General features: G+C 51.0%; 12 protein-coding genes and 13 non-coding genes across 31 annotated transcripts; 19 read left to right on the top strand and 6 right to left on the bottom strand.

Annotated features, from left to right (window-relative positions):
* The first annotated feature begins 7,151 nt into the window (after positions 1-7,151).
* Positions 7,152-19,388, top strand: RANGRF (RAN guanine nucleotide release factor). Of its 2 annotated transcripts, none has more exons than XM_038768554.1 (5): positions 7,152-7,296; positions 14,271-14,387; positions 16,692-16,854; positions 17,899-17,984; positions 18,612-18,639. In XM_038768554.1, the coding sequence occupies exons 1-5, from the start codon at positions 7,220-7,222 to the stop codon at positions 18,613-18,615; spliced, it is 447 nt and encodes a 148-aa protein (XP_038624482.1). In that variant the 5' UTR covers positions 7,152-7,219; the 3' UTR covers positions 18,616-18,639. The 2 variants fall into 2 exon arrangements, with proteins under 2 accessions (XP_038624482.1, XP_038624481.1); XM_038768553.1 differs by lacking the exon at positions 18,612-18,639 and adding an exon at positions 18,995-19,388 and having other exon boundaries at positions 7,155-7,296.
* Positions 19,389-19,752: 364 nt separating this feature from the next.
* On the bottom strand, positions 19,753-29,609 carry SLC25A35 (solute carrier family 25 member 35). 2 transcript variants are annotated; one of them, XM_038768551.1, is made up of 6 exons: positions 29,548-29,609; positions 28,550-28,992; positions 21,987-22,052; positions 21,517-21,669; positions 20,535-20,669; positions 19,753-19,944 (listed from the first exon to the last, which is right to left on the bottom strand). In XM_038768551.1, exons 2-6 carry the CDS (start codon positions 28,922-28,924, stop codon positions 19,759-19,761), a joined length of 915 nt encoding a protein of 304 aa, XP_038624479.1. In that variant the 5' UTR covers positions 28,925-28,992; positions 29,548-29,609; the 3' UTR covers positions 19,753-19,758. The 2 variants fall into 2 exon arrangements, with proteins under 2 accessions (XP_038624479.1, XP_038624480.1); XM_038768552.1 differs by lacking the exons at positions 21,517-21,669; positions 29,548-29,609 and having other exon boundaries at positions 28,550-29,110.
* An 18,294-nt stretch (positions 29,610-47,903) lies between these two features.
* Positions 47,904-69,502, top strand: ARHGEF15 (Rho guanine nucleotide exchange factor 15). The gene is made up of 17 exons (XM_038768235.1): positions 47,904-48,004; positions 56,417-56,865; positions 56,950-57,190; positions 57,334-57,651; positions 57,765-57,819; positions 59,097-59,152; positions 59,353-59,564; positions 59,660-59,820; positions 60,245-60,397; positions 60,683-60,812; positions 61,628-61,702; positions 63,935-64,027; positions 66,853-67,013; positions 68,396-68,548; positions 68,688-68,770; positions 69,091-69,195; positions 69,299-69,502. The coding sequence occupies exons 2-17, from the start codon at positions 56,467-56,469 to the stop codon at positions 69,490-69,492; spliced, it is 2,589 nt and encodes an 862-aa protein (XP_038624163.1). The 5' UTR covers positions 47,904-48,004; positions 56,417-56,466; the 3' UTR covers positions 69,493-69,502.
* Positions 66,448-66,520, top strand: TRNAK-UUU. Its single transcript has one exon. It is a non-coding gene; the product is annotated as a tRNA-Lys (tRNA).
* Positions 69,503-70,083: 581 nt separating the features above from the next.
* On the top strand, positions 70,084-75,517 carry LOC119947057. 3 transcript variants are annotated; one of them, XM_038768550.1, is made up of 5 exons: positions 70,084-70,517; positions 71,015-71,134; positions 71,492-71,620; positions 73,121-73,125; positions 75,057-75,256. In XM_038768550.1, the coding sequence occupies exons 1-5, from the start codon at positions 70,091-70,093 to the stop codon at positions 75,162-75,164; spliced, it is 789 nt and encodes a 262-aa protein (XP_038624478.1). In that variant the 5' UTR covers positions 70,084-70,090; the 3' UTR covers positions 75,165-75,256. The 3 variants fall into 3 exon arrangements, with proteins under 3 accessions (XP_038624478.1, XP_038624475.1, XP_038624477.1); XM_038768547.1 differs by lacking the exon at positions 73,121-73,125 and having other exon boundaries at positions 75,057-75,517; XM_038768549.1 differs by lacking the exons at positions 71,015-71,134; positions 73,121-73,125 and having other exon boundaries at positions 75,057-75,517.
* Positions 75,518-82,040: 6,523 nt separating this feature from the next.
* On the top strand, positions 82,041-89,725 carry ODF4 (outer dense fiber of sperm tails 4). Its single transcript, XM_038768234.1, has 4 exons — positions 82,041-82,425; positions 84,232-84,405; positions 87,768-87,920; positions 89,424-89,725. Exons 1-4 carry the CDS (start codon positions 82,041-82,043, stop codon positions 89,645-89,647), a joined length of 936 nt encoding a protein of 311 aa, XP_038624162.1. The 3' UTR covers positions 89,648-89,725.
* A 4,647-nt stretch (positions 89,726-94,372) lies between these two features.
* On the top strand, positions 94,373-109,074 carry FIS1 (fission, mitochondrial 1). 2 transcript variants are annotated; one of them, XM_038768704.1, is made up of 6 exons: positions 94,446-94,491; positions 101,592-101,656; positions 101,843-101,975; positions 103,154-103,230; positions 108,220-108,325; positions 108,482-109,074. In XM_038768704.1, the coding sequence occupies exons 2-6, from the start codon at positions 101,642-101,644 to the stop codon at positions 108,577-108,579; spliced, it is 429 nt and encodes a 142-aa protein (XP_038624632.1). In that variant the 5' UTR covers positions 94,446-94,491; positions 101,592-101,641; the 3' UTR covers positions 108,580-109,074. The 2 variants fall into 2 exon arrangements, with proteins under 2 accessions (XP_038624631.1, XP_038624632.1); XM_038768703.1 differs by lacking the exon at positions 101,592-101,656 and having other exon boundaries at positions 94,373-94,491.
* Positions 109,075-110,520: 1,446 nt separating this feature from the next.
* Positions 110,521-120,759, top strand: CLDN15 (claudin 15). The gene is made up of 5 exons (XM_038768870.1): positions 110,521-110,737; positions 117,195-117,359; positions 117,917-117,998; positions 118,207-118,323; positions 120,278-120,759. Exons 1-5 carry the CDS (start codon positions 110,521-110,523, stop codon positions 120,381-120,383), a joined length of 687 nt encoding a protein of 228 aa, XP_038624798.1. The 3' UTR covers positions 120,384-120,759.
* A 1,340-nt stretch (positions 120,760-122,099) lies between these two features.
* LOC119946781 (alpha-N-acetylneuraminide alpha-2,8-sialyltransferase-like) lies at positions 122,100-129,428 on the bottom strand. The gene is made up of 9 exons (XM_038768233.1): positions 129,417-129,428; positions 128,279-128,395; positions 127,846-127,915; positions 126,801-126,921; positions 126,534-126,620; positions 124,737-124,881; positions 124,525-124,637; positions 124,306-124,392; positions 122,100-122,571 (listed from the first exon to the last, which is right to left on the bottom strand). The coding sequence occupies exons 1-9, from the start codon at positions 129,426-129,428 to the stop codon at positions 122,100-122,102; spliced, it is 1,224 nt and encodes a 407-aa protein (XP_038624161.1).
* On the bottom strand, positions 126,925-139,298 carry ZNHIT1 (zinc finger HIT-type containing 1). 2 transcript variants are annotated; one of them, XR_005456476.1, is made up of 6 exons: positions 139,262-139,298; positions 134,951-135,127; positions 132,530-132,609; positions 131,472-131,641; positions 129,634-129,707; positions 126,925-126,941 (listed from the first exon to the last, which is right to left on the bottom strand). XR_005456476.1 is itself a non-coding variant. In XM_038768729.1 (5 exons), exons 1-5 carry the CDS (start codon positions 139,281-139,283, stop codon positions 129,686-129,688), a joined length of 471 nt encoding a protein of 156 aa, XP_038624657.1. In that variant the 5' UTR covers positions 139,284-139,298; the 3' UTR covers positions 129,549-129,685. The 2 variants fall into 2 exon arrangements, 1 of the variants encoding a protein (XP_038624657.1); XM_038768729.1 differs by lacking the exon at positions 126,925-126,941 and having other exon boundaries at positions 129,549-129,707.
* A 3,232-nt stretch (positions 139,299-142,530) lies between these two features.
* PLOD3 (procollagen-lysine,2-oxoglutarate 5-dioxygenase 3) lies at positions 142,531-171,648 on the top strand. Its single transcript, XM_038768923.1, has 19 exons — positions 142,531-142,703; positions 144,447-144,538; positions 145,654-145,790; positions 147,623-147,792; positions 147,882-147,994; positions 150,082-150,145; positions 150,351-150,448; positions 151,916-152,017; positions 156,051-156,182; positions 158,243-158,364; positions 161,334-161,438; positions 164,514-164,639; positions 166,188-166,329; positions 166,404-166,517; positions 166,858-166,923; positions 167,666-167,770; positions 170,757-170,903; positions 170,983-171,108; positions 171,196-171,648. Exons 1-19 carry the CDS (start codon positions 142,583-142,585, stop codon positions 171,349-171,351), a joined length of 2,238 nt encoding a protein of 745 aa, XP_038624851.1. The 5' UTR covers positions 142,531-142,582; the 3' UTR covers positions 171,352-171,648.
* Positions 171,649-171,850: 202 nt separating this feature from the next.
* PFAS (phosphoribosylformylglycinamidine synthase) lies at positions 171,851-208,347 on the bottom strand. The gene is given in 30 exon segments (XM_038768956.1): positions 171,851-172,382; positions 174,006-174,374; positions 175,537-175,651; positions 177,782-177,873; positions 177,964-178,171; positions 181,474-181,625; positions 182,748-182,870; positions 182,966-183,121; positions 183,276-183,359; positions 184,421-184,601; positions 184,711-184,941; positions 185,461-185,592; positions 185,777-185,890; positions 187,097-187,258; positions 187,422-187,483; positions 189,182-189,338; positions 189,413-189,486; positions 192,470-192,598; positions 192,717-192,848; positions 194,316-194,444; positions 194,546-194,670; positions 195,118-195,258; positions 195,688-195,793; positions 195,883-195,944; positions 195,946-196,073; positions 196,950-197,055; positions 201,536-201,671; positions 201,745-201,943; positions 204,588-204,694; positions 208,305-208,347. Coding segments are annotated over 29 exon segments (4,119 nt in total). The 5' UTR covers positions 204,591-204,694; positions 208,305-208,347; the 3' UTR covers positions 171,851-172,071.
* On the top strand, positions 199,818-199,891 carry TRNAI-AAU. The gene has a single exon. It is a non-coding gene; the product is annotated as a tRNA-Ile (tRNA).
* A 6,458-nt stretch (positions 208,348-214,805) lies between the features above and the next one.
* On the top strand, positions 214,806-235,458 carry CTC1 (CST telomere replication complex component 1). Its single transcript, XM_038768908.1, has 24 exons — positions 214,806-214,837; positions 216,914-217,077; positions 220,008-220,239; positions 220,330-220,547; positions 220,784-220,931; positions 223,318-223,608; positions 223,712-223,834; positions 224,773-224,996; positions 225,930-226,104; positions 226,456-226,656; positions 226,761-226,887; positions 227,348-227,462; positions 227,567-227,894; positions 228,088-228,177; positions 228,681-228,803; positions 228,898-228,971; positions 229,548-229,636; positions 229,728-229,902; positions 231,003-231,080; positions 232,845-232,998; positions 233,100-233,164; positions 233,264-233,429; positions 233,908-234,034; positions 234,197-235,458. Exons 1-24 carry the CDS (start codon positions 214,814-214,816, stop codon positions 234,313-234,315), a joined length of 3,630 nt encoding a protein of 1,209 aa, XP_038624836.1. The 5' UTR covers positions 214,806-214,813; the 3' UTR covers positions 234,316-235,458.
* A 2,926-nt stretch (positions 235,459-238,384) lies between these two features.
* On the top strand, positions 238,385-238,458 carry TRNAI-AAU. The gene has a single exon. It is a non-coding gene; the product is annotated as a tRNA-Ile (tRNA).
* Positions 238,459-242,624: 4,166 nt separating this feature from the next.
* On the top strand, positions 242,625-242,706 carry TRNAS-AGA. The gene has a single exon. It is a non-coding gene; the product is annotated as a tRNA-Ser (tRNA).
* A 5,343-nt stretch (positions 242,707-248,049) lies between these two features.
* On the top strand, positions 248,050-248,123 carry TRNAT-AGU. Its single transcript has one exon. It is a non-coding gene; the product is annotated as a tRNA-Thr (tRNA).
* A 3,308-nt stretch (positions 248,124-251,431) lies between these two features.
* TRNAI-AAU lies at positions 251,432-251,505 on the top strand. Its single transcript has one exon. It is a non-coding gene; the product is annotated as a tRNA-Ile (tRNA).
* Positions 251,506-254,741: 3,236 nt separating this feature from the next.
* Positions 254,742-254,813, top strand: TRNAQ-CUG. The gene has a single exon. It is a non-coding gene; the product is annotated as a tRNA-Gln (tRNA).
* Positions 254,814-255,640: 827 nt separating this feature from the next.
* TRNAM-CAU lies at positions 255,641-255,712 on the bottom strand. Its single transcript has one exon. It is a non-coding gene; the product is annotated as a tRNA-Met (tRNA).
* Positions 255,713-257,834: 2,122 nt separating this feature from the next.
* On the top strand, positions 257,835-257,917 carry TRNAL-CAG. The gene has a single exon. It is a non-coding gene; the product is annotated as a tRNA-Leu (tRNA).
* A 1,235-nt stretch (positions 257,918-259,152) lies between these two features.
* TRNAQ-UUG lies at positions 259,153-259,224 on the bottom strand. The gene has a single exon. It is a non-coding gene; the product is annotated as a tRNA-Gln (tRNA).
* A 2,130-nt stretch (positions 259,225-261,354) lies between these two features.
* On the top strand, positions 261,355-261,428 carry TRNAI-AAU. Its single transcript has one exon. It is a non-coding gene; the product is annotated as a tRNA-Ile (tRNA).
* Positions 261,429-262,226: 798 nt separating this feature from the next.
* Positions 262,227-262,308, top strand: TRNAS-AGA. The gene has a single exon. It is a non-coding gene; the product is annotated as a tRNA-Ser (tRNA).
* Positions 262,309-280,515: 18,207 nt separating this feature from the next.
* Positions 280,516-280,587, top strand: TRNAP-CGG. Its single transcript has one exon. It is a non-coding gene; the product is annotated as a tRNA-Pro (tRNA).
* Positions 280,588-281,646: the final 1,059 nt, after the last annotated feature.

Here is a 281,646-nt window from a genome sequence, read left to right as displayed (position 1 = left end):
CTGGGAGTCAGCGAACTTGGGTTCGCCTCCCAGCACTGCCACTTGCATGCTGTTGTGGCCTTGGGCAAGTCACTTCACTTCTCTGGACCTCAGTTCCCTTATCTGCAAAATGGGAATTCAATACCTGGCCTCCCTTCCTACTTAGACCGTGAGCCCCCTGTGGGACCCTATGACCTTGTATGTAGCCCAGTGCTTGGTTGAACTCTTACCCTGCGCGGAGCACTGTACTAAAATCACGGTGAGTGGGGAAGACGCCCCCTCCCCGTCCCGCTCCGGGCAGGTCCCGGGTTGCTCCTCGGGCTTCCTGGAATGAAGTTTCCTGGAGCCGGCGAGGTTTCCGCCCTGGCTGGATTGCACATATTTCTGGCCAACTCCGAGAAAACCAAGTCCAGCCCCTCCCCACCTCCCTGAGGCTCAATGCCTCCTTGTTCTCCAACCTCCTTGTTAGCTTAACCTCCTCTTCTCCCCTTTGCGGACCTCCCGGGGAAGGTAGAAAATCAGGATAAGTTACTAATCAACTCCTTCCTCTCAAGTGCTACTCTGGCCACCTGTGCTTCTGTGCTTCCCTCTCATCTCATGAAATCTCTCCCTCCATCCCTTCTCCCCTCCTTAACTTCCACCTTCAACCGCTCACTCTCCACTGGTTCCTTCCCCTCTGCCTTCAAACATGCCCATGTCTCTCCCATCCTAAAAAAACCCTCTCTTGACCCCACCTCACCTTCTAGTTATCGCCCCATATCCCTCCTACCATTCCTTTCCAAACTCCTTGAGCAAGTTGTCTACACTCGCTGCCTAGAATTCCTCAACAACAACTCTCTCCTCGACCCCCTCCAGTCTGGCTTCCATCCCCTACATTCCGCAGAAACTTCCCTCTCAAAGGTCACCAATGACCTCCTGCTTGCCAAATCCAATGGCTCATACTCTGTCCTAATCCTCCTCGACCTCTCAGCTGCCTTTGACACTGTGGACCACCCCCTTCTTCTCAACACGTTATCTGACCTTGGCTTCACAGACTCTGTCCTCTCCTGGTTCTCCTCTTCTCTCTCCGGTCGTTCTTTCTCAGTCTCTTTTGCAGGCTCCTCCTCCCCCTCCCATCCTCTTACTGTGGGGGTTCCCCAAGGTTCAGTGCTTGGTCCCCTTCTGTTCTCGATCTACACGCACTCCCTTGGTGACCTCATTCGCTCCCACGGCTTCAACTATCATCTCTACGCTGATGACACCCAGATCTCCATCTCTGCCCCTGCTCTCTCCCCCTCTCTCCAGGCTCGCATCTCCTCCTGCCTTCAGGACATCTCCATCTGGATGTCTGCCCGACACCTAAAACTCAACATGTCCAAGACTGAACTCGGTGTCTTCCCTCCCAAACCCTGCCCTCTCCCTGACTTTCCCATCTCTGTTGACGGCACTACCATCCTTCCCTTCTCACAAGCCCGCAACCTTGGTGTCATCCTCGACTCCGCTCTCTCATTCACCCCTCACATCCAAGCCGTCACCAAAACCTGCCGATCTCAGCTTCGCAACATTGCCAAGATCCGCCCTTTCCTCTCCATCCAAACCGCTACCCTGCTAGTTCAAGCTCTCATCCTATCCCATCTGGACTACTGCATCAGCCTTCTCTCTGATCTCCCATCCTCATGTCTCTCCCCACTTCAATCCATACTTCATGCTGCTGCCCGGATTGTCTTTGTCCAGAAACGCTCTGGGCATGTTACTCCCCTCCTCAAAAATCTCCAGTGGCTACCAATCAATCTGTGCATCAGGCAGAAACTCCTCACCCTGGGCTTCAAGGCTGTCCATCCCCTCGCCCCCTCCTACCTCACCTCCCTTCTCTCCTTCTCCAGCCCAGCCCGCACCCTCCACTCCTCCACCGCTGATCTCCTCACTGTACCTCGCTCTCGCCCGTCCCGCCGTCGACCCCCGGCCCACGTCATCCCCCGGGCCTGGAATGCCCTCCCTCTGCCCATCCGCCAAGCTCGCTCTCTTCCTCCCTTCAAGGCCCTGCTGAGAGCTCACCTCCTCCAGGAGGCCTTCCCAGACTGAGCCCCTTCCTTCCTCTCCCCCTCGTCCCCCTCTCCATCCCCCCCATCTTACCTCCTTCCCTTCCCCACAGCACCTGTATGTATGTATATATGGTTGTACATATTTATTACTCTATTTATTTATTTATTTTATTTGTACATATCTATTCTATTTATTTTATTTTGTTAGTATGTTTGGTTTTGTTCTCTGTCTCCCCCTTTTAGACTGTGAGCCCACTGTTGGGTAGGGACTGTCTCTATATGTTGCCAATTTGTACTTCCCAAGCGCTTAGTACAGTGCTCTGCACATAGTAAACGCTCAATAAATACGATTGATGATGATGATGATGATGATGATGATGATAATAATGATGGAATTTGTAAAGCGCATATTACACGTCAAGCACTGTTCTAAGCTCTGGGGTCGATAGAAGTGAATAGGGTTGGACCCAATCCCTGTCCCACATGGGGCTCGCAGTCTTCATCCCCATTTTACAGATGAGGGAAATGAGGCCCAGAGAAGTGAAGTGGCTTGCCCAGGGTCACACAGCAGATATGTGGCGGAGCCAGGATGAGAAGCTAGGTCCTGTTGACTCCCAGCCCCGGGCTCTAGCCACTAGTCCACACTGCCAGTGGAGTCGAAGGAGAGCAGGGCCCTGTCCCTCCCCACAGACCCTACGGAGAAACCAGGGGAGAGAGTCAATCATTCATTCAATTGTCTTTATTGAGTACTTACTGTGTGCAGAGCACTGTACTAAGTGCTTGAGAAAGTACAACATAGCAATAAACAGTGACATTCCCTGTTCGGAGAATCAATCAATCAATCGTATTTATTGAGCATTTACTGTGTGCAGAGCACTGTACTAAGCCCTTGGGAAGTACAATCAATCAATCAATCAATCAATCATATTTATTGAGTGCTTACTGTGTGCAGAGCACTGGACTAAGCGCTTGGGAAGTCCAAGTTGGCAACATATAGAGACAGTCCCTACCCAACAGTGGGCTCACGGTCTAGAAGGGGGAGACAGAGAACAAAACCAAACATATTAACAAAATAAAACAAATAGAATAGATATGTACAAGTAAAATAGAGTAATAAATATGTACAAACATATATACAGGTGCTGTGGGGAAGGGAAGGAGGTAAGGCGGGGGGGGGGGAAGCATTTGGAGAAGCAGTGTGGCTCAGTGGAAAGAGCCCGGGCTTTGGAGTCAGAGGTCATGGGTTCAAATCCCGGCTCCGCCAATTGTCAGCTGTGTGACTTTGGGCAAGTCACTTCCCTTCTCTGTGCCTCAGTTCCCTCATCTGGAAAGCGGGGATTAAGACTGTGAGCCCTGGTGGGACCACCTGATCACCTTGTAAACTCCCCAGCGCTTAGAACAGTGCTTTGCATATAGTAAGCGCTTAATAAATGCCATTATCATTATCCCCTACTCACAATGAGCTCACAGTCTAGAGGAGGGGAGACAGACAGCGATACAAGTAAATAAAATGACGGATCTGGACATAAGTGCTTTGGGGCTGGGAGCGGGGAACAGCAAAAGGAGCAAGTCAGGGCGACGCAGAAGGGAGTGGGAGATGAGGAAATGTGGGGCTTAGTCTGGGAAGGCCTGTCACCAGACTGCTGGATCAGACGCTTTGTTGTTTGTTTTTCTCTGGAAAAGGTATTCATTAAGTACTTAGTGTATACCAGGTACTGTACTAAGCTCTGGAGTACGTCCAAGCTAATCAGATTGGACACAGGCCACATCCCACATGGGGCTCCTGGTCTTCATCCTCATTTTACAGATGAGGTAACTGAAGCACAGAGAGTCAATCAATCAAACATATTTACTGAGCGCTTCCTGTGTGCAGAGCACTGTACTAAGCGCTTGGGAAGTACAAGTTGGCAACATATAGAGACGGCCCCTACCCAACAGAGAAGTGAAATGACTTGCCCAAGGTCACCCAGAAGACAAGTGGTGGAGCTGAGATTAGAACCCAAGTGCTTCTAGGCCATATCGCTTCTCAACACTCAGGGAATCAGGTCCTTATAAATGAATACATCATATTTATTGGGCACGTTTATTAGAACACTGTACTAAGCACTTGGGAGAGCACAAAGTAGCAGAGTAGGTAGAAACATTCCCTACCCACAACGAGTTTACAGTCTAGAGGGGGAGACAGACAATAATAATAATAATGATGATGATGATGGTATTTGTTAAGCACTTACTAGGTGCCAAGCCCTGTTCTAAGCACTGGGGAAGATACAAGGTGATCAGGTTGTCCCACATGGGGCTCACAGTCTTCATAATCATAATAATAATCAATCAATCAATCAATCGTATTTATTGAGCGCTTACTGTGTGCAGAGCACTGTACTAAGCACTTGGGAAGTACAAGTTGGCAACATATAGAGACAGTCCCTACCCAACAGTGGGCTCACAGTCTAAAAGGGGGAGACAGAGAACAAAACCAAGCATACTAATAAAATAAAATAAATAGAATAGATATGTACAAGTAAAATAAATAAATAAATAGAGTAATAAATATGTACAAACAAGTGCTTACTATGTGCAAAGCAATAAATAGAGTAATAAATATGTACAAACAAGTGCTTACTATGTGCAAAGCACTGTTCTAAGCACTAAGGAGATTACAAGGAGATCAGGTTGTCCCACGGGGGGCTCACAGTCTTCATCCCCGTTTTACAGATGAGGTCACTGAGGCACAGAGAAGTTAAGTGACTTGCCCAAAGTCACACCATTGACAAGGGGCAGAGGCGGGATTAGAACCCACGACCTCCCAAGCTCAGGCCCTTTCCACTAAGCCGCACTGCCTCTCAAGCCAGGATCCTAATAGAAACATATTAGAGATAGGACATCTGTGCCATGGGGCTGAGGGAGGAGTGAATAAAGGCTGCAAATCCAAGTCTCATCTCCCCCACATTGCTCCCGCCTTCAAAATATCTGTATAAAACTCACCCGTCCCACCCCAGCTGGTTACGTACATACATTTCACCTCAGTTGCTTCATCCTACGTGATATTTACTTTAGTCTGACTCACTGGCTAGATAATAAACTCCTCCGGGGCAGGGATCATGTCTCCTATCCCCATTGCACTCTATATGGCATAATTATAATTGTATAATATACACAATGCATTGTATATTTATTGTACAGTATATCGGATAGTGGTGAGTGGATAGAACGTAGGCCCGAGAGTCAAAAGGTCATGGGTTCTAATCCCAGCTCTGCCACTCGTCTGCTGTGGGACCTTGGGCAAGTCATTTCACTTCTCTGGGCCTCAGTTACCTCATCTGCAAAATGGGGATTGAGGTTGTGAGCCCCAAATGGGGTAGGGACTGCATCCTACCCGATTTGCTTGAATCCACCCCAGCACTTAATATAGTGTATATACTATACTATACTATACTACTATATAGTACTACTATACTACTATATATAGTAGTACTATAGTATAGTACTATAGCAGTATATATAGTATAGTGTATACAGTAGTACAGTAGTACTACAGAGTAGTATAGTAGTACTATATATATATATACTGTACTATATAGTAGCACTATATAGTAGAGTATATATAGTATGTGTCAAGCACTGTTCTAAGCATTGGGGTAGATACAAGCTAATTGCGTTGAACCCAGTCCCTTCTAGACTGTGAGCCCACTGTTGGGTAGGGACTGTCTCTATATGTTGCCAACTTGGACTTCCCAAGCGCTTAGTATAGTGCTCTGCAAACAGTAAGCGCTCAATAAATACGATTGAATAAATCACCTTGTCACCTCCCCAGCGTTTGGAACAGTGCTTGGCACATAGTAAGCGCTTAATAAATAATAATGATAGCATTTATTAAGCGCTTACTATGTGCAAAGCACTGTTCTAAGCGCTGGGGAGGTGACAAGGTGATCAGGTTGTCCAATGGGGGGCTCACAGTGTTCATCCCCATTTTACAGATGAGGGAACTGAGGCCCAGAGAAGTTAAGTGACTTGCCCAAAGTCACACAGCTGACAAGTGTGAGCCCACTGTTGGGTAGGGACCGTCTCTATATGTTGCCAACTTGGGCTTCCCAAGCGCTTAGTCCAGTGCTGTGCACACAGTAAGCACTCAATAAATACGATTGAATGAATGAATATAGCTTTATTTTTATTCTGGTGATGACCCCTGTCCACATGTTTTGTTTTGTTGTCTGTCTCCCCCTTCTAGCCTGTGAGCCCATTGTTGGGTAGAGACCGTCTCTAGATGTTGCCAACTTGTACTTCCCAAGCGCTTAGTACAGTGCTCTGCACACAGTAAGCGCTCAATAAATACGATTGATTGATTGATCCCCACATTACAGATGAGGGAACTGAGGCCCAGAGACGTCAAGTGACTTGCCCAAAGTCACACAGCTGACAGTCAGCAGAGCTGGGATTCGAACCCATGACCTCTAACTCCAAAGCCCAGGCTCTTTCCACTGAGCCATGCTGCATCTCCCAAGCGCTTAGTAGAGAAGCAGCGTGGCTCAGTGGAAAGAGCCCGGGCTTTGGAGTCAGGGGTCATGGGTTCGAAACCCGGCTCTGCCAATTGTCAGCTGTGTGACTTTGGGCAAGTCACTTCACTTCTCTGGGCCTCAGTTCCCTCATCTGTAAAATGGGGATTAAGACTGTGAGCCCCCCCGTGGGACAACCTGATCTCCTTGTAATCTCCCCAGCGCTTAGTACAGTGCTTTGCACATAGTAAGCGCTTAATAAATGCCATTATTATTATTATCTCATTATTATTATCTCATTATTATTATTATTAAGCAATTAGTAGGTCCCATTAAAAGAACAAACAAACAAGAGAGGCCGGAAATCCTCCATCCAGGTCCAACACCCGTCCAAAAAAAATCGGATTCCAACCACACTCTCCTCCGGGCCTCGGCCCCTTTAAGAGCGGGGAGAGGCGGGGCTGTTTCGCGGGGCGGGTGACGTCACACACGAGAAAAGGCCACGCCCCCCCGTTCGCGGGGCGGGTGGCGTCACAAAGGTTCCGAGGCCACGCCCCCAGCGAGGGGGCAGCCAATAGGAGGGCGGCACCTCTGCCGGCGCGGGCGCCGATTGGCCGGGGGCGCTGGGGGGCGGGGCCGACGGGTGAGGGGCGCGCATGCGCACGAGGCGTCCGGCCCTCCTCGTGAGGGAGGCCCACGCCCCGGCCACGTGCCTGCTGTCCTCTCATGGAGCCCACCCGAGACCATCCCCTCTTCGGAGGCGCCTTCGTCGCCACTTTGCCGGCCGGGGCAAAGGACGTCAGGTGAACAATAATCCTCATTAATAATCATTCATTCTGGCATAATATTAATAATAATGATGGCATGTATTAAGCGCTTACTACGTGCAAAGCACTGTTTTGAGGGGTGGGGGGGGAATACAAGTCCATCAGGCTGTCCCTGGGGGGGGGGGGGGGCTCACACTTTTAATCCGCATTTTACAGAATTTCAATCGTATTTAATAATAATAATAATAATGATGATGATGGCATCTCTTCCTCCCTTCAAAGCCCTGCTGAGAGCTTTTTTTTTAGAACAGTGCTTTGCACATAGTAAGCACTTAATAAATGTTATTATTATTATTCCCATGTCCTTCCCCTAGCCTGGAATGCCCTCCCTTCACACATCATCATCATCAATCGTATTTATTGAGCGCTTACTGTGTGCAGAGCACTGTACTAAGCGCTTGGGAAGTACAAGTTGGCAACATATAGAGACAGTCCCTACCCAACAGTGGGCTCACGGTCTAAAAGGGGGAGACAGAGAACAAAACCAAACATACTAATAAAATAAAATAAATAGAATAGATATGTACAAGTAAGATAAGTAAATAAATAAATAGAGTAATAAATATGTACAAACATGCACAACCGCCAAGCTAGCTCTCTTCCTCCCTTCAAAGTCCTACTGAGAGCTCACCTCCTCCAGGAGGCCTTCCCACACCGAGCCCCCTTTTTCCTCTTCTCCTCCCCTTCCCCACCTCCTTCCCCTCCCCAAAGCACTTGTATATATGTTTGTACAGATTTACTCTATTTTACTTGTACATATTTACTGTTCTATTTATTTTGTTAATGATGTGCCTATAGCTTTAATTCTATTTGTCCTGACGACTTGACACCTGTCTACAGGTTTTGTTTTGTTGTCTGTCTCCCCCTTCTAGACTGTGAGCCCGTTGTTGGGTAGGGACCGTCTCTATATGTTGCCGACTTGTCCTTCCCAAGCGCTTAGTACAGTGCTCTGCACTCAGTAAGCGCTCACTAAATACAACTGAATGAATGAATGAATTTGTTGGGCACTTACTATGGGCCAAGCACTGTTCTAAGCGCTGGGGGGAACACAAGTCCATCAGGTTGTCCCACGGGGGGTTCACACTTTTAATCCCCATTTTACAGAATTTCAATCGTATTTAATAATAATAATGATGATGATGATGGCATTTGTTAAGTGCTTACTATGGGCCAAGCACTGTTCTAAGCACTGGGGGGGATTCAAGTCCATCAGGTTGTCCCAAGGGGGGCTCACACTTTTAATCCCCACTTTACAGAATTCACTCATTCGATAATATTTAATAATAATGATGATGATGATGGCATTTGTTAAGTGCTTACTTTGGGCCAAGCAGTCTTCTAAGCGCTGGGGGGATACAAGGTCATCAGGTTGTCCCATGGGGGGCTCACACTTTTACTCCCCATTTTACAGAATTCATTCTTTCAATCGTATTTAATAATAATAATGATGATGGCATTTGTTAAGCATTTACTATGCGCCAAGCAGTCTTCCAAGTGCTGGGGGGATACAAGGTCATCAGGTTGTCCCACAGGGTGGCTCACACTTTTAATCCCCATTTTACAGAATTCATTCTTTCAATAGTATTTAATAGTAATAAGGATGATAATGGCATTTGTTAAGCGCTTACTATGGGCCAAGCTGTCTTCTAAGCACTGGGGGGATACAAGGTCATCAGGTTGTCCCACGGGGGGGCTCACACTTTTAATCCCCATTTTACAGAATTCATTCTTTCAATAGTATTTAATAATAATAAGGATGATAATGGCGTTTGTTAAGCGCTTACTATGGGCCAAGCAGTCTTCTAAGCGCTGGGGGGATACAAGGTCATCAGGTTGTCCCACGGGGGGGCTCACACTTTTAATCCCCATTTTACAGAATTCATTCTTTCAATCGTATTTAATAATAATAATGATGATGATGATGGTGTTTGTTAAGCGCTTACTGTGGGCCAAGGAGTCTTCTAAGTGCTGGGGGGCGGATACAAGGTCATCAGGTTGTCCCACGGGGGGGGCTCACACTTTTAATCCCCATTTTACAGAATTCATTCTTTCAATCGTATTTAATAATAATAATAATGATGATGGCATTTGTTAAGCGCTATGTGAGAAGCTGCTTACTAGAGAAGCAGCATGGCTCAGTGGAAAGAGCTCGGGCTTTGGAGTCAGAGGTCATGGGTTCAAATCCCAGCTCCACCAATTGTCAGCTCTGTGACTTTGGTGAAGTCACTTAACTTTTCTGTGCCTCAGGTACCTCATCTGTAAAATGGGGATTAAGACTGTGAGACCCCCATGGGACAACCTGATCACCTTGTAACCTCCCCGGCACTTAGAACAGTGCTTTGCACATAGTAAGTGTTTAATAAATTCCATCATCATCATTATTATTATTATTATTATGTGCCAAACAGTCTTCTAAGCGCTGGGGGGATACAAGGTCATCAGGTTGCCCCACGTGGGGCTCACACTTTTAATCCCCATTTTACAGAATTCATTCATTCAATTGTATTTAATAATAGTGATGGCATTTATTAAGCGCTTACTATGTGCAAAGCACTGTTCTAAGCACTGGGGAGGTTACAAGGTGATCAGGTTGTCCCACATGGGACTCACAGTCCTCATCCCCATTTTACAGATGAGGGAACTGAGGCTCAGAGAAGCGAAGTGACTTGCCCAAAGTCACACAGCTGACAAGTGGCGGAGCTGGGATTAGAACCCATGACCTCTGATTCCCAAACCCGTGCTCTTTCCACTGAGCCACGCTGCTTCTCTTTGCGCTTTAAGTGCTTACTATGTGCCAAGCACTGTTCTGAGTGCTGGGGTAGATACCGGGTATTCAGGTTGGCCCACGTGAGGCTCACACTTTTAATCCTCATTTGACAGAATTCATTCATTCATTCATTCAGTGGTATTTATTGAGCACTTTCTGTCTGCAGAGCACTGGACTAAGCGCTTGGAAAGTACAATTCGGCACCAAATTCATTCAATCGTATTTATTGAGTGCTTACTGTGTGCAGAGCACATAGAGCACAAACAGAGACAATCCCTACCCAACAACGGGCTCACAGTCTAGAGGGGGGAAAATCATCATCAATCATCAATCGTATTTATTGAGCGCTTACTGTGTGCAGAGCACTGTACTAAGCGCTTGGGAAGTACAAGTTGGCAACATATAGAGACAGTCCCTACCCAACAGTGGGCTCACAGTCTAAAAGAAAATGAAGTGAGAAGTGAAGTGACTTGCCCAAGGTCCCACAGCAGACAATAATAATAATAATGATGGCATTTATTAAGCGCTTACTATGTGCTAAGCACTGTTCTAAGCGCTGGGGAGGTTACAAGGTGATCAGGTTGTCCCACGGGGGGCTCACAGTCTTAATCCCCATTTTACAGATGAGGGTACTGAGGCACAGAGAAGTGAAGTGACGTGCCCAAAGTCACACAGCTGATAATTGGCGGAGCTGGGATTTGAACCCATGACCTCTGACTCCCAAACCCAGGCTCTTTCCACTAAACCACGCTGCTTCTCTCTTGTGAAGCCCCGTGGGAAGGCAGGGACCCCGCCCAAGCCCTAGAGGGAAAATCCCAGGAAAACCTGGACACCGGAGGGAAGCCCAGTGGGAAAAGCACATCTGGGAGGCGGAGGGGCTTGGGTTCTGTTTCCGCCTCTGCCACTTGTCTGCTGGGTGACCCTGGGCAGCTCATTATACTTCCCTGGGCCTCAGTACCCTGATCAGGAAAATGGGGATGAAGACGATGAGCCCCATGGGGGACAAGGACTGTGTCTAATCTGATTAGCTTGTAGTTACCCCAGTGCTTAGTACAGTGCCTGACACGTAGTAATCACTCCACAAATACCATCACTATCTTTATTCTGTCTCCCTTCAAAGCCTTATTGAACGCGCATCTCCGCCAAGAGGCCTTTCTTGACGAAGTCAATCAATCAATCGTATTTATTGAGCGCTTACTGTGTGCAGAGCACTGTATTAAGTCCCCCTTTCCTCTTCTTTCACTCCCTTCTGCATCGTCCTGACTTGCTTCCTTTATTCACCTCCCTCCTCCTAGGCCCACACCTCTTATGTCCACTTTTTACTTATTTCCAGACTTAGAACAGTGCTTTGCACATAGTAAGCGCTTAATAAATGCCATTATTATTATATTAAGTGTGTCTCCCCCTCTAGACTGTAAGATCATTGTGGGCAGGGAATGTGCCTGTTGCACTGTTCTATCATACTCTCCCAACCGCTTAATATAGTGCTCTGCACACAGTAAGTGCTCAGTAAATACAACTGACCACTTCTCAGTTCCCTCATCTGTAAAATGGGAATGAAGACCCTGGGCCCCACAATAATAATGATGGTATTTGTTAAGCGCTTACTATGTGCCATGCACTGTTCTAACGTTGGGGTTGATTCAAGGTAAACAGGTTGTCCCACGTGGGGCCCACAGGCTTCCTCCCCATTTTACAGATGAGGGAACTGAGGCACAGAGAAGTCAAGTGACTAGCCCAAAGTCACGCAGCTAAGTGTGACAGAGAAGCAGCGTGGCTCAGGCTTTGGAGTCAGAGGTCATGGGTTCAAACCCCTGCTCCGCCAATTGTCAGCTGTGTGACTTTGGGCAAGTCACTTCACTTCTCTGTATATATGATTATCTCTGTATTATATGATTCACTTCTCACCTGTATATATGTATATATGTTTGTACGTATTTATTACTCTATTTTACTTGTGCATATCCTATTTATTTTATTTTGTTAGTATGTTTGGTTTTGTTCTCTGTCTCCCCCTTTTAGACTGTGAGCCCGCTGTTGGGTAGGGACTGTCTCTCTATGTTGCCAACTTGTACTTCCCAAGCGCTTAGTACAGTGCTCCGCACACAGTAAGCGCTCAATAAATACGATTGATTGATTCTCTGGTCCTCAGTTACCTGATCTGGAAAATGGGGATGAAGACTGTGAGCCCCCCAGGGGACAACCTGATCACCTTGTAACCTCCCCAGCGCTTAGAACAGTGCTTTGCACATAGTAAGCGCTTAATTTTTTTTTTAAAAAAAGTGGCGGAGCCGGAATTAGGACCCGTGACCTCTAACTCTCAAGCCCGGGCTCTTGCCTCTAAGCCACACTGCTTCTCCTGTGTCCCCGTGGAGGACGTGGACTGTGTCCGACCTGATTAGCCTGTATCTACCGCAGCGCTTAGGACAGTGGCTGGCATGTTCAACCCCCGGCCCACGTCATCCCCCGGGCCTGGAATGCCCTCCCTCTGCCCATGCGCCAAGCTAGCTCTCTGCCTCCCTTCAAGGCCCTCCTGAGAGCTCACCTCCTCCAGGAGGCCTTCCCAGACTGAGCCCCTTCCTTTCTCTCCCCCTCGTCCCCCTCTCCATCCCCCCCATCTTACCTCCTTCCCTTCCCCACAGCACCTGTATATATGTACATATGTTTGTACATATTTATTACTCTATTTATTTTACTTGTCCATATCTATTCTATTTGTTTTAATTTGTTAGTATGTTTGGTTTTGTCTCCCCCTTTTAGACTGTGAGCCCACTGTTGGGTAGGGACTGTCTCTATATGTTGCCAATTTGTACTTCCCAAGCGCTTAGTACAATGCTCTGCACATAGTAAGCGCTCAATAAATACGATTGATGATGATGATGATCCGCCAAGCTAGCTCTCTTCCTCCTTTCAAGGCCCTACTGAGAGCTCACCTCCTCCAGGAGGCCTTCCCACACTGAGCCCCCTCCTTTCTCTCCCCCTCGTCCCCCTCTCCATCCGCCCCATCTTACCTCCTTCCCTTCCCCACAGCACCTGTATATATGTACATATGTTTGTACATATTTATTACTCTATTTATTTTACTTGTCCATATCTATTCTATTTATTTTATTTTGTTAGTATGTTTGGTTTTGTCTCCCCCTTTTAGACTGTGAGCCCACTGTTGGGTAGGGACTGTCTCTATATGTTGCCAATTTGTACTTCCCAAGCGCTTAGTACAATGCTCTGCACATAGTAAGCGCTCAATAAATACGATTGATGATGATGATGATCCGCCAAGCTAGCTCTCTTCCTCCTTTCAAGGCCCTACTGAGAGCTCACCTCCTCCAGGAGGCCTTCCCACACTGAGCCCCTTCCTTTCTCTCCCCCTCGTCCCCCTCTCCATCCCCCCCATCTTACCTCCTTCCCTTCCCCACAGCACCTGTATATATGTACATATGTTTGTACATATTTATTACTCTATTTATTTTACTTGTCCATATCTATTCTATTTATTTTATTTTGTTAGTATGTTTGGTTTTGTCTCCCCCTTTCAGACTGTGAGCCCACTGTTGGGTAGGGACTGTCTCTATATGTTGCCAATTTGTACTTCCCAAGCGCTTAGTACAATGCTCTGCACATAGTAAGCGCTCAATAAATACGATTGATGATGATGATGATCCGCCAAGCTAGCTCTCTTCCTCCCTTCAAGGCCCTACTGAGAGCTCACCTCCTCCAGGAGGCCTTCCCAGACTGAGCCCCTTCCTTTCTCTCCCCCTCATCTTACCTCCTTCCCTTCCCCACAGCACCTGTATATATGTACATATGTTTGTACATATTTATTACTCTATTTATTTGTTTATTTTACTTGTCCATATCTATTCTATTTATTTTATTTTGTTAGTATGTTTGGTTTTGTCTCCCCCTTTCAGACCGTGAGCCCACTGTTGGGTAGGGACTGTCTCTATATGTTGCCAATTTGTACTTCCCAAGCGCTTGGTACAGTGCTCTGCACACAGTAAGCGCTCAATAAATACGATGGATGATCATCATCAATCGTATTTATTGAGCGCTTACTATGTGCAGATGATGATGTAATAGACACTTAACAAATATTAAGATTAAAAAAATAAATAAGGGGGGGGGGGGGGGGGAAGAAGGGAAGTGTGCCAGAGATAAGGCTGCATCCCGCTTCCCTCCTTAGTGACCTGAGACCGGTCCCCGACAACCAGGAAGTTTTCTGTCACCGCGGGACGGAGCAGAGCCTGATCCTGGAGCTGCTGGAGCTGCAGGACCACGTGCAAGGAGAGGAGGCCGCAAGGTGAGAGGGAGGAGCCGCAGCGGCCAGCGAGGGGCCCGGTTACTCAGGGGTGGACAGGCATTTAGACTGTGAGCCCACTGTTGGGTAGGGACTGTCTCTATATGTTGCCAATTTGTACTTCCCAAGCGCTTAGTACAGTGCTCTGCACATAGTAAGCGCTCAGTAAATACGATTGATGATGATGAGGGACCGGTCAGCGACGCCCTGGCCGATGAGGAGCCAAAACGCAGCCGGAGCCGCCATCCCACAAATGGGAGGCTTGGGAAGCTGGGGTGGGTGGGTGGGAGGTGGCGGCAGTCAATCAATCAATCAATCAATCGTATTTATTGAGCGCTTACTGTATGCGGAGCACTGCACTAAGCGCTTGGGAAGTCCAAGTCGGCAACATATAGAGACAGCCCCTACCCAACAGCGGGCTCACAGTCTACAAGGGGGAGACAGACAACAAAACAAAGCATTTTAACGAAATAAAATAAATAGAATAGATATGTACAAGTACAATCAATCAATCAATCGTATTTATTGAGCGCTTACTGTGTGCGGAGCACTGTACTAAGCGCTTGGGAAGTCCAAGTCAGCAACATAGACAGCCGGTCCCTACCCAACAGTGGGCTCACAGTCTAGAAGGGGGAGACAGAGAACAAAACCAAACATACTAACAAAGGGGACGGCGGTCGGCCACAGCTAAGCAGGGCGGCCTAGTGGAAGGAGCCCGGGCCTGGGATTCAGGAGGTCACCGGTTCTAATCCCGGCTCCACAACGTGTCTGCTGTGTGACTGGGAGCAAGAAAGAGCCTGGGCTTGGGAGTCAGAGGTCACGGGTTCAAATCCTGGCTCCGCCAATTGCCAGCTGGGTGACTTTGGGCAAGTCGCTTCACTTCTCTGGGCCTCAGTGACCTCATCTGGAAAATGGGGATGAAGACTGGGAGCCCCACGTGGGACAATCTGATCACCTTGTAGTGGCTCAGTGGAAAGAGCCCGGGCCTTGGAGTCAGAGGTCAGGGGTTCAAATCCCGGCTCTGCCAATTGTCAGCTGGGTGACTTTGGGCAAGTCACTCGGCTTCTCTGTGCCTCAGTTCCCTCATCTGTCAAATGGGGATTAAGACTGTGAGCCCCCCGTGGGACAACCTGATCACCTTGTAACCTCCCCAGCGCTTAGAACAGTGCTTTGCACATAGTAAGCGCTTAATAAATGCCATCATCTTCATCACCTTGTATCCTCCCCAGCGCTTAGAACAGTGCTTTGCACACAGTAAGCGCTTAACAAATGCCACCATTATTATTATTATTCTCTCGGCCTAATCTGTAAAATGGGGATTGAGACCGGGAGCCTCACACGGTACAGAGACTGTGTCCAACCCCATTTGCTGGTATCCATCCTAGCTCTTAGTACAGTGCCTGGCAGATAGTAAGCACTTAACCAATACCACAATTACTATTATCATTAGAAATGGATTCTGAGAAGGAGCGTGTTTCAGTGGAAAGAGCATGGGCTTGGGAATCAGAGATCATTGGTCCTAATTCCGGCTCTGCCAGTTGTCAGCTGTGTGACTCTGGGCAAATCACTTCTCTGTGCCTCAGTTACCTCATCTGTCAAATGGGGATTGAGACTGTGAGCCCCATGTGGGACAACCTGATTACCTTGCATCTACCCCAGTGCTTAGAACAGTGCTTGGTATTCATTCAGTCGTATTTATTGAGCGCTTACTGTGTGCAGAGCACTGGACTAAGCGCTTGGGAAGTACAAGTCGGTAACATATAGAGACAGTCCCTACCCAACATCATCATCATCAATCGTATTTATTGAGCGCTTACTGTGTGCAGAGCACTGTACTAAGCGCTTGGGAAGTCCAAGTTGGCAACGTATAGAGACGGTCCCTACCCAACAGTGGGCTCACAGTCTAAAAGGGGGTCTAAAAGGGGATCTAAAGTCTAAAACAGATGCCAATAATAATAATTGGCATTTGTGAAGCGCTTACTATGTGCAAAGCACTGTTCTACAGTGAAGCAGCGTGGCTCACAGTCTAGAAGGGGGAGACAGACAACAAAACAGGTAGACAGGTGTCTGGCATAGTTACCCCATCAACAGGGGGATTACATTCACTGGAAACTCGAAGGGACTTTACAAAGTCAAAAATGAGTCTGGCCGACTTAAGACGAACTGTATGTAGTAAGCGCTTAACAAATACCATAATTATTATTATTCAGTCAATCGGTCGTATTTATCAAATGCTTACTGTGGGCAGAGCGCTGTCCTAAGTGCCCGAGAGAGTCCACTAGATCAGGTTCCGTTTCTTCCCGGCAGGTTCCACTTTGAGGCCGTCGGGGGACTACAAGGGGCCGAGGACGCGGGGCCGGGGCAGGTGGAGTCCGTGCGGCCCCTACCCCTGGACTCTCTGGCCCTGCAGGGCTGCTCCGAGGCGTGGCTCCTTACTGGACGCCAGCGAGTGGCCAAGGAACACGAGGAGGTGAGGGCCGGACGCTCGTTTTGAGCCGGGAGCGCGTCTGCTCGTTCTGTTGGATTGGATTCTCCCCAGGGCTCAGTACAGTGCTCTGCACGTAGTAAGCACTCCTTGATTGATTGATTCCTTGGCAGGAAAGAGGAGAAATGGGGGCGAAAAGAAGGATGTGGGGCAGGGCTGGGGAGCCTCTTTTCTAGCCACCATGCCATTACTTAATTTTGTGAGCTGAGCCCTGTATTAAGTGTTTGGGATCATTTATCATCATCAGTCATATTTATTGAGCGCTTACTGTGTGCAGGGCACTGTACTAAGCGCTTGGGAAGTACAATTTGGCAACATCTAGAGACGGTCCCTACCCAACAGTGGGCTCACAGTCTAAAAGGGGGAGACAGAGAACAAAACCAAACATACTAACAAAATAAAATAGAATAGAATAGATATGTACAAGTAAAATAAATAGATAAATAAATAGAGTAATAAATATGTACAAACATATATACAGGTGCTGTGGGAAGGGAAGGAGGTAAGATGGGGGGGATGGAGAAGGGAACGCGGGGGAGAGGAAGGAGGGGGCTCAGTGTGGGAAGGCCTCCTGGAGGAGGTGAGCTCTCAGTAGGGCCTTGAAGGGAGGAAGAGAGCTAGCTTGGCGGATGGGCAGAGGGAGGGCATGCCAGGCCCGGGGGATGACGTGGGCCGGGGGTCGATGGCGGGACAGGCGAGAACGAGGACGGTGAGGAGATTAGCGGCAGAGGAGCGGAGGGTGCGGGCCGGGCTGGAGAAGGAGAGAAGGGAGGTGAGGTAGGAGGGGGCCAGGGGATGGATGGACAGCCTGGAAGCCCAGGGTGAGGAGTTTCTGCCTGATGCGCAGATTGATTGGTAGCCACTGGAGATTTTTGAGGAGGGGAGTAATATGCCCAGAGCATTTCTGGACAAAGATAATCTGGGCAGAAGCATGAAGAACATCATTTAGTATGTAGTAGACAGGATCCCTGCCTTTGAGGATCCTCCTGTCATTCCCTCCTCACCCACTGCCTCTTTGCCTCCCTGCAGGTAGAGAAAGACGTGACCCTGCATCAAGCCCTGCTTCGCCTGCCCCAGCACGGGACTGACTTGCTACTGACCTTCAACCAGCCCTTGTGAGAGACAGACCCAGAGGGGAGGAAGCGGGGGGGCGGGGGGAGAGCCGGGGGTTAAGGGGTTAAGGAGAAGCGGCGTGGACGGAACCCGGATTTGGGAGTCAGAAGGACCTGGGTTCTAATTCTTTTTCTGCCGCTTGTCTGTTGTGTGACCTTGGGCAAGTCCCCTTCACTTCTTTGGGCATCTGTAAAATGGGGAATAATAATAATAATGGTATTAAGTGATTACTATGTGCCAGGCACTGTACTAAGCACTGGGGTGAATGCAGGCAAATCGAGGTGGACACAGTCCCACACGCTTAATCGCCGTTTTACAGATGAGCGAACTGAGGCCCAGAGGCGTGAAGTGACTTGCCCACGGTCACAAAGCAGACGAGTGGTGGAGCCGGGATTAGAACCCAGGACCTCCTGACTGCCAGGCCTGGGCTCTATCCACTATGCCATGCTGTTAAGACTGTGAGCCCCACACGGGACAGGGACTACGGCCAACCCGATCATAATAATAATAATAATGATGGCATTTATTAAGCACTTACTATGTGCAAAGCACTGTTCTAAGCGCTGGGGGGATACAAGGTCATGAGGTTGTCCCACGTGAGGCTCACAGTCTTCATCCCCATTTTACAGATGAGGGAACTGAGGCCCAGAGAAGTGAAGTGACTTGCCCAAAGTCACACAGCTGACAAGTGGCGGAGCCGGTATTTGAACCCATGACCTCTAACTCCAAAGCCCGGGCTTTTTTCCACTGAGCCACGCTGATCATCTCGTGTCCACCCCAGCGCTTAGAACAGCGCCTGGCACATAGTAAGTGCTTAACCAACACCACAGTTCGCACAGTGATTCAGGGAAGACCCCAGGGCCGGAGGGTGGGGAGGAGGAAGCAGGGAGCCAGACAGGACACCAGCAGGTCAGTCCTCCTTACGTTGCCAGCTTGTACTTCCCAAGCGCTTAGTACAGTGCTCTGCACACAGTAAGCGCTCAAAAAATACGATTGATTGATTGTCTTTCAGCCCCGAAGACGGCTTGACAATCCCGCTCCCTCAGACCCCTCCAGCCTGGACGCTGCAAGACTTGCAGCTGTTGGTGACCAGCCTCCGGCTCCTGGATCCCACCATCTTCGGACCGCAGCGAGGCCCGTGAGGGACCACCCAGCTCTTCACCCCCCCCCACCCCGGGTCGGACCCCCTGGGTCTCGGAGGACCGCGTGGAGAGGTGGGCCTGAGGGGCCGAGGCACCTTTTGGGGCGGCGGTGGGGTGTCCCCCGAGGGATCGGGAAGCCGAGGGGGCCGAGGCGGGACGTTCGGGAGGAAACGGAGCCCTTGGCTCGTGGCCCCCTTCCTACCCTCCTGGGTCAGACAGACACAGACACCTCATCTCTGCAGAAATAAACCTTCCTTTATTATATGAAACGATCTCTGTGGCTTTTTGGTGGCTTGGCACCGGGGAGAGATGCTCCCGGGGGGAGTGGGGCGGAGGCGGGTGGAGGAGCAGGAGAGCTGAGCCCTTCCCGTCCTGATTCCCTACAGTTGGGGGGCTGGGGGAGGCCCTGTGCCTACAAAGTACAGGGGCAGGGAGCCCCTAGGAGTGCTGAGGCCCTGAGAATGAGGGTGGGGACGGTCCTGGGGGTCAAAGTGCACTGGGACCCGGGGACGCCTGGAAGTAGGGAAGGGCCGGGGAGAACCGGGGGAGGTTGGGTGTGGGGAAATAGGGTAGGGAGGGCTGACCCCTCCTAGTGCAAGATCGGAAGGGAGGGAGAGGCCCCGGGGATCGGGGGTCACCGGCCGGCCCCGTGGCTGTGCCGGGTGTAGAGGTGGCGGAGCTGGTCCCAGAAGAGCAGGGAGAGGATGGTGTGGGGGCCCAGGCGGAAGTAGGCCGCGCCCAGGCCCTTGTATAGGCCGAAGAAGCCCTCGGCTCGGGCAGTTTGGGTCAGGGCGTCCACCAGGCCCCGGTACAGCAGGCCCTGAGGGGGACAGGGGCGGGGGGCAGAGGTCAGGAGGCTTCCTCTCCCCCTCTCCATCCCCCCCATCTTACCTCCTTCCCTTCCCCACAGCACCTGTATATATGTCTGTACATATTTATTACTCTAACTTGTACATATCTATTCTATTTATTTTACTTTGTTAGTATGTTTGCTTTTGTTCTCTGCCTCCCCCTTTTAGACCGTGAGCCCACTGTTGGGTAGGGACCGTCTCTATATGTTGCTGTCTCGTACTTCCCAAGCGCTTAGTACAGTGCTGTGCACACAGTAAGCGCTCAATAAATACAATTGATTGATTGATTCCTCAGCCCATCCTCGACTCTGACTCTCGGGAGGTTCCAATTCTCTCTACCTGTGGTGGAGGGGGACGGGTATAGCCCAATCCAGCCCTGAAACCCGGACTCCCTCTGGAGCCATCCCAACCCCTCCCCAGGTCTCCGTCCCCTCTTGACCCCCGCTACCGCTCCCGCAACCTGGTTGTGGCCGAGACCGCCCCCGCCCCGCTCCGGGGGGCTTCCTGTGCCCCCCGGCCTACGAGCCCACGGCTCCGCCCGGTCCCCCACCCCCCTGACCTTGCCACAGGCATCGGTGGGCTGGTTGTAGAGCCGTGTGCTGGCCACGTCGAAGGGCGTCATGGCCAGGACCACCAACACGCTGCTGGCCATGGCCGATGCCAGGGCTGTCTGCCAGCTCTGGGTGGGAAACAGCTGAGAGGCGGGGACGGACGGACGGACGGACGGACCCGAGTGGGATGGGGCATCGGACTCCAGTCCCACCTTCCACCCTCTAGTTCTGCCCCTTCCTGACTTCCGAGGCCCCATCCATCACCCACCGGGAGAAACGGCATGACTTAGTGGACAGAACCCGGGCCTAAGTTCTTATCCCGGCTCCGCCACACGTCCGCCGGGTGACCTTGGACAAGTCACTTCTCTGGGCCTCAGTTCCCTCATCTCTAAAATGGGGATTAAGCCCATGAGCCCCCCATGGGACCACCTGATCACCTTGTAACCTCCCCAGCGCTTTCTAGACTGTGAGCCCACTGTTGGGTAGGGACCGTCTCTCTATGTCGCCAGCTTGTCCTTCCCAAGCGCTTCGTACAGTGCTCTGCACACAGTAAGCGCTCAAATACAATTGACTGATTAGAACAGTGCTTTGCACATAGCACTTAATAAATGCCATCATCATTATTAGTCTCTGGACCTCAGTTCCCTCATCTGGAAAATGGGGATGGAGACTGTGAGCCCCATGTGAGACAGGGACTGTGTCTGACCTGATTAACTTGTACCTACCCCAGTGCTTAGAACAGTGGGTGGCACACAGTAAGCACTGAACAAGTACCACCATTATTATTATTATTATCCATCTCATCCCTGTCATTCCTGTCCAACCTTAAGGGGCGGCCCCTGTCCCTGAGGGGGGTTTCTACACTTACTAATCATGGCATCTTATTCACGGGTTCTCCCCTCCCCACGGCCAGAGTTGGGTGGTATCTCCTGGACGCCCCCCGCCCCCCCAGCCCCGTCCGCTCCCCCTCCCTCCACCTCAGACAGCTACCTCCCACTGAGTCACCAGGTCCTTGGTGGAGGAGAAGGTGCAGAGCTGGGTGGAGGAGCCCACCATGACCCGGGGCAGCCCCCCCAGGGCCCCGCGCCACAGTCCCAGGAGCCCCTGATTCCGGCCAATCAGCACGAGCGCCTGCACCATGCCCTGCGGGACACACAGACACACCGCACCATGCCCTGTGGGACACACACACACACGCTTTCTGACACCCCCCCCGCCACCCCCTCCCCTCGGAGGTTGGTTGCCAGGGTGACAGCACCCACGCCACCCCCTCCTCTTCCTCCCTGCCCCCCTCCCCTCTGAGGCTGGTTGCCAGGGCGACAGCCCGGCACGTTGCCCCCGGCAACTGGTCCCCTGCCCGGTCCCTGGAGGGGATGGAGGGGCTCGGTCGGAGAGGATCCCGAGGGAGGTTTGGTGGGGGGGGCTGGCGGGGGGGGCTGGGGGCAAGCCAGGACCCTCACCTGGTGCTTGTATTGATGCCCCACGGCAATTTCAGAGGCCGACTGGGCCTGCAGGTGAGTCTTCACCTGGACGGGGAGAGAGGCGGGGGTCACTGCCCAGGATGGGTGCCTCAACTGCCCCCTCCCCTAAAGGCCCCTTGCTTTCCCCCCTTAGGACCCGGACTCTCCCCTAAACCCCTCCCGCCCCCCCCAGGAGCCTGGCTTTCCGGTAATAATAATAATAATGATGGCATTTATTAAGCACTTACTATGTGCCAAGCACTGTTCTAAGCGCCAGGGAGGTTACAAGGTGATCAGGTTGTCCCTCGTGGGGCTCACAGCCTTAATCCCCATTTTACAGATTAGGTAACAGGGATCAGGTTGTCCCCCGTGGGGCTCACTGCCTTAATCCCCATTTTCCAGATGAGGTAACTGAGGCCCAGAGAAGTGAAGTGACTTGCCCAAAGTCACACAGCTGACAATTGGCAGAGCGGGGATTTGAACCCATGAGCTCTGACTCCAAAGCCCGGGCTCTTTCCACCGAGCCACGCTGCTTCCTAGTAGGCCGGGCCTGGCTGTGAGCCCACTGTTGGGTAGGGACCGTCTCTATATGTTGCCAACTGGTACTTCCCAAGCGCTTAGTCCAGTGCTCTGCACACAGTAAGCGCTCAATAAATACGATTGATTGATTGATTGACCTGGGTTCTAATCCCCCCTCCGCCCCTCGTCTGCTCTGTGACCTTGGGCACGCCGCTTCATTTCTCTGGGACTCAGTGGCCTCATCTGTAAAAAGGGGAATGAGACTGTGAACCCCATGTGGGACAGGAACTTTGGTCAACCAGATTTGCTTGTATCCACTCCGGCGCTCAGTCCAATGCTTGGCACATAGTAAGCACTTAACAAATACCACCCCGCTCACCGTGCCCAGCACCCAACTCCGTTCTGGAGGATCCCGGTGTCTGATTCCAACGCACACACGAAGGCAGAGAGGAAGGGGCAGGGAAAAAACAGTCCTTTAATCCGATAATTATCGGTTTGAACGAAAAAGAAAGGGCGCATGAAACGCTAGTCTCCAGAGGCTCTGGCCCCCGCAGTCTCCAAATCTCCAGCTGCCCCCTCCTCTCCCTCCCTCGTAACCACCCCACCACCTGGGCTCTTGGCACCTGAGGGCCAGGGGTTGGGACTGATAATGATATTAATAATAATAATTATGGTATTTGTTCATCATCACCATCATCAATCGTATTTATTGAGCGCTTACTATGTGCAGAGCACCGTACTCAGTCTGTCCCAGACTGAGCCCCTTCCTTCCTCTCCCCCTCATCCCCCTCTCCATCCCCCCCATCTTACCTCCTTCCCTTCCCCACAGCACCTGTATATATGTCTGTACATATTTATTACTCTATTTATTTATTTTACTTGTACATATCTATTCTATTTATTTTACTTTGTCAGTATGTTTGGTTTTGTTCTCTGTCTCCCCCTTTTAGACTGTGAGCCCACTGTTGGGTAGGGACTGTCTCTATATGTTGCCAATTTGTACTTCCCAAGCGCTTAGTACAGTGCTCTGCACATAGTAAGTGCTCAATAAATACGATTGATTGATTGATTGATTGTACTAAGCGCTTGGGCAGTACAAATTGGCAACATATAGAGACAGTCCTACCCAACAGTGGGCTCACAGTCTAAAAGGGGGAGACAGAGAACAAAACCAAACATACTAACAAAATAAAATAAATAGAATAGATATGTACAAGTAAAATAAATAGAGTAATAAATATGTACAAACATATTTACGCACTTACTATCTGCCAAGCACCGTTCTAAGCTCTGGGGTAGATACAACTTAGCTTGTTCCACATGGGGCTCACAGTCTCCATCCCCATTTTACAGATGAGGTCACTGAGGCACAGAGAAGTGAAGCGACCTTGCCCAAGGTCACACAGCAGACAGGTGGAGGTGCCGAGATCAGAACCCACATCCTCTGACTCCTAAACCCGTGCTCTTTCCACTGTGCCACGTTGCTTCTCCCAAGCGCTCAATAAATAAGATTGAATGAATGAATTAATTAATTCAATCGTATTTATTGAGCGCTGACTGTGTGCAGAGCACTGTACTAAGCGCTTGGGAAGTACAAGTTGGCAACATATAGAGACGGTCCCTACCCAACAGTGGGCTCACAGTCTAGTGCATCGTCCTCGCACTTGGATTTGCTCCCTTTATTCACTCCTCCCTCACCTCTGTGGGACTGTCCCCTCCCAAGCGTTTAGTACAGTGCCCTGAATGAATGAATGTTCCCAGAGGCCTAGAGTGGCTTTGGGAAGGAATAGAACCGGAGAGGGTCAAGGCACCCTGCGCCACCCCCCCAGCCCCTTTGAGCCCCCCAAACTTCCTCAGATGTTTATTTTATATTGTTAGTATGTTTGGTTTTGTTCCCTGTCTCCCCCTTTTAGACTGTGAGCCCACTGTTGGGTAGGGACTGTCTCTATATGTTGCCAATTTGTACTTCCCAAGTGCTTAGTACAGTGCTCTGCACATAGTAAGCGCTCAATAAATACGATTGATGATGATGATGATGATATTGTTAGTATGTTTGGTTTTGTTCTCTGTCTCCCCCTTTTAGACTGTGAGCCCACTGTTGGGTAGGGACTGTCTCTATATGTTGCCAACTTGTACTTCCCAAGCGCTTAGTACAGTGCTCTGCACACAGTAAGCGCTCAATAAATATGATTGATTGATTGATTAGGTCATGGGTTCTAATCCTAGCTCCCTTGCTTGTCTGCTGTGTGACCTCTGACAAGTCACTTCACTTCTCTGGGCCTCAGTTCCCTCATATGGAAAACTATCCCTATCCCACCATTATTAATGATGATAATGATAGGCTTTCCCAGACTAAGTCCCCCCCCACTTCCTCTCATCCCTCTCTCCATCCCCCCCATCTTACCTCCTTCCCTTCCCCACAGCACCTGTATATATGTCTGTACATATTTATTACATATAGCCATGGAAGCAGCGTGGCTCAGTGAAAAGAGCCCGGGCTTTGGAGTCAGAGGTCGTGGGTTCAAATCCCGGCTCCACCACTTGTCAGCTGTGTGACTTTGGGCAAGTCACTTCACTTCTCTGGGCCTCAGTTCCCTCATCTGTCAAACGGGGATTAAGACTGTGAGCCCCCCGTGGGACAACCTGATCACCTTGTAAACTCCACAGTGCTTTGCACATAGAAAGTGCTTAATAAATGCCATTATTATTATTATTACTCTATTTATTTTACTTGTACATATCTATTCTATTTATTTTACTTTGTTAGTATGTTTGGTTTTGTTCTCTGTCTCCCCCTTTTAGACTGTGAGCCCGCTGTTGGGTGGGGACTGTCTCTATATGTTGCTATATAACTATATATGTTATAGCAACTACTATGTTGCTATGTTGCTCTATAACTTGGACTTCCCAAGCGCTTAGCACGCAGTAAGCGCTCAATAAATACGATTGATTGATTGATTGACCGACCTCCGGGTGCTCTTGACGTCCCTGACCCTTCACCTTTCAAAGCCACGATCCTATCTCCAAATCCCCACGCCTCTCTGAGATTTCCCCTTCCTCTGCCTCCACACCTGCCGGCTCTTTGCCCCCGCAAATCCCAGGCTAGTTAAGCTGCCGTCTATCCTATTTATTTTATTTTGTTAGTATGTTTGGTTTTGTTCTCTGTCTCCCCCCTTTTAGACTGTGAGCCCACTGTTGGGTAGGGACTGTCTCTATATGCTGCCAATTTGTACTTCCCAAGCGCTTAGTCCAGTGCTCTGCACATAGTAAGCGCTCAATAAATACGATTGATGAGGATGATGATGATGCCACCCCCCGCCAACTCCCACGGGCTCCTCTGGTTTCTGCTCCCTTCTGCCACCCGTGAGCCACCCTCCCTCCCTCCTTCTCCACAGTCCAGTGTCCGGAGGTGAGTTCTCTCGGGCCCAAGTCACGTCGGGCCTCTACCGTCCCGTCCCCAAACCCACCCCAAAGTGGTCTCACCCCTCCACGATGCCCCATGAGGGTTCCAGCCCCCCAGTCCCCTGTGCCCACAGAGGGGGTGGCACTTACGCCCCTCTCCCCCATTTAAAGGGATGGGACAGAGCCCCACCACCACCACTACCACCACCATCCCACCCTCCCTCCAAATGCTCTCGAAAGAAAACTAATCACCGAGGCCGATCGGGGAGATGATCCAGATTGCGACTTTGGATGGAAATGAGCCGCCTGTTTCACTTTCAGGCCCTGATGTGGGCCAAAGCTCACCCTCCGCCTTTTCCCTCTTGGGCTCTCTCCTCGCTAAACTGTTCTGCTTTCACTGTGCGCTGTTCCCCTGGTTTCCTGGCCTTTTCTTTTAGACTGTGAGCCCGCTGTTGGGTAGGGACTGTCGCTATATGTTGCCAACTTGGACTTCCCAAGCGCTTAGTACAGTGCTCTGCACACAGTAAGCGCTCAATAAATACGATTGATTGATTCTCCCGGACTGTTTGGGTGTTTGGTCCCCGGTTCCTCCCCAGTTCAGCCCTCCCTGTCCCCGTTGCGAGGGCCGAGTACCCTGCCTTCATACCCGACGGACAATCTCTCTCCCCATCTCCCATCTCCTTCAAAGCCCTACTCCCTTCAAAGCCCTACTGAGAGCTCACCTCCTCCAGGAAGCCTTCCCAGACTGAGCCCCCTCCTTCCTCTCCCCATCCCCCCCGCCTTACCTCCTTCCCCTCCCCACAGCACCTGTATATACGTATATATGTGTGTACGTATTGATTACTCTATTCATTTGTACATATTCTATTTTGTTAATATATTTTGTTGTCTGTCTCCCCCTTCTAGACTGTGAGCCCGCTGTTGGGTAGGGACCGTCTCTAGATGTTGCCAACTTGTACTTCCCAAGCGCTTAGTACAGTGCTCTGCATACAGTAAGTGCTCAATAAATACAACTGAATGAATGAATTAATCTCCTCCAAAGGACCTTCCCTGACTAAATCATCATCAATCGTATTTATTGGGCGCTTACTATGTGCAGAGCACTGTACTAAGCGCTTGGGAAGTACAAATCTTCATTTCCTCTTCTCCCACTCGCTTCTGCATCGTCCTCGCACTTGGATTTGCTCCCTTTATTCACTCCTCCCTCACCTCTGTGGGATTGTCCCCTCCCAAGCGCTTAGTACAGTGCTCTGCCCACAGTAAGCGTTCAATAAATATGATCGACTGATGGATCGACTGTCTTCTGAGCCCTCCCCAAGACAGGCCAACCCTTCACCCTGCCCCCTCATCATCCGTTCTTGGATTTTCCGGGCGTCTCCCCGGCCCCGGGAGGGATGAAGCCTTGGCTCCTAGATCTCCCCTCCCGGACCACCAGCCCAAGCCGTGAGACTGTCGGCTCGTTGTGGGCAGGGAATGTGTCTGCTTATTGTTGTACTGGACTCCCCCAAGTGCTTAGTACAGTGTTCTGCCCATGGTAAGCGCTCGATAAACGTGACTGAATAAACGAACGAATGAATAAACCTCAAGAGGGGAAGCAGCACGGCAGAGTGGCTAGAGTCCAGGCCCGAGAGTCAGAAGGTCATGGGTTCTAATCCCCGCTCCGCCACTTGTCTGCTGTGTGGCTTTGGGCAAGCCACTTAACTTCTCTGTGCCTCAGTTCCCTCATCTCTAAAATGGGGATGAAGACCGCGAGCCCCACGGGGGGACAGGGACTGTGTCCAACCCGATTTGCTCGTGTCCATGCCAGTGCTTAGTACAGTGCCTGGCACAGAAGCAGTGTGGCTCAGTGGAAAGAGCCCGGGCTTGGGAGTCAGAGGTTCTGAGTTCTAATCCTGGCTCCGCCACTTGTCAGCTGTGTGATTTTGGGCAGGTCACTTCACTTCTCTGTGCCTTAGCTACCTCACCTGTAAAATGGGGATTAAGACTGTGAGGCCCATGTGGGACAACCTAATTACCTTGTATCCCCCCAGCGCTTAGAACAGTGCTTTGCACATAGTAAGCGCTTAACAAATGCCATTATTATTATTATTATTATCAACCAATGCCATAATTATTTGCTATTATTCCCACATCCTTCCCCTGGCCTGGAATGCCCTCCCTCCACACATCCGCCAAGCTAGCTCTCTTCCTCCCTTCAAAGCCCTACTGAGAGCTCACCTCTTCCAGGAGGCCTTCCCACACTGAGCCCCTTCCTTCCTCTCCCCCTCGTCCCCCTCTCCATCCCCCCCATCTTACCTCCTTCCCTTCCCCACTGCACCTGTATATATGTTTGTACATATTTGTTACTCTATTTATTTTACTTGTACATATCTAGTCTATTTCTTTTATTTTGTTAGCATGTTTGGTTTTGTTCTCTGTCTCCCCCTTTTAGACTGTGAGCCCACTGTTGGGTAGGGACTGTCTCTATATGTTGCCAACTTGGACTTCCCAAGCGTTTAGTCCAGTGCTCTGCACACAGTGCAGTGCTCAATAAATACGACTGATGATGATGATGATGACTGAATGAAGGTATTACTCTCATCCCATCGGTCTCTCCTCCAGAACCCTGGGGTTCCAGGTCCTGCGGGGGAGAGGGGACTCACCATATAGATGGGGCTGCCCACGTAGGCCCCCATGACACCGGCCAGGGCCCCTGTGGCGGCACTCCGGCCGGGGCTCAGCCGGCCGTCCGGCCCTCGCAGGTAGCCCCTGGCCTCTGCCAGCCCGTAGGTGCCCAGTCGGATGCCATTCATGCAGAACTGGTAGAGCAGGGCCGGGGCCAGGCCCCGCTGCAGGGCGGCCGGCCCGTCCACCCGTCCGATGGTCAGGAAGGCGTGGAAGACGTTGCGGTAGTGTCGGGGGTACGACCCCGGGGCCCGCAGCTCCCCCTGAAGCTGCATCCTCGTCTTCACCACCTCCAAGGGGTTGGTGAAGACGCAGGCCCCGCAGGCCGCCAACCCGCTCAGCAGGAAATCCATCCTTTGCTGGGTTTGGGGGGCAGCTGAGGGAGAGGGGCGAAGGCCGGGCCAAGGGCCGTTGACAGGGGCTGGATCCGGCAGGGGAGGCGAGGGTCAGTTAGCAGGAAGGGTTGGGGGGGGGATGAAATTTGGGGTCTGGAGGACCCACTAAAGAAGGGCAAGTTCAAAGGTCAGGAGGCAGGATGGGGGAAACTGGGGGAGAGACCCAGAGGGATGGGGTAATGGGGGCCTGGGGTGGGGAAAGGGAGTTGGGGGGAGAGGAAAATTTATTCTATTTATTTTATTTCGTTAATATGTTTTGCTTTGTTGTCTGCCTCCCCCTTCTAGACTGTGAGCCCGCTGTTGGGTAGGGACCGTCTCTATATGTTGCCAACTTGGACTTTCCAAGCGCTTGGCACAGTGCTCTGCACACAGTAAGGGCTCAATAAATACAATCGAATGAATGAATGAATGGAAAGGGGCTGGGGGTCAGAGGGCAAAGGAGTCCATGGGAAAGGGGGGGAAAGGGGTGGGGGTCAGAGGTCAAAGGAGTCCATGGGAAAGGGGGGAAGGGGCTGGGGGTCAGAGGTCAAAGGAGTCCAGGGGTGAGGGGAGGGGTTGGTGGTCGGTGGGTTGGGGCTCACGTGAGGGGAGGATCCGGGTGTGGGATCCCTGGGGTTTTCCCACGGGATGCAGGATGCGGGATCCGGGATGCAGGCAGCGCCAACGGGACGAAGCAGCAGCAGCTGGCACGGCGCCTGCACCCGTATAGGCTGGCGAGGGCGGCCCGACGCCCGACCAATCGGCGCCCGCGCTGGCCACAGCGACAGCCAATGGGAGAGGCCGACGCCAGAAAAGGGGGGAGAGGACGGCCAATCAGCGCCCAGCCGGCTCGCGGCCGCCGCCGACCAATGGGGGAAGCCGACAGGATGGGGCGCCGGAGCGTTCCGGCCAATCAGCGCCCAGCCGGCTCGCGGCCGCCGCCAACCAATGGGAGAAGCCGACGGGATGGGGCTCCGGAGCGGCCCGACCAATCAGCGCCGCCGCCGGCTCCGGGTGGGCCGCGGCCAACCAATGAGGGAGGCCCACGGGATGGGGTTCCAGAGCGACTCGACCAATCAGCGCCGCCGCCGGATCCGGGTGGGCTGCGGTCAATAGGAGAGGCTTTGGCTAGCCCGGCCCCCGGAGGCGTTAACCCCCCCATTTATTATTATTAGTAGTATTATTATTATTGTTATTATTATTATTATTGTCATTATTAAATAACAATTAATGATTAATGTTGATAATTAATAATATTGCATTTGTTAAGCGCTTACTATGTGCAAAGCACTCTTCTAAGCGCTGGGGAGGATACAAAGTGATCTGGCTGTCCCACATGGGGCTCACTGTCTTCAGCCCCATTTTCCAGATGAGGGAACTGAGGCCCAGAGAAGTGAAGTGACTTGCTCAAAGTCACACAGCTGACAACTGGCGGAGCCGGGATTTGAACCCATGACCTCTGACTCCCAAGCCCGGGCTTTTATTTTACTTGTACATATCTATTCTATTTATTTTGTTTTGTTAAATGTTTTGTTTTGTTCTCTGTCTCCCCCTTCTAGACTGTGAGCCCACTGTTGGGTAGGGACCGTCTCTATGTGTTGCCAACTTGGACTTCCCAAGCGCTTAGTACAGTACTCAGCACACAGTAAGCGCTCAATAAATACAATTGATTGATTGATTGATTTCCACTGAGCCACGCTGCTTCTTTATAATAACAACTGTGGTATTTGTGAAGGGCTTATTATGTGCCAGGCGCTGTACTAAGCACCGGGATGGCTACCAGCAGATCGGGTTGGACCCAATCCCCATCCCAAGTGGGGCGCGCAGTCTTCATCCCCATTTCACAGATAATAATAATAATGATGGCATTTGTTAGGCGCTTATTATGTGCCAAGCACTGTTCTAAGCGCTGGGGTAGATACAAGTTTATCAGGTTGTCCCACGTGGGGCTCACAGTCCTAACCCCCCTTTGATGAGGGAACTGAGGCACAGAGAAGTGAAGCGACTTGGCCCAGGCTACACAGCAGACAGGTGGCAGACTCGACATTAGAATCCATGACCTACTGACTAGACTGTGAGTTCGTTGTGGGCAGGGAATGTGATGCTTTACTGTCCTCTCCCAAACGCTTAGTACAGTGCTTTGCACATAGTAAGCGCTCAATAAATATGCTTGAATGAATGAATGACCCTTAGGCCCGTGCCCTATCCTCTATACCATACTGCTTCAGCAACCCTGCCACTCACTCTTGTGTCTGGATTTTCGGCTCCCTGGGGGGTCCGGGTGGGCCAGGGTGACATTATTATTATTATTATTATAATTGTTGTTGTTGTTTTTAGGGCTTGAGTAGCGGCGTGGCCCAGTGGATAGAGCAAGGGCCTGGGAATCCAAAGGACCTGGGTTCTAATCCTACCCCCGCCCCTTGTCAGCTGTGCGATCTTGAGCAAGTCACTTCTCTGACCTGAACATTTCTGTAGAAAAATGATCCAATCAATCAATCAATCAATCGTATTTATTGAGCGCTTACTGTGTGCAGAGCACTGTACTAAGCGCTTGGGAAGTACAAGTTGGCAACACAACTGCTGATCCAGGCAGCAGAGCGTAATATGGACTGGAGTGGGGAGAGTCAGGAGCCTGGAAGGTCAAGAAGAAGAAGTTATTTATTTTATTTTGTTAGTATGTTTGGTTTTGTTCTCTGTCTCCCCCTTTTAGACTGTGAGCCCACTGTTGGGTAGGGACTGTCTCTATATGTTGCCAATTTGTACTTCCCAAGTGCTTAGTACAGTGCTCTGCACATAGTAAGCGCTCAATAAATACGATTGATGATGAAGAAGTCAGAAGGACCTGGGTTTTACCCCTGGTTCCACCACTTTCATTCATTCATTCATTCAATCATATTTATTGAGCGCTTACTGTGTGCAGAGCACTGTACTAAGCGCTTGGGAAGTACAAGTTGGCAACATATAGAGATAGTCCCTACCCAACAGCGGGTTCACAGTCTAGAATGGGGAGACAGACAACAAAACAAAACATATTAACAAAATAAAATAAATGTGTACAAATAAAATAGAGTAATAAATACGTGCAAACATATATACATATATACAGGTGCTTTGAGGAGGGGAAGGAGGTAAGACGGGGGGATGGGGATGGGGAGAGGAAGGAGGGGGCTCTGTCTGGGAAGGGTTAGGGCAAGTCACTTCCCTTCTCTGGGCCTCAGTTTCCTCATCTGTAAAATGGGGATTAAGACTGTGAGCTCCATGTGGGACAGGGACTGTCTCCAGCCTGATTAGCTCATATCTATTCCAACGCTCAGTAGAGTGCCAGGCACTTAGTAAGCACCTAACAAATTCCATGAAAATGCCAGGACTGCAGCCCTCTTGACCCCCCCGGGTCATCCAGTGCAAGCGCTTAGTCCAGTGCTCTGCACACAGTAAGCGCTCAATAAATACGATTGAATGAATGAATTCCCCCATTCCCAGCCAGCTGCCAGCCAAGGCTGGTTTCCCAGGAGGGGGGAAATCATTCATTCGTTCACTCGTATTTACTGAGCTCTTACTGTGTGCAGAACACTGGACTAAGCGCTTGGGACAGGACAATAGAACAATAAGCAGACACATTCCCTGCCCACAACGAGGTTCTCCTCTCCAAGTAGGGTCCTCGTGAGGAGTAATAGGGTAGGGGCTCAGTCTGGGAATCTGGGAATCTTCCCAGGCCTTCCCAGACTGAGCCCCTTCCTTCCTCTCCCCCTCGTCCCCCTCTCCATCCCCCCCATCTTACCTCCTTCCCTTCCCCACAGCACCTGTATATATGTATATATGTTTGTACAGATTTATTACTCTATTTATTTATTTATTTAACTTGTACATATCTATTCTATTTATTTTATTGTGTTAGTATGTTTGGTTTTGTTCTCTGTCTCCCCCTTTTAGACTGTGAGCCCACTGTTGGGTAGGGACTCTCTCTATATGTTGCCAACTTGTCCTTCCCAAGCGCTTAGTCCAGTGCTCTGCACACAGTAAGCGCTCAATAAATACGATTGATGATGATGATGATGATGATTTATTTTATTTTGTTAGTATGTTTGGTTTTGTTCTCTGTCTCCCCCTTTTAGACTGTGAGCCCACTGTTGGGTAGGGACTGTCTCTATATGTTGCCAACTTGTCCTTCCCAAGCGCTTAGTCCAGTGCTCTGCACACGGTAAGCGCTCAATAAATACGATTGAGGATGATGATGATGATGATGATAATAGCTCCTGCCCACTCCCCTTTGCAGAACCAGTTCAGACCCCTCCCCGCTCCTCTGAGAGGGTAAGTGCGATAATGTCTGTGTCCCTGTCTAGACTGGAAGCTCGCTGTGGGCAGGGAATTTGTCTGTTTATTTTTCTATTGTCCTCCTCCCAGCGCTTAGTACAGTGCTCTGAATGCGGTGAGTGCTCAATAAATACGATTGACTGATGGTTCTGCAGGCTAAACCCGTCCCTCTTCTGTCCCTGATCTCTCAAGGGCCTCCAGTTCACCAAGAGGTGGGGATGCCAGGGGGAAGCCCGGGGAAAAATCAGCAGCAAGTACTTCCTGTAGCAGATGCCCGGATGAGAGGAGAGGGCCAGATTTTTCTTCCTTTTTTCTGGTCTTTATTAAATGCTTCCTATGTGCCCAGCTCTGTACTAAGCGCTGGGGTAGAGAAGAATAATAATAGCAAAAATGATGGTATTTGTTAAGCACTTACTAGGTGCCAGGCACCGTACCAAGCGCTGGGGTAGATACAAGCTAAACAGATTGAGCCCCGCACAGGGCTCACGGCCTCGATCCCCATTTTACAGATGAGGTAACTGAGGCCCAGAGAAGCGAAGCGAGGTCACACAGCAGACAAGTGGCAGAGCCGAGTTGGACCCAGTTCCTGTCCCACATGTTGGGTAGGGACCGTCTCTATATGTTGCCAACTTGTACTTCCCAAGCGCTTAGTACAGTGCTCCGCACACAGTAAGCGCTCAATAAATACGATTGATGATGATGATGATGATGATCCCCATTCTACAGATGAGGGAACTGAGACCCAGAGAAGTGAGGTGTCTTGCCCAAGGTCACCCAGCGGACAAGTAAATACGACAAGTATTCCCAATAAATATGATTGATTGATTGATTGATTGATTGAAGTGGAGGAGTCGGGATGAGAACCCAGGACCTTGTGACTCTTCGGCCCGGGCTCTGCCCACCGGGCCTCGTGAGCCCGCTGTTGGGTAGGGACTGTCTCTATATGTTGCCAATTTGTACTTCCCAAGCGCTTAGTACAGTGCTCTGCACACAGTAAGCGCTCAATAAATATGATTGATTGATTGATTGATTGGAGAGGTGCCCCAGTTTTCCTCCCACCCTCTTCCACCTGCCCTTCAGGTCCGAAACCTGTCCTCCCCCCTTTCCTTTGGGATCCATAGCTCTGCCCGTGTCCTGAGGATCCTGCTGCGTAAAAGACACAAGAAGGAGGTTTAGAAGTTGGGGGGGAAAGAGGAGCCACGTCTGGGAATGTCAGGAAACCACCGTCCAACGGCTCGGTGTCCGGGAGTGACCTTTTTTTTTGGATCAGTTCCTCTCTGCTCCGCCCACCGCTTCCTGCCACTTTTGCAGAACCCCTGATCTAAAATAAACCCTCTGCCTATTTGGGGCTGGGCAGGGGGGCTGGTAAAGAGGACGGCCGACTATGCCGATCCTAAGCGGACCCCACCTCCTTTGGAAGCAGCGTGGCTTAGTGGAAAGAACGAGGGCCCGAGAGGTGGAGGACCTGAGTTCTAATCCCTGATCCGTCGCTTTTTTTTTTTTTGGTTTTATGGTATTTGTTAAGTGCTGCCTATGTGTCTCTACGTGTTGCCAATTTGTACTTCCCAAGCGCTTAGTACAGTGCGCTGCACATAGTAAGCGCTCAATAAATATGATTGATGATGATGATGATGTCAGGATCTGTTCTCACCATTGGCTTCAAAGTTCTCAATCTCCTTGCCCCCTCCTACCTCACCTCGCTACTCTTCTACTACAATCCAGCCCGCAAGCTTTGTTTCTGTACTGCCAACCTTCTCACTCTTCCTCAATCTCTTCTATTTTGCCGCTGACCCCCTCACCCACATCCTTCCTCTGGGCTGGAACGCCCTCCCTCCTCATATCCGACGGACAATGACTCTTCCGGCCTTATTAGACTGTGAGCCCACTGTTGGGTCGGGACCGTCTTTATATGTTGCCAACTTGTACTTCCCAAGCGCTTAGTACGGTGCTCTGCACACAGTAAGCGCTCAATAAATACGATTGATTGATTATCAAAGGTTCATCTCCTCCAAGAGGCCTTCCCTGAGTAGGCCCTCCTTTCCTCTTCTCCCACTCATTCATTCATTCATTCAATCGTATTTATTGAGCTCTTACTGCGTGCACAGCACTGTACTAAGCGCTTGGGAAGTACAAGTTGGCAACATATAGAGACGGTCCCTACCCACTCTGACTTGCTCCCTTTCTTCATCTCCCCTCCCAGCCCCACAGCACTTATGTCCCTATAATAATAATAATGATGGCATTTATTAAGCACTCACTATGTGCAAAGCACTGTTCTAAGCGCTGGAGAGGATACAAGGTGATCAAGTCGTCCCACGTGGGGCTCACAGTCTTAATCCCCCATTTTCCAGATGAGGTAACTGAGGCCCAGAGAAGTTTAAGTGACTTGCCCAAGGTCACACAGCTGACAGTTGGTGGAGCTGGGATTTGAACCCACAACCTCTGACTCCAAAGCCTGGGCTCTTTCCACTGAGCCACGCCCTATCTGTCATTTCTTTATTTATATTAATGTCTGTCTCCCCCTCTAGACTGTGAGCTCGTTATGGGCATGGAATGTGTCTGCTTATTGTTATATTTTACTCTTCCAAGTGCTTAGTGCAGTGCTCTGCACACAGTAAGCTCTCAGTAAATACATTCATTCATTCATTCAGTTGTATTTATTTATTCATTCAATCAATCGTATTTATTCATTCATTCAATCGTATTTATTGAGCGCTTACTGTGTGCAGAGCACTGGACTAAGCATTTGGGAAGTACAAATTGGCGACATATAGAGACGATCCCTACCCAACAGCGGGCTCACAGTCTAGAAGGGGGAGACAGACAACAAAACAAAACTCGTAGACAGGTGTCAAGTCCTCAGAACAAATAGAATAAAGTAAATACAACTGAATGAATGATGAAAGCGGATGTGGAGATTCAAGATAATCAGCTTGGACACAGTCCATGTCCCACATGGGGCTCCCAGTCTTCATTCCCATTTTCCAGATGAGGGAACTGAGGCCCAGAGAAGTCGAGTGACTTGCCCAAAGCCACACAGCTGACACCTGCCCCCATTGTGAACTTGGGCCAGTCGCTTCGCTTCTTTCATTCATTCATTCAATCGTATTTATTGAGCACTTACTGTGTGCAGAGCACTGTACTAAGCGCTTGGGAAGTACAAGTTGGCAACACATAGAGACGGTCCCTACCCAACAACAGGCTCATTCTGGGCCTCAGTTTCCTCATCTGCAAAATGGTGATTCCATTCCTGTTCTCCCTCCTACTTAGATTGTGAGCCCCATAGGGGACCTGATTATCTTGTATCCACCCCAGCATTTAGAACAGTGTTTGGCACACAGTAAGTGCTTAACAGCAGCTTGGCTCAGTGGAAAGAGCCCGGGCTTTGGAGTCAGAGGTCGTGGGTTCAAATCCCGGCTCCGCCAACTGTCAGCTGTGTGACTTTGGGTAAGTCACTTCACTTCTCTGGGCCTCAGTTCCCTCATCTGTAAAATGGGGATTAATGTGAGCCCCCCGTGGGACAACCTGATCACCTTGTAACCTCCCCAGCGCTTAGAACAGTGCTTGGCACATAGTAAGCGCTTAATAAATGTCATCATTATTATTCTCTGGGCCTGTTACCTCATCTGTAAAATGGGGATTAAAACTGTGAGCCCCACGTGGGACAACCTGATCACCTTGTAACCTCCCCAGCGCTTAGAACAGTGCTTTGCACATAGTAAGCTTTTAACAAATACCATTATTATTATTACTATTAATTATATTATTATACAATATCTTATATAATTATTATATGTTAAATAATAATAATAATAATAGCAAATATCATAATTATTTAAACGAAAGACATTTATCCATATGGCCACCAGAGGGAGCCGTCGGAGCAGCGTTGGGGGAGAGCAAGTCGTTGGGTGCCAAGTAATAATAATAATAATCATAATTTTGGTATTTGTTAAGCGCTTACTACGTGCAAAGCACTGTTCTAAGCGCTGGGGAGGATACAAGGTGATCAGGTTGTCCCATGTGGGGCTCACAATCTTAATCCCCATTTTACAGATGAGGGAACTGAGGCAGAGAAATTAAGTGACTTGCCCAAAGTCTTATTATGATCATTATTATGGTATTTATTAAGCCTAATTATTATTGATTGATTGATTATTGATCAAGCCACCAATAAATGGTATTTATTGAGCGCTTAGTATGTGCAGAGCACAATCCTCTCCCAATGTGTGGAATCAATCAATCAATCAATCGTATTTATTGAGCGCTTACTGTGAGCAGAGCACTGTACTAAGCGCTTGGGAAGTACAAGTTGGCAACATCTAGAGACAGTCCCTACCCAACAGTGGGCTCACAGTCTAAAAGGGGGAGACAGAGAACAAAACCAAACATACTAACCAAATAAAATAAATAGAATAGAAAAATAGAATAGAAGAATAGAATGGAAGAGGACAATGCAATAGAATTTGCAGGCATGTTCCCTGCCCATAAATAATGATGGCATTTGTTAAGCGCTTACTATGTGCAAAGCACTGTTCTAAGCACTGGGAGGGGGAATACAAGGTGATCAGGTTGTCCCACGTGGGGCTCACAGTCTTCATCCCCATTTTCCAGATGAGGTAACTGAGGCACAGAGAAGTTAAGTGATTTGCCCAAAGTCACACAGCTGACAAGTGGCGAAGCTGGGATTAGAACCCATGACCTCTGACTTCAAAGCCCGGGCTCTTTCCTTTGAGCCATGCTGTTTCTCTGAGCTAAAGGAGTTTTTACAGTCTTTGTGTCAAGCACTGTTCTATGCACTGCGGGGAGAGGGGTAGGAGGGGATGGGTGCAGTCCCTGTTCTACGTGAGGTTCAATCACTCGCCAATTGCTTGCTGTGTGACCTTGGGCAAGTCACTTAACTTCTCTGAACCTCAGTTTCCTCAAATGTAAACAGGGATACCTGTCCTCCCTCCTGCTTAGACTGTGAGCCCCATGTGGAACAGGGATTGTGTCCGGCCTAATTAACTTGTCCCTACTCCAGCGTTTAGAAAGGTGTTTGACACATACTAAGCACTTAACAAATACCATAAAAAAGGTGGCAGAGCCGGGATTAGAACCCAGGTCCTCTGACTCCCAGGCTTTCCATTAGCATGCTGCTGCTCAAAACCTGGGTTCTGGAGGGGAATGGGGAGCCAGAAGCCGGGGTGTCTTAGCTACTGGCAAATCTCACCATGGCCTGGAGCAGCATTGCATTAAACATTCATTTATTGTGTTAAACCGGATATAAAATCATGTTCTTATTTATATTGAATTCCACCCATAGCACTTCCATACACATTTTACTTTATTATTATTATTTTATTATTATTATTGCTGTTGTACTTTTTATGGTATTTGTTAATTTGTTAATGTATTGACGTAGATACAAGATAATCAATCATATTTTCTCACCGCTTACTGTGTGCAGAGCACTGTACTAAGCACTTGTGCACATAATAGACACATAATATACACATGTGTATAATAGACACATTCCCTGCCACAATGAGCAGGGATAAGCAGGTTGGACACAGTTCTTGTCCCGCGTGAGGCTCACAGTTCAAGTAGAAACTTCACATCCCCTAGTACTTAAGCACACCCTCTTCTACATTTTTTATAGCATTTGTTGAGCGCCTCCTATCAATCAATCAACATATAGTATTTATTGAAAGCTTACTCTATGCAGAGCACTGTACTAAGCACTTGGGAGTGTACAATATAATAGACACATTCCCCACCACAATGAGCAGGGATAAGCAGGTTGGACAGAGTTCTTGCCCGCATGGGGCTCACAGTTTAAGTAGAAACGTCACATCCCCTAGTACTTAAGCACACCCTCTTCTACATTTTTTATAGTATTTGTTGAGCACCTCCTATCAATCAATCAACCTATGGTATTTATTGAAAGCTTACTCTATGCAGAGTACTATACTAAGCACTTGGGAGTGTACAATATAATAGACACATTCCCTGCCACAATGAACAGGGATAAGCAGGTTGGACACAGTCCTTGCCCGCGTGAGGCTCACAGTTTAAGTAGAAACTTCACATCCCCTAGTACTTAAGCACACCCTCTTCTACATTTTTTATAGTATTTGTTGCACGCCTCCTATCAATCAATCAACCTATGGTATTTATTGAAAGCTTACTCTATGCAGAGCACTGTACTAAGCACTTGGGAGTGTACAATATAATAGACACATTCCCTGCCACAAGGAGCAGGGATAAGCAGGTTGGACACAGTTCTTGTCCCGCGTGGGGCTCACAGTTTAAGTAGAAACTTCACATCCCCTAGTACTTAAGCACACCCTCTTCTACATTTTTTATAGTATTTGTTGCACGCCTCCTATCAATCAATCAACCTATGGTATTTATTGAAAGCTTACTCTATGCAGAGCACTGTACTAAGCACTTGGGAGTGTACAATATAATAGACACATTCCCTGCCACAAGGAGCAGGGATAAGCAGGTTGGACACAGTTCTTGTCCCGCGTGGGGCTCACAGTTTAAGTAGAAACTTCACATCCCCTAGTACTTAAGCACACCCTCTTCTACATATTTTATAGTATTTGTTGAGCGCCTCCTATCAATCAATCAACCTATGGTATTTATTAAAAGCTTACTCTATGCAGAACACTGTACTAAGCTCTTCGGAGAGCACAGTACAGCAGAATTGGCAGATACATTCCTGACCATAATGATTTTACAGTCTAGAGCGGGAGACAGTCATTAATATGAAAAAAATAGTTTACAGCGTATAATTTAAAGATATGGACACAAGGGCTGTGGGGTTGGGGCGAATATCAAGTGTCCGAAGGTCACAGATCCAAGTGCAAAGATGACACAGAAGGGAGAGTGAGCTGGGGGAAAGAGGGTAAATACTGTTCCAAGAACTGGGAGTGGATACAGGTGAATTAGTTTGGATAAAGTCCCTGTCCTCCATGGGACACAGTCTAAGTAGGAGGGGGAACGGAAGAACGGAGGTTCAGGGAAGTTAGGTGACTTGCCCAAGGTCACAAAGCAAGCATTTGATGGAGCGGGGATTAGAACCCAAGTTATCTAGCTCCCAGGCTCGTGTTCTTTCCATTAGACCATTTTCTCTACATATTATCCACTTTACCTTCATCCTCCAATCTGTAAATTGGTTTATGTCCCTGTCCCCCACTGTACTGTAAACTCCTTGAATCAATTAACCAGTGGTATTTATTGAGCATTTACTGTGTGCGGAGCATTGTACCAAGCCCTTGGGAGAGGATAATACAACAGATTAGTAGATGCATTCTCTACCCACAGTGAGCCTACAGGGACGGCGTCTCCCAACTCTATTTCCCAACTGCTTAGTACAGTGTTCTACACGGAGCAGGCACCCAATAAATACTTTCAATCGATGAGAGCTTTGCAAATCATACAGAGCAGGCACCCAATACTTTCCATCGATGACAGCTTTGCAAATTATACAGAATGTGTGCCGTAATCTGACTGAAATTACATATAGGATCAGCTTTTTTCTAATAGAAGAGAATATATTTTAGGCGTTTGACTCCTAGGATGGAAAGGACTAGGAAATAGGAGACCTGAATTCTAATCTCAGCTCCACTTTCCTGCTGTGTGACCTTGGTTAAATCACTTTAGGTATACTCACTGTGGGCATCATCATCATCAATCGTATTTATTGAGCACTTACTGTGTGCAGAGCACTGTACTAAGCACTTGGGAAGCACAAGTTGGCAACATATATATGTCTGTTGTGTTGTTGTGTTGTCCTCTCCCAAGCACGTAGTACAGTGCTCTGCACACAGTAAGTGCTTGATAAATACCTTTTATTGATTGATTGATTGAGGTAAGGCATTTAGCTAAGTCATTTGGGTATGTCACTTCTCCGTGTTTCAGTTTCCTCATCTGGAAAATGGAGATTAAATACATGTTCTCCTTCTCCCCTAATCTGGGAGCCACATATGGAGCAGGACCTGGTAGTGGCTACAGCCCGGGCCTGGGTTCTAATCCTGGCTCTGCCACTTCATCATCATCAACAATCGTATTTATTGAGCGCTTACTATGTGCAGAGCACTGTACTAAGCGCTTGGGAAGTACAAATTGGCAACATATAGAGACAGTCCCTACCCAACAGTGGGCTCACAGTCTAAAAGGGGGAGACAGAGAACAAAACCAAACATACTAACAAAATAAAATAAATAGAATAGATAGGTACAAGTAAAATAAGTAAATAAATAGAGTAATAAATATGTACAAACATAGATACATATATTTCTCGCCTGTGACCCTGGGCGAGTCATTTCACTTCTCTGGGCCTCAGTTCCCTCATCTGTAAAATGGGGATTGAAACTGTGAGCCCCACGTGGGACAGGGATTGGGTCCAACCTGATTTGCTTGTATCCACCCCAGCGCTTAGTACAGTGCCTAGCACATAGTAAACACTTAACAAATGCCACAATTATTATTATCTGCTTATATCTATCCCAATTCTTAGCACAGTGTTTGATGCCAAATTCTTCTTCTCCTCTTTCTCCTCCCCTCCTCCTTCCTTCTTCTTCTGATCAAAGTCCCACAATTATTACTACAAGGGGATTTTCAAAACTGGCCCAGGGTCCCAAATAATAACAGTAATACTGATCATAATTGTTAAGGGCTCACTATGTGTCAAGCACTGTACTAAGCGCTGGGGTACATACAAGATAATCAGGTCCCACATAGGGCTCCCTGTCTAAGTAGGAGAGAGAATAGGTAAGGAATCCCCATTCTGCAGATAGAAACTGAGGCACAGAGAAGTTAAATGACTTGTCCAAGGTCACACGGCAGACAAGTGGCAGAACCCAGGTCCTCTGATTCCCAGGCCCGTACTCTTTCTGACAGGCCATGCTGCTTCTCCAAATATCTTAAGAGAAGCAATGTGGCTCAGTGGAAAGAGCCCGGGCTTGGGAGCCAGAGGTCATGGGTTCTAATCCCGAATCTGCCACTTAGCTGCAATCTCCATCCCTTGCTCTTTTCATTTATCCCCCCTCCCATCCCCAGAGCACATACGTATAGATCTGTCATTTATATATAGTAATGTCAGTCTCCCCCTCTAGACTGTGAGCTCGTGGGCAGGGAGTGTGTCTCGTACTGTATTCTCTCAAGCGCTTAGTACAGTGCTTTGCACACAGTAAGCGCTCAGTGAATACAATGGAAAGAATGAATTCCCCAATCAATCAATCAATCAATCGTATTTATTGAGCGCTTACTATGTGCAGAGCACTGTACTAAGCGCTTGGGAAGTACAAATTGGCAACACATAGAGACAGTCCCTACCCAACAGTGGGCTCACAGTCTAAAAGGGGGAGACAGAGAACAGAACCAAACATACCAACAAAATAAAATAAATAGGATAGAAATGTACAAGTAAAATAAATAAATAAATAAATAGAGTAATAAATATGTACAACCATATATACATATATACAGGTGCTGTGGGGAAGGGAAGGAGGTAAGATGGGGGGATGGAGACGGGGACGAGGGGGAGAGGAGGGAAGGGGCTCAGTCTGGGAAGGCCTCCTGGAGGAGGTGAGCTCTCAGCAGGGCCTTGAAGGGAGGAAGAGAGCTAGGTTGGCGGAGGGGCAGAGGGAGGCCATTCCGGGCCCGGGGGATGACGTGGGCCGGGGGTCGACGGCGGGACAGGCGAGAACGAGGCCTAACGGTGAGGAGATTAGCGGTGGAGGAGCGGAGGGTGAGGGCTGGGCTGGAGAAGGACAGAAGGGAGGTGAGGTAGGAGGGGGCGAGGGGATGGATGGATGGACAGCCTTGAAGCCCAGGGTGAGGAGTTTCTGCCTGATGCGCAGATTGATTGGTAGCCACAGGAGATTTTTGAGGAGGGGAGTAATATGCCCAGAGCGTTTCTGGACAAAGATAATCCGGGCAGCAGCAGGAAGTATGGATTGAAGTGGCGAGAGACACGAGGATGGGAGATCAGAGAGAAGGCTGGTGCAGTAGTCCAGACGGGATAGGATGAGAGCTTGAATGAGCAGGGTAGCAGTTTGGATGGAGAGGAAAGGGCGGATCTTGGCAATGTTGCGGAGCTGAGACCGGCAGGTTTTGGTAAAACCTCCCAGCCCCACACCACTTAAGTCCATATCCATCATTTATTTATTTCTACTAAGAGAAGAGAAGCAGCGTGGCTCAGTGGAAAAAAGCCCGGGCTCTGGAGTCAGAGATCATGGGTTCAAATCCCGGCTCCGCCAATTGTCAGCTGTGTGACTTTGGGCAAGTCACTTCACTTCTCTGCGCCTCAGTTCCCTCATCTGGAAAATGGGGATTAAGACTGTGAGCGCTCCCGCCATGGGACAACCTGACAACCTTGTAACCTCCCCAGTGCTTAGAACAGCGTTTTGCACGTAGTAAGCACTTAATAAATGCCATAATTATTATTATTATTATTACTACTGTCTGTAGGCTGTATGCTCATATGGGTAGGGAATGCATCTGTTCTATTGCGCTCTCCCAATGACTTAGTCCATTAAACCCTCGATAAATAAGACTGACTGACTGAGGTTGTGACCCTAGGGAAGGTTTCCTAATCTGTGAGCCCCACATGGGACAACCTTATCTCCTTGTATTCCCCCCAGCGCTTAGAACAGTGCTTTGCACATAGTAAGCGCTTAACAAATACCAACATTATTATTATAATGACTGGGGAGCCGGACGTAAGATTTGATTTGGTTTGGTTAGGAACCCCCCCGCCCCAACTCGCTTCTCCCCCTGCCCCAGTTTCTTCCTCTCCCTTAGCCTTGGCAGGACACACAGCTGCTCCTCCTTTTCCCCCCCTCCACCACTATTTTCCTGGGACCCCGGTGTCCCACTTCCCATCCAAGGCTGGGTGAGTCATCATCATCATCATCATCAATCGTATTTATTGAGCACTTACTATGTGCAGATTACTGTACTAAGCGCTTGGGAAGCACAAATTGGCAACATATAGAGACAGTCCCTACCCAACAGTGGGCTCACAGTCTAAAAGGGGGAGACAGAGAACAAAACCAAACATATTAACAAAATAAAATAAATAGAATAGATATGTACAAGCAAAATAAATAAATAAATAGAGTAATAAATATGTACAAACATATATACAGGTGCTGCGGGGAAGGGAAGGAGGTAAGATGGGGGGGTGGAGAGGGGGACGAGGGGGAGAGGAAGGAAGGGGCTCAGTTTGGGAAGGCCTCCTGGAGGGGGTGAGCTCTCAGCAGGGCCTTGAAGGGAGGAAGGAGTCAACTGGTCCCCACAAAACCCCACCCCTCCCCAGGACTCACCTACCTGCCACCCCCGAGATCTCAATGCAGCCCAAGGAACTCAGTTTCCCCAGTAGCAGCCCTGGAGACTGGAGGTGAGAGATACAAGGTACCCCACCCCTGAAACGTGCCCACCCCCCTGACAATCTCAGCTCTAGATCCGGTAGTGAATGAGGTGGGCAGGGAAGGGAGATGGATTGGGAAGGAGGAGGAGGAGGAGGAGGAGGGAGGAAGGCGGGGAGACAGTAGGAAGTGGAAGCCAAGAACTGAATTTTGGGGGTTCCTAGTTGGAACAGAGGCCCTGCTTGGATCCCAAGAAGACGGGCGGGGTGGGGAGGGAACTAGAGGGGAGAGGGAAAGGCCAGAGGAGCCACAGACACAAACACCCGCCCACTCACACATGCCTGCAAAGAGGCCCATAAAAGACACACAGGGAGAGACACACACGGACAACCATCAGTTGCATTTATTGAGTGTTACTGAAGCAGCGTGGCTCAGTGGAAAGAGCACGGACTTTGGAGTCAGAGGTCATGGGTTCAAATCCCGGCTCTGCCACTTGTCAGCTGTGTGACTTTGGGCAAGTCACTTCACTTCTCTGCGCCTCAGTCACCTCATCTGTAAAATGGGGATTAAGACTGTGAGCCCCCTGTGGGACAACCTGATTACCTTGTATCCTGAACAGTGCTTTGCACATAGTAAGCACTTAGTAAATGCCATTATTATTATTATTATTATTACTAAGCACTTGGGAGAGGACACCATTAAAGAGTTGGCAGTTCCCTGCCCACAGAGAGCTTACAGTCTAGAGCGGGGGGAAACCCACCAACACAGAGACATAGCCAGTTGCAGCCCTCCATTCGCTCATTCATTCAGTCACATTTATTGAGTGCTCACTGTGTGCAGAACACTGTGTGAGAAGCAGCGTGGCTCAGTGGAAAGAGCACGGACTTTGGAGTCAGAGGTCATGGGTTCAAATCCCGTCTCTGCCACATGTCTGTTGTGTGACTTTGGGCAAGTCACTTCACTTCTCTGCGCCTCAGTGACCTCATCTGAAAAATGGGGATTAAGACTGTGAGCCCCCTGTGGGACAACCTGATTACCTTGTATCCTCCCCAGTGCTTAGAACAGTGCTTTGCACATAGTAAGCACTTAATAAATGCCATTATTGTTATTATTATTACTAAGCACTTGGAAGAGGACACCATTAAAGAGTTGGCAGTTCCCTGCCCACAGAGAGCTTACAGTCTAGAGCGGGGGGAAACCCACCAACACAGAGACGTAGCCAGTTGCAGCTCTCCATTTGCTCATTCATTCAGTCACATTTATTGAGCGCTCACTGTGTGCAGAACCCTGTGTGAGAAGCAGCGTGGCTCAGCGGAAAGAGCCCGGGCTTTGGAGTCAGAGGTCGTGGGTTCGAATCCCGGCTCCGCCACATGTCTGCTGTGTGACCTTGGGCAAGTCACTTCACTTCTCTGAGCCTCAGTTACCTCATGTGGAAAATGGGGATGAAGACCGTGAGCCCCACGTGGGACAATCTGATCACCTTGTATCCTCCCCAGAGCTTAGAACAGTGCTTTGCACATAGTAAGCGCTTAACAAATGCCACCATCATCAACACTGGACTGAGCGCTTGGGATAGGACAATACAACAATATGCGGTCCACAAACGTTCAGGGGCACACAAACGAAGCGGCCCCGACATGCAGAAGTGCACCGGTGGAACGTAAAGAGGCACAATGAGACAGAAATGGGCGCCCAACGCCATAACGGGAATCTCTGAAGCATCTCCACCCTAAACTCCCGCCCCTCCACTGACACAATGGATGCAGAAACGGGCTTCCTGTGAGATCTCTATCTCGGAGAACTCACCTTTAGAGGCACACCCCACAACAGGGACACACAAACACAGTCCTCCCCCCTCCACCCAACACACACCCCCCTCCACAAACCACCGCAACTTTCTCCCCTCAGGTTCTCCCAAAGACCAGCCTCCCGAACCGCTAGGCAGAGGGGAAGGAAACCAGAGAGCGTATTTCGTTATGGTACTGAAGAGCTTGCTTTGCGCCAAGAATTGTTCTAAGCACTGGGGTAGATTCAAGGTAGTTGGGTTGTCCCACGTGGGGCTCACAGTCTTAATCCCCATTTGAAGGATGTGGTAACTGAGGCCCAGAGAAGCAAAGTGACTTGTCCAAGGTCACACAGCTGACAGGTGTGAACCCACATCCTCTGATTCCCAAGTCCGTGCTCAGACAATATCAGGAGTTCTCCTCACTGCAGGGCCTGGGTTCATCCATTCCCTTTCCAGGGAAGCAACCCCTCTTTTTCCCCATCTTCCACCCCTCCTGGGCAGATCTCCCTCCCACCCCCCAGCTCAGTCCCTGTTTCTCTTGGGACCCAGGCGTCCGGTCTCCTAGCATTCAGCCTGTCCCGGAGGAGGGGGTGAGGTTGGGCTGGGGGTGTCCGGTGCAGGGGGAGGGACCTCACTCTTGTTTCCTGCAGAGCTCATACAGCAGCGGGAAGAGATCTGGAGCGGAGTGAGCTGAGGGTGAGAGAAAGGGCTGGGGGGCAGGACACCTGAGTCCTGAGAGGGCTGCAGCCGGGGAGGGGACGGAACTGAGGTTTGGGGGCTGGGGCAGGGACCATCACCTTTTCCCTGGATGGGAGGGATGGCAAAGCCCCTGGGAGTCAAATCCTGGGAGAGGAAGGCAGGGGCTACCTGATGCTGAGCATTTATTGGATTTTCTCCAGGAAAAGCCAGGGGAGAAGCATTTTGGAAGGCGTTGGAGGAAGCAGTGGGGAGACAGCACTGGAATAGGGGTGTCTTTCGCACCGGTCCTTGCTCCCCACACAGGAACCCAATGTCCGCCTCCCCTCCTTTTCCTCTTTCTCATGTCCGTTTCTCTTACCTCCAAGTCCCGTTCTTCTAGCTGAGCCAGCTGCCCATCTCTCCACCCCAGAGTCGGTTGGATAACAGAGTCGGGGCGTCTGTGGGGCGAGGGTCCGGGGGAGAACTGGGATCTGGTCGGCGGAGCTAGGCCGAAGGCAGGGCCCTGGGCAGTTCCTGGGGCAGAAATGGGGGCCGGGGCCCACTGGAGAGGGGTGGGGTGGGAGTGGGAGAGGAGGGTGAGCTCAGGGGGTGTGGGGGGGTGGTGTCTTGGGACTGGAGTCCTGGGAGAGCCGGGGGCTGAGGACTGGATGCCTGGGTCCCGGATGGGGAGAACTGGTTGACAAAGCGGCCCTGTCAGATGGCCTGGACAGTGGGACCTTTGAGTGTTGTAATGACTCATGCTCCTGGCCGGGCCTGGCCCCGGGCCTCGGCCTCACACCACGGGCCCACACAACCACCGCTGCTTCCTTCGGTCGGTCCACACAGCCCTGGACCCCAGGGAACAGGGCAGCGGGAGACGGGCCCTCATTTTTGTCCCCTTGGATTCCCGGAGCCTTGGAGGTCAGTCGGAGCGGCGGGTTGGGGCTCCCTCTGTCCCTCCCCACTCCCTTCCGAGATATGTCCGTCCGTCCCCCACCCCCACACATACACCGCCTTCTTTCCCTGACGCACCTGGGGTTTCCTTCCTCCTGGGCCTGTCCCAGCTCCCACCCTCCCTCTCTGGTCCTCTATCTGCTCTTCCTCCGCACTATTCTCCCCCCTACCACCCCCAGGCCCGTCCTGGAGACCCCCAAACCCCTTTCCAGGCCACCCCTCCCCGACAACATCCATTTTTTGTTGTCGTCGTTGTTCTGTTTTGTTTTTATTGTATTTAAGCGCTTACTGTGTGCCAGGCACTGTTCTAAGCACTAGGGTAGATTCAAGTTAATCAGGTTGGACACAGTCCCTGTCCCACATGGGGTTCACAGTCTTCATCCCCATTTTACAGATGAGGGAACTGAGGCACAGAGAAGTGGCTTGCCCAAGGTCCCATCCTCTGACTCCATCCCTTCAACCGAATCCCAATGCTCCCCTTTCTGGGTCCGGGGGAGGAGGAGGGAGAAGCGGGTGCAGAGGGAGACAGCATCGTGTCCCCAGATTCCCCACCTCCCCCAGTCTCGTTTCCCACCTCCAATTCTCCCAGCCCCATCCACCACATGTCTGCTGTGTGACCTTGGGCAAGTCACTTCACTTCTCTGTGCTTCAGTTACCTCATCTGTAAAATGGGAATTAAGACTGTGAGCCCCACGTGGGACAACCTAATCACTTTGTATCCCCACCCAGCGCTTAGAACAGTGCTTTGCACACAGTAAGCGCTTAACAAATGCCAACATTATTATTATTATTATTATTATTCCCCCTCCTAGGAGCCCCTTAGGTCATTCATTCAGTCTCATTTATTGAACGCTTACTGTGTGCGGAACACCGTACTAAGCGCTTGGGAGAGTACAACAGAACAATAAACAGACGCATTCCCTGCCCACAGTAAGACAGTCTAGATGGGGAGAGACGGACATTGATACAATTAATTTACAGATATGGACATAAGTGCTGTGGGGCTGGGAGGGGGGGAAGAGCAAAGCGGCTAATCAGGGCTACGCAGAAGGGACTGGGAGATGAGGAAAGGTGGGGCTTAAGTCAGGGAAGGCCTCTTGGAGGAGATGGGCCTTCAATAAGGCTTTGAACAGGGGAGGGGGAGAGTAATTGTCGGATTTGAGGAGGCAGGACGTGGGCTGGGGTCAGTGGCGAGACAGGCACAGGGAGGAGGTTGGCGTCAGAGGAACCAAGTGTGCGGGCTGGGTTGCAGGAGGAGAAAAGCGATTAGGTGAGGTAGGAGGGAGCAAGGTGGTGGACCGCTTTTCAATTAATCAATCGTATTTATTGAGCGCTTACTGTGTGCAGAGCACTGTACTAAGCGCTTGGGAAGTACAAGTTGGCAACATATAGAGACAGTCCCTAATAATAATAATAATGATTGCATTTATTAAGCGCTTACTATGTGCAAAGCACTGTTCTAACCCAACAGTGGGCTCAGTGGAGAGTTCTTGTTTGAAGCGGAGGTGGATGGGAGGTCCCTGCCTGCACTGAGGGGTAAGGGGGGGGTGGGGGAGAGGCAGGATGGGGGCCGGAGGGGAGTCCACGCTCTGTTCTTAATGTCTCTTGGGGTCAGTGGCTCCAGGAGCCTCCAGGGCAGGAAACTGCTGCTAAAAATAAGCCGGAAAGGGAGAGTCCTGGAGAGATAGGAACCGGGAAATGGGGGGCGGGGGCGGGCGGACACAGGCCAGGAGGCGCCCCTCTCCCTCACACGCACACGCATGTAAACCCACACGGGTGTGGGGAACTGGGAAAAGGAAGCAGCGTGGCCTCCTGGAAAGAACACGGGCTGGGAGTCAGAGGATTGGGCTCTAATCCCGCTTCTGCCACTTACCTGCCAGGTGACCTTTGGGAAGTCACTTCATTTCTCTGGTCCACAGTTCCCTTCTCTGTGCAGTGGGGATTCAATTCGTTTTCTCTCTCCTATTTCAATCAATCAATCAATCGTATTTATTGAGCGCTTACTGTGTGCAGAGCACTGTACTAAGCGCTTGGGAAGTACAAGTTGGCAACATATAGAGACAGTCCCTACCCAACAGTGGGCTCACAGTCTAAAATCAATCAATCAATCAATCGTATTTATGGAGCGCTTACTGTGTGCACAGCACTGTACTAAGCGCTTGGGAAGTACAGGTTGGCAACATATAGAGACAGTCCCTACCCAACAGTGGGCTCACAGTCTAAAATCAATCAATCAATCGTATTTATTGAGCGCTTACTGTGTGCAGAGCACTGTACTAAGCGCTTGGGAAGTCCAAGTTGGCAACATAGAGAGACAGTCCCTACCCAACAGTGGGCTCACAGTCTAAAAGGTGGGCTCACAGTCTAAAAGACTGTATTTAGATTGCGGGCCCCATGTGGGACCAGATGATGGCCCAGTGGAAAGAGCACGGGCTTGGGGGTCAGAGGTGATGGGTTCTAATCCCGGCTCCGCCACTTATCAGCTGTGTGACTTTGGGCAAGTCACTTAACTTCTCTGCGCCTCAGCGACCTCATCTGTAAAACGGGGATTCATTCATTCATTCATTCAATCGTATTTATTGAGCGCTTACTGTGTGCAGAGCACTGTACTAAGCCCTTGGGAAGTCCAAGTTGGCAACATATAGAGACGGTCCCTACCCAACAGTGGGCTCACAGTCTAGAAGGGGGAGACAGAGAACAAAACAAAGCATATTAAGAAAATAAAATGGAGTAAATATGTACAAATAAAATAGAGTAATAAATACGTACAAACATATATAAATATATGCAGGTGCTGTGGGGAGGGGAAGGAGGTAAGGTGGGGGGAATGGGGAGGGGGAGGGGGGGGGAGGGGAAGGAGGGGGCTCAGTTTGGGAAGGCCTCCTGGAGGAGGTGAGCTCTCAGTAGGGCTTTGAAGGGAGGAAGAGAGCTAGCTTGGCGGATGGGCAGAGGGAGGGCATTCCAGGCCGGGGGAGGACGTGGGCCGGGGGTTGACGGCGGGACAGGCGAGAACGAGGCCTAACGGTGAGGAGATTAGCGGTGGAGGAGCGGAGGGTGAGGGCTGGGCTGGAGAAGGACAGAAGGGAGGTGAGGTAGGAGGGGGCCAGGGGATGGATGGACAGCCTGGAAGCCCAGGGTGAGGAGTTTTTGGGATTAAGACTGTGAGCCCCCCGTGGGACAGACAACCTGATCATCTTGTAACCTCCCCAGCGCTTAGAACACTGCTTTGCACATAGTAAGCGCTTAACAAATGCCATCATTATTATTATTATTACCCCAGCGCTTAGTAATACTTATTCATTCACTCATTCATTCACTCAATCGTATTTATTGAGTGCTTACTGTGTGCAGAGCACTGTACTAAGCGCTTGGGAAGTACAAGTCCGCAACATATAGAGACGGTCCCTACCCAACAACAGGCTCACTTAAGGTACTTGTTAAGTGCTTACTATGTGCCAAGCACTGTACTAAGCACTGTTACAGTGCTAAGCGCTGAGTACACTGCTCTGCACACAGGAAGCGCTCTATAAATACGACTGAATGAATGGAATGAAATACAAGTTAATTAGGTTAGACCCAACCCTTGTTCCCCAGGGGGTTCACCATTTTCACCCCCATTTTACAGAGGAGGCCCAGGGAATTGAAGCGACTTGCCCAAGGTCATAAGGCAGGCACGTGGGTGAGATTAGAACCCAGGTCCTTCTGATTTTCAGGCCGGAGCTCCATTTTCTAAACCCCATTGCTTCTGATTAAGAAGGACCCAGGCCCGGAGGGACCCCTGCTCCTGTTTTGTTGTCTGTCTTCCCCTTCTAGACTGTGAGCCCACTGTTGGGTAGAGACCGTCTCTATAAGTTGCCATCTTGTTCTTCCCAAGAGCTTAGTACAGTGCTCTGCACACAGTAAGCGCTCAATAAATACAATTGAATGAATGAATTCAATTCCCCCTCCTTCCTCTCCCCCTCGTCCCCCTCCCCACCCCCCCGCCTTACCTTCTTCCCCTCCCCACAGCACCTGTATATAGGTGCATATTTATTACTCTATTTATTTTACTTGTACATATTTATTCTATTTATTTTATTTTGTCAATATGTTTTGTTTTGTTGTCTGTCTCCCCCTTCTAGATTGTGAGCCCGCTATTGGGTAGGGACCGTCTCTATATGTTGCCATCTTGTACTTCCCAAGCGCTTAATACAGTGCTCTGCACACAGTAAGCGCTCAGTAAATGCAATTGAATGAAATGAATGAATGAATGAATGAATGAATGAATGACAGGAGTAAATTGTACATATTTATTCTATTTATTTTATTTTGTTAATAGGTTTAGTTTTGTTGTCTGTCTCCCCCTTCTAGACTGTGAGCCCGCTGTTGGGTAGGGACCGTCTCTCTATGTTGCCAACTTGTACTTCCCAAGTGCTTAGTACGGTGCTCCGCACACAATAAGCACTCAATAAACACGATTGAATGAAATGAACGAATGACAGGAGTAAATTGTACATATTTATTCTATTCAATAATAATAATAATTATTATGGCATTTATTAAGCACTTGCCATGTGCAAAGCACTGTTCTAAGCGCTGGGGAGGTTACAAGCTGATGAGGTTGTCCCAGGGGGGCTTACAGTCTTAATCCCCATTTTACAGATGAGTGAACTGAGGCCCAGAGAAGTTAATATTTATTTTATTTTGTTAATATGTTTTGTTTTGTTGCCTGTTTCCCCCTTCTAGACTGTGAGCCCGCTGTTGGGTAGGGACCGTCTCTCTATGTTGCCAACTTGGACTTCCCAAGCGCTTAGTACAGTGCTCTGCACACAGTAGGGGCTCGTGGGACCTCATCACCTTGTATCCCCCCCCAGCGCTTAGAGCAGTGCTTCGCACATAGTAAGCGCTTAAGAAATGCCATCATTATTATTACTACCTTTTGCTGTTTTTGATTATAACTTACAAGTTATAACCGTTTTGCACATCTCCCCGTTCTTATATGTTGTACATCATGCATCTTATGTACTTTCCAAGCGCTTAGTACAGTGCTCTGCACACAGTAAGCGCTCAATAAATTCGACTGAATGAATATTTATTAATTTAGAGCCTTGGAACTAGCTGTAATTCCATTTATTCTGACGATTTTGACACCTGTCCACATGTTTTGTTTGTTGTCTGTCTTCCCCTTCTAGACTGTGAGCCCATTGTTGGGCAGGGACTGTCTCTCTATGTTGCCAACTTGGACTTCCCAAGCGCCTAGTACAGTGCTCTGCATACAGTAAGCGCTCAATAAATTCGATTGAATGAAATGAATGAATGAATGAATGTTGCCAACTTGGACTTCCCCTGTCTCTCTATGTTGCCAACTTGGACTTCCCAACCGCCTAGTACAGTGCTCTGCATACAGTAAGCGCTCAATAAATTCGATTGAATGAATGAATAAATATGATTGAATGAATGAATGAATGTTGCCAACTTGGACTTCCCCTGTCTCTCTATGTTGTCAACGTGGACTTCCCAAGCGCCTAGTACAGTGCTCTGCACACAGCAAGCGCTCAATAAATTCGATTGAATGAATGAATGAATACGATTGAATGAAATGAATGAATGAATGTTGCCAACCTGTACTTCCCCTGTCTCTCTATGTTGCCAACTTGGACTTCCCAAGCGCCTAGTACAGTGCTCTGCACACAGTAAGCGCTCAATAAATTCGATTGAATGAATGAATACGATTGAATGAAATGAATAAATGAATGAATGTTGCCAACTTGTACTTCCCCTGTCTCTCTATGTTGCCAACTTGGACTTCCCAAGCGCCTAGTACAGTGCTCTGTGCTCAATAAATTCGATTGAATGAATGAATTAATGAATGTTGCCAACTTGTACTTCCCAAGAGCTTAGTACAGTGCTCCGCACACAGTAGGGGCTCAATAAATACGATTGAATGAAATGAATGAATGAATGACAGGAGTAAAATAAATACGATTGAATGAATGGAGAGAGAGAGAGAGAGAGAGAGAGAGAGAGAGAGAGAGAGAGAGAGAGAGAGAGAGAGAGAGAGAGAGAGAGAGAGAGAGAGAGAGAGAGAGAGAGAGAGAGAGAGAGAGAGAGAGAGAGAGAGAGAGAACTGCGCATGCTCCGGCCGGCCGCTCCTCGAGGGCGGGGCCCGCACGTGCTCGCTCCGCTTCGCGCCTCCAGAGCCCCGCCCACCCGCGCGCACGTGGCCCCGCCCATATGACGTCGACATCCACAGGCCACGCCTACCAGCAACCCTAGGCCCCGCCCATAGCCCGCACATGCCCCGCCCACCACCGATCGTGGTCGCGCCCACTGCCCCGTCGGCCACGCCCCCTGCGCATGCGCACTTTCCTTCTGTCCCCCTCCAGTTTAGGAGGGCCCGGTCGAATTGGTCAATCAATCAATCAATCAGTCAATCAATCAGTCGTATTTATTGAGCGCTTACTGTGTGCAGAGCACTCTACTAAAAGGTTGGGAAGTTCAAGTTGGCAACATATAGAGACAGTCCCTACCCAACAGTGGGCTCATTGAGCGCTCACTATGTGCCGGGCATTGTACTCGCCCAAGCGCTCAGTAAGAAGTGAGAAGCATTGTGAGCCCACTGTTGGGTAGGGACCGTCTCTATATGTTGCCAACTTGTACTTCCCAATCGCTTAATACAGTGCTCTGCACAGAGTAAGTGCTCAATAAATACAATTGAATGAATGAATGAATTGTGGCTCAGCGGAAAGAGCCCGGGCTTTGGAGTCAGAGGTGGTGGGTTCAAATCCCGCCCCCGCCAGTTAATAATAATAATAATGATGGTATTTGTTAAGCGCTTACTATGTGCAAAGCACTGTTCTAAGCGCTGGGGGGGATACAAGGTGATCAGGTTGTCCCACGTGGGGCTCACAATCTTAATCCCCATTTTACAGATGAGGTAACTGAGGCCCAGAGAAGTGAAGTGACTTGCCCAAAGTCACACAGCTGACGGCGGAGCTGGGATTGTCAGCTGTGTGACTTTGGGCAAAGTCACACAACTGACAAGTGGCGTAGCTGGGATTGTCGGCTGTGTGACTTTGGACAAATAACTTCACTTCTCTGGGCCTAGACTGTGAGCCCGTTGTTGGGTAGGGACCATCTCTATATGTTGCCAACTTGTACTTCCCAAGCACTTAGTACAGTCTCTAGATGTTATAGTCTCATATATATAGTCTCTATAGGGGAAGCAGCATGGCTCAGTGGAAAGAGCATGGGCTTTGGAGTCAGAGGTCATGGGTTCAAATCCCGGCTCCACCAATTGTCAGCTGTGTGACTTTGGGCATGTCACTTCACTTCTCTCGGCCTCAGTTACCTCATCTGTAAAAATGGGGATTAAGACTGTGAGCCCCCGTGGGACAACCTGATCACCTTGTAACCTCCCCAGTGCTTAGAACAGTGCTTTGCACATAGTAAGTGCTTAGTAAATGCCATTATTATTATTATTATGCTGCCAACTTCTACTTCCCAAGCACTTAGTACGGTGCTCTGCACACAGTAAGCACTCAATAAGTACGATTGAATGAATGAGTAAAATGGGGATTAAGACTGTGAGCCCCCCGTGGGACAACCTGATGGTAGGGACCGTCTCTATATGTTGCCAATTTGTATTTCCCAAGAGCTTAGTACGGTGCTCTGCACACAGTAAGCGCTCAATAAACACCATTGAATGAATGAGTAAAATGGGGATTAAGACTGGCCTCCCCCCTTCCCCGCTCCTGTAGGACAACCTGATGGTAGGGACTGTCTCTATATGTTGCCAACTTGTACTTCCCAAGTGCTTAGTACAGTGCTCTGCACACAATAAACGCTCAATAAATACAATTGAATGAATGAATAAAATGGGGATTAAGACTGTGAGCCCCCCGTGGGACAACCTGATCACCCTGTAACCTCCCCATTCATTCATTCATTCATTCATTCATTCAATCGTGTTTACTAATTATATTATTACTAATACTTAATAATGATGGCATTTATTAAGCACTTACTATGTGCAAAGCACTGTTCTAAGCGCTGTTCTAGACTGTGAGCCCACTGTTGGGTAGGGACCGTCTCTACACATTGCCACCTTGTACTTCCCAAGCGCTTAGTCCAGTGCTCCGCACATGGTAAGCGCTCAATAAATACGATTGAATGAATGAATGAATGAATGAATTCAAGCAAATCAGGACACAGCCCTGTTCCGCATGGGACGCACAATCTCAATCCCCATTGTACAGATGAGGGAACTGAGGCACGGGGAAGTAAGTGACTTGCCCAAGGTCACACAGCAGACAAGTGTTGGAGCAAGAACCCAAGACCTTCTGCTTCTCAGGCCTGCGCTCTAACCACTACCCCACGCAATCTCTTCCTCTCCCCCAGGTGATGCTGTCAAGGAGCCCCGCGAGCCCCCGGCCCACTTCCAGAGGAGAATGTCGACAGGCGCCCTGCCCCCTGCAACCCCCCCAGCCCACAAGCCCCCGCGCATCACCCGGCCTCGCCCCCCATCCCGGCCCAGGGCCTCCTCGCCCCCTAGGGCTTCCAGCCCCTGCAATGGGCAACCTTCCCTAGCCCCCCAACTGGCCTCGCCGAATCCATCTGCCACCCCCGCAGTCCATTCCCCACACGTGTCCGGTCACAGATCTCCCCAAGACCCGGCTTCCCCCTGCCCTTCCCCACTCCCAGCCCCCCGGGTGGCCCCTTTCCCCAGGAAAGCCCCCGGGACCCCTAAGGCCAAGATCCCGCTTCCCACCCTGGCTGAGCCCCCCAATCCCTCTCCACCCTCCTCTCCTGCTCCGTCTCCCCATCTCCGCTCCTCACCCCTGCCTCCTCCGCCGGCCCCAGCCCCCAAGCCCCCTCCCCAGCCCAGCGCCCCGTCCCCTGTCCCTTCCATCACCAGTCCCCCATCCCCTCAGCCCCCGCGGCCCTCACTCCCCAAAGCCCTGTCCCTGCCGCGTCCCTCGGTCCCGGGCACGGTCCGCCGGCTGGCCGGGAGGTTTGAGCAGGGACCGGGCCCCTCGACGGCCGAGAAGCGCAGAAACTCAGGGACCCCCCGGCCTCCCTTCCCCGGCTCCGACGGCGGGGCCTCGGAGCCCGGGTCGGGACGGGGCCTTGGCCGGAGTGAGGCTGAAGCCTCCCAGGAGAATGGGCTTCTGGGTGAGTGAAGAGGCGTGAGGGGCCTTTTGGTCTGGGCCTTGAGGGGACAGGGGGGCTGAGGTGGGCCTGGGACCCTGAGGGAGTGAGGATTGGTGTGGGAGGGCTACTCTGCCTCTCCTTACGTCCCCTTTCTCTCTCCCCAGATGCCCCCTCAGCCTGCCCCTCTCCCTGCCCCTGTGCCTGCCACAGGGCTCACCCTGGCATGGAGCTGCGCTGGGTGGCCGTGGCGGGGGACGGAGAGGGCGTATCGTGGGCCCGCCGCCCTTCCCGCTCCCGCCCGGCCCCCGCCAGTCCCCTCCTCAATGGGCACCCCCCGGTTGTCCTTACCTCCTACCGTTCCACGGCCGAGCCGGCCCCCCCTCTGCCCCTCAAGCCCCCCAAACCCACCCGCCTCAGGCCCAGAGATCTTCAGGACCCTCCGCAGGCCGACCAAGATCTGACCCCCGAGGTGGACCACCTAGGTACCCGGAGCGGAGGACATGGGGGAGGGGGTAAAGCCGGTAGGAGGAGGTTTTGGGGGGACGGAACCCTTGGGTCCCGGACCCTCACCCTCCGTGTCACGTCTCCCCCACAGGGATCAACACGGGTGAACCTGGACCCAACTCCCCAAGGGGAACCCCGCCTGAGAGGTATTTTATACTTAAGGCTCCCCCCCAAAATCAATCACGGGTTTCCTGAGTGCCAGGAACTGGACTCTAATGATAATAACCATAATAATAATTAGAGAAGCAGCATGGCCTAGGTGCATACCACAGAAGCAGGAAAGAGAAGCAGTATGGCCTAGGTGCATGCCACAGAAGCAAGAAAGAGAAGCAGTATGGCCTAGGTGCATGCCACAGAAGCAAGAAAGAGAAGCAGTATGGCCTAGTGGCTAGACTCCGGGCCTGAGAGTCAGAAGGACCTGGGTTCTAATCTTGGCTCTGCCACTTGTCTGCTGTGTGACTGTGGGCAAGTCACTTCACTTCTCAGTGGCTCCGTTACCTCATCTGTAAAATGGGGATTAAGGCTGTGAGCCTGATGTGGGACAGCGACTGTGTCCTACCTGATTAGTCTGTGTCTACTCCAGCGCTTGGCACAATACTAGGCATGGAGTAGTGCTAACAAATACCATAATTATTATTGTTGTTACATTTGTTAAGTCCTTAATAGGCCAAACGTTGTACTAAACGATGGGGTAGACACAAGATGAACGGTTCAGATATTGTCCCTGTCCCACGGGGGGCTCATAGTCTAAGTAGGAGGGAGAACAGGTACTGAATCCCCATTTTACTGAGGAGGAAACTGAGTCCCAAGGAAGTTAAGTGACTTGCCCAAAGTGAAGCAGCAGTCTAATAGCAGAGTTGAGATTAGAACCCTGGTCCTCTGATTTATCAACAGGATGTGCAAAAGATGGATAATAATAATAATGATGGCATTTATTAAGCGCTTACTATGTGCAAAGCACTGTTCTAAGCGCTGGGGCGGATACAAGGTGATGAGGTTGTCCCACGGGGGACTCACAGTCTTAATCCCCATTTTCCAGATGAGGGAACCTGAGGCACAGAGAAGTTAAGTGCACCCAGCTGACAATTGGCGGAGCTGGGATTTGAACCCATGACCTCTGACTCCAAAGCCCATGCTCTTTCCACTGAGCCACGCTGCTTCTCCAAGCAGTGATGATATAATGGATCATTATATACCTGTAGACAAAAGTTTGGAGGCTAGAATTGAAATCTTTACATGCCGGTGGTTGATGTGACTGCAGGGAGGGGAGGCGGGGAAAATGTCACTGAATCAGGGAAGGCTTCCAGGAGGAGGAGGAGGGTGATGGGGAGAGCTGTGGTCTGGCTGGTTGGGCGTTGGGGGAAATGGTTCCTCCTCCTCTGTGTGTGGGAGACCCTGACCCTCCCACCTCGTCTGCCCGTAGGCCGCAGGAGCAGGAGACCCCAAAGGAGAAAGAATGGGGGCTGCCGCTCCAGGACGGTGAGGATCCCGACGGTCGGGGAGCGGGATACTGGGGTCCCGGAGGGAAGAGGATCCGGGGGTCTGGGGGGAAATGGGGATTGGAGTGGTGGAGGGGGTGGGGACAGAGGTCAGGACTCCTGCGTCTCCGAAGCAGAGCGGAGGATGTGGGGGTCTCCGAGGGGAAACGAGGACGTAACAGGGGGTGCTTCTGCCCACAGAGCCACTCTACCAGACGTACCGAGCGGCTGTGCTGTCCGAGGAGCTGTGGGGGGGCAGCGAGGATGGGGTGGCCCCTTCTCCCGTCCCCGGAGACCCCCCCTGCCTCCCCCGGCCTCCGGGGCCCAGAAACACCCTCTGGCAAGAACTGCCAGCAGTGCGGGCCAGCGGGCTCCTGCAGAGCCTCAGCCCCCAGGAGCGGCGCATGCAGGAGGTGAGGGGGCCGGGGGCCAGGGTGGCCACTGGGACCCTCTCTGAGCCCCCGTCACAGCCCACCCGTCCGTCCATCCATCCTTCCTTCCACCCCAGAGCCTGTTCGAGGTTGTGGCGTCGGAGGCCTCCTACCTGCGCTCGCTGCGGCTGCTGACGGAGACCTTCGTGTTGAGCCCCTCCCTGAGGGAGACCCTGACCCCCCGGGACCATCACACCCTCTTCTCCAGCGTCCAGCGCGTCCAGGCCGTCAGCGAGAGGTCAGGCTGCCCTCTTGGGCTCCTTACCTCGCCCCGATCCCACGAGGCCCGGCCGGCGCTCCCCTCTTCTCAGCTCTTCACCTCCCTGCCTCGTCGGCCCCCCAGCTACAGTTCTCCCGTCCCCCACCCTTCCTGGACCGGGTTCCTCTGAGCCCCTCTCCTTCTCAACCCCTCCCCGAGCCTCGCCTCGCCTCTCTGCCCCCTTCCCCTCCTGGGCCTAGTCACCTCGAGGCGAAGCTCTTCTGTGCCCTGTCCCTTTGAGCCCCACCTCTTATGTGCCCAGACTTATGTGCCCAGTTCCTTTGAGGTAGGCTTCTCCGATGCCCTGTCCCTCTGAGCCCCTCCCCTCCTGTGCCCAGTCCCTTGAATCCCGGCCATCCTGAACCCCCGGGCCTCGGCCCCCCGTGTCCCCTCTGGGGGCTAGGTTCCTGGGCGCCCTGCTGGCCCGCGTGTCCCGCTCGCCCCACATCGCGGACGTGTGTGACGTGGTCCTCAGCCACGCTCAGGGGCCCTTCTCCGTCTACGTCGACTACGTCCGCAACCAGCAGTACCAGGAGGAGACCTACAGCCGCCTCATGTAAGACCGGCGGAGGCCTGGCCGGAGCGGGGCCTGCTGCGTGATTGTGGGGGGTGGGGTCCCAGAAAGAGGATGGGACAGCGCAACGGGATTGGGGGCGCGGAGGGCCCAAGAGGGAGTAGGGATGGGTGGGGGGCCGAAGGGGTGGGCGCCAGGGTCCTGGAAGGAGCAGAGACATTGGTGAGAAGGGGCATTGGGGTCCCGGTGGGAGAGGGGCCTGGTTTCTGGGAGGGAGGGGGACAGGACATCTGGATCCCCCCTGACCATAAACACATCCGCCCATAGGGAGACCAACAGCCGTTTCTCTGCGGAGCTGGCTCGGCTCCAGAATCTCCCCCTTTGCCAGCGGCTTCCCCTCCCCTCCTTCCTGTTGCTCCCCTTCCAGCGCATCACCCGCCTCCGCATGCTGCTGCAGGTACGGGCCCCCCGGCCCCTCGGACCCCCCCATAAATCCCCGATGACCCCCAGGATCCCTTCCCTTGAGCCCAGGCACCCCTGGGCCCCAGACCTCCACTGGAGCCCAATCAGCCAGTCCTCAGTTCTTGGCCCACAATCTTCCTGTCTGCCATTCACTCCTTCCCTATCTCACCTCCTGGGCTCCCCGCAAGTCACCTTCTCCTCCTTTTGTCCTCCTCCCCTTCCTCCCTCTCCTTTCCTTCCTCCTTATCCTCCCCCCTCCTCTTCCCCTTCCTCCTCTTCCTCCCCATTCTCCTTCCTTTCCTTCCCCTCCTCCCGGTCCTCCTCCTTCTCCCTCTCCTCCTCCATTCATTCACTCATTCATTCAATCGTATTTATTAAGCACTGTGTGCAAAGCACTGTACTAAGAGAAGCAGCCTGGCTCAGTGGAAAGAGCCCGGGCTTTGGAGTCAGAGGTCACGGGTTCAAATCCCGGCTCCGCCAGCTGTCAGCTGTGTGACTTTGGGCAAGTCACTTCACTTCTCTGGGCCTCAGTTCCCTCATCTGGAAAATGGGGATTAAGACTGTGAGCCCCCCCCGTGGGACAACCTGATCACCTTGTAAGCTCCCCAGCGCTTAGAACAGTGCTTTGCACATAGTAAGCACTTAATAAATGCCATCATTATTACTGTCTGGGAGAGTACAATATACCAGCAGATACATTCCTGCCCACAATGAGCTCACAGTCTTCTCCCCTTCCTCCTTCCCCTCCTCCTCCTCCTCCCTGCTCCCCATGGCCCCCTTACCCAACACCCTCTCCCTCTCTCTCCCCAGAACATCCTACGACAGGCAGAGGAGGGATCGACCCGTGAGGAGAATGCTCGTCAGGCCCTGGGGGCTGTCAGCAAGGTGCAGAGGGTGCAGGATGGCCATGATGGGATGTCAAGTTGAGAGACAGTTTGGAGCTCTGGGCTCAGAGGGGGTGGGACCCCACAAGAATTTGGGAAATGAGGGTGGGAGGGATAGGGATGAGGTTATCGGGTGCTTGGAAAGACAAGAATCATAATAATAGTACTCGTTAAGCGCTTATTATGTGCCACGACATTGGGGTAGACAAGAGGTTATCGGTTCAGAGGGAAATGTCGGAGTTGGGGGGCTTCTGGGGAGGGCTGGGGGCTTTGGGGTCGGGAGACGGAGAATAATAATAATAATAATAATAATGATGGCATTTATTAAGCGCTTACTATGTGCAGGGCACTGTTCTAAGCGCTGGGGTAGATACAAGGTAATCAGATTGTCCCACGTGGGGCTCACAGTCTTCCTCCCCATTTTACAGATGAGGGAACTGAGGCCCAGAGAAGTTAAGTGACTTGCCCAAGGTCACACAGCTGACAAGTGGCGGAGCCGGGATTTGAACCCACGGCCTCTGATTCCAAAGCCCGGGCTCTTTCCACTGAGCCACGCTGCTTCCCCAAGCAGCATGGCTTAGAGGATAGAGCTCAGGCCTTGAATAGTAATGATAATAATAGTAATGGTATTTCATGTCATTTCATTCAATCATTTATTGAGCGCTTACTGTGTGCAGAGCACTGTACTAAGCGCTTGGGAAGGACAGCTCAGCAACAGAGACCCTCCCTGCCCACAGCGGGCCCACAATCTACAAGGGGGGAGACAGACAGCAAAACAGGCATTAGAGAAGCAGCGTGGCTCAGCGGAAAGAGCCCGGGCTTTGGAGTCGGAGGTCATGGGTTCCAATCCCGACTCTGCCAATCGTCAGCTGCGTGACCTTGGGCAAGTCACCCAACCTCTCCGGGCCCCAGTTCCCCCATCTGCAAAATGGGGACAAAGACCGTGAGCCCCCCGTGGGACAACCTGATCACCTTGTAACCTCCCCAGTATTTGTTAAGCTCTCACTGAATGCCAAGGACTGTCCTAAGTGTTGGGGTAGATAGAAGGTTATTGGTTTTAGACTGTGAGCCCACTGTGGGGTAGGGACCGTCTCTATATGTTGCCAACTTGGACTTCCCAAGCGCTTAGTACAGTGCTCTGCACACAGTAAGCGCTCAATAAATACGATTGATTGATTGATTGATTGATTATTGGTTTGGACACAGTCCTTGAAGTCAGAGGACCTAGGTTCTAATCCTGGATCTGCCCAAGTGCCAAGAGAAGTCACTTCACTTCTCTGTGCCTCAGTTTCCTCAGTTTCCTTAGTGCTGTTAAATGGGTCCTAAATATACCTGTTCCCCTTCCTACTTAGCCTGTGAGCCCCCCGTGGGGCAGCGACTGTGACCAACCGGATGAACTTGTGTCTATCTCAGCGTTTAGCACAGTGCGTAGTAAGCGCTTAAAAAATATACTCGCCCCACCCCCAAACCCACAGCACTGAAGTGCCGTATCTTGAAATCATATATGCAATTATGAATATTCAATTTATTGAATATTGAATCAATCAATATTCAATCGATTTCGATCAATAATTCAATTCAATCGATAATATCGATTTATTCCATCAATATTCAATTTATTGAATCATATATTCAATAAATTATTTATTTATTTCTATTAACAACTGTCTCCCCCTCTAGACTGCAAGCGCGTTATGGGCAGGGAACGTGTCTGCTAATTCTGTTGCGTTGTAGTCTCCCGAGCGCTTAGTATGGTGCTCAGCCCATAGTAAGCGCTAAATGCATATGATTGATAATAATAATAATAGTAATAATAGTAATAATAATAATAAGAATAAGAATAAGAATAATAGATGGGGGCAGCTTTGGAGGGGTTGGGTAGAAGGGACGGGGTTCCTCTTGGGAAAAGAGTGTGTCAGAGAGGGGGGTTCCCCAGGACTGCGTGGCTCAGTGGAAAAGAGCCCGGGCTTTGGAGTCAGAGGTCATGGGTTCAAGTCCCGGCTCCACCAATTGTCAGCTGTGTGACTTTGGGCAAGTCACTTCACTTCTCTGGGCCTCAGTTCCCTCATCTGTAAAATGGGGATGAAGACTGTGAGCCCCCATGGGACAACCTGATCACCTTGTAACCTCCCCAGCGCTTAGAACAGTGCTTTGCACATAGTAAGCGCTTAATAAATGCCATCACTAGACTGTGGGTCATTGCCTTCCCACCCCCTCCTCCTCCTCCTCCCAGATCATCGAACGCTGCAACGCGGAGGTGGGACGCATGAAGCAGACGGAGGAGCTGATTCGCCTTAGCCAGCGGCTGCGGTTCCACAAGGTCAAGGTGAGGGTACCCCAAGAATCAATCAATCAATAGTATTTATTGAGCGCTTACTGTGTGCAGAGCACTGGACTAAGCGCTTGGGAAGTACAAGCTGGCAACATAGAGAGACAGTCCCTACCCAACAGTGGGCTCACAGTCTAGAAGGGGGAGACAGAGAACAAAACCAAACATACTAACAAAATAAAATGAATAGAATAGATAGGTACAAGTAAAATAAATACATAAATAGAGTAATAAATATGTACACAGACCCTAATAATAATAATAATAGTAATAATAATAATCCTGGGGTTTGTTAATCCCTTCCCATGGGCTCAGCACTTCATTCAGAGCATAGTGGCTAAAATATCTAGTCTTGTAGACTGTGAGCCCGTTGTTGGCTAGGGATTGCCTCTATTTGTTGCCGAATTGTACTTTCCAAGCGCTCAGTACAGTGCTCTGCACAGGGTAAGCGCTCAATAAATACAATTGAATGAATAACATGGGCCCCCAGTGTTGGGTAGGGACTGTCTCTATATGTTGCCAATTTGTACTTCCCAAGCGCTTAGTCCAGTGCTCTGCACACAGTAAGCGCTCAATAAATACGATTGATTGATTGATGGGCATGGGAGTCAGAAGGTCATGAGTTCTAATCCCGGCTCTGCCACTTAATAATAATAATATTGGCATTTATTAAGCGCTTACTATGTGCAAAGCACTGTTCTAAGCGCTGGGGAGGTGGCAAGGTGATCAGGTTGTCCCACGTGGGGCTCACAGTCTTAATCCCCATTTTACAGATGAGGGAACTGAGGCACAGAGAAGTTAAGTGATTTGCCCAAAGTCACACAGCTGATAGGTGGCGGAGCTGGGATTTGAACCCATGACTTCTCACTCCAAAGCCCGTGCTCTTTCCACTGAGCCACGCTGCTTCTCACTTGTCTGCTGGGTGACCTTGGGCAAGTTACTTAACTTCTCTGTGCCTCAGTTACCTCATCTGTTAAATGGGGATCGAGACGGTGAGCTCCACGTTGCGCCGGGACTGTGTCCAACCCAATTTGCTCGTGTCCACCCCAGCACTTAGTACAGTGTCTGGCACTTAATAAGCGCTTAACAAATAGCATAATTATTATCATCATCATCAAACGTATTTATTGAGCGCTTACTATGTGTAGAGCACTGTACTAAGAGCTTGGGAAGTACAAATTGGCAACATATAGAGACAGTCCCTACCCAACAGTGGGCTCACAGTCTAAAAGGGGGAGACAGAGAACAAAACCAAACATATTAACAATATAAAATAAATAGAATAGATATGTACAAGTAAAATAAATAAATAAATAGAGTAATAAATAGAGTAATAATAATTATTATTCATTCAGTCAGTCATATTTATTGAGTGCTTACTGCGTGCAAAACACAGAGCACCCAGGAGTCCCAGTCTCCGTCCCTCACGGGGCTCCCAGTCTTCAGCCTTCCAAACTCCCAAAGCCCAATCAATCAATCGTACTTATTGAGCGCTTACTGTGGCTCTATTTATCTATTGTTTCATTTGTACATGTTTATTCTAATTATTTTATTTTGTTAATATGTTTTGTTTTGTTCTCTGTCTCCCCCTTCTAGACTGTGAGCCCACTGTTGGGTAGGGACCATCTCTATATGTTGCCAACTTGGACTTCCCAAGCGCTTAGTCCAGTGCTCTGCACACAGTAAGCGCTCAATAAATACGATTGAATGAATGAATGGGTGCAGAGCCCTGTACTAAGTGCTGGGGAGAGGACAAAGAACAAGTTGGCGGACACGTTTCCTGTCCACAATCAATCGGTGGTATCTATTGAGTGCTTACTGCGTGCAGAGCACTGTACGGAGCACTTGGGAGAGTCCAATAGAACAGAGTTGGGAGACACGTTTGCTGCCCACAAGGATCTTACAGTCTAGAAGCAGTGTGGCCCAGTGGAAAGAGCCCGGGCTTTGGAGTCAGAGGTCATGGGTTCCAATCCCAGCTCTGCCAATTGTCAGCTGGGTGCACTTAATCAATCAATCAATCGTATTTATTGAGCACTTACTGTGTGCAGAGCACTGGACTAAGCGCTTGGGAAGTCCAAGTTGGCAACATATAGAGACGGTCCCTACCCAACAGTGGGCTCACAGTCTAAAAGGGGGAGACAGAGAACAAAACAAAACCTACTAGCAAAATAAAATAAATAGAATAGATATGTACAAGTAAAGTAAATAAATAGAGTAATAAATATGTACAAACATATATACATATATACAGGTGCTGTGGGGAAGGGAACTTAACTTCTCTGAGCCTCAGTTACCTTATCTGTAAAACGGGGATTAAGACTGTGAGCCCCACGTGGGACAACCTGATCACCTTGTATCCCCCCCAGCGCTTAGAACAGTGCTTTGCACATAGTAAGCACCTAACAAATGGCATAATTGCCCGGATAGCTCAGTCGGTAGAGCATCAGACTTTTAATCTGAGGGCCCAGGGTTCAAGTCCCTGTTTGGGCAGAAGGTTTTCTTTTAGACTGTGAGCCCACTGTGGGGTAGGGACTGTCTCTATATGTTGCCAACTTGGACTTCCCAAGCGCTTAGTCCGGTGCTCTGCACACAGTAAGCGCTCAATAAATACGATTGATTGATTGATGATGATTATTATTATTAGAAGAGGGGGTCCAGAGCCCAGTCTTCTGAAGTCCCTCTCCCTAAGACCCCCCACTCCAACCCCTTGACTCCTTCTTCCCTTCGCAAACACAACAGGCCCTAAGTGGCGGAGTGGGGGTGACGCTAAGTGACACTGTACTGACTGCCCCCTCTCATCTCCCCTCCTCTTCTGGTTCCAGGCGTTGCCCCTTGTGTCCTGGTCACGACGGCTGGAACTTCAGGGAGAGCTGACGGAGCTGGGGCAGCGGGGCGGAGGGCCCCTGTTCGGCTCGCGCCCCCGCCTCACTCCCCTCTGCTTGCTGCTCTTCAGTGACCTCCTGCTTGTCACCCTGCCCAAGAGGTGAGGAGGGGCTGCCAGTTGGGGAGGGGGCCCAGAGAAGCAGCGTCTCTCAGGGGAAGGAGCCCGGGCTTTGGAGTCAGAGGTCACGGGTTCAAATCCTGGCTCCTCCAACTGTCCTCTGGGTGACTTCACTTCTTAACAAATGCCATCGTTATTATTATTATTAAGTCACTTCTCTGGGCCTCAGTGACCTCATCTGTAAAATGGGGATTAAGACTGAGGCCCACGTGGGACAACCCGATCACCTTGTAACCTCCCCAGCGCTTAGAACGGTGCTTTGCACATAGTAAGCGCTTAACAAATGCCATTATTATTATTATTATTCTCTGGGCCTCAGTGACCTCATCTGTAAAATGGGGGTTAAGACTGTGAGCCCCACGTGGGACAACCTGATCACCTTGTAACCTCCCCAGCCCTTAGAACGGTGCTTTGCACATAGTAAGCGCTTAGCAAATGCCATTATTATTATTATTATTATTCTCTGGGCCTCAGTGACCTCATCTGTAAAATGGGGATTAAGACTGTGAGCCCCACCTGGGACAACCTGATCACCTTGTAACCTCCCCAGCGCTTAGAATGGTGCTTTGCACATAGTAAGTGCTTAACAAATGCCATTATTATTATTATTATTATTATTATTATTATTATTATTATCTGGGCCTCAGTGACCTCATCTGTAAAATGGGGGTTAAGACTGTGAGCCCCACGTGGGACAACCTGATCACCTTGTAACCTCCCCAGGGCTTAGAACAGTGCTTTGCACATAGTAATCGCTTAACAAATGCCATTATTATTATTATTCTCTGTCCTCAGCGACCTCATCTGTAAAATGGGGATTAAGACTGTGAGCCCCCCGTGGGACAACCCGATCACCTTGTAACCTCCCCAGCGCTTAGAACGGTGCTTTGCACATAGTAAGCGCTTAACAAATGCCATTATTATTATCATTATTCTCTGGGCCTCAGTTATCTCATCTGCAAAACGGGGCTTAAAACTGGTCACCTTGTAACCACCATCATCATCATCAATCCTATTTATTGAGCGCTTACTGTGTGCAGAGCGCTGTACCCAGCGCTTGGGAAGTCCAAGTTGGCAACATATGGAGACAGTCCCTACCCAACGGTGGGCTCACAGTCTAACCTCCCCAGCGCTTAGAACGGTGCTTCGCACGTAGTAAGCGCTTAACAAATACCGTCATGATCATTATGCCTGAGTCTCTTGGAGGAGAGAGGGCGGGTTTGTAGGGGAGCAGGACACCTGGGTCCCTCGGAGGAAGGAGGGCAGGACACCTGGGTCCTTTGGAGGTGAGAGGGCAGGTTCGGAGGCAGGACGCCTGAGTCCGTGCCCCCTCCCTGACCCAACCGCCCTCTCCCACCCGCCAGCGGCCAGCGGCTGCAGGTCCTGGACTATGCCCACCGCTCCCTGGTGCAGGCCCAGCCCCTCCCGGTGCCCCCCGGACCCCCGACCTTCCGCCTCACCCTGCTCAGCAACCACCAGGGCCGTCCCACCCACCGTCTGCTCCAGGCCCCGACTCTGTAAGAAAACCCTCCCACCCCGGCGGGCCCGCGGAGCCGTCCGGGGCGGCCCCCATCCCCACCCGCTGACCCCCGGGGGACCCCACTGGGGTCGTACGACCCCGGAGGCGACCCAGGCCCCCTCCCTGCAAATCCTCAGGTCGGACATGCAGCGGTGGTTGGGGGCCTTCCCCGCCCCGGGACCCCAGCCCGGCTCTCCGGACACCGTCTACGAGGACTGGGGTGAGGAAAGCGCGGGGTGCAGGGTGGGGGGGCGGGGTTAGAGAAGCAGCATGGCTCGGTGGAAAGAGCCAGAGGTCGTGGGTTTGAATCCCAGCTCTGCCAGTTGTCAGCTGGGTGACTTCGGGCAAGTCACTTCACTTCCCTGGACCTCAGTCACCTCATCTGGAAAATGGAGGTTAAAACTGTGAGCCCGCCGTGGGACAACCTGATCACCTTGTAACCTCCCCAACGCTTAGAACGGTGCTTTGCACATAGTAAGCGCTTAATAAATGCCATTGTTATTATTTGAGGGAGCACTGAGCCCCCTCCTCGCCCCCCAGACTGCCCCCAGGTGCTGTGCCTGGAGCCGCACACGGCCGAGGAGCCCGAAGGCCTGAGCCTCGAGCCTGGAGATCTGGTCAACGTGCTGCGCAAGAGCCGTGAGGGTGAGCGGCCCGCCGCCCCTCCCCAGCTCGGCCCCTTCCCGCGACGGGCATCCCCTCCCCTCAGCCGCACCCCATCCAACAGGCTCCCCGTTGTGCCCCCCAGGCTGGCTGGAGGGCGTGCGCCCCTCTGACGGGCAGCGCGGCCGCTTCCCGGCCCAGCTGGTGCGCGAGGTGCCCGGAGAGCACGTGCGGAGACGCCACCTGCGCCAGAGGCAGCTGCTGCTCCAGGCGGCCGGACGGCTCTGCCCCCCACCCGCCCCGGGCACCCCCAGGGTCCAGCGCGGGGGCCCCGCCTGAGGGGCGGACGGCACCCGGACGGCCCGCGGGCTGGGGGGACGGGCGCCGGCCGGTCGGGGGGCCCTGAGCGCCTGGGAACGAGCCGAGGGGGAGCCGGCACCGACTGCCAGGCGGCCCAAGGGGAACCGCCACCCTTGGGAGGTCACCTCAAGGGTTGCCAGAGCCATCAGAGAGGACACTGAGTGAGGGCAAAGGTCGGAGCAGCCAACGGGAACCCTCCCACACGACCCCGGAGCCCACGGGGCTGTGCCCTCCCTATCCCTTTTCTGCCAATTATTTGCCCCAACTTTATCCCCCCGGAAGCGAGCTCCTCTCATCCTGCCACCCCGTCCATCCCCACCCCTCACGCTAGGGTCGGTGGGCAGTGGCGCCCAGGGACAACGCTCTCTGCCCCAGGCCCGGTCCCTCTCCCACCGCCCCTAGGCCTCGTTCACACTCCAGCCTTCCTCCCTCAGCCCAGGCGGGACCCCGAGGGAAGTGGGCTGAGCTGGAGGGTGCCCCGTTGAAGGACCAGGCGGCGGGGGACGGGGGCAGATCCCGGGTTCTGGGTTTCGGGGGGGCTCCGGGGTTCCATGGCAGTTGGAGGGCCCAAGGGGCCATGAGTAAGCCGGGGAGACAAAGGCTCGGGAGACCACCAGGCTGGCTGCTCCGGAAATCCTGGAGGTCAGTGGTCGGCCAAGGTCAGGTCCATCCTTCCTCCTCCCCTCCCCACCCGAATGGGGTCCACGGATCTCCCTCTACCTCCTGTTCTCCCCGCCACTCCTTCTCGCCCCACTACTCCACTCCCCACTCCAGCTCCCTCCACCGTTTCTCCAGCCCTCCCGAGGCCACCGCCGCTTCCAGGAAGCGGCTGTGGGCCTTGGGCCGGGGTGTCACCTGCCTCGGCTTCATCCTCTTCGCCCTGTCCGCCCTCGAGAGCGAGTGGGGGCAGCGGGTGAAGGCCACAGGAGAGTTACAGCTACTGTTTAACCCGCTGTGGGTGACCTGTCCTCACCAGAGCTGCCACAGTACCCTACTGGACCAGAGTAAGAGGCTTCCGCAGACTTGGGGGGGGCAGGGAGGGGTGTGGGGCTTCACGGGGAATCGTCTTTCGGGAAGAACGAGTGTCGGGGAGTGTGGAAAACAATTCCCACTAGATCACTTTTTGCTTGCTGCGGGCCCCGGGATGAGGCTCTTAATCTCACCGGGCCTCAGTGTCCTCATCTGTAAAATGGGGATTCGCTACCCGTTCTTCCCTCCCCGTTAGACTATGGGGACGGGGACCGTGTCCGATCTGAACGCGTGGCATTCACCCTAGCGCTTAGCACAGTACTTGGCACCTAGTAAGCGCTCACCAGAGACCGCCATTAGTATAACTGAGGGATGTGGGGTTGGGAAGAGAAGGTGGGGGACGGATGGGGTGGGAGGGTAGGGGGAAGTCACTGTTGGAGGGGGCTGGGGGTGGGGTTGGGTCTTGCGCGTGGACTCCGATCATAGCGGGACTTAGTGTGGCCCTCTCGCCCTCCCCACCCCGTCATCGCAGGCATCTACATTGCCACCTTAACCCTGATCATATTCCTGGTCCTGGTCCTGGGTGCCTCCCTCTCCCGGTCGGGTCTGCCTTTCCTCCAGGTCATCACTGCCTTCCTGAACTTCCTGATAGGTAGCCCTTACCCCTCCCGCTCCCTCCGGCCTCCAGAGGCCACGACCTTCCCGGAAAACCGCCCCAGACGGGGCAGAAGGGGGCTGCCGCTTAGGGCCGGGCCACCCCTCGTCATCCTTCGACTTCCCCTAAAGGATTGGGACTGCGAGGGAGGCGGAGGTGTTGGGGATGGGTGTCTTCCCTCGCTTTCATGGGGCCTGTTGCCCCACAGCCATACGGGAGTTGTAATTCCAGAATATCCTGGGGTCCCGGGGCCGGGAGGGGGGAGACACCCCTGGGGCAGCGGGCTTTGAGGGGTGTCCGACGGGAATGTGGGGGAGGAGGGGAGACCGCCCCTTCCCCTTCCTTTGGCTCTAGCCATCCTGCTGATGCTGAGCGCGGTCCTAGTCGGGGACGTGACCCACGGCCTGTTTGGGCCCAAAGTGATGCAGTACACCTGGGCCTTCTACTGCGTGTGGTTGGACGCCGTTGTCTTCCTGATTGCTGGTAATAAATCCGTACAAATATATATACAGGGGCTGTGGGGAGGGGAAGGAGGTGGGGCGGGGAGGAGGAGAGGAAAAGGGGGGCTGGAAAATGGGGATTAAGACTGTGAGCCCCCCGTGGGACAACTTGATCACCTTGTATCCTCCCCAGCGCTTAGAACAGTGCTGTGTACATAGTAATGCCATTACTATTATTATTATTACCCATGACTGGGTCAGAAACGACTCGAAAACAGTTAGTCATAGATCAGCGAAAGGAGGAAAGGTGACTGTCTGCCCGTTCACCCCAGGATGGGGTACGAGTGACAAACAGCCCCGATCCCAGCCGCTTCTTCCTCTTTTATTTGGTTTTGTTTTGTTAATATGTTTTGTTTTGTTGTCTGTCTCCCCCTTCTAGACTGTGAGCCCACTGTTGGGTAGGGACTGTCTCTATATGTTGCCAGCTTGGACTTCCCAAGCGCTTAGTACAGTGCTCTGCACACAGTAAGCGCTCAATAAATACGATTGATTGATTGATTGATTCTAGACTGTGAGCCCACTGTTGGGTAGGGACTGTCTCTATATGTTGCCAACTTGGACTTCCCAAGCGCTTAGTACAGTGCTCTGCACACAGTAAGTGCTCAATAAATATGATTGATTGATTGATTGGTGAGCTGGTGGGACTGGGAGCATCAGGGGACTACCTTTCCCAGCTGCCCCTGAGGCAGGGACTTGGCTCTTCCAGGGAGCCTTGGTGGGGGAATTTCGGGAATTGCAGCCCCCTTCCCAACCCCCCCTTGGCCACACTGCCCCCCGCTCTTCTCCCAGGCCTCCATCCTTCTTCCCCGGGGCCTCCCTGTCTTTACTTTCCACCCCCCAGAGTCCCTTTCTCCTTGCAAATCAACCCCTCAAGAGTATTCATTCATTCAGTGCTCTGCACACAGTTAGCGCTCAATAAATAAGATTGAATAAGAGTATTCATTCATTCATTCATTCATTCATTCAATCGTATTTATTGAGCGCTAACTGTCTGCTGTAAGCGCTTGGGAAGTCCAAGTTGGCAACATCAAGAGACGGCCCCTACCTGACAGCGGGCTCACAGTCTAGAAGGGCGAGACAGAGAACAAAACAAAACATATTAACAAAATAAAATAAATAGAATAGATATGTACAAATAAAATAAATAGAGTAATAAATACGTACAGATATATATGTGCTGTAGGGAGGGGAAGGAGGTGAGGCGGGGGGATGGGGATGGGGAGGAGGGGAAGAGGAAGGAAGGGGCTCAGTCTTTGGGCAGGGAATAATGTCTAACAATTCTGTTGTATCACACTCTCTGAAGTGCTCATTACAGAGAAGCAGCATGGTCACTTAATAATAATAATAGTAGTAATAATAAGACTTGTTAAGCATTTATTATGGGCCAAGCGCTGTTCTAAGCTCTGGGTTAGATACCAGTTAATCAGGTTGGACACAGTCCCTGTCCCACGTGAGGCTCACACTCTTAATCCCCATTTTACAGATGAGGTCCCTGAGGCCTAGAGAAGTGAAGTGACTCGCCCAAGGTCACGGCAGACAGGTGGCGGAGCCAGGATTAGAACCCAGGTCCTCCCGACTCCCAGGCCTGTGCTCTATCCATTAAGCCACACCGCTTCTCTGGGCCTCAGTTCCCTCATCTGTAAAATGGGGATTAAGACTGGGAGCCCTGTGTGGGACGGGGACTGTGTCCAACCTGATTACCTTGTTTCTACCCCAGCGCTTAGTACAGTATCAGGCACATAGAGAAGCGGCACGACGTAGTGGATAGGGCACGGGCCTGGGAATCAGAAGGTGGGTTCTAATCCTGGCTCTGTCACTCGTCCGCTGTGTGATCTTGGGCAAGCCACTTCACTTCTCTGTGCTTCAGTTACTTCATCTGTAAAATGGGGATTGAGACTGGGAGCCCCACATGGGACAGGGACTGGGTCCGACCCAGTTTGCTTGTATCCACCCCAGGGCTTAGTCCAGTGCCTGGCACATAGTAAGCGCTTAACAAGTAATAATAATAATAATAATGGCATTTATTAAGCACTTACTATGTGCAAAGCACTGTTCTAAGCGCTAGGGAGGTTACAAGGTGATCAGGTTGTCCCACGGGGGGCTCGCAGTCTTCATCCCCATTTTTTTTACAGATGAGGTAACTGAGGCCGAGAGAAGCGAAGTGACTTGCCCAAAGTCACCCAGATGACAATTGGCGGAGCTGGGATTCAAACCCATGACCTCTGACTCCGAAGCCCGGGCTCTTTCCACTGAGCCCCGCTGCTTCTCTATTGGTTTTACCACAATTTGTTTTAACCAATACCACGCTTACCATTATTACTAACAATTACTTTTATCATTTTCGACTGTGACTTCAGACTTTCAGACTGTGAGCCCACTGTTGGGTAGGGACTGCCTCTCTATGTTGCCAACTTGGACTTCCCAAGCTCTTAGTCCAGTGCTCTGCACACAGTAAGCGCTCAATCAATGCCCGCCCTTTCCTCTCCATCCAAACTGCTACCCTGCTCATTCAAGCTCTCATCCTATCCCGTCTGGACTACTGCACCAGCCTTCTCTCTGATCTCCCATCCTCGTGTCTCTCTCCACTTCAATCCATACTTCACGCTGCTGCCCGGATTATCTTTGTCCAGAAATGCTCTGGGCATATTACTCCCCTCCTCAAAAATCTCCAGTGGCTACCAATCAATCTGCGCATCAGGCAGAAACTCCTCACCCTGGGCTTCAAGGCTGTCCATCCATCCCCTCGCCCCCTCCTACCTCACCTCCCTTCTCTCCTCCTCCAGCCCAGCCCGCACCCTCCGCTCCTCCACCGCTGATCTCCTCACCGTACCTCGCTCTCACCCGTCCCGCCATCGACCCCCGGCCCCGTCATCCCCCGGGCCTGGAATGCCCTCCCTCTGCCCCTCCGCCAAGCTAGCTCTCTTCCTCCCTTCAAGGCCCTGCTGAGAGCTCACCTCCTCCAGGAGGCCTTCCCAGGCTGAGCCCCTTCCTTCCTCTCCCCCTCGTCCCCCTCTCCATCCCCCCATCTTACCTCCTTCCCTTCCCCACAGCACCTGTATATATGTATATATGGTTGTACATATTTATTACTCTATTTATTTATTTATTTATTTATTTATTTTACTTGTACATTTCTATCCTATTTATTTTATTCTGTTGGTATGTTTGGTTCTGTTCTCTGTCTCCCCCTTATAGACTGTGAGCCCACTGTTGGGTAGGGACTGTCTCTATGTGTTGCCAATTTGTACTTCCCAAGCGCTTAGTACAGTGCTCTGCACATAGTAAGCACTCAATAAATACAATTGATTGATTGATTGATAATCAATACGATTGATGATGATGATTATCATCATCAGAGGTCACTCTCCTTGGCTTCTGGCTTCCTCCCCACCCCCGGCTCCTGCTCCTCTCTCCACCAGGATTCTTCTGCCTCTTCAGCCACGGAGATCCTGGGCGCTGCTGTAGGCTCTCCGGCTGCCAACTGGACTTCCCAAACTGGTCTTCCAAGACAGCGAGCGCGGACCTAGACCCCAGGCACCCCGGCAAGAGCCTCTTATCCTCCTTCCAGAACCGCACGATGAACCCCCGAGTTACCAGCAATTCCCCGCACCGCCATTCCGTCAGCAGCCATGGATGGAGGAACCCCAGAAACAGCCCACTCTCGAGCATCTCCAGTCCCCAGTCCGATATTCCCGAAGTCTCCATTTAACCCCGGGCATGCCCCCCTTCCCCGTCCCCCCTGACTTTTCCTGGGGCTCTGAGGATACGAGCCTCCTCTCCCCCCCCATCAGGGCCCGGCCCCTGCCCCGACCTAAGCCCCTCTCGTGGACCTGTGGGCCCCCGAACCCCGGGAGGAAAATGCAATAAATCGATGCTCCGATGGCCGTGGCCACCCGTCGTAATTCGTCACGCGGATGGCATGCCCGTTCTCGCCGCCCTCGGAAAAGAGCTGGGGCGAGAATTAGAGCAGGGGGTGGAGGGGAGAGAAAGGGTTAATCAATCAATCAATCGGATTTGTTGAGCGCTTACTGCGTGCAGAGCACTGGACTAAGCGGTTGGGAAGTACAAGTTACAATCCTCGTGGTCAAATCAGTGGCATTTCTGGAGCGCTTCCTGGGTGGAGAGCACTGGACTAAGTGCTTGGGAGAGTACAGTCATTCGATCGTATTTATTGAGCCCTTACTGCGTGCAGAGCACGTACTAAGCGCTTGGGAGAGTCCGATACAACAATAAACAGACACATTCCCTGCCCACAATGAGCTTAGAGTCTTATAACAGTAAGTCAAAAGATGTGGTTCCTGCCAACAATCAATCGTATTTACTGAGCGCTTACTGTGTGCAGAGCACTGTACCAAGCGCTTGGGAATCAATCAATCAATCAATCGTATTTCTTGAGTGCTTACTGTGTGCAGAGCACTGTACTAAGCGCTTGGGAACTACAAGTTGGCAACATATAGAGACGGTCCCTACCCAACAGTGGGCTCACAGTCTATAAGTCCACAAGGGACTTGTAATAATAACGATGGCATTTATTAAGCACTTACTATGTGCAAAGCACTGTTCTAAGCGCTGGGGAGGTTACAAGGTGGTCAGGTTGTCCCACGGGGGGTTCACAGTCTTAATCCCCATTTTATAGATGAAGGAACTGAGGCCCAGAGAAGTGAAGTGACTTGCCCAAAGTCACCCAGCTGACAAGTGGTGGAGGCAGGATTTGAACCCATGACCTCTGACTCCAAAGCCCGGGCTCTTTCCACTGAGCCACGCTGCTTCTCATCTTATCCAAGCAGAGATGAGAGCAAAGTAGGGGGTGTCTTAGAGGCAGCATAGCGTAGAAGATAGAGCTTGGGCCTGGGACTCAGAAGGTCATGGGTTCTAATCCCCGCTCTGCCACTTGTCTGCTGTGTGACCTTGGGCAAATCACTTCACTTTTCTGTGCCTCAGTTCCCTCATCTGTAAAATGAGATTGAGACTGGGAGCCCTAGTTGGGACAGGGACTGGGTCCTACCCGATTTGCTTGTATCCACCCCAGTGCTTAGTACAGTGCCTGGCACATAGTAAGCGCTTAACAAATACCATTATTAATTACCATTATTGATGAGGGGGTGCCTGTGTCCCCAGGGACAATGACTCTCTCCCTCCTTCAGAGCCTTATTGAAGGCACATCTTCTCCTCCAAGAGGCCTTCCTTGACTAAGCCCTTCTTTCCTCTTCACCCACTCTCTTCTACGTCACACTGACTCACTCCCTTTATTCATCCCCCCATCCTAGCCCCACAGCACTCATGTCCCTATCTGTCATTTATTTATTTCTATTAATACCTGTCTCCCCTCTTCTAGACTGTCAGCTCGTTGTGGGCAGGGAATGTGTCTGTTATATTGTTATAGTGTCCGCTCCCAAGCGCTTAGTCCAGTGCTCTGCACACAGTAAGCGCTCAATAAATACGATGGACTGACTGATCCTTCCAGCTGACCTCGATCCAACCTTACATTCCACGGAAACTGCCCTCTCAAAGGTCACCAATGACCTCCTGCTTGCCAAATCCAACGGCTCCTACTCTATCCTAATCCTCCTCGACCTCTCAGCTGCCGTCGACACTGTGGACCACCCCCTTCTCCTCAACACGCTACCGGACCTTGGCTTCACAGACTCCGTCCTCTCCTGGTTCTCTTCTTATCTCTCTGGTCGTTCATTCTCAGTCTCTTTTGCAGGCTCCTCCTTCCCCTCCCATCCCCTTACTGTGGGGGTTCCCCAAGGTTCAGTGCTTGGTCCCCTTCTGTTCTTGATCTACACTCACTCCCTTGGTGACCTCATTCGCTCCCACGGCTTCAGCTCTCATCTCTACGCTGATGACACCCAGATCTACATCTCCGCCCCTGCTCTCTCCCCCTCTCTCCAGGCTCACATCTCCTCCTGCCTTCAGGACATCTCCATCTGGATGTCTGCCCGCCACCTAAAACTCAACATGTCCAAGACTGAACTCCGTGTCTTCCCTCTCAAACCCTGCCCTCTCCCTGACTTTCCCATCTCTGTTGACGGCACTACCATCCTTCCCGTCTCACAAGCCCGCAACCTTGGTGTCATCCTCGACTCCGCTCTCTCATTCACCCCTCACATCCAAGCCGTCACCAAAACCTGCCGGTCTCAGCTTCACAACATTGCCAAGATCCGTCCTTTCCTCTCCATCCAAACCGCTACCCTGCTCGTTCAAGCTCTCATCCAATCCTGTCTGGACTACTGCATCAGCCTTCTCTCTGATCTCCCATCCTCGTGTCTCTCTCCACTTCAATCCATACTTCATGCTGCTGCCCGGATTGTCTTTGTCCAGAAACGCTCTGGGCATGTTACTCCCCTCCTCAAAAATCTCCAGTGGCTACCAATCAATCTGCGCATCAGGCAGAAACCCCTCACCCTGGGCTTCAAGGCTGTCCATCCCCTCGCCCTCTCCTACCTCACCTCCCTTCTCTCCTTCTCCAGCCCAGCCCGCACCCTCCACTCCTCTGCCGCCAATCTCCTCACCATGCCTTGTTCTCACCTGTCCCGCCATCGACCCCCGGCCCACGTCATCCCCCGGGCCTGGAATGCCCTCCCTCTGCCCATCCGCCAAGCTAGCTCTCTGCCTCCCTTCAAGGCCCTACTGAGAGCTCACCTCCTCCAGGATGCCTTCCCAGACTGAGCCCCTTCCTTCTTCTCCCCCTTGTCCCTCTCTCCATCCCCCCCATCTTACCACCTTCCCTTCCCCACAGCACCTCTATATATGTATATATGTTTGTACATATTTATTACTCTATTTATTTATTTATTCTACTTGTACATATCTATTCTATTTATTTTATTTTGTTAGTATGTTTGGTTTTGTTCTCTGTCTCCCCCTTTTAGACTGTGAGCCCACTGTTGGGTAGGGACTGTCTCTATATGTTACCAATTTGTACTTCCCAAGAGCTTAGTACAGTGCTCTGCACACAGTAAGTGCTCAATGAATATGATTGATTGATTGATTGATTGACCTCCTCAGGTTCTAGTAGCTGACTTTTTACTCTTTTGGCCCTGCTGTCCTTGTCTAGATTGCGAGCCCCTCAAAGGACAGGGCACAGGTCTCATTCCCACTTGTAACTCTTCCCCAGCATTCAGGACAGTGCTCTGCACATAGCGAGTGCTTAATAAATACTATTATTGTTACAGTTTCAGAAGTCCAATAATACCCTTAGCCTTCTGACCTCTGACCCTCCCTTAACCCCTTTTCTCTTCTCTTCTGCTCTAGCTCTAATCCCTTTGGGCTCTTCCCAATGGTACCGTGGCATTGTCCTCTCCCAAGCTTGTAGTAAAGTGCTCTGCATGCAGTGAGTGCTCAGTAAATACAATTGAATGAATGAATGACCCTGGATATCCTTAACTCAGATATCCAAAGAAACCTCATTCTCCCAATATTGATTTCCCTAATAATAATTGTGATATTTGTTAAGCGCTTACTATGTGGCTAGCACTGTGCTAATCCTGAGGTAACAATAATAATTGTGATATTTCTTAAGCACTTACTATGTGCCAAGCACTGTATTCAGTGCTGGGGTGGGTACAAGATCATCAGTTCCTGCCCATGGTCTAAGTCGGAAGGAGAACAGGTATCAAATCCCCATTTTACAAATGAGGAAACCGAGGGCTGGAAAAGTGAAGTGACTCACCCAGGGTCATCATCATCATCATCATCATCATCAATCGTATTTATTGAGCGCTTACTATGTGCAGAGCACTGTACTAAGCGCTTGGGAAGTACAAATTGGCAACATATAGAGACAGTCCCTACCCAACAGTGGGCTCACAGTCTAAAAGGGGGAGACAGAGAACAAAACCAAACATACTAACAAAATAAAATAAATAGAATAGATGTGTACAAATAAATTAAATAAATAAATAAATAGAGTTAAAAAAATATGTACAGGCATATATACATATATACAGGTGCTGTGGGGAAGGGAGGGAGGTAAGATGGGGAGATGGAGAGGGGGACGAGGGGGAGAGGAAGGAAGGGGCTCAGTCTGGGAAGGCCTCCTGGAGGAGGTGAGCTCTCAGCAGGGTCAGACATAGAAGGAGAACCCAGGTCCTCTGACCCACAGGTCTGGGCTGTTTCCACTAAGGCGTGCTGCTTTTCCTCCCTCCTGCTCCCCGTCCCTCCCCCCAGACTCAATTCTGACCTCCCAAATCCTCCAACACTTACTTTGGCAAGCAAAGTCCCCCTCTTCTTCAAAGGCCATCGAGTCGTTTCCAACCCCCAGCGACTCCATCGACACCCCCTCTCCAGAACATCCCATCTTCTGTCATAAAGTCTTTCTGGTATGTGTATCCATAGCGTTTTCTTGGTAAAGATTTGGGAATGCTTTATCACTGCCTTCTTGGAGTAAAAGCTTGAGTCTCTGCCGTTGTCTCTAATCAACGTTGTGATCACTTAATCATCCGCCTTTGACTCCTTCCCACGCTGCTGCCGCCCAGCACAGGTGAATCGACTTGGTCTTTTTTGTCTTTGTGAATTGACTTCCCCCTATGTGGCCCTTCTAAGCGCTTAGAACAGTGCTTTGCACATAGTAAGTGCTTAACAAATGCCATTATTATTATTATTCTGACCTCTGACCTCATCCCCAGCCCCTCTTTCCAGGAGCCCCTCAGGCTCTGCCTGTCTACTTTGAGTGGCATGCCAAGGCCAAGGTTAGGACCATCTTTCCCATTTGTTCATTCCGTTGTATTTATTGAGCGCTTCCTGTGTGCAGAGCACTGTATTAAGCACTTGCAAGAGTACAATATAACAATAAATGGACAAATTCCCTACCCACAATGAGCTTACAGTCTAGAAGTATATATGTAGATATATGTATATATATATGTATATGTATATATATGTAGATATATGTATATATGTATACCTGTATATATGTATATATGTTTGTACATATTTATTACTCTATTTATGTATTTATTTATTTTGCTTGTACATATCTATTCTATTTATTTTATTTTGTTAGTATAGTTTTGTTCTCTGTCTCCCCCTTTTAGACTGTGAGCCCACTGTTGGGTAGGGACTGTCTCTATACATTGCCAACTTGTACTTCGCAAGCACTTAGTACAGTGCTCTGCACACAGTAAGTGCTCAATAAATACGATTGAATGAATGAATGAGCGCTGGGGTGGCTCCCAAGGAGATTGGGTTGGACGCAGGCCTTGTCCCGCAGCGGGCTCTTACCATGTGTATTACTCTATTTATTTATTTATCTTATATTACTCTTTATTTACTTATTTTATTTGTACATGTTTATTCTATTTATTTTATTTTGTTAATATGTTTTGTTTTGTTGTCCATCTCCCCCTTCTAGACTGTGAACCCACTGTTGGGTAGGGACCGTCTCTATATGTTGCCGATTTGTACTTCCCAAGCGCTTAGTACAGAGCTCTGCACACAGTAAGCGCTCAATAAATACGATTGAATGAATGAATGAATAGAAGCGGTGAAGACAGTAATAGAAATAAATGACAGATATGGACAAAAGTTCTGTGGGGCTGGGCAGGGGGATGAACAACAGAAGCAAGTCAGGGAGATGCAGAAGGGAGTGGGAGAAGAGGAAAGGGGGGCTTAGTCAGGGAAGGCCTCTTGGAGGAGATGGGCCTTCAAATAAGGCTTTGAATGTGGGGAGCGTCACTGTCTGCCGGATTTGAGGAGGGAAGGCGTTTCGGCCAGAGGTAGGACACGGGTGAGGGGTTGGCGGCAAACTAGACGAGATGGAGGCACAATGAGAAGTCATTGATTGAGCGCTTACTGTGTGCAGAGCACTGTACTAAATCATCATCATCATCAATCGTATTTATTGAGCGCTTACTATGTGCAGAGCACTGTACTAAGCGCTTGGGAAGTACAAATTGGCAACATATAGAGACAGTCCCTACCCAGCAGTGGGCTCACAGTCTAAAACGCTTGGGAAAGTAGGATATAACAATAAACAGGCACATTCTCTGCCCACAACGAACTTACAGTCTACAGAGGGAGACAGACATTAATAGAAATAAATAAACCATTCACCTCCCCTGCCCCTCCTAATTCTGGGTGCGTGTGTTTGTGGGGTTGGGGGGAGTCGCGGTCTCCTTAAGGGTGAAGGAGTTGACCTCCAAGACCCCACTGTCTTCAACCCCTCACCCCCAATTCCCAGGTCTGGGGTCCCCCAACCTGGGAGGACACTGAAGCCCCCCGTGACCAGGGTGGGTTTGGTTTCTCTGGGTCTTGGTGGCCCTTCCTGCCCTGCCCTCAGCCCTCCGCCTCCCGGCTTCTCTAGGGACGGTCAATTGGAGTGAGGAAGGTTCTGTGGCCGTTAGGGCCTCCCCAGGCAGCCTCGCCTCTCAAGGCTCCCGAACCCCTGGCCGTCCGCCCGGATGGATCTGTTGAGAGCAGAAGGGGAGGAGACGGAAGAAGCGGGAGACTTGGAGTGGGAGGCCTTCCCCGGAGCCCGGGCTGGGGCTCAGGGGGAGAGGCCCCAGCTGCCCTTGCCCCAGCTAGCTAAGAGGTTTCCTCGCCGGCTGTCCAAGCTGCCCCTGCGCCGCCGCCTCCTCCAGGAGGCCCGGTTCCTGACCCAGTTGGTGGCCACGGGCCTCAGCACCTTGGGCTTCCTCCTCATGGTCACGGCCGCCTTCTCCCCACACTGGCTGAAGGTCCAGGGGGTTCACCTCAACAACACGGCCGCCTTCCCGTACATCCACAGCGGACTCTGGGTGCCCTGTGTCAAAGACTGCCCCTCCCTCGTCATGTCAACCAACACCTGTGAGATGCCCCTTCTTGGCCCTCACCTCAAGACCCCAATTCCCACCCCGGCCCCCCCTTTCTGGCGGCCCCCGTCCCTAGCCCCTGCATCTCCTCAGACGGGTCTGCCGCCTCCTCACAACTCTCCTCCGAGCCTCACCTTCCCTCCCCAGGTCCCCGCCTTCCTTCACTCTCCCCGTCTCTCCCCTACTCTCCCCCGCTCTCCCCTGCACCTCGACCCTCTGGATGAGTAGCACCATGGCCTAGTAGTTAGAGCCCAGGCCTGGGAGCCAGAAGGACCTGAGTTCTAATCCCGTTTCTGCCACTTGCCTACTTTGTGATGGGCATATCACTTCGCTTCTCAGGACCTCAACTGCCTCAACTGGAAAATGGGAATTGAGACTCTGAGCCCCGTGTGGGACAGGGACTGTGTCCAATCCAATTACCTTGTAATAATGATATTCATATATAATTATTAATATAATAATAACAATATTAATATAATGATAATAAAAATGGTATTTACTAAGCACTCACTATGTGCAAAGCACTGTTCTAAGCGCTAGGGAGGTTACAAGGTGATCAGGTTGTCCCACGGGGGGCCTCACAGGCTTAATCCCCATTTTACAGATGAGGTAACAGAGGCACAGGGAAGCTAAGAGACTTGCCCAAAGTCACACAGCTGACAATTGGTGGAGTCGGGATTTGAACCCATGACTTCTGACTCCAAAGCCTGTGCTCTTTCCACTGAGCCACGCTACTTCTCTAAGTATCTACTAGTATCTAGTATCTAGTAGTATCTAGTATATACTAGTATCTAGTATCTAGTATCTACTAGTATCTAGTATCTACTAGTATCTAGTATCTAGTATCTACTAGTATCTAGTATCTACTAGTATCTAGTATCTACTAGTATCTAGTATCTAGTATCTAGTATCTACTAGTATCTAGTATCTAGTATCTACTAGTATCTAGTATCTAGTATCTACTAGTATCTAGTATCTACTAGTATCTAGTATCTACTAGTATCTAGTATCATCTTCTAGTATCTAGTATCTACTAGTATCTAGTATCTACTAGTATCTAGTATCTACTAGTATCTAGTATCTACCAGTACCTAGTATCTACTAGTATCTAGTATCTAGTATCTACTAGTATCTAGCATCTAGTATCTACTAGTATCTAGTATCTACTATCTACTAGTATCTAGTATCTACTATCTACTAGTATCTATCTAGTATCTAGTATCTACTAGTATCTAGTATCTACTAGTATCTAGTATCAACTAGTATCTAGTATCTAGTATCAACTAGTATCTAGTATCTACTATCTACTATCTACTAGTATCTAGTATCTACTATCTACTAGTATCTAGTATCTAGTATCTACTAGTATCTAGTATCTACTAGTATCTAGTATCAACTAGTATCTAGTATCTAGTATCTACTAGTATCTAGTATCTACTAGTATCTAGTATCTACTCCAGCGCTTAGTACAATGTCCGACACCTAGTAAGTGCTTAACAAACACCCAGTTATTATTATTATTATTACTACCGACTGTAAGCTCGTTGTGGGCAGAGAATGCGTCTGTTTATTGTTCTCTTGAACTCTCCCAAGCATTTAGTACAGAGCTCTGCACACAGAAAGCGCCCGATAAATACGATTTATTAAATAGATGAATGAATAATAATTAATAATAATTGCAGTACTCGTGAAACCATTGCTACGTGTCAACTGGTCTAAGCGCTGGGGTAGATACAAGGCAATCAGGATGGACACAATAAATAAATGACCCACACTCTCTTGCTCCCCACCGACCCCGCAGCCGCTTACGCTTTGGGGCAGCAGCGTCCGTTGCTGGAAGCAGTCAAGTTCAGCTTCCTGTTGGCCATGATCTCTGGCTTCCTCTTCACCTGCTGGATGTTCTGCATCTTCTCCCCCCTGTCGCAGAAAATCGCCCACTTTGACCTGATCTCGGCCTTCGGTTGCGTCTTCGTAGGTGCGTCTGGCTCTTGAGGGGAGCTTCCTTTCGGCCCCCGTCTGGCCCTCTTTCCCTGGTGTTTTAGACTGGGAGCCCACTGTTGGGTAGGGACCGTCTCTATATGCTGCCAGCTTGTACTTCCCAAGTGCTTAGTACAGTGCTCTGCACACAGTAAGCGCTCAATAAATACGACTGATTGATTATAATGGCATTTATTAAGTGCTTACTATGTGCATTCTCCATCCCCCCATCTTACCTCCTTCCCTTCCCCACAGCACCTGTATATATGTATATATGGTTGTACATATTTATTACTCTATTTATTTATTTATTTATTTATTTTACTTGTACATTTCTATCCTATTTATTTAATTTTATTGGTATGTTTGGTTCTGTTCTCTGTCTCCCCCTTTTAGACTGTGAGCCCACTGTTGGGTAGGGACTGTCTCTATGTGTTGCCAGCTTGTACTTCCCAAGTGCTTAGTACAGTGCTCTGCACACAGTAAGCGCTCAATAAATACGACTGATTGATTATAATGGCATTTATTAAGTGCTTACTATGTGCACTCTCCATCCCCCCATCTTACCTCCTTCCCTTCCCCACAGCACCTGTATATATGTATATATGGTTGTACATATTTATTACTCTATTTATTTATTTATTTATTTTACTTGTACATTTCTATCCTATTTATTTAATTTTGTTGGTATGTTTGGTTCTGTTCTCTGTCTCTCCCTTTTAGACTGTGAGCCCACTGTTGGGTAGGGACTGTCTCTATGTGTTGCCAATTTGTACTTCCCAAGTGCTTAGTACAGTGCTCTGCACATAGTAAGCGCTCAATAAATACGATTGATTGATTGATTGATTGATTGATTGCAAAGCACTGTTCCAAGCACTGGGGGGATACAAGGTGATCAGGTTGTCCCACGGGGGGCTCACAGTCAATCCCCATTTTACAGAGGAGGTAACTGAGGCACAGAGAAGTTAAGAGACTTGCCCAAAGTCACACAGCTGACAGTTGGCGGAGCCGGGATTTGAACCCTCAACCAGTGACTCCAAAGCCCGTGCTCTTTCCACTGCGCCACGCTGCTTCTCTATTGATTGATTGATTGATTGGTGTTCCCCCTGGGCTCCTCCGTCTGTCCTCTTGCTGAGGGATAAGGACGGGAGAGGGAGAAGTAAGAGCAGCATGGCCTAATGGTTAGTGCCCGGGCCTGGGAATCAGAGGGACCTAGGTTCCAGTCCCGACTCCGCTGCCGGCCTGCTGTGTGACTTTGTACGAGTCACTTGGCATTTGTACATATTTATTACTCTATTTATCTATTTATTTTACCTGTACATATCTATTCTATTTATTTTATTTTGTTAGTATGTTTGGTTTTGTTCTCTGTCTCCCCCTTTTAGACTGTGAGCCCACTATTGGGTAGGGACTGTCTCTATATGTTGCCAAATTGTACTTCCCAAGCGCTTAGTCCAGTGCTCTGCACACAGTAAGCGCTCAATAAATATGATTGATGATGATAATGGGCCTCAGTTATCGCAACTGTGAAACGGGGATTGAGACTGAGCCCCACGTGAGACGTGGAATATGTCCAGAGTGATTGGTTTGTATCTGTCCCAGTGCTAAGTACAGTTCCTGGCACGTAGCGTTTAACTACTATCATTTTTTTAAAAAAGGAGAGTGGGTTGATGAAGTTCCGTGAGTTCCTGAGAGGTAGCAGGACCTGGTGGATACAGCCCGGGCCTAAGAGTCAGAAGGTCACGGGTTCTAATCCTGGTTGTCTGCTTTGTGACCACGGGCAAGTCACTTCAATTCTCTGTGCCTCAGTTACCCCATCTGTAAAAGGGAGATTGAGACTGTGAGCCCCATGTGGGACAGCCCGGTTTGCTTCTATCCACCCAGCGCTTAGTACAGTACCTGGCACGTAGTAAGCACTTTAGAAATACCACATTTATTATTGTCTTCGGCCGTGAGTAATGGAGGATATTCTGCCCCCGGGGGTCATGGGACTTAGAGTTAGTTATGGCATTTCTTCTGTGCTTAGGGTGTGCTGAACTCTCGGGTAGTTAGTCACAGTTTCTGACGCTCCCTGGGATCACAGTCCAAAAGGGAGAGAGAGCATGCGTTTTTATCTCCATTTTACAGACTGGATAGGTTTCAGAAGGCATACGAGGTAAACCTGAGCCTCAGGGAGCCCCAAGAAGGTGAGGGGGACCGCGCGGGACCCGGCCCTTCTCAGAGTTGGCGTAACTTCTCTCAAAGATGGTCATGACACTGCCTTTCTCAAAGATGGCGGTTAACCAGACGTGAGATCAATCAATCAATCAATCAATCGTATTTATTGAGCGCTTACTGTGTGCAGAGCACTGTACTAAGCTCTTGGGCTTTCCCCCTTTTAGACTGTGAGCCCACTGTTGGGTAGGGACTGTCTCTATATGTTGCCAATTTCTACTTCCCAAGCGCTTAGTACAGTGCTCTGCACATAGTAAGCGCTCAATAAATACGATTGATGATGATGATGATGAAGTACAAGCTGGCAACATACAGAGACAGTCCCTACCCAACAGTGGGCTCACAGTCTAAAAGAGATGGGTCTTGGAGCACGATCGAGTGGGAAGAGCCTGACCCTGAGAGTCAGAGGATCTGCCTCCTAATCCTGGCTCTGTCATCTGCTTGCTGTGTGACCATGGGCAAGTCACTTCACTTCTCTGGGCCTCAGTTCCCTCATCTGTAAAATAGGGATGAAGACTGTGAGCCCCGTAGGGGACACAGACTGTGTCCAACCTATCTTGCGTCTACCCCAGCCCTCAATACAGTGCCTGGCACATTGTAAGCATTTAACCAATACCATTAAAAAAAATGGCATTTACTGAGCACCTGCTGCAGGGAGAGCTCAGTATTAAGCGCCTGGGAGAGGGCCAGAGAGTTAATAGATATGATCCCTGTCCCCAAGAAGCTTACATGGCTCTTTTGTCGTGAAAGCCACAAGAAGCAGCGTGGCTTAGTGGACAGAGCACGGGCTTGGGAGTCAGAGGTTGTGGGTTCTAATCCTGGCTCTTCCACATGCCAGCTGTGTGACTTGGGCAAGTCACTAAACTTCTCTGTGCCTCAGTTCCCTCATCTGTAAAATGGGGATTAAGACTGTGAGCCAAATTATGTTGCCAAACTGTACTTCCCAAGCGCTTAGTACAGTGCTCTGCACACAGTAAGCGCTCAATAAATACGATTGAATGAATGAATGAATGAATGAGCCCCACGTGGGACAACCTGATTACCTTGTATCTGCCCCGGTGCTTAGAACAGTGTTTGGCACATGGTAAGTGCTTAATACCATTATTATTATTATTATTATTTTGTTCCTGTCCTCTCTCCCAACAGGAAGTTGCCTCTTCTTCACCCTCCTGCTGTATCCTCTTCACCTCCAGTTGGAGCTGGGTGGGGGCAAAGAAGGTTTCCACGTGGACCTGGGCAGATACCTGGACTGGAGCTATTTTCTGGGATGGATGGTGATCCTGATTTACGCGGCATGTGGTGAGAGAGGACGGGTCGGGAGAGGAAGGTGGGGCGGGGGAGAGAGGGATAAGAGGATTGGAGCTGGGACTGAAGTTCTAGACTGTAAACTCACTGTGGGCAGGGATCGTGTCTACCAACTCCACTATAGTGTACTCTCCCCAGCGCTTAGTCCAACGCTCTGCACACAGTCAGCACTCTGGAAGCCCAGTCGATCGATCGGGATAGGGGTGCAGGGTCCCGGGGTGAGGTGGACCGGAAGCTCACGGTGGGCCGGGATCGTGTCTACCAACTCCGTTGGACTGGACTTCCCAATCAATCAATCAATCGTATTTATTGAGCGCTTACTGTATGCAGAGCACTGTACTAAGCACTTGGGAAGTACAAGTTGGTAACATATAGAGACGGTCCCTACCCAACAACGGGCTCACAGTCTAGAAGGGGGAGACAGACAACAAAACAAAACATATCAACAAAATAAAATAAAGAGAATAGATATGTATAAGTAAAATAAATAAATAGAGTAATAAATCCGTACAAACATATATACATCTATACAGGTGCTGTGGGGAAGGGAAGGAGGTAAGGCGACGGGGGTGGAGGGGGCTCAGTCAATTAATCAATCAATCGCATTTATTGAGCGCTTACTGTGTGCAGAGCACTGTACCTGTATATGTTTGTACATATTTATTACTCTATTTATTTATTTATTTTACTTGTACATATCTATTCTATTTATTTTATTTTGTTAGTACATTTGGTTTTGTTCTCTGTCTCCCCCTTTTAGACTGTGAGCCCAATGTTGGGTAGGGACCGCCTCTATATGTTGCCAATTTGTACTTCCCAAGCGCTCAGTACGGTGCTCTGCACATAGTAAGCGCTCAATAAATACGATTGATGATGTACTAAGCGCTTGGGAAGTCCAAAAACGGAACATGGAGACAGTGAAATGACTTCCCCAAGCGCCTAGCCCAGTGCTCTGCACACAGTAAGCGCTCGGTAAATGTGTCCAGCTCCATTTGCTGGACATCTCCCCCTCGTCCCCCTCTCCATCCCCCCGTCTTACCTCCTTCCCTTCCCCACAGCACCTGTATATATGTATATATGGTTGTACATATTTATTACTCTATTTATCTATTTATTTATTTATTTTACTTGTACATTTCTATCCTACTTATTTTATTTTGTTGGTATGTTTGGTTCTGTTCTCTGTCTCCCCCTTTTAGACTGTGAGCCCACTGTTGGGTAGGGACTGTCTCTATGTGATGCCAATTTGTACTTCCCAAGCGCTTAGTACAGTGCTCTGCACATAGTAAGCGCTCAATAAATACGATTGATTGATTGATTGATTGATTTGCTCGTATCCACCCCAGGGCTGAGAAGGTAACCTGGCGCAGAGCAAGCGCTTAACGAATGCCGTCGTTATTTTTATTAATAAATAGCGATGATGGATGGATTGACTGAGGGGAAGGGAAGGGGCGTGGGGCGGCCTTCGTCTCCATACTCTACCCCCGGCCCCCCCAGGGGTCCTCTGCTACCTCAACCACAGGAGGTTCTGGAGCATTCTCCCGCGCCAGCGCCCACAGACCTCATGCAGATCCAAGGGCTCGTTTTCCGAGGCGCCCGAGCGGCACGAATCCTGGACGGGCGGGGGAGCCTTGGCGACACCCGCCGCGAAGAAACCCATCAAATTTCCCTCCTGCCCCACGAGCCCCACTCCCAACCGGACCCCCCAGTTGCCCCCATAAAGGGGGACCCTTCCTGGTCACCCCTCCTCGTGCCCTGGGGCAGGCCCGGCCCTGAGGGGACGGCGGAGGCCTCCTGCTTTCCCCGTCCTGGGGGACCGGATTACCTCCCGCATTGCCCCCCGCCCCTCTCCGGTCCCTCTCAGCATCCCCTTCCCACTTCCCGGCACCCCCTCCCACCCGCCCCCTGAAATAAAGATTTTGTCTGACTTCGCACCCATCTTTGGTCATCTCTTGGTTCTGACACCCGTCTACATGTTTTGTTTTGTCGTCTGTCTCCCCCTTCTAGACTGTGAGCCCGCTGTTGGGTAGGGACCGTCTCTATATGTTGCCAATTTGTACTTCCCAAGCGCTTAGTACAGTGCTCTGCACACAGTAAGTGCTCAATAAATGATTGAATGAATGAATGCCAATTATAATATGATAATAATAATAAAATGCTATCAATCGATTAAGGACTGCAAGCTCCTTATGAGCAGGGAACATTTCAATTGTTTTGCTTTCATGGTGTTTGTTAAGCACTTACTCTGTGCCAGACACTGTACTAATCAACCAATCAATCAATCAATCAATCGTATTTATTGAGCGCTTACTGTGTGCAGAGCACCGTACTAAGCGCTTGGGAAGTACAAGTTGGCAACATATAGAGACAGTCCCTATCCAACAGTGGGCTCACAGTCTAAAAGGGGGAGACAGAGAACGAGACCAAACATACTAACAAAATAAAATAAATAGAATAGATATGTACAAGATAAATCAATCAATCAATCAATCAATCGTATTTATTGAGTGCTTACTGTGTGCAGAGCACTGTACTAAGCGCTTGGGAAGTACAAGTTGGCAACATATAGAGACAGTCCCTACCCAACAGTACTAAGCGTTGGAGTACAAGCCCATCAGAGAGGACACAGTCCCTGTCACACAAGGGGCTCACAGTCTTAATCCCCATTTTTCAGGAGAGGTAACTGAGGCCCAGAGAAGTTAAGTGACTTGCTCAAGGTCACACAACAGGCAAGTACAGTGCCTGGCACATAATAAGCACTTAATAATGATGACAGTTATTAAGCGCTTACAATATGCAAAGCACTGTTCTAAGCGCTGGGGAGGTTACAAGGTGATCAGGTTGTCCCACGGGGGCTCACTGGCTTAATCCCCATTTTACAGATGAGGTAACAGAGGCACAGAGAAGTTAAGTGACTTGCCCAAAGTCACACAGCTGATAAGTGGCGGGGTCAGGATATGAACCCATGATCTCTTACTCCAAAGCCCATGCTCTTTCCAATGTGCCACGCTGCTTCCCAAACAAATACCATACTTATTATTATTGAGAAGGAGCGTGGCTTAATGGAAAGAGCACGGGCTTCAGAGTTGGTTGTGGGTTCTAATCCTGGCTCCGCCACTTATCACCTGCGACCTTGGGCAAATCACTTAACTTCTCTGGGCCTCAGTTACCTCATCTGTCAAATGGGGATTAAGACTGTGAGCCCCACTTGGGTCAACCTGATTACCTTGCATCTACCCCAGCGCTTAGCACAGTGCTTGGCACATAGTAAGCGCTTAACAAATACCAACATTATTGTTATTACTTCACTGTCAGCTGTGTGACTTGGGGCAAGTCACTTAACTTCTCTGTGCCTCAGTTACCTCATCTGTAAAATGAGGACTAAGACTGTGAGCCCTGCGCTTAGAACAATGCTTGGCACATAGTAAGCACTAAACACTGTGAACCCGTTGTTGGGTAGAGATTGTCTCTGTTGCCGAATTGTACTTTCCAAGTGCTTAGTACAGTGCTCTGCACACAGTAGGTGCTCAATAAATACGATCGATGGAATGAATGAGTGAATGAACAAATACCATCATTATTATTATTCTCTGGTCCTCGGTAACCTTATCTGTAAAATGGGGATTAAATCCTAGTCCTTCCTATTTAGACTGTGAGCCCCGTGTAGGCCAGGGCCTGTGTCCAACCTGATGATCTTGTGTCTACCTCAGTGCTCCGCCAATTGTCAGCTGTGTGACTTTGTCACCCGTATATATGTATATATGTTTGTACATATGTATTACTCTATTTATTTATTTTACTTGTTCATATCTATTCTATTTATTTTATTTTGTTAGTATGTTTGGGTTTTTTCTCTGTCTCCCCCTTTTAGACTGTGAGCCCACTGTTGGGTAGGGACTGTCTCTCTATGTTGCCAACTTGTACTTCCCAAGCGCTTAGTACAGTGCTCTGCACACAGTAAGCGCTCAATAAATATGATTGATTGATTGATTGATTGATTGATTGATTGATTGATTGATTGGGCAAGTCACTTAACTTCTCTGGGCCTCAATGACCTCATCTGTAAAATGGGGATGAAGACTGTGAGCCCCCCGTGGGACAACCTGATCACCTTGTAACCTCCCCAGCGCTTAGAATAGTGCTTTGCACATAGTAAGCGCTTAACAAATGCCATCATTATTATTATAGCAAGCGCCTAACAAATACTATTAAAAAAAAGGGGTTGGAGCATCGGTGAACGAATTGCGCATGCGCGCTTTCGGAGGGCGGGGAGGGGGGCGGCTGGAGCCTGCGCAGTGGGGCCGCTCTGAACAAACACTATTTTAAAAAAAAAAAAGAAGGAAGGGAGCGTCGGGGCAAGAAGTACGCATGCGCATTCTCGGGCCAGGGGCGGTTGGAGTCTGCGCAGTGGGGCCGCTCTGAACATATTTTTAAAAAAGGGTAAGAAGTGCGCATGCGCACTTTAGGAGGGTGGGAAGGGGCCGTTGGAGCCTGCGCTGTGGGGCCGCTCTTAACAAATATTATTTAAAAAAAGGGTAGGAGCGTGGGGCAAGAAATGCGCATGCGCACTTTCGGGGAGTGGGGAGAGTGCGGTTGGAGCCTGCGCAGTGGGGCTGGTCTTAAATACTAAAGAGTATTAAGAGCGCAGCGAGGAGCAGCGTGGGCCAGTGGAAAGAGCCCGGGCTCTGGAGTCAGAGGTCATGGGTTCAAATCCCGGCCCCGTCAATTGTCAGCTGTGTGACTTTGGGCAAGTCACTTCACTTCTCTGGGCCTCAGTTCCCTCATCTGTAAAAGGGGGATGAAGACTGTGAACCCTGCCGTGGGACAACCTGATCGCTTTGTAACCTCCCCGGCGCTTAGAACAGTGTTTTGCACATAGTAAGCACTTAAGTGCCATCATACCTGATCACCTTGTAACCTCCCCGGTGCTTAGAACAGTGCTTTGCATATAGTAAAGCGCTTAATAAACGGGAGGCCTTCCCAGACTGAGCCCCCTCCATCCGCCCGTCTTACCTCCTTCCCTTCCCCACAGCACTTGTATATATGTATATATGTTTGTACATATTTATTACTCTATTTTACTTGTACATATCTACTCTATTTTATTTTGTTAGTATGTTTGGTTTTGTTCTCTGTCTACCCCTTTTACACTGTGAGCCCACTGTTGGGTAGGGACTATGTTGCCAACTTGTACTTCCCAAGCGCTTAGTACAGTGCTCTGCACACAGTAAGCGCTCAATAAATACGATTGATCGATTGGTTATTTATTTTACTTGTACATATCTATTCTATTTATTTTATTTTGTTAATATGTTTGGTTTTGTTCTCTGTCTCCCCCTTCTAGACTGTGAGCCCACTGTTGGATAGGGACTGTCTCTATATGTTGCCAACTTGTACTTCCCAAGCGCTTAGTCCAGTGCTCTGCACACAGTAAGCGCTCAATAAATACGATTGATTGATTGATAAAATGGGGATGAAGACTGTGAGCCCCCCGTGGGACAACCTGATCACTTTGTAACCTCCCCGGCGCTTAGAACAATGTTTTGCGCATAGTAAGCACTTAATAAGTGCCATCACACCTGATCACCTTGTAACCTCCCCGGCGCTTAGAACAGTGCTTTGCACATCGTAAGCGCTTAATAAACGCCATCGTTGTTACTAAAAAAAAAAAAGGGTAAGAAGTGCGCATGCGGTTGGAGCCTGCGCACTGGGGCCGCTCGTAAAGTATTAAAAACAATTTGTACTTCCCAAGCGCTTAGTACAGTGCTCTGCACATACTAAGCGCTCAATAAATACGATTGATGATGATCAGGTAAGATGTGCGCATGCGTAATTTAGGGGTTGGGGCGGTTAGAGCCTGCGCAGTGGGGCCGCTCTTAAACTATTAAAAACGGGTAAGATATGCGCATGCGTAATTTAGGGGGATGGGGTGGTTGGAGCCTGCGCAGTGGGGCCGCTCTTAAACTATTAAAAACGGGTAAGATATGCGCATGCGTAATTTAGGGAGTGGGGCGGTTGGAGCCTGCGCAGTGGGGCCGCTCTTAAACTATTAAAAACGGGTAAGATATGCGCATGCGTTATTTAGGGAGTGGGGCGGTTGGAGCCTGCGCAGTGGGCCCGCTCTTAAACTATTAAAAACGGGTAAGATATGCGCATGCGTAATTTAGGGATTGGGGCGGTTGGAGCCTGCGCAGTGGGGCCGCTCTTAAACTATTAAAAACGGGTAAGATATGCGCATGCGTAATTTAGGGATTGGGGCGGTTGGAGCCTGCGCAGTGGGGCCGCTCTCGGCGTGAGGCGAGGAGGAAGGGGAGACTGAGTCTGCGCAGCGTCCCGGTCGTCGGGGCAACGACCCGAGCCAGGAGCGGGGGCCTGATTGGCGGGCGGGTGGGCGGGGGAGCACTTCCGGTGGGCGTGGCGCACTTCCGGGATGCGGCGGAAGTGACTCCCGGCCCTCAGGAAGGCCATGGCAACTGTGGTGGCCACTGTGTGAGGCGGCTGGGGGCGGCCAGGGGCGGCCATGGAGGCCGTGCTGAGCGAGCTGGTGGCTGTGGACGACCTGCTGGTGAGGCCCCGTCCGTCAGCCCATCGTATTTATTAATAATAGTAATAATAATAATAATGATGATGATGACATTTGTTAAGCGCTTACTATGTGCCAAGCACTGTTCTAAGCGCTGGGGGGGGATACAAGGTAATCAAGGTTTGCCCCCCGTGGGGCTCACGGTCGTCATCCCCGTTTTACAGATGAGGGAACTGAGGCCACAGAGAATAATAATAATGATGATGGCATTTATTAAGCTCTTACTATGTGCCAAGCACTGTTCTAAGCCCTGGGGGGGATTACAAGGTAATCAAGGTTTGCCCCCCGTAGGGCTCACAGGCTTCATCCCCGTTTTACAGACGAGGGAACTGAGGCCACAGAGAATAATAATAATGACGATGGCATTTATTAAGCGCCTACTATGTGCCAAGCACTGTTCTAAGCCCTGGGGGGGATTACAAGGTAATCAAGGTTTGCCCCCCGTAGGGCTCACAGTCTTCATCCCCGTTTTACAGATGAGGGAACTGAGGCCACAGAGAATAATAATAATGACGATGGCATTTATTAAGCGCTTACTATGTGCCAAGCACTGTTCTAAGCGCTGGGGGGGATACAAGGTAATCAAGGTTTGCCCCCCGTGGGGCTCACAGGCTTCATCCCCCGTTTTACAGATGAGGGAACTGAGGCCACAGAGAATAATAATAATGACGATGGCATTTATTAAGCGCTTACTATGTGCCAAGCACTGTTCTAAGCGCTGGGGGGGATACAAGGTAATCAAGGTTTGCCCCCCGTGGGGCTCACAGGCTTCATCCCCGTTTTACAGATGAGGGAACTGAGGCCACAGAGAATAATAATAATGACGATGGCATTTATTAAGCTCTTACTATGTGCCAAGCACTGTTCTAAGCGCTGGGGGGGGATACAAGGTAATCAAGGTTTGCCCCCCGTGGGGCTCACAGTCTTCATCCCCGTTTTACAGATGAGGGAACTGAGGCCACAGAGAATAATAATAATGACGATGGCATTTATTAAGCGCTTACTATGTGCCAAGCACTGTTCTAAGCGCTGGGGGGGATACAAGGTAATCAAGGTTTGCCCCCCGTGGGGCTCACAGGCTTCATCCCCGTTTTACAGATGAGGGAACTGAGGCCACAGAGAATAATAATAATGACGATGGCATTTATTAAGCGCTTACTATGTGCCAAGCACTGTTCTAAGCGCTGGGGGGGATACAAGGTAATCAAGGTTTGCCCCCCGTGGGGCTCACAGGCTTCATCCCCGTTTTACAGATGAGGGAACTGAGGCCACAGAGAATAATAATAATGACGATGGCATTTATTAAGCGCTTACTATGTGCCAAGCACTGTTCTAAGCGCTGGGGGGGATACAAGGTAATCAAGGTTTGCCCCCCGTGGGGCTCACAGGCTTCATCCCCGTTTTACAGATGAGGGAACTGAGGCCACAGAGAATAATAATAATGACGATGGCATTTATTAAGCGCTTACTATGTGCCAAGCACTGTTCTAAGCGCTGGGGGGGATACAAGGTAATCAAGGTTTGCCCCCTGTGGGGCTCACAGGCTTCATCCCCGTTTTACAGATGAGGGAACTGAGGCCACAGAGAATAATAATAATGACGATGGCATTTATTAAGCGCTTACTATGTGCCAAGCACTGTTCTAAGCGCTGGGGGGGATACAAGATAATCAAGGTTTGCCCCCTGTGGGGCTCACAGGCTTCATCCCCGTTTTACAGATGAGGGAACTGAGGCCACAGAGAATAATAATAATGACGATGGCATTTATTAAGCGCTTACTATGTGCCAAGCACTGTTCTAAGCGCTGGGGGGGATACAAGGTAATCAAGGTTTGCCCCCTGTGGGGCTCACAGGCTTCATCCCCGTTTTACAGATAAGGGAACTGAGGCCACAGAGAATAATAATGATGATGGCATTTATTAAGCGCTTGCTATGTGCAAAGCACTGGTCTAAGCGCTGGGGAGGTTACAAGGTGATCAGGTTGTCCCACGGGGGGCTCACAGTCTTTAATCTCCATTTGACAGATGAGGTAACTGAGGCACAGAGAAGTTAAATGACTTGCCCAAAGTCACACAGCTGACAATTGGCAGAGCCGAGATTAGAACCCATGACCTCTGACTCCCAAGCCCGGGCTCTTGCCCCTGAGCCACAATGCTTCTCTATTTATTGAGCGCTTACCATGTACGGAGCACTGTGCTAAGTGCCAGGGAGAGCTCCCTCGCAGCAGTAAACGGACACATCCCCTGCCCATAAAGAGAGCGGCTGGAGGCGTCCAGTACGACGGAGTGGGTAGACAAGCATTCATTCATTCAGACTTTAGTAATAATAATAATAATAATGTTGGTATTTGTTAAGCGCTTACTGTGTGCCAAGCACCGTTCTAAGCGCTGGGGTAGATACAAGGTAATCAAGGTTGTCCCATATGGGGCTCCCAGTCTTCATCCCCATTTTACAGATGAGGGAACTGAGGCCCAAAGAAGTGAAGTGACTTGCCCAAAGTCACACAGCTGACAAGCGGCGGAGTAGTGAGCGCTCACTGTATGCAGAGCACTGGACTGAGCACTTGAGCTTCCATGGTAGAAGGCTGTGGGGGCGGGCCCGATAATGATAATAATAATAATGATGACGTTTATTAAGCGCTTACTATATGCAAAGCACTGTTCTAAGCGCTGGGGAGGTTACAACGTGATCAGGTTGTCCCACGGGGCCTCACAGCCTTAATCCCCATTTTCCAGATGAGGGAACTGAGGCCTAGAGAAGTGAAGTGACTTGCTCAGAGTCACCCAGATGACAGTTGGCGGAGCCGGGATTGGAATCCATGACCTCCGACTCCAAAGCCCGGGCTCTTTCCACTGAGCCACGCTGCTTCCCCCACAATAATGATGGCAATTATTTAGCGTTTACCTTGCGCAAAGCACCGTACTGAGCACTGATTACTAATGATGGCGTTTGATGGCAATGATCCCAGGCCCCAGCTGACAGTTGGCAGAGCCGGGTTTGGAATCCATGACCTCCGACTCCAAAGCCCGGGCTCTTTCCAGTGAGCCATGCTGCTTCCCGTACAATAATGATGGCATTTATTAAGTGCTTACCATGCGCAAAGCACCGTACTGAGCGCTGATTACTAATGATGGCATTTGATGGCAATGATCCCAGGCCTGATCCCCAGGCGGGGCGGAGAGGCTGTTGTTGTGGGCAGACAGCGCCTGCCTTGTTTTCCACCCCCGCTGTGCCGTGCCAACAGGGGACAGGCCCCGGCGGGGTGGGGGGCAGGGGCCAATAATAATAATAATAATAATGGCATTTATCAAGTGCTTACTATGTGCAAAGCACTATTCGAAGCACCGGGGCGGTCACAAGGTGATCAGTTTGTCCCACAGGGGGCTCACAGTCTTCATCCCCATTTGACAGATGAGGTAACTGAGGCACTGAGAAGTGAAGAGACTTGCCCATAGTCACCCAGCTGACAATTGGCAGAGCCGGGATTTGAACCCATGACCTCCGACTCCAAAACCCGAGCTCTTTCCACTGAGCCACGCTGTATAATGATGGTATTCCTAAGCGCTTACTATGTGCCAAGCACTGTTCAAAGCACTGGGGTAATAATAATAGTAATGATAATGATGGTATTTGTTAAGCACTTACTATGTGCCAAGCACTGTTCAAAGCACTGGGGTAATAATAATAATAATAATAATGGTGGTATTTGTTAAGCGCTTACTATGTGCCAAGCACTGTTCAAAGCACTGGGGTAATAATAATAGTAATAATAATGGTGGTATTTGTTAAGCGCTTACTATGTGCCAAGCACTGTTCAAAGCACTGGGGTAATAATAATAGTAATAATGATGGTATTTGTTAAGCGCTTACTATGTGCCAAGCACTGTTCTAAGCACTGGGGTAATAATAATAATAATGATGGTATTTAAGTGCTTACTATGTGCCAAGCACTGTTTTAAGCGCTGGGGTAATAATAATAATGGCATTTGTTTTAAGTGCTTACTATGTGCCAAGCCCTGTTCTAAGCACTGGGGTAATAATAATAATAATAATGATGATGGTATTTAAGTGCTTACTATGTGCCAAGCACTGTTCTAAGCACTGCGGTAATAATAATAATGGCATTTGTTTTAAGTGCTTACTATGTGCCAAGCCCTGTTCTAAGCACTGGGGTAATAATAATAATAATGATAATGGTATTTGTTAAGTGCTTACTATGTGCCAAGCACTGTTCTAAGCACTGAGGTAATAATAATAATGATGGTATTTGTTAAGTGCTTACTATGTGCCAAGCACTGTTCTAAGCGCTGGGATAATAATAATAATGGCATTTGTTTTAAGTGCTTACTATGTGCCAAGCACTGTTCTAAGTGCTGGGGTAATAATAATAATGGCATTTGTTTTAAGTGCTTACTACGTGCCAAGCACTGTTCTAAGTGCTGGGGTAATAATAATAATAATGATGGTACTTGTCAAGCGCTAACTACATGCAAAGCATTGTTCTAAGCACTGGGGAGGTTACAAGGTGATCAGGTGGTCCCACGGGGGGCTCACAGTTTTAATCCCCATTTTACAGATGAGGTAACTGAGGCCCAGAGAAGTTAGGTGACTTGCCCAAAGTCACCCAGCTGACAGTTGGCGGAGCCGGGATTTGAAACCATGACCTCTGACTCCAAAGCCCGGGCTCTTTCCCCTGAGCCACTCTGCGCGTAGATACAGGGTAATCAGGTTGTCCCACATGGGGCCCAGTCTTCATCCCCATTTGACAGATGAGGTAACTGAGGCCCAGAGAAGTCAAGTGACTTACCCAAAGCCACACAGCTAAGTGGCAGAGCCCACGACCTCTGACTCCCAAGCCTGGGCTCTTTCCACTAAGCCACGCTGCTTGCCCGTACTATGTGCCAAGCACTTGCAGGGTGGAGGGGGAGGGCAGGGACCGGGAGGTGAAAGGTCCCGGGCTCCTGGAGGGGGGCTGCAGGCCGGGCTCCGGGCTCTAGTCTTTGTATTTGTACTTTCCAAGCGCTTAGTACAGTGCTCTGCACACGGTAAGCGCTCAGTAGATATGAATGAATGAACAGATGCCATCATTATTATAAAAGTAGAGTGGCTTAGTGGAAAGAGCCCGGGCTTGGGAGTCAGAGGTCGTGGGCTCTGCCGCTTGTCAGCTGTGTGGCTTTGGGCAAGTCACTTCACTTCTCTAGGCCTCAGTTACCTCATCTGGAAAATGGGGATGAAGACTGTGAGCGCCACGTGGGACAACCTGATTACTTTGTATCTACCCCAGCGCTTAGAACAGTGCTTGGCCCTTAACAAATGTCATTATTATTATTATTATCATTATTCTGGCTCTGCCACTTGTCTTCTGTGTAGAGCAGTGCTTGGCCCTTAACAAATACCATTATTATTATTATTATTATTATCATTATTATCATTATTCTGGCTCTGCCACTTGTCCTCTGTGTAGAGCAGTGCTTGGCCCTTAACAAATACCATTATTTATATGTATATATATGTATGTATGTTTGTATATACATATATGTATATATGTGTATATATGTATATGTGTGTATATATATGTATATATGTGTGTATATATGTATATATGTTTGTACATATTTTTTACTCTATTTATTTATCTATTTATTTTATTTGTACATATCTATTCTATTTATTTTATTTTGTTAGTATGTTTGAATTTGTTCTCTGTCTCCCCCTTTTAGACTGTGAGCCCACTGTTGGGTAGGGACTGTCTCTATATGTTGCCAATTTATACTTCCCAAGCACTTAGTACAGTGCTCTGCACATAGTAAGCGCTCAATAAATACGATTTATTATTATTATTATTATTATTATTATTATTATTATTATTATTATTATTATTACTACTACTATTCCGGCTCTGCCACTTGTCTGCTGTGTGGCTTTGGGCAAGTGACTTCACTTCTCTGTGCCTCAGTTACCTCATTTGTAAAATGGGAATTAAAACTGTGTGCCTTAAGTGGGACAGGGATTGGGTCCTACCCAATGACCTTGTATCTACCCCGGCGCTTAGAACAGTGCCTGGCACATAGTAAGTGCTTAACAAATACCATAATTATTGTTGTTATGATGGTATTTGGTAAGTGCTTATTATGCATCAAGCACTGTTCTAAGCAGTGGGTTAGACACAAGTTAGACACAACCCCTGTCCTACAAGGGGCTCACAAGCTACATAGGAGAGAGAAAGAGTATCGAATCTTCATTTATTACAGCTGAGGAAACTGAGGCCCAGAAAATTGATTCATTCAGTCACATTTATTGAGTGCTTATTGTGTGCAGAACACTGTACTTAGTGTTTGGGAGAGTACAGTATAACAATAAACAGCCACATGCCCTGCCCACAACAAGCTTACAGAATGAAGCGACCTGCCCAGGGTCGCGCAGCAAGCAATCGGCCAAACCGGGATTAGAACCCAGGTCCTCTGACTGTCAGGCCCGGGCTCTTTCCCCTAGATCACGCTGCTTCCCGTGGCCTGTCAGAGGAGCAAGGAGTGGGAGGCCGAAGGACTGGTTCATTCACACATTCCGTTCAAGGAGCAGCGTGGCTCAGTGGAAAGAGCCCGGGCTTTGGAGTCAGAGGCCGTGGGTCCGAATCCCGGCTCCGCCACCTGTCTGCTGTGTGACCTGGGGCAAGTCGCTTCACTTCTCTGAGCCTCAGGTCCCTCATCTGGAAAATGGGGATGAAAACTGTGAGCCCCCCGTGGGACAACCTGATCACTATCATCATCAATCGTATTTATTGAGCGCTTACTATGTGCAGAGCACTGTACTAAGCGCTTGGGAAGTACAAATTGGCAACATATAGAGACAGTCCCTACCCAACAGTGGGCTCACAGTCTAAAAGGGGGAGACAGATCACTCTGTAGCCCCCCCCGCCAGCGCTTAGAACAGTGCCTCGCACATAGTAAGCGCTTAACAAATGCCAACATTATTATTATTATTCTTCAGTTGTATTTACTGAGCGTTTACCGTGTGCTGAGCACCGCCCTAAGCGCTTGGGAGCGTATAATGCAATAATAAATGGACACATTCCTTGCCCACAGCAAGCTTACGGACTAGAGCGGGTGAGACGGACGTCAGTACAGATAAATAAATGAGAGATATGTCCGTAAGTGCTGCGGGGCTGGGAGGGCGGAAGAGCCAAGGGAGCAAATTGGGGTGACGCAGATCCCCTGGGGTCGTGGGCCGGAGACCCCCAGGGGCTGGGGGGCAGGAACTGACACCCCCCGCTTCACCGTTTTTTCGCCCCTGGGACCCCTCGCCCTAACTCGCTCCTCTCCCCCACCGACTGCAGAAGTTTGAGAAGAAGTTTCAGGCGGAGCAGGCCGGGGGCTCCGTGTCTCGGGGGACGCAGTTTGAATACGCCTGGTGCCTCGTGCGCAGCAAGTACAACGACGACATCCGCAAGGGCATCGGCCTGCTGGAGGGTGAGGAGCGGAGCTGTCGGGGTCACCCGGCCCCCCCAACTTCGCCATCCCAGTCCTCCCGTCTCGCGCCCTTCTCCCCCCTTTTCTCTGGCAGCTTCCCCATTCATTCATTCATTCAGTCGTATTTATTGAGCGCTTCCCTCTCTCTGGTCCTCTCTCCCCTCTCTCTCCAGACATCTCAGCCTCCACCCCGCTTTCGCCAGACCCCTGCGTTGTCTGACCATCCGTAATCAGAATCCCGGAGCAGGGGATGACTTTTAAGGGGTCCATCCCCCCGCCTCCAGGCAAATTTGGGATCCAAGCTGTGGGTTCCTTGCGTAGGAATCCCCAGCATTCGGTTCCGCTGACAGTCCGGAAGCTCTTGGTCTAACCTGAGTCCCCCTCGCTGCAATTTAAACCTCTTCCCTGGGTTCCCGGAGCCAGGGAGAACAACCGGACGGGAGTCCCCCTTACGGGCTTGCCCGGGCTCACTGTCCCCGCTTCCTCTCAGCACCAATTTCCCTCCTTTCCTCTGGTTAGCTCTGCCTCCCTTCTCCCGGAATCCCCTGCGCGGATTTCCCGCTGTTCATCCTCAGCGCCCTGCCCGATTCCGGTCTTCCGGAGCCCTCTCCCTATCCCCCACCAGGCTCAATCAATCAATCGTATTTATTGAGCGCTTACTGTGTGCAGAGCACTGTACTAAGCGCTTGGGAAGTACAAGTTGGCAACATGTAGAGACGGTCCCTACCCAACAGTGGGCTCCTGGTCCAGAAACGGAAGCCCGGGGGCACTAAGGAACCGGCCCAGGATTCTCTCCTTCGGGTCCAGCTGCCTTTCCCATTCATTCATTCAGTCGTATTTATTGAGCGCTTACTGTGTGCAGAGCACTGTACTAAGCGCTTGGGAAGTACAAGTTGGCAACATATAGAGACGGTCCCCTGGGCCCCGGGACACCCCCAGGGTCACGGTGGGAGGAGGTGGCTTCTCGGCTCCCCCTTGCCCACCCTCTGAAATTTTAGACTGTGAGCCCACTGTTGGGTAGGGACTGTCTCCCTGTGTTGCCAATTTGTACTTCCCAAGTGCTTAGTACAGTGCTCTGCACATAGTAAGCGCTCAATAAATACGATTGATGATGCTGATGGGACGGGGAAGGCCCCATGTCGGAATCGCCCATCCCGCTCTCTCCTCTTCCCTCCCAGAGCTGCTGCCCAAGGGGACCAAGGAGGAGCAGCGAGACTACGTCTTCTACCTGTCCGTGGGAAACTACCGGCTCAAGGTGAGGGGGGTTGTCCTCTACACTGCGATGACCCCTCTCCTCCCCTCTGGGGTGAGGGGGGATTCCATCGCCGCTCCCTAGCTAATCACCCCTCCTCCCACATCTCTCACTGTTGGGTAGGGACCGTCTCTATATCAATCAATCAATCAATCAATCGTATTTATTGAGCGCTTACTGTGTGCAGAGCACTGGACTAAGCGCTTGGGAAGTACAAGTTGGCAACATATACAGTCCCTACCCAACAGTGGGCTCACAGTCTAAAACGGGGAGACAGAGAACAACACCAAACATACTAACAAAATAAAATAAGTAGAATAGATATGGACAAGTAAAATAAATTAATTAATTAATAGAGTAATAAATATGTACATACATATATACAGTTGCTGTGGGGAAGGGAAGGAGGTAAGATGGGGGGGATGGAGAGGGGGACGAGGGGGAGAGGAAGGAAGGGGCTCAGTGTGGGAAGGCCTCCTGGAGGAGGTGAGCTCTCAGTAGGGCCTTGAAGGGAGGAAGAGAGCTAGCTTGGCGGATGGGCAGAGGGTGTTGCCAACTTGTACTTCCCAAGCGCTTAGTATGGTGCTCTGCACACAGTAAGCGCTCAATAAATACAATTGATTGATTGATTGATCACTCCCACGCTGAGAAGCAGCGTGGCTCGGTGGAAAGAGCCCGGGCTTTGGAGTCAGAGGTCACGGGTTCAAACCCCGGCTCTGCCAGCTGTCAGCTGTGGGACTTTGGGCAAGTCACTTCACTTCTCTGTGCCTCAGTTACCCCATCTGTAAAATGGGGATTAAGACTGTGAGCCCCACGTGGGACAGCCTGATGACCTTGTATCTACCCCAGCGCTTAGAACAGTGCTTGGCACATAGTAAGCACTTAACAAATACCAACATTATTATTATTATTATCATTATCTCTCTCCCCTCATTGGCATCTCCCGACCATCTCTCCTTTCTTTGTCTCAATCAATCAATCGTATTTATTGATCGCTTACTGTGTGCAGAGCACTGGACGAAACGCTTGGGAGAGTACAGTAGAACAGAGTTGGAAGACACGTTTCCTGCCCACAAGGTGCTTACAATCTAGAGGGACTGTGTGCTGTAGAGGGTCTTCCCACCGTTTCTCTCAGAATGGTATCTCTCAGGCGCTTAGTACAGTGCTCTGCACACAGCGCTCTGCTCAGTAAGTATGAATGAATGATTAAGTCTGTCTCCCTCTTCTAAACTGTAAGCCTGGTATGGACAGGGATAGTCTCTCTTTATTGCTGAATTGTACTATCATCATCATCATCATCATCAATTGTATTTATTGAGCGCTTACTCTGTGCAGAGCACTGTACTAAGCGCTTGGGAAGCACAAATTGGCAACATATAGAGACAGTCCCTACCCAACGGCGGGCTCACAGTCTAAAAGGGGGAGACAGAGAACAAAACCAAACATACTAACAAAATAAAATAAATAGAATAGATATGTACAAATAAAATAAATAAATAGAGTAATAAATATGTACAAACATATATACAGGTGCTGTATACTATCCAAGCGCTTGGTACAGTGCTCTGCACACAGTAAGCGCTCAGTAAATACGATTGAATGAATCTCTCCTTCTGTGCCCTCCCCCACCATTTATCTCCGAATGGTATCTCCTGCCACCCCCGTCCCACTCCCCTCAGTGGTATCTCCTGACCATCTCATTCACTCTTTCATTCAGTCATATTTATTGAGTGCTTACTGTGTGCAGAGCACTGTACTAACCGCTTGGGCGAGTACAATGTAACAATAAGCAGACACATCCCTTTCCCACTTCGTGCTCCCCTCAGAAGGGTATCTGCGGAACAGGGCGGCATGGTGGAAAGAGCAGGAGCCTGGAACTCGGGAGACCTGGGTTCTCATGCTGGCTCTGCCCGCCGTGTGACCCTGGACAAGTCACTTCATTTCTCTGTGCCTCAGTGTTCTCATCTGTCAAAATGGGGGCTTCCCCCTTCTGTCATTCATTCATTCAGTCAGTCAGTCGTATTTATTGAGCGCTTACTGTGTGCAGAGCACTGTTCTAACTGCTTGGGAAGTACAAGTTGGCATCCATTCATTCATTCATTCAGTCGTATTTATTGAGCGCTTACTGTGTGCAGAGCACTGTACTAACTGCTTGGGAAGTACAAGTTGGCATTCATTCATTCATTCAATCGTATTTATTGAGCGCTTACTGTGTGCGGAGCACTGTACTGAGCACTTGGGAAGTATAAGTTGGCAACATATAGAGATGGTCCCTGCCCAACAGCGGGCTCACAGTGTAGAAGGGGGTGACAGAGAACAAAACAAAACATATTAACAAAATAAAATAAATGGAATAAATATGCACAAATAAAATAAATCATTCATTCATTCAATCGTATTTATTGAGCGCTTCCTGTGTGCAGAGCACTGTACTAAGTGCTTGGGAAGTACAAGTTGGCAGCATAGAGAGACGGTCCCTACCCAACAGTGGGCTCACAGTCTAGAAGGGGGAGACAGAGAAGAAAACAAAACAGATTAACAAAATAAAATAAATAGAATAAATATGCACAAATAAAATAAATAAATAAATTCATTCATTCAGTCAGTCGTATTTATTGAGCGCTTCCTGTGTGCAGAGCACTGTACTAAGCACTTGGGAAGTACAAGTTGGCAACATATAGAGACGGTCCCTATCCAACAGTGGGCTCACAGTCTAGAAGGGGGAGACAGAGAACAAAACATATTAACATAAAATAGAATAAATATGCACAAATAAAATAAATAGAGTAATAAATTCATACAAACATATATACATATATACAGATGCTGTGGGGAGGGGAAGGAGGTAAGGCGGGGGGGGGATGGGGAGGGAGAGGAAATAGAGTAATAAATAAATAGAGTAATAGAGTGGGAGCCCCTCGAGGGACAGGGTCTGTGTCCGATCTGATTATCTTGGATGTAACACAAGTCATAGCGGGGCTCAGCGGGAAGAGCCCGGGCTTTGGAGTCAGAGGTCATGGGTTCAAATCCCGGCCCCGCCAGTTGTCAGCTGGGTGACTTCGGGCAAGTCACTTCACTTCTCCGGGCCTCGGTCGCCTCATCCGCAAAATGGGGATTAAGACTGTGAGCCCCCCCCGTGGGACAAACCGATCACCTTGTAACTTCCCCAGCGCTTAGGACAGTGCTTAGTAAGCGCTTAATAAATGCCATCATCATTATTATTATCACCTCGAGACTGTGAGCCCGTTGTGGGGCACATGTTGCCAACTTGTACTTCCCAAGCGCTCACCACAGTGCTCTGCACACAGTAAGTGCTCAGTAAATACGGCTGAATGAATGAATGAAATACCATTTCATTTCTAATACCATTCTAATTCATTTCTAATACCAAATACCATTACCATTTCTAAGCGTTCCAGCGCTTAGAACAGTGCTTCGCACATAGTAAGCGCTTAATAAATGCCATCATCATTATTATTACCACCTCTAGACTGTGAGCCCGTTGTGGGGCACATGTCGCCAACTTGTACTTCCCAAGCGCTCACCGCAGTGCTCTGCACGCAGTAAATGCGATTGAATGAATGAATGAATACCGTCGTCGTTCCAGCGCTTAGAAGAGTGCTTCGCACATAGTAAGCACTTCATAAATGCCCTCATCATTATCACCTCTAGACTGTGAGCCCGCTGTGGGGCACTTGTCGCCAACTTGTACTTCCCAAGCGCTCACTGCAGTGCTCTGCACGCAGTAAATACGATTGAATGAATGAATGAAATACCATCGTCATTCCAGCGCTTAGAATCAATCAATCAATCAATCGTATTTATTGTTAGAAGAGTGCTTCGCACATAGCGCTTAATAAATGCCCTCATCATTATCACCTCCAGACTGTGAGCCCGTTGTGGGGCACATGTCGCCAACTTGTACTTCCCAAGCGCTCACCACAGTGCTCTGCACGCAGTAAATGCGATTGAATGAGTGAATGAAATACCCTCGTCGTTCCAGCGCTTAGAAGAGTGCTTCGCACATAGTAAGCGCTTACTAAATGCCCTCATCATTATCACCTCTAGACTGTGAGCCAGCTGTGGGGCACTTGTCGCCAACTTGTACTTCCCAAGCGCTCACCGCAGTGCTCGGCACACAGTAAATGCGATTGAATGAATGAATGAAATACCCTTGTCGTTCCAGCGCTTAGAAGAGTGCTTGGCACATAATAAGCGCTTAATAAACGCCCTCATCAATATCACCTCTAGACTGTGAGCCAGTTGTGGGGCACATGTTGCCAACTTGTACTTCCCAAGCGCTCACTGTCATTATCATAGCACGCGCGCTTAACAAATAGAGTGATCTGTTTTTGTGATCATCTCCCCCCCGTGCTGCTCCTCCCCACGGAATCTCCTCTCCCTTTCACTGTCCCCCAGGCCCATCTCCCCTCTCCTGCCCTTCCTCTCCCTCCGCCCCCTTCCCCGAAAGGGCTCCGCTGACCTGCTCCCCGAGGTCTCTCGCCCCTGCCTCCTATCAGAGTGTTATCTACTCCATCATCATCATCATCAGTCGTGTTTATTGAGCGCTTACCGTGTGCAGAGCACTGTACTAAGCGCTTGGGAAGTACAAATTGGCAACATATAGAGCCAGTCCCTACCCAACAGTGGGCTCACAGTCTAAAAGGGGGAGACAGAACAAAACCAAACATACTAACAAAATAAAATAAATAGAATAGATATGTACAAGTAAAATAAATAGAGTAATAAATATGTACAAACATATATACGTATATACAGGTGCTGTGGGGAAGGAAGGTGCTGTGGGGATACTCCAGCTTATCTGCCCCTTGCAGGAGGTGATGTTTTTGGACTCGGGTGCCAAGGGGCGGAGCTGCCAGGTGGGGAGAGGCCTCTGAGAGAGGAGACCCCTGCCAGGGGAGACCTCCCCCCATGCCCCCCAGCGCTCTCAGGCACGCACCCCCCCAGACACATGGCTTCCCCTTCCGGCAGGAGTACGAGAAAGCCCTGAAGTACGTGCGGGGGCTACTGCAGACGGAACCCCAGAACAGCCAGGCCCGCGAGCTGGAGAGGCTCATCGACAAGGCCATGAAGAAAGGTCTGAGCCGGGGGCGGCCTCGGTGGGTGGGCAGGCAGGGGGGGACCGGGAGGGTGCCGGGGAGGGAGGGGAGGGGGCGGCCGGAGGGGTGGGGAGGCGGTCTCCGCCCGTGGCTCCCCCTGGCCTGACTCCCGCTCTCGTCCCGTCCCTTCCCAGACGGGCTGGTGGGCATGGCCATCGTGGGCGGCATGGCCCTGGGCGTGGCGGGCCTGGCCGGCCTCATCGGCCTCGCCGTGTCCAAGTCCAAGCCGTGAGCCAGACCTCGGTCGGGAGGAGGCGGAGCCGCCGGGCCACCCACGGACTCCCCTCCCTGCCTCTAACCCCTGACCTGGGCATCCTCGGACTCCCCTCCCCGCCTCTAACCCCTGGCCTGGTCACCCACGGGTGCCCCTCTCCCCCCTCTAGCTCTGAGGCCGGGCACCCACGGACGCCCCCTCCCTACTTCTACCCCCCGGCCAAGGTACCCTCAGAAGTCCCCTCCCCACCTCTGGGCCTGGGCACCCACGGACGCCCCCTCCCCACCTCTAGCCCCGGGCCTGGGTGCCCACAGACACCCCCTCTCCACCTGTAGCCCCGGGCACCCATGGACCTGCCGCTCCCCACCTCTAGCCCCGGGCCGGGGCACCCATGGACACACCCTCCTTGAGCTCTGGGGATGTCAGTGTGGGACCGCCCGAGCTGACCCTTCTCCCCGCAAAACTGTGCTCTGGGAAGAGTGTAAATAAAGCGTAAGACTGGCTTTGACCCTCTGCCGCCTCCTCCTCCTCCTCCGATTCCCCTCCTGTCCCACTGGGCACCTGGCCCCGGCCTGGGGAGAGTTTCCACCCCGGGTGTCGGGGATGTGCCCGCCCATTAGGGGCTTCCTGCCAGCCTGGCCCGCCCTTCCCCTCCGCTTTGTCTCCCACTTCCTCCCCCGGCCCCCCACCGGCCCTCCCGGGATGTAGAGCCAAGGACACCTGGGTCCCCACGGGGAAAGGAGGCCAGAGTGGGGGGATGGGGGCGGGGACCGGGGGGAGGATTGCAGCCCCCACCCCCCTGCCAGCCCAGTACCAGGCTCAGCCCAAGCCTGTTTACGCCTCCGCATACCACGCGTTCCTCCATCGTGAGCAGGCCTCCCTCCGGGGGGGTTCCCCCGAGACGGTGGGTTGCCGGGGTGGGGGCACTGGCTGCTAACCGGCCGCCAGCTCCCACGGGCTGGCGGTCCTCCCCGGGGTTCGGGTCGGGCTCCGTGGGCCCGGCCTGTCGGTGGGTGTCACTCGGTTCACGGGCCGGGCCCTCACCCTGGTCCTCGCTATCGCTGCCAGAGCCCAATAACTCCCGGCCTCATTAGGGGAGATTAGCGCGGCCACCTGCCCGGCACAGGCCACGGGGACACCAACGGCGACCTCGCCCCACCCTCCTCCCCCGCGGTCCTCGGTCCTCAGCCCTGCACCTCCAAGGCTGATCCGAGTCAAAGATCGCTCCAAGATCAAACGCCCGAGCTGGCGGAGGGGACTGGGGCCTGGGCAGCGAGGCCGCTGTCCCCCGGACCCCTCACACCTCACCCCTGACCCTCACCGCCTCCGGCCCGCTTGGAGATCCCCCCTCCTTATAGGCCAGGGTGGATGGGGTCCCTTCAGCCTCTCCCCAACTCCCCCTCACCGTGGGCTCCTGGGGAGGAGACTCGCCCCGGCCTCGTCGCGGAGGGCGAATGGGGGTGGCCAGAATCCGGCTGCGGGACTCTTGGCACCCCCTTTTCTGCGTGTGGTTCTCGGTCCTGCCTAGGAAAAGGCTGGTCCACCCTCCCCACCTGGGTGTCCCGGGGCCCGTCAGGCAAACACACGCGACCCGGCCCCCATCACCGGGCCTGGTACTACCTCCACCTCCCGGGGTAGATCGTTTCCGTTACTCACGGCCAAGTCCCCCCCCGGGGCGGGAACCGGGGGAGGTGGAGGGCGGGCGGGGAGGGGCAGGGGGGGTGCGGAAGGAGGGAGGGTTGGACTTTTGGCCGCTCGCTCCGGCCCGACTTCAGAGAGAGCCGCCGCTCCCTTCGCTCACTCGCTCCCCCGGCCGGGCAGAGAGACGGGAGGAGACGGAATCGGGTCCCGGGAGACGGGAGCCGTCGGCCCGCCGGCCGCCGAGCGGGGTGGGAGAGGCGGGGAGCGGGAGGGTGACCCTCCCCGGGGCGGGCGGGGGTCAGGGGCGCTCCTTGGGGCATGGCTGGGGTGGTGGAGGCGGTGGGCTTGTCCCTGGGGACGCTGGGGCTGCTGATGCTGGGGGTGACCCTGCGGCACGCCGAGTGGCGCGTCTCCTCCGTCCATGGCAACGTCATCACCACGTCCACCATCTTCGAGAACCTCTGGTTCAGCTGTGCCACCGACTCCACCGGCGTCTACAACTGCTGGGAGTTCCCCTCCATGCTGGCGCTGTCTGGTACCCACCCACCCTGGGCACTGGGGCTTCCCCGGGGGGGAGCGGGGGGCTTCATCGCAGCTTCCTGGGGCCTTTTTGGGTCTCGCTGTATCTCCATCCCATCCAATGGGGACACTGTTGCTTGGCGATGGAGGGGTGGGGGTCTTTGCTGCACCTTTGTGGGGCCCTTTCCATTCAGTTCAATCGTATTTGTCTAGCGCTTACTGTGCAGAGCACTGTACTAAGCGCTTGGGAGAGCCCGACGCAACAATAAACAGACGCATTTCCTGCCCACAACGAGCTTACAGTCTCGGGTCTCGCTGTATCTCCATCCCATCCGATGGGGAGACTCTGTGCTACTTGGGGGGTGGTTAGAGGCTTGGGGTTGTGAGGAGGGGGCATGGTGGGGCGGTGGGGGTCTTTGCCGCAGCTTTGTGGGGACGTTTTGAGTCTCGCTGTATCTCCATCCCATCCAGTGAGGAGATTCTGTGCTGTTTGGATGGGGGTGACGGCGTGGGGGTCGTGAGGAGAGGGCAAGGGGGGGGCCTTTTATGGGACCCCCCCCCTTTGGTGGGGCCCTCTGTCCTATCTGATGGGGAAACTTTGTGTTGCTTGGGGTGGGGGAGCAAGGGGCATTCATTCATTCATTCATTGAATGAATTTATTCATTTATGAATTTATTTATTTATTTATTGAGCACTTACTGTGTGCAGATCACTGTACTAAGCGCTTGGGAAGTACAAGTTGGCAACATATAGAGACTGTCCCTACCCAACAGCGGGCTCACAGTCTAGAAGGGCGAGGGTGGGGACTGTAAAGAGGGGAAGTGGGGGGCTGTGGTGGGGAGCAATTGTAATGAGGGGGTAGTGTGGGGGGTCTATGGCAGAGGGCAGGGGGAACTAACGAGGGGACTTTGGGGGGTGTTAGGAGGTGGGATCTGGGGGCACGGGCCTGCCAGGGGCAGTGTTCCCTGGCAGGGGTGCGGGACTCCAGGCTCCCTGGGGACCCCAAGATCTGGGCCAGGGGAGAAGAGCGCCTCCTGCTAGGTCACACCCCCCCCCACCCCACCTTGTTCATTCAGTTCATTCAATCGTATTTATTGAGCGCTTACTGTGTGAAGAGCACTGTACCAAGCGCTTGTTCCCTCTGCCCATGCCCCCTGAGGGGCACAGGCTCCTGGAAGCAGGGGCAGCTCTGTCTACCCGCCCCTCCCCACCCTGGCACGGGGCAGGGAGACCCCGTTATTTCTCCCAAGGCCTGTGGGGTCCCCACAAACCTCCCCTTGAGCGACCCCGGGTCCGGAGAGGGGAAGACCAGGGGGTCTTCTACAAGCTCCCCGACATCTCCAACCCTACCAGCCACCCCTTCAAGGTCCCCTTCCCCACTTTGTCTCCCCCTCCCCATGCCGTCACCCCCTCAGGCCGTCTCCCCCCTCCTCACGGTGCTCCTGCTCCCCATCCCAAAGTGCTGCTGCTCACCACAGTGTTCGCTCCCCTTTCCCTCGCTGGTTCCCCCTCCTCACGCTGTCTCCCCTTCCCCTTGCTGCCTCCCCCCCTTTTTTTTTCCTAGTATTTGTTCAGCACTTACTATGTGCCAAGCACCGTTCTAAGCGCCAGGGTAGGTCCAAGTCTTACCAGGTTGTCCCACATGGGGCTCATACTCTAAGTAGGAGAACCGAATCCCCATTTTACAGTTGAGGAAACTGAGGTAGAGAGAAACGCAGTGACTCGCCCGAGGTCACACAGCAAGCAATTGGTAGAACCAAGACAGTATCCGGGTGTTGTGTCTCCTTGGCCTGGGCACTTTCTGCTAGGATTCACTCCCCCTTTCCCACACCATGATGATGGCATTTATTAAGCGCTTACTATGTGCAAAACACTGTTCTAAGCGCCGGAGAGGTTGCAAGGCGATCAGGTTGTCCCCCGGGGGGCTCACAGTCTTAATCCCCATTTTCCAGATGAGGGAACTGCGGCTCAGAGAAGTGACTTGCCCAAAGTCACCCAGCTGACAGTTGGCGGAGCTGGGATTTTGAACCATTTTCCAGATGAGGTAACTGAGGCCCAGAGAAGTGAAGCGACTTGCCCAAAGTCACCCAGCTGACGGCAGAGCTGGGATTTGAACCCATTTTCCAGATGAGGTAACTGAGGCCCAGAGAGGTGAAGTGACTTGCCCAAAGTCACCCAGCTGACGGTTGGCGGAGCTGGGATTTGAACCCATTTTCCAGATGAGGTAACTGAGGCCCAGAGAGGTGAAGCGACTTGCCCAAAGTCACACAGCTGACAGTTGGCGGAGCTGGGATTTGAACCCCTGACCTCCGACTCCAAAGCCCGGGCTCTTTCCACTGGGCCACGCTCCTCCTCACGGTAGCCCCCCTTCCCCAAGCTGCCTCCCCGTCTCCGCATCGTCCCCTCTCCGCCGTGTCAGCTCCCGGAAAAAGACTTTGCCCCCTGCGGACCCCACCCCTCACTCTGCGGGGGGTGGCTGACCCATCCCCTTCATGGCTGGGCCCAAGACACCCGCTTCCACCCCTTGGCACGCCTTGCCCCACCCCAAGCAGCGGAGCAAGGTCCTTGGGAGCCGGCCCCGACTCGGAGCCGGCCGGTGCCAGGCTGAGGAGGGGGCTTGGGGACGCCCCGACCCCCCGGGAGAGGCTGACGGGTGCAATCAATCAATCAATCAATCAATCGTATTTAATGAGCGCTTACTGTGAGCAGAGCACTGGACTAAGCACTTTGGGAAGTCCAAGTTGGCAACATATACAGTCCCTACCCAACAGTGGGCTCACAGTCTAAATCAATCAATCAATCAATCAATCAATCGTATTTATTGAGCGCTTACTATGTGCAGAGCACTGTACTAAGCGCTTGGGAAGTACAAATTGGCAACACATAGAGACGGTCCCTACCCAACAGTGGGCTCACAGTCTAAAAGGGGGAGACAGAGAACAGAACCAAACATACCAACAAAATAAAATAAGTAGGATAGAAATGTACAAGTAAAATAAATAAATAAATAAATAAATAAATAAATAGAGTAATAAATATGTACAACCATATATACATATATACAGGTGCTGTGGGGAAGGGAAGGAGGTAAGATGGGGGGATGAAGAGGGGGATGAGGGGGAGAGGAAGGAAGGGGCTGAGTGTGGGAAGGCCTCCTGGAGGAGGTGAGGTCTCAGCAGGGCCTTGAAGGGAGGAAGAGAGCTAGCTTGGCGGATGGGCAGAGGGAGGGCATTCCAGGCCCCGGGGGATGACGTGGGCACTAAACTGTACTAAGTACAGTTTAGTTCTGTACAGTTCTGTTGCCAACTTGTACTTCCCAAGCAGTTAGTACAGTGCTCTGCACACAGTAAGTGCTCAATAAATACGATTGAATGAATGAAGAAAAAGGGGAGACAGAGAACAAAACCAAACATACTAACAAAATAAAATAAATAGAATAGATATGTACAAGTAGAATAGAGTAATAAATATGTACAGACATATATACATATATACAGGTGCTGTGGGGAAGGGAAGGAGGTAAGGAGACCCAAGAGAGAGGGTGAGGTGGTGGTAGAGAGGGAGGAAAGGAGAGCGAGACCCTCCTGGCCCTGCGCCTGGCAGTCGGAGAACCTGGGTTCCAATCCCGGCTCTGCCGCTGTCCTTTTGTGTAACCTTTGGGAAGCAGCGTGGCTCAGTGGAAAGAGCCCGGGCTTTGGAGGCAGAGATCGGGGTTCAAATCCCGGCTCCGCCACTTGTCAGCTGGGTGACTTCGGGCCAGTCACTTCACTTCTCTGGGCCTCAGTTCCCTCATCTGGAAAATGGGGATTAAGACTGTGAGCCCCCCGGGGGACAACCTGATCAACTTGTAACCTCCCCAGGCGCTTAGAACAGTGCTTTGCACATAGTAAGCGCTTAATAAATGCCATCATTATTATTACCTTGGGTAAATCACTTCTTTGAGTCTCAGTTTCCTTATCTAGAAAATGACCCTTTCTCCCTCTCCATGGGACGGAGAGGCCCATGTGGGACGGAGACTATGTCTGACCTGATCTCGTATCTTCCCTCAGTGGTTAGTACAGTGCTTGGCGCCAATTGGCCTGGTCTTGGGACTCAGAGGACCTGAGTTCTAATCCCTGTTCCGCCACGTAACTGGCCTGTGACCTTGGGGAAATCACTTTTCCGGTCCTCGATTACCTCATCTGCAAAATGATGTGGTAATGTTGTCCCGACTGTTTACGCTGAGAACCTTGTGAGGAAACCGATCATCTTGTCATCTACCCCAGCGCTTAGTACAAGAGAAGCGGCGTGGTGTACTGGACGCCACAGAGCCCGGGCCTGGGAGCCGGGAGGTCATGGGTTCTAATCCTGCCTCCGCCACTTGTCTGCTATGTGACCTTGGGCCAGTCTCTTCATTTCACTGGGCCTCACTACCCTCATTTGTAAAATAATAATAATAATCAATCAATCAATCAATCAATCAATCGTATTTATTGAGCGCTTACTATGTGCAGAGCACTGTACTAAGCGCTTGGGAAGTACAAATTGGCAACACATAGAGACAGTCCCTACCCAACAGTGGGCTCACAGTCTAAAAGGGGGAGACAGAGAACAGAACCAAACATACCAACAAAATAAAATAAATAGGATAGAAATGTACAAGTAAAATAAATAAATAAATAGAGTAAATAATAAATAATAAATAAATAATAATGATAGCATTTATTAAGCGCTTACTATGTTCAAAGCACTGTTCTAAGCGCTGGGGAGGTTACAAGGTGATCAGGTTCTCCCACGGGGGGCTCACAGTCTTCATCCCCATTTTACAGATGAGGTAACGGAGGCTTAGAGAAGTGAAGTGACTTGCCCAGAGTCACACAGCTGACAAGCGTAAATGGGGATTGAGCCTGTGAGCCCCACGTGGGACGGGGACTATGTCTGACCCGATTTGCTTGTCTCCACCCCAGGGCCTAGTACAGTGCCTGGCACATAGTAAGCGCCTATCTTACTATGTATCTTACTATCTTATGCTTATCTTACCACAATAATAATTATTACAAGGCTTTACTCATAGAAAGTGCTTAACAAATTCCACAATTATTATTAATAATAAACACCATCATCTTCACCCCCATCCCAACACCATCCTGGTGCCAAGTTCCTGTCCCCTCCCTGTTAGAAGCTGGGCATCGGTCTCCTCCCGGGTCTCTCTGCCTGTCTCTCTCTCCCGCTGGCCTCCCCCTCTGCACTCCACTTGCCCCCTCATCTTCCTCAAACACCATTCTCGCTTCCTGTGACATGTCCAGTGCGCATCCCACAGCGGTCAGTGGCTCTATATCGTCATCATAATCAATCGTATTTATTGAGCGCTTACTGTGTGCAGAGCACTGTGCTAAGCACTTGGGAAGTACAAATTGGCAACATATAGAGACTGTCCCTACCCAACAGTGGGCTCACAGTCTAAAAGGGGGAGACAAAACCAAACATACTAACAAAATAAAATAGAATAGATATGTACAAGTAAAATAAATAAATAGAGTAATAAATATGTACAAACATATATACATATATACAGGTGCTGTGGGGAAGGGAAGGAGGTAAGATGGGGGGATGGAGAGGGGGACGAGGGGGAGAGGAAGGAAGGGGCTCAGTCTGGGAAGGCCTCCTGGAGGAGGTGAGCTCTCAGAAGGGCCTTGAAGGGAGGAAGAGAGCTAGCTTGGCGGATGGGCAGAGGGAGGGCATTCCAGACCCGGGGGAGGATGTGGGCCGGGGGTCGATGGCGGGGCAGGTGAGAACAAGGTACGCTGAGGAGATTAGCAGCAGAGGAGCGGAGGGTGCGGGCTGGGGAACTCTATATGTTCTCTATATGTTGCCAACTTGGACTTCCCAAGCGCTTAGTCCAGTGCTCTGCACATAGTAAGCGCTCAATAAATACGATTGATTGATTCCAGGATCTCTGCCGATGCCCCTCCCCGAATCCGCTCTCTCCTCCTGCTTCGCCCCTGCTCTCACCCCTCCCGCCACCTAGCTCTGCCTCCCTCCGACCCGTTCCCCCCGGCTTCGAACTCCCTCCTGCTTCAAATCCGGTCGAGTCCTCCCCGCTTTCTAGGCCTCCCGAGGTGCCTACTTCTCCGGGAAGCCTTCCTGACTAATCCCCACCTCCTCGGGCATCTCAGTCCAGCGGGCCCCCTCAGCAGTTGGGTGGGCGGATGCCTCTTTCTCCGGGAAGCCTTCCTGACTAATCCCCACCTCCTTGGGCATCTCAGTCCAGCGGGCCCTCTTAGCAGTTGGGTGGGCGGCAGGTGATTTGTTGTTTAGTTTTCGCCAGGGGAGGGGGGCCCGCAGGTGGGGAAGGGCTGGAGGAGCTGGGGAAGGGTCAGTGGGATGGAGGGGCCTGGGGAGGGGGCTGTGGAAGGAGGGGACAGGGCAAGCGAGTTATCATCAATCATCAATCATCAATCGTATTTATTGAGCGCTGGTGCTGTGTCCCCCAGGGTACATCCAGGCGTGCCGGGCTCTGATGGTGACAGCCCTGCTGCTGGGCTTCCTGGCCTTGTTGTTCGGCATCGTGGGGCTGCGCTGCACGCACGTGGCCCACCACAACCCCCGCCTCAAGGCCAACATGGCAGCCGGCGCTGGGGCCATGGACGTCCTGGCCGGTGAGGAAGAGAACGGAAGGGAAGGAAGGGCGGGAGCCAGCGGGGGGGACACTGAACCCTTACTGTGTGCACAGCACTGGACTAAGCGCTTGGGAAGGACAAGTTGGCAACATACAGAGACGGCCCCTACCCAACAACGGGCTCACAGTCTAGAAGGGGCGCGGGGGGCTGGGGAGGGAAAACAACGGGGTCCCCCCCACCCATCAGTGGTTCATTCCATCGTATTTACTGAGCGCTCACTGTGCGCAGAACACTGGAGTAGGCGCTCGGGAGAGGACACTACGACGAGAAATAGGCACATTCCCGGCCCACAACGAGCTGACAGTCTAGAGGGGGAGACGGACGTGACTAGAAATCAGGAAATGACAGATGTGGACCTAAGTGGTGTGGGGCTGAGCGGGGGGAAGAAGAAAGGGAGTGGGAGAAGGGGGGCTGGAGAGAAGGCGTCTTGGAGGAGGTGGAAGGCCCGCTCGGGGGCTGTGTTGCTTTGGGGGTGTTTGGGGGCAGAGCGGGGGGCTTACCCAGGCCCGCTCCCCACCCCTCTCTCCATCCCCCAGGCCTGTGCGGGATGGTGGCCGTGAGCTGGTACGCCTTCAACATCACCAAGGACTTCTTCGACCCGCTCTATCCGGGCACCAAGTGAGTTGGGAATAAGCGCCCCAACCCTCCCTCCCCACCCCGGCCCTCATCAATCGTATTTATCATCATCAATCGTATTTATTGAGCACTCCCTCAAGAGCAACCTCCTCCCCCCTTCAAGATCTCTACCCCCACCACCCCAAAGTCCCCGTTCCCCCGCCCACCTCGCTGAGCCCCCTCACCACACCTGTCCTCCCCCACCCCCCAGGTACGAGCTGGGTCCAGCCCTCTACCTGGGCTGGGCCGCGTCCATCCTCTGCATCCTGGGAGGCCTCAGCCTCTTCTCCCAGCGCTGCACCTACTCTGATGATGACGTCCCGCCCAGGTGAGGCTGGGGACTCCCCGGGGTGGGGAGGGTGGAGGAAGAGGGTGGGATTCGCCTCTCCCCCTGCCCCAGGTGCACAGGCCTGGGAGAGCCCTTGTGGGGAAGTCCGAGGGAATGAGGCATGGTGGGTGTGGTCTTGCTTAAGTGCTTACTATATGCCAGGTGCTGTGCTAAGCGCTGGGATAGAGACAACCTAATCGGGTCGGACACAGTGCCTGTCCCACGTGGGGCTCACCGTCTCAATCCCCATTTGACAGAGGAGGGAACTGAGGCACAGAGAACCGAGGTCACATAGCAGACAAGTGGAGGAGCCGGGATTAGTAATAATGATAATAATAATGATGGCATTTGTTAAGTGCTTACTATGTGCAAAGTACTGTTCTAAGCGCTGGCGAGGATACAAGGTGATCGGGTTATCCACAGTCTTAATCCCCATTTTACAGACGAGGTAACAGGCAGAGAAGTTAAGTGACTTGCCCAAGGTCACAAAGCTGACAAATGAAGGAGCTGGGATTTGAACCCATGCCTTCTGACTCCCAAGCCCGTGCTCGCTGCAGAACCCAGGCCCTTCTGACTCCCCCTGCTCTATCCACTAGGCCACACTGCTTCTTCATAATAATAGAGGACTTAAAAATAATAATAACGATGATGGCTTTGTTAAGCACCTACTCAGTGCCAAGCACTGTTCTAAGCACTGGGATAGATACAAGGTAATCAGGTTGTCCCACGTGGGACTCACAGTCTTATAATCCCCATTTTACAGGTGAGGGAACTGAGGCACAGAGAAGTGAAGTGGCTTGCCCAAGGTCACACAGCAGACGAGTGGCAGAGCCGAGATTAGAACCCACGTCCTCTGACTCCCAAGCCCGGGCTCTTTCCACTAAGCCACGCTGCTTCTCTAATCATTTAGTCATCAGCCAGTCAATCGTATTTATTGTGAGCCCATGGTTGGGTAGGGACCGTCTGTATATGCTGCCAACTTGTACTTCCCAAGCGCTTAGTCTAGTGCTCTGCATACAGTAAGCGCTCAATAAATACGATTGAATGAATGAATGAATGGAGCGCTTACCATGTGTAGGGAACTGTACTAAATGATGATGATGATGACGGCATTTGTTAAGCGCTTACTATGTGCAGAGCACTGTTCTAAGCGCTGGGGGGGATACAAGGTGATCAAGTTGTCCCACTTGGGGCTCACAGTCTTAATCCCCATTTTACAGATGAGGGAACTGAGGCCCAGAGAAGTTAAGTGACTTGCCCAAGGTCAGACAGCAGACATGTGGTGGAGCTGGGATTCGAACCCATGACCTTTGACTCCATCATCATCATCATCAATCGTATTTATTGAGCGCTTACTATGTGCAGAGCACTGTACTAAGCGCTTGGGAAGTACAAATTGGCAACATCTAGAGACAGTCCCTACCCAACAGTGGGCTCACAGTCTAAAAGGGGGAGACAGAGAACAAAACCAAACATACTAACAAAATAAAATAAATAGAATAGATATGTACAAATAAAATAAAGAAATAAATGAAGAGTAAAAAATATGTACAAACATATATACATATATACAGGTGCTGTGGGGAAGGGAAGGAGGTAAGATGGGGGGCATGGAGAGGGGGACGAGGGGGAGAGGAAGGAAGGGGCTCAGTCTGGGAAGGCCTCCTGGAGGAGGTGAGCTCTCAGCAGGGCCTTGAAGGGAGGAAGAGAGCTAGCTTGGCGGATGGGCTTGACTCCAAACCCCGGGCTCTTTCCACTGAGCCATGCTGCTTCTCTTGCTTCTCCCAAATGCTTGGGAGAGTACGGTACAACAAGAAACAGATACATTCCCCGCCCACCTTGAGCTTACAGTCTAGAGGGGGTGTCGATGGGGGTCGAAGCGTTGGGGGGGTCCAAGCTGGGGGCCGGGGAAGGGGAACGGGGCAATTCTTCTGACTCGACTCCTCCCCCTCAGCAACCCACCGCCTTACAAGGCCCCCCAATCCATCCTGACTCGGGGGCGCAGCGATTCGGATGACAACAGCGGCTTGGCCAAGTACGGCAAGAACGCCTATGTGTAGGACGCCCATGGCATCCGGGTGCTTGGCCCCGGGGAGAGGGGGACCAGGAGGAACTGGAAAGGTGGGGGTCCGCCACGCCTGCTCCTCCCGCCCCGGCCCCCCATGAGACTCCGAGACTCCCCGCCGACGACCCCGACCCCATCGTGGTAGGGTGGGCCGCAGGCTTTGCGGCACGCCTTCCCGCTCAGACCCCACCTTCCTCCTTGCCCACCAATAGGCGTCGAGAGATTGTGGGTAAGTTGAGGCCGAGCCTCTCCCCCTCGGGCCTCGCCCTCCTCCCCTTGCCCGCCAATCGGCGTCGAGAGATTTTTGGGGTAGGTGGAGGCTGAGTCACCTGGGTTGGGGATTTGTGTAAATAAAAGTTTTTACGATGCTTCCCGAGGCCTGGACCAGAGCCCTGCCCTGGGAGGAAGAGGGGCACAAGGGTGGGGGGAAGCCAATCAGGACTTACCTCATCTGTAGCATCTAATCGTTCGTTCAATCAGTCGCTCATTCAATTAATACGATTGTATTCATCTGGCTGGGTTAGCCCAAGTTCTGAGACATTCTTGGTGTACGCCCATCTCATTGGCCTAGTGTTGATTGACATGGATTTTAGTCAGCTGGAGTTCTGCATCCCCCGTCCACTCCCATCTCCCTCACCTCTGCCTCCATCGCCACAGCAGCAAGAGGGATCGAGGGGAGGCCCCCCGGGAGACCTGTGGCATTTGTTAAGCTCCTAGTACGTACTAAGCCCTGGGGTGAGTACAAGCAAATCGATTTGGACACAGACCCCGTCCCGCGTGGGCCCTCACGGTCTTAATCCCCATTTTACAGAGGAGGGAGCAGAAGCGTAGAAAAGTGAAGTTATTTGCCCAAGGTCACATAGCAGACAGGTAGCCTTCCGGCTCCCAAGCCTGTACTCCAACCATTAGGCCTTGTAGCTTTTCTAAACCGAGAACTTCGGCATTAGTGAGAAGCGAAGGGGAGGCCCGGGGGCCTCCTCTAGCCCCAGAAGGTATATAATGATGGTATTTGTTAAGCGCTTACTATGTGCCAAGCACTGTTCTAAGCGCTGGGGAGGTTACAAAGTGATCAGGTTGTCCCACGGGGGGGCTCACAGTCTTCATCCCCGTTTTACAGATGAGGCCACTGAGGCACTGAGAAGTCAAGTGACTTGCCCGAAGTCACACAGCTGACAAGTGGCGGAGCCGAGATTAGAACCTATGACGTCTGGCTCCCAAGCCCGCGCTCTTTCCACTGAGCCGCACGGCTGACTTGGGTGATATTTGCGGGGAAGGTGACGCAAGACGGGGGCTGAGAAAAACGGATTTATTCCAGAAAAAGAGTGAAACGGTCACTGGGGAACAATGGCTGGGAAGTGTTGGAGGGGATAGGAGGGAAAGAGATCATCTTGGCCACGATGGCTGGGAAGTGTTGGAGGGGATAGGAGGGAAAGAGATCATCTTGGCCAGGACGGTCCGTCTCCCCACTGGGGAAGTCAGAGGGTGGGAGAGTGTGGATGCACACCCGGGCTGGGATTGGTTTCCGTTCTTGGGGGGCGTGGGGGGGTCCTGGTGAGGGAAGAGGGGCAGCGGTGAGGTCCGGATCTGGTCCGGTCTGGTGGGGATGGGAGGACGCCGCAGGAAGGGAATGGCGCCTGGGGGAACGCGGGGCTTCCCCGTGGAGCACAGCTTTCCCAGCGTGGCGGTGGGGGGGCTGGGGTCCGGGCGGGGGTCACGCACAGGGCCCCATCTGGAGCCTGAGGACCCCGCTGCTGTGCAGCTGCAGGAGCAGGGCGAACTCGCGGCTCATGTGGCGGGTGCCGGGCGGGGGGAGCCGCCCGTCGTAGTAGTGGCGGGACGGGGCCCGGCTGCGGGGGCCGAAGGGGAGAGGCCAGAAGCCGTAGAGGCGGGGCGGGGCCCCCCGGCACAGCTCCAGGGCCGCGCCGGCCAGCACGAAGCCCGTGGACAGGCGCGGGGGCCGCAGGCCGCGGCCCGCCCAGTGGCCGGCCAGGCGGGCCAGGGAGCGCGGGTGCAGGAAGAGCGCCTGACCCCGGGGCCGGCCGCCGGCCTCCAGCGCCAGGGCCACCCGCAGCGACGCCGCCACGCCCGACAGGAAGGAGAAGCCGGGCACCAGCAGCCGGGCTCCCCGCAGCGGGCGCAGGGCCGACGGGAACGGCGCCCGCCGCCACGGCAGGTTCCCGAACCTGAGGAGAGTCACAGTAAGAACCGGGGGCCTCGCTAAGCACCCGACACTGTTCTACGGGCTGGGGTAGATACAAGGTCGGCAGGTGGGCCCGCCGTCTCCGTCCCCATTTACAGATGAGGGAACTGAGGCCCAGAGAAGCAAAGCGACTTGCCCAAGGTCACACGACGGACATGTGATGGAGCTGGGATTGCAATTTAAGTCGTCTGACTCCCAGCCCTGGGCTCTGTCCACTAGGCCACACTGCTTCTCTAATAATAATAATGATGGTATTTGTTAAGCGCTTACTATGTGCCGGGGGGGAATACAAGGTGATCAGGTTGTCCCACGTGGGGCTCACAGTCTCCATCCCCATTTTACAGATGAGGGAACTGAGGCCCAGAGAAGCGAAGGGACTTGCCCAAGGTCACACGACGGACATGTGACGGAACTGGGATTGCAATTTAAGTCGTCTGACTCCCAGCCCTGGGCTCTGTCCATTAGGCCACACTGCTTCTCTAAATAATAATAATGATGGCATTTGTTAAGCGCTTACTATGTGCCAAGCATTGTTCTAAGTGCCGGGGGAGGAGGGGAATACAAGGTGATCAGGTTGTCCCACGTGGGGCTCACAGTCTCCATCCCCATTTTACAGACGAGGGAACTGAGGCCCAGAGAAGCGAAGCGACTTGCCCAAGGTCACACGACGGACACGTGATGGAGCTGGGATTACAGTTTAAGTCGTCCTGACTCCCAGCCCTGGGCTCTGTCCACTAGGCCACACTGCTTCTCTAATAATAATAATGATGGTATTTGTTAAGCGCTTACTATGTGCCAAGCACTGTTCTAAGCATGGGGGGGGGGGAATACAAGGTGATCAGGTTGTCCCACAGGGGGCTCACAGTCTTCATCCCCATTTTACAGATGAGGGAACTGAGGCCCAGAGAAGCGAAGCGACTTGCCCAAGGTCACACGACGGACATGTGACGGAGCTGGGATTACAATTTAAGTCGTCCTGACCCCCAGCCCTAGACTCTGTCCACTAGGCCACACTGCTTCTCTAATAATGATGGTATTTGTTAAGCGCTTACTATGTGCCAAGCACTGTTCTAAGCACAGGGGGGGAATACAAGGTGATCAGGTTGTCCCACAGGGGGCTCACAGTCTCCATCCCCACTTTACAGATGAGGGAACTGAGGCCCAGGGAAGCGAAGCGAATTGCCCCAGGTCACACGACGGACACGTGATGGAGCTGGGATTACAATTTAAGTCGTCCTGACTCCCAGCCCTAGACTCTGTCCACTAGGCCACACTGCTTCTCTAATAATGATGGTATTTGTTAAGCGCTTACTATGTGCCAAGCACTGTTCTAAGCGCAGGGGGGGAATACAAGGTGATCAGGTTGTCCCACGTGGGGCTCACAGTCTTCATCCCCATTTGACAGATGAGGGAACTGAGGCCCAGAGAAGTGAAGTGACTTGCCCAAAGTCACACAGCTGACAATTGGCGGAGCTGGGATTTGAACCCATGACCTCTGACTCCAAAGCCCGGGCTCTTTCCACTGAGCCATGCTGCTTCTCTGTGGGCAGACCCCCCCTCCCCTCCCCTCCCCAGAGGCCACTGACCCTCGACCCCTCCCCTAGCCCTGGGCAGGGGGGGTGTTGAGCAGGGACCCTTAGCAACCAACGCCCCATCCTTAACCCCCGGTTCCCCAGAACCTCCCCAGCCCCCCCCCCCCACCCGCTAGGGCTGTCACCTTTGGGACAGGATACTGGGGTTCAGGGTGACCAGGTGGCTCTTGGTCCCCACATCCTTGGTCAGTTCCAGAGGGGGCAGCTTGAACCTTGGGGTGGGGTCAGACAAGAGGGATAAAGGTCCCCGAAGGTAGAGTGGCAGTCCCCTCCCTCCTCCAGCACACCCCTCTGACTCCTGCCACGGGTGGGGGCAGGGTGACGACTGCGGGGGGGGGTCTCACCTAATGACAAAGGCGGCCCGGTCGATCTCCTGGCCGCAGCGGCTGCCCTGCAGCATCCTCCCGCTGCCCACCACAGCGCAGTCCCGGGGGGCGCCGGGCCCGAACGGGGACACCTGGGGAGGGGGCCGAGCTGAGCCGGGAGGACCAAGGAGGACGGGGAGGGGCTGATTCCCACGGACGTCAGACACCCCCCCAATCCCCAGCCCCCCGACCTCAGGGAAGAGCCGTCGGAGACCAGAGCGCACGGTGATGTGGTGGCTGGGCTGTCCATCCAGGGTCAGGGTGGACCCCAGTGGGGCGTTGGTCTGGGTCACCACCAGCATGGAGCAGGCATCACAGCACTCAGCCAGCTTCTGCCTGTCGGGGGGGAGGAGGGGGCCGGGGGGCAGCGGGGGGAGGCACTGCGGGGAGGCGGGGGCGCGGGGCCATACAGGGTTTGGGGGAAACCATCGGGGGAAGGCCGTGACGGGTGTCGGGAGGAGCCGGGGTGCTCTGGGGGAAGATGATGAGGGGGGTGGGGGTCTTAGGGGGAAACTATCGGGGAAGGTCATGAGGGGTGGGGGGATCTTAGGGGGAGACTATAGGGTAAGGTGATGAGGGCTGTGGGGATCTTGGGGGGAACTATCAGGGGAAGGTGATGAGGGGTGTGGGGATCTTGGGGGGAAACTATCGGGAAGGTGATGAGGTGTGTAGGGATCTTAGGGGGAAACTATCAGGGGAAGATGATGGGGGTGGGGGGATCTTGGGGGGAAACTACTAACGGGAAGGTGATGAGGTGTGTAGGGATCTTGGGGGGAAACTACTAACGGGAAGGTGATGAGGTGTGTAGGGATCTTGGGGGGAACTATCAGGGGAAGGTGATGAGGGGTGTGGGGATCTTAGGGGGAAACTATCGGGAAGGTGATGAGAGGTGTGGGGGTCTTAGGGGGAAACTATCGGGGAAGGTGATGAGGGCTGTGGGGATCTTAGGGGGAAACTATCAGGGGAAGGTGATGAGGAGTGTGGGGATCTTGGGGGGAAACTATTGGGAAGGTGATGAGGTGTGTAGGGATCTTAGGGGGAAACTATCAGGGGAAGATGATGGGGGTGGGGGGATCTTGGGGGGAAACTACTAACGGGAAGGTGATGAGGTGTGTAGGGATCTTGGAGGGGGAACTATCATCAGGGGAAGGTGATGAGGGCTGTGGGGATCTTAGGGGGAAACTATCAGGGGAAGGTGATGAGGGGTGGGGGGATCTTAGGGGGAAACTATCAGGGGAAGATGATGAGGGGTGTGGGGATCTTGGGGGGGAAACTACTATTGGGAAGGTGATGAGGTGTGTAGGGATCTTAGGGGGGAACTATCAGGAGAAGGTGATGAGGGCTATGGAATCTTGGGGGAAACTATCAGGGGAAGGTGATGAGGGGTGGGGGGATCTTAGGGGGAAACTATCAGGGGAAGATGATGAGGGGTGTGGGGATCTTTGGGGGAAACTATCAGGAGAAGGTGATGAGGGCTATGGGGATCTTAGGGGGAAACTATCAGGGGAAGGTGATGAGGGGTGGGGGGATCTTACGGGGAAACTATCGGGGGAAGATGATGAGGGGTGTGGGGATCTTGGGGGGAAACTACTATCGGGAAGGTGATGAGGTGTGTAGGGATCTTAGGGGTAAACTATCAGGGGAAGGTGATGAGAGGTGTGGGGATCTTGGGGGGGAAAACTATCGGGAAGGTGATGAGGTGTGTAGGGATCTTAGGCTGAAACTATCAGGCGTGTGTGTGGGGGGTGCCAGGAGTGTTATAGGGGAACTCAGGGGGAAGGTGATGAGGGGTGTGGGAAGGTGCCAAGGGTGTTATGGGGGAAGGTGATGAGGGGGTGTGGTGGGTGCCAGGGGTGATATGGGGTAACTCCGTGGGGATGGTGATGCTGGGTGCTGGGGGGTTGTTTGGGGGCAGTCCCGGCAGGGCGTGGAGGGGCATTAGTGGGAGGGGAGCAGTGTGGGGCGGGGGGTGGGGGGTTCCGTCTTACCGATAGGCCCGCCTGCGATTGGGGCTGTCGCTCCAGGGACAGGCGTCCAGCTGCTCGGCCAGGGTCTGGATCCAATCTTCTTCCAGCCTGGGGAGGGTGGGGGGGGTCCCGGGAGGGGCCTAGCCTGGACAGACGAGACCCTCCCCCATCCCCTCCCCCTACCACCCTCTACCAGACAAGCCCTGGCCCACTGAGGGGAGCCCCGGCCCCCTCCCCAAGCTCAGGCCCCGTCTGTCCATCCATCCGTCCGTCCGTCCGGTCACTCACGGGTCTGGCAGGAGGTCCCAGCTGAGCGCCTTCCTCAGCTGCCAGCAGGGCCGGGGTTCGGTGGGCGAGGAAGGCGAAGGGGGCGAGGGGCTCAGCGCAGGTGGGGGCGGCAGGGCCTGGGCTGGGGGCAGGGCCGGGGGCCTGAGGGGGGCAGGGGAGTGGGGAACATGGGACCCCCGCTAAGAGTTAGCAGACCCCCCCCCCCCCCGCCCAGGGTGCTCTCTTCCCCTTCCCCCCCCACGCCCCTCTACTCTCTGCCCGCATCGCCTCTCCTCGACCCCCGCGCTCTCTCCCCCCAGCCCTCCCCCATTTAGGCCTCGGGTCCTAATCCCGCCTCTGCCACTTGTCAGCTGTGTCACTCTGGGCAAGTCACTTCACTGGGCCTGTCACCTCGTCTGGAAAATGGGGATTAAAAACCGCGAACCCCTCCGTGGGACAGCCGGATCACCCTGTATGCCCCCCAGCGCTTAGAGCGGCGCTTCGCACATAGTAAACTCTTAGCAAATGCCACCAGCATCATCATTACTATTATTATTACGTCCTCTCCCCCAATCCCCATTTCCCCCTTCTCTCCCTCTCCTCCCCCTCCCCCAATTCCCCTCGCCCCTCACCCCCTTCTCTGCCCCCCCACCCCCTGCTGTGTGTGTGTGTGTGTGTGTGTGTGTGTGTCTCTCTCTTCCCCCCCAGCGCCCCCCGGCCCCCTCCCCAGCCCCGCCTCAACCCCCCCCAGCCCCCCAACCCCCTTCTCAGCCCCCCAGCCCCCCCAGCCCCCTCCTCAGCCTCCCCTCAGCCCCCTCCTCAACCCCCCAACCCCCCCTCAGCCTCCTCCTCATCCCCCCAGCCCCCCCCCTCAGCCCCCCAACCCCCTCCTCAGCCTCCCCTCAGCCCCCCCCCTCAGCCCCCCAACCGCCTCCCCTCTACTCCCTAGCCCCCCCCAACCCCCCCAGCCCCAACCTCAGCCTCCCCTCAACCCCCCCAGGCCCCTCCTCACTCCCCCCCCAGCCCCCCTCCCCGCCCCCGGCCCCGGGCCCCGCTGAGGCGTTACCCGGGCGGGGCCGGCGCCCTTCGGTGCCCGGTGCGGGGCCGGGTGTGGGTGCGGGGGTCCCGCTGGGGGTCTGCCCGGCCCGGGGCCCGGGTCGGGTCGGGCGGCGGGGCGGCCCCGTGGGGCAGGGGCAGGAGCAGCAGGAGCAGGGGTAGGAGCAGCAGGGCCAGGCCGCAGCCCGGCGGGACCCCACGGGCCCGAGGGGGCATCGCCAGGCGGGGGTGGGGGGCGGGGGGCGGACACACACACACACACACACACACACCGGAGACCCTACACGCGCTCCTCCTCCTCCCCCCACCAGACCCCCCCGGCGGAGGGGCGCCCCCTACCGCCGGGGCCCGGCCGGGACAGCCGGCACCGCGCCCCCTGCCGGCGGGGGAAGTTGGCGGCGGCGGCGGGGCTCCCCTCCGAGCCGGGGATGGGCGCCCCCTACCGGCGGGGAGAGCTGGCGGCGGCGGGGCTCCCCCTCGGCGCCGGGGACGAGCGCCCCCTGCCGGCGGGGAGAGCTGGCGGCGGCGGGGCTCCCCTCCGAGCCGGGGTCGAGCGCCCCCTACCGGCGGGGAGAGCTGGCGGCGGCGGGGCTCCCCTCGGCGCCGGGGACGAGCGCCCCCTGACGGCGGGGGGGGGGGGAGTTGGTGGCAGCGGAGCTCCCCCCGGCGCCGGGGACGAGCGCCCCCTGCCGGCCCCGCCAATTGTCAGCTGTGTGACTTTGGGCAAGCCACTTCACTGTGCCTCAGTTACCTCATCTGTAAAGTGGGGATTAAGACTGTGAGCCCCCTGTGGGACAACCTGATCACCATGTAACCTCCCCAGCGCTTAGAAGGCTGCCCATCCCCTCGCCCCCTCCTACCTCACCTCCCTTCTCTCCTTCTCCAGCCCAGCCCGCACCCTCCGCTCCTCCGCCACTAATGTCCTCACCGTTAGGCCTCGTTCTCGCCCGTCCCGCCGTCGACCCCCGGCCCACGTCCTCCCCCGGGCCTGGAATGCCCTCCCTCCACACATCCGCCAAGCTAGCTCTCTTCCTCCCTTCAAGGCCCTACTGAGAGCTCACCTCCTCCAGGAGGCCTTCCCACACTGAGGCCCTTCCTTCCTCTCCCCCTCGTCCCCTTCTCCATCCCCCCCATCTTACCTCCTTCCCTTCCCCACAGCACCTGTATATATGTATGTGCTTGTGCGTATTTATCACTCTATTTACTTTACTTGTACATATCTATTCTATTGATTTTATTTTGTTAGTATGTTTGGTTTCGTTGTCTGCCTCCCCCTTCTAGACTGTGAGCCCGCTGTTGGGTAGGGACTGTCTCTAGGTTGCCAACTTGTACTTCCCAAGCGCTTAGTCCAGTGCTCTGCACACAGTAAGCGCTCAATAAATACGATTGATTGATTGATTAGAACAGTGCTCTGCACATAGTAAGCGCTTAATAAATGCCATTATTATTATTATTACAGTGCTCGGAATGGTTTTGACATATGCCGTTTAACAAATACCACTTAAAAAAACCAAAAACGTGGTGCAGCAGGGTTTAGAACCCAGGTCGACTTCCACGCCCATGCTCTAGCTACTAGGCCACACTCCTTTTCATGCTCCTTCCCTTCTATCCCCACTGGTCCCCTGGGTCCAGGGCCGTGCCTATGGTGCTGGGGGGGGGGAGGAGGGGTCCTATCGGCCTAGAGAGGGGTACCCCCCAAAACACACCCAGTCGTTCCAGCTCCTCGGAGCCCAGTTTTATTGGACGTACGGCGGGGTGGGGGACAGGAGGCGGGGGGCTTGTGCAGCCCCGAGCTCACCCCTTCCGAAAGGGATGGGCAGGGAGAGTGTTTTAGTTCCCAGCGCCTCCGCTCAGACCGTCCACTTCAGGCACCTGCGGACAGAGAGGGGACGGACCGGGTGGCTCCACTTCTGGAGGTCGGCCCTGGGTTGGAGCCCCCCCGGGGTCCCCCGCGCGCCCCTCTCTCTCCCACAACCGAACGGCGTGGCTCAGTGGAAAGAGCCCCGGCTTGGGAGTCAGAGGTCATGGGTTCTAATCCCGACTCCGCCCCTTGCCAGCTGTGTGACTTGGTCACTTCACTTCTCTGTGCCTCGGTTACCTCGTCTGTAAAGTGGGGATTAAGACCGTGAGCCCGCCGTGGGACAACCTGATCACCTTGGAACCTCCCCAGCGCTTAGAACAGCACATAGTTTAAGCGCTTAATAAATGCCATTATTATTATTATTCTCAGTTTCCTCATCTGTAAAATGGGGACGAAGATAATAATAATTCAGCGCTTAGAACAGTGCTTTGCACATAGTAAGCGCTTAATAAATGCCATTATTATTATTATTCTCGGTTCCCTCATCTGTAAAATGGGGACGAAGACTGTGAGCCCCCCCCACCCCGTGGGACAACCTTGATTACCTTGTGCTTAGAACAGTGCTTGGCACATAGTAAGCGCTGAATTATTATTCAGCGCTTAGAACAGTGCTTTGCACATAGTAAGCGCTTAATAAATGCCATCATTATTATTATTATTATTCTCAGTTCCCTCATCTGTAAAATGGGGACGAAGACTGTGAGCCCCCCCGCATGGGACAACCTTGATTACCTTGTGCTTAGAACAGTGCTTGGCACATAGTAAGTGCTGAATTATTATTCAGCACTTAGAACAGTATTTGGCACATAGTAAGCGCTGAATCATTATCCAGCGCTTAGAACAGTGCTTTGCACATAGTAAGCGCTTAATAAATGCCATCATCATCATTATTATTATTATTCTCGGTTCCCTCATCTGTAAAATGGGGACGAAGACTGTGAGCCCCCCCCCCCCCCCCACGTGGGACAACCTTGATTACCTTGTGCTTAGAACAGTGCTAGGCACATAGTAAGCACTTAATAAATGCCATCATTATTATTATTATTCTCGGTTCCCTCATTTGTAAAATGGGGACAAAGTCTGTGAACCCCCCCATGGGACAACCTGGATTATTTTGTGCTTAGAACAGTGCTTGGCACATAGTAAGTGCTGAATTATTATTCTGCGCTTAGAACAGTGCTTGGCACACAGTAAGCGCTGAATTATTACTGAGCACTTAGAACAGTGCTTTGCACATAGTAAGCGCTTAATAAATGCCATCATTATTATTATTATTATTATTCTCGGTTCCCTCATCTGTAAAATGGGGACGAAGACTGTGAGCCACCCCCCCACCCCCGTGGGACAACCTGGATTACCTTGTGCTTAGAACAGTGCTTGGCACATAGTAAATGCTGAATTATTATTGAGCGCTTAGAACAGTGCTTGGCACATAGTAAGTGCTTAGCAAATGCCATCATTATGATTATTATTATTATTATTCTTATTCTCAGTTCCCTCAGCTGTAAAATGGGGATGAAGACTGTGAGCCGCCCCCCCCGCCCCCCGCCCCCGTGGGGCAACCTGGATTACCTTGTGCTTAGAACAGTGCTTGGCACATAGTAAGCGCTGAATTATTATTGAGCGCTTAGAACAGTGCTTTGCACATAGTAAGCGCTTAATAAATGCCATCATTATTATCCGCGGGTGGTGCGGGAGTTGTGCGTTCGTGTGGATTCCGGGTGTCACGGAGCGGCCGGGGCGCCGGCCGGGGGAGGGTGGTCCCCGGCCCTTACCGGGTCTCGTGGTGGGTGCCCAGGCAGCGCACGGTGCAGTAGCGGGCACCGCAGGACACACAGGTGTAGGGGGAGGGGAAGCCACACACGGCGCAGAACGGCCTCTGGGGCCGCGACGACGGGGCCGCACACGCCGTCACGTAGTTGGGGCCCTCCGCCGTGCTCAGGTTCTGCGTGGGGGGCGGACGGGGGGGACACACCTTTTAGACTGTGAGCCCACTGTTGGGTAGGGACTGTCTCTGTGTGTTGCCAATTTGTACTTCCCAAGCGCTTAGTACAGTGCTCTGCACATAGTAAGCGCTCTAGAAACGCTCTGGGCATATCACTCCCCTCCTCAAAAATCTCCAGTGGCTACCAATCAATCCGCGCATCAGGCAGAAACCCCTCACCCTGGGCTTCCAGGCTGTCCATCCATCCCCTCGCCCCCTCCTACCTCACCTCCCTTCTCTCCTTCTACTGCCCAGCCCGCACCCTCCGCTCCTCCACCACTAATCTCCTCACTGTACCTCGCTCTCGCCTGTCCCGCCATCGACCCCCGGCCCACGTCATCCCCCGGGCCTGGAATGCCCTCCCTCTGCCCATCCGCCAAGCTAGCTCTCTTCCTCCCTTCAAGGCCCTGCTGAGAGCTCACCTCCTCCAGGAGGCCTTCCCACACTGAGCCCCTTCCTTCCTCTCCCCCTCGTCCCCCTCTCCATCCCCCCATCTTACCTCCTTCCCTTCCCCACAGCACCTGTATATATGTATCTATGTTTGTACGTATTTATTACTCTATTTATTTTACTTGTACATTTCTATCCTGTTTATTTTATTTTGTTGGTATGTTTGGTTCTGTTCTCTGTCTCCCCCTTTTAGACTGTGAGCCCACTGTTGGGTAGGGACTGTCTCTATGTGTTGCCAATTTGTACTTCCCAAGCGCTTAGTCCAGTGCTCTGCACATAGTAAGCGCTCAATAAATACGATTGATTGATTGATTGAATAAATACGATCGATGATGATGACACACGGATGGACGCGGGATCGCCCCCCCCCCCCCCCCCAAATCCCCGCCCGCCCGCTACCTGCTCCTCCAGCAGAGCCTGGAAGTTCTTCCGGAAGCGAAGCTTGAAGTGGTCACCCCGGGTTTTCTTCTTCTTCTTCCCTGGGGAGCCGACGGCGGGGAGAGACACGATCGGGCCCCATCGCCCCTCTTCCTCGGCTCCCACTCCCCGACCCCCGGGGCACGGGCTTACTCTAGACTGTTGCTCATGTCTTAGCTTTAATTCTACTTGTTCTGACGACTTGACGCCCGTCCACATTCATTCATTCCTTCGATCGTATTTGGTGAGCGCTTACTGTGCGCAGAGCACTGGACTAAGCGCTTGGGAAGTCCAGGTTGGCGACATATAGAGACGGTCCCTACCCAACGGCGGGCTCACAGTCTAGAAGGGGGAGACAGGCAACAAAACATATAAACTAAATAAAATAAATAGAATATGTACAAGTAAAATAAATAGAGTAATAAATACGTACAAACATATATACAGGTGCTGTGGGGAGGGGAAGGAGGTAAGGCAGGGGGATGGGGAGGGGGACGAGGGGGAGAGGAAGGAGGGGGCTCAGTGTGGGAAGGCCTCCTGGAGGAGGTGAGCTCTCAGTAGGGCCTTGAAGGGAGGAAGAGAGCTGGCTTGGCGGATGGGCGGAGGGAGGGCCATTCCGGGCCAGGGGGAGGACGTGGGCCGGGGGTCGACGGCGGGACGGGCGAGAATAAGGCACATGTTTTGTTTTGTCATCTGTCTCCCCCTTCTAGACTGTGAGCCCGTTGTTGTGTAGGGACCGTCTCTATATGTTGCCAACTTGTACTTCCCAAGCGCTTAGTACAGTGCTCTGCACATAGTAAGCACTCAATAAATACGACTGAATGAATGAAGGAATGTCCAGGAGGCCTTCCCAGACGGAAGCCCCCTTTTCCTCTCCTCCTCCCCATCCCCCCCGGCCCTACCTCCTTCCCCTCCCCACAGCACCTGTATATATGTTTGTACAGATTGACTACTCTATTTTATTTTACTTGTATATATTTACTATTCTATTTATTTTGTCAATGATGTGCATAGAGCTTTAATTCTATTTGCTCTGATGACTTTGAAACCTGTCAACATGTTTTGTTTTGCCGTCTGTCTCCCCCTTCTAGACTGTGAGCCCGTTGTGGGGTAGCACTTCTCTGAGCCTCAGTGACCTCATCTGTAAAATGGGGATGAAGACTGTGAGCCCTCCATGGGACAACCTGATCACCTTGTACCCCCCACAGCGCTTAGAACAGTGCTTTGCACATAGTAAGCGCTTAACAAATGCCATCATTAATTAATTATATGTTGCCGACTTGTACTTCCCAAGCGCTTAGTCCAGTGCTCTGCACACAGTAAGCGCTCGATAAATACGATTGAATGAATGAATGAATGAATGAATCTGCTTATTCTCTTGCCTTGTCCTCTCCCAAGCACTTAGAGCGGCGCGCTGCACAAAGTAAGTGCTCAATTAACACCCTTGATTGATTGATCATTCAAATCCTGTTGGTCTTCCCCTCTACCTTCTCTGGAACCTCTGCCTTCCTCTCCATAATAATAATAATGATGGCATTTATTAAGCGCTTACTACGTGCAAAGCACTGTTCTAAGCACTGGGGAGGTTACAAGGTTATCAGGTTGGCCCACGAGGGCCTCACAGTCTTAATCCCCATTCTACAAATGAGGTACTGAGGCCCAGAGAAGTGAAGCGACTTGCCCAAAGTCACACAGCTGAGAATTGGCAGAGCCGGGGTTTGAACCCCTGACCTCTGACTCCAAAGCCCGGGCTCTCTCCACTGAGCTACAGTCCACGTCCCACACAGGGTGCTCATTCTCCATCCCCACCTTACAGATGAGGCAACCGAGGCACAGCGAAGTGAAGTGGCGTGCCCAAGGCCACCCAGCCCACGGGTGGCCGAGCCGGGACTAGAACCCAGGCCCGTGCTCTAGCCACTCATCCAGGGCACTTAACCTCGGTGCCTCAGTCACCTCATCTGCGAAATGGGGACTAAGAGTGTAAACCCATGAGACAGGGACTCTGCCCAACCTAACTTGAATCAACCCCAGCACCTGCAACAGTGCTCGGCCCACATTAGGCGCTTAACAAGTGCCCTAATTGTTATGAAGGCTCCCTTCAGTTCTCACCCGTGCATTCTTCCCCAGCGCTTGGCACAGTGCTCTCTCGGCACACGGGAGACAGGGACGCTTAATAGTCCATCTCTTCCTCCTCCTCATCTCCCACCACCACCAACCCTACTCCTCCTCTTCCTCTTTCTTCTCCCCCTTCTCCATCTCCTCGCAGGACCTCGATCTCGCCTCCGGCCCCTCGCCCGCGTCCCTCCTCTGGCCTGGAGTGGCTCAAATGCTGGAGGTGGCCCCCGTGCCCTTCCCCCCCCCCCGATCCCCTCCTCCGTCCCCCACCCCGGCCCCCAGTCTCACCAGTATCGGCGTCGTCGTGGAACTGGGGCAGCCGCTTCCCCAGCTGCAGCTGCAGCAGCCCGGCGTGAGGGTCGTCTTGGAAGTTGTCGTTCTCCAAGGCCTCGAGCTGGCGGGTCATCCGCCGCTGCCGCGTGGCCCGGTCCAAAACCCGCCGCTGCCCGGGGGCTTGGGAGCGCACTGGTGGGGAGAGGCGGGGGGGAAACTGAGTAAGGGAAAGGTAGGAGGAGAGAGGGGGGACCTTAACAAGGGGGAAGCGCCGGAAGGAGAGGAGGGAGGGAACCCAGACTCAGGGAGGGTAATAAGGACCCAGTGGTCATCAGGGAGGGGAGAAAGACAGGGTAATAAGGGCCCAGTGATCCAAGGGCCGCGTGGTGCATAAAGCCAGAGGACCTGGGTTCTAATCCCGCCTCCACCACTGGCTTGCCGCTTGACCTTGGGCAAGTCAGCGCGGCGCGATGGAAGAGGTGCGGGCCGGAAAGCCGGAGGCCCGAGTCCCGGCTCTGACGCCCGTTCCCTGCGTGGCCTTGGGCAAGTCGCTTAATCGCCCCATGCCTCCGTTTCCCCAAACTGGGGGTAACAATACCCGAACCCTACCTCGCAGGGGTGTTGTGAGGAGTAAGGATGCAAGGCGCTCTGGTAATAAAAGCACCACTGAGAAACGCACTTTTGCATAAGCAGCGTGGTGTAGCGGCTACAGCACAGCCCTGGGAGTCAGAAGGTCAAGGGTTCGAATTCCGGCTCCACCACTTGGCTGCTGGGTGACCTCGGGCAAGTCACTTTAGAGAAGCAGCGTGGCTCAGTGGAAAGAGCCCGGGCTTGGGAGCCAGGGGTCATGGGTTCTAATCCACTAGTCACTTAACTTCTCTGTGCCTCAGTGACCTCATCTGTAAAATGGGGATGAAGACTGTGAGCCCCTCGTGGGACAACCCGCTCACCTTGTAACCATCCCCAGCGCTTAGAACGGTGCTTCACACATAGTAAGCGTTTGTAACAAACACCATCATTATTATTAATAAAAGCACCACCTAGAAACTCAATTTTGTGTTCCTCTCCCCCTCCTCATCCCCCGGCCTTACCTCCTTCCCCTCCCCACAGCACCTGTATATATGTATATATGTTTGTACGTATTTATTACTCTATTTTATTTGCACATATTTATTCTACTTATTTTATTTTGTTAATATGTTTTGTTTTGTTGTCTGTCCCCCCCCTTCTAGACTGTGAGCCCGCTGCTGGGTAGGGACCGTCTCTATATGTTGCCAACGTGTACTTCCCAAGCGCTTAGTACAGTGCTCTGCACACAGTAAGCGCTCAATAAATACAACTGAATGAATGAATGAATGAGTTTTGCAGAAGCAGTGTGGTGTAGTGGCTAGAGCCCAGGGCTGGGAGTCAGGAGGTCATAATAATAATAATAATAATAATAATAATAATAATAATAATAATAATGTCATTTAGTAAGTGCTTACTATGTGCAATGCACTGTTCTAAGCTCTGGGGAGGTTATTCAATTCAATTCTATTTACTGAGCGCTTACTGTGTGCAGAGCACTGTACTAAGCGCTTGCCAACTTGTACTTCCCAAGTGCTTAGTACAGTGCTCTGCACACAGTAAGCGCTCAATAAATACGATTGAATGAATGAATGGTTGGCAACATATAGAGACGGTCCCTACCCAACAGTGGGCTCACAGTCTAGAAGATTGGGTCAGCTGGGTGACTTTCTAGACGGTGAGCCCGCTGTTGGGTAGGGGCCGACCGTCTCTATATGTTGCCGACTTGGACTTCCCAAACGCTTAGTACAGTGCTCTGCACACAGTAAGTGCTCAATAAATACGATTGAATGAATGAATCCCCTCCCCACAGCACCTGTATATGTGCTTGTACAGATTTATTACTTTATTTTACTTGTACATATTTACTATTCTATTTATTTTGTTAATGATGTCCATTTGGCTTTAATTCTATTTGTTCTGACGACTTGCCACCTGTCCACATGTTTTCTTTTATTGTCTGTCTCCCCCTTCTAGCCTGTGAGCTCATTGTTGGGTAGGGACTGTCTCTATATATATGTCGCAAACTTGGACTTCCCAGGCGCTTAGTACAGTGCTCTGCACACAGTAAGCGTTCAATAAATACGACTGAATGAATGAATCCCCTCCCCACAGCACCTGTATATGTGTTTGTACAGATTTATTGTTCTATTTATTTTACTTGTACATATTTACTATTCTATTTATTTTGTTAATGGTGTCCATTTGGCTTTAATTCTATTTGTTCTGACGATTTGACACCTGTCCACATGTTTTGTTTTGTTGTCTGTCTCCCCCTTCTAGACTGTGAGCTCGTTGTTGGGTAGGGACTGTCTCTCTATATATGTCGCCAACTTGGACTTCCAAAGCGCTTAGCACATGGCTCTGCACACAGTTAGCGCTCAATACGATTGAATGAATGAATCCCCTCCCCACAGCACCTGTATATGTGTTTGTACATATTTATTACTCTATTTTACTTGTACATATTTACTATTCTATTTATTTTGTTAATGATGTCCATTTGGCTTTAATTCTATTTGTTCTGACGACTTGACACCTGTCCACATGTTTTGTTTTATTGTCTGTCTCCCCCTTCTAGCCTGTGAGCTGGTTGTTGGGTAGGGACTGTCTCTATATATATCTCGCCAACTTGGACTTCCCAAGCGCTTAGTACAGTGCTCTGCACACAGTAAGTGCTCAATACGATTGAATGAATGAATCCCCTCCCCACAGCACCTGTATATGTGTTTGTACAGATTTATTACTCTATTTTACTTGTACATATTTACTATTCTATTTATTTTGTTAATGATGTCCATTTGGCTTTAATTCTATTTGTTCTGACGATTTGACACCTGTCCACATGTTTTGTTTTGTTGTCTGTCTCCCCCCTCTAGACTGTGAGCTCGTTGTTGGGTAGGGACCGTCTCTATCCAACCTGGACTTCCCAAGCGCTTAGTACAGTGCTCTGCACACAGTAAGCGTTCAATAAATACGACTGAATGAATGAATCCCCTCCCCACAGCACCTGTATATGTGTTTGTACAGATTTATTACTCTATTTATTTTACTTGTACATATTTACTATTCTATTTATTTTGTTAATGGTGTCCATTTGGCTTTAATTCTGTTTGTTCTAACGATTTGACACCTGTCAACATGTTTTGTTTTGTTGTCTGTCTCCCCCTTCTAGCCTGTGAGCTCGTTGTTGGGTAGGGACTGTCTCTCTATATATTCATTCATTCATTCAATTCTATTTATTGAGCGCTTACTGTGTGCAGAGCACTGTACTAAGGGCTTGGGAAGTACAATTCAGTAAGAAACAGAGACAATCCCTAACCACAACAGGCTCACAGTCTAGAAGCAGGGAGATAGACATCAAAACAAGTGAACAGGCGTTAGCAGCATTATTATAAATAAAAAAAAATATAGACACATCATTAAAAAATAACAGAATTGTAATTATAAATATATACATATAAAGGAAATGGCTATTTGAAATTTCAACGTCTATGCTTTACTTTCATCAGGGTAGGGACAGTCTCTCTATATATTCATTCATTCACTCAATTCTATTTATTGAGCGCTTACTGTGTGCAGAGCACTGTACTAAGCGCTTGGAAAGTACAATTCAGTAACAAATAGAGACAATCCCTAACCACAACAGGCTCACAGTCTAGAAGCAGGGAGATAGACATCAAAACAAGTGAACAGGCGTTAGCAGCATTATTATAAATAAAAAAAATAGATATAGACACATCATTAAAAAATAATAGAATTGTAAATACAGACACCATTAAAAAATAATAGAATTGTAATTATAAATATATATATATAAAGGAAATGGCTATTTGAAATTTCAACGTCTATGCTTTACTTTCATCAGGGTAGGGACTGTCTCTATATGTTGCCAACTTGGACTTGCCAAGCGCTTAGTCCAGTGCTCTGCACACAGTAAGCGCTCAATAAATACAATTGAGTGAATGAAGCTCTCTTCCTCCCTTCAAAGCCCTACTGGGAGCTCACCTCCTCCAGGAGGCCTTCCCAGACTGACCATGTCTATATGTTGCCAACTTGGACTTGCCAAGCGCTTAGTACAGTGCTCTGCACACAGTAATTGCTCAATAAATACGATTGATTGATTAATTGAAAAAAATGCCAGAAGAGGACCCAAAAGTGGTGAGGAACAGGAGCATCAAGGCCCTTCCGGGTCAGAGGTCAACAAGGGGTTAGGGGGCAAAAGTCAGAGGCGTCCTGTGGGGGGCGCGCAAGACTCACCCGACGGCTTCTTCTCCACCATGTTGGCTAGAGCCCGGCAGCCACGCAGGCGCACTAGGACTCTCCGGGGCCACGCCCCCACACTTCCGGTTCCCCCCCGCCGCCTCAGAGGGGGCAGATCCACATTCATTCATTCATTCATTCATTCAGTGGTATTTATTGAGCGCTTACTGTGTGTAGAGCACGGGACTAAGCGCTTGGGAAGTCCAAGTTGGCAACATCTAGAGACGGTCCCTACCCAACAGCGGGCTCACAGTCTAGAAGGGGGAGATAGAGAACAAAACAAAACAGATTAACAAAATAAAATAGAGTAATAAATTCATTGATTCATTCAATCGTATTTATTGAGTGCTTACTGTGTGCAGAGCACTGGACTAAGCGCTTGGGAAGTCCAAGTTGGCAACATATAGAGACGGTCCCTACCCAACAGCAGGCTCACAGTCTGCAAGGGGGAGACAGAGAACAAAACAAAACATATTAACAAAATAAAATAGAGTAGTAAATTCATTCATTCAATCGTATTTATTGAGCGCTTACTGTGTGCAGAGCACTGTACTAAGCGCTTGGGAAGTCCAAGTTGGCAACATATAGAGATGGTCCCTACCCAACAGCGGGCTCACAGTCTACAAGGGGGAGACAGAGAACAAAACATATTAACAAAATAGAATAAATAGAGTAATAAATGCGTACAAACATATATCCATATATACAGGTACTGTGGGGAGGGGAAGGAGATAAGGCGGGGGGAATGAGGAGGGGGAGAGGAAGGAGGGGGCTCGGTGTGGGAAGGCCTCCTGGAGGAGGTGAGCTCTCAGTAGGGCTTTGAAGACACATCAGGAGCCGCCCCCCACCAGCCCCCTCATGCTTCTCGGAGACACCTCGGCCTCCTGGAGGGCTCCCTCTTGCTCTGCTCCTCAGGGACTGAGGGGGGGCTTCCTAGGGGCAAACCCATATTATATATGTTTGTACATATTTACTACTCTATTGATTTTACTTGTACAAATCTGTTCTATTTATTTTATTTTGTTAGTGTGTTTGGTTTTGTTCTCTGTCTCCCCCTTTTAGACTGTGAGCCCACTGTTGGGTAGGGACTGTCTATGTTGCCAACTTGGACTTCCCAAGCGCTTAGTACAGTGCTCTGCACACAGTAAGCGCTCAATAAATACGATTGATTGATGATTGACTGGGCCGCCACGTTTTTGGAGGGGACAGGGCACTTCCGGTGCGGCCATGAAGGGGCTTCGGCGATGTCGACGGAGGGCGTTTCCGGCGGTGACGTCATCGCCAGGGGGCGGGGCCACGCTCCGGAATGCGGAGGGTGGGCGGGGGACGTGATGGGGGAGGGATCATTCATTCATTCATTCATTCATTCAATCGTATTTATTGAGCGCTTACTGTGTGCAGAGCACTGGATTAAGCACTTGGGCACTGCCGCTTTATATATATATATATATATACATATATATCTATGTGTATATATATATGTATATATATGTGTATATATACATATATATATATATACATATATATCTATGTGTATATATATATGTATATATATATGTATATATATACATATATATATAATTGTGGTATGTGCACTTGGGCCCTGCTGCTTTTTTATATATGTATACATATATATCATCATCATCATCAATCGTATTTATTGAGCGCTTACTGTGTGCAGAGCACTGTACTAAGCGCTTGGGAAGTACAAGTTGGCAACATATAGAGACAGTTCCTACCAAACAGTGGGCTCACAGTCTAAATATATATATATATATATAATACATATAATATAGTATAATATATATATATATAATTGTGGTATGTGCCCAAGCACTTAGTCCAGTGCTCTGCACACAGTAAGCGCTCAATAAATACGATTGAATGAATGAATGAATGAAAAGTTGGCAACATTTAGAGACGGTCCCTACCCAACAGCGGGCTCACCGTCTAGAAGATCGGGTCAGCTGTGTGACTTTCTAGACTGTGAGCCCGCTGTTGGGTAGGGGCCGTCTCTATACGTTGCCAACTTGGACTTCCCAAGCGCTTAGTACAGTGTTCTGCACATAGTAAGCGCTCAATAAATACGATTGAATGACTTTGGGTAAGTCACTTCTCTGGGCCTCAGTGACCTCATTTGTAAAACGGGGATGAAGACTGTGAGCCCCACGTGGGACAACCTGATCACCTTGTATCCCCCCCCAGCGTTTAGAACAGTGCTTGGCACATAGTAAAAGCTTAATAAAATGTCATCATTATTATCAGTCCATCGTATTTATCGAGCGCTTACTGTGTGCAGAGCACTGTACTAAGCGCTTAAGTTTAGTTTAATAAGTTAAAGTTTAGTTTAAGTTAAGTTTAATAAGCGCTCGTGGCTCTGTGGAAAGAGCCCGGACTTTGGAGTCAGAGGTCATGGGTTCAAATGCCGACTCTGCCACTTGTCTGCTGCGTGACCTTGGGCAAGTCACTTCTCTGGGCCCCAGTTCCCTCATCTGTCAAATGGGGATGAAGACTGTGAGCCCCACGTGGGGCAACCTGATTACCTTGTATCTTCCCCAGTGCTGAGAACAGTGCATAGTAAGCGCTTAACAAATACCAGCGTTATTATTATTATAATACTATACTACATTATATACAGTATATATATAATATATTATATTATATTACTATACTATACTATATACTATAGTATATAGTTTATTTTGTTAGTACGTTTGGTTTTGTTCTCTGTCTCCCCCTTTTAGACTGTGAGCCCACTGTTGGGTAGGGACTGTCTCTGTATGTTGCCAACTTGTACTTCCCAAGTGCTTAGTACGGTGCTCTGCACACAGTAAGCGCTCAATAAATACGATTGATGATGATGTATAGTAATAGTATATATAGATAGTATATATTATAATATATAATAGTATATATAATATACTATGTTATAATTATAATACCGGGGAGGGGGCGGCCCCATTCCTCCCTCCTCCGATCCGTCGCCTCCGGCTTCACTTTCTTTCCAGGGCGGGGCGCCCTCCCCGGCCAGGCCCCCTCCGCCGGGCGGCCAATGGAGGCCCGCGTTTCCACCGAGGCCACGCCCCCTCCGCCGAGCGGCCAATGGAGGTCCGCGTCTCCTCTAAGGCCCCGCCCCCTCCGCCCCGGGGCGGCCAATCGGCTTCTCCCGAGTCTCCCGGCGGCCCCGCCCCGCGTCTGCGGGCGCCCCCTGGCGGCCGACGCGAGAGTTATCGCCGCCGCCGCCGCCGCCGCCCGTGGTCCACCCGTGGGGTGTCCGTCCGTCGGTCCGTCGGGTGTCCGTCTTTCCATCCCGTTTCCATGGCGACCGCCCGGCCGTCGCTCCCCCCCATGGTCCTGCTGCTGCTGCTGCTCGTGTCGGGGCTGCCGACCGCCCGGGCCGGGGACGGGACCCCCACCGGCGGCGACAGAGTCAACCCAGGTGGGCCCCGGCGGGTGGAGGGCGAGGGGGCGGGGAGGGACACGGGCGCTCAGTACAGTCCCTGAGCAAACACCCCGAGGAGGAGGAGGAGGAGGAGGGTGGTGCGGGGAGTGGGATCCGGGGTGGGGATCCCACATCAATCAATCAATCAATCAATCGTATTTATTGAGCGCTTACTATGTGCAGAGCACTGTACTAAGCGCTTGGGAAGTACAAATTGGCATCACATAGAGACAGTCCCTACCCAACAGTGGGCTCACAGTCTAAAAGGGGGGGGGGGGAGTATGTAAATGTATGTAAATGTGAATGTAAATTCATTCAATCGCATTGAGCGCTTAGTGTGTGCAGAGCACTGTACTAAGCGCTCGGGAGGCGCGGGGCCGGACTGGGGGATTGGGCTGTAGGCGAGGCCGGGTGGGGGGGGCGTCTTAAGCGGATGTGAGATTGGAACCCCCAGTCCCGCCCCCTCTTAGTTCAGCAATCAGTGGTATTTATTGAGCGCTTACTGTGTGCAGGGCACTGGACTAAGCGCTCAGGAGGCCCGGGTCAGGACTGGGGGATTGGGCTGTAGGCGAGGCGAGGGGGGGCGTCTTAAGCGGATGTGAGATTGGAACCCCCCAGTCCCGCCCCCTCTTAGTTCAGCAATCAGTGGTATTTATTGAGCGCTTACTGTGTGCAGGGCACTGTACTAAGCGCTCGGGAGGCGCGGGTCTGGACTTGGGGATTGGGCTGTAGGCGAGGCCGGGGTGGGGGGCGTCTTAAGCGGATGTGAGATTGGGACCCTCAGTCCCGCCCCCGCCCCCCCCCCCCCCCTTAGTTCATCAATCAGTGGTATTTATTGAGCGCTTACTGTGTGCAGGGCACTGGACTAAGCGCTCGGGAGGCGCGGGTCCGGACTGGGGGGTTGGGCTGTAGATTAGATGGGGGAGGCTTCAGCGGATGTGAGATTGGAACCCCCAGTCCCGCCCCCGCCCCCCCCTTAGTTCATCAATCAGTGGTATTTATTGAGCGCTTACTGTGTGCAGGGCACTGGACTAAGCGCTCGGGAGGCCCGGGTCCGGACTGGGGGGTTGGGCTGTAGGCGAGGCCGGGGGGGGGGGGGGTGTCTTAAGCGGATGTGAGATTGGAACCCCCAGTCCCGCCCCCTCTTAGTTCATCTATCAGTGGTATTTATTGAGCGCTTACTGTGTGCAGGGCACTGGACTAAGCGCTCGGGAGGCGCGGGGACGGACTGGGGGGTTGGGCTGTAGATTAGATGGGGGAGGCTTTAGCGGATGTGAGATTGGAACCCCCAGTCCCGCCCCGCCCCTCTTAATTCATCAATCAGTGGTATTTATTGAGCGCTTACTGTGTGCAGGGCACTGGACTAAGCGCTCGGGAGAGCCCAATGCAACAGAAAGAGCAGACACGTTCCCTGCCCACCAGGAGCTTGGGCAGCGGGAATCCCGAGGCCTCCCCTCCCTTCTTCATTCCACCCCTCATTCTGGGGTGCGGGAGGTGGGGCCTCAGTTTCCCTCCCCCGCCCCGCTGAGGTTTCTGTTTTTACCCGAAAACAAGCTGGCGATTGTCCGCGGCCCCCCGGCCCCGGCCCGGCCTTCCCTCCCCGAAGCCGGGCCCCCCAGGCCCCCCGGGCCCCCCCGGGCCTCCTGGCACGGTGCGGTTCGGGAGCTCAGTCCCCGGGCGGGCCGGGGACCGGTGAGAGACGCCCCCGGGGGTGTGTGTATGTCCGTGTCCGTCCCCTAGAGAGGCTGCTGGTCATCACGGCGGCCACGGAGGAGACGGAGGGCTACAAACGGTTCCTGCGCACCGCCAGACACTTCAACTACACCGTGCGGGTAGCCCAACCCAGCCCCACGCCTGCCCCGGACACGGCTGGGGGGCCCGGGGGGCCCACATGGGAGGGTGGGGGGCCCTGGGTCCCAGGACCCGGAGGAGTGGGGAGGACGAGGGTCTTGGGTCCCAGGGGAGCGAGGAGGACGAGGGTCTTGGATCCCGGGTCCCAGGGGAGCGAGGAGGGTGGGGGTCTTGGATCCCGGGTCCCAGGGGAGCGAGGCGGGTGGGGGTCTTGGATCCCGGGTCCCAGGGGAGTTGGGAGGGCGGGGGCCTTGGATCCAGAGTCCCAGGGGAGCGAGGAGGGCAGGGGTCTTGGATCACCGGTCCCAGGGGAGCGAGGAGGGTAGGGGTCTTGGATCCTGGGTCCCAGGGGAGTTGGGAGGGCGGGGGTCTTAGATCCAGGGTCCCAGGGGAGCGAGGAGGGCGGGGGTCTTGGACCCCGGGTCCCAGGGGAGCGAGGAGGACAGTGGTCTTGGATCCCGGGTCCCAGGGGAGTCAGGAGGGCCAGGGTCTTGGATCCTGGGTCCCAGGGGAGCGAGGAGGGTGGGCGTCTTGGATTCCCGGTCCCAGGGGAGCAAGGAGGGTGGGGGTCTTGGATCCTGGGTCCCAGGGGAGTTGGGAGGGCGGGGGTCTTGGACCCCGGGTCCCAGGGGAGTGAGGAGGGCAGTGGTCTTGGACCCCGGGTCCCAGGGGAGCGAGGAGGGCGGTGGTCTTGGATCCCGGGTCCCAGGGGAGCAAGGAGGGTTGAGGTCTTGGATCCCGGGTCCCAGGGGAGTGAGGAGGGTGGGGGTCTTGGATCCTGGGTCCCAGGGGAGCGAGGAGGGTGGGGGTCTTGGATCCTGGGTCCCAGGGGAGCGAGGAGGGTGGGGGTCTTGGATCCTGGGTCCCAGGGGAGCGAGGAGGGTGGGGGTCTTGGATCCTGGGTCCCAGCGGAGTTGGGAGGGCGGGGGTCTTGGATCCAGGGTCCCAGGGGAGCAAGGAGGGCGGTGGTCTTGGATCCTGGGTCCCAGGGGAGTTGGGAGGGCAGGGGTCTTGGATCCAGGGCCCCAGGGGAGTCGGGAGGGTGGGGGTCCCGGGTCCCTTGGGGATGTGGATGGCTGAGCCCCCTGTCCCGCAGACGCTGGGCCTGGGGGAAGAGTGGCGCGGGGGGGACGTGGCGCGGACGGTGGGCGGAGGGCAGAAGGTCCGCTGGCTGAAACAAGAGATGGAGAAGCACGCGGACCGCGAAGACCTGGTCATCTTGTTCGTGGACAGGTGAGAGCCCCGGCCCAAACGAGCCACGACTGGGGAGGCCGAGGGGTAGGCCGGGAAACGGGCCGGCGGAGCCGGGGCCGACCCGGGGCCGGCGGCAGGCTGGAGGAGAGGTGGGGGGCAAGCCTGGGTTGTCATCATCAACGATATTTGTTGAGCGCTTGCTGTGTGCAGAGCACTGTACTAAGCATTTGGGAGAAGACGATTACAACAGTTGGTAGACTCGCGGCTTGGAGGAGGATTAATGTCTGTCTCCCCCTCTAGACTGGAAGCTGGTTGTGGGCGAGGAATGTGTCTGTTTATTGGTCTTTTGTTCTCTCCCAAGCGCTTAGTACAGTGCCCTGCACACAGTAAATGCTCCATAAATATGGTTGAATGACTGAAGAGCAGGGAGGACAGGACAGGGTGTGTAGGGAGGGAGGAGGACTAGGATCCAGGACACCTGGGTCCCAGAGGGGAACGAGGGCCCGGAGGGCCGGACAGCAGCACGGTCTAGTGGCTAGAGCTCGGGTCTGAGAATTAGAAGGACCTGGGTTCTAATCCCAGCTCCACCACTTGTCTGTGTGTGACCTTGGGCAAGTCACTTCACTTCTCTGTGCCTCAGTTCCCTCAGCTGGAAAGTGGGGATTGAGACTGGGAGCCCCTCGTGGGACAGGGACTGTGTCTAACCTGATTATCTTGGCTCCACCCAGGTGCTTAGAACGGTGCTTGACACCTAGGAAGCGCTTAACATCTATTCATTCAATTGTATTTATTGAGTGCTTACTGTGTGCAGAACACTGTACTAAGCGCTGGGGAAGTACAAGTCAGCAAGCGCTTAGTACAGTGCTCTGCACACAGTAAGTGCTCAAATACGATTGAATGAATGAATGAATACAGAGACGGTCCCTATCCAACAACGGGCTCACAGTCTAGAAGGGGGAGACAGACAACAAAACAAAATATGTGGACAGGTGTCAAGTCGTCAGAACAAATAGAGTTAAAGATAAATTCATTCATTCATTCAATTGTTTTTATTGAGCGCCCACTGTGTGCAGAACACCGTACCAAGCGCTTGGGAACTACAAGTGGGCAACATATAGAGACGGTCCCTACCCAACAACGGGCTCACAGTCTAGAAGGGGGAGACAGACAACAAAACAAAATATGTGGACAGGAGTCAAGCCGTCAGAACAAATAGAGTTAAAGCTAAATTCATTCATTCATTCAGTCGTTTTTATTGAGCGCCTACTGTGTGCAGAGCACCGTACCAAGCGCTTGGGAACTACAAGTGGGCAACATATAGAGACGGTCCCTACCCAACAACGGGCTCACAGTCTAGAAGGGGGAGACAGACAACAAAACAAAATATATTAACAAAACAGTAAATAGGTACAAGTAAAGTAAATAGAGTAATAAACCTATACAAGTGCTGTGGGGAGGGGAAGGAGGTAGGGCGGGGGGGATCAATCAATCAATCGATCAATCGTATTTATTGAGCGCTTACTATGTGCAGAGCACTGTACTAAGCGCTTGGGAAGTACAAATTGGCATCACATAGAGACAGTCCCTACCCAACAGTGGGCTCACAGTCTAAAAGGGGGAGACAGAGAACAGAACCAAACATACCAACAAAATAAAATAAGTAGGATAGAAATGTACAAGTAAAATAAATAAATAAATAAATAAATAGAGTAATAAATGGGGAGGAGGAGAGGAAATAGGGGCATCGTTAACAAGCAGCATCTTATTCTTCCCGGGTCCTCCTCCCCATCCTCTGCCTTTTTCCTCTCCCCTTCCTCCTCCTCCTCCTTCCTCTTCCCGGCCCCGCTGCCCTCCCCGCTCCCATCCTCCAGCTATGACGTGCTGCTGGCCGGGAGCCCCCTGGAGCTGCTGTGGAAGTTCGTGCAGAGCGGGAGCCGCCTGCTCTTCTCGGCCGAGGGCTTCTGTTGGCCCGAGTGGAGCCTGGCCGACAGCTACCCGCCCCTCAACGCCGGGAACGGCAAACGCTTCCTCAACTCGGGGGGTGAGTGGCCCCGGGCGAGGAGGGGGCGAGGGGCGGGCCGGTGAAGGGGGTGAGACCCCTCACCTGGGCTAAGCCGGTGTCCCGGCCAGGGTTCGTCGGGTTCGCTCCGACCGTGCACCGCCTGGTCCAACAATGGAAGTACAAGGACGACGATGACGACCAGCTCTTCTACACCCGACTCTACCTGGACCCCGGGCTCAGGGTGAGTCGGTCCGGCCGGGGGCCGCGGGACCGGCCGGGCAGCCCCCAGCCCCTAACGGGGTGGGGGGAGAGAAGGGCACGCGCGTACGTCTAACCCACTGCTTTTCCAGCCCCTGAGGCGGCTGGTGGGTCCCTCCTGCCTTCATCCTAGCTCTCTTCCAAGCTAGCTCTCTTCCTCCCTTCAAGGCCCTACTGAGAGCTCACCTCCTCCAGGAGGCCTTCCCATACTGAGCCCCTTCCTTCCTCTCCCCCTCGTCCTCCTCTCCATCCCCCCATCTTACCTCCTTCCCTTCCCCAGGAGGCCTTCCCACAATGAGCCCCTTCCTTCCTCTCCCCCTCGTCCCCCTCTCCATCCCCCCATCTTACCTCCTTCCCTTCCCCACAGCACCTGTATATATGGATATATGTTTGTACATATTTATTACTCTGTTTATTTTACTTGTACGTATCTATTCTATTTATTTTATTTTGTTAGTATGTTTGGTTTTGTTCTCTGTCTCCCCCTTTTAGACTGTGAGCCCACTGTTGGGTAGGGACTGTCTCTGTATGTTGCTAACTTGGACTTCCCAAGCACTTAGTACAGTGCTCTGCACACAGTAAGCGGTCAATAAATATGACTGATTCCCACACCCCCAGGATCGGGGGGTGCCCGGAGACCCTTGTGCGAGGATAGAGATGGAGACTCTAGACTGTGAGCCCACTGTTGGGTAGGGACTGTCTCTATATGTTGCCAACTTGGACTTCCCAAGCGCTTAGTACAGTGCTCTGCACACAGTAAGCGCTCAATAAATATGATTGATTGATTGATTGATCCCCACACCCCCAGGATCGGGGGGGTGCCCGGAGACCCTTGTGCGAGGATAGAGATGGAGACTCTAGACTGTGAGCCTACTGTTGGGTAGGGACCGTCTCTATATGTTGCCAACTTGTACTTCCCAAGCGCTTAGTACAGTGCTCTGCACACAGTGAGCGCTCAATAAATACGATTGATTGACGTGGAAGCAGAGAGACCAGGAGAGGGGGTGGGGAGAGAAGTGGAAAGTCCTGGGGAAGGGGAAGGGGTAGTGCAACAAAGAGCCCCCGTACCTAATCCTGGAGGGCTTCACTAACCAGGGTCTCTTGGGCTGAGGAGTTGGGGGGCAGAGGTAGGGGGTCCCCAGCTTGGCTTGGGGACCAAAGGAGAATCAGTCCATCAGTGGTACTTACTAGATGCAGAGCACTATATAGTCATTATCATCATCATCATCAATCGTATTTATTGAGTGCTTACTATGTGCAGAGCACTGTACTAAGACTTGGGAAGTACAAGTTGGCAACATATAGAGACAGTCCCTACCCAACAGTGGGCTCACAGTCTAAAAGGGGGAGACAGAGAACAAAACCAAATATACTAACAAAATAAAATGAATAGAATTAGATATGTACAAGTAAAATAAATAAATAAATAAATAGAGTAATAAATATGTACAACCACATATACATATATACAGGTGCTGTGGGGAAGGGAAGGAGGTAAGATGGGGGGGATGGAGAGGGGGAGAGGAAGGAAGGGGCTCAGTGTGGGAAGGCCTCCTGGAGGAGGTGAGCTCTCAGCAGGGCCTTGAAGGGAGGAAGAGAGCTAGCTTGGCGGAGGGGCAGAGGGAGGGCATTCCAGGCCCGGGGGAGGACGTGGGCCGGGGGTCGATGGTGGGACAGGCGAGAACGAGGTACGGTGAGGAGATTAGCGGCGGAGGAGCGGAGGGTGCGGGCTGGGCTGGAGAAGGAGTGAAGGGAGGTGAGGTAGGAGGGGGCAAGGGGATGGATGGACAGCCTGGAAGCCCAGGGTGAGGAGTTTCTGCCTGATGCGCAGATTGATTGGTAGCCACCGGAGATTTTTGAGGAGGGGAGTGATATGCCCAGAGCGTTTCTGGACAAAGATAATCCGGGCAGCAGCATGAAGTATGGATTGAAGTGGAGAGAGACAAGAGGATGGGAGATCCGAGATGATCCCTGTCCTCAAGGAGCTTACGGTCTAGATGGGGAGTGGGTCGTTGGGGGGAAGCTGCCCTCTCATTAAAACATCCCCTGCTCTGTGCCCCCTCCCCACAGGAGAAGCACGGGCTGGCTCTGGACCACAAATCCCGCATTTTCCAGAACCTCAACGGGGCCCTCGGTGAGCCGACGGGGGACGGGGAAGGGAGTGGGGACGGGGCAGGAAGACTCCGTGTTGGTCAGGGGCAAAGCCTGCGGGTCCCCTGGCTAATCTGGCCAAAATTTGGGGTGAGAGGGCATCCCCAGGGAACCAGAGGCAGGCACGGGGACACCGGGTGTCTGACTTACCTCCTGCCTCACCACCCACCCACCCCCCCGGCCCCCAGACGAGGTTGTTCTGAAGTTTGAGAAGAACCGGGTTCGGGTCCGGAACGTGGCCTATGACACGCTGCCCGTCGTCATCCACGGCAATGGACCCACCAAGGTACCGACCCTTGACCCCTTACCTCCCTCGTCACCCTCTTTCTGCTTCTGTAATAATAACAATAATTGTGGTACTTGTTAAGTACCGTAAGTCGCTTGCTATTACTTATCAGGTGCCAAGCACTCTTCTAAACACTGGGACAGATACAAGGTAATCAGGTTAGACGCCATCCTTATAATAATAATTACGGTATTTCTTAAGCACTTATGTGCCAAGCACTGTCCTAAGCACTGGGGTAGATACGAGGTGATCAGGCTGGAAAAAGTACTTATGATAATTATGGTATTTCTTAAGTGCTTATTATGTGCCAAGCACTGTTCTAAGCACTGGGGTAGATACAAGGTAATCAGGTTGGACACCGGCCCTGTCCCACTTGGGGCTCACGGTCTTAATCCCCATTTAACAGATGAGGCAACTGGGACACGAAGAATAATAATAGCATTTATTAAGTGCTTACTATGTGCAAAGCACTGTTCTAAGCACTGGGGAGGTTACAAGGTGATCAGGTTGTCCCACGGGGGGCTCACAGTCTTAATCCCCATTTTACAGATGAGGCACAGAGAATAATAATAGCATTTATTAAGTGCTTACTATGTGCAAACACTGTTCTAAGCACTGGGGAGGTTACAAGGTAATCAGGTTGTCCCACGGGGGGCTCACAGTCTTAATACCCATTTTACAGATGAGGTAACTGAGGCACAGAGAATAATAATAGCATTTATTAAGTGCTTACTATGTGCAAAGCACTGTTCTAAGCACTGGGGAGGTTACAAGGTAATCAGGTTGTCCCACGGGGGAGCTCACAGTCTTAATCCCCATTTTGCAGATGAGGTCACTGAGGCACAGGGAAGTTAAGCGACTTGCCCAAGGTCACACAGCTGACAATTGGCGGAGCCAGGATTTGAACCCACGACCTCTGACTCCAAAGCCCATGCTTTTTTCACTGAGCCACGCTGCTTCTCTAAGAAGTTAAGTGACTGGCCCAAGGTCACACAGCAAAGAAGTGGCGGAGCCGGGAGCCCACTGTTGGGTAGGGACTGTCTCTATATGTTGCCAGCTTGTACATCCCAAGCGCTTAGTACAGTGCTCTGCACAGAGTAAGCGCTCAATAAATATGATTGATTGATTGATTAGAACCCACACCCGCTGATTATTTAACCACTAGGCCGTGGGGCTCCCGGTCTCGATCCTCATTTGACAGATGAAGGAGCCGAGGCCCAGAGAAGTGAAGTGACTTGCCCAGCGTCACACAGCAGAGTGATTCCCAGGCCCGGGCTGTATCCACTTAGCCACCCTGCCTCTATCCCATATCCCGACGCCTTTGACGTCCCGGGAGATGGAGGACTCTCAGAGGGGTTGATCCCTGTGTGACCCTGGAGTGCCCCTCTTCCCGCCCCCCTCGGCCTGACGAGGTGGAAGAGGGGACGGCCGGGGTGACGACTCACGGTGACCTCTGCCCCCTCCCAGCTGCAGCTCAACTATTTGGGCAACTACATCCCCAACGCTTGGACCTACGAGAGCGGCTGTGGCTTCTGTGCCCAAGACCGGCGAAATCTCACCGGGGTCCCCGTGAGTAGGCGGTACTTAGGGGGGGAAGGAAGCGGGGGCTTATGGAGCCTGGACTGACTGGGACGGGGCTTCTCAGGGGTCATGAAGCGGGGGAGAACCTTATTACTACTACTAATAATAATAGTAATGAAGAGGGGGAGAACCCTATGAATCATAATAATAATAATGATGGCATTTATTAAGCGCTTACTACGTTCAAAGCACTGTTCAAAGCGCTGGGGGGATACAAGGTCATGAGGTGGTCCCACGTGGGGCTCCCAGTCTTCACCCCCATTTTCCAGATGAGGCCCAGAGAAGGGAAGTGACTTGCCCAAAGTCACACAAGCCGGGATTTGAACCCATGACTGGGATGGGGCTTCTCAGGGGTCATGAAGAGGGGGAGAACCTTATTACTACTACTACTAATAATAGTAATGAAGAGGGGGAGAACCCTATGAATAATAATAATAATGATGATGGCATTTATTAAGCGCTTACTACGTTCAAAGCACTGTTCAAAGCGCTGGGGGGCTACAAGGTCATGAGGTGGTCCCACGTGGGGCTCCCAGTCTTCACCCCCATTTTCCAGATGAGGCCCAGAGAAGGGAAGTGACTTGCCCAAAGTCACACAAGCCGGGCTTTGAACCCATGACTGGGATGGGGCTTCTCAGGGGTCATGAAGAGGGGGAGAACCTTATTACTACTACTACTGATAATAGTAATGAAGAGGGGGAGAACCCTATGAATAATAATAATAATGATGATGGCATTTGTTAAGCGTTTACTATGTGCAAAGCACTGTTCTAAGCGCTGGGGGGATACAAGGTCATGAGGTGGTCCCACGGGGGGCTCCCATTCTTCACCCCCATTTTCCAGATGAGGCCCAGAGAAGGGAAGTGACTTGCCCAAAGTCACACAAGCCGGGCTTTGAACCCATGACTGGGATGGGGCTTCTCAGGGGTCATGAAGGGGGGGAGAACCTTATTACTACTACTACTGATAATAGTAATGAAGAGGGGGAGAACCCTATGAATCATAATAATAATGATGATGGCATTTGTTAAGCGTTTACTACGTGCAAAGCACTGTTCTGAGCGCTGGGGGGGGTACAAGGTCATGAGGTGGTCCCACGGTGGGCTCCCAGTCTTCACCCCCATTTTCCAGATGAGGCCCAGAGAAGGGAAGTGACTTGCCCAAAGTCACACAAGCCGGGATTTGAACCCATGACTGGGATGGGGCTTCTCAGGGGTCATGAAGAGGGGGAGAACCTTATTACTACTAATAATAATAATAGTAATGAAGAGGGGGAGAACCCCATGAATAATAATAATAATGATGATGGCATTTATTAAGCGCTTACTACGTGCGAAGCACTGTTCTAAGCGCTGGGGGGATACAAGGGCATGAGGTGGTCCCACGGGGGGCTCCCAGTCTTCACCCCCATTTTCCAGATGAGGGAACTGAGGCCCAGAGAAGGGAAGTGACTTGCCCAAAGTCACGCAAGCCGGGATTTGAACCCATGACCCATGACTGGGATGGGGCTTCTCAGGGGTCATGAAGAGGGGGAGAACCTTATTACTACTACTACTAATAATAGTAATGAAGAGGGGGAGGACCCTATGAATAATAATAATAATGATGATGGCATTTATTAAGCGCTTACTACGTGCGAAGCACTGTTCTAAGCGCTGGGGGGATACAAGGGCATGAGGTGGTCCCACGGGTGGCTCCCAGTCTTCACCCCCATTTTCCAGATGAGGGAACTGAGGCCCAGAGAAGGGAAGTGACTTGCCCAAAGTCACGCAAGCCGGGATTTGAACCCATGACCCATGACTGGGATGGGGCTTCTCAGGGTTCATGAAGAGGGGGAGAACCGTATTACTACTAATAATAATAATAGTAATGAAGAGGGGGAGGACCCTATGAATAATAATAATAATGATGATGGCATTTATTAACCGCTTACTATGTGCAAAGCACTGTTCAAAGCGCTGGGGGGACACAAGGTCATGAGGTGGTCCCACGGGGGGCTCCCAGTCTTCACCCCCATTTTCCAGATGAGGGAACTGAGGCCCAGAGAAGGGAAGTGACTTGCCCAAAGTCATGCAAGCCGGGATTTGAACCCATGACCCATGACTGGGATGGGGCTTCTCAGGGGTCATGAAGAGGGGGAGAACCTTATTACTACTACTACTGATAATAGTAATGAAGAGGGGGAGAACCCTATGAATAATAATAATAATAATGATGGCATTTATTAAGCGCTTACTATGTGCAAAGCACTGTTCAAAGCACTGGGGGGATACAAGGTCATGAGGTGGTCCCACGGTGGGCTCCCAGTCTTCACCCCCATTTTCCTGATGAGGGAACTGAGGCCCAGAGAAGGGAAGTGACTTGCCCAAAGTCACACAAGCCGGGATTTGAACCCATGACTGGGATGGGGCTTCTCAGGGGTCATGAAGGGGGGGAGAACCTTATTACTACTACTAATAATAATAGTAATGAAGAGGGGGAGAACCTTAATAATAATAATAATAATAATAATAATGGCATTTATTAAGCGCTTACTATGTGCAAAGCACTGTTCTAAGTGCTGGGGGGCTACAAGGTCATGAGGTGGTCCCACGGGGGGCTCTCAGTCTTCACCCCCATTTTCCAGATGAGGGAACTGAGGCCCAGAGAAGGGAAGTGACTTGCCCAAAGTCACGCAAGCTGGGATTTGAACCCATGACCCATGACTGGGATGGGGCTTCTCAGGGGTCATGAAGAGGGGGAGAACCTTATTACTACTACTAATAATAATAGTAATGAAGAGGGGAGAACCCTATGAATAATAATAATAATAATGATGGCATTTATTAAGCGCTTACTACGTGCAAAGCACTGTTCTAAGTGCTGGGGGGCTACAAGGTCATGAGGTGGTCGCACAGGGGGCTCCTAGTCTTCACCCCCATTTTCCAGATGAGGGAACTGAGGCCCAGAGAAGGGAAGTGACTTGCCCAAAGTCACACAAGCCGGGATTTGAACCCATGACTGGGATGGGGCTTCTCAGGGGTCATGAAGAGGGGGAGAACCTTATTACTACTACTACTAATAATAGTAATGAAGAGGGGGAGGACCCTATTAATAATAATAATAATGATGATGGCATTTATTAAGCGCTTACTATGTGCAAAGCACTGTTCAAAGCGCTGGGGGGCTACAAGGTCAAGAGGCTGTCCCACGTGGGGCTCCCAGTCTTCACCCCCATTTTCCAGATGAGGGAACTGAGGCCCAGAGAAGTGAAGTGACTTGCCCAAAGTCACGCAAGCTGGGATTTGAACCCATGACCCATGACTGGGATGGGGCTTCTCAGGGGTCATGAAGAGGGGGAGAACCTTATTACTACTACTACTAATAATAGTAATGAAGAGGGGGAGAACCCTATGAATAATAATAATAATAATGATGGCATTTATTAAGCGCTTACTACGTGCGAAGCACTGTTCTAAGCGCTGGGGGGATACAAGGGCATGAGGTGGTCCCACGGGGGGCTCCCAGTCTTCACCCCCATTTTCCAGATGAGGGAACTGAGGCCCAGAGAAGGGAAGTGACTTGCCCAAAGTCACACAAGCCGGCATTTGAACCCACGACCTCTGACTCCAAAGCCCGGGCTCTTTTCCACTGAGCCACGAGTAGTATTATTACTACTAATAATAATAGTGATGACGGTAGGTATTTGTTCAACGCTTACTACGTGCCAAGCGCCGTTCTAAGCACGGGGGGAGATGATACAAGGTATTTGGCTCGGACCCTGTGTCCATCCCACATGGAGCTCACAATCTTAATCCCCGTTTTCAACTGAGGTAACCGAGGCACAGTAAAGTGACTTGCCCAGGGTCACTCGGTGGACAAGTGGCGGAGCCGGGATGGGAACTTCGCTACTAAGCCATGAGGGAAGGATTAGGGGGTGGGGGCCGCATCTGTTTGTGGAGTTGGTGTGAGTGGGGAATGGCCGGAGGGGTGTTGGGGGTCCTCGGGTCGTTGACGTTTGCCTCCTCGCCTTTCTCCACAGGACAGTGAGCTGCCCCGGGTGCTTTTGGGTCTGTTCGTGGAGCAGCCGACCCCCTTCCTGCCCCAGTTCCTGCAGCGGCTCCTCCTCCTCGACTATCCCTCCTCCCGCCTCAGCCTCTTCCTCCACAACAACGTACGTGAGACCCCCCTCCCCGCGCCCCCCAACACTGCCAACTCCCCCGTGTCCATCACGCTCCCAGTTCACCCTGCCGCCGTGACCTCTTCATCCCCACTCTGGGCCCCCAAATATCCGTCCTCAGCTTCCCATCAGTCACTCAGCCAGTCAGTCGTATTTGAGCGCTTCCTGTGTGCGGAGCACTGGACTAAGCGCTTGGGAGAGGACAATACAACAACATAACGGAGTCGGTAGACAGGTTCCCTGCCCACAGTGAGCCCACTGTTGGGTAGGGGACTGTCTCTATATGTTGCCAACTTGTACTTCCCAAGCGCTTAGTACGGTGCTCTGCACACAGTAAGCACTCAATAAATACGATTGATTGATTGATTGGTTAGTTACAAACAATAAGGGCCCATTTTGAAAAACACACCCAACCCCAGTGAACGTTAGCCACAGGAAAGGGCACTTTTGGGGGCAGGAGGAGCTGAATTCAGACGCTTGCCCGCTCCGGCCAAAGTGCCTTGACTCTGCGTGGCTTCTCTTGTGTGTTGGGTGACTTCGGGAAAGTCACAACTTCTCACTTAATGGCCTCAGTTAACTCATCTGTAAAATGGGGATTAAGACTGTGGGCCCCGTGTAGGACAACCTGATTGCCTTGTGTCCCCCCCCCTCACCCTGCAGCACTTGGAACAGTGCTTGGCAAAAAGTAAGCGCCTAACAAATACCATTATTATTTATTATTATTAATGGGGGCCAGCTCTGAAGACAGAGCTAGAAGACTGTGAGCCCCCCTGTGGGACAACCTGATCACCTTGTAACCTCCCAAGCGCTTAGAACAGTGCTTTGCACATAGTAAGCACTTAACAAATGCTATTATTATTATTATTATTATTATTATTATTATTATTATTATTATTATTATTATTGGGGGCCAGCTCTGAAGACAGAGCTAGAAGACTGTGAGCCCCCCGTGGGACAACCTGATCACCTTGTAATCTCCCCAGTGCTTAGAACAGTGCTTTGCACATAGTAAGCGCTTAACAAATGCCATTATTATTAGTATTATTATTGGGGGCCAGCTCTGAAGATGGAGCTAGAAGACTGTGAGCCCCCCATGGGACAACCTGATCACCTTGTAACTCCCCAGCGCTTAGAACAGTGCTTTGCACATAGTAAGCGCCTAACAAATGCCATTATTATCACTATTATTATTGTGGGCCGGCTCTGAAGACAGAGCTAGAAGACTGTGAGCCCCCCGTGGGACAACCTGATCACCTTGTAACCTCCCCAGCGCTTAGAACAGTGCTTTGCACATAGTAAGCGCCTAACAAATGCCATTATTATCACTATTATTATTGTGGGCCGGCTCTGAAGACAGAGCTAGAAGACTGTGAGCCCCCCGTGGGACAACCTGATCACCTTGTAACCTCCCCAGCGCTTAGAACAGTGCTTTGCACATAGTAAGCACCTAACAAATGCCATCATTATTATTATTATTGGGGGCCGGCTCTGAAGACAGAGCTAGAAGACTGTGAGCCCCCCGTGGGGCAACCTGATCACCTTGTAACCTCCCCAGCGCTTAGAACGGTGCTTTGCACATAGTAAGCGCCTAACAAATGCCATTATTATTATTATTGGGGGCCGGCTCTGAAGACAGAGCTAGAAGACTGTGAGCCCCCCGTGGGACAACCTGATCACCTTGTAACCTCCCCAGCGCTTAGAACGGTGCTTTGCACATAGTAAGCGCTTAACAAACGCCATGATCATTATTATTATTATTCTCTCTCGACTGTAAGCTGTCCCTCTACGCCGTCCAAGCGAATTTGTCCTCCAGGCTGCCAGCTCACTGTGGGCAGGGAACGCGTCTACCGGCTCTGTTGTAGTCTCCCAAGCGCTCAGGGCAGCGCTCGGTACGTAAGAAGCAGTCAGATACAACGGATGGATTTATCGTCTTCCAAAGGCCAAGCTGCCCCACGTCTCGCAGCGGTTCTTTTGCCGGTTCCCGTGCCCAGGGCCACCAGCCCAGGACCCCCTAACCGCGGTGGTCTCTCCCCGCTTCCTTCCCCACCGTGCAGGAGGTGTATCACGAGGCCCACGTGGAAGCCCTGTGGGAGCAGCTGAGGACCAGGTTCTCCACCGTCAAGCTGGTGGGGCCCGAGGAGGAGCTGACCCAAGGCGAGGCCCGAGACATGGCCATGTGAGTGGGTCCATCTGGCCCGTCCCCCGCCTCTGCACCCCAGACTTCAGCAGGCAGAATCCCTCGTGTCGTCATCATCACCATCAATCGTATTTATCGAGCGCTTACTGTGTGCAGAGCACTGGACTAAGCGCCTGGGAAGTCCAACTTGGCAACACATAGAGACAGTCCCTACCCAACAGCGGGCTCACGGTCTAAAAGGGGGAGACAGAGAACAAAGCCAAACGTATTAACAAAATAAAATAAATAGAATAGATATGTACAAGTAAAATCAATAAATAGAGTGATAAATATGTACAAACATCTATACAGGTGCTGTGGGGAAGGGAAGGAGGTGAGATGGGGGGATGGAGAGGGGGACGAGGGGGAGAGGAAGGAAGGGGCTCAGTCTGGGAAGGCTCCTGGAGGAGGTGAGCTCTCAGTAGGGCCTTGAGTGTCATTCAATCAATCAATCAATCGTATTTATTGAGCGCTTACTGTGTGCAGAGCACTGTACTAAGCTCTTGGGAAGTCCAAGTTGGCAACATATAGAGACAGTCCCTACCCAACAGTGGGCTCACAGTCTAAAAGGTGGGCTCACAGTCTATAAGCTAAATAGAATAAATATGTACAAGTAAAATAGAGTAATAAATCCGTACAAAGATATCTACATATGTACAGGTGCTGTGGGGAGGGGATAAAAGGTGGGCTCACAGTCTAAAAGTTAAATAGAATAAATATGTACAAGTAAAATAGAGTAATAAATCCGTACAAACATGTATACATATATACAGGTGCTGTGGGGAGGGGAAGGAGGTAAGGTGGGGGGGATGGAGTGTGGGGGGGGCACTAAATCAGTCGTATTTCTGGAGCGCTTACTGTGTGCACAGCACTGTACTAAGCGCTTGGGAAGTCCAAGTTGGCAACATATAGAGACAGTCCCTACCCAACCGTGGGTTCACAGTCTAAAAGGTGGGCTCACAGTCTAAAAGCGAAATAGAATAAATATATACAAGTAAAATAGAGTAATAAATCTGTACAAACATATCTACATATATACAGGTGCTGTGGGGAGGGGATAAAAGGTGGGCTCACAGTCTAAAAGTTAAATAGAATAAATATGTACAAGTAAACTAGAGTAATAAATCCGTACAAACATATCTACATATATACAGGTGCTGTGGGGAGGGGATAAAAGGTGGGCTCACAGTCTAAAAGTTAAATAGAATAAATATGTACAAGTAAAATAGAGTAATAAATCCGTACAAACATATCTACGTGTATTCAGGTGCTGTGGGGAGGGAAAGGAGGTAAGTTGGCGGGGACACTAAATCAGTTGTATTTCTGGAGCGCTTACTGTGTGCACAGCACTGTACCAAGGGCTTGGGAGAGGACAGTAGAACAATAAACAGACCTAGTCCCTGCCCACAACAATCTTACAGTCTAGAGAGGGAGACGGACAGGAGTAGAAATCAATAAATGACGGGTCTGGACAGAAGTGCTATGGGGCAGGGAGTGGGGGGTGAATCGAGAGCGAGTCATCATCATAATCGTATTTGTTGAGCACTTACTATGTGCAGAGCACTGTACTAAGCGCTTGGGAAGTACAAATTGGCACCATATAGAGACAGTCCCTACCCAACAGTGGGCTCACAGTCTAAAAGGGGGAGACAGAGAACAAAACCAAACATACTCACAAAATAAAATAAATAGAATAGATATGTACAAATAAAATAAATAAATAAATAGAGTAATAAATCTGTACAAACATATATACATATATACAGTATGCGAATCAGGGCAACACCGTGGCTCAGTGGCCAACTTGTACCTCCGAGTGTGTGGGGACGCGGGGGTCGGGGGTGGACGTGGCAGCTTCCTTCCCCTGCCACGACGTTGGGGGAAACTCCTCACCCTGGGCTTCAAGGCTGTCCATCCATCCCCTCGCCCCCTCCTACCTCCCCTCCCTTCTCTCCTTCTCCAGCCCAGTCCGCACCCTCCGCTCCTCCACCGCTGATCTCCTCACCGTACCTCGCTCTCGCCTGTCCCGCCATCGACCCCCGGCCCCCGTCCTCCCCCTGGCCTGGAATGGCCTCCCTCTGCCCATCCTCCAAGCCAGCTCTCTTCCTCCCTTCAAGGCCCTGCTGAGAGCTCACCTCCTCCAGGAGGCCTTCCCAGACTGAGCCCCTTCCTTCCTCTCTCCCTCGTCCCCCTCTCCATCCCCCCATCTTACCTCCCTCCCTTCCCCACAGCACCTGTATATATGTATATATGTTTGTACATATTTATTACTCCATTTATTTTACTTGTACATTTCTATCCTATTTATTTTATTTTGTTGGTATGTTTGGTTCTGTTCTCTGTCTCCCCCTTTTAGACTGTGAGCCCACTGTTGGGTAGGGACTGTCTCTATGTGTTGCCAATTTGTACTTCCCAAGCGCTTAGTCCAGTGCTCTGCACATAGTAAGCGCTCAATAAATACAATTGATTGATTGATTGGAATGCCCTCCCTCTGCCCATCTGCCAAGCTAGCTCTCCAGCTCCCTTCAAGGCCCTACTGAGAGCTCATCTCCTCCAGGAGGCCTTCCCAGACTGAACCCCTTCCTTCCTCTCCCCCTCACCCCCCTCTCCATCCCCCCATCTTACCTCCTTCCCTTCCCCACAGCACCTGGATATATGTATATATGTTTGTACATATTTATTACTCTATTTATTTATTTATTTATTTTGCTTGTACATATCTATTCTATTTATTTTATTTTGTTAGTATGTTTGGTTTTGTTCTGTCTCCCCCTTTTAGACTGTGAGCCCACTGTTGGTTAGGGACTGTCTCTCTATGTTGCCAACTTGTACTTCCCAAGCGCTTAGTACAGTGCTCTGCACATAGTAAGCGCTCGATAAATACGATTGATGATGATGATGATGGGGGCCGGGGGGGGTCTCACGGGCCCACCCACCTCTCCGCCTCCGCGTGCCCCCCGCCACCACAGGGACAGCTGCCGCCAGGACCCCTCGTGCGACTTCTACTTCAGCCTGGACGCCGACGCGGTGCTCACCAACCCCCGCACCCTGCTCAGCCTCATCGAGGAAAACAGGTCCGTATCCAGGGGTCCCCACCCTCACCCCCGACGTCCTAGTTGTGCCGGTCCCTGCCGTCGTGTGCTCGCGATCACTTCCGCTCACGTTCAGTAAGAAGAACAGTAATAGGAATAATAACCGTACCTCTTAAGTGTTTACTTTGTGCCGAGCACTAGTCAGAGCACTGGGGTAGAGAATAATGATGGCATTTGTTAAGCACTTACTATCAATCAATCTATCGATTGATCAATCGTATTTATTGAGCGCTTACTGTGTGCAGAGCACTGGACTAAGCGCTTGGGAAGTACATATAGAGACAGTCCCTACCCAACATGTCTGCTGTGTGACCTTGGGCAAGTCACTTAACTTCTCTGAGCCTTAGTTACCTCATCTGTAAAATGGGGATTAAGACTGTGAGCCCCCTGTGGGACAACTTGATCACCTTGTATCCCCCCCCCCCAGCGCTTAGAACAGTGCTTGGCACATAGTAAGCGCTTAACAAATGCAATCATTATTATTATTATTATTATTATTATTAAAAGGGGGAGACAGAGAACAAAACCAAACATACTAATAAAATAAAATTAATAGAATAGATATGTACAAGTAAAATAAATCAATAAATAGAATAATAAATATGTACAAACATATATACATATATACAGGTGCTGTGGGGAAGGGAAGGAGGTAAGATGGGATGGAGAGGGGGACGGGGAGAGGAAGGAAGGGGCTCAGTCTGGGAAGGCCTCCTGGAGGAGGTGAGCTCTCCATAGGGCCTACTTACTACGTGCCAAGCACTGTTCTAAGCGCTGGGGAGGATACAGGGTGATCAGGTTGTCCCATGTGGGGCTCACATTCTTAATCCCCATCTTCCAGATGAGGGAACTGAGGCCCAGAGAAGTGAAGTGTCTTGCTCAAGGTCCCACAGCAGACAAGTGGTGGAGCTTGCTCTAGAAAGCATGTTTTTTTTTTTTGTTTTTGTTTTTGTTTAGCAGTTATTAAGCGCTTACTATGTGCAAAGCACTGTTCTAAGCACTGGGGTAGATACAAGGTAATCAAGTTGTCCCACGTGGGGCTCACAGACTTAATCCCCATTTTCCAGATGAGGGAACTGAGGCCCAGAGAAGTGAAGTGACTTGCCCAAAGTCACACAGCTGACAAGTGGCGGCGCCGGGATTTGAACCCATGACCTCTGATTCCAAAGCCCGAGCTCTTTCCACTGAGCCGCGCTGCTTCTCTGGTTTGCTTTGGTACCCCGAGCTCGACCCGTTACCTTGGGCATACACCCTTTTCTGGGAAGCAGCGTGGCCTAGTGGAACGAGCCCGGGGCTGGGAGTCAGAAGACCCGAGTTCTAGCGCCAGCTCTGCCAGCGGCCTGCTGGGTGACCTTGGGCCGGTCGCTTCACTTCTGTGGGCTCGGTTTCCTCATCTGGGAAAGGGGAGTGAAATTCCCGTTCTGCCTCCTCTTTCGGCTATTAGCCCCGACTGTGTGACCTAGTGGATAGGACACGGGCCCGTGTTCTCATCCCGGCTCCGCCGCTTGTCCGCTGGGTGACCTTGGGCAAGTCACTTCTCTGTTCCTCAGTTACCTCATCAGGAAAATGGGGATTAAGACTGTGAGCCCAATGTGGGACAGGGACCCAATTACCCATTACCTTGAATCTACCCTAGCGCTGAGTACAATGCCTGGGCCTTGGAGAAGCAGCGCGGCTCAGTGGAAAGAGCCCGGGCTTTGGAGTCAGAGGTCATGGGTTCAAATCCCGGCTCTGCTACTTGTCAGCTGTGTGACTTTGGGCAAGTCACTTCACTTCTCTGGGCCTCAGTTCCCTCATCTGTAAAATGGGGATTAAGACTGTGAGCCCCCCGAGGGACAACCTGATCACCTTGTAACCTCCCCAACGCTTAGAACAGTGCTTTGCACATAGTAAGTGCTTAATAAATACCATTAAAAAAAAAAGCCTGATCACCTTGTAACCTCCCCAGTGCTTAGAACAGTGCTTTGCACATAGTAAGGGCTTAATAAATACCATTAAAAAAAATGCCTGATCACCTTGTAACCTCCCCAGCGCTTAGAACAGTGCTTTGCACATAGTAAGTGCTTAATAAATACCATTAAAAAAAAATGCCTGGCACGTAGAAGTGCTTAACAAATACCATAAATATTATTATCTTGTAGCTACCCCCAAGTGCTTAATACAATGCTTGGCTCCTAGTAGAAGCAGCGTGGCTCAGTGGAACGAGCCCAGGCTTTGGAGTCATTGGTCGTGGGTTCAAATCCCGGCTCCGCCAACTGTCAGCTGGGTGACTTTGGGCAAGTCACTTCACTTCTCTGGGCCTCAGTTCCCTCATCTGGAAAGTGAGGATTAGAACCGTGAGCCCCCAGTGGGACCACCCGATCACCTTGTAACCTCCCCAGTGCTTCAAACTGAGCCCCTTCCTTCCTCTCCCCCTCGTCCCCCTCTCCATCCCCCCCATCTTACCTCCTTCCCTTCCCCACAGCACCTGTATATATGGATATATGTTTGTACATATTTATTACTCCATTTATTTTACTTGTACATATCTATTCTATTTTATTTTGTTAGTAGGTTTGGTTTTGTTCTCTGTCTCCCCCTTTTAGACTGTGAGCCCACTGTTGGGTAGGGACTGTCTCTCTATGTTGCCAACTTGTACTTCCCAAGCGCTTAGTACAGTGCTCTGCACACAGCAAGCGCTCAATAAATACGATTGATGATGATGATGATGCTTGGCACATAGCGCCTAACAAAGACCACGAGGATTATTTCTTCCTCCTTCCTAAATAATTTCAGGGCCTGCTTCCCCCTGTGAGATTTCAGGCTCCTCGAGGGCAGGGGTTTTGTGTCTCCTAACTCCGCGCGTACTTGTAAATACTAATTGGTAACTGAATGGGACGACTGCTAATCAGCTGCCACCCCATCCCTTGTAATTCCTCTGCTAACTCTGCTTCTGTTCTCACAGTGCTCCATCTCTTTCTGCCCCCAGCTTCTGCTCCCCCCGTCCCCGGTGCCCCCGGCCCCCCCAGAGCCCCCCGGCTGGGCTCACCCCGACTTCCCTCTCCCCTCCCCGCCCAGGAAGGTGGTGGCCCCCATGCTCTCCCGCCACGGCAAACTCTGGTCCAACTTCTGGGGGGCCCTGAGCCCCGAGGAGTACTACGCCCGTTCCGAGGACTACGTGGAGCTGGTGCAGAGGAAGCGGGTGTAAGTGAAGGCAGCGGGGCTCAATGGAAAGGGCTTTGGAGTCACAGGGGTCACGGGTTCAAATCCCGGCTCCGCCTGTTGTCAGCTGTGTGACTTCGGGCGAGTCACTTCTCCGGGCCTCAGTGACCTAATAATAATAATAATGGCATTTATTAAGCGCTTACTATGTGCGGAGCACTGTTCTAAGCGCTGGGGAATTTACAAGGTGATCAGGTCGGCCCCTGTGGGGCTCACAGTCTTCATCCCCATTTTACAGATGAGGTGACTGAGGCCCAGAGAAGTTACGTGGCTTGGCCAAAGTCACACAGCTGACGAGTGGTGGAGCTGGGATTTGAACCCATGACCCATGAACCCATGACCTCTGATTCCAAAGCGCAGGCTCTTTCCACTGAGCCACGCTGCTTGCCTCATCTGGAAAATGGGGATGAAGGCTGTGAGCCCCCCCGTGGGCTTGTAACCTCCCCAGCGCTTAGAACAGTGCTTTGCACATAGTAAGCGCTTAGTAAATGCTATTTGGAAAGAGCTTTGGAGTGATAGAGGTCACGGGTTCAAATCCCGGCTCCGCCAGTTGTCAACTGTGTGACTTTGGGCAAGTCACTTAACTTCTCTGTGCCTGTTACCTCATCTGTGAAATGGGGATGAAGGCTGTGAGCCCCCTGTGGGCTTGTAACCTCCCCAGCGCTTAGAACAGTGCTTTGCACATCGTAAGCGCTTAATAAATGCTATTTGGAAAGAGCTTTGGAGTCATAGAGGTCACGGGTTCAAATCCTGGCTCCGCCAATTGTCAACTGTGTGACTTTGGGCAAGTCACTTAACTTCTCTGGGCCTCAGTTACCTCATCTGTAAAATGGGGATTGACTGTGAGCCCCCCGTGGGCTTGTAACCTCCCCAGCGCTTAGAACAGTGCTTTGCACATCGGAAGCGCTTAATGAATGCTATTTGGAAAGAGCTTTGGAGTCATAGAGGTCACAGGTTCAAATCCCGGCTCCACCAGTTGTCAACTGTGTGACTTTGGGCAAGTCACTTAACTTCTCCGGGCCTCAGTTACCTGTAAAATGGGGATGAAGGCTGTGAGCCCCCCGTGGGCTTGTAACCTCCCCAGCGCTTAGAACAGTGCTTTGCACATAGTAAGCGCTTAGTAAATGCTATTTGGAAAGAGCTTTGGAGTCATAGAGGTCACGGGTTCAAATCCCGGCTCCGCCAGCTGTCAGCTGTGTGACTTTGGGCAAGTCACTTAACTTCTCCGGGCCTCAGTTACCTGTAAAATGGGGATGAAGGCTGTGAGCCCCCCGTGGGTTTGTAACCTCCCCAGCGCTTAGAACAGTGCTTTGCACATAGTAAGCGCTTAATAAATGCTATTATTATTATTATCAAGTATCCCGGTTCCTGCGTGCAGAAGCCCTTGCAGGAGGTGAGGGAAGTGGGGACCGGAGGTGGGGTGGGGGGCCCTGTCGGCCTGCGGGAGGGGAGGATCCGGGTGTGCGTTTGTAGCGTGGAGGCAGGGGGAGGCCCGTTTGACCCCCCGGTTTCGGGTCCCCCCGTCCCCAGGGGCGTGTGGAACGTGCCTTACGTGGCCCAGGCCTACCTGGTGCTGGGGGAGACGCTGCGGTCGGAGCTGCCCCAGCGGGGGGTTTTCACCCTCGAGGACACCGACCCCGACATGTCCTTCTGCAAGAGCCTGCGTGACAAGGTGAGGTGGCGGGCCGGGGGCCCCGGATCCCTGGGGCCCCGGGGCCCAGGCTGACTCTACCCCACCAATCCCAGGGCATCTTCCTCCACCTCAGTAACCAGGAGGAGTTCGGGCGGCTGGTCTCCACGGCCCGCTACGACACGGAGCACCTGCACCCCGACCTCTGGCAGATCTTCGACAACCCCCTGGTGAGAGGCGCAGCGCGGACCCCTGCCTTACACTAATAATAATAATGATGATGGTGTTTGTCAAGCGCTTACTATGTGCGGAGCACTGTTCTAAGCGCTGGGGGGGGATACAAGGTGATCAAGTTGTCCCACGTGGGGCTCACAGTCTTAATCCCCATTTGACAGATGAGGGGCTCAGAGAAGTGAAGCGACTTGCCCAAGGTCGCACAGCAGACATGTGGTGGAGTCGGGATTCGAACCCGTGACCTCGGACTCCAAAGCCTCTTTCCACTGAGCCACGGGGGCAGGGGGTTGGAGGGGAAAGGGCTGGGGGCCGCTTCCTGAATCTCCCTCCCCACAGGACTGGCGAGAGAAATACATCCACCCCAACTACAGCCTGGCCCTGGAGGGTGAGGGCGTGGAGCAGGTGAGACCTCCCATCCGTCTATTTATTTATTTATCTTACTTGTACCTATCTATTCTATTTATTTTATTTTCTTAGTATGTTCGGTTTTGTTCTCTGTCCCCCTTCTAGACTGTGAGCCCGCTGTTGGGTAGGGACCGTCTCTCTATGTTGCCAACTTGGACTTCCAAGCGCATAGTACAGCGCTCTGCACACAGTAAGCGCTCAATAAATCATCATCATCATCATCATCAATCGTATTTATTCAGCGCTTACTATGTGCAGAGCACTGTACTAAGCTCTTGGGAAGTACAAATTGGCAACATAGAGAGACAGCCCCTACCCAACAGTGGGCTCACAGTCTAAAAGGGGGAGACAGAGAACAAAACCAAACATACTAACAAAATAAAATAAATAGAATAGATATGTACAAGTAAAATAAATAGAGTAATAAATCTGTACAAACACATATACATATATACAGGTGCTGTGGGGAAGGGAAGGAGGTAAGATGGGGGGGATGGAGAGGGGGACAAGGGGGAGAGGAAGGAAGGGGCTCAGTCTGGGAAGGCCTCCATCAATCAGTGGCATTTATTGAGCGCGACTATGTGCTGAGCACTGTACTAAGCGCTCGGGATAGTCCAATACAACAGACTTAGCAGGCACCTTCCCGCCACCTCCCCACTTCCCTCTCAGACCCCGGGGGTGGGGGGGATCCCGAGCCCCTCGCCGTCTCTGCCACTTCCTGTCCCTCTGCTTTTCCCAGCCCTGTCCAGACGTGTACTGGTTTCCAGTCCTGTCAGACCAGATGTGTGACGAGCTGGTGGAGGAGATGGAGAACTTTGGCCAGTGGTCCGGGGGTCGCCACGAGGTCAGGAGCAGGAGGGCGGCATGGTGGGGGTGGAAGGATCCCCCTTGGGGGGACGGGAGGGGAGAATGGGGGGCGGAGGGGACGGGGGGTGACCTAAGGTAAGATTGGAGCTGGACTGCGAGCCCGTTGTTGAGTAGGGACCGTCTCTCTATGTTGCCAACTTGTACTTCCCAAGCGCTCAGTACAGTGCTCTGCACACAGTAAGCGCTCAATAAATACGATTGAACGCATGAATAATCCTCCTCCTGCCCTCTCCGCGGGGTCTGGACCAGAGCTAGTCCTCTGCCCATTTGTAAATTTTAATAATCATAATAATGATAAATGGTAGCTCGGACCCCTGGGTGACAATAATATTTTGATATTAATAATATTATTATGATTTTAATAATCATCAGAATAATAAATGGTACTTGCTTAGTGCTTACTTTGTGCCAAGCGCTGTTCTGAGCGCTGGGGTAGATAAAAGTTCATCAGGTTGGAGACAGCTCCTTCCTAGAGCAGAGACTTCATGGGGGCAGGGAACACGTCTGCCGATCCCGTCTGCCATGTGCTTAGTCCAGAGCTCTGCACGCAGTAAGTGCTCCGTACTTATTGGAGGGATACTAAATTGAGGGAGAGGAGACTTTAAAAAAAAAATATGGCGTTTGTTATGCTTATTTTAGACTGTGAGCCCACTGTTGGGTAGGGACCGTCTCTATATGTTGCCAACTTGGACTTCCCAAGCGCTCAGTACAGTGCTGTGCACCTAGTAAGCGCTCAATAAATACGACTGAATGCATGAATAATCCTCCTCCTGCCCTCTCCGCGGGGTCTGGACCAGAGCTAGTCCTCTGGCCATTTGTAAATTTTAATAATCATAATAATGATAAATGGTAGCTCGGACCCCTGGGTGACAATAATATTTTGATATTAATAATATTATTATGATTTTAATAATCATCATCATAATAAATGGTACTTGCTTAGTGCTTACTTTGTGCCAAGCGCTGTTCTACTTAGGGAAGCAGCGTGGCTCAGTGGAAAGAGCATGGGCTTTGGAGTCAGTCATGGGTTCGAATCCCAGCTCCACCACATGTCTGCTGTGTGACCTTGGGCAAGTCACTTAACTTCTTGGAGCCTCAGTTACCTCATCTGTAAAATGGGGATTAAGACTGTGAGCCCCATGTGGGACAACCTGATCACCTTGTATTCCCCCCCAGCGCTTAGAACAGTGCTTTGCACGTAGTAAGCGGTTAACAAATGCCATTATTATTATTATTATTATTATTCTGAGCGCTGGGGTAGATAAAAGTTCATCAGGTTGGAGACAGCTCCTTCCTAGAGCGGAGACTTCATGGGGGCAGGGAACACGTCTACCGATCCCGTCTGCCATGTGCTTAGTCCAGAGCTCTGCACGCAGTAAGTGCTCCGTACTTATTGGAGGGATACTAAATTGAGGGAGAGGAGACTTTAAAAAAAAATATATGGCGTTTGTTAAGTGCTTATTTTAGACTGTGAGCCCACTGTTGGGTAGGGACTGTCTCTATATGTTGCCAACTTGTACTTCCCAAGCGCTTAGTACAGTGCTCTGCACACAGTAAGCGCTCAATAAATACGATTGATTGATTGATTTTGTGCCAGGCATCGTACTAAACACTGGGGTAGATCCAAGATCATCAGATTGGACGCACTGCATGTCCCATGGAGCCTTAGTTCCCTCATCTGTAAAATGGGGATTAAGGGAGAGGGAAGTGACTTGCCCAGAGTCGCACAGCAGGCTAGCGGCAGAGCCGGCGTTAGAATTCAGTCTGCACACTTCATTCCTCTAATGCCAGCCTATTTACTGCACCTCGATCTCGTCTCTCTTGCCATTGATCCCTTGCCCACATTCATCCATTCAATCGTATTTATTGAGCGCTTACTGTGTGCAGAGCACTGTACTAACTCCCCCTTCAATCAATCAATCAATCGTATTTATTGAGTGCTTACCATGTGCAGAGCACTGTCCTAACTCCCCCCTTCAATCAATCAATCAATCGTATTTATTGAGTGCTTACTGTGTGCAGAGCACTGTACTAAGCGCTTGGGAAGTCCAAGTTGGCAACATATAGAGACGGTCCCTACCCAACATTGGGCTCACAGTCTAAAAGGGGGAGACAGAGAACAAAACCAAACATACTAACAAAATAAAAGAAATAGAATAGATATGTACAAGTAAAATAAGTAGAGTAATAAATATGTACAAACATATATACATATATACAGGTGCTGTGGGGAAGGGAAGGAGGTAAGATGGGGGGGATGGACGGGGGACGGGGGGCAGAGGAAGGAAGGGGGAGAGGAAACAGACCACCCCTCTCCCCTACCTTCAGAGCTTTATTGAAATTACATCTCCACCAAAAAACCTTCCCCAATTAAGCCCTTTTTTTCCCTCTCTCGTCTTTCTGTGTCACCCTGTGTACTTGAATCGGTACCGTTTAAGTACTTGATAGTCACCCCAATCAATCGTATTTATTGAGCGCTGACTGTGTGCAGAGCACTGTACCAAGCGCTTGGGAAGTCCAAGTTGGCAACATCTAGAGACAGTCCCTACCCAACAGTGGGCTCACAGTCTAAAAGGGGACCCCACCCTTCGCTCCATGGCACTTACGTACATAAGCGCTCAGTAGAGTGCTCGGCGCACAGTAAGTGCTCAATAAATACAACTGAATGAATGAGAACCCAGACTGTATCCACTAGCCCACGTCGCTCCTCAGGCCTCAGGGAAGACATCGCTAAGGCTTTCTCTGAGAGAATTAGGGGAGTGGACCCACGCCATGAGGTACATGACCCCCCCCCCCCACTGCCCAATCCCTACCAGCGGACCCCCAGCAGTCTCCAATTCCCACGAGCCCGTGGGACCACCGCTCCCGGAAGGCCGTGGGAGTTGCAGCCCCACCCCCGGGGCGGCGGATACCCTCCGGAGGGGTGCCTGACCCCGTGCCCCTCCCCGCCTTGCCCACCCCAGGACAGGCGGCTGGCGGGCGGCTACGAGAACGTGCCCACGGTGGACATCCACATGAACCAGGTGGGCTACGAGAAGGAGTGGTTGAAAGTGCTGTCCGAATACATCGCCCCGATGACCGAGAGCCTCTTCCCGGGCTACCACACCAAGGTAGGGGGCAGCCAACGGGTTGGGGGGGGTGGGAGAAGTCTCTCCTTGCGGGGTACCCACCGTCCCCGCCGTCTCTCAGGCCCGGGCGGTGATGAACTTCGTGGTCCGCTATCGGCCGGACGAGCAGCCGTCCCTGCGGCCCCACCACGACTCTTCCACCTTCACCGTCAACATCGCGCTCAACAGCAAAGGCCGCGATTACGAGGTCAGTGCCCGCCGGGGGTCCGGCCGGTGGGGAGGGGGGGGGTCTCGGTGCCCCCCACCGACCGCCTCCCCGTCTCCCGCCTCCCAGGGTGGGGGCTGCCGCTTCCTGCGCTACGACTGCCGCGTGGCCGCCCCCCGCAAAGGCTGGAGCCTCCTGCATCCGGGCCGGCTGACCCACTACCATGAGGGGCTGCCCACCACCCGGGGCACCCGCTACATCATGGTCTCCTTCGTCGACCCCTGACCCCTCCCCTCCACCCGCCCCGGCCTCGGATGCCGCCGCCGCCGCTGCCATGCCTTCCCCGGAGGACGGGGAGAGGGGCCGGGCGAGGCCCCGTCTGGCCTCGGCCCGGGGACCCAAGGCGAGGATGGAGGGGAGCGGGAGGACATCACCGCCTGTGGCCCCCTCCCCTCTCAGGTTAACCCTGGGGGCCTGCAGTCCGGCCCCCAGGGAGGGGGCTCGGGGGTGGTCCTTGTAGTAAATTATTGAAGTGTGCCCCTCTCCCCCACCTCCTGGCTATCAATAAAGAACCATTTGTAAGTGGGTCTTTTCTGGCCGGGGGGGGATCCGACAGGTGCTGCAGCCTTGAGGGAAGCAGCGCGGCTCGGTGGAAAGAGCCCGGGCTTTGGAGTCAGAGGTCATGGGGTCAAATCCCGGCTCCGCCACTTGTCAGCTGCGTGACTTTGGGCCATCATCATCATCAATCGTATTTATTGAGCGCTTACTGTGTGCAGAGCACTGTGCTAAGCGCTTGGGAAGTACAAATTGGCAACATTATAGAGACAGTCCCTACCCAATCAATGAGTTGTGGACGTGCTCCTCCCCTGCCTAGGCCCAGAGGGCTGGCTGCCCTCCAGGAGCCACCCCTCCTGGACAGACTCAGGCCCGGAGCAGGAAATAGAAAATTTCCGACACTAACTTTACCGGGAGGCCGTTGGCTTTCGGGCGGGAGGCGGCTCCGCCTCAGGCCGGCCCGGCCCGGCACCAGTCGTGGGCGTTGAGGAAGAGCCGGAGCCACGGCGACTCCGCCAGGGAGTCCAGGGCCGGGGGCCGCCAGGCCCACTGCCACAGCCGCACGGCCCGCTCCGGGTGAGGCATGAGGGCCAGGTGGCGGCCGTCGGGGGAGCAGACGCCCGCCACGCCTCCCGGGGAGCCGTTGGGGTTCAGCGGGTAGCGCTCCGTGGGGACCCCCGCGTCGTCGGCGTAGCGGAGGGGGGCCAGGCCGGACGCCACCAGTCGATCGCGCAGTTCGGGTGAGCGGAAGCGCATGTAGCCTGCCGGGGGAGAGGGAGGACCGTCATGGCGGGGTGAGGCTGGGCCTCCTCACCGCCCCCCGTTCCGGGATCAGCTGCTCTTTCCTGGGGACCACCCCCACCCCATGTCCAACCTGATTAAAAATACTAATTTTAGACCGTGAGCCCACTGTTGGGTAGGGACTGTCTCTACAGGTTGCCAACTTGGACTTCCCAAGCGCTTAGTCCAGTGCTGTGCACACAGTCAGCGCTCAATAAATACGATTGATTGATTAATAGTATTTGTTAAGCGCTTACTCTGTGCCAAGCACTGTTCTAAGCCCGGCTCCGCCACATGTCTGCTGTGTGACCTTGGGCAAGTCACTTAACTTCTCTGAGCCTCAGTTACCTCATCTGTAAATGGGGATTGACAGGGAGCCCCACGTGGGACAACCTGATCACGTTATATCCCCCCAGCACTTAGAACAGTGCTTTGCACATAGTAAGCGCTTAACAAATGCCATCATTATTATTATTATTATTCTAAGCGCTGGGGTAGATCCAAGGTTATCAGGGGGTCCCACGTGGGGCTCACAGTCTTCGTCCCCATTTTACAGATGAGGTAACTGAGGCCCAGAGAAGTAAAGGGACTTGCCCAGAGTCACACAGCTAATAATAATAATGATGGCATTTATTAAGCGCTTACTATGTGCAAAGCACTGTTCTAAGCGCTGGGGAGGTTACAAGGTGATCAGGTTGTCCCATGAGGGGCTCACAGTCTTAATCCCCATTTTACAGATGAGGTAACTGAGGCTCAGAGAAGGGAAGTGACTTGCCCAAAGTCACACAGCTGACAGCTGGCGAAGTCGGGATTTGAACCCCTGGCCTCTGACTCCAAAGCCCGGGCTCTTTCCAATGAGCCATGCTGCTTCCCCGATTAACTTGTATCTTCCCCAGTGCTTAGAGCAGTGCTTGGCGCACACGGCATGGCTTAGTGGATAGAGAACGGGCCTGGGAGTAAGGAGGACCTGGGTTCTAATCCCCGCTCCGCCACGTGTCTGCTGTGACCTTGGCACCTTCTCTTCTTGATTCCCTCATCTGGGAGTCTCATGTGGGTCCAAACTGATTAACCTGGATTTACCCCAGCACTTCGAACAGTGCTTGGTACACAGTGAGCGCTTAACAAACACCATAATCATTATTATTAGCCCCATCATCAATCATCGATCGTATTTATTGGGCGCTTACTGTGTGCAGAGCACTGTACTAAGCGCTTGGGAAGTCCAAGTTGGCAACATATACAAGTTGGCAACATATCACTGTACTAAGCGCTTGGGAAGTCCAAGTTGGCAACATATAGAGACAGTCCCTACCCAACAGTGGGCTCACAGTCTAAAAGGGGACAGGCACACAGTAAGCGCTTAATAAATACGACTGAATGAAGGAACGACTGACTGCACACAGTAAGTGCTCAATAAATACGATCGAATGAATGAATGAATGAATGAATGAACAGGGACTGTGTCCAACCTGATTAACCTGCATCTACCCTACTGCTTAGAAGAGTGCTGGGCCCATAGTTAAGCGACAGCGTAATTATTATTACCATTCCTGCTATTATTATATTATAACCGTTATTACTGTTGCCTTAATTATTCTTCTTACCTTCACCGTGGGCAACCCAGACGGGCAGCACGGCCCCCGCCAGCCCCTTCAGCATGAGAGCGGGCCCGGGCTCCACACGTAGGCTGACCCACCGGGACTCGAAACGTCCGGACCGATTGGGCTGCAGGTGGAGGCCGGGCCGGGCAATGGGGTCTTCCTCCTCCTCCTCCTCCTCCGTCTTGGTCTCTGCCTCCTCTTCCTCCTCCTCCTCCCGGGCCCTTTTCTTGGGAGGATCGGCCCCCACCCACCCGAGCAGGGCCATCAGCTGGCAGCCGTTACAGACGCCCAGGCTGAAGGTGTCCGGCCGCCGGCGGAATCTGGACAGCTCCCTCCGGGCCCGGGGGTTAAAGGTGGCGGACGCGGCCCAGCCTGGAGAAGAGGGATGTCGGGGGGCGTCAACCAGGCAGGAAGCACTCCCCAGCCCACCCTGGCTGACCCCCCATCTTTGCCCTTCCATCTGGTTGTCCCTCTTCCTGCCCTATCCGCCCCAGCCGACACCAAGGGCCGGGGGCTGTTGGGGAGACGGGGGCGGAACGGGATGGGGCGATCATCATCATCATCGATCGTATTTATTGAGCGCTTACTATGTGCAGAGCACTGTACTAAGCGCTTGGGAAGTACAAATTGGCAACACAGAGAGACAGTCCCTACCCAACAGTGGGCTCACGATCTATCGGGCCTGCCTGAGCAGTTGCCCCAGTGCTTAGTACAGTGCCCGGCATATAATAAGCACTTAACAAATACCCTTTTCTAAAAAGAAAGCACTTGGAAGAGGGCAATACAACGTGTCTTGTTGTGTGTCTCCCCCTTCTAGACTGTGAGCCCGTTGTTGGGTAGGGACCGTCTCTAAATGTTGCTGACTTGTACAGGGACCATCTCTAAATGTTGCCGACTTGTACTTCCCAAGCGCTTAGCCCAGTGCTCTGCACATGGTAAGCGCTCAATAAATACGGTTGAATGAATGAATGAATGGGGTGACTTCTGGGCAATACAACGTGTTTTGTTGTCTGTCTCCCCCCTTCTAGACTGTGAGCCTGTTGTTGGGTAGGGACCGTCTCTAAATGTTGCCGACTTGTACTTCCCAAGTGCTTAGCCCAGTGCTCTGCACACGGTAAGCGCTCAATAAATACGACTGAATGAATGAATGGGGTGACTTTTGGGCAATACAACGTGTTTTGTTCTCTGTCTCCCCCTTCTAGACTGCGAGCCCGTTGTTGGGTAGGGACCGTCTCTAAATGTTGCCGACTTGGTACTTCCCAAGCGCTTAGCCCAGTGCTCTGCACACGGTAAGCGCTCAATAAATACGACTGAATGAATGAATGGGGTGACTTTTGGGCAATACAACGTGTTTTGTTCTCTGTCTCCCCCTTCTAGACTGCGAGCCCGCTGTTGGGTAGGGACCGTCTCTAAATGTTGCCGACTTGTACTTCCCAAGTGCTTAGCACACGGTAAGCGCTCAATACGATTCAATGAATGAATGGGGTGACTTCTGGGCCCCAGCGGGATGAGGGGGGGAGGAGGCGATGCTCACCCTTGGCCGAGCCCAGGACATCGGCGTAGCTGAAGCCGCCCACGAAGGCCACGCCCCGGAACGTGTCCAAGCCGATGGTCCCCACGCACAGGTCCTGCATCGTCACGTCCCACACCTGGGAGGAAGCAGGACCCCCAAGGGACAGACCCCCTAAGTGAGCGTCCGGTGGCCGGCGAGCCCCTCGCCCCCGGCCGCAGCCCACGGGACGGTTGGCTGACGTGTTTAGGGCCTTAGACGACGGGTCTCCCACACCCCTCGGCAAACGTTCGCAGCTCCTGGGGGCCGGCGGGGAGACGGCCCACGTCGGCCGACCACGGGCCCGGGGGCACCGAAGGAGGTGGCCTCGGGAGAGGCAGTGTGGCCTAGTGCATACAGCCCGGGCCTGGAAATCAGAAGGACCTGGTCTCTAATCGCAGCTCCGCCTCTTGTCTGCTGGGTGACCTTGGGCAAGTCACTTCACTGGGCCTCAGTGACCTCATCTATACAATGGGGGCAAAGACTGCGAGCCCGACGCGGGACAGGGACTGTGTCCAACGTGATCAGCCTGTATCTACCCCAGCGCTTAGGACAGTGCTTGACCCGTAGTAAGCCCTTAACAAGTATTATCATCATCATCAGAGTCGAACGGGAGCAGAAACCAAGACGGCGGGGTTGAAAAGCAGACAAGGTGAGGGGAAGGGACAGGGTAGCTAGGTGGGAGGCTGATGACGCTGATAATGACAATAAAAATGAAAACAGTAATAATAGTACTTCTTCAGTGTTGACTATATATGTATATATGTTTGTACATATTTCTCACTCTATTTTTTTATTTTATTTGTACATATCTATTCTATTTATTTTATTTTGTTAGTATGTTTGGTTTTGTTCTCTGTCTCCCCCTTTTAGACTGTGAGCCCACTGTCGGGTAGGGACTGTCTCTATTTGTTGCCAATTTGTACTTCCCAAGCGCTTAGTACAGTGCTCTGCACATAGTAAGCGCTCAATAAATACGATTGATGATGATGATGATGATGATGACTATGGGTCAAGCATTGTCATTTATCATCATCGTCATCACGAGCACTGTGCTGAACGCTGTGGTAAATACACGATAATCAAGTCGGACCCAGTCCTTATCCCACACGGAGTTCACAGTCTCGGTGGGGCAGAGAATCAATCAATCGTATTTACTGAGCGCTTACTGTGTGCAGAGCACTGTACTAAGCCTTGGGAAGTCCAAGTTGGCAACATATAGAGACGGTCCCTACCCAACAGCGGGCTCACAGTCTAGAAGGGGGAGACAGAGAAGATATTAAGAAAATAAAATAAATAGAATAGATGTGACTGTGACTGTCATAGACTGTGAGCCCACTGTTGGGTAGGGACTGTCTCTATATGTTGCCAATTTGTCCTTCCCAAGCGCTTTAGTCCAGTGCTCTGCACACAGTAAGCGCTCAATAAATACGATTGACGATGATATGTACAAGTAGAATAAATAAGAGGGCTCTCATACCCACTTGGATGAGGAAACTGAGGCTCAGAGCAGTGACTCGCCCAAGTTCACACGGGAGACGAGTGGCAGAGGGGGGCAGGTGCAGGGTGAGGGAGAAAGGGGCAGGGAGGGGACGTTATTCTGACTCCCCAAAACGGCCTGCGGATGTTTCCCGGTTTTTGCCCACAGTGAAAGCGAATGGCACCGGGGCTGGGAGGAAGCTAGCAGAGGGACTGGAGGTGGGGGGGGAGTCAGGGCTGCAAGCCAGGAAGGCTTCCTGGAGGGGGGTTTCAGGGCAGAGTCTTGGGCAGGACATTAAAAGACATCATCATCATCATCATCAATCGTATTTATTGAGCGCTTACTATGTGCAGAGCACTGTACTAAGCGCTTGGGAAGTACAAATCGGCAACATATAGAGACAGTCCCTACCCAACAGTGGGCTCACAGTCTAAAAGGGCATGACATGACATTTATCGCTCTATTGTACTCTCCCAAGCGCTTAGTACAGTGCTCTAGACTGTGAGCCCACTGTTGGGTAGGGACTGTCTCTATATGTTGCCGACTTGTACTTCCCAAGCGCTTAGTCCAGTGCTCTGCACACAGTAAGCGCTCAATACGACGGATGATGACGATGCTGCTCTACGCCCTGAAAGCGACTGGATGAATGAATAAACGAAGGTGAGAAGACAAGAGGGAACAGCCTGGAAGCCCGGAGTCGTGAGCGGAATTTCCCGCGGGATTCCGGGAAGGGGTCCCCCCCCGGCTCACCTCAAACCCGGCCATGTGGAAGGCGCTGGCCATCTCGCGGTCTCCGTTGCTTCCTTCCTCCCTCAGGACGGCGACTCGGGGGACGGGGCTCCCTGGCCGAAGGACGGGGAGGGGAGGCGTTTCTGGCCACGGGCCCGGTCTCTCCGGGGGCCCCCCGTCCCCGGCCGCCCTCCCCGTCTTACCGGGCTGGGGGGGCAGCGGGATGGGGCCGTCCCCGGGGGGCAGGGTGTACCGGGGTCCGGCCCGCTCCTTCAGGCCTTCCTCCTCCTCCTCCACGCAGCCCGGCTCGGCCTGCAGCCGCTCCAGCCGGAAGCTGGTCTCCTCCCACAGCGCCCGCAGCCACCCCACGGCCTCCTCCACCAGTGACTCTCCGTTCACTGACACGCACACCTGCCAGGGTTAGTAACAACAACTGTCTCTATATGTTGCCAATTTGTACTTCCCAAGCGCTTAGTACAGTGCTCTGCACATAGTAAGCGCTCAATAAATACGATTGATGATGATGATGATGAATGATAACTGCGGTGTTCGTTAAGCGCCGGGCACTGTACTAAGCGCCGGGGTGGGGACGAGAGGAGCAGCGTGGCTCGGTGGAAGAAGCCCGGGCTCGGGAGTCGGAGGTCACGGGTTCTAATCCCGGCTCCGCCACTCTTTGGGCAAGTCGCTTCACTTCTCTGAGCCCCAGTTCCCTCATCTGTCAAATGGGGATGAAGACTGTGAGCCCCACGTGGGACAACCTCACTCTGTCTCCCCCTTTTAGACTGTGAGCCCACTGTTGGGTAGGGACTGTCTCTATATGTTGCCAACTTGGACTTCCCAAGCGCTTAGTACAGTGCTCTGCACACAGTAAGCGCTCAATAAATACGATTGGATTGATTTATTCTATTTATTTTATTTTGTTAGTATGTTTGGTTTTGTTCTCTGTCTCCCCCTTTTAGACTGTGAGCCCACAGTTGGGTAGGGACTGTCTCTATGTGTTGCCAACTTGTACTTCCCAAGCGCTTAGTACAGTGCTCTGCACACAGTAAGCGCTCAATAAATACGATTGGATCGATTGATTCTATTTATTCTATTTATTTAATTTTGTTAGTATGTTTGGTTTTGTTCTCTGTCTCCCCCTTTTAGACTGTGAGCCCACTGTTGGGTAGGGACTGTCTCTATATGTTGCCAACTTGGACTTCCCAAGCGCTTAGTACAGTGCTCTGCACACAGTAAGCGCTCAATAAATACGATTGATGATGATGATGATGATCACCTTGTATCCCCCCATCATCATCAATCACCAATCGTATTTATTGAGCGCTTACTATGTGCAGAGCGCTGTACTAAGTGCTTAGAACAGTGCTTGAGCCCCAGTTCCCTCATCTGTCAAATGGGGATGAAGACTGTGAGCCCCACGTGGGACAACCCAATCACCTTGTATCCCCCCAGTGCTTAGAACAGTGCTTGGCACATAGTAAGCGCTTAACAAATGCTGTCATTATTATTATTATTCTCTGTGGCTCAGTTTTCTCATCTGCAAAATGGGGATTAAGACTGCGAGCCCCAGGTGGGACAACCTTGATGACTTTGTATTCCCCCCAGCACTTAGAACAGTGCTTGGCGCACGGTAAGCGCGTAACAAATACCAACATTATTCCCCCCGTCACTTAGAACAGTGCTTGGCACACGGTAAGTGCTTAACAAATACCAACATTATTCCCCCCATCACTTAGAACAGTGCTTGGCACACGGTAAGCGCGTAACAAATACCAACATTATTCCCCCCGTCACTTAGAACAGTGCTTGGCACACGGTAAGTGCTTAACAAATACCAACATTATTCCCCCCATCACTTAGAACAGTGCTTGGCACACGGTAAGCGCTTAACAAATACCAACATTATTCCCCCCATCACTTAGAACAGTGCTTGGCACACGGTAAGCGCTTAACAAATACCAACATTATTCCCCCATCACTTAGAACAGTGCTTGGCGCACGGTAAGCGCTTAACAAATACCAACATTATTCCCCCCATCACTTAGAGCAGTGCTTGGCACACGGTAAGCACTTAACAAATACCAACATTATTCCCCCCATCACTTAGAGCAGTGCTTGGCACATGGTAAGCACTTAACAAATACCAACATTATTCCCCCCATCACTTAGAACAGTGCTTGGCGCACGGTAAGCGCTTAACAAATACCAACATTATTCCCCCCATCACTTAGAACAGTGCTTGGCGCACGGTAAGCGCTTAACAAATACCAACATTATTCCCCCCATCACTTAGAGCAGTGCTTGGCACACGGTAAGCACTTAACAAATACCAACATTATTCCCCCCATCACTTAGAGCAGTGCTTGGCACACGGTAAGCACTTAACAAATACCAACATTATTCCCCCCATCACTTAGAGCAGTGCTTGGCGCACGGTAAGCGCTTAACAAATACCAACATTATTCCCCCCATCACTTAGAACAGTGCATGGCGCACGGTAAGCGCTTAACAAATACCAACGTTATTCCCCTCCATCACTTAGAACAGTGCTTGGCGCACGGTAAGCGCTTAACAAATACCAACATTATTCCCCCCATCACTTAGAACAGTGCTTGGCACACGGTAAGCGCTTAACAAATACCAACATTATTCCCCTCCATCACTTAGAACAGTGCATGGCACACGGTAAGCGCTTAACAAATACCAACATTATTCCCCCCATCACTTAGAACAGTGCTTGGCGCACGGTAAGCGCTTAACAAATACCAACATTATTATTATTATTATTACAAGGAAATCGGGTTGGACACAGTCCCTGGCCCGCATGGGACTCACAGTCTTAGTCCCCACTTTACAGATGAGGGCACTGAGGCCCAGATTAGTGAAGTGACTTGCCTAAGGACACACAGCAGACAAGCTGGGGAGGTGAGATTATAATAATAATACTAATGATAATAATAACTGTCGTATTTGTTAAGCACTTACTCTGTGCCGGACACCGTACTAAGCAATCAATCAATCAATCAATCGTATTTATTGAGCGCTTACTATGTGCAGAGCACTGTACTAAGCGCTTGGGAAGTACAAATTGGCAACACATAGAGACAGTCCCTACCCAACAGTGGGCTCACACTCTAAAAGGGGGAGGCAGAGAACAAAGCCAAACATACCAAAAAAATAAAATAAATAGGATAGAAATGTACAAGTAAAATAAATAAATAAATAAATAAATAGAGTAGTAAATATGTACAACCATATATACATATATATATATACATATATATATACATATATATATATATATATACATTTGACAGATGAGGGAACTGGGGCTCACTGTGGGGAAGGGAAGGAGGTAAGATGGGGGGATGGAGAGGGGGACGAGGGGGAGAGGAAGGAAGGAAGTGGGGAGAGACAAGCACTGGGGTAGATACGAGCTAATCGGGTTAGACAAGGTCCCTGTCCCCCATGAGGCTCACGGTCTTCGTCCCCCTTTTAAATGATGAAATGAAATAACTGAGGCCCGGAGAAATGAAGTGACTTGCTCAAGGTCACGCAGCAGACAGGCGGTGGAGCCGGGATTAGAACTTGTGACTGATACCCCGGCCCAGGCTCTATCCACCATAACCGAGGTCTTTTCTTGGGGTCGGCAGCCGTCCTGGGGCCGGGGATGGCCGCCCGCCCGCCTTCCGTCCCCCGCCAGGCTCACTCACCACAGATCGGGGCCCCAGGGGCCCCGTGCGGCCCAGCCGCAGGCAGGTCAGCCCCGCGTCCTCGTAGCTCTTCTGGACCTTGGCCGCGGCCTCGCCACCCTCGCCCACCTCCAGGACTAGCCCCGGCTCCTCGGCGAACAGCACGGCCAGCGCTGCGGGGAAGACGGGATGTCAAAGGAGGAAGCAGAAAAGCAGGGTGGCTCAGTGGAAAGAGCCCGGGCTTTGGAGTCGGAGGTCATCATCATCATCATCAATCGGATTTATTGAGCGCTTACTATGTGCAGAACACTGCACTAAGCGCTTGGGAAGTACAAGCTGGCAACATAGAGAGACAGTCCCTACCCAACAGTGGGCTCACAGTCTAAAAGGGGGAGACAGAGAGCAAAACCAGACATACTAACAAAATAAAATAAATAAATAGGGTAATGAATATGTATAAACATCATCACCAATCGTATTTATTGAGCGCTTACTATGTGCAGAGCACCGTACTAAGCGCTTGGGAAGTACAAATTGGCAACATATGGAGACAGTCCCTACCCAAAAGTGGGCTCACAGTCTAAAAGGGGGAGACAGAGGACAAAACCAAACATACTAACAAAATAAAATAAATAGAATAGATAGGTACAAATAAAATAAATAAATAGAGTAAAAAATAGGTACAAACATATATACATATATACAGGTGCTGTGGGGAAGGGAAGGAGGTAAGATGGGGGGATGGAGGGGGGGACGAGGGGGAGAGGAAGGAAGGGGCTCAGTCTGGGAAGGCCTCCTGGAGGAGGTGAGCTCTCAGCAGGGCCTTGAAGGGAGGAAGAGGGCTAGCTTGGCGGATGGGCAGAGGGAGGACCTCAAGGATTCAGTGAACCTCCAAGTCCTTTTGGAGGACAAATTCCAATTTTTTTCAGGAGCGATGAAGGATTCATTATGCTGATGTTCAGGACTGATTTTCTGTCTACTGCAGATGGTCCGTTTCCGCTGAGCTGGAAGCTCATGGGTTCGAATCCCAGCTCCGCCACATGTCTGCTGTGTGAGCTGGGGCAGGTCACTTCACTTCTCTGAGCTTCAGTGACCTCATCCGGAAAATGGGGATCAAGACGGTGAGCCCCCCGTGGGACAACCTGATTACCTCGTAACCTCCCCAGCGCTTAGACCAGTGCTTTGCACATAGTAAGCGCTTAATGAATCCCATTAAGGAAAAAAAAAAAGGAGGAGGGGAAGTGAGGGAGAGAGCGGGCACGGGGGGAAGGGGAGGGGGCGGGAGCCGGACTCACGGTCAGCTCCGGGGGTGGCGGCGATGTCCACCTCGAGGCCGCAGTTGCCGGCGAAGGCCATCTCCAAGAGGCAGGTGACCAGGCCGCCATCACTGACGTCGTGGCCGGCGCTGAGGAGTCCGTCTGTGCCGGGGGGTGACGCGGTGGTGGTGAGGGGCTGGGAGGGGGGTTCGGCACCCTCAGGCCCGTGACCCCGGCCCCCGCCCGGCCCCACTGACCGGCGAGCAGCTCCTGAGTGACGCTGAAGGCGCGGACCAGGCTGGCGGGGTCATCCAGGTCCGGCGCCGAATCCCCCAGCTGGGAGAAGGTCTGAGCCAGGGCGCTGCCGCCCAGGCGGTGCCGCCCCGGGTTCAGAGGGACGAACAGGAGGCAGCCTGCGGGATCCGGGGGTGGGTTTGAGGATGGGTCCCGCAGGCTTGGCCTCCCACCCTGGGACTACAGCCCCCAGCGTGCTCTGTGGGCCCCAGGTCCCTGAGGAGGAGCCGTCCCGGAATCAATGCCGGGAGACCCCAGGGAGAGGCGGCTTACCTTGCCCTCCGGGGTTCTTGAGGTCAGGGGTCACGGTGGCTGTGATGTCGGGGCAGACGGCATAAGCAGAGATCACCAGGGAGCCTGGGGGGAAAGGGGGTAGTCAGGAGCGTCCGCCACGGGTCCCCAAGCCCACCTAACGCCATCTGATTCCAATCAATCAATCAATCGCATTTATTGAGCGCTTACTATGTGCAGAGCACTGTTCTAAGCGCTTGGGAAGTACAAATTGGCAACACATAGAGACAGTCCCTACCCAACAGTGGGCTCACAGTCTAAAAGGGGGAGACAGAGAACAGAACCAAACATACCAACAAAATAAAATAAATAGGATAGAAATGTACAAGTAAAATAAATAAATAGAGTAATAAATACGTACAACCATATATACATATATACAGGTGCTGTGGGGAAGGGAAGGAGGTAAGATGGGGGGATGGAGAGGGGGACGAGGGGGAGAGGAAGGAAGGGGCTCAGTCTGGGAAGGCCTCCTGGAGGAGGTGAGCTCTCAGCAGGGCCTTGAAGGGAGGAAGAGAGCTAGCTTGGCGGAGGGGCAGAAGGAGGGCATTCCAGGCCCGGGGGATGACATGGGCCGGGGGTCGACGGCGGGACAGGCGAGAACGAGGTACAGTGAGGAGATTAGCGGTAGAGGAGCGGAGGTTGCGGGCTGGGCAGTAGAAGGAGAGAAGGGAGGTGAGGTAGGAGGGGGCGAGGTGATGGACAGCCTTGAAGCCCAGGGTGAGGAGTTTCTGCCTGATGCGCAGATTGATTGGTAGCCACCGGAGATTTTTGAGGAGGGGAGTAATATGCCCAGAGCGTTTCTGGACAAAGATAATCCGGGCAGCAGCATGAAGTATGGATTGAAGTGGAGAGAGACACGAGGATGGGAGATCAGAGAGAAGGCTGGTGCAGTAGTCCAGACGGGACAGGATGAGAGCTCCTCATCCTCATTCCAAAGCCCGGGCTCTTTTCCACTGAGCTACGCTGCTTCGTAGGCCACCCTCATCACCTTGTAACCTCGCCAGCGCTTAGAACAGTGCTTTGCACATAGTTAAGCGCTTAATAAATGCCATCATTATTATTATTATTATTCTTATCTCTGCCCCCAATGGGCGCCCGCTGCCCTCCACAACCCTCCGGCTCACCAGGGGCACGCACTGTGTCTGCGCCCACACGGGCGGCCATGCTGAGAGAGTCTTTGCCGCCGTCCACCGCCACCCCCAGCGCCTTCAGCACCGCCACCATGGCCCCGCAGGCGTCCACCAGGGCAGCCCCCTCCCCGGGCAGCTTGGCCGCCCACATCCAGTTCGCGCTGCACTTCACATCCTGTGGAGGAGAGACTCGGTGTCCCCTCGCAGGGCCCGCACCCAGAATCCGGATCTCCCCAGGGGCTCGGGACATGGGCAGCACGGGGCGTGGGGGTAGTGGGACTCACCCGCAGGTCGGTGACCCTGGCGAACACCAGATTAGTCAGGGCTTCGGTCACCGCGAGGCGGGCGGCAGCCCGGGGGTCCAGTAGGCCCTTGACCGGCTGCTCCCCGAGCGCCGTGGCCGCGCCCACCAACTCCCCGTGGCTCAGGGCCACCACGGCCACGTCCGCCAGCGGGGTGTGGAGGGGGCCGACGCACTGCTGCTGGGCTACCAGGCCGCCCACGGAGCGGTCCACCTGATGGGCAGAGCGGAGGAGAGGGAGGCGGCAGACGGTGAGGTCGCTTCTGGGGGGAGGTGGGGTAAGGGTTGGTCCCGGGCGGAGGCGAGGTTTCGGTGGGGGACTGGTCACTCATTCATTCATTCCATCGTATTTATTGAGCGCTTACTGTGTGCAGAGCACTGGACTAAGCGCTTGGGAAGGACAAGTCGGTAATCTATAGAGACGGTCCCTACCCCACAACGGGCTCACAGTCTAGAAGGGGGAGACAGACAACAAAACATGGAGACGGGTGTCAAAATCGTCAGAACAAAGAGAATCAAAGCTCTATGCAGTTTCGGGGAGAGGAGGGATCTGAGGGAACCGGTCCCGGGCAGAGATAGGGTCAGAAGGCCAAGGCGGGGGCTGGGGACGCTGGGGTTGGTCCTAGGTGGAGACGGGGTTCATCATCAATCGTATTTATTGAGCGCTTACTATGTGCAGAGCATGAGGTTGGAGGGGAAAGGGTGGCAGTGGGGCCGGGGCAGGGGGTGGTACCTTGTTGGTGAGATATCGCTTGCTGGCCACAGCCGGGAGCCTCAGCACCCGGTCCAGGGCCTGGCGCACGGTCAGTGACGGCGGCAGGCTCAGGGCGGTCAGCCGAGGGGGCATCCGGGTCAGGGGGAATTCCTGAAATGCCCCCACCGGGAGGAGGAGAAGAAGGAGGGTCAGGGCCGGTCCGGGGGAGACATCTCAGCTGTCCCGCCCCCGGCTCCCTCCAGCTGCCCCTTCCCAGTGCCCCCGGCCCTCTCCAGCTGCCCCTTCCCAGTGCACCCGGCCCCCTCCAGCTGCCCCTTCCCAGTGCCCCCGGTACCTTGCAGGGCATCTTGCCCAGCACCCAGTCCAGCTCCAGGTCCACGGGGGTCGGGAGAGGGTGGTCATCCCCTTGGCCATCACAGGGCACCGCCCGATCGTCCACCAGAACCACCTGCCTCAGAGACACGGAGAGACCAAGCAAGGTCATCGGGGGAGACGGGAACGTCTCCTCAGTCTCTCCCCACAGCTCCTCTCCTCCGATCAGTTTTTTTTTTAAATGGCATTTGTTAAGCACTTACGACGTGCCAGGCACCGTACTAAGCACTGGGGTAGATACAAGTTCATCAGGCTGGACTCAGGCCCCTGTGGGGCTCGCAATCTCAATCCCCATTTTACAGATGAGGGAACTGAGGCCAAGAGAAGTGAAATGACTTGCCCCCGGTCTCCCAGCGGACGGAGCTGGGATTAGAATCCGACTCCCGACTCCGGATCCACGATCCTTCTTAATCAACGAATGGTATTTATTGAGCACTTACTGTGCGCAGATACGACACATTCGGTAGACACGTTCCCTACCCATGACGACCATCCAGTCGAAGGGACAACCCTCAGACATACGTGTCCATATCTAATTTATTTCTATTCATGTCGGTCTCCCCCTCTAGACTGTAAACTGACTGTGGGCAGGGAATGCGTCTGTTTAGCGTTCTAGTGTCCTCTTCCAAGAGCTTAGTACAGTGCTCTGCACACAGTAAGTAATAATAATAATAATGTCCTCTTCCAAGAGCTTAGTACAGTGCTCTGCACACAGTAAGTAATAATAATAATAATGTCCTCTTCCAAGAGCTTAGTACAGTGCTCTGCACACAGTAATAATAATAATAATAATGATGGTATTTGTTAAGTGCTTACTATGTGCAAAGCACTGTTCTAAGCGCTGGGGAGGTTACAAGGTGATCAGGTTGTCCCACGGGGGGCTCACAGTTTCAATCCCCATTTTACAGACGAGGTAACTGGGGCAAAGAGAAGTTAAGTGAGTTGCCCAAAGTCACACAGCTGACCGTTGGCAGAGCTAGACTGTGAGCCCACTGTTGGGTAGGGACCGTCTCTATATGTTGCCAATTTGTACTTCCCAAGCGCTTAGTACAGTGCTCTGCACGTAGTAAGCGCTCAAGAAATACGATTGATGATGACCTCTGACTCCAAAGCTCTTTCCACTGAGCCACGCTGCTGCTTCTTCTTATTGAGTAAGTGCTCAATAAATACAACTGAATGAACTGAATGAATGACCCAACCCACGCTACCGACCCCGGCCCTACGTCCCACTGAGCCCTACCCCTGGGGGAAGGGGAGACCCCCCAACCGGCGCCGCGCTCACCCGCCCGTCGCCGGTGATGGAGCCCACGAAGCAGGCAGGGCAGCGCTCGCGGGCGCACACGCGGGTGAGGAAGCTCTTCCGGGTGGGCCGCAGCAGCAGGGCGTTGGATTCCTGGTACTCGGCTCCCCAGATCTCCAGGGCGCTCAGCGTCGGGTCGCCCAGCTGCGGGGGGACAACGGGACAGACGGGGCGGGGAATGACGGGATGGACGACCCGGCGCCACCGGGTCGTCTCCCAGGGAGAGTGGGGGGCCCGGTCACCTCGGGGGTCACCTCGGCCCAGCCCCCAGTGCGGTGAGGCGCCGTGCCGGGCATCGCACGCTGACCTGAAAGCGGCTGGTGTAGATGACGGCTCCGGCTGGGTCGCTCAGTTCCTTCAACACGTTCCCTGGTCGGCCGGCGGAGAAGGGACACACACATGGACACAAACGGGGACACGTAATGGACACCCGGACCACCGCAGGGGTCAGACCAAGTCCCCGAACCGTCCTCAGTGCTGAACCCCCCTCCGCTTTTTTTTTTATTTTTAAAGTACTACTTATCCCCCCCGCTTTACCTCCTTCCCCTCCCCACAGCACCTGTATATATGTCTCTATATGTTGCCAATTTGTACTTCCCAAGCGCTTAGTACAGTGCTCTACGCATAGTAAGCTCTCAATAAATACGATTGATGATATATTTATGTATTTATTGCTCTATTTATTTGTACATATCTATTCTATTTTATTTTATCAATATGTTTTGTTCTCTGTCTCCCCCTTCTAGACTGTGAGCCCACTGTTGAGTAGGGACCGTCTCCATACGTTACCAACTTGGACTTCCCAAGCGCTTAGTACAGTGCTCTGCACACAGTAAGCGCTCAATAAATACAACTGATTGAGTGAATACTAAGTGCCAGGCACTGGGGTAAAGACAAGATCATCAGGTTGAACACAGTCCCTGTCCCACAATGGCATCCTGGTCTAAATCAGAGGGAGGAGGATTTCCATGAGCCCGTTGTTGGGTAGGGACCGTCTCTATATGTTGCCAACTTGTACTTCCCAAGCGCTTAGTACAGTGCTCTGCACACAGCGCTCAATAAATACGACTGAATGAATGAATCCCCATTTTACAGATTTTTTTTCATTTAATGGCATTTGTTAAGCGCTTACTACCTGCCAGGCACTGCTCTTTGTGCTGGGATAGATAAGTTATCATGTTGGGCAGAGTCCCTTTCCCTCATGGGCGGCTCATTCTTAATTCCCATTTTACAGGTGAGAGAACTGAGGCCCAGAGAAGTGGAGTGACTTGCCCAAGGTCACACGGCAGGCACATTGGCAGAGCTGCGACCGGAACCCAGGTCTTCTGACTCTCACACTCGGGCTCTTTCCATGAGACCACTTCTGTTTCCCTAACCCAAACCCCTAACAGTCTCCTCCCCGCAGACCCAAATAATAATAATAATAATGGCATTTATTAAGCGCTTACTATGTGCAAAGCACTGTTCTAAGCACTGGGGAGGTTACAGGGTGATCAGGTTGTCCCACGGGGGGCTCACAATCTTAATCCCCATTTTACAGATGAGAGAACTGAGGCCCAGAGAAGTGGAGTGACTTGCCCAAGGTCCGGTCCCAAATGAGACCGGAACCCAGGTCTCCTGACTCCCACGCTCGGGCTCTTTCCGTGAGACCACTTCTGCTTCCCTAACCCAAACCCCTAACAGTCCCCTCCCGCTGACCCAAATAAAATAATAATAATAATAATGACGGCAATTATTAAGCGCTTACTGTGTGCAAAGCACGGTTCTGAGTGCTGGGGAGGTTACAGGGTGATCAGGTTGTCCCATGTGGGGGCTCATAATCTTAATCCCCATTTTACAGATGAGGCCCAGCGAAGTTGGGTGACTTGGGGCAGCTGACACTTGGCGGAGCCGGGATTTGAACCCATGACCTCTGACTCCAAAGCCCGGCCTCTTGTCCACCGAGCCACGCTGGTCCGCGCTGGACGTCTCCCCCGCCCCCTCACCGGTCTGCCGGTCCCCCAAAGTGCCGAGGGGAGGGCGGGGGGACCAGCCCCCCGTCCCCCGCCGCGCCGCGGCCCCTCTCACCGTTGCCGCCGGCACCCTGATCGTGCAGGCTGCAGATGGGGTTCCCGTCGGGGGCCTCCACGCAGGCCCGGATCACCCGGTTCATCTTCTGCTCCATCTCGGGGTCTCCCCGCTGCACCGCCCCGAAGTCCAGCTCGCTCGCGCTGTCGCCCTGGACCTGCCGGGGGGGGCCGGGCCTTCAGCGTCCCCAGGGGTCCCCCGGTCCCAGCTCCCCGGCCCCCCGAAACTCACCTGGATGGAGGAGGCCGCTCCACCCCCAACTCCGATCCTGTAGACGGGTCCCCCCACCTTCACCACCTCCATCCCTGAAGGGGTCACGGGGGCGGGGGAAAGAAAAGAGAGAGGGTCAGGGGACCTCCCGATTGCGGAACCTCCTCAAGGGCGGGCTATTTTTCTCGGTGGAAGTTCATCAAATATATATTGGACTTCCCAAGTTCTTGGCAGAAGAGAGAAGCAGCTATAGGATGCTAATCTTGTCGACCCTTCTCTTGGCTGGCAAATTCTTATCATCATATTTATTACTCTATTTATTTATTTATTTATTTTACTTGTACATTTCTATCCTACTTATTTTATTTTGTTGGTATGTTTGGTTCTGTTCTCTGTCTCCCCCTTTTAGACTGTGAGCCCACTGTTGGGTAGGGACTGTCTCTATGTGATGCCAATTTGTACTTCCCCAGCGCTTAGTACAGTGCTCTGCACATAGTAAGCACTCAAAAAATACGATTGATTGATTGATTGATCATCATCATCAATCGTATTTATTGAGCGCTTACTATGTGCAGAGCACTGTCCTAAGCGCTTGGGAAGTACAAATTGGCAACATATAAAATTTAATTCCCTTAGATCCCTGTGTTTAGTTCTGCTGCCACTTGTCTCTTTTAAATAATACTAATAATGGCATTTATTAAGCTCTTACTATGTGCAAAGCGCTGTTCTAGGCGCTGGGGAGGTTGCAAGGTGATCAGCTTGTCCCACGGGGGGCTCACGGTCTTCATCCCCATTTTACAGGTGAGGGAACTGAGGCCCAGAGCAGTGAAGTGACTTGCCCAAAGTCACCCAGCTGACAATTGGCGGAGCCGGGATTCGAACCCATGGCCGCTGACTCCAAAGCCCGGGCTCTTTCCACTGAGCCACGCTGCTTCTCAAGGAGTAAACTGTGCTAAATCCCAGTGAAGCCATCTTGAGATGTTCAGGTAAAGTCTTAGACGAGACTAAGGCGACATCTTAGAAGTCGAGAAGCAGCGTGGCTCAGTGGAAAGAGGCCGGGCTTGGGAGTCAGAGGTCATGGGTTCTAATCCCGGCTCGGCCACTTGTCAGCTGTGCGGCTTTGGGCAAGTCACTTCTCTGGGCCTCAGTTCCCTCATCTGTAAAATGGGGATTAAGATTGTGAGCCCCACGTGGGACAACCTGATCACCTGTATCCCCCAGAGCTTAGAACAGTGCTTTGCACATAGCGCTTAACAAATACCATCATCATTATTATTATTATTAGACGGAGAGAAAAGAGTAGAGTTGGAAGAACTCTACCGGATCATACGCTTGCAAGCGCTTAGTATATAGTACACGGCACACAGTGAGCGCTCAACAAATGCCGCCGACCTCTGGGGCCAGCGGGAGAGAAGACACTGGATTTGGGTGGTGGTAGTAGTAATAACTGTGGTATTTGTTAAGCGCTTCCTATGTGGCAGGCTGGGGTGGATAGAAGCAAATTGGGTTGGACACAGTCCCTGTCCCAAAGGAGGCTTACAGTCTTAGGGAAGCAGCGTGGCTCAATGGAAAGAGCCCGGGCTTGAGAGCCAGACGTCATGGGTTCAAATCCCGGCTCCACCGACTGCCAGCTGTGTGACTTTGGGCAAGTCACCTAACTTCTCTGTGCCTCAGTTACCTCATCTGTAAAATGAGGACGAAGACTGTGAGCCCTGCTTGGGACAATCTGATCACCTTGTATCCTCCCCAGCGCTTAGAACAGGGCTTTGCACATAGTAAGCGTTTAACAGGTGCCATCATCATTATTATTATTATTATTAACCCATTTTGAAGATGCGGGAGAAGGAAGAAAGACATAAACAAGCCAGGGAAGATGGGGAAGAGCCCTAAGGGAAGAGGGGTCACTTGAGACGATTCAGGAGCCGGCTGAGCAGCGTGGCTCAGTGGAAAAGAGCCCGGGCTTTGGAGTCAGAGGTCATGGGTTCAAACCCCGGCTCCGCCAATTGTCAGCTGTGTGACTTTGGGCAAGTCACTTCACTTCTCTGTGCCTCAGTTACCTCATCTGTAAAATGGGGACTAAGACTGTGAGCCCCACGTGGGACAACCTGATCACCTTGTAACCTCCCCAGAGCTTAGAACAGTGCTCTGCACATAGTAGGCGCTTAATAAATGCCATTAAAAAAAAAAAAGAACAGCTTGCCTGCACACAGTAAAGCGCTTAACATACACCATACGAATGAATGTGACCTTGGGCGAGTCCCTTCACTTCCTCTGTGCCTGTGTAAGGGGGATTCAATACCTGTCTGCCCTCCTACTTGGTCTGTGAGCCCCGTGTGGGACGGGGACTGTGTCCAACCTGATTAACTCGTGTCTGCCCCAGCGCTTAGAACGGCGCTTGACACATTGTAAGGGCTTAAGAGATGCCATACTGAAAAGGAAAAATAAAAGGAAGAAACAGGAAAGCAGATCCCTTCGCTGTCGGAAAAGCCGTGGGAGGAGAGAACCCAGCCCCGGGCTGAAGGGTGGGGTCACTCAGGTCTCATGGAAGAAGCAGCTTGGCCTAGTGGCTAGGGACCAGGCCCGGGACTCAGATGGACCCGGGTTCTAATCCTGACTCCGCCACTTGTCTCCTGTGTGACCTTGGGTAGGACGCTTCACTTCAGTTCCCTCATAGGGAAGATGGGGATTGAGACTGTGAGCCCCACACGGGATAGGGCGTGGCTCAGTGGAAAGAGCCCGGGCTTTGGAGTCAGAGGTCATGGGTTCAAATCCCGGCTCCGCCAACTGTCAGCTGTGTGACTTTTCTCTGTGCCTCAGTTCCCTCATCTGTAAAATGGGGATTAAAACTGTAAGCCCCCCCACGGGACAACCTGATCACCCTGTAACCTCCCCAGTGCTTAGAACAGTGCTTTGCACATCATAAGCGCTTAATACCATTATTATTATTATTAATCTGATTAGCTTGGATACCCCAGCACTTAGAACAGTGCCTGGTACACTAAGTGCTTAGAAATACCATCATTATCATTTCTATTGCTATAATTATGATTTCATTAGTAGCAGAGGGGGGAATCTCACCGGCCTCAGGGGTCTCCTTCCCCACGTGGGCGGCCTCCATGGAGCCAATGCCGCCGCTGAACATGATCGGTTTGATCCACTCTCGCCGCTGCCCGTCGGGAAGCCGGAGGCCCAGGGAGCGGGCGAAGCCTGGGCCCAGAGGCGGCCCGTGACAAAGGGTTAAGGAAGGAGGGGCCGGGGGCCCGGATGGCCGTGCCGGCTCTCACCTCCCACCTTCCCCCCCGGGTCCCTCCCCCAGGCCGCTCACCTGTCAGCACGGGCTCCCCGAACTTGTTCCCGTAGTCCGAGGCCCCATCGCTCGCCTCGATGGCCACGTCCAGGGGCCGGGCGAAGTTGTCCGGGTACTCGAGGCTGGCGTCCTCCCAAGGCAGCTCGTACCCTGGAGGCGGGCGGGGGACGGGTGGACCGTCGGCGCCGACACGTGCCAAATCCCCGGAGGGCAGGGGGTCTCGCGTGGGTTAGGGAAGTGCGGTGGCCCCCCGACCCCCGGGGGCGGAAAAAGGCTCCAACCTCAAGTAGGATCAGGAAAGGGATGGAGGGGGGCCGGGTCAGGAAACTAAGGACCCTGCCTTAATGTCTCTATCCCTCATCTATCTAATCTAATCTATCCATTTGCCCCTCGTCCCCCTCTCCATCCCCCCCCTTCTTACCTCCTTCCCTTCCCCACAGCACCTGTATATATGTATATATGTTTGTACATATTTATTACTCTATTTATTTAATTTGTACATATCTATTCTATTTATTTTATTTTGTTAGTATGTTTGGTTTTGTTCTCTGTCTCCCCCTTTTAGACTGTGAGCCCACTGTTGGGTAGGGACTGTCTCTATATGTTGCCAATTTGTGCTTCCCAAGTGCTTAGTACAGTGCTCTGCACATAGTAAGCGCTCAATAAATACGATTGATTGATTGATTCATTTCTCTTAATGACTGTCTCCCCCTTTAAACCGTCAGCTCACTATGGGCGGGGAATGTGTCTGTTGTATTGTACTCTCTTCTCTTTATGAATGGCATTCAATAAGCACTTACTATTGACCAGGCACTGTACTAAACGCTGGGGTAGATACAAGCTACAGTCCATATCCCACATTCATTCATTCATTCAATTGTATTTATGAAGCGCTTACTGAATGCAGAGCACTGTACTAAGCACTTGGGAGAGTACAATACAATAAAGAGTGATAATCCCTGTCCACAATGAGCTGACAGTCTAGAGGGGGCTCTGTCTTCTTTTTTTTTTTTTTAAATGGTATTTGTTAAGCATTTACTATGTGTCAAACGCTGTTTGAAGTTAATTAGGTCAGACACGGTCCCTGTTCCACATGGGGCTTAAGAGTTTTAAGCGGGAGGGGGAACAGATATCGAATCCCCATTTTACAGCTGAAGAAACTGAAGCTCAGAGAAGTCAAGTGACTTGCCCTTAGTCAGAGCCGGGATTAGAACCCAGGGCCTCTACTTCCCCGGCCCAGGCTCTTTCTACTAGGCCATACCGCTTCATAACTCCTCTTTTACAGATGAGAGAGCTGAGGTAGAAAGAGAGAAGTGACCTGCGCAAGGTCATCGAGCAGACAAGTGGCAGGACGCAGATCCTTCTGACTCCCGGCCCGGGCTCCATGTACTAGGCCACGCTGCTTCCCTATTTTGCTTGCAAGGCGAGAACTGGGGAAATGAGTGATCCTGGAGCAGGAGGGAGAGTCCCTCCAACAAAATAAGAGTCCTTCCATCCCCCCCACAAGCCCCCGACCTCCCTCCGGGCCAGGGGAAGGCCTGGTCCTTGACTGGGGACCGTAGTCCCCGGCGGGCGTGGGGGGGCCAGGCCAGCGAGGTCTCGGGACGGGACGATCACCTGGGATGTGGAGGTTGCCGAAGCAGTAGCCCGCCGTGCCGGCCACCACGTGGGCCCCGCGGCCGGTGCACTGGACGTCCCGGATCCTGCCCCCGGTGCCCGTGGTGGCTCCGCTGAAGGGGGCGACGCCTGGGGAGGGGGTGGAGCCGGTAAGCCTACCGGCAGTCAGCTCCCCCCACCCCGACCTCCTCCTCCTCCCCACCCTCCTAGCCTCCCTGCTCTCTGCTCACCGGTGGGGAAGTTGTGCGTTTCGGCGGTAAAGATGACGTGCCGCAGCCCCTGCTTCTTCTGGAACAGGCTGGGCTTGGAGGGGTCTTCGGGACACAGGGACCCCACTTTCCGCCCCTGGATGGCACTGGGTGGAGGGAGGGGACGGGTGGCCACCAGCGCCGCCCCCTCCTCCCTCCTCCTTATATTGACACTACTTGTTAAGCACTTACTATGTGCCAAGCACTGTTCGAAATGCTGGGGTAGACCCAAGTTAATCAGGTTGGACACAGTCCCTATCCCACAGGCCGCTCAGAGTCTTAATTCCCATTTTAAAGATAAGGGAACTGAGGCCAAGAGAAGTGAATAATAATAATAATAATAATAATAATAATAATAATAATGGCATTTGTTAAGCGCTTACTATGTGCAGAGCACTGTTCTAAGCGCTGGGAAGTGAAGCGACTTGCCCAGCAGACACGTGGGGTAGCCGGAATTAGAACCCAAGTCCTCCTGATTCCCAGGCCCGGCCTCTATCCCGTAGCCCACGCAAGGCTCCCCATCCATATCCCACAGGGACGCCTCAGCCCCTCACCTGCTGTTGTCACAGAATTTGATGACATTGTTGGGGTTGGAGGACGCCTGGGTCCCCATAACAGCCTCAAACAGCGATTCCTTCAGCTCCTCGCCATCCACCCGCAGGCGACCCTTGAAGAACCAGTGGCGACTGTGCTCGCTGTTGGGGGGAAGAAGGGGTGATTATGGGGTCCTAGGGACCCTTCCCCCCAAGCCAATCCCAACCGAACTCCGGGATTCTCTCCGGGTTCCGACAGAAGCTGTCGGGAAGGCGTGTCAGTGGGGAGGGAGAAGGGTGACGCTGAGGCTTTGGGGTTAGAGCAGCTGAGAAAAAGAACGGAGCAGGAGAGAAATCCGGCTGAGGGGGAAAAGCCATTTGCCACGCTTGGCTTCTCTCGCCTCCTTCCCCGAGGCGTGAGGATGACCCGGAGAGGTGGGCAGAAGGAGAGAGAGAGAGATAGAGCTGACCGGCGGGTGAGCCCGCCGACCTCTGGGGAGTGGTGGGGGCCCCACCTCGAAGGTCAGGGCCTTGTCCCCCCGGCCCGCCACTCCCTGCCCACCCCTGGCCCCGTCTGCCCGGTCGGTCCACCTGTTGGACTGGGCCAGGTCGAAGGCCTCCACGGTGCTGGGGTTGCGCCCAAGCTCCTGGAAACGCCGCGTGTAGAAATCCAGGTCCCAGGAGTCAAAGGCCAGGCCTGGAACGAAAGCCCCCCCTGCCCTGTTCAGAGCCAACGCACCCCTCCGACCCCCAGCCCCCTGCCCGTCCCCCCAGGCTGCAGCCTACCCAGCTCCCGGTTGGCCCTCTCGAACGCGGGCCGGCCCTCGGCCAGGACGTCGATGGCGCCGGCGGGGGCGGCCGGGGGGCCCCCCCAGGGAGAAGGTCCGGATGGGCTCGGGGAACAGCTGCTCCGTCATGCGGTCGTGGAGGGCGGCCAGGGCAGAGGCCTCGTCCCGGGCTGTCGGGGGCTGGGCCAGCTGCGGGTGCGGGGACAGACACGGAGTGAGCCTCTATGCCGGAAGCTCACTGCGGGCGTCTGTTGTAATGGACTCTTCCGAGCACTTCGTACAGCGCTCTGCCCACAGTACGTGCTCAATAAATTCGACTGACTATTCATATTAATGTCTGCCTCTCCTTCTACAGCCCAGTCTGCACCCTCCGCTCCTCCACCACTGATCTCCTCACCGTACCTCGCTCTCGCCTGTCCCACCATCGACCCCCGGCCCACGTCATCCCCCGGGCCTGGAATGCCCTCCCTCTGCCCATCCGCCAAGCTAGCTCTCTTCCTCCCTTCAAGGCCCTGCTGAGAGCTCACCTCCTCCAGGAGGCCTTCCCAGACTGAGCCCCTTCCTTCCTCTCCCCCTCGTCCCCCTCTCCACCCCCCCATCTTACCTCCCTCCCTTCCCCACAGCACCTGTATATATGTTTGTACATATTTTTTTTTACTCTATTTATTTATTTAATTTATTTGTACATATCTATTCTATGTTATTTTGTTAGTATGTTTGGTTTTGTTCTCTGTCTCCCCCTTTTAGACTGTGAGCCCACTGTTGGGTAGGGACTGTCTCTATATGTTGCCAATTTGTACTTCCCAAGCGCTTAATACAGTGCTCTGCACATAGTAAGCGCTCAATAAATACGACTGATGATGATGATGATGCCTCCCCCTCTAGACGGTAAGCTCGTTGTGGGCAGGGAATGCGTGTTATATTGTTACATTATCCTCCCCCAAGCGCTTGAGAGGATAATCACATCATAAGCACTCAATAAATACCGCCGGCCAACTGTTTGGGCGGGCCAGGGTAGGGGACCCTTGGGCCTCCCCCCAGCCCCTCACCCCGGCCCCTGCTCACCCTGAGGAGGTAGCGGCGGGTGGTCTCCACGCGGTCCACGGCCCCCAGCCCCGCCACCTGACACACGGACGTGATGTTGGTGGACGCTGGGGTGGAGAAGTTCAGTCTGGGGAAAGGAGAGAAGGATTCGTGAAAATCTAGGAGCCTGGTCCAGTCGCGGGGAGCCTGAGAGTCAGGAGGACCCGGGTTCTAAACCCGACTCTGCCCCTTATCCGCTGGGTGACCTTGGGTAAGCCCCTTCACTTCTCGGTGCCTCAGTTCCCTCATCTGGAAAATGGGGCTCAAGACTGTGAGCCCTATGTGGGACAGGGACCGGGCCCAACCTGATTAGCTTGAATCTACCCCTCTGCTTAGAATGGTGCCTGGCACTTGTTCATTCATTCGGTCGCATTTATTGAGCGCTTACTGCGTTCAGAGCACTGTACTAAGCGCTTGGGAAGTACAAGTTGGCGACATATAGAGACGGTCCCTACCCAACCGTGGGCTCACAGTCTAGAAGGGGGAGACAGACAACAAAACAAGACATGCGGACAGGTGACAAGTCGTCAGAACGAATAGAATTAAAGCTAAATGCACATCATTAACAAAATAAATAGAATAGTAAGTATGTACAAGTAAAATAAATAGAGTCATAAATCTGTACAAACATCTATACAGGTGCGGTGGGGAGGGGAAGGAGGTAAGGCAGGGGGATAATGATGATGATGTTGGTATTTGTTAAGCGCTTACTATGTGCAAAGCACTGTTCTAAGCGCTGGGGGGAATACAAGGAGATAAGGTTGTCCCATGTGGGGCTCACAGTCTTAATCCCCATTTTACAGATGAGGGAACTGAGCCCCAGAGAAGTGAAGTGACTCGCCCAAGGGATGGGGAGGAGGAGAGGAAAAAGGGGGCTCAGTCTGGTAAGCGCTTAACAAACGCCACAATTATTATTATTATTCTAATCCCAGCTCCACTCCCAGCCTGCTGGTGGACCTTTGGCTAGTCACTTCACTGCCCTGGGCCTCGGACTCCGTCTCAGGAAAATGGGGATTCCTCTAGACTATCAGCTCCTTGTGGGCAGGGAGCCGGTCTCCCAACTCTGCTATATTGTACTCGCCCAAGTGCTTAGTACAGGGCTCCGCACGCAGTGAGCACTCAATAAATATAACTGGAAGACCGACTGACTAGTCTTCATTCATTCAGTTGTAATTGTTGAACACTTACTGTGTGCAGAGCACTGTACTAAGCGCTTGGGAGAGTACAACAACAATAATAATAGTAACCTCAGACCATGAAGGACGCCTCGTCTACGCCATCCCTTCACCCTCCGGGTGGACGGGGGGGTGCCGGCTGCTATGGTGAGCAGCACGGGCCCTCAGCCTTAATACTAATAATAATAATTGTTGTACTTGCTCAGCGCTTACTATGAGTCAGGCAATGTACCAAGCGCTCGGGTAGATAAAAGCAAATCGGGTTGGACGCCGTCCCTGTCCCCCGTGGGGCTCACCGTCTTAATCATATGATTCCTTGTACATATCTATTCTATTTATTTTATTTTGTTAGTATGTTTGGTTTTGTTCTCTGTCTCCCCCTCCTAGACCGTGAGCCCGCTGTTGGGTAGGGACTGTCTCTATGTGTTGCCAACTTGTACTTCCCGAGCGCTTAGTACAGTGCTCTGCACACAGCAAGCGCTCAATAAATACGATTGATTGATTAATCCCCATTTTCATTCAATCAATCGTATTTATTGAGCGCTTACTATGTGCAGAGCACTGTACTAAGCGCTTGATAAATATGTACAAACATATATACAGTGCTTGTTAAGCGCTTACTATGTGCAAAGTACTTTTCTAAGCGCTGTGGGGGGGATACAAGGTGATCAGGTTGTCCCACGGGGGGCTCACAGTCTTAATCCCATTTTACAGATGAGGGAACTGAGGCACAGAGAAGTTAAGTGGCGGAGCTGGGATTCGAACCCATGACCTCAGACTCCAAAGCCCGATGAGATGGCGGGCATAGGGGTAGATTCAAGCTAATCAGGTTGGGCCCGGTCCCTGTCCCACATAGGGCTTGATCTTGATCCCCGTTTTCCGGATGAGGGAACTGAGGCACCGAGAAGTGAAGGTTGGGCCCAGTCCCTGTCCCACATAGGGCTTGATCTTGATCCCCATTTTCCAGATGAGGGAACTGAGGCACCGAGAAGTGAAGGGGCTTACCCAAGGTCACCCGGCGGATAAGGGGCAGAGGCGGGTTTAGAACCCAGGTCCTCCTGACTCCCAGGCTCCCCGCGACTGGACCAGGCTGCTCCTCTAGATTTTCACGAATCCTTCTCTCCTTTCCCCAGACTGAACTTCTCCACCCCCGCGTCCACCATCTGGAAAACTGTTGGGTAGGGACCGCCTCTATATGTCGCCGACTTGTACTTCCCAAGCGCTTAGTACAGTGCTCTGAACGCAGTAAGCGCTCCATAAATGCGACTGAATGAATGAATAAGTGCCAGGCACCATTCTAAGCACAGGGGTAGATTCAAGATAATCAGGTTGGGCCCAGTCCCTGTCCCACACAGGGCTTGACCTTGATCCCCCTTTTCCAGATGAGGGAACTGAGGCCCCGAGCAGTGAAGTGACCCGCCCGAGGTCACCCGGCGGATGGGTTCTGTTCTCTGTCTCCCCCTTTTAGACTGTGAGCCCACTGTTGGGTAGGGACTGTCTCTATGTGTTGCCAATTTGTACTTCCCAAGCGCTTAGTACAGTGCTCTGCACATAGTAAGCGCTCAATAAATACGATTGATTGATTGGTTGATTGATTGGCGGAGCCGGGATCAGAACCCAGGTCCTCCCGACTCCCGGTTCGGGGCTCTCCGGCTTCCGAACCATGGCTGGCAGCGGCACCGTGGCTTAGTTGGTTAAAGCGCCTGTCTAATAAACAGGAGATCCTGGGTTCGAATCCCAGCGATGCCTGCAGCCAGGCCTTCCAGGAGAGGGTCAATTTTCCCCTCGTCCCCCCTCCATCCCCCCATCTTACCTCCTTCCCTTCCCCACAGCACCTGTATATACGTATATATGTCTGTACATATTTATTACTCTATTTATTTATTTTACTTGTCCATATCTATTCATCATCATCAATCGTATTTATTGAGCGCTTACTATGTGCAGAGCACTGTACTAAGCGCTTGGGGAGTACAAATTGGCAACACATAGAGACAGTCCCTACCCAACAGTGGGCTCACAGTCTAAAAGGGGGAGGCAGAGAACAAAACCAAACATACTAACAAAATAAGATCATCATCATCATCAATCGTATTTATTGAGCGCTTACTATGTGCAGAGCACTGTACTAAGCGCTTGGGAAGTACAAACTGGCAACACATAGAGACAGTCCCTACCCAACAGTGGGCTCACAGTCTAAAAGGGGGAGGCAGAGAACAAAACCAAACATCATAAGATAAATAGAATAGATATGTACAAGTAAAATAAATACATAGAGTAATAAATATGTACACACATATATACATATATTTAGGTTTTGTTCTCTGTCTCCCCCTTTTAGACTGTGAGCCCACTGTTGGGTAGGGACCGTCTCTACGTGTTGCCAACTTGGACTTCCCAAGCGCTTAGTCCGGGGCTCTGCGCGCGGGAAGCGCTCAATAAATACGACTGATGATCGTTTTCATTCATTCAGTTGTATCTGCTGAACACTTACTGTGTGCAGAGCACTGTACTAAGCGCTTGGGAGAGTACAACAACAACAATAATAATAATAGTAACCTCAGACCATGAAGGACGCCTCGTCTACGCCATCCCTTCACCCTCCGGGTGCTCAATCGTATTTATCGAGCGCTTCCCGCGCGCAGAGCCCTGGACTAAGCGCTGGATGATGATGGCAACCCGGGGAGGGGTGGCGGCGCTTCTCACCTCAGCCCGACTTCGAGGAGCATCATCATCATCATCATCAATCGTATTTATTGAGCGCTTACTATGTGCAGAGCACTGTACTAAGCGCTTGGGAAGTACAAACTGGCAACACATAGAGACAGTCCCTACCCAACAGTGGGCTCACAGTCTAAAAGGGGGAGGCAGAGAACAAAACCAAACATACTAACAAAATAAGATAGATAGAATAGATATGTGCAAGTAAAATAAATACATAGAGTATTAAATATGTACACACATATATACATATATTTATTTTATTTTGTTAATATGTTTGGTTTTGTTCTCTGTCTCCCCCTTTTAGACTGTGAGCCCACCGTTGGGTAGGGACCGTCCCTACGTGTTGCCAACTTGGACTTCCCAAGCGCTTAGTCCGGGGCTCTGCGCGCGGGAAGCGCTCAATAAATACGACTGATGATCGTTTTCATTCATTCAGTTGTATCTGCTGAACACTTACTGTGTGCAGAGCACTGTACTAAGCGCTTGGGAGAGTACAACAACAACAATAATAATAATAGTAACCTCAGACCATGAAGGACGCCTCGTCTACGCCATCCCTTCACCCTCCGGGTGCTCAATCGTATTTATCGAGCGCTTCCCGCGCGCAGAGCCCTGGACTAAGCGCTGGATGATGATGGCAACCCGGGGAGGGGTGGCGGCGCTTCTCACCTCGGCCCGACTTCGAGGAGCAGGTCAAGGGGACCAGGCCGGAGGCAGGACGTCTTGGCGATGCCCGCCGTCTCCAGGGGACAGCTGAACAGCCACCGCAGCTTCTTCTCCTCTTGAGGGGTCGGCCCCGAGACCCCTGGGGGGACGTTTTTCGTCAGCTCCCCGGCCCACCCCGCCGCAACCGGCCCCCCACCCCGGCCCCCCGATACCTGTCCAGTTGACATTGAAGCAGAGCTCGGTCTCCACAGCCTGTAGGCCCGACAGCTGGGCCCGGAGGCATTGGAGGGCCCGGTTTTTGATCGCCCCGTCGGGGCCCGGAAGGCGTCTGTAGAAACGGATAACTTGGGGCTCCCCGGCATCCGCCTGCGGAGAGGCGGCGGAGGACTCCTCGGAGGAGGGCAACCCTTTCTGGGAGACAAAACCACCATGTTGTGTGCGGTCAAGTGGCAGCCCGGCCCAGTGGAAATGATGACGATGGCATTTGTTAAGCGCTGACTATGTGCAAAGCACTGTTCTAAGCCCTGGTCGGGGGGGGGGAATACAAGGTGATCAGGTTGTCCCACTGGGGGCTCCCAGTCTTCACCCCCACTTTCCAGATGAGGTCACTGAGGCTCAGAGAAGCCAAGTGACTTGCCCAAGGTCGCCCAGCAGACTTGCGGTGGGGCGGGGATTCGAACCCGTGACCTCGGGCTCCAAAGCCCGGGCTCCTTCCGCTGGGCCACGCTGCTTCTCTGAAAGAGCACGGAGCCAGCGGTCGTGGGTTCGCATCCCGGCTCCGCCACGTGTCCGCTGTGTGGCCGTGGGCAAGTCACTTAACTTCTCTGAGCCTCAGTTACCGCATCCGGAAAATGGGGGTTAAGACTGTGAGCCCCACGTGGGACAACCTGATCACTTTGTACCCCCCCCAGCGCTTAGAACAGTGCTTTGCACAGAGGAAGCGCTTAACAAATGCCAACATTATTATTATTATTATTTATTTTACTTGTACATATTTATTCTGTTTGTTTTATTCTGTTAATATGTTTTGTTTTGTTCTCTGGCTTCCCCTTCTAGACTGGGAGCCCACTGTTGGGTAGGGACGGTCTCTATGTGTTGCCAACGTGCACTTCCCAAGCACTTAGTACAGTGCTCTGCACACAGTAAGCGCTCAATAAATACTATTGAATGAATGAATGAATAATAATAATATTATTATACTTGTTAAGTGCTTAGTGTGAACCATTCATTCAATCGTATTTACTGAGCGCTTACTGTGTGCAGAGCACTGTATTAAGCGCTTGGGAAGTACAAGTTGGCAACATATAGAGATGGTCCCTACCCAACAACGGGTTCACAGTCTAGAGGACTAGTTTGTATCTACTCCGGTGCTTAGAACAGTGCCTGGCACATCGTAAGTGCTTAACGAAAACAAAAAACAAACAAAAAAAATCCAGTGCTCAATAAATACCACTGATTATTGTACTGCACTCTCTCCAGCATTTAGTTCAGGGCACATGGGAAACACTCCACAAAATACTTGTTGGATTAGACTCTCCCAGGTGCTTAGTACAGATCTTTGCATTCATTCATTCATTCAATCGTATTTATTGAGCGCTTACTGTATGCAGAGGAGAGGCGGAGGACTTGTTTGATGAGGGCAACCCGTTCTGGGAGACAAAATAACCATGTTGTGTGGCGTCAAATGGCAGTGTGGACTAATAATAACATTATTATTATTATTATTGTACTTGTTGAGCACTTAGTCTGTGCCATTCATTCAATCGCATTTACTGAGCGCTTACTGTGTGCAGAGCACTGTACTAAGCGCTTGGGAAGTACAAGTTGACAACATATCGAGGCGGTCCCTACCCAACAGTGGGCTCACAGTCTAGAAGGGGAAGACAGAGAACAAAACAAAACATATTAACAAAATAAAATAAATAGAATAAATAGGTACAAATGAAATAAATACGTACGAACATATATACAGGTGCTGTGGGGAGGGGAAGGAGGTAAGGTAGGGGGGATGGGGAGGGTGCACATAGTTAGCACCTAATAAATACCAATGATTGACTAATTATTGTTCTGGACTCTCCCAAACACTTAGTCTAGGGCTCTGCACATACTTAGCGCCCAACAAATACCACTGATTGACCTCTGTACTGGACAGTCGCAAGAGCTTACTGCAGGACTCAGCGCACAGCAGGCGCTCAAAAAATACTACTGATTCACTGATGTAATAATAATAATAATAATGGTGGTATTTGTTAAGCGCTTACTATGTGCAAAGCATTGTTCTAAGCAGGTTGTCCCACTTGGGGCTCACAGTCTTAATCCCCATTTTACAGATGAGGGAACTGAGGCACAGAGAAGTTAAGTGGCTTGCCCAAGGTCACACAGCTGACAAGTGGCGGAGCCAGGATTTGAACCCGAGACCTCTGACTCCCAAGCCTGCGCTCTTTCCACTGAGCCACGCTGTGATGATGTACTGGACTCTCCCAAGCCCTTAGTCCAGGGCTCCGCACACAGTAAAGCATCATCATCATCAATCATATTTATTGAGCGCTTACTATGTGCAGAGCACTGTACTAAGCACTTGGGAAGTACAAATTGGCAACATATAGAGATGGTCCCTACCCAACATTGGGCTCACAGTCTAAAAGGGGGAGACAGAGAACAAAACCAAACATACTAACAAAATAAAATAAATAGAATATGTATGTACAAGTAAAATAAATAGAGTAATAAATATGTACAAACATATATACATATATACAGGATATATATAAAGCAGAGAGATAGAGCACGGGCCTGGGAGTTGGAAGGTCCTGGTTCTCACCCCAACTCCCCCACATGTCCGCGGTGACCTTGGACAAGTCATTTCACCGCTCTGTGCCTCAGTCGCCTCATCTGTAAAACGAGGATTGACGCCGTGAGCCCCACGTGGGACAGCGACTGTGTCCGGCCCGATTTGCTTGGCTCCACCCCAGCGCTTAGGATGGTGTTTGGCACATAGTAAATGCTTAACAAATACTGCAATTGTGATTATTATTAATAAACGCTCAGTAAGTACCATTGATTGGCCGTATCGCAGCGGCAGGAGGTCACCGCAGGTTCCACGCGTCTGATTTCAGAGGGCGAAGCAGGGAGCACCAGGCTCTGGAGGCTTGTCCCGGGAGGCTGCGGGAGGGAAGGACACAAGCAGATGAGACGACGGCCACTCGTGGCCCAGAGCAAGTGAGTGAGCCTCCTAATTCTGTCAATCAATCAATCAATTCTATTTATTGAGCGCTTACTGTGGGCAGAGCGCTGCACTAAGCGCTTGGGAAGTACAAGCTGGCAACATACAGAGACGGTCCCTACCCAACAGTGGGCTCACAGTCTCTGATCCCTAAGAGAACGAGGGAAGCGGCGTGGCTCGGTGGAAAAGAGCATCGGGCTTCGGAGTCAGAGGTCATGGGTTCAAATCCCGCCTCTGCCACTTTGTGTGACTTTGGGCAGGTCACTTCACTTCTCTGGGCCCCAGTTCCCTCATCTGGAAAGTGGGGATGAAGACTGTGAGCCCCTCTGTGGGGCAACCTGATCACCTTGTAACCTCCCCAGCGCTTAGAACAGTGCTTGGCACATAGTAAGCGTTTAATAAATGCCATCAGAAAAAAAAAAAGGGGGGGCGATTTGAGGCAAACAGCAGGGAGGAAATGGACTGTTAAGGAGGTTGGAGACTGTTTAGTAAGCAATACAAAATCCAAGTTGGGGGGCGGGTGTGTGTGTGTCTGTGTGTCAAAGGTCCCCCTTCAGTCCACCTGCCACCTGGATGGGCACTGGGGTACCGGTATATCATCATCATCATCATCAATCGTATTTATTGAGCGCTATGTGCAGAGCACTGTACTAAGCACTTGGGAAGTACAAATTGGCAACATATAGAGACAGTCCCTACCCAACAGTGGGCTCACAGTCTGTATATATGTATATATGTTTGTAGGTATTTATTACTCTATTTTATTTGTACATATTTATTCTATTTATTTTATTTTGTTAATATGTTTTATTTTGTTCTCTGTCTCCCCTTTCCAGACTGTGTGCCCACTGGTGGGTAGGGACCGTCTCTATATGCTGCCAACTTGGACTTCCCAAGCGCTTACATATTAGACTCTCCCAAGCCCTTAGTAGTGCTCTGCATATCATCATCATCATCAATCGTATTTATTGAGCGCTTACTGTGTGCAGAGCACTGTACTAAGCGCTTGGGAAGTACAAGTTGGCAACAAATAGAGACAGTCCCTACCCAACAGTGGGCTCACAGTCTAAAACAATAATAATGTTGGTATTTGTTAAGCGTTTACTATATGCCAAGCACTGCTCTAAGTGCTGGGGTAGGAACAAGGTCATCAGGTTGGCCCACATGGGGCTCACAGACTTATTCCCCATTTTACAGATGAGGTGACTGAGGCACAGAGAAGTGACTTGCCCAAAGGCACACAGCTGACAAGCGGTGGGGCCGGAATTAGAACCCACGACCTCTGACTCCCAAGCCTGTGCTCTTTCCACTGAGCCATGCTGCTTCTCAATAAAAGATGCTCAATAAATACCATTGATTGATTCTCAAGCGCTTAGTACAGTGCTCTGCACACAGTAAGCGCTCAATAAATACGATTGATTGATTGATTGGTGGCATCACCACCCCATTCCAGGGACAGAGGCAGCAGTTCTTCCTCCCTCCTCCTCTTCCCTCCCTGGAGATCCCAGGGGAGGGGTGTCTAGTGGATAGAGCCGGGCATGGGAGTCAGAAAGACCTGGGTTTTAATCCTGGCTCTGCCACTTGGGTGCTTTGTGACACTGGGCAAATCACTTCACTTCTCTGGGCCCCGGTCACCTCATCTGTAAAAACAGGGATGAGGAATGTGAGCCCCATGCGGGACGTGGACTTTTTTTTTTGATGGCATTTACTAAGCGCTTACTATGTGCAAAGCACTGTTCTAAGCGCTGGGGAGGTTACAAGGTGATCAGGTTGTCCCGGGGGGGCTCACAGTCTTCATCCCCATTTTACAGGTGAGGGAACTGAGGCCCAGAGAAGTGAAGTGACTTGGCCAAAGTCACCCAGCTGACAACTGGCGGGGCCAGGTTTTGAAACCATGACCTCTGACTCCAAAGCCCGGGCTCTTTCCACTGAGCCACGCTGCTTCCCCAGTGTTCTGCACACAGTAAGCGCTCAGTAAATACGATTGAACGAATGAGTCCGTCACGGTAGATTCCCCAATCAATCAATCGTATTTATTGAGCGCTTACTGTGTGCAGAGCACTATACTAAGCGCTTGGGAAGTCCAAGTTGGCAACAGCTAGAGACGGTCCCTACCCAACAGCGGGCTCACAGTCTAGAAGGGGGAGCCAGACAACAAAACCAAACATATTAACAAAATAAAATAGAAATGGAGGGAGAGAGAGAGGGGACAGAGAAAGAGAGGAATGGAGAGAGAGAGAAACAGAGAGGGGGCAGAGAAACAGAGACAGAGAAAGAGAGGAAGAAATAGAGAAATGGAGAGAGAGAGAGAGAGAGAGAGAGAGAGAGAGAGAGGGAAAGAGAGGAAGAAAGAGAAATGGAGAGAGAGAAACAGAGAGGGGGCAGAGAAACAGAGACAGAGAAAGAGAGGAAGAAATAGAGAAATGGAGAGAGAGAGAAACAGAGGGGGCAGAGAAACAGACAGAGGAAGAAATAGAGAAATGGAGAGAGAGAAACAGAGAGGGGGCAGAGAAACAGAGACAGAGAAAGGGAGGAAGAAATAGAGAAATGGAGAGAGAGAAACAGAGGGGGCAGAGAAACAGACAGAGGAAGAAATAGAGAAATGGAGAGAGAGAGAAACAGAGACAGGGAAAGAGGGAGAAATAGAGAGACAGAGAGAAAAACAGAGAGGGGGCAGAGAAACAGAGACAGAGAAAGAGAGGAAGAAATAGAGAAATGGAGAGAGAAACAGAGAAACAGGGAGAGGAAGAGAGAGAGAGAGAGAGAGAGAGAGAGAGAAACAGAGAGGGGGCAGAGAAACAGAGAGACAGAGAAAGAGAGAAATAGAGAAATGGAGAGAGAAACAGAGAGGGGCAGAGAGACAGAGAAAGAGGAAGAAATAGAGAAATGGGGAGAGAGAGAGAGAGAGAGAAACAGAGAGGGGGCAGAGAAACAGAGGAAGAAATAGAGAAATGGAGAGAGAGAGAGAGAAACAGAGGGGGCAGAGAAACAGAGAGACAGAAAGAGAGGAATAAATAGAGAAATGGAGAGAAACATAGAAACAGGGAAAGAGAGGAAGAAATAGAAAAATAGAGAGGGGGGGGCAAACAGAGAGACAGAGAAAGAGAGGAAGAAATAGAGAAATGGAGAGAGAGAAACAGAGAGGGGCAGAGAAACAGCCAGAGAAAGAGGAAGAAATAGAGAAATGGGGAGAGAGAGAGAGAGAGAGAGAGAGAGAGAGAGAAACAGAGAGGGAGCAGAGAAACAGAGGAAGAAATAGAGAAATGGAGAGAGAGAGAGAGAGAAACAGAGGGGGCAGAGAAACAGAGAGACAGAGAAAGAGAGGAATAAATAGAGAAATAGAGAGAGAAACAGAAAGACAGAGAAAGAGATGAAGAAATAGAGAAATGGAGAGAGACAGGCGCTTAGTACTCCGGTGTATTGGACTCCCCCAGGCGTTTAGGGCAGTGTACCCCCTCTCCCAAGTGTTTAGCTCAGTGTTCCGCCGTACTAAGCGCTCAATAAAACGATGGATGGAAGGAGGGATTACCGTTAGGCCGCCAAACTCACCACCACGAGCACTGGCGTCCACACAACGCGGTTCAAGAGGGCCGGGCGGCGTGACCCCTGACCTCACGTCCGGGGGAGGGACACCGGGGACCGGGCGGGAAAACAATTCGAAATTCATTCACTCATCAGTTAGTCATTCATCCATCCATCATTCATTCATTCGCATTGAGTGAACGCTTCCTAATAAGAGCAATAGTAATGATGATGGTATTAGTTAAGCGCTTACTATAACAATGATAATAATAATGAGGGCATTTATTAAGCGCTTACTATGTACAAAGCACTGTTCTAAGCGCTGGGGAGGCTACAAGATTATCAGGTTGTCCCTCACGGGGCTCACAGTCTCAACCCCCATTTTACAGATGAGATAACTGAGGCACAGAGAAGTTAAGTGACTTGCCCAAACTTGCGTTTAGTGAACGCTTCCTAATAATAGCAATAGTAATGATGATGGTATTGGTTAAGCGCTTACTATAACAATAATAATAATAATGAGGGCATTTATTAAGCGCTTACTATGTGCAAAGCACTGTTCTAAACTCTGGGGAGGCTACAAGATTATCAGGTTGTCCCTCACGGGGCTCACAGTCTCAACCCCCATTTTACAGACGAGATAACTGAGGCACAGAGAAGTTAAGTGACTTGCCCAAACTTGCGTTTAGTGAACGCTTCCTAATAATAGCAATAGTAATGATGATGGTATTAGTTAAGCGCTTACTATAACAATGATAATAATAATGAGGGCATTTATTAAGCGCTTACTATGTACAAAGCACTGTTCTAAGCGCTGGGGAGGCTACAAGATTATCAGGTTGTCCCTCACGGGGCTCACAGTCTCAACCCCCATTTTACAGATGAGGTAACTGAGGCACAGAGAAGTTAAGTGACTTGCCCAAACTTTCGCTTAGTGAACGCTTCCTAATAATAGCAATAGTAATGATGATGGTATTGGTTAAGCGCTTACTAGAATAATAATAATAATGAGGGCATTTATTAAGCGCTTACTATGTACAAAGCACTGTTCTAAGCGCTGGGGAGGCTACAAGATTATCAGGTTGTCCCTCACGGGGCTCACAGTCTCAATCCCCATTTTACAGACGAGATAACTGAGGCACAGAGAAGTTAAGTGACTTGCCCAAACTTGCGTTTAGTGAACGCTTCCGAATAATAGCAGTAGTAATGATGATGGTATTTGTTAAGTGCTTAAGGGCTCACTGTCTTCATCCCCATCGTGGTTCAGGGGAAAGAGCCCGGGCTTGGGAGTCAGAGGTCATGGGTTCTAATCCCGGCTCTGCTGCTGGTCAGCTGTGTGACTTTGGGCAAGTCACTTCACTTCTCTGTGCCTCAGTTACCTCATCTGTAAAATGGGGAATAAGTCTGTGAGCCCCACGTGGAACAACATCACCTTGCATCCACCCCAGCGCTTAGAAAAGTGCTTTGCACATAGTAAGCGCTTAACAAATATTCTTATTATTATAATCTGCATTTTACAGATGAGGGAACTGAGGCACAGAGAAGTTAAGTGACTGTGAGCCCCGCGTGGAACAACATCACCTTGCATACACCCCAGTGCTTAGAAAAGTGTTATGCACATAGTAAATGCTTAAATATTCTTATTATTATTATCTGCATTTTACATGAGAGAAGTGAGGCACAGAGAAATTAAGTGACTTGCCCAAGGTCCCACAGTAGACCAGTGGCGGAGCGGGATTGGAACCCACAACCTCTGACTCCCAAGCCCGGGCTCTTTCCACTGAGCCACACTGCTTCCTGTGTGCAGAGCACTTAGACTGTGAGCCCACTGTTGGGTAGGGACTGTCTCTATATGTTGCCAACTTGTACTTCGCAAGCGCTTAGTACAGTGCTTTGCACACAGTAAGCGCTCAATAAATACGATTGATTGATTGATTGATTGATTGAATGACTAGGTGCTTAGCAAGGATAACTCGGCAACAAAGACAATCCCTACCCCATAACGGGCTTGCAGCTAGAAGCGGGGAGGAGGACCACAAAACAAGTAGACAAGCATCAGTAGCAACACAATAAATAAAATAAAATTATATAGACACAGCATTAATAAATAGAATAATAAATATGTACATGCATGCACACAAGTGCTGTGGGGCAGGAAGGGGGTAGAGCAGAGGGAGGGAGTTGGGGCCATGGGGAGGGGAGGAGGAGCAGAGGAAAAGGGGGCTCAGTCTGGGAAGGCCTCCTGGAGGAGGTGAGCCTTCAGTAGGGCTTTGAAGGAGAGAAGAGTGATTGTTTGGCCGATATTGGGTAGGGACTGTCTCCATATGTTGCCAACTTGTACTTCCCAAGCGCTTAGTACAGTGCTCTGCACACAGTAAGCGCTCAATAAATACGATTGATTGATGGGAGGAGGAAGAGCGTCGTGGGCCAGGGACCCCGTTGTCCTTCTAGACTTGTGAGCCTTTTTTTGGGTAATAATAATAATAATGGTATTTGTTAAGTGCTTACTATGTGCAAAGCACTGTTCTAAGCGCTGGGGGGGATGCAAGGTGATCAGGCTGTCCCACGTGGGGCTCGCAGTCTTAATCCCCATTTTACAGATGATGATGATGATGATGGTATTTGTTAAGCACTTACTATGTGCAAAGCACTGTTCTAAGCACTTGGGGGGATACAAGGTGATCAGGCTGTCCCACGTGGGGCTCACAGTCTTAATCCCCATTTTACAGATGATGATGATGATGATGGTATTTGTTAAGCGCTTACGATGTGCAAAGCACTGTTCTAAACGCTGGGGGGATACAAGGTGAGCAGGCTGTCCCACGTGGGGCTTGCAGTCTTAATCCCCATTTTACAGATGATGATGATGATGATGGTATTCGTTAAGCGCTTACTATGTGCAAAGCACTGTTCTAAGCGCTGGGGGGGATGCAAGGTGATCAGGCTGTCCCACGTGGGGCTCACAGTCTTAATCCCCATTTTACAGATGATGATGATGATGATGGTATTTGTTAAGCGCTTACTATGTGCACAGCACTGTTCTAAGCGCTGGGGGGGATACAAGGTGATCAGGCTGTCCCACGTGGGGCTCGCAGTCTTAATCCCCATTTTACAGATGATGATGATGATGATGGTATTTGTTAAGTACTTACTATGTGCAAAGCACTGTTCTAAGCACTTGGGGGGATACAAGGTGATCAGGCTGTCCCACGTGGGGCTTGCAGTCTTAATCCCCATTTTACAGATGATGATGATGATGATGGTATTTGTTAAGCGCTTACTATGTGCACAGCACTGTTCTAAGCGCTGGGGGGGATACAAGGTGATCAGGCTGTCCCACGTGGGGCTCACAGTCTTAATCCCCATTTCACAGATGATGATGATGATAGTATTTGTTAAGTAGTTACTATGTGCCAAGCACTATTCTAAGCGCTGGGGTACTCTTATCTGTTGCCAGATTGTATTTTCCAAGCGCTTAGTCCAGTGCTCTGCACACAGTAGGCGCTCAATAAATACGATTGAATGAATGAATGAATGACAGGCAAGAAAAAGGCATCGGCCCTACTCCCTCCCTAACAGTGCTCTGCACATAGTAAGCGCTTAACAAATGCCATTATTATTATTATATATGTAGTTATATTCATTCATTCAATCGTATTTATTGAACACTTACTGTGTGCAGAGCACTGTACTAAGCACTTGTAGACATAAGGGTACGGGCTTGGGAGTCAGAGGTCGTGGGTTCTAATCCCGACTTCGCCACTTGTCAGCTGTGTGACTTTGGACAAGTCACTTCACTTCTCTGGGCCTCAGTTACCTCATCTGTAAAATGGGGGTTAAGACTGTGAGCCCCAAGTGGGACAGGGACTGTATTCAACCTGTTTTGCTTGTGTCCATGCCAGCGCTTAGTACAGTGCCTGGCACAGATTAAGTTCTTAACAAATGCCATAATTATTTGGTGAGCCCCCCATGGGACAACCTGATCACCTTGTAAGCTCCCCAGTGCTTAGAACAGTACTTTGCACATAGTAAACGCTTAATAAATGCCATTATTATTATTATTATTATTATTATTATCATTATTATTATTCCCATGTCCTTCCCCTAGCCTGGAATGCCCTCCCTCCACACAACCGCCAAGCTAGCTCTCTTCCTCCCTTCAAAGCCCTACTGAGAGCTCACCTCCTCCAGGAGGCCTTCCCACACCGAGCCCCCTTTTTCCTCTTCTCCTCCCCATCCCCACCTCCTTCCCCTCCCCACAGCACCTGCATATATGTTTGTACAGATTTACTCTATTTTACTTGTCCATACTTACTATTCTATTTATTTTGTTAATGATGTGCCTATAGCTTTAATTCTATTTATTCTGACGATTTTGACACCTGTCTACCTGTTTTGTTTCATTGTCTGTCTCCCCCTTCTAGCCTGTAAACCCGTTGTTGGGTAGGGACCGTCTCTATATGTTGCAAACTTGTACTTACCAAGCGCTTAGTACAGTGCTGTGCAAACAGTAAGCGCTCAATAAATACGATTGAATGAATGAACGACTGACTGAATGAATGAACAAATAACCATCATTATTACTGTGAGCCCGCTGTTGGGTAGGGACCGTCTCTATGTGTTTCCGACCTGTCCTTCCCAAGCGCTTAGTACAGTGCTCTGCATACAGTAAGCGCTCAATAAATACGATTGAATGAATTATAAGAGCTGTAGGACGGGGTAGCAAGACGGGCAAAGGGAGGGAGCTGAGGAAAAGGGGGGACTTGAGAAACAACGTGTCTCAGTGGAAGGGACCGGGGTTGGGAGCCAGAGGTCGTGGGTTCTAATCCCGGCTCCGCCACTTATCAGCTGGGTGACTTTGGGCAAGTCACTTCACTTCTCTGGGCCTCAGTTACCTCATCGGTAAAATGGGGAATGACTGTGAGCCCCCCGTGGGACAACCTGATCACCTTGTAACCTCCCCAGTGCTTAGAACAGTGCTTTGCACAAAGTAAGCGCTTAACAAATATTATTATTATTATTATTATTATTATTATTATTATTCTCTGGGCCTCAGTTACCTCATCTGTAAGATGGGGATTGACTGTGAGCCCCCCGTGGCTCCTGATCACCGTGTAACCTCCCCAGCGTTTACAGCAGTGCTTTGCACATAGTAAGCTTTTAACAAATGCCATCATTATTATTATTATTATTCTCCTCTGGGCCTCAGTTACCTCATCTGTGAAATGGGGATTGACTGTGAGCCCCCCGTGGCTCCTGATCACCGTGTAACCTCCTCAGCGCTTAGAACATTGCTTTGCACAGAGTAAGCGCATAACAAATGCCATTATTATTATTATTATTATTCTCCTCTGGGCCTCAGTTACCTCATCTGTGAAATGGGGATTGACTGTGAGCCCCCCGTGGCTCCTGATCACCGTGTATCCCCCCAGCGCTTAGAACATTGCTTTGCACAGAGTAAGCGCTTAACAAATGCCATTATTATTATTATTATTATTCTCTGGGCCTCAGTTACCTCATCTGTAAAATGGAGATTGACTGTGAGTCCCCCGTGGCTCCTGATCACCGTGTAACCTCCCCAGCGCTTAGAACAGTGCTTTGCACATAGTAAGCGCTTAACAAATGCCATTATTATTATTATTATTCTCTGGGCCTCAGTTACTTCATCTGTAAAATGGGGACTGACTGTGAGCCCCCGTGGCTCCTGATCACCGTGTAACCTCCCCAGAGCTTAGAACAGTGCTTTGCACATAATAATCGCTTAATAAATGCCATCATCATTATTATTATTATTCCCTTCTCTGGGCCTCAGTTACCTCATCTGTAAAATGGGGATTGACTGTGAGCCCCCCGTGGCTCCTGATCACCGTGTAACCTCCCCAGCGCTTAGAACAGTGCTTTGCACATAATAATCGCTTAATAAATGCCATCATTATTATTACTATTATTCGGTTCTCTGGTCCTCAGTTACCTCATCTGTAAAATGGGGGTTGACTGTGAGCCCCCCGTGACTCCTGATCACCATGTAACCTCCCCAGCGCTTAGAACAGTGCTTTGCACAAATTAAGCTTATAATACATGCCATCATTATTATTATTATTCGGTTCTCTGGGCCTCAGTTCCCTCAGCCGGAAAATGGGGTTGAAGACCGTGAGCCCCATGTGTCCACCCCAGCGCTGAGGACGGTGCTTGGCACATAGTAAGTGCTTATTATTCCCTGGGCCTCAGTTACCTCATCTGTAAAGTGGGGATGAAGACTGTGAGCCCCCCGTGGGACAACCTGATCACCTCGCATCCCCCCCAGGGCTTAGAACAGTGCTTTGCACATAGTAAGCGCTTAACAAATGCCATTATTATTATTATTATTATTATTATTATTATTATTAACAAATGCCATGACTATTATTATTCTGTGGTGAGTTTTCCCAGCCCGTGGCTCCGGGGAAACTGAGGCAGGGGGCGGGTGTGGGCGAGGGGCGTTGACGAGCTTCCCCTGAGGCGGAGGCAAGATGGCGGCGGCGACGACAATAACGGCCATGACAGTGGCAGGGAGCAGGCCCGTGAGTCGGCAGCTCGTCTCCTCCCCTTCTTCTCTTTTTCGGCCCTTTTCCCAATCCCTCCTCAGCGCCATTCCCCAAATCCCTTCCGACCCCCTCTCAACATCCTTTCCCCCCCTCACCCATCCTCTGTTCTTTTAGACTGTGAGCCCACTGTGGGTAGGGACCGTCTCTATATGTTGCCAACTTGTACTTCCCAAGCGCTTAGTACAGTGCGCTGCACACAGTAAGCGCTCAGTAAATACGATTGGATTGATTGATTCTATTTATTCTATTTATTTTATTTTGTTAGTATGTTTGGTTTTGTTCTCTGTCTCCCCCTTTTAGACTGTGAGCCCACTGTTGGGTAGGGACTGTCTCTATATGTTGCCAACTTGGACTTCCCAAGCGCTTAGTACAGTGCTCTGCACACAGTAAGCGCTCAACAAATACGATTGGATCGATTGATTCTATTTATTTTATTTTGTTAGTATGTTTGGTTTTGTTCTCTGTCTCCCCCTTTTAGACTGTGAGCCCACTGTTGGGTAGGGACTGTCTCTATATGCTGCCAACTTGGACTTCCCAAGCGCTTAGTACAGTGCTCTGCACACAGTAAGCGCTCAACAAATACGATTGGATCGACTGATTCTATTTATTTTATTTTGTTAGTATGTTTGGTTTTGTTCTCTGAGCCCACTGTTGGGTAGGGACTGTCTCTATATGTTGCCAACTTATACTTCCCAAGCGCTTAGTACAGTGCTCTGCACACAGTAAGCGCTCAATAGATACGATTGGATTGATTTATTCTATTTATTTTATTTTGTTAGTATGTTTGGTTTTGTTCTCTGTCTCCCCCTTTTAGACTGTGAGCCCACTGTTGGGTAGGGACTGTCTCTATATGTTGCCAACTTGTACTTCCCAAGCGCTTAGTACAGTGCTCTGCACACAGTAAGCGCTCAATAAATACGATTGATGATGATGACCTTTCCCCCCTCAGTCCCCTCACCCCAATTCTCTTCCCCCATCTTTCATTCACTCGTTCGTATTTAATAATAACAATAATAATGATGGCATTTGTTAAGCGCTTACTATGCGCAAAGCACTGTTCTAAGTGCTTTTACTTGGACATGTCTATGCTATTTATTTTGTTAATATGTTTGGTTTTGTTCTCTGTCTCCCCCTTCTAGACTGTGAGCCCACTGTTGGGTAAGGACTGTCTCTCTATGTTGCCAACTTGTACTTCCCAAGCGCTTAGTACAGTGCTCTGCACACAGTAAGCGCTCAATAAATATGATTGATTGATTGCTACGATCTCTCACCTCTCGTCCCCCTCTCCATCCCCCACATCTTACCTCCTTCCCTTCCCCACAGCACGTGTATATATGTATATATGTCTGTACATAGTTATTACTCTATTTATTTATTTTACATGTACATATCTATTCTATTTTATATTGTTAGTATGTTTGGTTTTGTTCTCTGGCTCCCCCTTCTAGACTGTGAGCCCACTGTTGGGTAGGGACTGTCTCTGTATGTTGCCAACTTGTACTTCCCAAGAGCTTAGTACAGTGCTCTGCACACAGTAAGGGCTTTTATTTTGTTAATATGTTTGGTTTCGTTCTCTGTCTCCCCCTTCTAGACTGTGAGCCCACTGTTGGGTAGGGACTGTCTCTCTATGTTGCCAACTTGTACTTCCCAAGCGCATAGTACGGTGCTCTGCACACAGTAAGCGCTCAATAAATGCAGTTGATTGACTAACCAGACACGCTCCCTCCTTCTCCCCACTTTTAGACTGTGAGCCCACTGTTGGGTAGGGACCGTCTCTAGATGTTGCCAACTTGTACTTCCCAAGCGCATAGTACAGTGCTCTGCACACAGTAAGCGCTCAATAAATGCAGTTGATTGACTAACCAGACACGCTCCCTCCTTCTCCCCACTTTTAGACTGTGAGCCCACTGTTGGGTAGGGACCGTCTCTAGATGTTGCCAACTTGTACTTCCCAAGCGCTTAGTACAGTGCTGTGCACACAGTAAGCGCTCAGTAAATACGATTGATTGATTCTCCCCCATGCCTGCCCCCGACGCTTCCTATCTCTCCTAGGAACAGGCTTGGATCCAGGCCGCCCGGACCTTCGTGCGGGAGACGCAGGCCTCAGCTGACGGGCTTTCCAGTGACCAGTTGTCCGAGCTGGTGATCAACTGTGTGAGGGCCAGCTGGAGGCCCCAAGGGGCCACAGGAGACCTCACGCTGCCCCTCAGTTACAGGTAACCTCTGGAGGGGCAAGGTGGGAACTTTAGCGAGGAAAGCAGCATTAGAAACAGTGTTGCCTCGTCATCATCATCAATCGTATTTATTGAGCGCTTACTATGTGCAGAGCACTGTACTAAGCGCTTGGGAAGTACAAATTGGCAACATATAGAGACAGTCCCTACCCAACAGTGGGCTCACGGTCTAAAAGGGGGAGACAGGGAACAAAACCAAACATACTAACAAAATAAAATAAATAGAATAGGTATGTACAAGTAAAATAAACAAATAAATAGAGTAATAAATACGTACAACCATATATACATATATACAGGTGCTGTGGGGAAGGGAAGGAGGTAAGATGTGGGGGATGGAGAGGGGGCCGAGGGGGAGAGGAAGGAAGGGGCTCAGTCTGGGAAGGCCTCCTGGAGGAGGTGAGCGCTCAGCAGGGCCTTGAAGGGAGGAAGAGAGCTGGCTTGGAGGATGGCAGAGGGAGGGCATTCCAGGCCAGGGGGAGGACGGGGGCCGGGGGTCGATGGCGGGACAGGCGAGGCCTAATGGTGAGGAGATTAGCGGTGGCAGAGGAGCGGAGGGTGCGGGCTGGGCTGGAGAAGGAGAGAAGGGAGGTGAGGTAGGAGGGGGTGAGGGGATGGATGGACAGCCTTGAAGCCGAGAGTGAGGAGTTTTTGCCTGATGCGTAGGTTGACCGGTAGCCACTGGAGATTTTTGAGGAGGGGAGTGATATGCCCAGAGCGTTTCTGGACAAAGATAATCCGGGCAGCGTAATGAAGTATGGGTAGAGCCCAGAAGGACCTGGGTTCCAATCCCACTTGTCTGCTGGTTGACCTTGGGTTAGGCAGAAACTCCTCACCCTGGGCTTCAAAGCTGTCCATCACCTCGCCCCCTCCTACCTCACCTCCCTTCTCTCCTTCTCCAGCCCAGCCCGCACCCTCCGCTCCTCTGCCGCTAATCTCCTCACCGGGCCCACGTCATCCCCCTGGCCTGGAATGCCCTCCCTCCCCACATAATAATAATAATGGCTTTTGTTAAGCGCTTACTATGTGCAAAGCACTGTTCTAAGCGCTGGGGGGGGGATGCAAGGTGATCAGGTTGTCCCACGGGGGCTCACAGTTTTAATCCCCATTTTCCAGATGAGGTAACTGAGGCTCCGAGAAGTGAAGTGACTTGCCCAAGGTCACACAGCAGACATGTGGTGGAGCCGGGATTCGAACGCAGGACCTCTGACTCCAAAGCCCGGGCTCTTTCCACTGAGCCACGCTGCTTCTCAAGTGCTTCAACACTCAAGTGCTTGGTGCTTCACATCCACCAAGCTAGCTCTCTTCCTTCAGGGCCCTACTGAGAGCTCACCTCCTCCAGGAGGCCTTCCCAGACTGAGCCCCCTCCTTCCTCTCCTCCTCCTCCGGCCTTACCTCCTTCCCTTCCCCACAGCATCTGTATATATGTTTGTACATATTTATTACCCTATTTATTTTACTTGTACATATCTATTGTATTTATTCTATTTTGTTAATATGTTTGGTTTTGTTCTCTGTCTCACCCTTCTAGACTGTGAGCCCACTGTTGGGTAGGGACCGTCTCTATATGTTGCCAACTTGGACTTCCCAAGCGCTTAGTACAGTGCTCTGCACACAGTCAGCGCTCAATAAATACGATTGATTGATGGATTGATTAAAAGGGATGGAGCCCCAGGTCACAGTTTGGGGGGAGTGGCAGAATGGGGCTTGGGTAGGGGGTGATGGATGGGGGCCGGCTGGCTCCATCCCTCTAGACAGCAGCATGGGTTCTAATCACTGCTCCACTGCTTGCCTGCTGGATGACTTTGGGAGAGCCACTTCCCTTCTCTGGGCCTCGGTTTTCTCGGCAAAAATGGAGACTTAATACCCGTTAATAACAATAATGATAATTATGGTATCTGTTAAGCGCTTATTATGTGCCGAACACTGTACTAAGTGCTAGAGCAGCTACAAGCTAATCAGGGCCCACCTGGGCTCACAGTCTAACTAGGAAGGAGGCCAGGTATTGAATCCCCATTTTGCAGATGAGGGAACTGAGGCCCAGAGAACTGAAGTGACTTGCCCAAGGTCACCCAGCAGACAAGTGCCAGGGCCGGGATGAGAACGCAGGTCCTTCTGACTCTCGGGCCTGGGCTTTAACCGCTGGGCCACACTGCTTCTCAGCCCGGGAGCCCCATGTGGGACGAGGACCAGGGCCAACCTGATGATCTTGTCTCTACTTCAGTGATGATGATGACGGCATTTGTTAAGCGCTTACTATGTGCAAAGCACTGTTCTAAGCGCTGGGGGAGGTTACAAGGTGATCAAGTTGTCCCACAGGGGGCTCACAGTTTTTTTATCCCCATTTCACAGATGAGGTAACTGAGGCACAGAAAAGTGAAGTGACTTGCCCAAAGTCACACAGCTGACAGTTGGCAGAGCAGGGATTTGAACCCATGATCTCTGACCCCAAAGCCCGGGCTCTTTCCCGCTGAGCCACGCTGCTTAGCACAGTGCGTGGCACATAGCTCTGAACACAAGGCAGCGTGATTCAGTGGAAAGAGCACAGGCTTGGGAGTCAGAGGTCATGGGTTCAGATCCCGGCTCCACCAGCTGTGCGACCTCGGGCAAGTCACTTAGCTTCTCTGCGCCTCAGTTACCTCGTCGGTAAAATGGGGATGAAGACTGTGAGCCCCATGTCGAACAACTAGTTACCTCGTCTGTAAAATGGGGATGAAGGCCGTGAGCCCCACGTGGGACAACCTGATCACCTTGTATCCTCACCAGCGCTTAGAACGGTGCTTTGCACGTAGTAAGAGCTTAACAAATGCCATCATTATATCAATCAGTCAGTGGTACTTATTGAGCGCTTCCTTTCCGCAGAGCGCTGTACTAAGCGCTCAGATATCCCAGCGAGGACGGTTCTTTCTCAGCTTCGTGTCGGTGCGGGAACTCCGGAGCCGCCAGCGGCAGCCCTGCTGCAGCCACCTGGCCTGGAGCAGCTCCGAGTATCGTCAGTGGGCAGAACGGCCGCCGGCCGAGGGCACCCCCCTGCCCCGCGCCCGCCTCCTGCTCCTCGGGACCCTGACGGACCGGAGCCGGGAGGCCCAGAGAAGGACCGGCAGCCTGTACGTGACCGACAACAGCGGGGCCCTGCTCTGTGAGGTGATTTAGAGGGGCTGGGGGCTCGATGGAAGGAGGAGGCGGCGGCAGGGTGTTGTCGACGTTGTCCGTCGGCGTCTCCCCTCTCCGCAGCTCCTGCATCTGGATCTCTCCTGGCTGGGCCGCCTGCTGCTCTTCCCCAGCTGGAGCTTTCTCCCCCCACCCAGGGGCGACCCCCGAGGGGGTGGGCATCTGGAGCTCTGGGGGGCCCCGGTGCCCGTGCTGCCCCCCGACCCCAGCCCAGCCTCCGGCCCCGCGACTCGCGTGCCAGTGCTCTACCCGCAGCGAGCTGCTCGCCTGCTCCGAGCCAGGTACTGCCGAGGCCGGGCTGGGGTGGCGAGGGAAATCATGTAAATACGCTCGAATGAATGAAAAGGACAAGGGCGGCACCGAAGGGAAAGGAAGTCAGGGAGATGAGGGCTCAATCGGGGAAGGCCTCTCGGAAGAGATGGGATTTTAAGGAGGCTTTGAAGGCGGGGAGAATGGCTGTGGAGGGGGAGGGCATTCCGGGCCAAGACGCCTCACGCGTCGATCCTCCCCGTCTCAGGCGTTCTTGGGTCCGAAGGCAGCGGCTGAACCTTGCCGGGGAGCTGGCGCGGCTTAGCGCCCTCCTGGACCCCCACGGGACCCCCTTCTTCTTCCTCACCCTGCGGGGTCCCGACCCCGCCGCCGTCTCCATCCCGGTGGTGGTTCAGGTGAGGCGGGGATCGGGGGACGGGCCCCTAAAGATGGAAGTCAATCAATCAATCAATCAGTCGTATTTATTGAGCGCTTACTGTGTGCAGAGCACTGTACTAAGCGCTTGGGAAGTACAAGTTGGCAACATGTGAAGGGGGGCTTGCTGAAGTGCTTACTCTGTGCCGTACATTGTACTAAGCCATGGGGCGGATACAAGGCCACCAGGTCCAGTCCCCATCCATCACGGGGTTCTCGGTCTAATCAATCAATCAATCAATCGTATTTATTGAGCGCTTACTGTGTGCAAAGCACTGTACTAAGCGCTTGGGAAGTACAAGTTGGCAACATATGAAGGGGGGCTTGCTGAAGTGCTTACTCTGTGCCATATATTGTACTAAGCCATGGGGCGGATACAAGGTCACCAGGTCCAGTCCCCATCCATCACGGGGCTCTCGGTCTAATCAATCAATCAATCAGTCGTATTTATTGAGCGCTTACTGTGTGCTGAGCACTGTACTAAGCGCTTGGGAAGTACGAGTTGGCAACATATAGAGACGGTCCCTACCCAACAGTGGGCTCACAGTCTAAAAGGAATAATAACGATGGCATTTGTTAAGCACTTACTGTGCACGAAGCACTCTTCTAAACGCTGGGGGGGGATACAAGGTGATCAGGTTGTCCCACGTGGGGATCACAGTCTTAATCCCCATTTTACAGATGAGGGAACTGAGGCACAGTGAAGCTAAGTGATTTGCCCAAGGTCACAGAGCTGACAAGTGGTGGAGCCGGGATTCGAACCCGTGACCCCGACTCCCGAGCCCGGGCTCTTTCCACTGAGCCACCTAGTATGGCCTAAGTGGGAGGGAGAACGGGGGTCGGATCCGCATCTTCCAGATGAGGAAACTGAGGCCCAGAGAAGTGATGGGACTTGCTCAAGGTCACCCAGCTGACAAATGGAGGGGCCGGCATTAGAACCCAGGACCTCTGGTTCTCAGACCAGATCTGTCTTCCACTAGGCCACCCTGTTTCTTCACTCAGTTGTATTTATTGAGCACTTACTGTGTGCAGAGCACTGTACTAAGTGCTTGGGAGAGCCCAATAGAACAATAAACTGACACGTTCCCCGCCCACAACGAGCTTACAGTATAGAGATTAATTCATTCAATCGTGTTTATTGAGCGCTTACTGTGTGCAGAGCACTGGACTAAGCGCTTGGGAAGGACAAGTTGGCAACATCTAGAGACGGTCCCTACCCAACAACGGGCTCACAGTCTAGAAGGGGGAGACGGACAACCAATCAAAACTTGTGAACAGGTGTCAAGTCATCAGAATAAATAGCAATAAAGCCAGATGCACATCATTAACAAAATAAAATAAATAGAATAGTAAATATGGACAAGTAAAATAAATAGAGTAATAAATCTGTACAAAATATATACAGGTGCTGTGGGGAGGGGATGGAGGTGGGGCGGGGGGGGATGGGGAGGGGGAGAGGAAAGAGGGGGCTCAGTCTGGGAAGGCCTCCTGGAGGAGGTGAGCTGGTACCCAAGCGCTTAGAACAGATCACAGCCTCTTTTTTGCCCAATCCCACCTTGCCTCTAGGCCGCCGAACGGTGGTTAAATCTCTTTTTTTTGGTAAATGGTATCCGTGGGGAAGCAGCATAGCCTACTGTGAAGAAAGAACAGTGCTTTGCACATAGTAAGCGCTTAATAAATGCCATCATTATTATTACTGGATAGAGCCTGGGCCTGGGAGTAAGAAGGCCATGGGTTCTAAACCCAGCTCCGCCACTTGTCTGCTGTGTGATCTTGGCGGGTCACATCGCTTCTCTGGGCCTCAGTTACCTTGTCTATAAAATGGGGATTTGAGAGCCGGGGATTGTTTCCAACCTGATTTGTTTGTATCCACCCCAGCGCTTAGTACAATGCTCAGTGCACGGGAAGCACTTAACATCACCTAGAAGCAGCGTGGCTCAGCGGAAAGAGCCCGGGCGTTGGAGTCAGAGGTCAGGGGTTCAAATCCCGGCTCCGCCAGTTGTCAGCTGTGTGACTTTGGGCAAGTCACTTCACTTCTCTGGGCCTCAGCCACCTCGTCTGTAAAATGGGGATTAAGACTGTGAGCCCCCCGTGGGACAACCTGATCGCCTTGTGACCTCCCCAGCGCTTAGAACAGTGCTTTGCACATAGTAGGCGCTTAATAAATGCCATCATCATCATCATCATTATTATTATTATTTCTTAAGCGCTTACCACGTGCCAGGCTCTGTACCCGGTGTGGCAATTTGGGGGAGGTGGGGGGTGGGGTGAGCTCATCCCATGTGCTAGGGTGCTTTGTGGGGGACCCCGGTGGAAGAGGGTCGTGGCCCCAAATCAGGGGGTGACGGGCAGTCTCCCCCCACTCAGGCCCCGGCGCAACTGGTGTGGTACCATGCCCTGCAGCCCGGCCACTCGTACATGCTGACGGAGATGCGCGTGGGCAGCTTCCGCACCTCCCCGCACCGCGTCTGGGTGGCCGGCCCCCGCTCCCGCCTGCTGCCCCTCCACCCGGAGCACGTGCGGGAGCAGGATCCGGGGGAGCCCCCACCGGGGGACGCCCCCGAAAGCCCTCCCAGACCCAGCAGCCCCCCGGGTAGCCCCCCGGGGAAGGCCAGGCCCGGCGGCCTCCTCATGGAGTCACGGATGCTGTCGTACACGGTGAGGGAGCGGGCCCCCGCGGCGGGGGGTTGGGGCGTCCCGGAGGAGGGGGCGGGTATCTTCGGGGCGGGGGGAGATCACGGGACTGTTGTCCCCCTCTCAGGGGACGATCACCCGAGTCCTGGACGCCGCAGCCGGCCTGTACGAGCTGGACTACCAACTCTGCCTCTGCCTCGCCTACCAGCCCGGAGGAGGACGTGCCCTGAGGCCGGGGACCAGCCTGGAGGTGGGTGGGCACAGACGAGTCCGCCCCCCGGGGACCCCTGAACGGCCGAGGGGCCGTTGGCCCCGGGGGAGACCGCCGGCCCAGGGGCTCTGGGGACCTGTGAGTGGAACCGAACAGGCCCTAAGCACTCATTTACGGAATCCTGTCTCATTAATCAATCAATCAATCGTATTTATTGAGCGCTTACTGTGTGCAGAGCACTGTACTAAGCGCTTGGGAAGTACAAGTTGGCAACCTATAGAGACAGTCCCTACCCAACAGTGGGTTCACAGTCTAAAAGTCATTAAGGAGGGGACAATCCATCGGTGGTATTTATCGAGCGCTTTACTGTGTGCAGAGCTAAGCAACTGGAAGAGTGGAATATAATAGACCTGATAGATACGTTTCCTGTCCATAAGATTTTCCAATCTAGAGGGGGTGAATATAAATACTTATGAACATAAACATTTATTTAATATGAATGACAGCTATGGACGTGAGTGCTCTGGCTCTAATCTCCGCTCCGCCACTTGTCAGCTGTGTGACCTTGGACAAGTCACTTAGCTTCTCTGGGCCTCAGTTCCCTCATCTCTAAAATGGGGATGAAGACTGTGAGCCCCACGTGAGATAATCTGATTACCTTGTATCTACCCCAACGCTTAGAACAGTGCTTGGCACATAGCGCTTAATAAATACCAACTTTTTTTTTTGTTTAATGGGGCTGAGGGAGAGAAGTGCAAGGGTGACGCAGAAGGGAGTGGGAGGAGAGGAAGTGAGGGCTGAGGGATGTATGTGTGTGTGAGATTCTTTGGAATAGGAGTTCCACCTTGCCTCATTGGGCTGAAATGACAGCGGGAGGGAGTGCGGGCAGACTCCCAGAGTTGTGGGGCCCGGAGCGAGGAGCAGCTCCAGCGCACTTCAGCCCCGCCACAGCCACGTGCCTCCTTTCCTCCGTCCAGCTCCAAGACGTCCACCTCTTCCAGGCGTCGGCGTCGGGCCCGCTGGCCAAGCCGGTGCTGGCCCCGTGCTTCCGGGGGGGCATCTGGCTCCGGGGCTTCTCCCGGCGGGGGTCCGGAACCCGGGCCCCCCCGGGGACCCTGCACCTGCAGCTGCTCCTGAAGCGAGGCCTCGGGCTGCCTCTTTACCTGTGGCTGGCCCAGGCCCTGGAGGAACTGGCCAACAAGTGAGGCCGCTGACCCGGGGTGAGGGCGGTGGGCCCCGGACACCTGGGGCCGGAGCCGTGGCGGTGGGGGAGATAATAATAATAATAATAATGATGGCATTTATTAAGCACTTACTATGTGCAAAGCACCGTTCTAAGTGCTGGGGAGGTTACAGGTGATGAGGTTGTCAATCAATCAATCAATCAATCGTATTTATTGAGCGCTTACTGTGTGCAGAGCACTGGACTAAGCGCTTGGGAAGTCCAAGTTGGCAACACATAGAGACGGTCCCTACCCAACAGTGGGCTCACAGTCTAGAAGGGGGAGACAGAGAACAAAACCAAACATATTAACAAAATAAAATAAATAGAATAGATATGTACAAGTAAAATAAATAGAGTAATAAATATGTACAAACATATATACATATGTACAGGTGCTGTGGGGAAGGGAAGGAGGTAAGACGGGTAGGATGGAGAGGGGAGGCTCACAGTCTTAATCCCCATTTTACAGATGAGGTCACTGAGACACAGAGAAGTGAAGTGACTTGCCCAAAGTCAAACAGCTGACAGTTGGCGGAGTCGGAATTTGAACCCATGACCTCCGACTCCAAAGCCCGGGCTCTTTCCACTGAGCCATGCTGCTTCTGAGCACTGAGCACTGCTCCATTCACTCATTCATTCAATCATATTTATTGAGCGCTGACTGTGTGCAGAGCACTGCACTAAGCGCTTGGGAAGTACAAATCGGCAACATGTAGAGACGGTCCCTACCCAACAAGGGGTTCACAGTCTAGGAGGGGGAGACGTTCGTTCATTCATTCATTCCATCGTATTTATTGAGCGCTTACAGTGTGCAGAGCACTGTGCTGAGCGCTTGGGAAGTACAAGTTGGCAACCCATAGAGACGGTCTGTCCCCAACAGTGGGCTTACGGTCCACTGCCCACCCCTAGGTTCTGCCCTCGGCTGCTGCGACTCCATCAGCTCCACTGGGCCGACTCCGGGACCCCCGGGCTAGGGGAGAGGCTCCTGGGTCCCATCCTGGACCCTCTAGCATCTCATGGGGGCCCGGCCCGGGACCTGCATCGAGAAATTCTGGACGAGCCTCATCGTTGTCCCCTTCAGGAGGTAGGGGACGGGAGCTGGTTGGGGGGCCCCTGGGTCCAACTGGAACTGGACTGGGGGCCTCAGGGAGAGAACCGGGGGGTCAGGAGGGGCGGGAACCTGGGGTTTGGGAAGGGGGGACGGCGAGGAAGCACCAGTGGCTGAGGGACGGACGACTGGGGCCCTGTGGGGAGCAAGGGGGCTTCGGGGTTCATCAGTCAGTCATTCTGGGGTATTTATTGGGCACCTACTGTATGCCGAGCACTTGGGAGAGTCCAGTAGAGCAATAGAGTGGACACAATCCCTTCCCACAAGAAGCTTCCAGTCTAGAGGTCAGGGTCGTGACTTTTCCCCTTCCTTCCCCCGCCGGTCCAGTATTCTCCCCTGCAGCCTCCCTGCTCCTTTCCGAGCCTGGCAAACCTTCGTGAGGAGGGCGAACGTCGGGCCTGGGCAACCTTTGACCCAACGGCCCTCCTGCCCCCGACCGAGGCCGCCCATCTCACCAGTTGCCAACTCAACTGCTCCCTGGCCTGGTCTTGGCTCCGCCTCCTGCCTGCCGACTTCCATCCGCCCCCCGTGAGTTGGAGGGACCCCTCTCCTCCCCATCCCCTTCCTCCTACTCCTCTCCCCCGCATCCGGACCGCCCTCGCGTGACCCCAGCCGTCCCCTCCCGATCCCAGGTGCTGCTGGGAATACTGCATCCTTCATCCCGGCTGGGTCAGCTGCGACTGTGGGACCAGAGCGGCCTGCTACCCTGCGTGGCCCTGCCCGGCCCTTCTCAGCCCCTCACGGACCCCCGCCTCGCAGGTACCGAGGGCCCGCCCAAGCAGATCATGGGAGAACCTGGATTTTCCCAGGAGTTGCTCCGTGAAGATAGGCAATTGGGGGATTTTTGAGCTCCCAGTATGCAACACTCCCTGGGGAACCGTGACTTCTGCACCGATCCCGGTGCACAACTCCTGGGGGGAGAGGCGGGGCCTCGCTTGGTGAGGTTTAAGGGTCATTCCCCAATCCCCATCCAGGGGCCCGAGCGGGAAAAGGTCTGGATGAGGGGTTGGATCCCCGAGCTGTTCGACTGAGGTCCCAGATCAGTGGTATTTATTGAGCACTGGACTGAGCGCTTGGGAGAGTCCAGCCCGATGGAATTGGTAGGCGTGCCCACTGCCCACAAGGAGCTTCCAGCCTAGAGGGGGTCCCCCTCTTCCTTGGCCCCCTCCCCCTGGTAACTCAGGCCACCCTCACCTGCCCACCCTCTCCCCCGGCACAGGCTCCCTGGTGCAGGTGAAGCGGTTCCAGTTGGTGGTGGAGAGGGAGATCCAGAGCAACTTCCCTTCGTGGAAGGAGCTCGGGACCCCGGGGTTTATCCAGAAGCAACGCTGCAGGTCAGATAGGGGCGGGGGGACGTGCCCGGATCCCCGGGGGGAGCAGGGGTGAAAGCCTGGGGCTGGGAAGAGACGATCGGCTCCCCATCCGCTTCTCCCTACAGAGTCTACGTCCAGTTCTACCTGGACGACGCACTGATCGTGCCGCTGCCCGGCCCCTCCCCCGGCCCCGCGGGGGCCGTTGGGCCCCCCCAGGCCAAGTGCCGGTGTCCGGAGGGGCCCGGCCCCCGGCTGAGCCGCCTGTTTCTCCTCACCTCCAAGGAGGCCCTGATGGAGCGGAACTACCTGCCGCGGCCCGGGGACGGCCCCGCCTGCTCCCACCCCGCCTTCAGCTTCCACGCGGCCGGGCGTTGGCTGGGAGGGGGACAGCAGAGGGAGGGGGACACCCGGGGCCCCCCGGAGCCCCCGGAGGGTGACGACCGGAGCCGGAAGGTACCAGTGCCCTCGCAGACCCCCGGCTTCCTCCTCCTGCCCTTCGACCCCGGCTTCCTTGTCCCCCTGCCCTCTACCCCACTTCCTCATCCCTCTGACTCTGGCTTCGACAGTTGCACTGTCCCCTTCCTTTCTTCCATCCCCTTTCCCCTCCGGCTACAATGAGCCGGACAGCTGACCCTAATTTCTCCAGGTTCTCCTCCTCTTCCTCGGGCCCTCGGTGCGCTGGTTTGAATTCCTGCACCCAGGGCAGGTGTACCGACTGGTGGAACCCAGCCCCTCGGTGAGTCCTTGCCCTCTCTCCCTCCCTCACCCCAATGTCTGCCTGGGGCGGGAGCCTGCTAGGGAAACTTTAATAGCTGAGGCAGCCCTGAAATCTTCCTCACCCTTTGGGTCTCTTATCCTCCCCCATCTCTGGGCCTTGGTGCCTCATCATCAGTGGTATTTATTGACCGCTCCCTATGTACAGAGCACTGTGTACACTGTGTACTCCCAAGCGCTTGGGAGGGAGCAACCCAACCAAGTCGGCAGACGCGTTCCCTGTCCGCAACGCCCTCATCCCAGCTCCCACCCCAGAGGAAAAAGCACTCAATAAATATGGTTGAATTGAATGAAAGGCTTTGAGAGGCCAGAAGGATCTGAATTGTCCAGTTAGCTGGGACCTGGACATTTGGCTGCCCCCTCCTGCTGGACCCTGCTGGAGGGCTGGGGACTTGAGGACCACAGGAGGAAGAGCTGTTGGCCCCATCTTCCTCAGCTCACCCCCGAATCCCCATATCCCATCAGGCTCCAGAGTTGCTGGAGGGCGGTAGCACTTCCCTCTTATCCCGCCGGACTTTAGAACTGGCCGGCTGCGCCTCCTGCCTTACTGTCCAGGACAACTGGTCCCTGGAGCCCGGGGATCCCCAGGTATGGACCCAAGCCTGAGGGGCGGGGAGGGGGTGGCTGAAAACCTAGCTGGGAACCAAGGGTCCCAACTGGGTTGTCCCCCACCCCACACCAGGATGGCCCCGGGGCGCTGGCTGAGAGGGAGGAGGGACCCATGGAGTCATCCCTGATGGAGATTTTCAGTGGCAGGTAGGATCGGCCCTCCTCTCCCCTCAGCCGCCCCCACTTCGGTACAGTCCAAACCTCCCTCAATCAATCCATCAGTGGTACTTATTGAGCGCTTACAATGTGCAGCGCACTGTACTAAGTGCTTGGGAGAGTACAGTAGATCAGAATAAGCAGTTACATTCCCTGCACATAACGAGCTTTACCGCCTGCTTTCCCCATTCCCTTTCCCGGCTGGGAAGTTGGTCCAGGCTGGCTCCATCCTCTCCAAGTGAGGGGAACACGGGGAATGGTCCTCTCCCGCCTTGTCCCTGGAGTTCTACTTTTCCTCTGTCCATCCCGCAGGCCTCCCCCCATCACTCTGCCAGCGCTTGGCACATAGTAAGCGCTTAACAAATGCCATAATAATAGAACCCTGTACACCACACCCAGATATCCAATGTTGGAATTCTTCACCCCTTTTGCCCACCATCTTAACCCTCCCTGCCCCCCCAAACACACACACACTCAAAATTCACACACACAGTTCAGGTCATCCGAGCACTCAGGCTCTCCGCTGCCTCCCCCTACCTTCGCTAATCCCATCGTCCCCCCTCTCAGTCCCTCAGAATCCCTGGTCTCCTTCTCGGCAGAGATTGGATCCCGTACGCGGTGTGAGCCCCCTCTGCACCCCCTCAGGCGTGGTCATGGTGAGGAAAGCGAGAGGCGAGGCCAGGGCGGGAGAGGTGGCAGGAATCAGGGGCTCTCTTCACCCCCACCCCCCTACCTCTCGTTCCCCAGGAGGCCCCCGGGCCCAAGTGGACAACGTGAAGCTAACGGTGTGGCCGTTCCCTGGTGGTCCCAGCTTCCCCACCCCACTGGACGTCTACCTGGAGATGCCGCACTCAGTCCTGCCCCTGGGACTGCTCCCCGGGGCCCGGGTGCTCTTCCTCCGGCTCCAGAGGAAGGTGTCCAGGTTTGGAGACCCCGTCTTATCCCTCCCCCTGACCCTGGCAATGGCATTCTGCTCCCCCCTTCGTCGATGGCCTCCTTGATATAGCCCACCTCGTCCCCCCATACCTGCTCTTGTCCCCTCCCGAACATGTATCGATCCAGTCTGCCCTCCCTCGACAACCAATTGGTGGCATTTATTGAGCACCTCTTGGTGCAGAGCGCCGAACTAAGTACCTCGGAGAGGCCAGTAGAGTTGGTAGACACAGTCCCGGCCCTCAAGGAGCTCCCAGGCTAGCGGGCACAAGGCGGAGTGGCCGTCCCCCTGTTCCCCATCAGGGTAGGCCAGCCCCCCGGGTCGCACTGACCCCCAAAATGCCCGGGCCCGTTTTTCCCACACGGAGGGGCTTCCCCAGGCCCGGCTTCTCCCCAAAGGTCATACGCTCTGGACCAATCAATCAATCAATCAATCGTATTTATTGAGCGCTTACTATGTGCAGAGCACTGTACTAAGCGCTTGGGAAGTACAAATTGGCATCACATAGAGACAGTCCCTACCCAACAGTGGGCTCACAGTCTAAAAGGGGGAGACAGAGAACAGAACCAAACATATCAACAAAATAAAATAAGTAGGATAGAAATGTACAAGTAAAATAAATAAATAAATAAATAGAGTAATAAATATGTACAACCATATATACATATATACAGGTGCTGTGGGGAAGGGAAGGAGGTAAGACGGGGGGATGGAGAGGGGGACGAGGGGGAGAGGAAAGAAGACCACATAAAGCCCAGCTGGGCCAGCCGTGAGGGAGATGACCCCGGTCAGTCCTCTTTAAGGGGACCGTCTCTCTCACTGTGCCTAGCATTATTAGTTATTAATTATTAATCGTATGTGCTTTGCACATGGTAAACGCTAAATAATTTAGCGTTTACCATGTGCAAAGCACTGTACTAAGCATCTGCCCAAACTCAAACAGTCCTTCGCCAGTGCCAGCCTCCTCCCTCCCCTCCACCCTTTCCATTTCCTGGTCCCGGGAGGGAAGAGGCTGAAGCAGAGGGAGTCCGTGGATCTCTCCGCCTCGGCCTCCTTACCTCCTCCCCACCCCTCCATCCTCTTTTCAGATCGCACAACGTTTATTGTCGCTTCCTGTCATCCAGCTCCCTGAGAGTCCTCAGTTTCCCTGCGGAGACTGGCTCCAGGTCAGTGCCCGGGACAACGCCCGCCCCCCACCATCTCCATCCCTCACCCTCCATTCCTGGGTCACAATTCTCTTCGCTCCAGTACCTTATCTGCAACTCATCGTCTCCACCTCCTTTCAATCCAAAGTCCCAAACTCCTCTGCTGGAGTCCCTCGAGTTGTTATCTAGACTGTAAGCTGGTTGTGGGCAGGGAATATGTCTGGTTTTTGTTACACTGAACTTCTCCCAAGTGCTTAGTACAGCGCTCTGCAAACAGGAAGCGCTCAAATACAATTGATTGAACGAATGAATGAACATCCAGGTCAGTCCTGAATCCAGATTAATAGCAATAATAATTGTGGTATTCTGTTAAGTGCTTACTAGCTGCCGTACACTCCCTGACAGTCAGATTGGAGGAGCAGCATGGCTTAGTGGACGGATTCCGGGCCCGGGAGTCAGAGGTCATGGGTTCTAATTCCGGCTCCGCCACTCACCTGCTGTGTGACCTTGGGCAAGTCACTTCGTTTCTCTGGGCCTCAGTTACCTCATCTGTGAAATGGGGATTGAGTGTGAGCCCCATATGGGACTGGGACCGTGTCCAATCCGATTTACTTGTATCCATCCCAGTGCTTAGTACAGTGCGTTGCACATAGTAAACGCTTAGCAAATGCCATAATTATTATGATTATTATCAAATACAGTCCCTGCCCCCCCCAGGATTCACAGACTAAGGAGAAGGGAGAACAGGGATTTAATCCCATTTTGCAGATGAAGAAGACTGGGCACAGTGAAGCAACTTGCCCGCGACCCCTGCTTCACTGTGCCTAATCTTCTTCATCTGCAAAATGGGATTAAATCAGGCAGGTGGCGAAGGCAGGATAAGAACCCAGGTGTCCAGACTCCCAGCCCTGTGCTCTGCCCATATTACTAAGAAGCAGCACGTCCTAGTGGATAAAGCCCGGACCTGGGAATCAGAAGGATCTGGGTTCTAATCCCAGATCCGCCGTTCGTCCGCTGTGTGACCTTGGGGAAGTCACTTCCCTTCTCTGGGCCTCATTTCCCTCATCTGTAGACTGTAGACTCCCCTTTTAGACTGTGAGCCCCCTGTTGGGTAGGGACTGTCTCTATATGTTGCCAATTTGTACTTCCCAAGCACTTAGTACAATGCTCTGCACATAGTAAGCGCTCAATAAATACGATTGATGATGATGATGATGATGATTTAAAATAATAATAATAATAATAATTTTGGTATTTGTTAAGCGCTTACTATGTGCAAAGCACTGTTCTAAGCGCTGGGGAGGATACAAGGCGATCAGGTTGTCCCATGTGGGACTCACAATCTTAAACCCCATCTTACAGATGAGGTAACTGAGGCACAGGGAAGTTAAGTGCCTTGCCCAGAGTCACACAGCTTGACAAGCAGCAGAGCCGGGATTTGAACCCATGACCTCTGATTCCCAAGCCCGTGCTCTTTCCACTGAGCCACGCTGAAGGCTGTGAGCCCCATATGGGACAGGACCTGTGTCCGACTTAATTACCTTGTATCTACCTCAGTGCATAGAACAGTGCTTGGCATAGAGTAAGTGCTTAACAAATGCCATTATTATTATTATTATTACTACATGCCAGGCCCCATCCCCTGTCTTGCATACAGCAGCCCCTGGCCCCAAAGCTACCCATGGCCCCCGCCTCCCAGGGCTCCAGCAGTACAGTGCTCTGCACAGAGTAAGCGCTCAATAAATACGATTGATTGATTGATTGAACTTCCTCTCCTCTGTGCAGCCCCCCGCCGCTCCCGCCCCCGTTGGTCTTCCTGGCAGAGTTGCCGGGGTCCCTCCCGGGGGTCCCCCGGGCGAGGACCTCCTGCCACGTGGTGTCCGTCTTCAGCCTCCAAATCCGCTGGGTGTGCAGCCACTGCGTCAGCCTCTGCCCCCAGGTACCACGGGCCCAGAGGAGGAAGAGGGTGGGGAGCTGCTGGGGCGGGGGGGGGAGAGGAGGATTCTGGAAGCGAGCGGGACTCTGCCGTCGCCTTTCCAGGGCCAGTGCAGCCGGACGGGCCCCCCCTGCCCCACGCCGGCCGCCGTATGCCAGGCCTTCGCCAGGTGAGGAGCCGACCCGGGGCCAGGGAAACGGGAGGCTTGGAGTCCCCGGGGGATGGTTAACGCTTTCTTCTCCTCGTCCCCCGCACCCCCCGACCCCAGGCTCCTGGTGGAGGACGGAACGGCAGAGGCCGTAGTGACCTGCAAGGATCATCAAGTGGCGGAGGCGCTGGGGCTGGACCCCCCGCAGTGGCAGGCCTTGCAGGAGATGGTCAGGGGGCCCGGAAAGGTGGCCGTGCAGCCCGCCGGGCCCGGGGCCCGGCCCGAGGTGAAGCTGGAGGCGTCGGTCGTATTTATCGAGTGCTCACAGTGTACAGAGCACTATACTAAGCGCTTGGGAGGGTGCAATAGAGTAACACAGTAGAGGCATCCCCTGCCCACAACGAGCTGACAGTCTGGGGTGAAGGGAGGGGGATGACATGTCAATAGAAATCAGTAAATTACAGATACGGATATAAGTACTGTGGGGTTGGGAACGTGGGGGATGAATAAAGGGAGCAAGAAGGGAGCGGGAGAAGAGAAGATGGGCCTTCAGTAAGGCTTTGAATGTGGGGAGAGTCACTGTCAAATGTAAGGAAGGAGGGTGTTCCAGGCCAGAGGCAGGATGTGGGCGAGAGGTCGGCGGTGAGAGAGACGCGATCCAAGGACGGGGGGCGGTGGGGGACGATGTCCCCGTCCTCGGAGGCAGGGAGAGCTGAGGGTGGGACCTCACTAACCTGAACTCCACTTTCCCCCCCAACCCCCAGCACACTGGCGAGGCTCCAGACGGCCTGAGCCTGTACCTGCAGTCCCTGTGTACCAGCCCAGTGGTCCTGCGCCCCGTCCAGCTAACCTTCCAGCTCGCCAGGAGACCCCCCGGCGGGGCCCAGCCCGGTGAGGGGACCCCTTGGGGTGTGCTCAGGCCTCGGAGGAGGGAGGAGCCGGGTTCTTGTTGTGGGGTGGGTGGCGAGCGGGAGCTTGGGGGTGCTGAGGGGGAAAGGGACGGAGAACCTGAAGGGAGCCGTAACCTTTGCTTCATCCGCCTTCTCCTGTCAGACAGCCCCCGGCTGCAGCGCTTCCAGTGCAGGGAGCTGCCCGTCCACACTTGGGTGGGACCCCGCCTCCACCTCACCTGCGTCTCACTCCGGGAGCCTGAAGCCCCCACCCAGCCCTGAGAGCGTCTTGGAGGCCCAGTGGCTAACCCCCACTCCCCGTTCCGGTTTCTTCCAGTCGAGCGGGTGGGATTCCCAGGTCCCTGTCAGGCCACTGAGGCTTTGACCTCCCCGTCACTGAGGTGCTGGGCTGGAGGCGTGGGATGCCAGGGTTCTCTGCCCGCCCGGGTGTCCAAGTGTCTGAACAGGGAGCCGTGATTCTGGCGCCCCTTTGTACTTTATTTCTTTCCTCCCTCTCTGCCTCCCAGGCTGGGGAAGGGGTGCCGGGGAGAGATTGGATTTTGGTCCCCCTCTCTGGCAGGGGGAGTGGGATTGTCGCCTTCTCCTGGACCGTGGCAGCAGCCAGCCAGGTGCCTGGGCCTACCCCCTGTGGGGGTGCTACGACTCTCAGAGGGTTTTTATTTGAAATAAAGCTGCCTCCGGCCTCTGTGTGAAGCCCAAGGGGCATCTCTCTCATGGCTGGAGCCTCCGTCTTCACTCCCCCCGCCTTGCAGTGGTCCCTCTTCTCAGCAGATGACTCCTCAGACCCTTCCGACACTGCTTCGTCCTCTGGCCCAGCAACTCAGTCCTGCCCACAAGGGAGACCACTAGACTGTCAGTGGCCCGGGCCCACAGCCACTCTGGGACAGATGGAGTGGGTCAAATCTGCGCACACCTTCCCCCCACGCCCCAACTCATAAACTGTGCCCTTGTGCCTCCGACCGGGATTGAAGCAGGCAGAGCCAAGACCCGTGAATTCTCCCCAGACTCAAAACAGCGGTGCAACTTTAACTTTTTTCTCTCCTGGTTTCCCGTCTTTATCACATCCCCTTCTTCCCCTCTAACTAAGAACTGGAAAACACAATCACAGCTCATTCTGGGGATTAACATTTCTCCCCAGACTCAAAACAGCGGTGCAACTTTAACTTTTCTCTCTCCTGGTTTCCCGTCTTTATCACATCCCCTTCTTCCCCTCTAACTAAGAACTGGAAAACACCATCACAGCTTATTCTGGGGATTAACATTTCTCCCCAGACTCAAAACAGCGGTGCAACTTTAACTTTTCTTTCTCCTGGTTTCCCGTCTTTATCACATCCCCTTCTTCTCTCTCCTGGTTTCCCGTCTTTATCACATCCCCTTCTTCCCCTCTAACTAAGAACTGGAAAATACAATCACAGCTCATTCTGGGGATTAACATTTCTCCCCAGACTCAAAACAGCGGTGCAACTTTAACTTTTCTCTCTCCTGGTTTCCCGTCTTTATCACATCCCCTTCTTCCCCTCTAACTAAGAACTGGAAATCACAATCACAGCTCATTCTGGGGATTAACATTTCTCCCCAGAGTCAAAACAGCGGTGCAACTTTAACTTTCTTCTCTCCTGGTTTCCCGTCTTTATCACATCCCCTTCTTCCCCTCTAACTAAGAACTGGAAAACACAATCACAGCTCATTCTGGGGATTAACATTTCTCCCCAGACTCAAAACAGCGGTGCAACTTTAACTTTTCTCTCTCCTGGTTTCCCGTCTTTATCACATCCCCTTCTTCCCCTCTAACTAAGAACTGGAAAACACAATCACAGCTTATTCTGGGGATTAACATTTCTCCCCAGACTCAAAACAGCGGTGCAACTTTAACTTTTCTTTCTCCTGGTTTCCCGTCTTTATCACATCCCCTTCTTCTCTCTCCTGGTTTCCCGTCTTTATCACATCCCCTTCTTCCCCTCTAAGAACTGGAAATCACAATCACAGCTCATTCTGGGGATTAACATTTCTCCCCAGACTCAAAACAGCGGTGCAACTTTAACTTTTCTCTCTCCTGGTTTCCCGTCTTTATCACATCCCCTTCTTCCCCTCTAACTAAGAACTGGAAATCACAATCACAGCTCATTCTGGGGATTAACATTTCTCCCCAGAGTCAAAACAGCGGTGCAACTTTAACTTTCTTCTCTCCTGGTTTCCCGTCTTTATCACATCCCCTTCTTCCCCTCTAACTAAGAACTGGAAATCACAATCACAGCTCATTCTGGGGATTAACATTTCTCCCCAGACTCAAAACAGCGGTGCAACTTTAACTTTCCTCTCTCCTGGTTTCCCGTCTTTATCACATCCCCTTCTTCCCCTCTAACTAAGAACTGGAAATCACAATCACAGCTCACTCGGGGGATTAACATTTCCCGAGCAGGAGGTGTTGAGAAGCAGACCTGAGGGGGGATATGAAGGTGATAGGGGGGAGGAAAAAAAAGGGAACTCTGTTTTTTAAAAGAATTTTTAATGTAGCGGTGTAACTATTTTCAATGGGATATTTTAATAATATAACCAAGTCAGGGGTATTAAGTCTATTGTATCGATTGAGTGCTTACTGGGTGCAGAGCACTGTACTAAACGCCTGGGAGAGTTCAACAGCACAATAAATAGATACATTCCCTGCAAGCTTACTGAGCTCTTACTGAGTGCTAAGCCTCTATTAAGTATCTGGAAGAGGGGTGATAATAGAATTGGTAATGTTCCCTCCCCACAAGGAGCTTCCAGTCTAGAGGGCCAACAGCAGAGTATTATAAGTTTATGAAAAGAATAGAAACAAGATATGCCACGAGACAGTGTTCGTAGATGGTTATGATTCTAGTGATTTGCAATACCAGGCGAGGGCTTATTTTTGAGATAAGTAGGTATTGAAGATATGTCCGCTGTGGGACCTTGGACATGCCACTTCTTGGTGCCTCATTTATCTCACCTAAAAATGGAAATTAAGAGTTTAGCCCCATGTGAGACATGGACTGTACCCAACCTGATGAGCTTGTATCTACTCCACTGTTTAGTAAAGTGCTTGGCACATGGAAAGTGCATAACAAATGACATTTAAAAAAAATAATAACCCAAAAAGAAACTTTTTTACTCTAATCCTGGGCACCTACCTGTTCCCAAGTCCCTTCCCCAGGCTCACTGCTGTCTCCCATGGCTGCATGGAACTTCTCTTCCAGGCAAGTATTAGAAGTTTACTCACTTAAACTCACTCTAATGCGGTAATAAATAATAATAAATGATATTTTTTGAGGGTTTAAGTGTTGGGGTTGATAGGTTAATTAGGCTGTTGCAAGTGCCTGACCCATGGAGGTCGGGGGGCATTTACCATCTAAGGAGGGAGGACAGGTATGGAATCCCCATTTTACAGATGAGGAAACTGAGGCCCAGAGAGGTGAAGTGATATGCCCAAGGTCACAGAGCAGGTAAGTGGTCATAATAATTGTGGTAGAGAAGCAGCGTGGCTCAGTGGAAAGAGCCCGGGCTTCGGAGTCAGAGGTCATGGGTTCAAATCCCGGCTCTGCCAATTGCCTGCTGTGTGACCTTGGGCAAGTCACTTAACTTCCCTGTGCCTCAGTTGCTTCCTCTGTAAAATGGGGGTTAAGACTGTGAGCTCCCCCGTGGGATAACCTGATCAACTTGTAACCTCCCCAGCGCTTAGAACAGTGCTTTGCACATAGTAAGCACTTAATAAATGCCATTATTATTATATGCCAGGCACTGTGCTAAGCGCTGGGGTGGACAAGTAAATGGGGTTGGCCGCAGTCCCTGTCCCACATGGGGCTCACAGTCTCAATCCCCATTTTACAGATGAGGTAACTGAGGCCCAAAGAAGGGAAGTGACTTGCCAAACGTAGACCCCAAGTCCACCCCACCCTGGGCCCTTTTCCCTGTTGCAGTGAGCGTCTTGGGCTCCACGCCGTTGTCTCCCGGCTGCTGATTGGAGGAAATCCGGCAGGGGGTTCGAACCAGCCCATCAGAGTTGAATTCTGATTGGCGGAAATCCGGCAGCGGGTTCGAACCAGCCAATCAGAGTCGAGTTCTCATCGTCCATCCCACTCCCGTCCTCCCGCCCCGCCTATTTAGGCTGGGAACGTGGGACACGAGCTGTGTCAGACCTGATTAGCTTGCGCGTAGCAGGGTGCTTAATACAGTGCTTGGTGCATAGAAAGCGCTCAATACATACCATACCAAAAACAATATCAACAAAAGTCCCTACATTACAGCAATATTAATAAAAAGAAAACGCATTGCACGCCTATAAGAAGGATCCGAATAAAATAAGGCTGCAACGGGCTGGTTAGCTCAGTTGGTTAGAGCGTGGTGCTAATAACGCCAAGGTCGCGGGTTCGATCCCCGTACGGGCCATGAAGTGCTTTTTTAATAACATTAAATTTTAGTAAAAATAATGACGACATTTATTAAGGGCTTACTATGTGCAAAGCACTGTTCTAAGCGCTTTTAGACTGTGAGCCCACTGTTGGGTAGGGACTGTCTCTATATGTTGCCAATTTGTACTTCCCAAGCGCTTAGTACAGTGCTCTGCACACAGTAAGCGCTCAATAAATACGATTGTTGATGATGATGATGATGGGGAGGTTAGAAGGTGATCAGGTTGTCCCACATGGGGCTCACAGTCTTAACTTGTGCATATCTATTCTATTTGTTTTATTTTGTTAGTATGTTTGGTTTTGTTCTCTGTCTCCCCCTTTTAGACTGTGAGCCCACTGTTGGGTAGGGACTGTCTCTATAATGTTGCCATCTTGTACTTCCCAAGCGCTTAGTACAGTGCTCTGCACACAGTAAGCGCTCAATAAATACGATTGATTGATTGATTAATCCCCATTTTACAGACGAGGTCACTGAGGCCCAGAGAAGTGAAGTGACTTGCCCAAAGTCACCCAGCTGACAATTGGCGGAGTCTGAATTTGAACCCATGACCTCTGACTCCAAAGCCCGGGCTCTTTCCATGGAGCCACGCTGCTATTGATCAAAACCTTTCCTGTTAACCACACTTTCTAGAAATAAGCGGTTATCGCCCGCTTTCATCCATTAAAGCTCATACACCTCATCTCTATGTGCTCTGGAAAAAAAAATCTCCCTAATATTTGAGGGCTTCCTCTGGGCCTGCGGAATAATAATATAGTATATTGTATATATTTGTACAGATTTATTACGCTATTGTACAAGTAAAATAGCATAATAAATACTTGTACATAAGTACATACTTGTACAATAATCAATCAATCGTATTTATTGAGCGCTTACTGTGTGCAGAGCACTGTACTAAGCGCTTGGGAAGCACAAGTTGGCAACATATAGAGACGGTCCCTACCCAACAGTGGGCTCACAGTCTTAAAGGGGGAGACGGAGAACAAAAACAAACATACTCACAAAATAAAATAAATAGAATAGATATGTACAAGTAAAGTAAATAAATAGAGTAATAAATATGTACAAACATATATTCATATATACAATAAGTACTTGTACTTTACTTGTACATATTTACTATTTTATTTACTTTGTTAATGATGTGCATATAGCTTTGACACCTGTCTACATGTTTTATTTTGTTGTCTGTCTCCCCCTTCTAGACTGTGAGCCTGTAGGGACCGTCTCCATACGTTGCCGACTTGTACTTCCCAAGCGCTCAGTACAGTGTTCTGCACACAGCAAGCGCTCAATAAATACGATTGAATGAATGAGTGAATAATAATAATGGTATTTGTTAAGCGCTTACTATGTGCTAAACACTGTCCTAAGCGCTGGGGAGATGGGAGGGAGACGCGCTTAAGCGCTTAGTACGGTGCTCTGCACACAGTAAGCGCTCAATAAATACGATTGAATGAATGAATGAAAAGAGGGGTCTTTCCCAGCAGATCCCCATAGTGCAGTGCATCAAATCCCGGCTCCGCCACTTGTCTGCTGTGTGACTTTGGGCAAGTCACTTAACTTCTCTGGGCCTCAGTTACCCCATCTGGAAAATGGAGATTAAGACTGTGAGCCCCCCGGGGGACAACCTGATCACCCGGTAACCTCCCCAGCGCTTAGAACAGTGCTTTGCACATAGTAAGCGCTTAACAAATGCCAACAATATTATTATTATTAATAATAATAAATGCCACCATAATCATTATTAGACTGAGCACTTCGGAGAGGAAAAGAGAACAGCGTTGGTTAACGCGTTCCCTGCCCACATTGGGCTACATTCATTCATTCAATCATTCATTCAATCGTATTTATTCAGCGCTTACTATGTGCAAAGCACTGTGCTAAACGCTTGGGAGAGAGTAATAGAACAATAGACAGTCTGGAGGGGGAGAGAGACAGGAATAGAAATAAATACATGACGGATAAGGACATAAGTGAGATGGGGCTGAGGGAAAGCCCCTTCTCCCCCTCCCCATCCCCCCGCCTTACCTCCTTCCCCTCCCCACAGCACCTGTATCTATGTATATATCATCAATCGTATTTATTGAGCGCTTACTATGTGCAGAGCACTGTACTAAGCGCTTGGGAAGTACAAATTGGCAACATATAGAGACAGTCCCTACCCAACAGTGGGCTCACAGTCTAAAAGGGGGAGACAGAGAACAAAACCAAACATACTAACAAAATAAAATAAATAGATATGTACAAGTAAAATAAATAAATAGAGTAATAAATATGTACAAACATATATACATATATACAGGTGCTGTGGGGAAGGGAAGGAGGTAAGATGGGGGGGGATGGAGAGGGGGACGAGGGGGAGAGGAAGGAAGGGGCTCAGTCTGGAAAGGCCTAAATGTTTAATATGTTTATATGTTTAATAATAATAATAATGATGGTATTTGTTAAGCGCTTACTATGTGCAAAGCACTGTTCTAAGCACTGGGGGGATACAAGGTGATCAGGTTGTCCCACGTGGGGCTCACAGTCTTATTCCCCATTTTACAGATGAGGGAACTGAGGCCCAGAGAAGTACAGTGATTTGCCCAAAGTCACACAGCTGACAATTTGCGGAGTGGGGATTTGAACCCACGACCTCCGACTCCAAAGCTCGTGCTCTTTCCACTGAGCCACGTACATATTTATTACTCTATTTATTTTACTTGTACATATTTATTCTATTTATTTTGTTAATATGTTTTGTTTTGTGGCCTGTCTCCCCCTTCTAGACCGTGAGCCCGCGCATAGGGACCGCCTCTATATGTGGCCAACTTGTACTTCCCAAGCGCTTAGTACAGTGCTCTGCACACAGTAAGCGCTCAATAAATACGATTGAATGAATGAATGAATGAATGAATAAAGGGAGGAAATCTAAATTCAAGGGGGTGTGGGGCGGGGAAGGGGGGAGGGGGCAATACAACCCAATTAGCAGCATAACTCCCTGCACATAACGAGTTTACAAGTCTAGAGAACAGTGTGCTAAGCGCTTGGGAGAGTCCACTAGAACAATATCATCATCAATCGTATTTATTGAGCCCTTACTATGTGCAGAGCACTGTACTAAGCGCTTGGGAAGTACAAATTGGCAACATATAGAGACAGTCCCTACCCAACAGTGGGCTCACAGTCTAAAAGGGGGAGACAGAGAACAAAACCAAACATACTAACGAAATAAAACAATAACAAATAACAAAAACAAATAACAATATGACAGCTACATTCCCTGAAAAGCCTTGGGTTCTAATCCCGACTCTGCCACGTATCAGCTGTGTGACTTTGGGCCGCTCACTTCACTTCTCTGTGATTAAGACCGAGCCCCCCTTGAGACAACCAAATTCCCTTGTATCTTTAACTTCTCTGTGCCTCAGTTACCTCATCTGTAAAATGGGGATTAAGACCGTGAGCCCCGCGTGGGACAACCTGATCACCTTGTAACCTCCCCAGCGCTTAGAACAGTGCTTGGCACATAATAAGCGCTAACAAATACCGTATTTATTATTATTAAGGCCGGTTTCTTCGTGGTTTCTCCTCCCGGCTGTGCCACTTTGTCTGCTGTGTGACCTGGGGCAGAGCACGTCACTTCTCTGGGCCTCGGTTACCTCATCTGTAAAATCAATCAATCAATCGTATTTATTGCGCGCTTACTATGTGCAGAGCACTGTACTAAGCGCTTGGGAAGTACAAATTGGCAACACATAGAGATAGTCCCTACCCAACATCTGTAAAATGGGGATTGAGACTGTGAGCCCCATGTGGGACAGGGACTGCGGCCAACCTGATTAGCTTGAATCTACCCCAGCGCTTAGTACAGTGCCTGGCACGTAGTAAGCACTTAACAAAAACCATTATTATTATTATTATATTATATTATATTTTATATATTTTATATTATATTATATCTTTTAGACTGTGAGCCCACTGCTGGGTAGGGACTGTCTCTATATGTTGCCAACTTGTACTTCCCAAGCGCTTAGTACAGTGCTCTGCACACAGTAAGCGCTCAATAAATACGATTGATGATGATGATTATATAAAAGAAAGAAGACAAACCTACCTCTCATATCTCAGAGATATCATAGGGAAAGCAAGTTTTTATAGACGTAGTCGTGGCCGAGTGGTTAAGGCGATGGACTAGAAATCCATTGGGGTCTCCCCGCGCAGGTTCGAATCCTGCCGACTACGAAGGATTTTTTTAAAAAATTAAAATAATTTACTTTAAAGTATATTTCCTTTTTTTAATTCCGACTGCCATGGAGTCTCCCATCATAGCGCAGAACAAAACAGTCCTAATGAACTGGGTGTAAACTGTAAAATATTACAGTGCTTCCTCATTCTGGAATAGGGGTGGTGGAAGGAGTGGACAGGTGATTAATTCGTTTAATTGTATTTATTGAGTGCTTGCTGTGCGCAAAGCACTGTACTGAACGCTTGGGAGAGTACGCTATAACAGTTGATCAGATCCGCTCTTGACCCAGCATCGGTTAGCCAGTATCAGTCAGTCAGTCAATCGTATTTATTGAGCAATTACAGGTGATTAATTCATTTAATTGTATTTATTGAGTGCTTGCTGTGCGCAAAGCACTGTACTGAACGCTTGGGAGAGTACGCTATAACAGTTGATCAGAACCGCTCTTGACCCAGCATCGGTTAGCCAGTATCAGTCAGTCAGTCAATCGTATTTATTGAGCAATTGCAGGTGATTAATTCATTTAATTGTATTTATTGAGTGCTTGCTGTGCGCAAAGCACTGTACTGAACGCTTGGGAGAGTACGCTATAACAGTTGATCAGAACTTCTTTTGACCCAGCGTCGGTTAGCCAGTATGAGTCAGTCAGTCAATCGTATTTATTGAGCAATTACAGGTGATTAATTCATTTAATTGTATTTATTGACTGCTTGCTATGCGCAAAGCACTGTACTGAACGCTTGGGAGAATACACTATAACAGTTGATCAGAACTGCTTTTGACCCAGCATCGGTTAGCCAGTATCAGTCAGTCAGTCAATCGTATTTATTGAGCAATTACAGGTGATTAATTCATTTCATTGCATTTATTGAGTGCTTGCTGTGCGCAAAGCACTGTACTGAACGCTTGGGAGAATACGCTATAACAGTTGATCAGAACTGCTTTTGACCCAGCATCGGTTAGCCAGTATCAGTCAGTCAGTCAATCGTATTTATTGAGCAATTGCAGGTGATTAATTCATTTAATTGTATTTATTGAGTGCTTGCTGTGCACCAAAGCACTGTACTGAACGCTTGGGAGAATACGCTATAACAGTTGATCAGAACTGCTTTTGACCCAGCGTCGGTTAGCCAGTATCAGTCAGTCAGTCAATCGTATTTATTGAGCAATTACAGGTGATTAATTCATTTAATTGTATTTATTGAGTGCTTGCTGTGCGCAAAGCACTGTACTGAACGCTTGGGAGAGTACGCTATAACAGTTGATCAGAACCGTTCTTGACCCAGCATCGGTTAGCCAGTATCAGTCAGTGAATCGTATTTATTGAGCAATTACAGGTGATTAATTCATTTAATTGTATTTATTGAGTGCTTGCTATGCGCCAAAGCACTGTACTGAACGCTTGGGAGAGTACGCAATAACAGTTGATCAGAACCGTTCTTGACCCAGCATCGGTTAGCCAGTATCAGTCAGTGAATCGTATTTATTGAGCAATTACAGGTGATTAATTCATTTAATTGTATTTATTGAGTGCTTGCTGTGCGCAAAGCACTGTACTGAACGCTTGGGAGAATACGCTGTAACAGTTGATCAGAACCGCTCTTGACCCAGCATCGGTTAGCCGGTATCAGTCAGTCAGTCAATCGTATTTATTGAGCAATTACAGGTGATTAATTCATTTAATTGTATTTATTGAGTGCTTGCTGTGCGCAAAGCACTGTACTGAACGCTTGGGAGAGTACGCTATAACAGTTGATCAGAACCGCTCTTGACCCAGCATCGGTTAGCCAGTATCAGTCAGTCAGTCAATCGTATTTATTGAGCGCTTACTGTATTTATGTATATATGTTTGTACATATTTATTACTCTATTTATTTAGTTATTTATTTTACTTGTATATGTCTATTCTATTTATTTTATTTTGTTAGTTTGCTTGGTTTTGTTCTCTGTCTCCCCCTTTAAGACTGTGAGCCCACTGTTGGGTAGGGACTGTCTCTATATGTTGCCAACTTGGACTTCCCAAGCGCTTAGTACAGTGCTCTGCACACAGTAAGCACTCAATAAATACGATTGATTGATTGATTGATTAGTACAGTACTCCGCACACAGTAAAAGCTCAATATATACGATTGATTGATTCTCTGGGCCTCAGTTACCTCATAATAATGATAATAATGATGGCATTTATTAAGCGCTTACTACGTGTAAAGCACTGTTCTAAGCGCTGGGGAGGTTACAAGGTGAGCAGGTTGTCCCACGGGGGCCTCACAGTCTTAATTAATCCCCATTTTACAGATGGGCCTCAGTTACCTCATCAGTCACCTCATCAGTTACCTCATCTGTAAAATGGGTTTTACAGATTTTTACAAAACTTTTACAGTTTTACAGTTTTACCAAATTTTAGAGATGGGCCTCAGTTACCTCATCAGTTACCTCATCTGTAAAATGGGTTTTACAGATTTTTACAAAATTTTTACAGTTTTACAGTTTCACAAAATTTTAGAGATGGGCTTCAGTTACCTCATCAGTTACCTCATCAGTTACCTCACCTGTAAAATGCAGAGCACTGTACGGAGCGCTTGGGCGAGGACAATATGACAATAAACAGACATATTCCCTGCCATCGCTAGACTGCAAACTCTTCGAGGGCAGGTAAAGGTTTCCTTTACTTCTACTTTATGCTCCCAAGCCCTTAGGACGGTATCCTACACACTACTGAGTGACCTTGGGGAAGTCACTTCACTTCTCTGGGCCTCAGTTCCTTCATCTGTAAAATGGGGGTTAAGAGTGTGAGGCCCAAGTGGGGCAGGGACTGTGTCCAACCTGGTTAACTTGTATCAACCCCAACGTTTAGGATATTGCGTGGCACGTAGGAAGCGCTTAATAAGTACCTTTATTATTATTACTGGGCATTCAATAAAGACTGATGAAGTGGAGACGTGATTATGACGACAGAGAACTCTGGGCAGTCACGGAGATGTGGGGACCGGGAATTGATCAATCAATCAATCATATTTATTGAGCGCTTACTGTGTGCAGAGCACTGTACTAAGCGCTTGGGAAGTACAAGTTGGCAATTGATGCTAAAAGAATTAATTAGAGTGCTTTGCCCAGAAGGGTTACTTACACTCTGGCCTGTTCCAGATGCGTCCTGCTGAGGCATGGAGTATGGAGGGGGAGGAGCTGGGTTCGAATTCTACTCCGCCACGCGACTGTTACGTCATCTTGGGTAAGTCACTTCACTTCTCTGTGCCTCAGTTACCTCGTCTGTAAAATGGGGTTTGAGACTGTGAGCCCCATGTGGGACATGGACTGTGTCCAACCTGATTAATTAATGCATCTGTAATTTATTTATTTCTATTAACGTCTGTCTCCCCCTCTAGACCATAAGCTCCTTGTGGGTAGGGCTATGTTGTTGTATTGTACTCTCCCAAGCTCTTAGCACAGTGCTCGCCACACAGTAAGCGCTCAGTAAATAAGATTGACTGACTAATTACTTTGTATCTACCTCAGCGCATAGAACAGTGCCTGGCACATAGTAAAGGCTTAAACAAGTACCATGAAAAAAAAATCAAAATACTCAGATAATCCAAATTTGTAATAATTTAAAACCGACCCACCAGTCCGCTCCACTAGTCAATCGGTTAGTCAGTCAATGGTATTTATTGAGCGTTTACTGTGCTCAAAGCACTGTATTATATGTTGCTAACTTGTACTTCTCAAGAGCTTAGTACAGTGCTCTGCACACAGTAAGCACTCAATAAATATGATTGCTGATGTATTAAGCGCTTGAGAGAGTACAATCCAACAATAACCAGACACATTCCCTGCCCACAGTGAACTGGAGCGATAGGCGATGAGTCAATTAATCAATCAATCAATCGTATTTATTGAGCGCTTACTGTGTGCAGAGCACTGTACTAAGCGCTTGGGCAGTACAAGTTGGCAACATATAGAGACAGTCCCTACCCAACAGTGGGCTCACAGTCTAAAAGGGGGAGACAGAGAACAAAACCAAACATACTAACAAAATAAAATCAATAGAACAGATATGTACAAGAAAAATAAATAAATCCTGAGACACTTTAATAGAGAGGCAGGGCCCAAGGCCTGGGAAGTCAGAAGGACCCGAGTTCTAATCCTGTCTCCTCCATGTACCTGCCGCGTGACCTTGGGCAAGTCTTTTCCCTTCTACAGGCCTCAGCTCCCTCATCATCATCAATCGTATTTATTGAGCGCTTACTGTGTGCAGAGCACTGTACTAAGCGCTTGGGAAGTCCAAGTTGGCAACATATAGAGACAGTCCCTACCCAATAGTGGGCTCACAGTCTAAAAGCTCCCTCATCTGTAAAATGGGGATGAGCCCAATGGGGGAGTGGGGCTGTGTCCAACCTGATTATCTCGTATCTTCCCCAGCGCTTAGAACAGTACTTGGCGCAGAGTAAGCGCTTAGCAAGTACTATAATTATTACTGGGGGAAACTCTGGCTATAAGAGGCAACGTTCATAATTTTAACAGAGAAGTGGAAAGAGCACGGGCTTTGGAGTCAGAGGTCATGGGTTCAAATTCCGACTCCGCCCCTTGTCAGCTGTGTGACTTCAGGCAAGTCACTTAACTTCTCTGTGCCTCAGTTACCTCACTGTACCTCGTTCTCGCCTGTCCCGCCGTCGACCCCCGGCCCACGTCATCCCCCGGGCCTGGAATGCCCTCCCTCTGCCCCTCCGCCAAGCTACCTCTCTTCCTCCCTTCAAGGCCCTGCTGAGAGCTCACCTCCTCCAGGAGGCCTTCCCAGACTGAGCCCCTTCCTTCCTCTCCCCCTCGTCCCCCTCTCCATCCCCCCATCTTACCTCCTTCCCTTCCCCACAGCACCTGTATATATGTATATATGGTTGTACATATTTATTACTCTATTTATTTATTTATTTATTTATTTTACTTGTACATTTCTATCCTATTTATTTTATTCTGTTGGTATGTTTGGTTCTGTTCTCTGTCTCCCCCTTTTAGACTGTGAGCCCACTGTTGGGTAGGGACTGTCTCTATGTGTTGCCAATTTGTACTTCCCAAGCGCTTAGTACAGTGCTCTGCACATAGTAAGCGCTCAATAAATACGATTGATTGATTGATTGATTAAAATGGGGTTGACTGTGAGCCCCCCGTGGGACAACCTGATCACCTTGTAACCTCCCCCGCGCTTAGAACGGTGCTTTGCACATAGTAAGCTCTTAATAAATGCCATCATTATTATTATTCTTATTATTAAAAACCAAAAAAAAAAAATCAAATAGCCTGTTCTTTTGATTTTGTAGTAGAGGCCAGGCGGCCAGAGTGGCAGCAGCGGCGCCGTGGCTTAGTTGGTTAAAGCGCCTGTCTAGTAAACAGGAGATCCTGGGTTCGAATCCCAGCGGTGCCTGCGGCTGGGCCTTCCCGGAAAAAGTCCATTTTTGCCCTTTTCCTCGCCCCTTGATAGGAAATGGGGAGCGTTTGAATGACCCCCAACTCCTAAATCACTTTTTATTTTTAAACTGGGTCCTGGTGGAGCCTCGCAAATCCCGCCTCTGCAAATTTGGAGGAGGGAATTAGGGCGCGAACCGTCTACACGGCAAAGAGCCGGGAATGGAATTGTTTTGAAGCCCCCTTTTAGACTGTGAGCCCACTGTTGGGTAGGGACTGTCTCTATATGTTGCCAATTTGTACTTCCCAAGCGCTTAGTACAGTGCTCTGCACATAGTAAGCGCTCAATAAATACGATTGATGATGATGCTAATGGAGGAATTTTATTCATTCGTTCAGGCACTCCTATTTCATTCCTATTTCTTATTTCCTATTCATTTCCTATTTCATTGATAATATAGAATTATATTATAGAATATAATCCTATTTCATTTCATTCATTCACTCATTCAAGCGGGTTTAATCAATCAATCAATCAATCAATTGTATTTATTGAGCGCTTACTATGTGCAGAGCCCTATTCTAAGCGCTTGGAAAGTACAGTTCAGCCACAAAGAGAGACAATCATTGCCCACAACGGGCTCACAGTCTAGACGGGGAGAGACAGGCTTCAAAACAAGTTAGCAGGCATCAATAGCAGCCAATCAATCAATCAATTGTATTTATTGAGCGCTTACTGTGTGCAGAGCACTGTACTAAGCGCATGGGAAGTACAAGATGGCAACATATAGAGACAGTCCCTACCCAACAGTGGGCTCACAGTCTAAAAGGGGGAGACAGAGAACAAAACCAAACATACTAACAAAATAAAATCCAGAATTATAGATATGTACAAATCGTTTATATAAATAAATAGAATTATGAATATATATATATATAGAGAAAGACACAAGTGCTGTATGTATTGATTGATTTATTGCTTACTGTGCACAAAGCACTGGAGTAAGCGCTTGGGAGAGGACAACAGAAAAATAGACACATTCCCTGCCCACGGAGAGCCCACAGTCTAGAGGGGCATTAATAGAAATAAAAAATTAATTACAGATGGGGCCGAGAAGGGACTGTCTCTATATATTGCCAACTTGTACTTCCCAAGCGCTTAGTACAGTGCTCTGCACACAGTAAGCGCTCAATAAATACGATTGATTGATTGATTGAGAAGGGAGGGGAAGATGGGATGAGAGAGTCGGATCCGTAAACATTGAACCCCGCTTCCCCCGGGGTCCCCTGTAATCAATTCAATCATTCATTTAATCGAATTTATTGAGCGCTTACTGTGTGCAAAGCACTGTACTAAGCGCTTGGGAGTGTACACTACAATAAGAATAATGATGGTATTTGTTAAGGGCTTACTATGTGCCAAGCACTGTTCCAAGCGCTGGACAACAACAAACAGACACATTCCCTGCCCACAACAAGCTCACAGTCTAGAGGGGGAGATAGACATTAATGTACGTAACTAAATAAATTACAGGTCGATATGCATGTGCTGTGGAGATGGGAGGGAGGATTAATAAAAGGAGCAAACCATCCCTTAATCAAGTCATCCTTTAATCATTCAATCAATCGTATTTACTGAGCGTTTAGTGGGTGCAAAACACTGTACTAAGCCATTGGGAAAGTGTACTATAACATTCCTTCCCATAATGAGCTTACAGTCAGACATCAATATAAACAATTAGATAAATGATTAAATAAATTACAGATATATACAGATATAATTACATATATATATACAGATATAGTTGCATATATACAGATATAATTACATATATATATATATATATATACAGATATAATTACATATATATAGTCATGCAAAATCCTCTGCGCTCTACACCCTGTAAATCCTCAATAAATTCCATCGATTAACCTCGTTGTAGGTAGGGATCGTGGCTACCAACTCTGTTGTATTGCCCCCTCCCAGGCTCCAAGGCATCAAGCCTTATCTTCTCCTTCTCGCCTGTATATATGTTTGTACATATTTATTACTCTATTTATTTATTGTACTTGTACATATCTATTCTATTTATTTTATTTTGTTTGTATGTTTGGTTTTGTTCTCTGTCTCCCCCTTCTAGACTCTGAGCCCACTGTTGGGTAGGGACTGCCTCTATATGTTACCAACTTGTACTTCCCAAGCGCTTAGTACAGTGCTCTGCATACAGTAAGCGCTCAATAAATACGATTGATTGATTGATTGATTCCCTGCCCACAACGAGCTGACAGGGGAGCAGTCTACAGTGTCCCCCTCCCCCCCCATCAAGAGGGCTCAAGACCACCACATAGAGATGTGTTGTTGTTTTGGTGTCTGTCTCCCCCCATCTAGACTTTAAGCCCATAGTGGGCAGGGATTGTCTCTATTGCTGTATTGTACTTTCCAAGCGCTCAGTAAAGTGCTCTGCACACAGTAAGCACTCAATAAATACAATTGAATGAATGAATGAGGGGGGAGAGCATGGGGATTACATGCCTGTCTCCCCCTCTAGACTCTTAGCTCTTGGTGGACAGGGAATGTGTCTACCAACTCTGTTATTTTATATTCTCTCAAGCAACTTTTAGACTGTGAGCCCACTATTGGGTAGGGACTGTCTCTCTATGTTGCCAACTTGTACTTCCCAAGCGCTTAGTACAGTGCTCTGCACACAGGAAGCACTCAATAAATACGATTGATGATGATGAAGTACAGTGCTCTGCACACAGTAGGTGCTCAATAAATACAATTGATTGACTGACTGATGGGGAAACCTCAGTGGCTCAGTGTAGAGGCCTACCTAAACAGGATTAATAGATTTTAAGCATTCTGCCTTCTCTCTGGGGTCTTCGGCTCTCACAGCCCCTGCCCAGGGGGGACCTACTCCCCTAGAAGCAGAATGGCCTCTAGAAGCAGTGTAGCCTAGTGGAAAGACCACGGCCCTGGCAGTCAGCGGACATGGGTTCTAATTCAGGCTCTGCCATGTGCCTGCTCTGTGACCTTGGACAAGTCACTTTACTTCTCTGTGCCTCAGTTACCTCCTCTGTAAAATGGGGATCAAGACTGTGAGCCTCATGTGAGACAGGGACTGTGTCCAACCTAATTAGGTTATATCTACCCCAGTGCTTAGAACAGTGCTTGGCACATAGTAAGCACTTAACAAATACTATTATTATTATTATTAGACTGTAAATTTGTTATGGTTGGGGTACATACATATGGTCAGGGTACATGGTCAGGGCCCAGTGGAAAGAGCATGAGCTGTGGAGGGTCATGGGTTCAAATTTCAATTGGGCTGGTTAGCTCAGTTGGTTAGAGTGGGGTGCTAATAACGTCAAGGTCGCGGGTTTGATCCCCGTATGGGCCATTTGGTTTTTCTTCTAGACTGTGAGCCCACTATTGGGTAGGGACCTTCTCTATATGTTGCCAACTTGTACTTCCCAAGCGCTTAGTACAGTGCTCTGCACACAGTAAGCGCTTAATAAATACGATTGGTTGATTGACTCTGCCAATTGTCAGCTGTGCGACTTTAGGCAAGTCACAACTTCTCCGTGCCTCAGTTACCCCATCTGGAAAATGGGGATTAAAACTGTGAGCCCCCGGTGGGACAACCTGATCACCTTGTAACCTCCCCAGCGCTTAGGACAGTGTTTTGCACATAGTAAGCACTTAATAAATGTTTTGCACATAGTAAGCACTTAATAAATGCCATCATTATTATTACACGCCTGCTCAGTTGTACTGTACTCTTCCAAGTGCTTAGTACTGTGCTCTGCACATAGCAAGCGCTCAATAAATACCACTGATTGGCTGTTGTGAGAGGCCTGTGGTGGCTCAGAGGGAAAGTAACAGCCTTGAAAGGTTGGAGGCCTGGGTTCTAATCCCGTCTCTGGTATGAGAGTTTAAAAAAAAATTGTAAATACCTAGGAGGGTCTAGAATAGATCACCTAAGAGTGCTGAGATAAAATTTTTCCCCCTTTTAGACTGTGAGCCCACTGCTGGGTAGGGACTGTCTCTATATGTTACCAACTTGTACTTCCCAAGCGCTTAGTACAGTGCTCTGCACACAGTAAGCGCTCAATAAATACGATTGATGATGATGATGTGCTTAGTACAGTGTCTGGCACATAGAAATGGCGTCACAAACATCGTAATTATTGCCAATTATTACTGATTAATCGACTTCCCCTTCCTTCTGACCGACCTGTCCCATCGAGTGAACGGGCAGGCCGCCTCAGGGCCACCCTGCGCCACGTGCCTTTTTCCTCGACCAATCAGAGCTCGCCGAGCCCCGCGGCGCGCGCCCCGAGCCCCTTCCGGATTGGCCGGCGGAAAAATCGACGACTCCCCGTTACCATAGCAACCCCTCAAGCCTGGGTTCGGCCCCGCCCCTCTCCTCCGATCCCATTGGCTGAATGGCCGGAAGGACTTCTGGACGGGGGGGGGGGGGAGTAATTCCCGGCGAAATCTCGCGAGGTCTGCCCCCGGACTTTCCGCCCGGTTGCCGTGGCAACCGAAGCCCCCTGTCCGTCAAAGTTCAGCTTCGTCCAATCAGAGGGGAGGGCGGGGGATCCGGAGCCTGATTCTCGAGAAATCTGGGTAAGGGGATAGTGGTGTTGTGTTGAATAATAATAATAATAATAATAATGGCAATTGTTAAGCGCTTACTATGTGCAGAGCACTGTTCTAAGCGCTGGGGAGGATACAAGGTGATCAGGTTGTCCCAAGTGGGGCGCACAGTCTTCATCCCCATTTTACAGATGAGGGAACTGAGGCCCAGAGAAGTGAAGTGACTTGCCCAGAGTCACCCAGCTGACAAGTGGCGGAGCCGGGATTTGAACCCATGACCTCTGACTCCAAAGCACACGCTCTTTCTACTGAGGCACGCTGCTTCCAATACATTAGGTTTTAGGAGGTTTTGTTTTTTTAATGGTACTTGTTAAGCGTTTATTCTGTGCCAGGCACTGTAATAATCAATCAGTCAATCAGTCGTATTTATTGAGCGCTTACTGTGTGCAGAGCACTGTACTAAGCGCTTGGGAAGTACAAGTCGGCAACACATAGAGACAGTCCTTACCCAACAGCGGGCTCACAGTCTAGAAGGGGGAGACAGAGAACAAAACCAAACATACTAACAAAATAAAACAGGCAATTGTTAAGCGCTTGCTAGGTGCAAAACACTGTTCTAAGCGCTGGGGGGGGTTACAAGATGACTAGGTTGTCCCACGGGGGGCACACAGTCTTAATCCCCATTTTACAGATGAGGTAACAGGCACAGAGAAGTTAAGTGACTTGCCCAAAGTCGCACAGCTGACAAGTGGCGGAGCAGGGATTGGATTGAACCCAGACTCCAAAGCTCGGGCTCTTTCCACTGAGCCACGCTGCTTCACTGTACTAAACGCTGCGGTAGATACACGATAAACGGGTTGGATACACTTAATCACCATTTTACAGATGAGGTAATGGAGGCACAGAGAAGTTGAGCCACTTGCCCAAAGTCACGCAGCAGACATTCATTCATTCAATCGTACTGATTGAGCGCTTTAGTAAGTGCAGATCGAGTCTATTTTATTTTGTTAGTATGTTTGGTGTTGTTCTCCGTCTCCCCCTTTTAGACTGTGAGCCCACTGTTGGGTAGGGACTGTCTCTATATGTTGCCAACTTGTACTTTCCAAGCGCTTAGTACAGTGCTCTGCACACCGTAAGCGCTCAATAAATACGATTGATTGATTGAGATCATTGCACTAAGCGCTTGGTAGAGTAGACTACAACAATTAACAGACACATTCCCTACTGTGAAAGAAAAGCGAGTTTACAGTATAGAGACAATGGGTAGAGCCGGGTTTAGAAACCACACCAAGTCCTCCCCAGTCTTTGAACCCTACAGACCCTGGGAAATTATGGCTTTTTTTCTCTCCCGGCCCCCAGCCCCTCTGCCCCTCGCCATGGCCCTCCCTGAAGTCTATCACTGCTCCTTCTCACTGCATCTCCGGGCGTTTCTCCCCCAAACAGAGGGGGGTCAATCAATCAATCAATCAGTCGTATTTATTGAGCGCTTACTGTGTGCACAGCACTGTACTAAGCGCTTGGGAAGTCCAAGTTGGCAACATATAGAGACAGTCCCTACCCAACAGTGGGCTCACAGTCTAAAAGGGGGAGACAGAGAACAAAACCAAACATACTAACAAAATAAAATAAATAGAATAGATATGTACAAGTAAAATAAATAGAGTAATAAATATGTACAAACATATATACAGGTGCTGTGGGGAAGGGAAGGAGGTAAGATGGGGGGATGGAGAGGGGGACGAAGGGGAGAGGAAGGAAGGGGTTCAGTCTGGGAAGGCCTCCTGGAGGAGGTGAGCTCTCAGTAGGGCCTTGAAGGGAAGATGAGAGTCGGCAGGCCGCTCTCTGCAGAGACTCCTTTAAGACGAGGGCTCAGCCCTACCTCTACTCCTGCATCTGCTGCTCCCAGTTCCTCTCCTCCTGCTGCCCTCTCTCCATCCCATACTCATCCAACTCTGGAAAAATAAGGAATCGACGCATTTTGCCGCTCAGTAGGTTCCAATAAAATGGGAAATCTGGGCTATTTATTACTGTGAGGGTTCCATGGTGTAATGGTTAGCACTCTGGACTCTGAATCCAGCGATCCGAGTTCAAATCTCGGTGGGACCTCAAGCCTTTTTTCTTATGCAGAAGGCCCTCGGTTATCTTTTTTGCTGCGGGAAAATGAAGGAATCTAGGAAAAATGTAGGATTGGATCTTAGGAAGGAACGCAACCCGACACCCTCCCGTATATTGTGATCCAATCTTTTCTTTCGGCCCCTGTGTCACAATTGCGTGTTGCCTGTTTATTGTACTCTCCCAAGCGCTTAGTACAGTGCTCTGCACACAGTAAGCGCTTAATAAGTACGATTGACTATTCATATCAATGTCCGTCTCCCCCTCAACGGTAAACTCGTTGTGGGCAGAGAATGTTTCTGTTATATTGCTCTGTTGCACCTTCCCAAGCACTCAGTACAGTGCTCTGCACACAGTAAGTGCTTTTAGACTGTTAGCCCACTGTTGGGTAGGGACTGTCTCTATGTGTTGCCAACTTGTACTTCCCAAGCGCTTAGTACAGTGCTCTGCACACAGTAAGCGCTCAATAAATGCGATTGATGAGTAAGCGCTCAGTAAATACTATTGAATGAATAAATGAGAGTGTTGTATCCCAACCGCTGACCTCCCCTGAAGTCCTGGGTGCCGGCCTCGAACCCATTATCTACAAACAGCGCATCACAATATTTAATGAAAATTCAGTGTATAGGAGAAACACCTAGGAGAAAAGCATTGTGAGGACGGAATGGGGATTATTTTGTACTTGTCATAGCGTTTACTACCATCCTTGGGACATCGTAAGAGCTTAAGACATTTTTTTCTTATTATATATTATTGTAATTGTTATTATTGGGGCTGGAGAACTGGAGAAAATAGGAAACAAAATGAAAAAAAAATATCATTAGCAGAGGATGGTTTCGATCCATCGACCTCTGGGTTATGGGCCCAGCACGCTTCCGCTGCGCCACTCTGCTAGACAACTTTTATACTCGCCCAATCCCTAGAAAACCTTTAGAAAACGTGGGGGGCAGAAGAAAAGGGTGGGTTTTCAATAAATATTACTTATTATACGCCCCCAGTAAACACACGACTGAAAGAAGGACTCGGGCCAGGTCGATCTCTGACGCCAAGCGATTTACAATCTAATGGAGGAGTCAGACTTCAATCAATCAATCAATCAATCGTATTTATTGAGCGCTTACTGTGTGCAGAGCACTGTACTAAGCGCTTGGGAAGTACATCAAACCATTGTGTATATATTTATTATTCTATATTTTGATGCTATCGATGCCTGTCTACTTGTTTTGTTTGGATGTCTGTCTCCCCCTTCTAGACTGTGAGCCCGCTGTTGGGTAGGGACCGTCTCTATATCATCAGTCGTATTTATAGAGCGCTTACTGTGTGCAGAGCACTGTACTAAGCGCTTGGGAAGTCCATCAAACCATTGTGTAGATATTTATTATTCTATATCTATTTTGATGCTATCGATGCCTGCCTACTTGTTTTGTTTGGTTGTCTGTCTCCCCCTTCTAGACTGTGAGCCCGCTGTTGGGTAAGGACCGTCTCTATATCATCAATCGCATTTATTGAGCGCTTACTGTGTGCAGAGCATTGTACTAAGCGCTTGGGAAGTCCATCAAACCATTGTGTATATATTTATTATTCTATATCTGTTTTGATGCTATCGATGCCTGCCTACTTGTTTTTGTTTGGTTGTCTGTCTCCCCCTTCTAGACTGTGAGCCCGCTGTTGGGTAGGGACCGTCTCTATATGTCTCCACAAGCGCTTAGTACAGTGCTCTGCACACAGTAAGCGCTCAATAAATACGATTGAATGAATGAATGAATTTTCTCGAGAGAAAGCAAAGGAGAATGGGACTATAGATAAGGGAAAAAAATAAATGTTTGAAGAGTCGAGGAAGGAAAATCAGAAGGGAAACCGCTAGTATCGCCATCCGATTATCATCATCATCATCAATCGTATTTATTGAGCGCTTACTATGTGCAGAGCACTGTACTAAGCGCTTGGGAAGTACAGATTGGCAACATATAGAGACAGTCCCTACCCAACAGTGGGCTCACAGTCTAATGATTATCTCAATGGTCCTGTGTTTCTCAATGACTGTGTTTTTATTTATGTATTTTAATCCGCCTGAACTTCTATTTATGCATTTTCCTTTCATTTTTATTTTATCTGAGTCTGCTTCTCCCGGTCTTTTTCTCGGTTCCTCTTGTCTCTCCCAGTCTTCCTCTGTTTATCTCCCCTACCGTCTCTAAGCTCCATGTCTCTCCGCACTTCTCCCAATATTGCTTAGCCCAGTGTTCTGCACACAGTTGGCGCTTAATACGATTGACTGAATCTCTCGGACTATTGGAACCCCATGCTCTTAGAATCAAGCAGTTTTTACCCGTTATTTGTCGTTAGAGAAGTAACGTGGCTCAGTGAAAAGAGCCAGGGTTTGGGAATCAGAAGGTCATGGGTTCTAATTCCGCTTGTCTGCTGTGTGACTTTTGGCATGTCACTTCACTTCTCTGGGCCTCAGTTACTCTTACCTCCTTCCCTTCCCCACAGCACCTGTATAGAAGTATATATGTTTGTATATATTTATTACTTTATTTATTTATTTATTTATCTGACGTACATATCTATTCTATTTATTTTATTTTGTTAGTATGTTTGGTTTTGTTCTCTGTCTCCCCCTTCCAGACTGTGAGCCCGCTGTTGGGTAGGGACTGTCTCTATGTGTTGCCGACTTGGACTTCCCAAGCGCTTAGTACAGTGCTCTGCACACAGTAACCGCTCAATAAATACGATTGATTGATTGATTGATTGATTGATTGATGTGTAAAATGGGGATTAAGACTGTGAACCCCACGTGGGACAACTTCATTACCTTGTATCTACCCCAGTGCTTGGCACAAAGTAAGCGCTTAACAAATACCATTATTAGTACTTGTACTTCCCAAGCGCTTAGTACAGTGCTCTGCACACAGTAAGCGCTCAATAAATGCGATTGATTGATTAGTATTAGTATTATTAGTATCAAACTCAATCCGAACAGGCTCACTCAGTCTCCTGGAAAATGCTTCTCCACGTGTCAGGATGGCCGAGCGGTCTAAGGCGCTGCGTTCAGGTCGCAGTCTCCCCTGGAGGCGTGGGTTCGAATCCCACTTCTGACAGTCCTATTTTTTGGACTCCCAAATTTCCATCAACCTCAATATTTCTTGAGCGCCTACCTCGTAGCCAACAGTGTAGTATGTCCGTGGGGGAGTTGCAATAATATTTGAGACACTGTCCTTGTCCTCGATTAAATTTAAATGGGGTGTTGTGGAAGGTGTTATATTAATAGTCACAGATGTTTAGGGGATTATACAAGTCAGGCAATCGTATTTATTGGACGTTTACTGTGTGCAGAGCACTGGACTAAGCGCCTGGGAGAGGACAATCTAACAATAAACAGACATTTTCCCTGCCCACAACGAATTTGCAGTATCTACCGTAGTGCTTAGAACAGTGCTTGGCACATAGTAAGCGCTTAATAATGCTATTTTTATTTTTTGTTGTTGTTGTTAAGAATATAACAGACACTGCTGGCCTTGCCAGATATCCAGCACACAGCCTCAGCCCCGGGGACCGACCGGGACAAGAAGGACGGAATTTAGTGAAATAATCTCCAAATGAGAAGCAGCAGGCAAGAATGAACATTTTCCCACCCGTCAGGCCTGATTGCAGATTTCTGGGGCGCGGCCTTTCTCGGCTTTCCGAAGGTAAATTCGGGATCAATCCATCCATCAATCAATCAGTTGCATGTATTGAGCGTTTACTGTGATTAGAGCACTCATTCATTCATTCAATCGTATTTATTGAGCGCTTACTGTGTGCAGAGCACTGGACTAAGCGTTTGGGAAGTACAAATCGGTCCCTACCCAACAACGGGCTCACAGTGTAGAAGGGGGAGACAGACAACGAAACAAAACATGTAGACAGGTGTCAAAATCGTCAGAAAAAATTGAATTAAAGAAAGCTATGTGCATTCGACTAAGCGCTTAGGAGGGTAAAATAGAATAGAATTGATAGACACGGTCCCTGCCCACAACCTGCTTATAATCTAGAGCGAGAGAGAGGGGGATCTTTGGGGAGAGTCTCCGTAGAACCTATTTCCCTCTAGATTTTAAGCTCGTTGTGGGCAGGGGACGTGTCCCGCGCTTAGTACAGTGCCTGGCACATACTAAGCGCCTAACAAATCCCACAATTATGACCACCATTATTATTACTATTGTCTAACAGCTCTGTTGCATTGGAGTCTCCGGAGTGCTTAGTACAGCGCCCTGCACAGAGCCAGCGCTCAATAAGTACGATTGATTGATTGCGTGGCGGGGGTGTCTAGCAGCTAGATGGTTTACTTTGGCAAAATAGGTTCTACCGAGATTTGAACTCGGATCGCTGGATTCAAAGTCCAGAGTGCTAACCATTACACCATAGAACCGGTTGCTAGGCAGAAGAGGAGGATGTGTCATGTGTAAATGATGAAGAGCTGATATTTCAGTGTTTTTAATGATAATAAAAAATAGTTTTCTTCAGTGGTTATTATGTTCCAAGTATCTACTAAGCGCTGGGGGGTAGATACAAGCTGATCAGGTTGGGCAGGTCATTTCCTCTAGACTGTCAGCTCGCTCTGGGCAGGGAAAGTGTCTGCTTGATGTTCTATTGTCGTCTCCCAAGCGCTTAGTACAGTGCTCTGCACAGTTAGCGCTCAATAAATACTATTAAACGAAGGAATGACCTTCCGAAGCATAGTGGCTTCGTGGAAAGAGCCCAGGCTTGGGAGTCGGAGATCATGGGTTCGAATCCTGACTCTGCCCCTTGCCAGCTGTGTGACCTTGGGCAAGTCACTTAGCTTCTCTGTGTCTCAGTGACCTCATCTGAATGGAGATGAAGACTGTGATCCCTTCATGGGACAGCCTGATGACCTTGTATCTATCCCATCGCTTAGAACAGTGCCTGGCACCTAGTAAGCGCTGAGCAAATACCAACAATATTATTATTATTAATATTATTCCTGAGCGTGCCATCCTTAGCATTTATGTAAGCACTGATTTACATGTTACAATTATTTATGCATTTTTTTTTCCAAACTCTTGTGGTTTCTAGTGTCATATAAGCTTTTTCTCCGGCTTCCACTGTATAAAGACAAGGAACACCTTGCTGGTTCCCCCATCAGACTATAACTTAATTGACTGCAGAGACTGTGGACTCAGTATTTACTATTGAATGGATACTGAATGGATACTATTGAATGGATGCGTGGATGGATGGTTGGAAGGATGGATGGATGGATGGATGAATTGATGAATGAATGAATGAATGACCCCTCATATATGGGAGGGAACGAAGTTCAGGATGGGAATGAAGCTGTATCTTAATTGGCGAAAGCAGGGCTTTTCGTAATGTGGGAAAGCATTTCTGATTTGCAAATCTGAGCTCTCTGGCCTTCAAACCTCAGGAACAAGTTGACATCAACCTAGTGGCCGTTATTAAATTTCCCCTCAAACAATCCATCAATCAGTGGTATCTTTTGAGCGCTCACTATGAGACGAGCACTGTACTAAGCGCTTGGGAGAATTAGCAGACGATAAGCACAAAATTAGCAACAGAACAGAATTGGCAGATACTAAGCATCGTTGATAGTCTCCTGAGCCCCACAACACTTATGCAAGTATCTGTTTACTCAATATTCCCCCTATACCTTATGCATTTTAATATCTGTCTCTTCCTATGGATTGTTAGCTCCGTGTTACAGGGCGGGGATCTTCCAGCTCTGTTCATTCATTCAGTCGTATTTATTGAGCGCTTACTGTGTACAGAACACTGTACTAGGCTCTTGGAAGAGTGTTATAGAACAATAAACAGTCACATTCTCTGTCCACAATGAATTTACAGTCTAGAGGGGGGAGACAGACATTAAATGACAGGTATGGACATAAGTGTTGAGGGGGATGAATAAAAGGGAGTAAGGGCGACGCAGAAGGGAGTGGAAGAAGAGGAAAGGGGGGCTTAGTTATGGCAGAAGGGGAAAGAAGGGGAAAGGGATCACATAATAATAATTGTGGTATTTGTTAGGGATAGATGCAAGAACATCAGGTCCCACATGGGGTTCACAGTTTAGCCGGGAGTTGGGGAGAGTGGAGGGATAATAATGGCATTTATCAAGCGCTTACCATGTGCAAAGCACTGTTCTAAGCGCTGGGGTTACAAGGTGATCAGGTTGTCCCACGTGGGGTTCACAGTCTTAATCCCCATTTTCCAGATGAGGCCCAGAGAAGTTAAGTAACTTGCCCAAAGTCACACAGCTGACAAATGGCGGAGCTGGGATTTGAACCCATGACCTCTGACTCCAAGGGTCAGATCTGTTGGGGGCACCTTTGCGTTTTAATGGGATTTGCTAGGTGCCTACTGATTACTCCAGCGCTTAGAACAGTGCTTGATACATAGTAAGCGTTTAACAAATGCCATTATTATCAGTATTATTATGTTATGTACCAGATACTGAACTTACCCAACTGACCCAAACTCTTCCTCCTGCCTATTTGAGGGGGGTCTAAAGACCCCTACCATGGGCCGGTTAGCTCAGTTGGTTAGAGCGTGGTGCTAATAACGCCAAGGTCGTGGGTTCGATCCCCGTACGGGCCATCCGGTTTTTTAAATTGACATTTTCCCTTCCTCCAAAAAGATTTTCAAGGTGGGAAAGGGAAAATGAATAAATATCATCATCATCATCAGCAATCGTATTTATTGCGCGCTTACTGTGTGCAGAGCACTGTACTAAGCGCTTGGGAAGTACAAATTGGCAACATATAGAGACAGTCCCTGCCCAACAGTGGGCTCACAGTCTAAAAGGGGGAGACAGAGAACAAAACCAAACATACTGACAAAATAAAATAAATAGAATAATAAATATGTACAAACATATATACATATATACAGGTGCTGTGGGGAAGGGAAGGAGGTAAGATGGGGGGATGGAGAGGGGGACGAGGGGGAGAGGAGGGAAGGGACTCAGTCTGGGAAGGCCTCCTGGAGGAGGAACGCTTTATTGAGCGCTTACTGTGTGCAGAGCACTGTACTAAGCGCTTGGGAAGTCCAAGTTGGCAACATGTAGAGACAGTCCCTACCCAACAGTGGGCTCACAGTCTAAAAGGGGGAGACAGAGAACAAAACCAAACATACTGACAAAATAAAATGAATAGAATAGATATGTGCATGTAAGATAAATGAATAGAGTAATAAATATGTACAAGCATATATACAGACACTGGGTTCTTCGTAAAATTTAGCTTCGAAATGGGAGGTTTCGCACGGGATTCCTGAGTCTAGAGGAGGGGAGGGGGGACGAATGAAATAAGGAAAAATAAAACGTGAGATAGAGAGGAGCTCACTTGCACGTCAATCATCACAGTACAAAGAATTCTTGCAAAAATCGTCTATGTGGTAGTCGTGGCCGAGTGGTTAAGGCGATGGACTAGAAATCCATTGGGGTCTCCCCGCGCAGGTTCGAATCCTGCCGACTACGGTTTGTTTTGGAAAATTCCCTCCCCAACTTGGGAGACCCTTCCTCGGGATCAGAAAATTCCCTTCCCAACTTGGGAGACCCTTCCTCGGGAGCAATAGGGGTCCGGGGAGGTTATCGTGATGATGAGGAGAGCTTACTATGTGCTAGGCGCGTGGGTGGACACAAGCAAATCAAGTTGGATGCAAGTTGTCCCATGTGGGGCTCACAGTCTCAATCCACCATTTACAGATGAGGGAATTGAGGCACAGAGAAGTGAAGTAACGTGCCCAGGGTCACACAGCAGACAAGTGGCAGGGCCACTTCCATTTCTGTTGGCTTCTTAGATGGGGCGGAAAAGCTTTCTTTTCTGGACTAAGTCAATTCATTCAGTCGTATTTATCAAGAGCTTACTGTGTGCAGAGCACTGTACTAAGCGCTTGGGAGACTACAGTATAACAAGAAACAGACACATTTCCTGCCTCTCGCGGGTCTACCAACTCCATTCATTCATTCATTCAGTCGTATTTATTGAGCGCTTACTGTGTGCAGAGCACTGGACTAAGCGCTTGGGAAGTCCAAGTTGGCAACATCTAGAGACGGTCCCTACCCAACAGCGGGCTCACAGTCTAGGAGGGGGAGAGAGAGAACAAAACAAAACATATTAACAAAATAAAATAAATAGAAAAAATATGTACAAATAAAATAGAGTAATAAATCTGTGCTCTCCCTGGGCTCAGTATGGTGCTTTGCACTGGGTAAACACTCATCATCATCATCATCATCATCATCATCAATCGTATTTATTGAGCGCTTACTGTGTGCAGAGTACTGTACTAAGCGCTTGGGAAGTACAAGTTGGCAACATATAGAGACAGTCCCTACCCAATAGTGGGCTCACAGTGTAAAAGGGGGAGACAGAAAACAAAACCAAACATACTAACAAAATAAAATAAATAGAATAGATATGTACAAGTAAAATAAATAAATAAATAAATAGAGTAATAAATATGTACAGACATATATACATATATACAGGTGCTGTGGGGAAGGGAAGGAGGTAAGATCTTAGCAAGACTTTCCCACGTTCCCTTCCCTTTCCTCCAGTTTGCATAACAGTAATAATAATTGTGGTATTTGTTAAGTGCTTTCACTTGCCAGGCACTGTTCCAAGCGCCGGGGTGGATACAAGCAAATTGGGTCGGACACAGTCCCTGTCCCATCTGGGGCTCACAGTCTCGATCCCCATTTTACAGATGAGGTAACTGAGGCCCAGAGAAGTGAAGTGACTTGCCTAAGGTCACACAGCAGACAAGTGGCAGAGGAGGAATTAGAACCCATGACCTTCTGCCTCCCAGGACCAGGCTGTATCTACTACGCCATGCACACTGGCCGCTGTGACAATTCTAATCTCAGGTGAGACCCAAGACTGATACTGGCTCAGTCGATCATTGGTATTTATTGAGCGCTTACGTGCAGAGCCCTGTACTAAACGCTTGCCAGGAGAGGTGGGTGGGTGTCGGTTTTTCCTTCTCTTCTTTGCAAGTTGGGATAGTAGGGCATTGGGACCCCCAACTCCCAGCTGCAGGCCACCTCCGCTTCCTTGCTGGTTGGGGGGCTCCCCTGCTAGACGGTAAGCTCCTTGAGGGTAGGGATCATGTCTACCAGCTGTATTATATTGAGGGTAAGGTAGCAGTGTGGCCCAGTGGAAAGAGCCTGGGCTTGGGAATCAGAGGACCCGGTTCTTCCTGGCTCTACCTCTTGCCTGCTGGGTGACCTTGGGCAAGTCACTTAACTTCTCTATGCCTGTTTTTATTGTTCTATTGTAATAATAATAATAATAATGATAGCATTTATTAAGCACCTACTATGTGCAAAGCACTGTTCTAAGCGCTGGGGAGGTTACAAGGTGATGAGGTTGTCCCACTGGGGGCCTCACAGTTTTAATCCCCATTTTACAGATGAGGTAACTGAGGCACAGAGAAGTTAAGTGACTTGCCCAAAGTCACACAACTGACAAGTGGCAGAGCCGGGATTTGAACCCATGACCTCTGACTCCAAAGCCCGGGCTCTTTCCACTGAGCCACGCTGCTTCTATTGTACTCTCCCAAGTGCTCAGTATTGTGCTCTGCACACAGTACGCACTCAATAAATACGATTGATTGATTGAATGAATGAATCTGTAAAATGGGGATTCAGTACCTGTTGTCCCTCATACTTAGACTGTGAGCCCCATGTGGGACAGGGACTGTGTCTGACCTGATGATCTTGTATCTACCTCAGCGCTTAGTACGGTGCTTGGCACAGAGTAAGTGCTCATTAAATGCCATCGATCGATCGATTGATCGTCTGTAGGTCCCCTCCTCTCACCTTCCTTTGCCTGAGAAGAGGGTGGGCAGGGAATAATAATGATAATAATAATAATAATGGCATTTATTAAGCACTTACTATGTGCAAAGCACTGTTCTAAGTGCTGGGGGGATACAAGGTGATCAGGTTGCCCCACGTGGTGGGGGGGCTCACAGTCAATCCCCATTTTACAGATGAGGTAACTGAGGCACAGAGAAGTTAAGTGACTTGCCCAACGTCACACAGCCAGCAATTGGCGGAGCCAGGATTTGAACCCATGACCACTGACTCCAAAGGCAGTGCTCCTTCCATTGAGCCACGCTGCTTCAATGTGTCTATTATATAGTTGCCCAGCACTTAGAACAGTGCTTTGCACATAGTAAGCGCTTAATAAATGCCGTCATTATTATTATTATTGTGCTGTACTCTCCCAAACGCTTAGTGCAGTACCCTGCGGACAGTAAGCGTTCAATAAATACGACTGCTTGATGGATTAATTGACTGAGAGGGGAAGATGGAATAAGTCCTGTCTACAGCAGGAGGAGCCAAGGGGGGATTTGAGGAGAGGCTGGACCTGCTGATCTTCCATCCAGACCGCTGCCACTTTTATCCAAGCACTTCTCTCCTTCCTGGACAACTACATAAGCGCTTAGTACAGTGCTCTGCATTTCATTCATTCAATCATATTTATTGAGCGCTTACTGTGTGCAGAGCTCTGGACTAAGCGCTTAGGAAGTACAAGTTGGCAACATAGAGAGACGGTCCCTACCCAACAGTGGGCTTACAGTCTAGAAGACCGCACACAGTAAGCACTCAATAAATACGAGTGAATGAATGAATGAACTACATCAGCTTTCTTGCTGGCCTCCCAGCCTCCTGTCACTCCGCACTCCAGTCCATGCTCCACTCTGCCGCCTGGATCATTTTCCTACAGAAACGTTCAGGCCACATTTCAGGCCTGGAATGCCCTCCCTCTGCCCATCATCATCAGTCGTATTTATTGAGCGCTTACTGTGTGCAGAGCACTGTACTAAGCGCTTGGGAAGTACAAATCGGCAACATATAGAGACGGTCCCTACCCAACAGTGGGCTCACAGTCTAAAAGGGGGAGACAAAACCAAACATACTAATAAAATAAAATAAATAGAATAGATACGTTCAAGTAAAATAAATAAATAAATAGAGTAATAAATATGTACAAACATATGTACATATATACAGGTGCTGTGGGGAAGGGAAGGAGGTAAGATGGGGGGATGGAGGGGGGGACGAGGGGGAGAGGAAGGAAGGGGCCCATCCGCCAGGCTAGCTCTCTTCCTCCCTTCAAGGTCCTACTGAGAGCTCACCTCCTCCAGGAGGCCTTCCCAGACTGAGCCCCTTCCTTCCTCTCCCCCTCGTCCCCCTCTCCATCCCCCCCATCTTGGCTCCTTCCCTTCCCCACAGCACCTGTATATATTGATATATGTTTGTACATATTTATTACTCTATTATTTATTCTACTTGTACATATCTATTCTATTTATTTTATTTTGTTAGTATGTTTGGTTTTGTCTCCCCATTTTAGACTGTGAGCCCACTGTTGGGTAGGGACTGTCTCTATATGTTGCCAATTTGTACTTCCCAAGCGCTTAGTACAGTGCTCTGCACACAGTAAGCACTCAATAAATATGATTGATGATGATGATTTCCCCATTCCGCAAGAACCCCAGTGGTTTCCCATCCACCTCTGCATCAAACAGAAACTCCTCCCCGTCGGTTTTAAAGCCCTCAATCCCCTTGCCCCCCTCCTACCTCACCTGACACCAGCCCAGCCGGCACACTCCGCTCCTCTGATGCCAACCTTCTCACCGTACCTCCATCTCGTCTATCTTACCGCCAACCGCTCTCCAGGATCCAGCTTCTCGTCTGGAACATCTTCCCTCCTCCTATGTGACAATGACTCTTCCCGTATTCCAAGCCTTATTGAAGACCCATCTCCTCTAAGAGGCCTTCCCTGACTAAGCCCTCCTTCCCTTCTCCCACTCCCTTCAGCTTCGCCCCACTTGCTCCCTTTATTCATCCTCCCTTTATTCATTCATTTTTAGACTGTGAGCCCACTGTTGCGTAGGGACTGTCTCTATATGTTGCCAATTTGTACTTCCCAAGCGCTTAGTACAGTGCTCTGCACATAGTAAGCGCTCAATAAATACGATTGATGATGATGATGATCCTGAATGATTCATTCATCATATTATGTTGCCAACTTGTACTTCCCAAGCGCTTAGTACAGTGCTCTGCACACAGTAAGCACTCAATAAATACGATTGATTGATTGATCCTCCCTTCCAGCCCCACAGCACTTACACCAATCACTGTCATTTATTTATTTCTATTAATGCCCATCTCCCCCTCTAAACTGTAAACTCACTGTGGGCAGAGAATGTGACTTTATTGTTCTATTGTACTCTCCCTAGTGCTTGGAACAGGGTTCTGCGCACAGTCTCTGCAAATTGTCAGCTGTCCGACTTTGGGCAAGTCACTTAACTTCTCTGTGCCTCAGTTACCTCATCTGTAAAATGGAGGTTAAGACTGGGAGCCCCACGTGGGACAACCTGATCACCTTGTAACTTCCCCAGCGTTTAGAACAGTGCTTTGCACATAGTAAGTGCTTAATAAATGCCATTATTATTATTAATGAGCTTAATAAATGAGACTGACTGATTGACAAGAAGGGAGTGGGAGGGAAGATGGGAAAGCAAGCTGGGAGGAAAGAGCAACCTCCGCATCTCCCTGGAGATCTCTTGGCACAGAGCAGTGTGGCCTAGTGGAAAGAGGCCAGGCCTGGGCGTCAGACCACCTGGATTCCAATCCAGGTTCCACCACCTGCCCGCTGTGTGACCTCGGGCAAGTCACTTCACTCCTCTGTGCCTCAGATTCCTTCATACCCGCCCTCTCTACTCCTTAGATGGTGATCTGTACTGCTTTTTAATTGACGATCTCGTGTCTTCCCTAGCTCTTAGAACAGGGCTTGGCATAGAGTAAGCGCTCCCCAAATACCACAATTCTGTGGAGAATCTCCTGACGCTGAGGCAGGGGAAAGGCTGGGATGTCAGAGTAAGCGCTTAGCCAAACACCACAGTTCTTTGGAGAATCTCCCGGCACCGAGGCAGGAGAAAGGCTGTAGGATAGAGTAAGCGCTTAGCCTAATACCACAATTCTTTGGAGAACCTCCTGACGCTGAGGCAGGGGAAAGGCTGGGATGTCAGAGTAAGCGCTTAGCCAAACACCACAGTTCTTCGGAGAATCTCCCGGCACTGAAGCAGAAGAAAGGCTGATAGGATAGAGTAAGCATTTAGACTAATACCACAATTCTTTGGAGAATCTCCTGGCACTGAGGCAGGGGAAAGGCTGATACGACACAGTAAGCGCTTAGCCAAATATCACACGTCTTCGGAGAATCTCCTGATGCTGAGGCAGGGGAAAGGCTGGGATGTCAGAGTAAGCGCTTAGCCAAACACCACAGTTCTTCGGAGAATCTCCCGGCACCGAGGCAGAAGAAAGGCTGATAGGATAGAGTAAGCGCTTAGACTAATACCACAATTCTTTGGAGAATCTCCTGGCACTGAGGCAGGGGAAAGGCTGATATGACAGAGTAAGCGCTTAGCCAAATACCACAGTTCTTAGGAGAATCTTTTAGACTGTGAGCCCACTGTTGGGTAGGGACTGTCTCTATACGTTGCCAAATTGTACTTCCCAAGTGCTTAGTACAGTGCTTAGCCTAATACCACAATTCTGTGGAGAATCTCCTGACGCTGAGGCAGGAGAAGGGCTGATAGGACAGAGTAAGCGCTTAGCCTAATACCGCAATTCTGTGGAGAATCTCCTGGCACTGAGGCAGGGGAAAGGCTGATACGACAGAGTAAGCACTTAGCCAAATACCACAGTTCTTCGGAGAATCTTTTAGACTGTGAGCCCACTGTTGGGTAGGGACTGTCTCTATATGTTGCCAACTTGTACTTCCCAAGCGCTTAGTACAGTGCTTAGCCTAATGCCGCAATTCTGTGGAGAATCTCCTGACGCTGAGGCAGGGGAAAGGCTGGGATGTCAGAGTAAGCGCTTAGCCAAACACCAGTTCTTTGGAGAATCTCCTGGCACCGAGGCAGGAGAAGGGCTGATAGGACAGAGTAAGCGCTTAGCCTAATACCGCAATTCTGTGGAGAATCTCCTGGCACTGAGTCAGGGGAAAGGCTGATACGACAGAGTAAGCGCTTAGCCAAATACCACAGTTCTTCGGAGAATCTTTTAGACTGTGAGCCCACTGTTGGGTAGGGACTGTCTCTATATGTTGCCAACTTGTACTTCCCAAGCGCTTAGTACAATGCTCTGCACACAGTAAGCGCTCAATAAATACGATTGATGATGATGATGAATCTCCCGGAGCTGAGGCAGGGGAAAGGCTGGGATGTCAGAGTAAGCGCTTAGCCAAACACCAGTTCTTTGGAGAATCTCCCGGCACCGAGGCAGGAGAAAGGCTGATAGGACAGAATAAGCGCTTAGCCTAATACCGCAATTCTGTGGAGAATCTCCTGGCACTGAAGCAGGGGAAAGGCTGATACGACAGAGTAAGCGCTTAGCCAAATACCACAGTTCTTCGGAGAATCTTTTAGACTGTGAGCCCACTGTTGGGTAGGGACTGTCTCTATACGTTGCCAACTTGTACTTCCCAAGCGCTTAGTACAGTGCTCTGCACACAGTAAGCGCTCAATAAATACGATTGATGATGATGATGAATCTCCCGGAGCTGAGGCAGGGGAAAGGCTGGGATGACAGAGTAAGCGTTTGCCAGATACCACAATTCTGGGTAGAACAAGCCGGCTCTGAGGCAGGGGAATGGCTGAGTTGACCCGCAGCCCGCACGAAGACGCCCGAAGACGGCCGTTCCGAAAGTCACGATTTTATTGAGTCCCACGGAGGCGGCCCCCTCCGGCCCCCCGATCCTGCAGCAGCGGGATGATGGAGGGGGGGAGATCCAGCTTCCTGATACCACAGCAGCGGGGTGAGGGGACCCAGAGGCCTGAGGGGGGTAGGAGAAAACCGGGGCCCGGGCGGGACCGTGGGGACTACCCCTGCACCTCCCCGCCGCCCCCCGCCCCCCACCAGTCCTCCCCCTCCTCCCCGACTACCACGACCCGCACCTCCCCTCCGGGCTCCCCGCCGGCCCCCCAGCCGGCCGGCCCGGGCCAGCCCCCGCAGCGGCCCCGGTGCTTGACCATCTGGGCCCGGTAGCGGAAGCCCGACCCGCAGTCGTGGCACTTGTAGGGCTTCTCGCCGGTGTGGGTGCGCTGGTGGGCGATGAGGGTGGAGCCGCGGTTGAAGCGCTTGCCACACTGGGGGCACGGGTGGGGCTTCTCGCCCGTGTGGGTCCGCTGGTGCATGCTCAGGGCCGAGCGCTGGCTGAAGCTCTTGCCGCACTGCGGGCAGGAGTAGGGCTTCTCGCCCGTGTGCGTGCGCTGGTGGGTCACCAGGGTGGAGCTGAGGCCGAAGCTGTCCCCGCAGTCGGGGCAGCGGTAGGGCCGCTCGCCCGTGTGGGTCCTCCTGTGCATGGTCAGGTGGGAGCCGCGGCTGAAGGCCTTGCCGCAGTCCGGGCAGCGGTACGGCCGGGCCCCCGTGTGCGTCCGCAGGTGGCTCGTCAGGTTGCGGTGCTGCCGGAACGACTTGCCGCACGTCGGGCACGTGAAGGGGCGGGACGGCTTCGGCGTCGCCGGGGAGGCCGGGTTGTCCCGCGCAGGGCCTGAGGGGACGGGGGAGAGAGGCCGGAGGTCAGGAGAGGAGGGAGGCGTGGAGGGGGAAAGAAGAGGGGCCCTGGAGTGGACAGGAGCCGGGGTGGAGCGGGAAGGGAGACGGAGGAGTGCGAAGGTGGGGGTGTGGAGTGGGAAGGGCGGGACGCGGAGCGGGAAGGGAGACGGAGGAGTGCGAAGGCGGGGGTGTGCAGTGGGAAGGGCGGGACGTGGAGTGGGAAGGGAGACGGAGGAGTGCGAAGGCGGGGGTGTGGAGTGGGAAGGGCGGGATGTGGAGCAGGAAGGGAGACAGAGGAGTGCGAAGGCGGGGGTGTGCAGTGGGAAGGGCGGGACACGGAGCGGGAAGGGAGACGGAGGAGTGCGAAGGCGGGGGTGTGGAGTGGGAAGGGCGGGACACGGAGCGGGAAGGGAGACGGAGGAGTGCGAATGGGGGGGTGTGGAGTGGGAAGGGTGGGACACGGAGCGGGAAGGGAGCCGGAGGAGTGCGAAGGCGGGGGTGTGGAGTGGGAAGGGCGGGACGTGGAGCGGGAAGGGAGACGGAGGAGTGCGAAGGCGGGGGTGTGGAGTGGGAAGGGCGGGACACGGAGCGGGAAGGGAGACGGAGGAGTGCGAAGGCGGGGGTGTGGAGTGGGAAGGGCGGGACGTGGAGCGGGAAGGGAGACGGAGGAGTGCAAAGGCGGGGGTGTGGAGTGGGAAGGGCGGGACATCATCATCATCATCATCATTCGTATTTGTTGAACGCTTACTATGTGCAGAGCACTGTACTAAGCGCTTGGGAAGTACAAATTGGCAACATAGAGAGACAGTCCCTACCCAACAGTGGGCTCACAATCTAAAAGGGGGAGACAGAGAACAAAACCAAACATACTAACAAAATAAAATAAATAGAATAGATATGTACAAAATAAATAAATAAATAAATAGAGTAATAAATATGTACAAACATATATACATATATACAGGTGCTGTGGGGAAGGGAAGGAGGTAAGATGGGGGGGATGGAGAGACATGGAGCTGGGACATGGAGCAGGAAGGGAGACGGAGGAGTGTGAAGGCAGGGGTGTGGAGTGGGAAGGGCGGGACACGGAGTGGGAAGAGGGATTGAAGAGTGGAAAGGAGGGGGCAAGGCGTGTGCTCGTCGTGGGCAGGGATTATCACTCTTTAATGATGGTATTTATTAAGCGCTTACTATGTGCACTGTTCTAAGTGCTGGGGAGGTTACAAGGTGATCAGGTTGTCCCACGGGGGGCTCACAGTCTTCATCCCCATTTTACAGATGAGGGAACTGAGGCCTAGAGAAGTGAAGTGACTTGCCCAAAGTCACATGGCTGACAACCGGTGGAGCCGGGATTTGAACCCCTGACCTCTGACTCCAAAGGTTGGGCTCTTTCCACTGAGCCAGGCTGCTTCTACAATGCTCTTTATTGTTGTACTTTCCCAAACGCTCTGCACACAGTAAGCACTTAATAAAAACAATTGACTGAATGAATGAAGGAATGAGTGGGAAGGGCGAGTGAGCAGTTCATTCATTCATTCATTCAATCGTATTTATTGAGCGCTTAGTGTGTGCAGAGCACTGTACTAAGCGCTTGGGAAGTACAAGTTGGCAACATATAGAGAGCAACATATAGAGATGGTCCCTACCCAACAGTGGGCTCACAGTCTAGAAGAGTTCAGGCCTCAAGATCCTCTCTCAAGATCCTCCAGTGGTTGCCCATCCTCCTCCGCATCAAACGGAAACTACTTATTACCGTCGGATTTAAAGCCCTCAGTCCCCTCGCCCCCTCCTACCTCACCTCGCTACTCTCTGACTCCCAGCCAGCCTGCACACTTCGCTCCTCTAATGCCAAACTTCTCACTGAGATCCTCCATCTCGTCTACCTCGTCGCCGACCTCTCGCCCACGTCCTGCCTCTGGTCTGTAATGCCCTCCCTCCTCAAATCCGAAGCGGAGCCTCAGTTACCTCATCTGTAAAATGGGGGTGATGACTGTGAGCCCCACGCGGGACAACCTGATCACCTTGTATCCCCCCCAGCGCTTAGAACAGTGCTTTGCACATAGTAAGCGCTTAACAAATGCCATCATCATCATCACCTCTTCAAAGCCTTATCGAAGGCCCATCTCCTCCAAGAGGCCTTTCCCGACTAAGCCCTCCTTTCCTCTTCTCCCACTCACCTTGACTTGCTCCCTTTATTCATCCCCCCTCCCAGCACCACACCATTTATAATAATAATAAAAATGGCATTTGTTAAGCGCTTACTATGTGCTGAGCACTGTTCTAAGCGCCGGGATAGATACAAGGTGATCAGGTTGTCCCACGTGGGGCTTACAGTCTTCATCCTCATTTTACAGATGGGGTAACTGAGGCCCAGAGAAGTGAAGTGACTTGCCCAAAGTCACACAGCAGACAAGTGGCGGAGCCAGAATTTGAACCCACGCCCTCTGACTCCAAAGTCCGAGTTCTTTCCACTAAGCCATGCTGCTTCTCACGTCCTTTATAATAATAATGTTGCTATTTGTTAAGCGCTTACCATGTGCAAAGCACCGTGCTAAGCGCTGGGGAGGTTACGAGGTGATCAGGTTGTCCCATGGTGGGGGGCTCACAGTCTTCATCCCCATTTTACAGATGAGTGAACTGAGGCCCAGAGAAGTTGTGACTTGGCCAAAGTCACACAGCTGACAAGTGGCGGAGCCGGGATTTGAACTCACGACCTCTGACTCCAAAGCCCGTGCTCCTTCCACTGAGCCACGCTGATCAATTTATAATGTATCAATTATCAAATTATCAATTATCAAAAGAATTTATTGATTTATTCAATCAATAAACACGATATGTCCGTATCTGTCCTGTATTTCTTTCTGTTAATGTCTGTCGCTCCCTCTAGACTGTCAGCTTGTTGGTGGCAGGGATCGTTTCTGTTTATTGTTCTTATGCTCCCAAGCGCATAGTCCAGTGCTCTGCACACAGAAAGCGCTCAATAAACACGACCGATTGAATGAATATTAAGCACTTGGTAGACTGTGAGCTCGTTGCTGGGTAGGGACCTTCTCTATACGTTCATTCATTCATTCAATCGTATTTATTGAGCACTTACTGCGTGCAGAGCACTGGACTGAGCGCTTGGGAAGTCCAAGTTGGCAACATATAGAGACAGTCAATCAATCAATCGTATTTATTGAGCGCTTACTGCGTGCAGAGCACTGTACTAAGCGCTTGGGAAGTCCAAGTTGGCAACATGTAGAGAAGGTCCCTACCCAACAGCGGGCTCACAGTCTAGAAGACTGCCAACTTGTACTTCCCAAGTGCTTAGTACAGTGTTCTGCATACAGTAAGCGCTCAATAAATACGATTGAATGAATAATAGAACAACAGAACAGAGTTGGGAGATGTGTATATATGTTTGTACATATTTATTACTCTATTTATCTTACTTGTACATATCTATTCTATTAATTTTATTTTGTCAGTGTGTTTGGTTTTGTTCTCTGTCTCCCCCTTCTAGACTGTGAGCCCGCTGTTGCGTAGGGACCGTCTCTATGTGTTGCCGACTTGTACTTCCCGAGCGCTTAGTACAGTGTTCTGCACACACTAAGCGCTCAATAAATATGATTGAATGAATAATAGAACAACAGAACAGAGCTGGGAGACGTGTATATATGTGTGTACATATTTATTACTCTATTTATCTTACTTGTACATATCTATTCCATTTATTTTAGTTTGTCAGTATGTTTGGTTTTGTTCTCTGTCTCCCCCCTTTAGACTGTGAGCCCGCTGTTGGGTACGGACCATCTCTATGTGTTGCCGACTTGTACTTCCCAAACGCTTAGTACAGTGCTCTGTACACAGTAAGCGCTCCATAAATACGATTGAATGAATAATAGAACAACAGAACAGAGTTGGGAGACATGTACATATGTGTGTGTACATATTTATTACTCTATTTATTTATTTATTTATTTATTTATCTTACTTGTACATATCTATTCTATTTATTTTAGTTTGTCAGTAGGTTCGGTTTTGTTCTCTGTCTCCCCCTTCTAGACTGTGAGCCCACTGTTGGGTAGGGACTGTCTCTGTATGTTGCCAACTTGTACTTCCCAGCGCTTAGTACAGTGCTCTGCACACAGTAAGCGCTCAATAAATACGACTGATGATGATGATGATGATGATGACGTCGCCTCCTTCTAGCCTGTGAGCCCGCTGTTGGGTACGGACTGTCTCTATGTGTTGCCGAGTCGCACTTCCCGAGCGCTTAGTCCAGTGCTCTGCACACAGTAAGCGCTCAATCAATACAATTGATGATGATGATGATGATGATGTCGCCCCCTTCTAGCCTGTGAGCCCGCTGTTGGGTAGGGACCGCCCCATGTGTTGCCGACTTGTACTTCCCAAGCGCTTAGTCCACTGCTCTGCACACAGTAAGCGCTCAATAAATACGATTGATTGATTGATTGATGTTCCTTGCCCACAACACGCTTACGGTTTAAAGATGAGCTGACAGGCTATAGCATCGATCGATTGACTGATTGTCGAGGGAGGAAAGGGGGGAGGATGGGGAAGTGGGGGGCGAGGGAGCTGAGAGAGCCACCTGTGTTCCGGAGGGTCTCCTCAGGGGCCAGTCTGTCTTGGGCCGCCCAGGGCCCGCCTCGCCACTCCATCCGGGACAACGCTGCCGCAGCGGGAACTGGGAGGCCTGAGGGAAAAAGAGGAGTCAGAAACCTAGTTTCGGCCTGGAGAGGGACGGGGTACTGGGGGCCGGGGGAGCAAGGTTTTACTCTATTTCTATCAATCACTATTATTGATTAGGTCATGGGTCCTAATGCTGGCTCCCCTGCTTGTCTGCTGTGTGACCTCTGGCAAATCGCTTCACTTCTCTGGGCCTCAGTTCCCTCATATGGAAAACTATCCCTATCCCATCATTATTAATGATGATTCCCTCATATGGAGGGAACTGAAGTCTTGTCTTTCTTTCTTTTAGACTGTGAGCCCACTGCTGGGGAGGGACTGTCTCTATATGTTGCCAACTTGTACTTCCCAAGCGCTTAGTACAGTGCTCTGCACACAGTAAGCGCTCAATAAATACGATTGATCGATTGATTGATATGGAAAACTATCCCTATCCCATCATTATTAATGATGATAATGATAGGCTTTCCCAGACTAAGTCCCCCCCTTTCCTCTCATCCCCCTCTCCATCCCCCCATCAATATATCAATATCAATTGTATTTATTGAGCGCCTACTGTGTGCAGAGCACTGTACTAAGCGCTTGGGAAGTCCAAGTTGGCAACTTCTAGAGACAGTCCCTACCCAACAGGGGGCTCACAGTCTAGAAGGGGGAGAGAGAGAACAAAACCAAACATACTAACAAAATAAACCCCCATCTTACCTCCTTCCCTTCCCCACAGCACCTGTATATATATATATATATGTATATATGTCTGTACATATTTATTACGCTATTTATTTATTTATTTATTTATTTTAGTTGTGCATATCTATTCTATTTATTTTATATTGTTAGTATGTTTGGTTTTGTTCTCTGTCTCCCCCTTTTAGACTGTGAGCCCACTGTTGGGTAGGGACTGTCTCTATATGTTGCCAACTTGGACTTCCCAAGCGCTTAGTACAGTGCTCTGCACACAGTAAGTGCTCAATGAATACGAATGATTGATTGATTGATTAGGTCATGGGTTCTAGTTCTGACTCCCCTGTTTGTCTGCTGTGTGACCTCTGACAAGTCACTTCACTTCTCTGGGCCTCAGTTCCCTCATATGGAAAACTATCCCTATCCCATCATTATTAATGATGATTAATGATAGGCTTTCCCAGACTAAGTCCCCCTGCCTTTCCTCTCGTCCCCCTCTCCATCCCCCCATCTTACCTCCTTCCCTTCCCCACAGCACCTGTATATATGTATATATGCCTGTACATATTTATTACTCTATTTATTTATGTATTTATTTTACTTGTACATATCTATTCATTTTATTTTGTTAATATGTTTGGTTTTGTTCTCTGTCTCCCCCTTTTAGACTGTGAGCCCACTGTTGGGTAGGCACTGTCTCTATATGTTGCCAACTTGTACTTCCCAAGCGCTTAGTACAGTGCGCTGCACACAGTAAGCGCTCAATAAATACGATTGATGATGATGATAATGATGACTGTCTCTATATGTTGCCAACTTGTACTTCCCAAGCGCTTAGTACAGTGCTCTGCACACAGTAAGCGCTCAATATATACGATTGATTGATTGATTGATTAGAACAGTGCTTTGCACGTAGTAAGCGCTTAATAAATGCCATCATTATTATTATTCATTCATTCACCTTGCGTGGGACAACCTGATCACCTTGGAACGGTGCTCTGCGCATAGTAAGCACTTAATAAATCAATCAATTGGATTTATTGAGCGCTTACTGTGTGCAGAGCACTGTACCAAGCGCTTGGGAAGTCCAAGTTGGCAACTGTCCCTACCCAACAGTGGGCTCACGGTACTTATTGAGTGCTTCCTGTGTGCACAGCACTGTACTGAGCGCTTGGGAGGATACCACATAGCAACAAACAGACCCATTCCCGGGCCACAGTCATTATCAGTGACCCCCAAAGGGTCCAGGGGCAGAGGTTTAGGACTAGCCTGACCCCCCCACAGTGTCCCCGCTTACCCAGCGACTCCAGAGCGCGGTAGTTGTCCCACATAACGTCCCGGGCCAGGGCCCTCTGGCCGGGACCCAGTTGGGCCCACTCCTCTGGGGAGAAGTACACAGCCACGTCCTCGAAGCTCACTGCCATCTGCGGGGAGGAGAGGGGCAAACTAGACTGTGAGCCCACTGTTGGGTAGGGACCGTCTCTCTATGTTGCCCACTTGTACTTCCCAAGCGCTTAGTACAGTGCTCTGCACACAGTAAGCGCTCAATAAATACGGTTGATGGATTGATTGATTGCAGGTTTGGGGGACGGGGGGAGACTGGGTTGGAGGAAGGCCTCTGCCAGGGAATCAGTCAATCAATCAATCGTATTTATTGAGCGATTATTGTGTGCAGAGCACTGGACTAAGCGCTTGGGAAGTCCAAGTTGGCAACACGTAGAGACAGTCCCTACCCAACAGTGGGCTCACAGTCTAAAAGGGGGAGACAGAGAACAAAACCAAACATACTGACAAAATAAAATAGAATAGATATGGACAAGTAAAATAAATAAATAAATAGAATAATAAATATGTACAAACATATATACATATATACAGGTGCTGTGGGGAAGGGAAGGAGGTAAGATGGGAGGATGGAGGGGGGACGAGGGTGAGAGGAAGGAATCAATCAATCAATCAATCGTATTTATTGAGCGCTTACTGTGTGCAGAGCACTGTACTAAGCGCTTGGGAAGTCCAAGTTGGCAACATATAGAGACAGTCCCTACCCAACAGTGGGCTCACAGTCTATAAGGGGGAGACAGAGAACCAAACCAAACATACTAAAAAAATAAAATAGAATAGATATGTACAAGTAAAATAAATCAAGTAATAAATATGTACAAACATATATACATATATACAGGTGCTGTGGGGAAGGGAAGGAGGTAAGATGGGGGGATGGAGAGGGGGACGAGGGGGAGAGGAAGGAATCAATCAATCAGTCGTATTTACTGAGCGCTTACTGTGTGCAGAGCACTGTACTAAGCGCTTGGGAAGTCCAAGTTGGCAACATATAGAGACAGTCCCTACCCAACAGTGGGCTCACAGTCTAGAAGGGGGGGACAGAGAACAAAACCAAACATACCAACAAAATAAAAGGGGCAGAGATGGGGGGACGGATTTGCGGGGGTCTCACCTTCTCCGGCAGGCAGAGGCCGACTGACAGCAGGGATGGGGAGGGGGCCGGGAGGGAGACCCTCCTACTTCCCCCTACGCCATTTCCTGCTCTGGGCCCAGGCCTGGGGGTGGAGCCCACTATTGGGTAGGGACTGTCTCTATATGTTGCCAACTTGGACTTCCCAAACGCTTAGTACAGTGCTCTGCACACAGTAAGCGCTCAATAAATACGATTGAATGATTGATTGATTGATTGAGGAGCATAGGGACTGTCTGTATCTGTTGCCAACTTGGACTTCCCAAGCGCTTAGTCCAGCGCTCTGCACACAGTAAGCGCTCAATAAATATGATTGATTGATTGATTGATTGATTGAGGAGCAGCAGGGCCGGGGGAGGGGGATGCACCCCGAATCCCGGCCCCTGTCCCCCCCTCCCTGGGCTCCTTCCCCCTCCCACCGTGGGGGTCTTAGGGCTTGGCAACCTCAAGCCTGTGAGCTCCTGGTGGGCGGGGGAGGTGGCCGTTTCCTGCTGCATTGGACTCTCCCAAGCGCTCAGTACAGTGCCCCGCGCACAGTAAGCGCCCAACAAGCACGATCAATCAATCAATCAATCAATCGTATTTATTGAGCGCTTACTGTGTGCATTGCACTGTACTAAGCGTTTGGGAAGTCCAAGTTGGCAACGTCTAGAGACGGTCCCTACCCGACAGCTGGCTCACAGGCTAGGAGGGGGAGACAGACGACAAAACGAAGCCTATCAACAAAATAAAATAAATACAATCAATCAATCAATCGTATTTACTGAGCGCTCACTGTGTGCAGAGCACTGGACTAAGCGCTTGGGAAGTACAAGTTGGCCACATAAAGAGGCGGTCCCTACCCGACAGCGGGCTCACAGGCTAGAAGGGTGAGACAGACGACAAAACAAAGCATATTAACAAAATAAAATAAATAGAATAAATATCAATCAATCGTATTTATTGAGCGCTTACTGTGTGCAGAGAAATGGACTAAGCGCTTGGGAAGTCCAAGTTGGCAACATCGATGGATTGACCGATCGATTGATTAAAGGGCGATGCAGGGAGGGCCCAGCTCCTCTGCAAAGGCAGGAAATGGGTCAACGCGATCTGTTACGTTGTTTTAGTGGGACCCCCCCCCCCCAAGCGCTTAGTACAGTGGTCCGCGCACAGTAAGCGTTCAGTACATGCCATCGATTGATGAATTGATTGATCCACCCTACCTCCTTCCCCTCCCCACAGCACCTGTATATACATGTTTGTACAGATTTATTACTCTTTATTTTACTTATAGAGGACCTATTTTCTATTCTATTTATTTTGTTAATGCTGTGCATCTAGCTTTATTTCTATTTATTCTGATGGCTTGACACCTGTCCACATGTTTTGTTTTGTTACTTGTCTCCCCCTTCTAGACTGTGGGGCTCACAGTTGTTGGGTAGGGACTATATATGTTGCCAACTTGTACTTGAGCCCACTGTTGGGTAGGGACTGTCTCTATATGTTGCCAGCTTGTACTTCCCAAGCGCTTAGTACAGTGCTCTGCACACAGTAAGCGCTCAATAAATACGATTGATTGATTGTCTTTCCCAAGCGCTTAGTACGGTGCCCTGCATTACAGTAGGCGCTCAATAAATACGATTGAATGAATGATCTTAGTTATTAAGATTGTGAGCCCCCATGTGGGACCGGGACCGGTGTCCAGCTTGATTATTTGGGATATACCCCAGCGCTTAGTACAGTGCCTGTCACATAGTAAGCGCCTAACGAATACTGCAATTATTAATGATGATAATGATAGGCTTTCCCAGCCTAAGTCCCCCCCTTTCCTCTAGTCCCCCTCCCCAAGTTACTTATATATATGTACATATTTATAATTCTATTTATATTAATGATGTGTACATATCTCTAATTCTATTTATATTGTTGCTATTGACGCCTGTTTACTTATTTCGATGCCTGTCTCTAGACTGTGAGCCCACTGTTAGGTAGGGACTGTCTGGATATGTTGCCAACTTGTACTTCCCAAGCGCTTAGTACAGTGCTGTGCGCTCAATAAATACGATTGATTGATTGATTGATTGTGAGCCCGTTGTGGGCAGGGATTGTCTCTCTCTGTGGCCGAATTGTACTTTCCCAACGCTTAGTCCAGTGCTCTGCAGACAGTAAGCGCTTAATAAATACGATTGAATGAACGAATAAAAAATTAATAAACTCACAAAGCATCAGCCTGCCGTCAGAGTGGGCTATCAGCCTGAATTGTCGGGTTGGTTGCCAGTGGCTCGTTGGTCTAGGGGTATGATTCTCGCTTCGGGTGCGAGAGGTCCCGGGTTCAAATCCCGGACGAGCCCAATTTTGGAGCACCAATTTAGGCCGAGGCCCGGCCCTCTTCCTCTCTAAAAGAAAGGGAAGAAAGTCTGTCATTTTTCTTTGTTGCTATTTCAGGAAAGGGTGGGGAGGTAAAGGGGGGCCGGGGGTCCCTGCATCTCGAGAAACGAGGGGCGATTACTATGTGCTCCTTCCCTTCCCCACAGCACCTGTATAGATGCCTGTACATATTTATTACTCTATTTATTTATTTATTTTACTTGTACATATCTATTTTATTTTGCAGTATGTTTGGTTTTGACTCCCCCTTTTAGACTGTGAGCCCGCTGTTGGGTAGGGACTGTCTCTATATGTTGCCAATTTGTACTTCCCAAGCGCTTAGTACAGTGCTCTGCACACAGTATGCGCTCAATAAATACGATTGATGATGATTAGGCCGGGCGAGCGGTGTCTATCTGGGTCCAACACCAGTGTCTTGTAGATTCAATCGTATTTATTGAGCGCTTAGGGATAGAGACAATCCCTATCCCAACAACGGGCTCACAGTCTAGAAGGGGGAGACGGACCACAAAACAAGTACACAGGCGTCAAAACCCATTAAACTAGATAAATAGAATTATAGATATATGCACATCATTAATATATGTATATATGTATATATGTATATGTATATATGTATATACGGATATACATATATATGTATATACATGTATATATGTATATATGTTTGTACATATTTATTACTCTATCTATTTATTTATTTATTTTGCTTGTATATATCTATTCTATTTATTTTATTTTGTTAGTATGTTTGGTTTTGTTCTCTGTCTCCCCCTCTTAGACTGTGAGCCCACTGCTGCGTAGGGACTGTCTCTATATGTTACCAACTTGTACTTCCCAAGCGCTCAGTACAGTGCTCTGCACACAGTAAGCGCTCAATAAATACGATTGATGATGATGATGATGATTAATAAAATAAATGCAAGATACCCCAGCGCTTAGAGCAGTGACTGGCACATAGTAAGCGCTTAACAAATAACCAGTATTATTATTATTATTATTATTATTAATCATAATGTCGG

This window comes from Tachyglossus aculeatus, chromosome Y4 (assembly GCF_015852505.1).
Source record: "Tachyglossus aculeatus isolate mTacAcu1 chromosome Y4, mTacAcu1.pri, whole genome shotgun sequence".
NCBI classification, from domain to species: domain Eukaryota; kingdom Metazoa; phylum Chordata; class Mammalia; order Monotremata; family Tachyglossidae; genus Tachyglossus; species Tachyglossus aculeatus.
The sequence above is the reverse complement of the archived record's forward strand: the minus strand, read 5'-3'. Positions and strand labels throughout refer to the sequence as shown.

Bases quoted from the DNA above. Each gene is read 5' to 3' on its own strand.
- RANGRF (XM_038768553.1), top strand. From the start codon at position 7,220: ATGGAGCCCACCCGAGACCATCCCCTCTTCGGAGGCGCCTTCGTCGCC. The intron at 7,297-14,270 runs GTGAACAATAAT...TTCCCTCCTTAG, and splicing joins GCCGGGGCAAAGGACGTCAG to TGACCTGAGACCGGTCCCCG. The intron at 17,985-18,994 runs GTGAGAGACAGA...ATTGTCTTTCAG, and splicing joins CTGACCTTCAACCAGCCCTT to CCCCGAAGACGGCTTGACAA.
- SLC25A35 (XM_038768551.1), bottom strand. From the start codon at position 28,924: ATGGATTTCCTGCTGAGCGGGTTGGCGGCCTGCGGGGCCTGCGTCTTC. The intron at 21,670-21,986 runs GTGAGGGTCCTG...TGTGTCCCGCAG, and splicing joins GGCATCAATACAAGCACCAG to GGCATGGTGCAGGCGCTCGT. The intron at 20,670-21,516 runs GTAGCTGTCTGA...CCCGCCTCTCAG, and splicing joins ACCTGGTGACTCAGTGGGAG to CTGTTTCCCACCCAGAGCTG.
- ARHGEF15 (XM_038768235.1), top strand. From the start codon at position 56,467: ATGTCGACAGGCGCCCTGCCCCCTGCAACCCCCCCAGCCCACAAGCCC. The intron at 60,398-60,682 runs GTAAGACCGGCG...ATCCGCCCATAG, and splicing joins GAGACCTACAGCCGCCTCAT to GGAGACCAACAGCCGTTTCT. The intron at 69,196-69,298 runs GTGAGCGGCCCG...TGTGCCCCCCAG, and splicing joins GCTGCGCAAGAGCCGTGAGG to GCTGGCTGGAGGGCGTGCGC.
- LOC119947057 (XM_038768547.1), top strand. From the start codon at position 70,091: ATGAGTAAGCCGGGGAGACAAAGGCTCGGGAGACCACCAGGCTGGCTG. The intron at 71,135-71,491 runs GTAGCCCTTACC...CTTTGGCTCTAG, and splicing joins CTTCCTGAACTTCCTGATAG to CCATCCTGCTGATGCTGAGC. The intron at 71,621-75,056 runs GTAATAAATCCG...TCTCTCCACCAG, and splicing joins CGTTGTCTTCCTGATTGCTG to GATTCTTCTGCCTCTTCAGC.
- ODF4 (XM_038768234.1), top strand. From the start codon at position 82,041: ATGGATCTGTTGAGAGCAGAAGGGGAGGAGACGGAAGAAGCGGGAGAC. The intron at 82,426-84,231 runs GTGAGATGCCCC...CCGACCCCGCAG, and splicing joins CGTCATGTCAACCAACACCT to CCGCTTACGCTTTGGGGCAG. The intron at 87,921-89,423 runs GTGAGAGAGGAC...CGGCCCCCCCAG, and splicing joins CCTGATTTACGCGGCATGTG to GGGTCCTCTGCTACCTCAAC.
- FIS1 (XM_038768703.1), top strand. From the start codon at position 94,447: ATGGAGGCCGTGCTGAGCGAGCTGGTGGCTGTGGACGACCTGCTG. The intron at 94,492-101,842 runs GTGAGGCCCCGT...CACCGACTGCAG, and splicing joins TGGCTGTGGACGACCTGCTG to AAGTTTGAGAAGAAGTTTCA. The intron at 103,231-108,219 runs GTGAGGGGGGTT...CCCTTCCGGCAG, and splicing joins TGGGAAACTACCGGCTCAAG to GAGTACGAGAAAGCCCTGAA.
- CLDN15 (XM_038768870.1), top strand. From the start codon at position 110,521: ATGGCTGGGGTGGTGGAGGCGGTGGGCTTGTCCCTGGGGACGCTGGGG. The intron at 110,738-117,194 runs GTACCCACCCAC...TGTGTCCCCCAG, and splicing joins CTCCATGCTGGCGCTGTCTG to GGTACATCCAGGCGTGCCGG. The intron at 118,324-120,277 runs GTGAGGCTGGGG...CCTCCCCCTCAG, and splicing joins GATGATGACGTCCCGCCCAG to CAACCCACCGCCTTACAAGG.
- LOC119946781 (XM_038768233.1), bottom strand. The intron at 127,916-128,278 runs GTAGGGGGCGCC...CGGGCCGGGCAG, and splicing joins GCCGCCAGCTCTCCCCGCCG to ACCCCCAGCGGGACCCCCGC. The intron at 124,638-124,736 runs GTCGGGGGGCTG...CCCCCTCCCCAG, and splicing joins TCCGACGGCTCTTCCCTGAG to GTGTCCCCGTTCGGGCCCGG.
- ZNHIT1 (XM_038768729.1), bottom strand. From the start codon at position 139,283: ATGGTGGAGAAGAAGCCGTCGG. The intron at 135,128-139,261 runs GTGAGTCTTGCG...TCTCCCCACCAG, and splicing joins GGTGGAGAAGAAGCCGTCGG to TGCGCTCCCAAGCCCCCGGG. The intron at 131,642-132,529 runs GTAGCGGGCGGG...CCCCCCACGCAG, and splicing joins AGGCTCTGCTGGAGGAGCAG to AACCTGAGCACGGCGGAGGG.
- PLOD3 (XM_038768923.1), top strand. From the start codon at position 142,583: ATGGCGACCGCCCGGCCGTCGCTCCCCCCCATGGTCCTGCTGCTGCTG. The intron at 150,146-150,350 runs GTGAGCCGACGG...CCCGGCCCCCAG, and splicing joins GAACCTCAACGGGGCCCTCG to ACGAGGTTGTTCTGAAGTTT. The intron at 167,771-170,756 runs GTCAGGAGCAGG...TGCCCACCCCAG, and splicing joins GGTCCGGGGGTCGCCACGAG to GACAGGCGGCTGGCGGGCGG.
- CTC1 (XM_038768908.1), top strand. From the start codon at position 214,814: ATGACAGTGGCAGGGAGCAGGCCC. The intron at 220,240-220,329 runs GTGATTTAGAGG...CCCTCTCCGCAG, and splicing joins GCGGGGCCCTGCTCTGTGAG to CTCCTGCATCTGGATCTCTC. The intron at 228,804-228,897 runs GTATGGACCCAA...ACCCCACACCAG, and splicing joins TGGAGCCCGGGGATCCCCAG to GATGGCCCCGGGGCGCTGGC.